The sequence below is a fragment of the Nematostella vectensis genome, chromosome 4 (assembly GCF_932526225.1).
Source record: "Nematostella vectensis chromosome 4, jaNemVect1.1, whole genome shotgun sequence".
Classification (NCBI taxonomy): domain Eukaryota; kingdom Metazoa; phylum Cnidaria; class Anthozoa; order Actiniaria; family Edwardsiidae; genus Nematostella; species Nematostella vectensis.
Genome location: NC_064037.1, coordinates 13,255,727 through 13,460,159, shown reverse-complemented (window position 1 = coordinate 13,460,159; position 204,433 = coordinate 13,255,727). Strand labels below are relative to the sequence as shown.

At 40.8% G+C, this 204,433-nt stretch overlaps 22 protein-coding genes, 1 long non-coding RNA gene and 1 pseudogene across 34 annotated transcripts; 12 read left to right on the top strand and 12 right to left on the bottom strand.

Moving 5' to 3' along the window:
* The first annotated feature begins 1,130 nt into the window (after window positions 1-1,130).
* LOC5511036 lies at window positions 1,131-11,373 on the top strand. 2 transcript variants are annotated; one of them, XM_048726780.1, is made up of 13 exons: window positions 1,131-1,285; window positions 2,287-2,447; window positions 2,627-2,873; window positions 4,141-4,328; window positions 5,366-5,392; window positions 5,490-5,650; window positions 6,072-6,291; window positions 6,598-6,710; window positions 7,201-7,259; window positions 8,173-8,399; window positions 8,904-9,088; window positions 9,205-9,763; window positions 9,821-11,373. In XM_048726780.1, exons 2-13 carry the CDS (start codon window positions 2,306-2,308, stop codon window positions 10,906-10,908), a joined length of 3,216 nt encoding a protein of 1,071 aa, XP_048582737.1. In that variant the 5' UTR covers window positions 1,131-1,285; window positions 2,287-2,305; the 3' UTR covers window positions 10,909-11,373. The 2 variants fall into 2 exon arrangements, with proteins under 2 accessions (XP_048582737.1, XP_001631455.3); XM_001631405.3 differs by having other exon boundaries at window positions 9,205-11,373.
* Window positions 11,374-11,601: 228 nt separating this feature from the next.
* Window positions 11,602-15,651, bottom strand: LOC116617528. Its single transcript, XM_048727083.1, has 4 exons — window positions 15,516-15,651; window positions 13,929-14,084; window positions 12,019-12,181; window positions 11,602-11,761 (listed from the first exon to the last, which is right to left on the bottom strand). Coding segments are annotated over exons 1-4 (375 nt in total). The 5' UTR covers window positions 15,571-15,651; the 3' UTR covers window positions 11,602-11,760.
* Window positions 15,652-16,855: 1,204 nt separating this feature from the next.
* Window positions 16,856-28,223, bottom strand: LOC116617555 (synaptic vesicle 2-related protein). 3 transcript variants are annotated; one of them, XM_048726931.1, is made up of 15 exons: window positions 27,922-28,223; window positions 27,202-27,296; window positions 26,806-26,904; window positions 24,999-25,070; window positions 24,694-24,818; window positions 24,268-24,331; window positions 23,582-23,707; window positions 22,822-22,956; window positions 22,243-22,316; window positions 22,094-22,170; window positions 20,809-20,919; window positions 19,231-19,342; window positions 18,996-19,080; window positions 18,715-18,804; window positions 16,856-18,336 (listed from the first exon to the last, which is right to left on the bottom strand). In XM_048726931.1, the coding sequence occupies exons 1-15, from the start codon at window positions 28,052-28,054 to the stop codon at window positions 18,223-18,225; spliced, it is 1,512 nt and encodes a 503-aa protein (XP_048582888.1). In that variant the 5' UTR covers window positions 28,055-28,223; the 3' UTR covers window positions 16,856-18,222. The 3 variants fall into 3 exon arrangements, with proteins under 3 accessions (XP_048582888.1, XP_032236213.1, XP_048582889.1); XM_032380322.2 differs by lacking the exon at window positions 22,822-22,956; XM_048726932.1 differs by lacking the exon at window positions 26,806-26,904.
* Window positions 28,224-29,175: 952 nt separating this feature from the next.
* LOC5511034 lies at window positions 29,176-30,750 on the top strand. The gene is made up of 3 exons (XM_001631407.3): window positions 29,176-29,528; window positions 29,915-30,056; window positions 30,277-30,750. Exons 1-3 carry the CDS (start codon window positions 29,193-29,195, stop codon window positions 30,693-30,695), a joined length of 897 nt encoding a protein of 298 aa, XP_001631457.1. The 5' UTR covers window positions 29,176-29,192; the 3' UTR covers window positions 30,696-30,750.
* Window positions 30,751-32,289: 1,539 nt separating this feature from the next.
* LOC5511035 (ester hydrolase C11orf54 homolog) lies at window positions 32,290-38,454 on the bottom strand. Of its 3 annotated transcripts, none has more exons than XM_032380270.2 (10): window positions 38,306-38,454; window positions 37,545-37,643; window positions 36,420-36,518; window positions 35,972-36,045; window positions 35,047-35,148; window positions 34,523-34,600; window positions 33,932-34,018; window positions 33,387-33,536; window positions 32,996-33,109; window positions 32,290-32,549 (listed from the first exon to the last, which is right to left on the bottom strand). In XM_032380270.2, the coding sequence occupies exons 2-10, from the start codon at window positions 37,639-37,641 to the stop codon at window positions 32,394-32,396; spliced, it is 957 nt and encodes a 318-aa protein (XP_032236161.1). In that variant the 5' UTR covers window positions 37,642-37,643; window positions 38,306-38,454; the 3' UTR covers window positions 32,290-32,393. The 3 variants fall into 3 exon arrangements, with proteins under 3 accessions (XP_032236161.1, XP_048581898.1, XP_048581899.1); XM_048725941.1 differs by lacking the exon at window positions 38,306-38,454 and adding an exon at window positions 37,861-37,885; XM_048725942.1 differs by lacking the exons at window positions 37,545-37,643; window positions 38,306-38,454 and adding an exon at window positions 37,414-37,468.
* Window positions 37,876-41,682, top strand: LOC116617533 (serine/threonine-protein phosphatase PGAM5, mitochondrial). 2 transcript variants are annotated; one of them, XM_032380272.2, is made up of 4 exons: window positions 37,876-38,294; window positions 39,093-39,303; window positions 40,111-40,241; window positions 41,219-41,682. In XM_032380272.2, the coding sequence occupies exons 1-4, from the start codon at window positions 37,960-37,962 to the stop codon at window positions 41,364-41,366; spliced, it is 825 nt and encodes a 274-aa protein (XP_032236163.1). In that variant the 5' UTR covers window positions 37,876-37,959; the 3' UTR covers window positions 41,367-41,682. The 2 variants fall into 2 exon arrangements, with proteins under 2 accessions (XP_032236163.1, XP_032236162.1); XM_032380271.2 differs by having other exon boundaries at window positions 40,108-40,241.
* Window positions 41,683-41,880: 198 nt separating this feature from the next.
* On the bottom strand, window positions 41,881-52,747 carry LOC5511047 (CYFIP-related Rac1 interactor B). Its single transcript, XM_032380268.2, has 12 exons — window positions 52,508-52,747; window positions 50,573-50,680; window positions 47,368-47,489; window positions 47,138-47,243; window positions 46,981-47,057; window positions 46,433-46,492; window positions 46,063-46,254; window positions 45,249-45,328; window positions 44,929-44,989; window positions 43,532-43,600; window positions 43,106-43,176; window positions 41,881-42,508 (listed from the first exon to the last, which is right to left on the bottom strand). The coding sequence occupies exons 2-12, from the start codon at window positions 50,646-50,648 to the stop codon at window positions 42,445-42,447; spliced, it is 978 nt and encodes a 325-aa protein (XP_032236159.1). The 5' UTR covers window positions 50,649-50,680; window positions 52,508-52,747; the 3' UTR covers window positions 41,881-42,444.
* Window positions 52,748-53,300: 553 nt separating this feature from the next.
* On the top strand, window positions 53,301-73,964 carry LOC116617532. 2 transcript variants are annotated; one of them, XM_032380266.2, is made up of 37 exons: window positions 53,301-53,435; window positions 53,782-53,871; window positions 54,075-54,215; window positions 54,536-54,622; window positions 54,698-54,719; window positions 55,271-55,359; window positions 55,630-55,712; window positions 55,945-55,982; window positions 56,049-56,191; window positions 56,291-56,343; window positions 56,582-56,627; window positions 56,693-56,797; window positions 57,168-57,234; window positions 57,855-57,968; window positions 58,329-58,498; window positions 58,847-59,014; window positions 59,254-59,649; window positions 60,346-60,537; window positions 60,900-61,139; window positions 61,210-61,452; window positions 61,528-61,693; window positions 61,912-62,942; window positions 63,150-63,245; window positions 63,475-63,600; window positions 63,924-64,149; window positions 64,591-64,640; window positions 64,773-64,821; window positions 65,974-66,051; window positions 70,215-70,298; window positions 70,431-70,497; window positions 71,172-71,229; window positions 71,431-71,525; window positions 71,845-71,944; window positions 72,579-72,637; window positions 72,753-72,831; window positions 73,327-73,392; window positions 73,462-73,964. In XM_032380266.2, exons 1-37 carry the CDS (start codon window positions 53,316-53,318, stop codon window positions 73,522-73,524), a joined length of 5,100 nt encoding a protein of 1,699 aa, XP_032236157.1. In that variant the 5' UTR covers window positions 53,301-53,315; the 3' UTR covers window positions 73,525-73,964. The 2 variants fall into 2 exon arrangements, with proteins under 2 accessions (XP_032236157.1, XP_032236155.1); XM_032380264.2 differs by having other exon boundaries at window positions 70,212-70,298.
* A 2,062-nt stretch (window positions 73,965-76,026) lies between these two features.
* Window positions 76,027-82,269, bottom strand: LOC5511048. Its single transcript, XM_032380321.2, has 5 exons — window positions 82,150-82,269; window positions 79,985-80,121; window positions 78,373-78,768; window positions 77,713-77,865; window positions 76,027-77,250 (listed from the first exon to the last, which is right to left on the bottom strand). The coding sequence occupies exons 2-5, from the start codon at window positions 80,019-80,021 to the stop codon at window positions 77,201-77,203; spliced, it is 636 nt and encodes a 211-aa protein (XP_032236212.1). The 5' UTR covers window positions 80,022-80,121; window positions 82,150-82,269; the 3' UTR covers window positions 76,027-77,200.
* A 3,753-nt stretch (window positions 82,270-86,022) lies between these two features.
* On the bottom strand, window positions 86,023-90,259 carry LOC5511068 (balbiani ring protein 3). Its single transcript, XM_001631441.3, has 6 exons — window positions 90,108-90,259; window positions 89,743-89,939; window positions 87,869-88,296; window positions 87,340-87,487; window positions 86,905-87,042; window positions 86,023-86,653 (listed from the first exon to the last, which is right to left on the bottom strand). Exons 2-6 carry the CDS (start codon window positions 89,795-89,797, stop codon window positions 86,559-86,561), a joined length of 864 nt encoding a protein of 287 aa, XP_001631491.1. The 5' UTR covers window positions 89,798-89,939; window positions 90,108-90,259; the 3' UTR covers window positions 86,023-86,558.
* Window positions 90,260-90,437: 178 nt separating this feature from the next.
* LOC125561926 lies at window positions 90,438-92,194 on the top strand. Its single transcript, XR_007307629.1, has 2 exons — window positions 90,438-90,578; window positions 90,889-92,194. It is a non-coding gene; the product is annotated as an uncharacterized LOC125561926 (long non-coding RNA).
* Window positions 92,195-93,398: 1,204 nt separating this feature from the next.
* Window positions 93,399-96,424, bottom strand: LOC5511069 (pectin acetylesterase 5). The gene has a single exon (XM_001631442.3). The coding sequence runs from the start codon at window positions 95,964-95,966 to the stop codon at window positions 93,930-93,932; it is 2,037 nt and encodes a 678-aa protein (XP_001631492.2). The 5' UTR covers window positions 95,967-96,424; the 3' UTR covers window positions 93,399-93,929.
* A 2,315-nt stretch (window positions 96,425-98,739) lies between these two features.
* LOC5511049 (eukaryotic translation initiation factor 3 subunit H) lies at window positions 98,740-104,703 on the bottom strand. The gene is made up of 7 exons (XM_001631443.3): window positions 104,549-104,703; window positions 103,859-104,018; window positions 102,248-102,415; window positions 100,947-101,046; window positions 100,221-100,370; window positions 99,562-99,697; window positions 98,740-98,973 (listed from the first exon to the last, which is right to left on the bottom strand). The coding sequence occupies exons 1-7, from the start codon at window positions 104,615-104,617 to the stop codon at window positions 98,758-98,760; spliced, it is 999 nt and encodes a 332-aa protein (XP_001631493.1). The 5' UTR covers window positions 104,618-104,703; the 3' UTR covers window positions 98,740-98,757.
* Window positions 104,704-104,792: 89 nt separating this feature from the next.
* Window positions 104,793-110,404, top strand: LOC125556776 (tyrosine-protein kinase SRK2-like). Its single transcript, XM_048726936.1, has 2 exons — window positions 104,793-105,435; window positions 108,906-110,404. Exons 1-2 carry the CDS (start codon window positions 105,059-105,061, stop codon window positions 110,056-110,058), a joined length of 1,530 nt encoding a protein of 509 aa, XP_048582893.1. The 5' UTR covers window positions 104,793-105,058; the 3' UTR covers window positions 110,059-110,404.
* Window positions 110,405-111,106: 702 nt separating this feature from the next.
* Window positions 111,107-115,840, bottom strand: LOC116617557 (tyrosine-protein kinase SRK2). Its single transcript, XM_032380328.2, has 4 exons — window positions 115,305-115,840; window positions 113,917-114,196; window positions 112,736-113,419; window positions 111,107-112,331 (listed from the first exon to the last, which is right to left on the bottom strand). Exons 1-4 carry the CDS (start codon window positions 115,706-115,708, stop codon window positions 112,143-112,145), a joined length of 1,557 nt encoding a protein of 518 aa, XP_032236219.2. The 5' UTR covers window positions 115,709-115,840; the 3' UTR covers window positions 111,107-112,142.
* A 242-nt stretch (window positions 115,841-116,082) lies between these two features.
* On the top strand, window positions 116,083-123,273 carry LOC116617547 (tyrosine-protein kinase SRK2). Its single transcript, XM_032380299.2, has 4 exons — window positions 116,083-116,726; window positions 118,955-119,480; window positions 120,028-120,686; window positions 120,850-123,273. Exons 1-3 carry the CDS (start codon window positions 116,305-116,307, stop codon window positions 120,655-120,657), a joined length of 1,578 nt encoding a protein of 525 aa, XP_032236190.2. The 5' UTR covers window positions 116,083-116,304; the 3' UTR covers window positions 120,658-120,686; window positions 120,850-123,273.
* Window positions 123,274-123,721: 448 nt separating this feature from the next.
* LOC116617558 lies at window positions 123,722-123,852 on the top strand (annotated as a pseudogene).
* A 135-nt stretch (window positions 123,853-123,987) lies between these two features.
* LOC5511070 (collagen alpha-1(XVII) chain) lies at window positions 123,988-138,172 on the top strand. Of its 3 annotated transcripts, none has more exons than XM_048726934.1 (11): window positions 123,988-124,125; window positions 125,124-125,416; window positions 126,412-126,468; window positions 127,149-127,301; window positions 127,589-127,648; window positions 128,402-128,446; window positions 129,085-129,123; window positions 133,523-133,591; window positions 134,005-134,105; window positions 134,226-134,325; window positions 136,768-138,172. In XM_048726934.1, exons 2-11 carry the CDS (start codon window positions 125,177-125,179, stop codon window positions 137,449-137,451), a joined length of 1,548 nt encoding a protein of 515 aa, XP_048582891.1. In that variant the 5' UTR covers window positions 123,988-124,125; window positions 125,124-125,176; the 3' UTR covers window positions 137,452-138,172. The 3 variants fall into 3 exon arrangements, with proteins under 3 accessions (XP_048582891.1, XP_048582890.1, XP_048582892.1); XM_048726933.1 differs by having other exon boundaries at window positions 134,002-134,105; XM_048726935.1 differs by lacking the exon at window positions 136,768-138,172 and adding an exon at window positions 135,491-136,383 and having other exon boundaries at window positions 134,002-134,105.
* A 400-nt stretch (window positions 138,173-138,572) lies between these two features.
* LOC5511050 (XK-related protein 4) lies at window positions 138,573-141,769 on the bottom strand. Its single transcript, XM_032380282.2, has 2 exons — window positions 141,179-141,769; window positions 138,573-140,349 (listed from the first exon to the last, which is right to left on the bottom strand). Exons 1-2 carry the CDS (start codon window positions 141,664-141,666, stop codon window positions 139,230-139,232), a joined length of 1,608 nt encoding a protein of 535 aa, XP_032236173.2. The 5' UTR covers window positions 141,667-141,769; the 3' UTR covers window positions 138,573-139,229.
* Window positions 141,770-141,965: 196 nt separating this feature from the next.
* LOC5511071 (TPR repeat-containing protein DDB_G0287407) lies at window positions 141,966-153,865 on the top strand. Its single transcript, XM_032380281.2, has 13 exons — window positions 141,966-142,681; window positions 143,332-143,516; window positions 146,068-146,296; window positions 146,789-146,884; window positions 147,050-147,161; window positions 147,878-148,089; window positions 148,435-148,546; window positions 149,415-149,563; window positions 149,665-149,883; window positions 150,079-150,291; window positions 150,645-150,842; window positions 151,356-151,577; window positions 152,805-153,865. The coding sequence occupies exons 1-13, from the start codon at window positions 142,121-142,123 to the stop codon at window positions 153,129-153,131; spliced, it is 2,835 nt and encodes a 944-aa protein (XP_032236172.2). The 5' UTR covers window positions 141,966-142,120; the 3' UTR covers window positions 153,132-153,865.
* Window positions 153,843-158,504, bottom strand: LOC5511051 (phosphoserine phosphatase). The gene is made up of 7 exons (XM_001631445.3): window positions 158,287-158,504; window positions 157,391-157,475; window positions 156,841-156,890; window positions 156,490-156,635; window positions 156,250-156,346; window positions 154,930-154,981; window positions 153,843-154,530 (listed from the first exon to the last, which is right to left on the bottom strand). Exons 1-7 carry the CDS (start codon window positions 158,499-158,501, stop codon window positions 154,429-154,431), a joined length of 747 nt encoding a protein of 248 aa, XP_001631495.3. The 5' UTR covers window positions 158,502-158,504; the 3' UTR covers window positions 153,843-154,428.
* Window positions 158,505-158,650: 146 nt separating this feature from the next.
* On the top strand, window positions 158,651-173,167 carry LOC5511072 (Meckel syndrome type 1 protein). Of its 2 annotated transcripts, XM_048726900.1 has the most exons (21): window positions 158,653-158,935; window positions 159,035-159,174; window positions 160,145-160,203; window positions 161,590-161,672; window positions 162,353-162,425; window positions 162,923-163,029; window positions 163,424-163,561; window positions 165,124-165,166; window positions 166,142-166,229; window positions 167,073-167,118; window positions 167,296-167,332; window positions 167,409-167,468; window positions 167,734-167,776; window positions 168,080-168,142; window positions 168,218-168,288; window positions 169,474-169,648; window positions 170,308-170,441; window positions 170,774-170,856; window positions 171,236-171,295; window positions 172,469-172,506; window positions 172,970-173,167. In XM_048726900.1, exons 1-21 carry the CDS (start codon window positions 158,862-158,864, stop codon window positions 173,032-173,034), a joined length of 1,680 nt encoding a protein of 559 aa, XP_048582857.1. In that variant the 5' UTR covers window positions 158,653-158,861; the 3' UTR covers window positions 173,035-173,167. The 2 variants fall into 2 exon arrangements, with proteins under 2 accessions (XP_048582858.1, XP_048582857.1); XM_048726901.1 differs by lacking the exon at window positions 168,080-168,142 and having other exon boundaries at window positions 158,651-158,935.
* A 1,495-nt stretch (window positions 173,168-174,662) lies between these two features.
* Window positions 174,663-180,721, bottom strand: LOC5511073 (protein spinster homolog 1). Its single transcript, XM_001631446.3, has 9 exons — window positions 180,396-180,721; window positions 179,040-179,245; window positions 178,778-178,929; window positions 178,101-178,331; window positions 177,825-177,953; window positions 176,895-177,090; window positions 176,710-176,775; window positions 175,851-175,949; window positions 174,663-175,136 (listed from the first exon to the last, which is right to left on the bottom strand). The coding sequence occupies exons 1-9, from the start codon at window positions 180,589-180,591 to the stop codon at window positions 174,798-174,800; spliced, it is 1,614 nt and encodes a 537-aa protein (XP_001631496.1). The 5' UTR covers window positions 180,592-180,721; the 3' UTR covers window positions 174,663-174,797.
* A 437-nt stretch (window positions 180,722-181,158) lies between these two features.
* On the top strand, window positions 181,159-203,095 carry LOC5511074 (trichohyalin). Of its 2 annotated transcripts, none has more exons than XM_048726535.1 (29): window positions 181,159-181,478; window positions 183,755-184,560; window positions 184,868-184,961; window positions 186,192-186,238; window positions 186,936-187,382; window positions 187,708-187,732; window positions 188,193-188,343; window positions 188,823-188,867; window positions 189,064-189,153; window positions 189,772-189,884; window positions 190,244-190,343; window positions 190,737-190,958; window positions 191,278-191,484; window positions 191,770-191,943; window positions 192,395-192,454; window positions 192,821-192,904; window positions 193,428-193,529; window positions 193,808-193,987; window positions 194,645-194,764; window positions 194,841-194,950; window positions 195,333-195,399; window positions 196,901-196,996; window positions 197,078-197,137; window positions 197,368-197,448; window positions 197,624-197,680; window positions 197,795-198,028; window positions 201,036-201,089; window positions 201,180-201,275; window positions 201,623-203,095. In XM_048726535.1, exons 2-29 carry the CDS (start codon window positions 183,786-183,788, stop codon window positions 201,686-201,688), a joined length of 3,957 nt encoding a protein of 1,318 aa, XP_048582492.1. In that variant the 5' UTR covers window positions 181,159-181,478; window positions 183,755-183,785; the 3' UTR covers window positions 201,689-203,095. The 2 variants fall into 2 exon arrangements, with proteins under 2 accessions (XP_048582492.1, XP_048582491.1); XM_048726534.1 differs by having other exon boundaries at window positions 192,821-192,937.
* The last annotated feature ends 1,338 nt before the right edge of the window (window positions 203,096-204,433 follow it).

Genomic DNA, 204,433 nt, shown 5'->3' with positions numbered 1-204,433 from the left:
TTTTCCACTGTCACTGTCTATGGCCTCGGCCTGGTCATGTCGCCTGCATAGCAAAATAGATAGGACGCTAATACAGTCAATACAGTATGTGTCCTCCCTGACCTTATAGGATCCGTTTTCCCTCTTATACCATAATGAGTCAGCAGTCCAAACTAGCAGCTCTCTGACCCTGCGTGTGAGGATCTTTTGGATGACTCCCTGTCATCAAATTCGTAGTTTTCACCCGCAGTATCACTCGAACGTATCCCGAACAAACACGAAATAATCCCGAACAAACTCGAAATAATCCCGAAGAAACTCGAACGAATCCCGAACAGACTCGAACGAATCCCGAAGAAACTCGAACGAATCCCGAACAGACTCGAACGAATCCCGAACAGACTCAAACGAATCCCGAACAAACTCGAAATTTAATCCGGCGTTCGATTGATTAGCGACTTTTTGATTAGCGATTAGTGATTAGCGAATTTTGATAAAAAAAACGTTTGGTTGATTACGGCGGGCGTTATAAAAGATATGAATATTGGTATATGAGCTATATGTCTCTTTTATCATTACAATGCAATGTAATGATAAAAATTACGGTCGTAAAAGGAGAACCGCGAACAAACAGACAAAGGATCGTTTATATCGGCTAGCCCTGTTTTTTTTTAACCCAGACAGAGGGGGAGGACAAGGCACCTTTTACACCCCCTCCCCCCCTCTCTCTGCTTGGTTTGATAAACAATGAGATCCCGGGATGACAGGTAGTCCCCTCCAGACCGCTCTTTATTCTTTTGATCTGGTATTTTGAAGGTCTAATAGTGCATTTAATGATAATCTCCAATTCGATAGATCGCATTGGAAATTATGCGGGTACTTGCAAAAACAGCTCTAAAACTTGAGTCATCGAGTTCGTGGGGCAGGTAGCCCATGGATGACTGCATCGTACAACCATTCTACCGGGTGAAACGCAAGTCAGGAAATAGCATACCCCCTTTAACACTGCGTTTTGAAGCTCTTTATAACAAAACAAACTGTAATTTTTTTCTTTGTGCCACCCGTAAGTGTATTCTTGTAAGTATTTTGTCTGAAGATAGTTTTTCTCTACCCTAGATGAACGTGAATAATTCATCAGTGTCATCCATGGACCAATCACTTTGCTGCGATGGCATGGTGGTGGTCCTATTTGTGACATCTGACTAACAGCCTATTAATTATTCAACGCCTGGTTCTGTTTTGGCGATCATTAAGTAAACAGATTTGTTGATTTGCTGGGGAGAGAAGGCTTGTGTGCTTTCGAAAGGTGAGTGTTTGTCCTCTATTGGATTTTTTTATACAAAAAATAATGGCTGGTTTGTTTTATAGAAAAACAAATATGTGTTTTTTTCCTCGGTTCGTTACGCTTGTAGTTAGGAACACTTAAGAATTAGAACGGTCAACTGAACAACTGACATTTTATGACTTATTGGGTTGTGTCGAACATTTTGATGTGTTCTGATTTTATTTTATTTTATTCATGTTTTTCCTTTCTTTGCTAACAAACAACACGCTTGTTTTGGAGAACAGAATGAGAAATATATTGCAAATCCTCCCCGTGTTTTTTCCATTCATATTATATAATAGTATAGAATATTCTTATGGTATCATTATTGTATATTTTTCGGGTAGTAAGATGGCATCTTTTACATGGTATATAGAAATGTAAGCCTTAATATTCCTAGTTATAGTAAAAAAGAATATCGCTAGATTCAGAAAAATGGAAAAGAACGCTGTAATTGTAAGCGAGAAAGTCCATCTTTTTCAGGTACCAGTATCCATCAAATCGCTCGCTCTGATTGGCTCTCGTAAGGCCACGCTCGCTCTGATTGGCGCTCGTAAGGCCAATCTGATTGGCTCTCGTAAGGCCAGCTGGAATCTTGCTTGCGATCTGACCCGGATACCAGATACCGTTCCCTTTCTCGTGTAGTATATATACTTAACATGTATTTTATTACAAAATAATTATACAGTTATTTATATAAGTAATTATACAACTATTTGCCTCAGAATCAGCTGATATGAAGCTTCGTGTTTTCATGATTTAAATCTTTTGTTCACGGATTGGTCAGCATTTCCGTGGCCAAGGTCACGGAAACACGTGTTATAAACTTCAATTCAAAGAAACATGCTTGTGTACGATCTTATATGTTATTTTTGCGAAGTGGCGGCCTTAAAAATATTGACCGTGGCCTTAGATCCCAAATCTGCAATAACAAATATTTGTTTCTCCCGGAATTCAAATGAATTGGCATCTATAACTTTAAGGAGCACACGGTGAAGAACCATGGCAACCAGACTGACGATACTTCTGGGGCTTGTTGCTATGGCAACAGCCCAGTTACCTACGAAGAGTCCGTTACCGGGTGCCTCTACGACAATAGCCCCCGCCCCAGCCCCGGCACCCACACAGCCACCATCAGGGGGAGGTAAGCACAAGGTGCCAGGGGGAGGGGGGTAAACTCATGATACTATGGGAGGTTGTAAGCACGGCATACTAGGGGGAGGTAAGCAAAGGATATCATGGTAGGGGGATTGGGATGGGTTTGCCATTCAAGATGATAGAGAAGATTCGATAAGACCCTTGTTTTTATTTATGGACTGCTAGGAGATGTGGAGGTGTTTCTGAAGGGAATGGTCGACACGATGAACAAATACCGTATGCTGCACGCGTCACCTCCTCTTCGCATCAACTATGACATGACCAACAAGGCGGAGCTGTGGGCCGTCAAACTTGCCAATAAGGACCAATCCTCCTTAAACGTCGATACCAAATATGGACAAGCTCTCTTCGTCTCCGATACTCCGGCAGACGTAGTGAACGCTAGCGTGCGGTCTTGGTATAACCAGATAAGGTAGGTACACGGAGGGAGGAGTGGGAGGGTACTTACAGGGGGTAGTGTTGGGAACGCTAGCGTGCGGTCTTGGTATAACCAGATAAGGTAGGTACACGGAGGGAGGAGTGGGAGGGTACTTACAGGGGGTAGTGTTGGGAACGCTAGCGTGCGGTCTTGGTATAACCAGATAAGGTAGGTACACGGAGAGGGGGGGGGGGGGGGGGGTGGGAGGGTATTTACAGGGGGTAGTGTTTGGAAAGCTAGCGTGCGGTCTTGGTATAACCAGATAAGGTAGGTACACAGAGGGTGGAGTGGGAGGGTACTTACAGGGGGTAGTGTTGGGAACGCTAGCGTGCGGTCTTGGTATAACCAGATAAGGTAGGTACACGGAGGGAGGAGTGGGAGGGTACTTACAGGGGGTAGTGTTGGGAACGCTAGCGTGCGGTCTTGGTATAACCAGATAAGGTAGGTACACGGAGGGAGGAGTGGGAGGGTACTTACAGGGGGTAGTGTTGGGAACGCTAGCGTGCGGTCTTGGTATAACCAGATAAGGTAGGTACACGGAGGGAGGAGTGGGATGGTACTTACAGGGGGTAATGTTGGGAACGCTAGCGTGCGGTCTTGGTATAACCAGATAAGGTAGGTACACGGAGGGAGGAGTGGGAGGGTACTTACAGGGGGTAGTGTTGGGAACGCTAGCGTGCGGTCTTAGTATAACCAGATAAGGTAGGTACACGGAGGGTGGAGTGGGAGGGTACTTACAGGGGGTAGTGTTGGGAACGCTAGCGTGCGGTCTTGGTATAACCAGATAAGGTAGGTACACGGAGGGAGGAGTGGGAGGGTACTTACAGGGGGTAGTGTTGGGAACGCTAGCGTGCGGTCTTGGTATAACCAGATAAGGTAGGTACACGGAGGGAGGAGTGGGAGGGGTACTTACAGGGGGTAGTGTTGGGAACGCTAGCGTGCGGTCTTGGTATAACCAGATAAGGTAGGTACATGGAGGGTGGAGTGGGGGGGTACTTACAGGGGGTCGGGTGGGTACGCTAGCGTGCGGTCTTGGTATAACCAGATAAGGTAGGTACATGGAGGGTGGAGTGGGAGGGGTACTTACAGGGGGTCGGGTGGGTACGCTAGCGTGCGGAGTGGACATAAGAAAAGCATACGAGCAAGACGATAAACTAGAGAGCTGTTATAAAAGAAGCATTAGTGCGCCGGTAGGTTGTACTAAAATACATAGGTATTGCCATTATCGACTGTTTTTGTTTGGTTGACATCCCGTATACAGGTTCTATAACTACAATAATCCCGTGCGTAAAGCGAAGACAAGTTTCTTTATGCAGCTTATCTGGATGAATAGTCAAGAGGTGGGTGTCGGGAAAGCGAGTAGTGCCAGTGGAAAGACCTACATTGTTGCTTACTTTGACCCTCCAAGCAATACCGGGGATATCGCCTCTAACGTACTTCCAGTGACAGGTGAGTTGGGTATCCTGTGGTGTAAGCGGTGCACGTGCCTCTTGTTGTACATCCTTTGTTGTATGTGGCCCACTTTCTTGATGCCTTGGTATCCTGTGTTGTATGTGGCCCACTTTATTGATGCCTGGGTATCCTGTGTTGTATGTGGCCCACTTTATTGATGCCTGGGTATCCTGTGTTGTATGTGGCCCACTTTATTGATGCCTGGGTATCCTGTGTTGTATGTGGCCCACTTTCTTGGTGCCTGGGTATCCTGTGTTGTATGTGGCCCACTTTCTTGGTGCCTGGGTATCCTGTGTTGTATGTGGCCCACTTTCTTGATGCCTGGGTATCCTGTGTTGTATGTGGCCCACTTCTTGATGCCTGGGTATCCTGTGTTGTATGTGGCCCACTTTCTTGATGCCTGGGTATCCTGTGTTGTATGTGGCCCACTTCTTGATGCCTGGGTATCCTGTGTTGTATGTGGCCCACTTTCTTGATGCCTGGGTATCCTGTGTTGTATGTGGCCCACTTCTTGATGCCTGGGTATCCTGTGTTGTATGTGGCAAACTTCTTGATGCCTGGGTATCCTGTGTTGTATGTGGCAAACTTCTTGATGCCTGGGTATCCTGTGTTTGCGTTGCACTTGCCTCCTGTAAGTTGGGTATCCTGTGTTGTTTGTGGAGCACTTTCTTCTTTGTTGGGTATCCTGTTTGGTATGTGGTGCGCTTGCCTCCCATTGGTTGGGTATCCTGTGTGCTATATGGTGCAATTGTATCTGGTGGGTTGGGTATCCTGTGTTGTATGTAGTATACTTTCCTGTTTGTTGGTCATCCTCTGTTGCATGTAGTTTAGTTTGTTTTCACAAGCCTCCTGTGTTTTGGGCATCCTGTGTTGTTTGTGGTGCACTTGCCTCCTTCGAGTTAGGTAAACTGTGTTGTGTGTAGCAGTTCAATTTTCTCATGGTTTGACATCGTTTGTTGTATGTGATACACTTACTGTATGTTGGGTTTCCTGTGTAATATTTCTGGTGAAAAACCCATTTTTCTTGTTTAAAGGTAGTGGCATTGGAAAGCGCGGACCTTGTAAGTATAATCAAATCCTTATGTTTCATACAATAGTAGCTAGTGGCTAATTATATCGCTGTTAACATCATGTTCTAACTAGTCCCGATTCCTTTAGCTAAATGTAGCGATGGCTACAAATTTAACAATTATAAATGCTACAAGTTCTTCCCGGGTCCGCGAGCATGGGAGAGCGCGGTACAGCGGTGCACTGAGCAGTTTGCTTCCTTGGTGACCATCGAGAATTCTATAGAAGAAGCTATGGTCAAGTCAATGCTGGTGGGTAGGGTTGACTAGGGGTCCCAGCTTGCCCCAACGTCAAATCAATTCTCGTCTTTTATCTTATCTTATCTTTTATTACTTATCATCTAAAGTCTCTTTTTTTCAATTCCAGTCAGTCCGCTATTGAATAACGTCTTATTTTATCTAATCACATTAATTTAGATAAGTGCTTTAGCATTTTCTTGCTCCAAGAATGAATAGAAAAATCTGGTTATCGGAATAGTTTAAGCCAGATGGTGACCACATTCGCATTATTCGCTCTCTTGACTAATGTTTGACTACTAAAAAGTGAAAATTGATTAAGTAAGTGTGATTTAAAATCAAAATAGCTTGATCCTAGAGTTTAGTGATTCGTGCCTGTTATCAACTAATTACACCACCTATTACTTATAGCAGATTTGCCTAATTAAAATCTCAGACTGAAAACAAGCGCAACTACACGTGGGTCGGTATGAGCGATATTAACCAACCAGGCACCTTCATGTGGGTCGACGGAATGTCACCAAATTTCAACAACTGGGACATGCAGCAGATGAACGTTGAAGGACCGAAATGCGTTGTGGTTGGCGAGAGCTTTAACTGGCGATATGTACCGTGTAGCAAAGGGGTGGGGTTCATCTGCAAGAGGCGACTTAGGGGTAAGCTGTACCATGTATAGTGGGGTGGGACCTGCAACAAAAGAACTCTGAAGGACCGAAATGCGTTGTGATTGGCGAGAGCTTTATCTGGCCGTATTTATCGTGTAGCAAAGGGCTGGATTTCATTTAGGCGACTTAGGGATAAGCTATACAATTTATAAGGGGGGTAGGTGCTTATCAGGGAAAACGCCGACCTATAGTTTATTAATGGATAAATGTCCCCTTTTATAAGAAGCTAGGATTAAGGGAAAAGCCGAACAACATAAGGGGCTTCATAATGTCCTCACGGTAAATTGCTGAATGCAGATTTGACCACTTACGAGGTGATAATTCGGTACTTGACCAAGAGGTGGACAGATCATCTTGCTGACAATACTGCACTTCGCTACCAAGCTCTAGTCAAGCACATTCGAGATGCGGTAAGTAGAGCTTGGATAAGATGAATAAGGAGGAGTAATGTGTAAAGTGCCATTAAAAAATTGAAGCATTGATAGGGGAGTCTAAGGTGACGCAGTTGGCACAGCGTCGCTCTGTAGTGCCTGTGCCTCTCACCACAGGTTTCCCGGTCGCTCTGTAGCGCCTGTGCCTCTCACCACAGGTTTCCCGGTCGCTCTGTAGCGCCTGTGCCTCTCACCACAGGTTTCCCGGTCGCTCTGTAGTGCTCATGCCTCTCACCACTGGGTTCTGGGTTCGATTCCCTGTTCCGACGTGAGTTGAGTTAGTTGGTCTCGCATTCGCCCCGAGGGATCTCCGGTTTTCCTCCCTCCACAAAACCAACAATTTCGATCTGTGATCCGTGGTCAGACATGAGTTGTATGGCGGCTGCCTGAGTCCCCTTCGAATGGCTTTATGTCGACCACGTGTGGATGAGCATCTAGCTGAATTATAGAATTGGCTTATTTTCTACAGATCAATAAGGCTTACGAGGACTCTGACTGGTTTGAGAACTTGAAATTCGAGTCCTTTAGGTAAGTCTGAAATATCAACAGAGAAATACAATTGATTCCCTAAAATGGGGGTGGGGGTTGGTGTGGATAATGGCCGGATAGACGGCTTATAACTGATCCAGTTGTGGTTCTTGGTAGGTAGCATAGATCTAACAATAATACTCCACGCTAAAATGGATTTGTCGCGTCAGCAAAGTCAAGCAGGCAGGCGAAGGCGTATCGACAGTACATCCCGTCCCTCAAACATTTATTTTCTCCAAATAAAGTGACTTTTCAATTTTTTTTTATTCAATAAGGGGGGGGGGGGGGGGGGGGAGTGGATATCCACCCAATCCGCCGCCCCCCCTGTATCCACCCCTAATGTATAGTTTAATGAGTTTCCTTTGTCCACCTGCAACCAAATGATTCTTTCTTTATGACTGTATACCAGACCCTGCAAAGAAAGAGTATTATTCTATGGCTACGATTGTACGCGCGCTCTGATTGGCTGTTGAGCGCGCTGAAATCCTACGATATTGCCCGTGGGTAGTTTTGGATATTTTTTCGCAGCAGGCTTTGTTTACATAGCCGAGTGAGTTTGCGAAAACAAAATCGATCCAAAAACCAAAATCGACCAGAACCAAACAAACAGGTCTTAGAATTTGATAATGGGCGACAACGAGAACATTGAGTCAAAGTTTTATTATCCTGACAAGATTGTTAGAGAAAATTTTGACAAGAAGAAAACAATATGGCCAGCCGGCGAGTGCCACCGACAGAGGCGAATCTGGCATTTTGTCAAGGGGGGAGGGGGGGTTGACCCAAAAACTTTCCTTATTATTACCTTTGTAACGATATTGGAGTGAACAGAATGAAAACAATAAAAAAAAAGGCAGCCCAAGGGTAAACCCCCTAGTCTAGTCTAATACAAGGGTGGTCCCTGTCGTATTTTCAGCAAGGATGACCTAGATAGAATCATCGCCAAGTTCCTGGTAACCTTCACACCTGATGATGACTCGCCCGCCGACCCACTCGCCAACCTTCGTAACGCGATTCAGGGAAATGTGCCAGCATCTGCAAACGCAACATCAAACAGTACGGCGGATTCAGTCAAACGAAGCGCTATCAAAGGCATGCTCTATGGCGAGCAGATCGAGATACTCAACATCACTCTTGTTATTGGTAAGAGATTGTGATGTTTATTTTGAAGATAGGCGAAATACAAGGTTTTGATCAAGTTGAGAAGAAAAGAGGGGAGACGAAATATTAAAGGTTAGGAGATTGGAAGAGGTAAAGATAAAAAAAAGGCAGTGGTAAAGATGAAAAGTAAAGATCAAAGGTAAAGGCAAAGGTAAAGATGATAGGTAAAGTCAAAGGTAAAGATGAAAAGTAAAGAAAAGAGGAAAAGATTAAGAGTTAAGAAAGAGGTAAAGATGAAAGGTAAGGACAAAGGTACGAATATGAAAGGTAGTGTAAAGATGAAGAGTAAGATAAAGATTAGGATAAACTTAACTTAGAAAGGTAAACTTTACCTTTCTAAAGGCACGACAAATAAAAGGGTTAAGGTCAGGGTACAAACAAAGGCAACTTTAGATGGGAGAAAATAACAAAGATTACAAACTTAAATGTGGTTTATATACAATGCTTTGGGAGAAATTGACATGATTCTTTCTCTCGTGTCACCAGAGCAACCTACTGCAGTTCAATGTCCCGGATACTGTGCACAGCAGCAATGCCAGCCTGTCAGCTGTAGTCCATCATGCTGTGATCCCAACAGCCGTAACTATCAGCAGCCCCAGGTGGGATCATACCCAATCAACACTCCACAGACATCCCCATTCAGCAACATGATGGTCGCATCCCTACCACAGGTGCGGGCTAAGGACTTTTTCATTATTGACGTTAGCTATTGTAGTATCCCATTCCTTACATTATTGCTAGAAGATTTCACGTTTTTGAGTATTTCACATTTCATGCTCAATCTTAGCAAATGCAAGGCAACAACCCTTGTCAACCAGGGATGAATATTCCAGGCTGTACACCAAGTCAACAACAAGCCAACCCTTGCAGACCAGGAATGAATATCCCAGGCTGTACACCAAGTCAACAACAAGCCAACCCTTGCAGACCAGGAATGAATATCCCAGGCTGTACACCAAATCAACAACAAGCCAACCCTTGCCAACCAGGAATGAATATTCCAGGATGTACACCAAGTCAACCCCAAGCCAATCCCTGCCAGCCAGGAATGAATATTCCAGGCTGTACACCAAGTCAACCCCAAGCCAACCCCTGCCAGCCAGGAATGAATATTCCAGGCTGTACACCAAGTCAACCCCAAGCCAACCCTTGCAGACCAGGAATGAATATTCCAGGCTGTACACCAAGTCAACCGCAATCTAATCCTTGCCAACCAGGAATGAATATCCCAGGCTGTACACCAAGTCAACCCCAAGCCAACCCCTGCCAACCAGGAATGAATATTCCAGGCTGTACACCAAGTCAACCGCAATCTAATCCTTGCCAACCAGGAATGAATATTCCAGGCTGTACACCAAGTCAACCGCAATCTAATCCTTGCCAACCAGGAATGAATATTCCAGGCTGTACACCAAGTCAACCCCAAGCCAACCCCTGCCAACCAGGAATGAATATTCCAGGCTGTACACCAAGTCAACCGCAATCTAATCCTTGCCAACCAGGAATGAATATTCCAGGCTGTACACCAAGTCAACCCCAAGCCAACCCCTGCCAGCCAGGAATGAATATTCCAGGCTGTACACCAAGTCAACCCCAAGCCAACCCCTGCCAGCCAGGAATGAATATTCCAGGATGCTCACCAACTCTCTCACAGCTACTTCTTCCACAACAATTCCAACAGGGTATTCAACAGCCAAGCTCCTTAGGATGTATGCCAGGCTTGGAAATACCAGGCTGTCAACCAGGCGTCTCACAGGGATACCAGCAAGAACAAGGTTACCCTCAGGGATACTCAGGGTACCCTTCTATGGCCGCCGGTGGCGTTCAACGCGACTCGAGCAAAAAATCCCGAAAATCAAAAAAGAAAAAAGACGGGTCAGAAAAGACAGTAGAGAAACCTGGAAAAGCTCAGCCATCGCTACCAAATCCGCAATCTACTATTTCCTATCAACCGTACCAATCCCAATACCCCTACCCCTACCCCTACCCCTACCCCTATCCATCTCCCTATCCCTATCCGGCACACTACTACCCTCCATCCCTACCCTCCTATACTAGATCGTCTTCATACCCGCCTCCGTCCATCGACTCATCTGAGTACCAGAACCAGAAACATAGAAAGCGCCCTCGTCACCGCCAACGCGATCGTCATCCCCCGCAGCCTCAGTACCTCCAGGAATACCAACAGCAAGCCCAAGGCATGTATCCACAGGGATACCAACAACAGTACCCGGGCCCCTCACAATACTCTATGGGATACATGGCACCACAGGGATACCACCAATCGATGGCAAGCACGTTCCAGTACACTCCACCAATGGCCTACCCACAAACAGCCAATCCCATGCAAAGGCAGTCCTGTCCAGGCGCATGCGCCAGCAGCTGCGCACCGAAATGCTCGCCGGGATGCTGCAGAATACTGTCAGCTACTGGACAGAATCGCAGGCGTCAGCGACAAGTTGAGACAAACAAGTCTAAGAAGGATTTTTAGAATTTTAAGTGGAAAATATGGAAAAGGACGAAGAAATAGGGGAGAAATTGGTACAAAATACGATCGAGTTGCGAGAGAAGTCCAGTGCAGGCATGGACGACAAGCGATGAATCTGCGTTTAGGATTCACTGTACGTTTTGCTAGGAAATATATGAACGAAAGTGAGGTGTAATACAGGCACTCATTGCGCGGGATGGACACACCCGCTTTATTATTACAGCGCTTGCAATATTGTTAGTAGAAAAGAGCATGTAAATAACACATCTCCGTAGTTTTAAGCGTCCTTTGTGGAGAATCTGAAACTCCGATCGATGGGTCGTTCAGCTTTATGTTTTCGTTTATTGGAGACCAAAAAATATTATTTATTGGAAATGAAACATTATTTTTGTTGTATATATTGTAATACGGTAATATTGCATAGATTTAATATCAATTCTAAATGAATTAAAGGGATTCAATTTGTCATTGACAACACATGGTAGTCGAGGGTGGGTATTACGCTCCATCAATCAAGCTATAAGATGCGTAACATTAACTAACGTATTAGCTTTATTAGGCCTGTTTCTGCATTTTTGAATACACTGTGGGGTATTTTTTTTTGGGGGGGGGGGAGATTGGGGGAGGGGAAAAATTTTCATATATTTCTTTCTATTTGACTATGGTGTCTTCACTATGCAAGAAAGCACAACATCATTAACAACATCGTCATCACTTTTATTCATATCTACACGTACAACATGACTTTCAACAAAGAACACATCGTCTAAAATCGAGGGCGTCACGGACACTACTGCTGGTGTCACGGCAGTAAGCCATCTTAGGGAAATATCTTGCTATGTCACTCCCGTTGAATCTGAAAGAGATAGGGGAGACATGGGGTTTACTTTTTATTGCTGTATAATCATAATTTTTGGCGGTTTTACGATTCTACGCTAGTTTTTAAACTGTGATTATTTAAAAATATTTTATCTTCTAACCTTATTATTTTCGATTTTTGCTTTTATCCGTTTCCTTTCAGACACCCCGTTAAAAAAAGCTATCGCTTTCCTTCCCTTTATTTCTTTAATCATAAAATAGATAGTTATCTTTTATTGTCAAGTTTGTACTTACTAGCTTGGGGGTACATAATAGACGAAGTTAGCCCAATCCTTTCCGACAGGCCGGCTCGCGTTTTGCACGCAATTATCCGACGGTCCGTATTCATCGTACGTCACCCCGCCACTAGGACCGGACCAACACTCTCCATAGAACTGCATCCCAAACACTTGGTAATCTAAACACAAAGGGGAAAGAAACAGCCCGGTATAAAAAGAACTGCATTACAAACACTTGGTAATCTAAACACAAGGGGGAAAGAAACAGCCCGGTATAAAAAGAACTGCATTCCATACACTTGGTAATCTAAACACAAGGGGGGGGGGGGGGGGGGGGGGAAGAAACAGCCCGGTATAAAAAGAACTGCATCCCAAACACTTGGTAATCTGAACACAAGGGGGAAAGAAACAGCCCGGTATAAAAAGAACTGCATCCCAAACACTTGGTAATCTAAACACAAGGGGGGGAAGAAACAGCCCGGTATAAAAAGAACTGCATCCCAAACACTTGGTAATCTGAACACAAGGGGGAAAGAAACAGCCCGGTATAAAAAGAACTCATTCCCAGAAATAAGGGACATTAGCCAGCGATTTCTCTGGGCTCATATTTTGCTAGGCCCGCGAGGAATAACAGCGGTATCACAAATAAAAACGAGATTCCGGCCAGCACAGGGGCTTCCCTTTTGTTGTTACACTAGAAGTTTTTAATCAGGTTGACTAAAATTCCAAATAAAAGTAGTATTAGCGGTATTTAAACGTGCAAGGGGCATCTCTGATTTGATACGTCCGATGATAATGGAAGTGCGGCAGTCTTGCTGAGGTTGGAAAACATTATATGCGCAAATTTAAAAAAAAAATGTATTTTAGAAAGGCTTTATGGTTCCCCTGTGTCTATCCCAGAAAGCCGTGGGGCCGTTTAAAAACAAAATGGAGAACGGACGAACGGAGAGAAATTGTTCTTGCGGAGCGCACCGTTTTCCTTGCTTCAGTCTGTATCTTAAAGACAACAACAATGGTTCCTGAACTAGGCATAACTACATCAAATGTTATTTCTTCGGGAACAAGATTGGAAGGCGCTACTGCCTATTTTATTGTCCAATTTGATGGAAGGATACATAGTCGATTTACCAATTTCGAGTCCTGCACCTGTGATGCAGCGAACAGTTCTACCTTTTAAACGACTACTTTTATGCCCGATTTCAATGAAATTACAGAGAATGTATGGAGGATTGTATGCTCTCAAGCGAACAAAAGTGCATTGTCCAAGGAACAATTATAGGGCTTTCTCTGGCATCGTTTGAACGGAAAGTGTATCATTCGAATGGCAAGGTTTTTTTTTTCGAGTCCTGCATCGTGAGCCTAAAATCTCTGAAACGAGAAAATTTGATAATTTGTGATGTCTCCCCACATTTCTTTATAATAAATGGCAGCCATTTTGACATTGTATGTGCACTATTACGCATGCGTGGCGGCCATGTTGTCTCTCATTTCTGGGAATGAAACACAAGGGGGAAAGAAACAGCCCGGTATAAAAAGAACTGCATTCCAAACACTTGGTAATCTAAACACAAAGAATAACCAATATTAAGAAAAACATGCCCGTAGCAGGGGAAGTATGGAAAGCACTTAGTATGATTTGAGTATGAACCTTAAATCATCCAGTCTGTCCGTCTTGTTTTTAATTCCTGCTTGCAGCAGGCGCGTACCCAGGGGGGGAGGGTGCGCAGGGTGCGTACACCCCCCTTGGTGGCCAAAAAGTGGGTTATTTCTTATTAAGGAATCTTCAAATACTATGATTTCTCCATATGATATTTATGATTGCGCACCCTCCCCCCCCCCCCCCCCCCCCCCCCCCCCCCCCCCCCCACACACACACACATACACACCCTCGGCCAATCCTGGAAACGCGCCCGTTGCAGTACGTACCGTTTTGGTTTGCTTTCTCTGCGCACATGCTGACGATCTCAGAGAAATCTTGAGTTTTCCATTTTATCAAGGGCCGGTAGTTTGCGAGAAGTTCTGGTAACGCTCGCGATTGGTTTCTGTCTTGGAAGCAACCGATAGGCTCGAAATGTCTTCCATCTAAGGTTAAAGAGGCATTTAATGTTAACACCCTATTCAGACCGGTCTTTTTGGGGGCTTCCTCTGATCAAAAAATCATTATCTTACGAAGAGGAACAAAACTCTAAATTGTGTTGCCATAGCAACAGAATATGACGTCATTATGACGTCATTAAAGGACATTTAGTTATAAATAGCCTATCTTTCGAAACCTTTAAATAGAACATCTATGAAATCCAAATAAGCTATCATAATCAGTTCTTATTAAAAAAACGACCGATATTCTTCAAAAAATTGTCTTTGTGGCGTCACGATGACGTCACTCCAGTGAGCCGAAACAGGTAATATTTCTGTTTTTTTAGATATGTATTTTTGTATGTCGATGATCTTATTATCTTGCAGTAGGCATATATTATTAGTGACACTGTTTCTATGGCAACAATATATGATATCTGTGACGTCATTGATTGGCATGGTACCTTTAATATGGCATAAGTTTGCGAATGGACTCTTAATTAAAGTAATAATTTATATATTTTTTCCAAAAATATTTTTACTACTTTCTATTTAAAAATATAAAAAGGATTTTGCCAAATTAAGATGTAAGTTTAAAAAAAACCCAGAGATTTTAAACTAGTTATGTGACATCAGCATCCGCCATCTTGGATCCGACATCTTGGATTTAATAAAAGTTATTTATTTTAATTAATAATAAAACTGGATAGCAAATATAAAATTTAAAGCTTTTTGGCAATATTTAATCTTCTTTTCAAGTTGTATTAATGATTTCAGTTGGATATGAAGGTAAAAAATTAACAACAAAAAAACACAACCACCACCAAGTTTTTTTCAAAACTTGTTATAAAACGTTTATATGACATGGATTTACGTTGAGCACGTCTTATAAATAGTTGATCTTATTAATAGATGATTTTCATCAAACCTTTCTCTCAAAACTTGGTTCCTATGGTTACCAGGGTACACATTTTACCAGGGTAATTCAATGACTACTGCCCGCATTGTTATTTTACGTTATGTTCACCTCTATTTCTATTAAGCTGTTAAAAAAAAACGTTTTTGGGGGGGGGGGGTTATCTGTGATAGGGGATGAGGAGGGGGCTTAAAGAGCTCTTCTCGGCCCTTCTCCATATCTTTGGAATCATTTATCTCATGACTATACAACTTATGTAGGCCGTGTTCTCGAGCCCATTTTTCGTGCAACTGCAACGACGACTAACCTAAAAGATAGGGCTGCAAATAGATGATACACTGGATAGTTTTCTCACACTGTTGCGAAAATTGAAAAAAACGATGTTGCAAGCATTAAAAATTGCGTTGCAAACTGCAGAAAAAAGAAAGCCTCGTTTTACATTGCCTTTGCAGACAATGAAAAAAATGAAAGACGGTTAAGAATGAGTAGGGGCATAAACAATAGGTGATTGCATTACTCACCTACAAGCGAGTTTGTTAAAAGAGTGATCAGTACACACATAAGAAGTGTCTTCATTCTGTAGATGTTTCGCCAAAGAGCAAGCGAGGATCTCTACACATGTGAAGGTTTTATGTTCGAAGACCTTAAGACACTGAAACAGTCCCAATATACTCAAAGCTTGAAAAACGTCAAGGGAAATGGGCAGATGTTAGGAAAGACTCAAGAGCGAAAATAAACAAAGGTCGATAATGTAGCAAGGAAGATAGAAATAGGTGACAACACACGTCGAAAAAGACGAGACAAGGAGATGTATAACTGAGACTGACTCTGTTACTCGTTAAAGGAGTTTGGGAATGCTTGTGCAAGAAACTAGAACACAAAACACATGCAATGGCCTATTTAAATAAAAGTTCACAATTGGATCATATGAAATAAAAAAAAAATGTTACTTGTTCCATGAGAGTTGAGATGGCACTTGGAAGTGCGAATGACGTTACGTTAAACGAATTTCATATCCACGAGAAACAAACAGATGGTAAAGGAGCACCAATCAAACAGGGAAAACGCAATGGTTGATAATGGGGCCACTAAATGAACCTAAAGGCGCCTTTAGTGGATCGAGACAAAAAACAAGGGAAATGCAACGCTGGAATCAAAGAATGAAACGAATTGAAAGAATACGCATATCACATCACCAATATTAGGTCAATAAAAAACCATTAAAGATTTATAAAAGTATTCCCTTTTTTATTGTCCTTGATATGATTGTATCAAATATAATAACTTTATAACTTTGGATAAAAACAAATGTTACAGTAGCAGTAGACTACCTAATACGTTAGAAAGTGCTCAATTTAAAATGCCATTCCGGATATGAAAACAGAAGTCAAGCACAAAATAAGTAACTTCCTTGTTAGCTGAAGTCAAGTGTTTGCATTTTGCCATTAATACATCCTCATCTTGGCAAACACCACCTAAGGTGACCATAAGGGGAACAGGAAGGAGAACAAATGTCGGTTCATTTCATTTGCGGTAGAAGAATTGATTAAAAATGATGATAGAGGATGTGAAAGAGTAAGCAAAGCTGGTACAGGTTCAGGTTCTTAGCTAGAGATGAACGCAGGAAAGGGAGGTGGGGGGGAGGGTGTCTAGCAGGGCCCAAATAAACTTCCCCATATTTTTAATTTGTACTATATACGTGTCAAGCATTTTTTCGGAAATGGATTCTTTTGCGTATCGGGGGCTTCGCGGGATCTTTTTCGGTTGCGAAAAAGCGTTTCTCCACGCCACGAGGGACGGATCATTACATAGTTTAGGGTGAAGGGATGCCAGTTCGCAGGCGCAAACGAAACACCACAGGTAGCCCAAGCTCTTTATTTGTCCCTGTTGATATTTACGGTGACCATAGGGCGAAAAACAAATATTTTCGTGGTAATATGCTTGACCACAATAAATTTGGCAACGTCATTCCAGCGAGCGAAAAAATATATCGAGTACCTGTGGCTGCGTAGATTTTGAAAGGGTAAAAAAAAGTCCTTAACTAGTTTTCTCTGCCCGGAGATATGTAATTTTTTTGCTCTGTTTTTGATGTTAATGGCACGTTTTTTGCCCTATTCTACGTGTTCGACCTCGGCAAAAAAACCTTTAGAGATTAGTGCAGACTAAGTTTCGACGCTCCCTGCGACGGATGGGACCTCCGGTTTTTGCGCTCGTGGGGACGAGGCAATTTTGACGGTTGCCAAATGCCAGTTGCGCTGCATCTAGCGTGTGGTAATATATACGAGTGCATATATTTAGAAAAAAAGTTATATAGATACTAAAAAGAAAAAAATAAGTAAGGCACATCTTGATCCGTTACAGCCGAGTTCTATGTATAGCAAAGCCCGCCAGGGGGCTCTCCATAAAAGTAGACGATAGGGTTGATCGCCCTATCTTTGAGGGCATTAAATTCAACCAAGAGAGCATAAGATATCTTATGCTCTCTTGATTCAACCAACTGCTATAAAATTCTTATGATATTGCTATCCCTTAGGGGGTCTCACAGTGATTTTAGAGCTTAGGGTTAGAAATTGCTTCGACCACACCCAATGTGCTATCTTTTAGGGTTGAAAAATTGTTGTTGAAAAGTGCTAACCCTTATGAGGTCTTCGGTTTTTCTGTTCCGCCAGTCAGACAATTCTGATTCATAATTACTGCCCTGTTTCGCGTAGTGCAGTGGCCTGGCTTTCTGTCGCGAACGATTGTCTAGTTTTCGTCCGGTGAATAGCATCACGATACATCTAATTCGGCTGTAACAATTTGCAACGATTTATGTTTTTTTTTTCAACAATGCTTTTTTTTTTCGCCCAACAAGGGAAATGACGTCACCCCCGTCACCACCCCGGATCCGCCACTGATAGGAACGTTACTAATTCGAGCCCGTGGGAGAGAGGAGGACCACGTGACCACCGTGACAATCGTGTGCAACATAACAAAAACTGATTAAAAAAGCAAAATCGGGAAATTGTGTATCTTTTTAAGCAAACCATGTAATTTTACTGAGTGCACGATCAATTGCGCATTTTTTTTCCAACAAAAAAAACAGCGCGATTGTGCGCAGAACTGGGCGCGCAATGCATTCCATCTAAGTAAAAAAAGCTCCTGTATGAACCAATATCGTGTTGCTGGCACAATCACAAACTGCCATGGCAACAACTTTAAATAGCATCTATTTCTCGCTGTACCACGTCAGACTAGTCTATCTTTCGTTTCTATGGGCAACATAACGCAGGCGACCACGCCTAACACAGCGAAACCAGCGTAGAATGATAGGGATATGTTAACAGACAAAGGCATCAGAACCTGGAAAAAATGAAACAAGCCATTCTTAACGGAATAAGATTAAGGTGTTTCTATTTTGGATAGGGTTAATTTTTACTGTTATTAAATATCCTATTTACAAAACTCGGGAAGGCTGGGGTTTCACCTCAGAGAATCTAAAACGGGCGTGCGCGTTTCTTCTTTCCGCCAAAAGCAAGTAAACAACTATACACACAAGACAGCAACAATTCGTAAAGTTTATTTAATACTTCGTAGCATTCCCTCCAAAACATCCCCATATGTACCTCTCTCAGGTGGCCCGTAAACCACAGGCCTCCCAATTTTGTCTTTCTAACCGCGAAAGGCCTATTTTTAATTTTAGCCTCTGCCTGTTCGCACAATTACTCAAAGTTGACTCACCATGGCAACGTATGGCGTCAGCATGCAACCAATCCTAGCGATTCCATTACACGCGCCGAGCCCAATCCCTCGTATTGCCGTAGGGTATACCTAGATAAAAAAATCAGTTAAAAGCCCCCTGGTTACAGTAAACACCAAGTAATACCCGAGTTGCATACAGTATGGCAGAAGATTTTGGACTAATAAAGACGTATCAATTTCATTAAATTATAGGGAAAGACGTTATGTAAGTTGTAGGCTATCAGGATGTCTCAGATTTTAACATTATTTTACGCACTCACCTCTGGCGTGTAAACATAGCCCGCGAGATCAGCAACACTGATGAACAGTCGTGATCCGTACAGGAAGAAAGTGGTACTAGAACGGCTAAACACACACACTGCAAGTTATTACACTCTCGCCAATTTAAAATAGCAAACTGGAGAAATTAGACGCTAGACATTAACCCCCCCCCCCCCCCCTCAGCCTCTCGCGCACGTTCGTGTATAGACAATTTGTTTCCAGTCAATCCCTTACCTTTCGGTACAAATAAATAGAAGCGCTAGGAAGACGAAGTTAAAGAAGAAAGCAATGGCCTGCACCTTCTTCCGGCCCAGTCTATCGATCGTCAAAAAGCACAGCAATAGACCTGGAAGAAGTTCACATCCTCAAGATACTATAAACGCAATGAAATAGCATGATTTGATGAACGGTCTAACATGACTCGCTAACATGGAAAACTCGCCACCACAAATAGCCAATGTGTCATCAATAGCCGTATATCATAAATGAGCAGATTATGTAATTGGCTCTGATTCATTTTTAGCAAGCGCTAGACAAAGAACAGATAGAACAGATCAAATGACCAGGGCTGTAGCAGGGGGTGGGGCACTTGGGTCACGTGACCCTCAAATATTTTCAAAAGTTATCATATGAAGAAACCGTTGTCGATTTAGGGGTCTGGTACCGAGGAATTTTAGTTTCTTTTCAGAGGCTTGCTCCATTCACTAAAAATGGTCACGGTCACTGTTTTTCTCTTCTAAATACAATTCATAAAGTTTGCGAAGCACCTGCGGTACGGCAGCCTTAAAAATGACAAGAATCGTGCAGGTTTTCCAAATAAGGAATATATTAATTTCCTTATATGGAAGTGACCGCGTCTGGGAAAACGACAATTTTTGGCTAAATTTTCTTGACATGAAGGAAATGACCAGTAGGGGCGTGGCAGTGCCCCCAAATATTTCCTTAATGTTTCTGTATTGTGCCCCCGAACATTTCGAGGTCTGCTACGGCACTGCAATGATGTTCATACTTTGTCAAATCTAAAAATGCATCGACATCACGCAGGAGGTAACTTTTAAATTGACATGATGCATGACATGAGATTACGAGACATGAGTTAACCAGTAAGTCCTCTGATATGACTAAAGATTACGTTACAGGAGAGTACGTGTCGTGACAGTACGTGTCATGGACTACCTAGTAACTCCCCTGATATAATACGAGATTACGTGTCATGAGATTACGTGACATGAGATTACGTGACATGAGAGTACATGACATGAGAGTACGTGACATGGACTACCTAGTAAATCCCCTGACATAATACGAGATTATGTGACATGAGAGAACGTGACATGAGATTACGTGACATGAGAGTACATTACATGAGAGTACGTGACATGAACTACCTAGTAAATCCCCTGACATAATACGAGATTACGTGACATGAGAGAACGTGACATGAGATTACGTGACATGAGATTACGTGACATGAGAGTACGTGACATGGACTACCTAGTAAATCCCCTGACATAATACGAGATTACGTGACATGAGAGAACGTGACATGAGATTACGTGACATGAGAGTACATTACATGAGAGTACGTGACATGAACTACCTAGTAAATCCCCTGACATAATACGAGATTACGTGACATGAGAGAACGTGACATGAGATTACGTGACATGAGATTACGTGACATGAGAGTACGTGACATGAACTACCTAGTAAATCCCCTGACATAATACGAGGTTACGTGACATGAGAGAACGTGACATGAGATTACGTGACATGAGAGTACGTGACATGAGAGTACGTGACATAAACTACCTAGTAAATCCCCTGACATAACCACAAAGTAATGCAGGTAGTCGTGTGTGCCAAGCTGCTTGCATCCGCCTTGACCATCTATGCGTCTTTCTTCTTCACTAAATAAAATACCTGCCAAACAAATAAACAAGGAAAATAGGTTGAACACTCAAGAGACACACCATCTTTGCTTACATGACACATCCTTAACACTCAAATGACACACCTTGCACACTTACCAGACACACCTTGCACACTTACCAGACACACCTTGCGCACTTATTAGACACACTTTGGACACTCACATTACACACCCTAAACATGTAAAAGACACACCCTGAACACGACACACTTTGCACACTTACCAGACACACCTTGCGCACTTATTAGACACACTTTGAACACTCACATAACACACCCTGAACATGTAAAAGACACACCCTGAACACGACACACCTTGCGCACTTACCAGACACACCTTGCGCACTTACCAGACACACCTTGCGCACTTACCAGACACACCTTGCGCACTTATAAGATGCACATTGGACAATCACAAAACACACCCTGAACATGTAGAAGACACACCCTGAACACTCACCCGAAACACCCTGAACACTCACCTGAAACACCCTGAACACTCACCCGAAACACTCTGAACACTCACCCGAAACACCCTGAAAACTCACCCGAAACACCCTGAACACTCACCCGAAACACCCTGAACACTCACCCGAAACACCCTGAACACCCACCCGAAAACAGCCTGAACACTCACCTGAAACACCCTGAACACTCACCCGAAACACCCTGGAAACTCACCTGAAACACCCGGAACACTCACCCGAAACACCCGGAACACTCACCCGAAACACCCGGAACACTCACCCGAAACACCCGGAACACTCACCCGAAACACCCGGAACACTCACCCGAAACACCCGGAACACTCACCCGAAACACCCTGAACACTCGCCCGAAACACCCTGAACACTCGCCCGAAACACCTTTAACACTCGCCAGAAACACCCGGAACACTCACCCGAAACACCCTGAACACTCGCCCGAAACACCCTGAACACTCGCCCGAAACACCCTGGAAACTCGCCAGAAACACCCGGAACACTCACCCGAAACACCCTGAACACTCGCCCGAAACACCCTGGAAACTCACCCGAAACACCCTGGAAACTCACCTGAAACACCCGGAACACTCACCCGAAACACCCGGAACACTCACCCGAAACACCCGGAACACTCATCCGAAACACCCTGAACATTCACCTGAAACACCCTGAACACTCACCTCGACAGCGGTCTTCACGTGAGAACATTTCGGTCGTGATGAGTGCGATGCCATAAATTATGAAATGACTACTAAACCTAGGAACAAACACAAACATTAAATTCGTCTGCAAGCAGGCAGATTGGCAGACAGGCAGACGAAAAACTCACCATATAAACCATAACAATATTGTAGATACCCTGTAATTGGCACTAAAAAGATCAAGAAAATTTCCTCGATGAACCTGCGACAATAAAAAGAAGCCAACAGTCAGGCACGAGAGGGCAGGATAGGAAGGTAGCTAACGTGAATTATTTTGAAAAAAAAAAAAAAAAACTATCGACATTTCGAAGCTCTCCAATACGATCATAGCTCGTGGGATCTCTGTCATAAAATATAATATAACGACATTCTATTGAATCGACTAAAACATTTTGTAGTCGCTTTACAGCAAGATTGGCCAAACGGTGATCCGAAAAATATGCGATACCGTTTACGAAATCTATATCTTTTAAAAAGTACTCGTAATCTACGGTATTTTACAGTAAATAATTATGTATGTAGCTGGCCTCAAAATATTGGAGGGGCACGATACAGAAACATAAAGAAATTCTTGGGGGGGGGGGGGCACGCCCCTACTGGTCATTTCCTTATAAATTTTGAAAATATTGGGGAGGACATGCCCCCAGTGCCCCATCCCCTGCTACGGCCCTGGTATTATGTTACCTTGGGAATAATGATTATGTTACCTTGGGAGTATCAGAAGCTACGAGTTTGCCTTCGGGAAGTGTCCCTTTATTGTCCTTAGCAATCGTTTTTAGGATACTTAGGGCTCGCTCGTGATCTCCTGCACTTATGCAAAACCGCGGAGACTCGGGGATATACTGGAGAGACAATAAGGGGGTGCTCATTACATATCCCGGGGGGGGCAAGGGCGGATTTTGACTAAAAAATCTTAAGAAGCCCCCCCCCCCACCCCCATGGATGGATAAAGCTTTTCGGAGCCCTCTTACCCAGCAAGAAAGAGAGGCAATAGAAACTAACTATTGGAATTATTCGGCCTATATCGGGGTTGTCTCGAATTTAGACAATGTCTGTCATTTTTATTTCCGAGTATAGTTGCAAACAGCAAAAGCTTGACGATCTCCTATTCCCACCGGACTCATTAGTGTGAATAAGTTAAACTTATCATTAGTGATTGCTCTTTGCGTCTCCTCTCGTTGGGCGCTCCTACCGTTTTCCTCCCATGTTGCCTCGGCGTGCCCTTGGGACTTGGTCCACATTCTCTTTTCCCCACCCTCCCATCCCTAACCTAGTCTTTCCTGCTATCACTGGGCTCGCCAGGTCTCCTTCCCAAAACTAAATGAGCACAAAAAGGACGGTGACTGTTGCTTCTTCTTAAATATTTGTTTACTGTAGTTGTTACGATTGAGGAGGTATGGCTAGTCCTGGGGGGAGGGGGGAGAAAGGGGTAGGGGGTCTGGTGAGAACTTTTATACTTTTGTTTACCTTCATAAAACCTAGAAAAACGATAAGCGGAAGTGACGACAGAAAGAGTAGCCATCTCCAGCCAAGAGACGGCATCACAAGAACAGCTATTGCGATCTCTAGACACGTCCCGAAAGACCACGCGAGCTGGGGAGGGTAAAAAAGCAATAGCCCAGGTTCAATAGATCATGAGGGGACTACTGAGGCGAGTGCATGGAGGCGAGGCTTTCGAGAAAACGTAAAGTTGAGTTTGTCCGACAGACCACGCGAGCTTGGGCGGGTAAGAAAACAATAGCCCAGGTTCAATAGATCATGAGGGGACTACTGGGTCGAGTGCATGGAGGCGAGGCTTTCGAGAAAACGTAAAGTTGAGTTCGCCCGACAGACCACGCGAGCAGGGGAGGGCAAGAAAACAATAGCCCAGGTTCAATAGATCATTAGGGGACTGAGGCGAGTGCATGGAGACGAGGCTTTCGTGAAAACGTAAAGCTGATTTCGTGCTCCATGTGAAAACACAATTTTAAGCATTAACACAAGAGTCTCGATTCCATGATCTCGCCAAGAATTGCAAGAAGGTCACAAACATGCAAAAGACCGAACATTGTGTGTTCTCACATGAATTCATGAAGATTTAAGTAGGTAGAAGAAACAAAAAATTGTCTTGATTCGGAAATTACACCCCCAACCAAAAAAAAAGCATTACTCACCGACAAGACGCTGATGAGCCCCCCTCTGTTTTTAAAAGGTAGAAACTCCATCCACAGATTAATACTGTAACACGATTTAGAAAAACATCAACACGTTTAATATATCAAACCTTTTTCTTAAATTCTCCCTTTAATTTGGGGTTTTCACTTAGTTCCACTTGGAGGCTATCTCTTTTTTAAAATTTCGGTATGTTCCTTGATCGTTTCCAGAGCGTTATCCATAGGATCTAGGTCCATTTACTTTTGATTATTAGCGCGCCCTATCACGCAGGACGTAGCAGGGGGTGCGGCACTAGGGGCTAATGCCCTCACCTCTCCCAAATATCGAATATTTCGAGGCCTGTTACATCTCTGCCACGCCTCTCTGACACTCCTTGATAAAGAGCAAACTTGGACGAAGGTTGGTCTGAATTTTACTGGACTTACCATTGTGCGACCCCACCCATCCCAACACCGACTACGCCCCTGAGGAAGACCATCCAGTAGTAATTAGGAGAAAATGTGCTTGTGAAGCCTCCTACAAACACGACCAGCGTGCACCAGATGACCTCCTGGCAGGGAAACAAAGGTGATCAAAACAAGATAAGGCGTGAACCAGATAAGATGACATCCTGGTAGGACATAAAAAAAAAGATCAGCAGTTTGAAATGCCAAGATCATTAGCAGATGGTAATCCCTCTTTAAGTACCATTGCCATTGTCTCTGCTCTATTTAAGTACCATTGCCATTACCTTTCGACGGCCATATCTATCTGACACATAGCCCCAAAAGAACGTACTGACTGTCATCCCAGCAAAAACAACCTGCAAGTGTGTCTTACTTCAGTATTTGAAAAAATATCAGTTAAGGGGAGAACAACACAGAGATAAAAAAAAGGCATCTAGATGTGTTTATTAATTCCACCAATTTTCCCCGTGAGTCAGGTGCGTAGCCTATTTGTGATGGGCGCGTGACCACGTATTAAGTCTCTTCTTTTTTAAGAATCGCCAAATTTGCGACTTCTGCATATCGTAATATTTAAAGGCCCTGTTGCACGTGTGCCTTTTCTCTTGCAACTTGTTCTTTAAAAAAAATGTCTAAAAAATATAAGTCTCTTGCGCGTTTTTACCGGTGTTGTTTTGAATCATTTTTTTTTCTTTTCTTATAGAAGCACGAAAAGCGGTAAAAAAAACCTTGGCATGTAACATGGCACGGCGACTAAGCAATTATTTTTTGCGAGACAAGTTGCATTAAAAAACGTGGTCGTGAAAGCGCCTAAAAAGAGTTACCGTACGTGTGACAGCGACTTAAAAGATTTACCGTACGTGTAACAGCGCCTAAAAGAGTTACCAGCGCCTTAAAAGAGTTACAGTACGTGTGACAGCGCCTTAAAAGACTTACTGTACGTGTGACAGCGCCTTTAAAAGAGTGACCGTGCGTGTGACAGCGCCTTAAAAGAGTGACTGTACGTGTGACAGCGCCTTAAAAGAGTGACTGTACGTGTGACAGCGCCTTTAAAAGAGTGACCGTGTGTGTGACAGCGCCTTAAAAGAGTTACCGTACGTGTGACAGCGCCTTAAAAGAGTTACCGTACGTATGACAGCGCCTTAAAAGAGTTACCAGCGCCTTAAAAGAGTTACCGTACGTGTGACAGCGCCTTGAAAGACTTACTGTACGTGTGACAGCGCCTTTAAAAGAGTGACCGTGCGTGTGACAGCGCCTTAAAAGAGTGACTGTACGTGTGACAGCGCCTTAAAAGAGTGACTGTACGTGTGACAGCGCCTTTAAAAGAGTGACCGTGTGTGTGACAGCGCCTTAAAAGAGTTACCGTACGTGTGACAGCGCCTTAAAAGAGTTACCGTACGTGTGACAGCGCCTTGAAAGACTTACTGTACGTGTGACAGCGCCTTTAAAAAAGTGACCGTGCGTGTGACAGCGCCTTAAAAGAGTGACTGTACGTGTGACAGCGCCTTAAAAGAGTGACTGTACGTGTGACAGCGCCTTTAAAAGAGTGACCGTGTGTGTGACAGCGCCTTAAAAGAGTTACCGTACGTATGACAGCGCCTTAAAAGAGTTACCGTACGTGTGACAGCGCCTTAAAAGAGTCGTACGTGTGACAGCGCCTTTAAAAGAGTGACCGTGTGTGTGACAGCGCCTTAAAAGAGTGACCGTGCGTGTGACAGCGCATTAAAAGAGTTACCAGCGCCTTAAAAGAGTTACAGTTCGTGTGACAGCGCCTTAAAAGAGTTACCGTACGTGTGACAGCGCCTTAAAAGAGTTACCATACGTGTGACAGCGCCTTAAAAGACTTACTGACGTGTGACAGCGCCTTTAAAAGAGTGACCGTGCGTGTGACAGCGCCTTAAAAGAGTTACCGTACGTGTGACAGCGCCTTAAAAGAGTTACCGTACGTGTGACAGCGCCTTTAAAAGAGTGACCGTGCGTGTGACAGCGCCTTAAAAGACTTACCGTACGTGTGACAGCGCCTTAAAAGAGTCGTACGTGTGACAGCGCATTAAAAGAGTGACCGTGCGTGTGACAGCGCATTAAAAGAGTTACCGTTGTAATCAAGGCTTCAGCCCACGTGGAAAGATTCCATTCGCAGCGAATAGCGGGACACATGATAGCGAGTATGGTGATTTCCATGGAGTCTGCCATCTGAGAGATGTCATGAAAATATCACGATACAAAATACACACGACATACATAATAACCACGGCATACATGATACATGCATATGGATATAAAACACACGATGTAATACTCAAAGCGGATTACCTTTTTATAAAAAAATAATCCACCCTTCCCCCCTGCCGGCTCTCTCCCGCCGTCAAAGTCATGAACCCTTCTAACAGCCTTAGCAAGATCGCCTAAGACAGGGCTGCTTCTAAAGTAAATCGATATGAAAGCAGCGGCAATTCTATGAGCTTAAAGCCCAGAAATCGATTTACATACCCAAGCAAAACCGATCATAAGCAAGAGCTTGATCTGAAATAAGCCGTAGCCCAGTCTGTCGATCGCATCCTCCACCGTGTAAGTCAGCTCTTTGTCTAAAACCAGACCAAGGAAAAGTGATGTGTGATTTGTACGACATATAAAGATGGGTCTTGTCTTAAAACCGAGCAATGAGTTCGGTCAGAATGCAGAATATTGGAAGGGATGCGTTTGTGTGTGTGTTGGGGGGGAGGGGGGAGGTTACTGGTAGTGGTTAAAGAACCTTTCTTTTCATCATTTTACTTATCAAAATCATCACCATCATAATCATCACATCATTGTCATCATTACTTATCAGCATCATTCAAAGCTTATCAATCAATCAAAACTACTATTTTTTTCAGATAGGTAAAGATAAGAAAGTTAACAGGATGAAATGTTGTCAGGTAAAATGTGGGCAGGGAAAAAGTTGTCAGTTAAGAGTTATCCGAGTAAAAAATGATTGGAAATTTCAACCAAAGAAAAACCGTATTCGAACCAACTTTAAGGAGAGTTTCAACTGTTAGTAAGATGATTCAATTTTTTCATTCAAATCTTCTCTAGATGCGCCTTTCGAAAAACATCCTACGGACACGGGTAAAAAAACAAAGGCGCTCGAAGGAGGGAGGATAAGCTGTATCTTTCCCGCTTTGGGAGTAATTGACTGATATTCCTTCTCCACTTTGTTAACTAAAATACTACCTTCCTTCTCTTGGTCTTCAACCAGAATATCATTATCATCATCATCATCTTCTTCTTCTTCTTCTTCTTCTTCTTCTTCTTCTTCTTCTTTCTCTTCGTTCAACACAATTTCTTTCTTTTCGGAGATATCCATATAGATAAATGTCTAAACAGTATCTATTCCAATATTTGTTTTAAGTGTTCCCGACACATTTACTTTAAGACTCCTCATTTCAATTCTACAAGTTGTTTTGTAGAGACATATTTGTAGCGTAGAATAACCATGAAAACATTATACAATTCGACGGACGGACAGGTACCGGAAATAAAATACACACACGGCGCACAGGTACCCTGACACCGGAAGTGGCACATGGCAAACGCATTCAGAGTACCTTTTATAACCGTTTGACCCCGATAAAAACTGGATTTGCCGAGGGTTGTTGCGCAGCTAAGATATTATACGGAAAAGGTAGATTTGACGATCAAAAGTTTTTGGCGTCGAGGGGGATGGGGATGCGTGGTGGTTGTCCCTTGGGCACGCCCTTGGCGATGCGCCCATTGAACAGAAAGATTAAAGCGTTATTACATTAAGCGTTAAGTCCATTATTACATTAAGCGTTAAGTCCGTTATTACATTAAGCGTTAAATCTGTTCTTATAAAAGGGAAAGCTCCCCCCACTCCGGGCCAAATTTGTAATTATAATCATAACACTGCCACACTACAAGTCACAAATGTACTGTAAAATTGCTTATCTCTCTAACATGCTGGCTCATTGACGGCTGATTGATAACTGATTATTCTTGAGCCTGGGGGTGGGAGGAGCTTTCCCTTTTATAGCGGAAACTTGTGTTTAGGCGTTGAAAATTTCTTACATTAAAAAGCGTTTACTGTTTTATTACATTAAGCGTTGATTTGTTCTTACATTAATCGTTAGTAATATATTTAGCGGAAGATTTTGTTAAATTAAGCGTTAATATTATATTTAGCGGCAAATTTATTACACTAAACGGTGATACAAGATTTTCATACTGATTTTTATCATTCAGATTCCGTACATTTTGTAATCAATCAAGTACTTGTACGTCTCCGCGATGGCTGTCTAACTGGTGTCTGGTTGTGTACAAATCCTGTTCCACTTCTAACAGATGACTTTTCCAATATTTGCTCAGCGTTACACACGGGCGACCTGTGTAAGCACAGCTCCAAGTCACGTGAAGAGCACGTGAATGTGTCAATCAATCACGCAGCACTCGTATAACTCTAGCGGCAAAGGACAAAGCATTTAGAGATGTGGAGCGTCTTTGCGTTTGCAACAGCCATGAAGCTATTTTCCCTTCTCTTGATCGCCAGTCTAACGGCCCTGGCACTTGGCCACGGCTATATAAAAAATCCCGCAGCGAGAAATGTGTGTAGGAAATATGGATTTGATAAATGCCCCCGTGAGTATACCCCGGACGAAAAGAACTGTGGGGGAATTGGTACTCAGTGGGACAAGAACGGTGGAAAGTGTGGTGTGTGTGGCGATCGGTATGATAACCCTAAACCAACCCTTGTCTATCCGGGTAAATTCGCCACAGGCACCATCACGGGGATTTACAAAGAAGGACAACTGTTTGAGCTCGAGGTAAGATAAACCTTTCTGAAAAGACCACAGAAGCGCTTTATGTCAAGGTAACTATCATGGAGACTTAATCAGTAAGGACAACAGTTTCATTTGGAGGTATGGGATAAAACCTATACCTATTTGGTTAGACTACCAAACATAAGAGGAATAAGTATTGCTAACATAAGACCAACTTTGCAAAAATTGTCTAAAAAATTAAACTCAGCCTTTTCCATAGTAACATTTTCCATCCTTATAAAAGCTGCGTGCGTCTTGTTCAAGAGATGACGAATTTCGTGGTGTACAAAGTGACAAACCATGGAAAACCATGATGATTTTGTTGTTACAATTACAATAGTTAATAGTAAGCTTTGTTTCCGTGGCTATTGACACGTGTCATCCCGCAGCTGCACATCACCGTGAGCCACAAGGGGTGGTCGGAGTTCCGCGTGGGAGATATCGGGGCCCCGCCCATCACACAAGCCAAACTGAACCATCTCCTGAAATTAGAGGACGGCACCACTCGATGGATGCACCCTGGGAAAATAGGTATGCAGTTTAAATCCAATAACTCGCTCAAGGGAAGAAAACTGACCCTCGTGCGCGCGCTTGAAATGCTGAGTCGTTGCTCGAATAATCGCGCACCAATCTTTTTAAATACTCGTCAAAAAAATATTTTTTCTTGAATAATCTTCTAATAAATACCGTTAATTTGAATTACCACCAATTAGCAGAAAGTACCTGCGCTTACTGATTCCGTTGTCTTTAGGACTTTACAAGATAATGCTGCAGCTTCCCGCTGGACTCAAGTGTCGACACTGCGTGCTCCAATGGTGGTGGAGAACCGGTAACAGCTGGGGCTGCGATAGCGATGGCTGTGGTATGGGACACGGACCACAAGAGCATTTCGTCAACTGCGCAGACATCACTATCAAACCGAGAAGCGGACCCCTCCCACCAACAGCAGCCCCTCCACCACCACCTACCACGGGTGCTCCTCCACCAACTCCTGTGACCAACAAACCTCCCCCACCCCGTCCTGCTACCACCCAAGCCCCACCCCCTACCGCGGCACCTGGGTCCTGCAAGGCGGTCAATGCTTGGGCGGGGCAAGCTAACATGGACGACTGGTGTAATAGCAACTGCGCAGCGGGGTACTGCCCCGATTACATGTGTTCATGTCTCTAGACCCGCATGACGCTGTGTAACACACTTGGCTATTAAAAGTTACAATGTTGATGTACTTATGAGTCTGATTTTTAATAAGGTGAAATGAAAGTTCGAAGAAACAAAAGGAACATCTAAGACTATTCACAGTTTTAAATCGAAACAAGTCCTTATTAAGATATAGACAATTATTAAGCAATCTATATTAATATGTTCTCTTGTAAATTTGCGTCCAGTCTTATGTAATATTTATCCCCAAAACGTACCTGCGAAGAACTACTAGGGCCGTCATTCTTTAACCTTATTTTCCAGTGGTTTGGGATAGCATGGACAAGACTGGGCATTTAAAAAAAGTGACATCTGAGACACCTTTCGTTCTAGCTATCTCCCACTCAAACTGCCTTTTTCATTACATAAATCACCTATGGTATAAATATGTCACCTATAAAAGTTATTGTAGAAAATCGACTCACCACCTACTTTAACATACTTATCATTCCACAAATACTGGTCTATTACTTCAGCGCCTTCAAATGAAGACGAAAAAAAACATCTGCCCAAGTATGAAGAACCTCCTTATAAACTCGAGTCATTTCGATGGGTATTTCAAATGTTTTCTCCACAAATTCATTTCTGCCTTTTTCGCGTCAGTGACTGAAATTTGTATAGAAAACAAACTTACGTGTGACGTTAACTCAGTAGCTAGCCTAATACATGTAATACAGCAGTAATCAGAAACACTTCTGTAATTTTATGGAGGTTTTACACCAGCCTAAAGGAAGCAAATGCAATCCCATCACACCCGAATGTCAGTGTGCGGATCATTTATAAGATTTTGAGATTTATGTAAGAACTTTTAGAGCGATAGACCAAATGGTTCCAAATATAAAAAACGGTTATCATCTCTTAGACCATTTCATGACGTAACTATGACGTCATTAGTTGATATTAGCTAAGAATTACCAAACGCAATCTTTTTTGGTACATTCTATGTACCCCTAAGTTATTTCGATGACCTTACGGTTATGTAAATGATTTATACCATCCCTATTAAAATACATTTAATAGTCAAGAAAAACACCAAGATAAAGACATAATTTATTCGACCACACCCAAAATAGGGCTTGACGATTCTTTGCATGCTGGTGATCATTGTCTGTAAGTTTGATCATCATAGCCTAAGCGGTTAAAAAAAAAAGGAGCCCCCTCCCCCCCCCCCCCCCTCCCTCAAAATGGTCCAGTCTGAATAGGGTTAATCTACCCATTCGTTTGGGTAGGTTTTACATGGACAGAAGTTGAAATGAAGAAAGACACCATACTCGGAATTAACAAAAATGAGTGGACTGCATATTAAGAGGATTGTAAAAAGGCTTAAAGCCTTAAATGAACTAAGACCTCCTAGGAAGAGAGACATATCCAGCATACCCAACTAATTTCAGACTATAGTTTTGTGTATACCATTTTAAGGTGACTTGTTAACAAAATTAATTTTGGCATTTATTTGTTTTATAATTTACGTGTTGGAATCGCAAACCTCGTCCGATATTGTTTTTTTTTTTCAGGAGGATAATATTTCATTATTTTGAGACAAAAAAATACAATACTTGGCCATATATAGTAAGAACATTTGGCTTTATTTTATTACTTACACATCTAGGTACAGCAATTTTCAAATATTATTTTTTTTATGACCACCCACACATAGTGTTATTCCGCTAGCTATAGTTTTGGTGGTCTGTCCATCCGGTATAGCCTCTCAGCAGGCGTGAAATAACCGACATATTCCACCTCATTCGGGGTGGTGTCGTAGTGATAGTGACCTCCTTCACCATGGTTATTGTAACCATGGAAATGTTCAACGCGCAGGTCCAGGCCCTGAAAAATTAACACACATTTCCTGATTATTAGCCACCCATACAGGTAAGCAAGTTAAATTCTAGAGTGCTTACACTTTGTCAATGAAATAAAATCCAAATAATAATTATGTTAAAGCTTAAAAAAGTGCCGCCCACGTGCCTGTCCCACGTGACTGTACCACATGACCGTCCCACGTGACTGTACCATATGACAGTCCCACGTGACTGTACCACAGGATTCCTAGCGATATCGTGACCTGATGCTCACTCAAATACATATACACATTTATTTTGGCAGGCTGGCCAAACACATCCAGTTTACATTTGTGATAAACCATATAACAGTGCTCAAAAATAAAAATGTAAAAAGCCGGGAAAATAAAGGCACACAAAAGTTCATGCGAAAATTTCTACTTTTGCAGTACCATATAGTTTATATACTTTCAATATTCTATTGCTACGTACCGGGTCATAGCTCTCCAATACCCCAAGACACACCAGTGGGGCACTCATGTCATAGAACTTCAGCCAATTATTCACCTCTTCCGGACTGTTGAGAGGAGTCTTGGAGAATTCTGGCTATTGACAAACAGAAAAAAAACAATGAAAGAGACATTTCCTGCCTTTGGCCTTAAACTTCTCATACGAAACGTGCGATCTTACGTCGGATTTTCTCTACCATTTCAGATAGATGGGCATGCACTGGATTGGACAGTCTTTAAAAGGTTGTTTTATTTTTTTTTACAGTGCGCGAGACCATGGCCACTTTTACAATTAGGTAAGCTGGACTTACAGACACACGACTTCGTTAATTCTCAAACTAAACATTCGGAAATTTTATCGTATGGGTGCTCACCATAATATGAAAATTGGCTTTCCCCTTGGCAATCATAAAGGTCCCACCGATCCCTACAGCCCTGTTACCATAGTAACTACCAAGCGCAAGCCGCATGCATGTGACAAAGTTCTCGTCACCAGTCCTCTTTGAGGCCTCCACCTTCAAGACCTGCGGAGATGCAAATTGCACACATGTTGCACACATATATGTTATCAGATATAATATATAGAGCAAAGGAAGTAAGGGATGATGACCTTGCAAAGAAGTTTTGCACAGTCAATGTGCCACAGCTGAATTTTGATATTTCCTGGTATGATTAAACGATTGTGATTAGAAGTTGTTTATTATTTGGCATTTTTATTTTCAAACTAAATCCTCAAATGATTCTGGAAATTTTATAAGTGATAACAATAAATACATGGCTATAGCAAGATTAATTTTTATTGGTATGGCCTTTTTTATTTTCTAGGAAGGGACACTAGTCTACCTATCCCCACCTGCAATATGGACCTGTAAAAAATTGAAACTTTGAATACAAATATTAATATTGTGATCTGGTGTACCTTCCCTGGTTTGCCTTCGGTAATTAGACAATTTGCCAACAAGCTAAAATCACACACATCATAGTCTTGAAAAACACAAGAACCATCCTTGAAGAAAAAGAAAGAAAATCATTTTAGTAAATACTACTACAACAAAGGGAACCCAGCTCAGTTTATAGTAGAGGATGGGGCGAAGATTGTACTGGGGGTAACGTGTAGGGTGTGGTGGGGTGTATTAGAGGTTGTGAAGGGTGCAATGGAGGGTGCAAATTGAGAGTATTATGGGAGGTCTTGTGAGGGGTATGTTTGAGGGCTCATTGGAGGGTATGTTAGAGGGTGTATTGGAAGGTGCAGTAGAGGGGGTGCTGAAGGGTGTGTTGCAGGGTGGGGTTGAGGGTGCAATGGAGGGGGGTGAGGTGTGCAGTTGTGGGTGTGGTGAATGGGAGGCCCTTTGAATGGGTTCAGAGCAGGTTTTTGATGTGGGAAAAGGAATGTTGCACTCCCATAATTTCTTCTAAAAATTCAGTCATGAGGTCCCCCATGGACCCCTCCCCCCCTAGAAGGGAGTGTGGATTGGGTCTGGCGCTTTGGAGAGCTTTAATATTCACTCACCTCAGGGTTAACTTTAGTAATCTTGGATTGTATGACAGGGTTAGAAGTCTCTGTGCCAGTACAGACGTTTGCAATCATCTAAATCATAAGGTGTAGGTCAAGCTTACTTCTGTATGATTTTAGCAAGCAGCTTGTTACATGTAATCCTCCATTCCCACTTGACATCACAGGTACCCCAAGCTCACACTGTAAGATCACGCCATGACTCCCCCATAAGCGTAACTTGCAAAATACTCACCCAAATAGCAACAACCAAGTAATGAATATTATTGAGATTTTTAAGATTTCATTTCATAGTAGAATGACCATCTCATACGTTTACTTTAAACTAAGAGTCACAACGTTGTGGGATCATACACTGTGAGCTCGGGATAAATGTGTTGACACTGGATAAAAATTCAATGCAACTCTTTTCCAACATGGTTTATAGAGGTTGACTGTTATTGCCAACCAAGCTGTGAACCACAACACAGCACACTTCCCTTCAGAGCAAAGAAGTGTGATAACTTAAATGTTGAACTCACCTCACAGTTCACGCCAACAGATGTATGACTCCCAGCTCCTGCTCCGATTACATAACCTCCAGGCAGGTCTGCCTTGGCGGCAACATCATTCATGTCATATATCTGTACCAGCAATTGAAAAATACAATATTGCATCTTTCAGGCAATTCTTCCACACATTATGATAGTCACACAGCATTAGAGACATTTCAGTCTATCAAAGCATTGAAAGATCATTAAGGGTGTTGGGACATTTCTCTGAGGGCCGTTGCTAAGGAAACTTTGAAACGCTATAAATCCGCTAAATATTTGTGAAATAAAATGAATTTAGGTATGGCGTCATTGCTTATCAATGTTTAAATTTTGATGATGTCATCGGTCGTTGACGTCAGCGCATGACTTCACAACAAAAAAAAATTCTTAATATTTGCTGTTGAAATATCTGCAATGATAAATGTAGTTTTATAAATTTTTTTGTCAGGGTACCTACAAAGTTACGTATGCGTTTTGGATTCTGCCAAATAATTAAATTTTCTCACATTTTGAATTTTTATTTTTTCACTCTTTTTTGAATACTTTATTTATTTTTTTAAATATCTGAAAACCGATACGCGTAGCAACGAGGTAAATATTCTTTGCCTAAAAAAAAGGACTCCGTCCACTCTTCTCAAAGATTATAGAGTTGGAAACGCAAACCGGAAGTAGAATTATCTACGCATGCGCAATTGAGTATTGCAATAAAGCCTGGTTAAAAATGCAAATGCTGTGAAAGAATTTTGTTATCAAAATATCAACTTTTCCCTTGCTTTTTAACAGTGAAACATGCTTTGAAACAACTCTTAGTCAAACTCAACTTTAGCCAAACTCTCAATATGCCTATAGTCTGGAGATTGTTGAAAACACTAATTGTAGCAGAACTACGTCATCGGGACTGGAATAAACTTACCTTGTTTAATTGAGGCAATGGGAGCAAATATGCTGGGCCTCCAACATCAACAATCCTGGGTTTCCCACCAAATCCTAGCAAAATTAATCCTGCATACATTAGATTAAGACAGAAAATCATGCAGTGTTTATCAAAAACAATTTACAGAAGGACAGAGACAAATATACAAAAAAAAAAGATTCAAGAACAGTTTTAACTTAAAAGTACTCTTTTCTCAGACACAAATTCTTTTGAAATTATAAATTTAAGAGTTTTTTTTTTAAATTAGGTAGATTGAATTAACATAACAGGGGTGGCTTTTTTGTCACCCACAATTGTTATTTTGTATAAATAAACAGCATGTATTATGTCATACTTAAATGAGACTGCCCCAAGTAACTTTCAATACTTCAATGTTTAGTGATTTACGTAAATAAAGGGGTACTGTTACGTTACAGTAAATTCTTGCCTGTAGCTGGGAAATTCCAGGGTGGCTGCCGAAAATCTGGGCACTCAACAACAGTGACTGTTGCATGTGAGAAATTCTTGGTCAAGCCATCTTGGAGAACTGTAAGGAAAATACTGTATGAATCACCCTCGTTATTTTGTGAACTCTTATATTTTTTTTTTGTTTTTAATTCCCACTTACAGTGAAGCCTAGGTTTCACTAGTGATGCAAGAGTGTAGACGCATGCATAAGCAAAAAACAATAGTGTTGTTTAGCTGTGCAAAGCAGTCGACACAGAAATATGTATTGCTTATTGCTGTGTCAACTGTTTTTCACAGCTAGATACAGTAACATCCTCTTGTGCTTACACTAGTGTCTATTTGAAATGACAAGAAACACACCAAAGATATAAAATTTGCTAGGTTATACGTGTCAGGTGACAATAACTGACCAATCAAATTCTGACGTCGAACTTTTTTTTGTCTTGCTGACCAAGCTTTTGGGAGAAGTTTAGTGGCTAGGTAGTTTACTAACACCTCATTATAACTAGAAAAAAAACCTTGTGCTTGCATCTGCGATTGCGTCACTAGTGAAAACTAGGCTTTCAATTTATTCTTTAATGTTGACACTATGCAAACATGTTCTTTCAGCAATTTGCTGTGTTTTTTTTGCATGACAGAATGTCAAATATGTGTGAAATAACGTAGCACATCTGCGCTTAGTGATGTTGTCTTTAGCATTTCACAACGGAATGTTTTTTTTGTTCAGATTAGAAAGGAAATAAATGGTGATCCTAGTATGACATCCCTACCCCTATAACTAAGAGAAATATACTGGTTTCGCCGGTTTCGCTGGTTCCGGCGGTTCCCCTTTTTAGTAATGCCGTTATTTTCAGGAACTCTGAGATGATTTTCAAGCAATTTCGCGAGTTTATCGGAAACCCTCTTACGAAGCCATATAAACACTGTATTCCATCTCTTTCATCATACATTAAAAATTTATACTTATAATGTACTTGGGCTGCCTGTGATCCGAGGGTAGTTTCGTACTTCCATCTAAGCGAGTAACCTTTTTCAAAATACCGGGAACTCGCACGATTGACCTTATCAAAAGTGGGAAACTGCATTCAGTTACTTCGGCACTGACCTTTGGCAAGCTCATCTAAAGGGGGAACGTACAGATCTACGTCTTCAACAGGGAATTTTGAGAGTTCTTTCTCATTACTGGTGCTTCTTGATGACATGGCTACAAAGATCAAAACAACTAGGCGTTTCTAACCAAGAGGGAAACTCGAACTAGCACAAGACAGATAATAAATGCCTCGCAAACTGCTCCAAGAGATGATGTCTTGGACGAAAATTAAAAGAAATGCATATGTTTTTTTTACTATGTAATGTGTATTCAATTAGATAATGCTGAAAAATAATAAATAATATTGTTGTTAGTTCTAGCAGCCGCTGACCAGTTTCCATCGAGGGCTCAGGATGTCTTGTCACATGTTACCGGCTTATTCGAAGCTGTCGACTCGGTTGATGTGATTAGCACAGGAAAAGTTCTCGAAATGTCTTCCTTCCGTAAAATATCTCGTATAGCTGTTGCAGTCGCAACAGTATCTGGGGCATATGTCGCGTATAATCTACAGAGCCCAGCATTCGCGGCTCCTTCTCATGACGATTTGAGAGGTCGGCTTCTCACGCTTTTCAAACCCAGCAACTCGAGTTGGGACAACAATTGGGATTTTTGCGAAACCGGTAAACGCAAACTGAGCTCTGATGGAATGCTGGAAGAGCCGGATATTAAGCCGACGGGCAAGAGACATTTGATTTTCATCAGACACGGCCAATACATGGACAGAGAAGATGAGGATGATAAAAAAGTTCTGACCGAACTTGGAAGGTATAACTTACCTTTGCAGAGAATTTCGTGTCAGGGTCTCTATAAACGCCGTAAGAATAAGCTTAGTTTGTTTTCTTATTACGCCTCAAGCAACAACTCCGTTGCTGGCCAGAAACAGCCATTGCTTCCCGGTTTACATACAATATTCAGGGCCGTAGCAAGGGGTTGCGCACTTAGTTCACGGCCTCCCCAATATTTATATTTTAAGGGAATGACCTCTAGGGGTGTGGCTGTGCTGTCCCCATAGTTTGTATAAATAATGTATTGTGCTCCCCTCCCCCCAATATTTTGAGGTCTGCTACAGCTCAGATGTTCAAAGGTGCTGAGAAGTGGTGTACAGTATGAGGAGGATGGGGGTAATAGATCTAGGGAACAGTGACATGACAGTAGAACATGGCGTGACGCTTCAAATAAGTCCATTTCACATTGAATAAGGCGGAAAATTTCTCTGAGTACTTAGTAACTTAATATCAAGTGTGACTTTTTTTAAATTGATGCGACTTTTTGTAAAGTGGCATTGAAATTTGAGCTTTTCGTCCCTGAACTGATACACAGGGCAATGATGATCAAGGAAAAATTATCTTAAAAAGCCAAAATCTGGTTATGTGCACTTCGGCCTCACGTTATTTGTGTTTTGAAAATCAGTCCGTAATACAAAGAACCTATAGCCATTGTAAATAGTGTCTTCTCTCTCTATCTGGAATTGCGCTTTTTTCAGGTTTTTCCGTCATGTCGGGAACAGTAGGGTACATAAATCACATAGCAATGACATGATCACTAGTGATTATGATTTCACAGATTACAGGCAGAAATCACTGGTCAGCGGCTCAAGGATTTAAATCACAACTACACCAAGATCATAGTCTCTGACATGATAAGAGCCGAACAGACGGCCGATAAGATCTGCAAGTACCTGCCAAATGTCCCAAGAGAAACATGCTCCATGTTGAGAGAGGGAGCGCCATTTCCCCCAGACCCACCCTCGTCCAACTGGAGGCCTGAACAGTGTGTGAGTGGTACTATGTGCTGTGTGTTTGAACAGTGTGTGAGTGGTACTATGTGCTGTGTGTTTGTAGCTGACATATCTTCTTATGTGCTGTGTGTTTGTAGCTGACATATCTTCTTATGTGCTGTGTGTTTTTAGCTGACATATCTTCTTATGTGCTGTGTGTTTGCAGTCAGTATGTCTTCCCATTTGTTTGCAGTCTTTATGTTTCCAGCATGTGCTTAGTGTGTTTGCAGTATGTGTTCCTATGTGTCATGTCTGTTTGCAGTCTGTATGTATTCCTATGTGTCATGTCTATTTGCAGTCTGTATGTGTTCCTATGTGTCCTGCAAGTTTGCAGTTTGTATGTTCTCCTATTTGTGTTATGTGTTTGCAGTCTGTATGTATTCCTATGTGTCATGTCTGTTTGCAGTCTGTATGTGTTCCTATGTGTCCTGCAAGTTTGCAGTTTGTATGTTCTCCTATTTGTGTTATGTGTTTGCAGTCTGTATGTATTCCTATGTGCCTTGTGTGTTTGCAGTCTGTATGTGTTCCTATATGTCCTGCAAGTTTGCAGTTTGTATGTTCTCCTATTTGTGTTGTGTTTGCAGTCTGTATGTATTCCTATGTGTTTGTGGTTGGTATGTCTTAGATGTGTGGTCCTCGCTTGCAAATACCTCCTTTACAGTAATTCTGATTAGAATTGTGGCAGGTTCTCTATTAAATACTTTCAAAAAGCGTACAAGCTGCAAATCCTTTAGGCCCCTTCAGAGCTTTGTTGTTCTCTTCTATGTAATGTCTGATTCTGACTGTGGTCTCTTTGCTCAGAAGTTTTTCAGAGACAGCAGCCGTATAGAAGCAGCCTTCAGGAAGCATGTGCACCGTGCAGATACCACCCAAGTTGGTGACACTGTGGAAATATATGTTTGCCATGCAAATGTTATTAGGTACATTGTGTGCAGGTAAGATGAATTATCCCTCTCAAGTCTTTGAAAAGTCTCACTATTTGTCATGAATAGTTTAGTAGTTTGTACAGTACAAGCTTAATCATGGTTGATAGGATGTATTTTCTGTTATATTATGCAAACAAAAAAAGAACTTGCCGAGACTACAAATTTTGGATCCAAATTTTTGAGCTGTGAGGTGGACAGGACGAAAAAACCTGAAAAAATGTGCAATCCTAGATAGATACAGAAGAGACAATGGCCATGGGTTCCTTGTATTCTGGAATGGTTTTCAAAACAAATAACGTGGGGCTGAAATGCACATACCCAGATTTTGGCTTTTTATGGTATTTTTTTTTTTTTTCCTTGATCATCTTTGCACTATGTATGGGCTCAGGGACAAAAAGCTCAAACTTTTATGACACTTTGCAAAAAGTCGCATCTATCAAAAAAGTTCGCATTTGATATTTTGTTTGCTATTTATTATACCCACTAAGTACTTAGAGAACTTTTCTGCCTTGTCAGATGAAATGGGCTTATTTGAAGCGTCATGTCTTTTTTTTTTCCGTCATGTCGTGTGGGTGGACTTGAAATAATCGGGGGCTACGAAACTAAAAAAAATGGGGACACAGCCACGCCTCTATTGGTCCTCTATTGGACAATATTTTGGTGGGGATGTGCCCCTATTGCCCCACCCCCTTCAGCAGGGGCTCTGCATTTATTTGTACATTACATAAAAAATCCCCGATTTGGAAGTGCAGTGGTGCCTCTATCAAACAGCCACTCTAACCTTTTTTAACCAAGTAAGCCTTAACAGGTTCTTAAACAAGTGGTGCTTAGTGCAAAGTTTTATTTAATAAATACAAAAGTTGTATTGGCATTTATGGGTGCAGAATTCATGTACTAGCTAGGCAACATGTATGCCTTCTATTCATATACTTTTTCTGGTGCGACCCTAACAGCTTTTAAAATATGTAAAATGCTTGGATTTTCAGGGCTTTACAATTTCCTCCAGAAGGATGGCTTCGCATGTCAATTGGTCATTGTGGGATGACATGGGTTACTGTACGTCCAAATGGAAGAGTTTCGTTGCGGAGTTTAGGCGACACTGGACACCTCCAACCTGAGAAAATGACAATGTAAAACTGCCCATTTTCATAATTGTAGCAATTTATGTATCTTCTCGTGTTATTGTGCAAAAAGTAACTTATTTAAAGGCGATGCGAATATTTATGTATTTGGTAAGACGGTTGTCTTTGAAGATCACCCTATATTGCCTTCAATGAATTTTTTTAGCTCGGCCATTTTTCTTTTGTTAGTGTACAGTATGTCTATTAAGTTATCAATGGGACTTTAAATGCCTGCTTCAGTAATACTGTACAATAGACAGATATTGATATTCTAGGACTGGGTGAACTGTGTGCTTCAATAAAGGCCAATAGGCTGCTGAAAAGATGCATAGCTGTGGTAACATTGTAGTTATTTCTATTTTATTGAAGTAATGAATATTAATTGTTCATTGTTCTCATTTTTGGGTGTTTTTTTATCATTATAACTTGTGTATGTATCTGTAGGAATGGAGTGAGTTCCACGCGACCCCCCTTCTCCCATACCATTACATTTTTTTAACATCTTAAATAACAACGTTACAAATGTGTACACTGATTTTTGGTTTTATTTATTTGTCTTTGCTAAAATAAACAACATTCTACAGAAATTACATTAGCCCAATTGCTAATGAAGAAGATCAAGACAATTTTCCAAAAAAAAAATTTATATAAAAAATATCAGACATACGCTAAAAAAGCAAATAGTGTCTCAGCAAAATGTAATCTAATTCAGTACAAAGCACGAGAAACACCATACAAACTACATAATAAACAGTTCTGGATATAGGAAATCCTCAGTTGTACTGTACCTGGTCCACTTCACAATTGTATTGAACTATTGCTCATTATAATAACACTAGGGAATTCTAATAGATATTTATCTTTTTTTTGCAAAATAGAATGGGTGTAAATAGGATATTTCAAATCCTATTAATTCTTGGTGATATCCATATGATTATTACAACACTCTTTGAGGTATTTGTCATTGGTCAAATGCTTAGAAAACAATCTGGATGATTTGTTAGATTTAGAAAACAATACCTTTCAAATGATAGACACTTAGGATGATTGATTGATGATAAATAGAAAGATGATTTTTACAAAGATTATGCTTATTGTAGGAGGGCGCGAATGTTCTTAGGAGTAGTCTCATCATTTAAATGTTTCGTTGTGTACCTGCAGATAAAAAAAAGTTCATTGTCATATAACATTTTTCTTGGGGAGGGGGGGGGAAGTTAGGGAGTGAGTGAGTTTTCTGATAAACATCTAAACAAAAACTAAGGTTTTTTTTATGCCTTTGCAGTATCTCCACGGGACGTTTATTTTGGCTACAAATAAAGTCTGACTTATGGAGTAATGACATACCAGAGTGATCTAGCTTATGCTTTATAGTTTTGTCTATAAAAAGCCTGTCTATTATGAAACGAAAGTAGACTTTTAGCCAATTTTGGAGGTGCACCCCCCACACCCCCCTGGGTACGCACCTGCAATGGCACCTCCCAGACTGGCTAAAAGTCTACTTAGCCAAACCCAATGCTTGCACAACAAACTTTTTGTTGCTTAAATTCCAGACAAATCCTAGAAACCCAGGAATTTTTTCAATTCACATTTCAGCATATTTTTGGAAAAGGGCTAATGTATAACAATGAAAGTGAGTTTGGACTGAATAACAAAGGGTGAAGGAAAAAAAGTCTGTCATTTACTTAGCACCTACCCCTCCCCTATATTGTTTTATGAAGATTTAGTTAACAAGGAGTTAACAGCACAACATACCTCAAAGCATTTAAAAGACCATCCACAGTTCCTTGAGGCTGATCCCTGAGGACTTTTATGGAAGATTTTATCTGTAAACAAAACAATTCAGTTGCATGAATCTCCTCTTGAATGCAGAGCACAAGGCAGCAGAACATCACCAATGAAATGTGTGGGTGGGGTTAAAGAATTTGATCAACTCAAGCATATACATATTACATGTAATAACATATTACATGTAATACAACAATTTGCTTTAGCCTCCTCTGCAGGTATTTCTATCCAGGAGAAGCAGGTATAGAAAAATGTTCTTTAAAATGTGGGCTAATCAAAAGATACAAAACATTTCTAACTCCGTACAAAGAAATGCCCCAATTTAGATGCCTGTATAACTTGCTGTATCTCTTTAGATCAGACCTGAAATCCACCAACATGTCATGTACTCACATCAATATTAGACGTCTTTGCAAAAGCTCCAACAGGATGGACATGGTCATACAAGATAATCACACCCACCTACATAAGAAAAATATATATGCAACAACTACTGTAAGCATTTGTAGTAACAGCAAAATACTCAAAGCACTAAGGGAGCGGTCATTGGTTACTGGGGGGGGGGGGGGGGGGGGGCAAATATGTAGGGGGGGCTACTTTTTTGGGGGCACTGATGTAGCGGGGGTAAAATTTTTTTGGGCCGTAAGGGGGGTGTCACAATTTTTTGGCCGTCGAATTTATGTCTTGTTTTAATACTGAGCAAGAAAGTCATTGTTGAAAGTTTATTCAGTTCACAATGTTCCCTACTATTGTATATCTAGTAATATTGTTCAGGTACCAATCCTGTCTTTATATAAATAAATTTTAAGCTCAGGGTTTTGCAAAATTGCCCCCCCCCCCCCCCCCCCCAGTAATTAATGGCCGCTCCCTAAGTCCCCAAAAACAGCCAGCCCACTCACAATCCTGTTGTACCTGCCAACTCTCAAACTTAGACGAGAGTATCAAGATTTTAAATTTATTAGACTTCTCTTCTCCTGGCTGGAGCACCAAATCTCCCACTAGCGCTAAGAAAAAGCCTTTATGAAAATAAGCTACTTTGCCTATTTGCTTTTATGTAGTGCCATTTTTTGTCAGCAAAGTTTGAATGGCTAAGCGCTGTTTCATAAACAGATTTTGGAATAGGGGGATAACGACCCCTGTAATACCCCTTCTCAAGCCTTGAGATTTTCTGGGGTTTGCAGGTATGACTTCCTCTCCTCCTTCAGAACCATCCTTGTATTGACTTGAAGGGTGTTTAGCAGAATGAGGCTGCTTTTTGTGGTAGAAGGGTGCTTAGTGGAGAATGTGTGGTAAGTGGAAGAAGTTCTTATTGGAATAAAGAGGGTTGCTTAGTGAAGAAAATGTGCCTAGTTAGAGAAGGGTGCTTAGTGGAAGGAGGGTGTTTAGCGGTAGAAGGGTGTTAAGTGGTAGAGAATGCTTCAGTTTAAGGAGGGTGCTTCAGTGGCAGAAGGGTACTAAGTGGGAGGAGGGTGCTTAGTAGGGGGGTGCTAGTAGAAGGATGGTGCTTCAGTGGCAGAAGGGTACTAAGTGGAAGGAGGGGGCTTAGTGGAGGAGGGCGCTAGTAGGAGAGTTCTTAGTGGAAGGAGGGTGCTAGTAGAAGGAAGGTGCTTAGAAGAAGGAGGGTGTTAAGTGGAAGGAAGGTGCTTAGGGGAAGGAATGTGCTTAGGGGAAGGAAGGTGCTTAGTGGTATAAGGATACAAAGTGGAAGGAGGGTGCTTAGTGGTAGAAGGGTTCTTAGTGGAAGGAGGGTGTTAAGTTTGAGAAGGTTTTTTTCTTTTCAGTATTCTCACCATTACTCTGAGACAAAAGAGGATGGTCTCTTCTTCATTTTGAAATCTTGAAGAAATATTTCTGAGGGTAAAAAAGGAATATTAATAATGGCTTGAAAAAAGGGAAACCACAATAAAACATTTGTTAACAATGACAATTGATATTAATTGTTTATACTTACAAATTTAAAAGAAAAGTTTATTTACAAATCAGTGCAAGTCAAAAGCTAATTGATAAAATTTGGGTATGTATGTATAGCTGGAATAAGCAGGTATTAGTGAGCTATAAACTGCAAAATGTCACAGAAGAACTGTGTAGAAGACACAAGTGTAATACTTACTCATTCTCTATCATTGTCCTGCAAAGATTTGCTAATGTACTTAGACAATCTGTAGTATTTTCTATAGGAAGACTTTTGTTCTGAAAATAGAGATACAAATGGTCAAATGATGAAAATTTCAATATCATCCTTTCAATCAGGAAAATAATGCTATTTCAAATAGGGTTGCACATTGCACTTGAGAATCCATGACTTGTAACCTGCATGGGAAATATCGAAAATTGGTCTCTGAAAGTCAGGTGATGTCTACTTAGTAAAATATTATTAGTTCACTGTAGGTATGCTTACTTGCTTATTTAGTGGATTTGATACCCAAAAAGAAATGCATATGACGCATGGCTTCTCAGGGTACAACCTTTCTGTATTTGGAATGGATGAATAACAACCACTACCATGTTGATGTAAGAAATCACAAACAACCAATCCCAGAACCCAAATAATTGTATAACAACCATACCTGTCAACTCTCACACATGAGGTGGGAGTCTCAAGTTTTTTAACCTGTTCTCTCGCCCTCCCACATGGAGTACCAAATCTCTTTTTAGTGAATTTTATTGCTTCAGAATTGTGTGTGAGAGCTTTCTGAACGCAAAGGTCTGCTGAGTGCTGATTGGCTTAATGAGAGCAGGAAAGACATTTAGCTGCTTTAGCTAGCGACCCCCTTGTGAGGGTATTCCCACCCCTCCCCCAAAAAAATTTAACTCACCCTTGCCCCCCCCCCCAAAAAAAAAAAAAATTCTCAAGCTTTGAGATTTTCTGGGGTTGACAGGTATGAACAACCACTAGTTCCATGCTGATATAATAGTATACATACCTCAGAAACAAACTTTGTGGTTGCATCACTTAATATTTTCAGTAGTGGTGTGGGGTATGCGTAAAAAAGAGACATTCGATTGGCCATTTCATTGGACACCACCACTTCATCGTCATCTGAGTTTGCCATTTTCCGTCTACTTAGTGTCCTTCTATAGTAACTGAAGTCATTTTGGATATTCGGATTGGTCATCTGCAAAACCCAAAACATAGTGTTATTAAAATAGAGATGCCAAAATAAAGCTTATAATCAAACACAGAAAAGAACTGATTCATTGCATTAGACGTAACAACAAGCTATAGAGCTTTATGCAGTCAGGTTCAATGGCCCTAAAGTACAGGATTTGCAGAAAAAAGATAGGGAATTGTACCTTTAAATCGTCAAACTTTAATGTAAAGTGAAGTATCTCCGCAAACTGCTTGGCTAAGGCCTGCAAAGCAACCAACATAATATTGAATGAGATTATCCAATTTTACCCACATATGATATAAAATGTGGATGGCAAAAAACTTGTTATACTAGCAAAGCTGCATTACAGGGGGATTAACATTAGCACATACTGTAGCCGATGGGGGGAGGGGTGTCTAAAGTTCTTCTTCAGTATTATAAACCGTTGTTGTATTTTCATTTTTAAACAATATCAAAGGAATGGTTGATCGGCATTCTTTAAGGTCTCGGTAAAGGTAAACGACGTGTCTGCGGGAAAAAAATATTGTCGCGCTGCAATTTTCACTACATGTGCAAAGTTTATATCAAATAAATGTTTGCCTGCTATTGTCAAGGGTTTAGGTTTAAGGTATTTTGGGGGTGGTCAATTACTAATCTTGGTACTTACAGTATGGAGGTAATTCAGGCTTGGGTTGTTTATAAAGGTGTAATTTTAGAATGTTATAGGCTCTGTCACATGCGGGTGCATACCTGATGTTTCTCCAGGTGTTCGATGGGTGTATCTGGACCTGCACATAGTGCGTGGAGCAACTGAGGGAGTACTGATTCTAAAAGAAACCCAAAACAGTCTAGAACTTGGCATCAACATTGATAAAACTTATGACAACACAATAAAACAAGGTCTTACCTAGTTCAGTTGCATACTCGTAAAATGTTTTGAGTTTCCCAACCAGAGGCACAACTTCTCTCCATGCAATTTCTTGTAAGTCTTCATTCATAGGATTTGATATTGCCTACAGAGAAAAGATATTTGGTTATCTACTGTAATAAAAGAAAGAGCAAGAAAAATGAAAAAACCCTGCCACCCATAACATAATTTGTCTTGTCTCATGAATTACAGTTACGGTACACACATACTTCTCTGATGGCTTGACTGGCTCCAGGATATGAACGAAGCTCTTCCAGCATCCTATCAGCACTATCTAGCACTCCTTTAACAACCTCGTACACCTCTCTTTCTGTTTCAGTGGGCTGAGCATCTAATAAAAAATAATATAAATATAAATATACACTGGGAAACTGAACCACTCTTGTCAAATAAACGTTCTTGGTAAGCAACAAAACAGTATACTTTCAAGATATCTGCTTTGCTCTCATCTTTGTAAGACATCAACTTTTTAACAGAGACATTGCACAAGCAGCCTCAATATCAACAAATTGGTTGGTAGACTTTGGAGAGCATTGCATTTTACTGAATAGTGGAGCCTAAAAAGGCATTGCACTTTACTAGACAGTAAAAGCTCGAAAAAGTAATAGCACATCAACCTAGACAGACAATACGTTATCTTATATACACAGTATAAGATTACCATAACATTATCTTATACACACTGTATATAAGATTACGATAAGAACTAAAAAAAAATAGATACCCAAAGGGTACATGAGTCTAGGTGCCAACTAGCCTGCGTAGCTGGCGATTTCATTGAGTTTCAGAGCAGTCAGTTTCTATCCACCAATACGCAAAGCCACTCGTAGTTTGTTTTCTTAGCTCACAGGCTTACCAACCTCTCAGTCTCTAGTCAATCTCAGTAACTAGCTCGAATATTTTCATGTTTGATCACCTCCTGTAATTGTCTTATATCCTAGAATAAAGGTCACAATAAACTCTCATTGCTTTGTGATGTGTATCTATTCAGAATAACATCTGAGCAGTTGAGGGATTCTGCGTTACTTGATGCCTCTAAAAATAAGTAAAGTATTTGTGTCGTATTATTGTTCAAGACTGAACAAAATGTCAAATTTCACCTAATCTTTTTGGACTCAAAACTAAAATACCCACCACAATTGCACTACCATTATACAATGTGTGTTGTGAATGTAAACAATCTAGAAAACTGCAAAATCGTAATTCAATCAATTAGTGGGGACAATGAATGTGTTTGGTCCTTCTCAGCACAAATACAAACTATAAACACAAGAACCTAGAGATGCAAAACAGCAATTAAAGGACTAAAAAAAAGCTCTCTAAGCAATGTACATTTTTGTTGACAAACTAACAACTTAAATTGAACACTGCAGAAGACACAAACTGCTACAAACTCATTCACACACTATTCAAAACAAGCACTTGTTCCTACAAACGCAGTAGCACTCTCTTCGCTTCACAAACTCAGTCGCTACGCATCTTCATGCAGTTGTGCAATTCTTCAAAACTGCACAAACTCAGCCTAGCATTTCTTTAAAAAATACAACTTTCTTCAAACTCATTCTAAGGCTCTCTATCTAGAACAAGTGCCAATTGCTTCAAACCAAGAGAATGTTCAATCGCAGTCGCGCTCTCTTTAAAATGATCAGACTAGCGATATTTAAAACAAGCACAAAAAATTTATGAAGTTTTCTTTATCTTAGATAGAGTAGTTGACAATTTTCAAACAAAGGGCGCGTAATAGGTAACAGATATTTAGACAACGTGCATGCTCAACCCACATGGAAGACTTTCTTGCAGAAACATACTTATAAATATTTTTTTCAGATTAACTTTTATTGACTATAAAGGTCACAGGTCGACAGAGAGCATTCTGTACTTCCTAAAGCTTTAACCGGAAGTTTAAAGATAATTAATCAAGGATTTACGTTGCGAAAAGCACAGGAAGACCACAAAAAGTTCACGCAGGCAGACAGGCAAAATGCGTATGCTGACTCTATGTCAGACATCGACTTTTAAACAGAGTGCACTGGTTGACAGGGGTGCACTAGGTACCAGGGATGCAACACAGGTTCATTAGTTACATGAGGAGTGTTACTTGACAAGGGTACAGTAACAGAGTGGAACAGGGGCACTGAGAGACATGGGTACAATGGGCAATACAGGTTCACTAGGTGATAGGGGGAGTGTAGGGTAACAGGCTTACTGGGTGGTACATGTGTACTTGGTGACACAGATGCACTGGGTGTGTATGTTGGGTGTCACTGATACACTGGCTGTCACAGATGCACTGGGTGATAGGGGTGTGTTGGGTGTCACTTATATACTGGCTGTCACAGATGCACTGGGTGACTGGGGTGTGTTGGGTGTCACTGATACACTGGCTGTCACAGATGCACTGGGTGATAGGGGTGTGTTGGGTGTCACTGATACACTGGCTGTCACAGATGCACTGGGTGACTGGGGTGTGTTGGGTGTCACTGATACACTGGCTGTCACAGATGCACTGGGTGACTGGGGTGTGTTGGGTGTCACTGATATACTGGCTGTCACAGATGCACTGGGTGACTGGGGTGTGTTGGGTGTCACTGATACACTGGCTGTCACAGATGCACTGGGTGATAGGGGTATGTTGGGTGTCACTGATACACTGGCTGTCACAGATGCACTGGGTGACTGGGGTGTGTTGGGTGTCACTGATACACTGGCTGTCACAGATGCACTGGGTGATAGGGGTATGTTGGGTGTCACTGATACACTGGCTGTCACAGATGCACTGGGTGACTGGGGTGTGTATGTTGGGTGTTACTGATACACTGGCTGTCACAGATGCACTGGGTGACTGGGGTGTGTTGGGTGTCACTGATACACTGGCTGTCACAGATGCACTGAGTGATAGGGGTGTGTTGGGTGTCACTGATACACTGGCTGTCACAGATGCACTGGGTGACAGGGGTGTGTTGGGTGTCACTGATACACTGGCTGTCACAGATGCACTGGGTGACAGGGGTGTGTTAGTTGTCACAGGTACTCTGTGTTTCAGTGGTATCCAAGATGATGGGGGGTGCTGGTTTACAGTGGCATGCTGGTGTGACCGGCAGTGCACTGGATGACAGGGGTGTTTTGTATGTACACATGGTGGTTAGGGTTTTTTTAGCTAAATGGGTTTGTTGGGCTGCAGGGGTGTGGCAGGATGGTTTACCAGTTGTCTGGCTAGGTATAACTCAGGGTTCAAAATAGCGGCTGGCTGCCGGCGATAGCAACCTGTTTTCTGGTCTTTGCCGTTTGCTCTTTTTTCTGTATCCCCTTCTCATATTTTGAGTACACAGGCTTTTTTTACACCAAAATTCACAAAGCCAGCAAAATCTAGCAGATTAAAAAAAATAATTTTTAACCCAGTAACTTCGTCCTTACTTTCAAAATCCAGGAAGATGTCCACTTTCCCAGTACCAGGATCATCTCTACTTAGCAGTCGAAGCAGATTACCCATGGGTGCAAGCTCTTTTGTGCCAAGGCAGTTAACTGGGTAGAGAAGAAAAAGGCATCAAAATGGTTTGGGATAAATTGACTTAACAGAGGCTTGTACCTGTCATTTGGAATTTCTGACATATTGAACACAGCTTTTTTATAAAGATTTGGCATATTGTGCAATCTGGATATTTAAAGAGGCTGTAATTCTAGCATTTTATTTGGATTATCCTTGTTTCCAGAACTTCAAATACCCCTAAAAGGATGTCTAGCTGGTAAAAGGTACACAACATAGCAATGGCAAAATGCTTTTTTATGGTAAGTTTACTATTTATCCAGTCATTATTCTTCAGCGAGAATTGCTTTGTTTTGAGCAATCATGGGTATCAAATAGCTGGCCATTCACTGAGCTGGGCTATTAGCTTTAATGTCTTTGTAAAGAGTCCTCTTAAAAGAACAAAAAATCAGATGATGTCAGGGGCGGATCTAGGATTGGATAGATGATTGCCTGATAGATGGCTCATAACTGATCCAGTGGTTCTTGGTAGGTCACTACTAAGATCTTACAATACTTCATGCTGAATTGGATTTGTCACGTCAGCAAAGTCAAGCAGGCGAAGGAAAATGGACAGTACCTCCCATCCCTCAGACATTTATTTTCTTCAAACAAAGAGACTTTTCATTTTTTTTTTTTGCTAAAAAACGGGGATGGATATCCACCCAATCCACCCCTATATCAGCCCCTGGATACCCTGGAGGTGTAAATGACAGATTTACTATAAGAAATCTATAAGTAAATTGAACTCCAATGAAGAATACAAACATGTAAAGCACAACAAAACGGAGAAGCTTATCATCTGCTGTCAGCAGGTGTAAGCCTTTTTTTGAAACAGAATACAAATAACATATTAAGTATGTGTATGGTTTTGGTGTCTGGTTCCAAACAATGTTTCTATTCCTTTAAAAATAAAATAATCCACTTAAATAAAGATATAACAGGCTTTTCATTAAAAAAACGTTTTAATTGTTGTATAGAAAAGAACCCTTGCTATAACATATGGAGAGCAGTAGCCTATTTTTATTTTACAGTTGGGGATGGAATATAAACAGCAAGTGAAAGTGATACTGAAAAATGATACAAACAGAAAGCCCTCTTGAAATTTAAGATAGTTATCAATATAGCATTATCTCAAAATGCAAAAACAATATAACGACTATCTCTGACGCCGGAAAATACGCTTTAGTTTTTTTTAGTGTCCTAATTCAGCATTCCTTTCCAACAAACCTTAGAATACCGTCATATAACTTCCTGGTTCATATCTACTTAGTGCCATTATAATAACGGTTTCAGACTTTGGGTAAAAGCTTTCGAATGTGAATTGCCTAACAAAGGAGCCCATAGAAAATCGAAAGAAAACGGACAAAACGATTTATCATAACACAAGGAAGGATGAGATTTCTCAACACCTTCGACGTAATTATAACTGTTGAAGAGAGTTGTCAGACTGTGATGAGAGCTTAGAAATGCTTAAATAAACATAGAAGCATAGTATCCTAAAGAGTTTTAGGGAATAAATCAAATCAAAACTACAGATATAGACCGTATAAACTCTATTTATCGCTACTTAGTTGTATTAAATCAGTTCATACCGGTACACATCTACGATACTCAAAGAAACAACCGGAATGAACACATTTCACGAGATCAGAATTCTACAATAGTAACCTTTCTGAAGGTGATAGACTGAATACTGCATACAAGAATCGCACAGGAAGGCTGTGAGCTTTTCCTGGGGTTAGTGCACTCATATAAACTCTTAGGAGTTTAGATCTGATGAAATCTTGACCACAAACAGGGATGGTGTACAAGGATAACCTCACCTCGGTATAACCGGAAAGACCAATTTTCGCCGCAACCCTTGTAACAACCTGGACTTCCAAACGGCGCAAAAATCCAACCAAGAGCGCTGAACAAGCTACAGGGCAATTCTAGCCAAAATAATCAAGAGATAAAAGAACAGAAGAGGTAAATTAAAGGCACATTCGTAGGGAGGATTCGATGTTTCCCTCCCTTAGTCGTGTGGACGCGCTAGCTGCTCGGTCGCGGGGCCTGAGTCACTCGAGCCATTTCCACGCCCAGTATTACCCATAACTCTTTGCATTGCAACATACATTTATTTCCGGGATGATTCACACAAAGGGAGGTGAAAGTGAGGTTTTTTTTAATTATAAATTGACAGCAAATCATTTTTAAATATATTTAACCATTCATCTGAAAAAAGAACGTGAACAATTTATAAGTTGCCGAAGCATGTGAGGTTATATATCTTTTAAGCTTGATGGAAATTTTAATCTGAAATTATTTTGAAATGCCATCTTTATGCATGCGAAAAACTTTGTGTTATTGTGTTATAAACGTGTAGAGGAGTAGGGGAGGGGTATCCAAAAGAGCTCCGATATTTTATATCCCCTGCACAGGTAGCCCAAACTCTCTAGTCTATTGACAATACGGTAAACAATAACCATGTACGAAAGCAGGGCTCGTAAGTAGGGCAAATCAACTTCCTCACATTCTGGTAATAGGTGTTAGTCAATCTAACTGAATTGAAAAAAAAAACCCTTCATTTCTTGACCAAAACATCCTTTTTTTTTTATACCCGTTCTCCATATTTGGAACGGCGCACCATTTATGGAATTGAGGTCGGACTTGCGCGCGAAAAATGAAAGTGACAAGCTCGCGGGCAAGCAAAGCCTGGCACTTGACAAGAGACGCGTCGAGAGACCTCGACCACGGATAAATGTAAAAATGGTAAAAGCTCTCTTTATTATGTTAGGATACTTAAAATAATTTGCATATCATAGTAATATTTAGTATTATTTATCATTATGAGACCTCATAGTTCAAAATTCGCTTAAAACAACAATGTTCAATTAATTTTCTGGTCTGGCGTCCAAAGAGCAAGGAAACCTGGAAAGCAATATTAAACTAAAAGCATTTTATTATTATTCTCCTAGCTCAGGATATTACGTAGTTGTTTAGTACACCAATAATTCCTAACTTAATTATATTTCTTATTCCTAAACAAAATTCTTTACTTGCATCCTTATTACAAATAGGAATGCACTGTTTTGTTTTGCCCTATTCATCCATTCAGGCACGAAAGGACGAAGTCAAAAGCCTATTTTTCAGGCTTTTCGAGAATCCACATGAGAACTACCAGGATTTCGAGGAAACTCTTCGACAGGTATATCTTGTGTTTTTTTTTACTGCACTTGTCACCGTTGCCATTGTAAGTTCCGTGCAAACAACGCCGACATTGTTGGTGTACTTTTTCACCATTTTCTTTTGTTGTCAACCAAGCGTAGCAATGCTGGTTAATATGGATTGTTGACGTTGTTTGCACTGGGCTGATTTGTAAATTAATCTGTAATTCTTACTTTCTTCCAGGCCATCAATTCAAAGAAAATCTCGACGTTATCCACTATTCTGGAACCCCTAAATGATATCTTGAGTGGACAAAGTACAGTACCAGAAAATGAGGCGAAAACAGCCCTGGAACAATTCATTGAATTAGGCTTTGTGGAAAAGATAAGTACTATGTTTTTAAGTTAATTTTTTTAGTACATAGCCATATTTACATTTTTGACAGGAACTAATTTCACACCTTGGAGAATTCTGCTAGGCTCTGATATTTACTTTTTTTTTGCCTTGAAATAACCTTAAACTTACTTATGTAAAATGTGAATTGTTTTTCCGGGGTGAATTCTACCCAAATAATTTAGAAATCAACTGTGATTTGAAATGATTTTCTCAAATGTTGTTCAGTGAAAATGAAAAAAAGTTGTTTAATTTATAATTGAGACCCCCCCCTATCTTTAGTATACTAACTCTTCTCTTTCTTGAAATAATTATGGCAGGCGTTCATTGCAGTTGTCGACATACCTCCCTCTGCGGATTCCAGAAAGACCCTTTTGGCACTGTTAGAGACAATTAGTGTATGTATATATCTAACATTGTAACATTTTGTCTTTTTATTATTTCTTTACTTAAACTAGATTTGTGTTCCCCAGATCATCTCAGAAAGCTCTTTAGGTAAGTCTGGAAAAGTTCACAAAAATGTCAGGGACTAGCTTTCTCCGCAAACAGCTTCAAATTTAAAAGAAAAAAGGGAAAGGATGGTTTTCCTTTTTAGATTAGCTGAGGATGACTCCCTTTAATTACCACAGGAAGCCCAATTCAGGTTTTCTGCTTTTCCATTGAGAAGTAGGGTATAGTCAGGGACAGTATTTATGTTTTAGAAAAATAAACAATCAGATCTGCTAAGAATCGTGCTGTTCTGATTTGCCACTAGTTAGGCCAGAGCTGGGGCATGCCTCAAAATATTTCAGGGGGGAGGACACAATACACAAGCATTGAGAAAATATTTGGGGCACAGTCACGCCCCTTCTGATCATTTTCTTGAAATTTTTAAGATTTTGGGGTGGGGGGTGGCCCCCAGTGCACCACACCCTGTTACGGCCCTGTATGCTTAATGCACAACTATCAGTTAAAATCTAGTAATTGACCATTTAGGTGATTCCTACAAGAAAAATCAGTGCCTTATTAATCATTTGATTGCTATCAATATGAACTCTTCTTCATAGCTTATAAATACAAGCTGAGACCTTTCCTGCCATACTTACTGAGAGATGTTGTTGTTAACGACAGTCATCAAGTGAGGTTGAGGCTTAATGTAAGTATGTTAGGAGAAAATAACACATTCTCGCCTTATTCAGTTTGGTTATTAACGTTCTATTTGCTGTGAACATTTGTTTTCAAAACACGTGCGTTTTAATTATAATTAGAGTTTTGCCCTGGGGTTATCGGTAAGGGGTTATTTCCATGTCGACCAAATAAGGATGCTCGTCATTGGAAAATAATGGTACAAACGTTCAAAACGGTAGCCAATCAGCTAGATTGTAAAGTCTATACATTTGGTGTTGTTTCTTTGACTCCTATGCAGGCGTTGAAATTTTTGAACAGTTGGTTTGGAGAAAGTACAAGTGTACAGCAAGACAAGGACGAGCTGAAACAGGACAGGAAAATGTGAGTCATCTTGTGTTGATGTCATTTCGCATACGGTTACATGTGACCAGGTAGAAAGGTCATCTGACATATGTTCACTGTTAAACTTTTACTGTTTGTTTCTTCACATTCTTGAGGGTCAACTCTGTAGTCCAACCACACATTATCTGCTAGGAAGGGAAAAAAACTATGAATTTTGTGGCTTGTGTCTCACTTTGAACCTGATAAATGTTATCTTATTTGTTTGGGAAAGACACGAAGAAACGGGGCAGCTTCTCTCCGCATCTGGAGGTAAGTACATATTCCATCCCGAAGTAGCATTTTATTGTATTGTCAAAAGTCTTTTATCGTTCTCAGATTTTGAGCTCCAAGCGTCATTATTGGAATTGGTGTTTCGACTTTTGGAAGAGAGTGAAAGGAAGAAATGTATCTCAAATTGGTTTGAAGATGAGAACTTGCAAGATGCGTTTGGCGCCATCAATCAGGAAGAGTTCGAAGCAGTAAGATTTGTCTATTTATTTTAAGCTAAACTCTCCGCTCCTTTGCCTTGCCATATTAGCATTATGAGGTCTAACTAGGTGTTGTATTTCTATTCCCAGGGCTGCCGGAGATTTTTGAATCTGTTAAACACTAGCTCCGGGGAAAGACAAAGGTTGGTGCCAGCCTTTATTTTGGCATGACGTCATAGAATGTTCCTCTCCTACTTTTAAAAGAATGTATCAACCATTCCTTTGTACTTGTTTACATTTGGCAATATTTTCTACAAAGCTTCAGGATAATCACCAACAAATGAAGTCCGATTCTTGATTGGCGATATTAATTAAAATATATCATTTACTTGCTTGAATTAGCCGACGAAAATACTTTAATGCTACACGATTCTTTTTCAGAGTGTTCTCCTTCCCCTGTCTTAATGTGCAAATCGGGGATAAACAGGTAAGAGATTCATCAAATAGAGATTCGCGTTATTTTTTAGCTGCTTGATTAGACTCCTCTCATAGGTGCTACTTGCAAAGGACGAGAGCCTCTCCAGCCCATGGGTCGACTTTAACCTTGGCAGCAAGACGATCACGTTTTTCGTTGAAGATGAAGAAGAGAGCCCTCAGGTTGGTAAAACATATAGAAAGTACCAGTACTGTTATAGGTGGTAAATAATAAAGAGGAGCTTAATTGCTCCAAGCGCCACAGAGGGCCAAGGCGCTTATTCGGGGGAGGCGCTTATCACAAAATCCGTTTTACTTTAGAAAAAAATGTTTTTTAACAACGTAGAAGGAGTAACAATCCACCCATATATTTTTTTCATATGTTTTCATTAGAAGGGGAGGCTTGTAATCATTTTTCCACTAAGGCAAGGCGCACATTTGATAAATTACTGTAGCTTGCCTAATCATTAAAGAAGTCCGTATATTATTAGTGAACGATGTACTTTAGTTTTAACCATAACACCCGAGCGCCAAAAACTTATATATTCCATAGGGAGGCGAATCGCTATGGGAGACTGCGACCATCAAGCCGGAAGATGTATGGGACCATCGACTTGAAAGTACGTTCAGATGATGGTGGATAATACAGGGCCGTACTAGGGGGAGGAGCACTTCGGGATATGCTCCCCCAAATGTTTTCAACATTATAAGGAAATGACCAGTAGGGGTGTGGCCGTGCCCACCAATATTTTCTTAATGTTTCTGTATTGTGCCCCTCCAATATTTCGAGGCCTGCTACGGCACTGTAATGGAGTGTTTAGTCAACATTTTGAAAGAATTAGCAAACCTTAAGCGCCCCACTCAGTCGCACCTTTGTTACTGTTTCCATTCAACACTGGAAGACAGATTATATTAATAAATCTTGAAATTACTATCTTCAAGTTAATGTGTATACTTCATCTCCCAAATTCAATCGAAACAAACGACGGGATTAGATTATTTCACTTGTTTATTTGCTAGGATGACAAAATACTCTTGCGAAAAAAAGCAGTGGTCCAAAAGGATAAGGAGAATTCGTTTCGTTTCATGGAGAGCTGAGTTGATACGGGCCCATAAATCAATGATGACTTTCACATATAGAGAATGTAAGGCAAGAATGCGGCTAATGAATCTCTCTACTTTACTCACCTTGAAGACTAACCTTGCATGTTCTTTTATACGTTGTTTTGCTATTTCCCAGAGACCTCCCATCGACTTCTGCTCAGAATGAAGTTCAAGAACCCTGAATATCGACTGGCACCTAGCATTCAGCCCTGTGGAAAAGATACCCTCAACATTGCCTTTCCCCTTTCCTGTATCCGAAATTAAAGTTATACTTAACTCACTGGTTGCAAATGGCACAAAAAAACGCGGTTTGCAGAGAAATCATGGACGCGGTGACCGTAGTAAAAACCGACACTTTGACCAAATAATAATAGCCACTATACTATAATAATGGTAGTCATTACAATACTGATTTTTCTTTGTCACTTTTCTACTCGGTAAAATGCAACTAAAACAAATTGTACCGCAGCACATATATAAGATAGTGATGATGTATTGTTTCGGCTTCTAATACAGTCGTCCTTCAGGGCAAAGAAAAGACAACATCACCGTAGAACCCCCAAAAAACTGTTATACACCTATATCTTGTAACGCCTTAACGCAGTGCTAGGTGATCTGATGCTTTTTAAAAAGATTCTGGAGCGCATGAATGTGGCCCCATCCATCGTAGACAAGGGGGAGTACACCCCGTCTCCTAAGGCGTCAGTCTGTATTAATACAATACACGTGGGCAACCGACTCAGAGGCAATATGACGATTGTGCCAACGCCCACAGCAAAGGTGCGAGCGTCCTAGTCGCTTTTCTCTTCTCACTCTATAGACTTGCTTTGATAACACTTTCCAAGTGCTAGTTAGAAAACAAACAGTCACAACGTTTGATTTCGCTCGTACCACTCGACAGACTTGCACCTAATACACCTTCAAAGAGCTAGTTAGAAAAGAAATATTCACATCGTTTGATTTCGTTCGTGCGAGTCGATAGACTTGCCCTGATAACCCTTTCCCAGAGCTTTAGAAAAGAAACAGTCACAACGTTTGAATTCGTTGATGTTACATCTCTTTGGGTCTACATAAAAACACGATATAACTTTATTTTATATCTTATGTTATTCTTTGTTATCGCTGTAGCCTCCGTCAGTTCTTTTGGAAGGCGACCATGATGAGGAACAACTTTTAGTGCCCAGCACGGAAGGCGAACAACCTTCCAGCCAGCTTAGCGAAAAAGCTTCAGAGGGTGATGCCTTGCCAAGTGATCCTAAATCTATAGACAGAATCCCGCCGGAGAGTTCAACCAAGGTAAAAAACGTTCCATTTTATTTTACGTTCTCGCCCTCACAATTAATAAGAAGTGTAAACTGGCACACTGTTATCTGTGTCCTTCCTTGTTCTTCTGTCTCTGGATTGCGCCTAGTAAGTAGATCTTTACCCCCCCCCCCCCCCCCCCCCAAAAAAAAAAAAATAAATAAAAATAAAATAACGAACGGTCTAAAAATAAGCACTAGTCTTATGAAGATTTATTATTTTTTTCCTTCCAGGAATCGGAGATACCATTAGAGACCAGTCAGCCATCGGGTCGCTCCCCAGCAGTGAAAGTGGGGAACGTGATCTCTGACATGCGAACGATCGCATCTGATGACAACACCCCATCGGGTAGCGACCTGAGAAGCGAAACTGAGAAATTCCCTGAAAAAGGCCAGCCTGAGAAATCTTCTAAACATGATCAGCCTGAGAAATCCCCGAAACACGGTAGCGCAGATAATGACTCCGGTGATACCTCGGGTAAATCGCGACGTAGCAAGTACAAGACGAAAGAAAGGAAGGATAATAAAGGCGGCAGCTCTAATGGGAGCGATTCGACCTCTGGCGCTAGTTCGGGAAAAGGACGCAAGAAGCGCGCGCTCAAGTCGCCACTACCTGTAGTTGTTGTTCAGGTGGGCCTAGTACTTGCATGACCATCTGTAAAACAGGTAAAAGCCGGATCAGTTGTTACCATGATTAGATTATCATGACCGCAATTTGGATGTCTGATTGCATTTTTAATGCCTAGCCTCAAGATAATACCCCGCTTTCAAAGAAATGACCCTCTGAAGGCGTGAACTATTGATTGCTATCTACCTTATTTCAAAAAATTCGCGAACGTGAAGAACTTCAATCTCGCGAAATTTAATGGATATGGAAAAATTGATGACAGAGATTGGAGGTTCTATTGAGATATCCTAGTAAGGACATGTAACGATATCGATATTTGATCAGGAAGGACACTTTTCCTATATTGTAAGACTGACTTTTAAAAGAGACAACGTTTGAGTTTTGTTACAATATTTGGTCCCGTTTCAGTTGTTGGTTAACGCTATTTTTAACGAAAAAAAAATCTTGAGATTAAATCCCCAGCAAATATAGTTTTTCTCCTCGATCGCGAAATGTGCTGAGAAATTTTCGCGAAAATAAAGAAGAATAAGGTTATTGTCACCACTGTCGACAAGCCCACTGTTTCATGAACATCGTACGTTTATTTATCATATGAAGCAGATGCTGGATTTACAATAAGCGTACACTCTAGAACCCCTCCTCCCCCTTGACTTTAAAAACATTTCATTTCAAGTAATTGAACTGTGTATGGTTCTTAGACTCGTGGGAAGGCTTCCTCTGAAGCCAATGCTAATGATCAGCCACCGGAGAAGAAAGCGAAGAAATACCCAAGTGCATTCAACGTGGACAAAAGGATGGAAAAAAGGCGACAACAGCCGGAGCAGTCCAGCCAATCCTTGACTGAGATCAAGAAGAAGGTTTTCGGTACAAAAGGGACAGCGTTCGGAAAGGTGAGAAGAAATAACAGCAACTGATTTAAATCCGATGGCATTCGCTTGTCATGAATTGCGTTTAAGTTTTAATTAAAAGCTGTGATGTTTACTGAGTAGAGACTATCGCACTGGCATATGCAGATTATGATTTGTTTTGCCAGCTCTTAACTATGGACTCCCAGGGCCGCGCAGCAAATTTTTGAAGAGGAGGCTTCTAACTGAGTTAAATCACGATGAAGGGAGGGCGGGGGGGGGGGGGGGGTGGAGGGGCTGACCTACAAAGAATTTCTATGTAAAAGTTGATCATGTTAGGGGGCTAAAGCCCTCCGGCCCCCATCTGCACGGCCCCTGACTCTTATTTCAAACCTGGCTTCTCGTAGCGACCATCCCCGACCACGTTGGCACCGAAGCGCGCTATGGATCCACGCACAGGTACTTACAAGCAGAAAGAGGTCACTTTCGTAGCTGCGCCTTCAGCGAAGCAGAGACGTCTGTCTCAGCCGGTCTTCTCCAGCACGTCTAGCTCGCCGGATCACAACGATCTTACTTCGCCCGGCCATGATGACAATGAGAGAGAGGTGATCCAGGATTCACTCCCGATTGATAGTCCGGAGAACGAGGTGCGTTTGGCTGCTGTCCTTTATACGGAGGTAAAGGTCTATTCTGCTAATCCTTGTGTTTCTCCCGCAGATCCCAGCTCGTAGAAGATCTTCTGGCGACGCTGAGTTGTCCAGAAAAAAACACTCACATCGCATGACTAGCTCCGACTCGGAAATCCTGAAGCATAAAGCTACGGCTGCACCTAAGCCCAAGCGATTGTTCAAAAAGACGCGAAAGGATGGTCCAACTACTCGAAGTGCGTTTGTTAAGGAGAAAGTCGGTGTGTTTTCAGAATCATCATCTTCTGGCACCGACTGGCCGGGTCTGGAAAAGGTACAAACTAGCAGAGTATGATTCGGTTGATCTTTCTGGTTGATTTTTTTCTACCTTTTTTTATTCTTTATTTAGACGCCTGGACCAGTGTCTGCACTTAATCTGATTCCAGACAAGCTACTGCCAAGCAGTCACGGGAAAACTAAACGGCGCACAAGGGGCTCTTTGGGTGGAAGGAAGAAGGGTAAAAGGACTTCAATCAGCCCTGCACTTAAAGCCATCAGCGAAGAAAACACTCCTGGTAAGTGTAATGGTGAGAAAAGCTTGTAGTTTGTCTATAGCATCTGTCCGTCAATATTCTGGCGTGCCTCCTTTTTTTTTTTTTTTTACTTTTTTCTTGTTGAAACTTTTGGGGCTCATGTTCCTGCTTCTCTTGTCTTTTCTTGGTCTTGATGTTACTCATCCTTCTTGGGTCTTTTATGACTCTTTATGTCTATTCTATACTTTCTTTATTATTAGGCTCTAAAAACGGCAAGGAAGAATCCGAAATTGACGAGCCCTATGTAGCAAGTGATTCAGATGACAGTAGCGGCCTTTCCAAGCCAGGATCAAATGAAGCGCCTATCCAAGATGAAGATATTCAAAAACGGTCTTCCACGAAAGCGCAGAAGAATCGAACCCCCGATGTCACAAATTACAACAAAGGCTTCCATTGTGAGCAGACTGATAAAATCAACGACAATTTGGAAGGCATCGAAAGTTACCCCCTAAGCATAATGGAAGGGGAAGAGGTTCAGAAAGTGAGGAAAGTAAACGAAAGGGAACAAGATCAGCATGCTGGGGAGACATGTAAGCCAGTGGTATGGCAAGGAGAGTACGACCATGAGGATCAGCTTTCCTCGGGAAGAGAAGAAAAAGAAGACCCACAACCCGAAAATAAAAGTGAACATGTCGAGCAAGAAAATAGTGATAGACACAAACGGAGAAGACAACCATTACGTTGTCGGAAAAGGAATGTTTCTAAAGCTGATTCTGACAGTAATATCATAGAAGATTCATATGCCAGAGACTCCATCAAGTCCATTAATACAAAGAAAAGACAGCCCTCGCCACTTGAAAAATATGACGGTGAAGAGGAACTTTGTTCTAGTAACGACATAAGTGCAAGTAGTCGTAGATCAAAGCTGAGGGCGCTTCAAGACCACAATAAATGCTTGTCGGTGCCTCCTCTGAACCCCAAAACAGCACAAGCCTTCACAAAAGACTTCGCAGAAAGGTGTAGAGAGAAAACTCCCGACGAAGATGTTACCTATGAAGAAATAAACTCGCCTGTTTCGCCACATCAGAAGCAGAGAAGACCAAAAGCTTTAGCTAAAGCCGGCCGTGTGCGCAAAGGGAAATCACCTCTAGAATTTTATACAGAAGAGGATCTATCTCCTATACAATACCATAACGAGGGGAAAAATACATCACAAAGTAGGAGTTCCACACCAGTCGAGTCGGAAATTGAGGAAACCACCGAGATGTTGGAGCTACGAAAGCTTTGTGAGGTAAATAAGACGTCTGCTCTCGCTTCTATTGTCTTAATGATAATCTATTCATCTAGTTCTTCTCTGGAGTAATCAAAGGGAATACCAGCAGCAGTTAGTAAACGAAGCATTTTTCAATGATTATGGAGTGATGAGATAGAAAAATATATGTGCAAAAAGAGGTTTGATATTTCAGCCATCAATTAGAGGTACTTACATTATTTTCAGGATATCACAACTCTGCCTTCGATGACGCCCAAAACGCCAATTGGAACTACAGACCCCTCCCGTACTTGTAACCAAGAGAGCGGACACCTTTCGCGGGTATAGTTGTGTGACTGAAATAAAGAATAAAGAAGGCTTCTCTAAAAAAAACTTCAAAATCTTTGTATAATTCTTTCATTGAAAGTTCTACAACTGTGAAATTTGATGCTGCGCTCACACGAAATGTTTACCATGAACTTGTTCCGAACTTTTAAAACGATAATTTGTGGACGCAGCATTTTTGTAACCTAATAATTATTATTGTTACGATCTTGTTTGATCCACCTAGGCCCAGAGACAGCAACGCAGGCGCGTTACTTCCCCAAGCAGAAGCCAGTATGATCAAGACGAAGATCACGATGAGCTAAGAGATGGGACAAATGCGTCACACGGCTTTTGGTCAACCATGAAAATGGTATTAAGGCGTATAAAAAATGGTTGTCATGACCCTTACCTTAGAAATATAATAGCAGTAACATTGAGGATAATAATGTCATAATAATATAGGATGTCGAATACCTTTCTCGTGGTTGGGCACTACAACATGCTTTATCAAAAATGTTTCTGTTATCTATTGATATGCATTTGCTAGCATTTCAACCACTGTCTAACTGACTCTAATTGCCGATTTTAATGCAAAATTGTGCTAAAAGAACTTTTCGGTAACCCTGTAATGAAGCTGTCACAGCCGCTAATTTGCAACAAATAACAGTATCATGTCCTTATATTTGCGTTTAGAGTGAGAGACTTAGGCGTGCAAGTGATGACACATGTGATGAGATGAGAAGATCGCGGCTGGAAGACTCCGGTATTGGAATGACTCCTGGGTCGGCACAAAAAAGCACAGGCCTTCAAGAAAAGCGCTCAGGGAAGAGTAAGAGTAAAATACGCCGTACAGGGGAGCTTCAAGTAACAGCCTTCCGCAAGACACCTATCACACCCGGGACATCGGCCATCATGAAGAGTGAGTATACATATCCTTTTACAATGGTTATTTTGTTAAAACTAGCAATTTACAGTACTTTCTAAGGGGGATCCATGGATACTTCAGAAGGTGATCCCCCAGACTTGAGTGACAATGTTGTTGTTGCTTTTTTTATCTTCGAAACTCGACAATTTTCAAAATACTACTTTCGTTGCATTAGTAAATCTTTAGCTGATTGAAATTCGCCGTGGTTCAAGTGGATTTTTTTAGTTTCCCCTGAATTATATCACGTACTTTAGATAAGACTTTGTCTGGGATGTCCAAAAAGCACTTTGTCTGTTCAGTCAACCAGTAGTATATTATTTCGTATACTGTCTAGCTCAAACATAGTTGCCAATCCGACTCTGAACACACTTAACGGATAATTTTTAACAATGTCCTATTGTTTTTCCTAATCATTTTGGCGTGGCATGTTCCCAGGAATCGACGAAGAATACGAGGAGGCGAGTGAAGACGACCAAGAAGAGCAAGTAATGATAGCGATGGACTAGCTTATACTAATAGACATATACTAATAGACATTATCTTAAAGTACATTTAAAGATAGGTCAGTCTATTTTTATTTGATTTAATTCGAGGTATTTACTATCTGTGTTCCACAGAATACCAAAGGTGGACACAAAAAGAGATTCTTTGATTGGACATCGTCAGGTTTGTAATAGTGTTCTTGTGATTGTCAACGTGTCGTGATGTTTAGCATTTGTATATTTGTATGTCTTGTATCTCCTTGAGAGCTTGTCTATCACCTCTAAGTGTTTCATGTATGCATTATCTTGAAGTGCATCACATGAACATCGCCCTGTATTGCGTGTTTATTAACCCTGTGTATAGCGCTGTATCACGTGTTTTCTATCTCTAAGAGTATAACGTGTCCACCATCTCTAAATGTATCACGTGTCCGTCACCTCTAAATGTTTCACGTGTCTCTTACCACTAAGTGTATTACGTGTCCACCATCTCTAAATGTATCACGTGTCTCTTACCACTAAGTGCATCACATGTCCACCATCTCTAAATGTATTACGTGTCCACCATCTCTAAATGTTTCACGTGTCTCTTACCACTAAGTGTATCACGTGTCCACCATCTCTAAATGTATCACGTCTCTTACCTCTAAATGTATCAGTGTACACAACCTCTAAATGTATCACGTGTCTCTTACCACTAAGTGTATCACGTGTCCACAACCTCTGACTGTATCACGTGTCCCTTACCACTAAGTGTATCACGTGTCCATAACCTCTAAATGTATCACCTGTCTCTTACCACTAAATGTACACAACCTCTAAATGTATCACGTGTCTCTTACCACTAAGTGCATCACATGTCCACCATCTTTAAATGTATCGAGTGTCTCTTACGACTTAGTGCATCACATGTCAACCATCTCTTAATGTATCACATGTCTCTTACCACTAAGTGCATCACATGTCCACCATCTCTAAATGTATCACGTGTCTCTTACCACTAAGTGCATCACATGTCCGCCATCTCTAAATGTATCACGTGTCTCTTACCACTAAGTGCATCACATATCCGCCATCTCTAAATGTATCAAGTGTCTCTTACGACTTAGTGCATCACATGTCCACAACCTCTAAATGTATCACGTGTCTCTTACCACTAAGTGCATCACATGTCCACCATCTCTAAATGTATCACGTGTCCACCATCTCTAAATGTTTCACGTGTCCATCACCTCTAAATTTATCACGTGTCTCTTACCACTAAGTGCATCACATGTCCACCATCTCTAGATGTATAACTTGACCATCACGTCTAAATGCATCCCGTATCGTCTAGGTCCTTCTCGTAAAGAGACCACATTGCATAGAGGTGACGAGGAGGAAGATGATGTGGATGAAACAATTGTAGTAGAAGGTATGCCTCTAAACTGAGGCTTTAATCAACATAAATCTACAGCTTGTAAAACTAAACCGAAAACTAAACAAGATGGCTGCCCCCTGAGATTCTATGGGGTAAAACCGCTGTACAACAATAAACATAACACAGGCAGCCCAACACGTAATGTTCAAGGTTCTTAACATACATAAATACTACATTCACCCCTCTGTTAGAGGTTAAGTCTGAGCACGGGGGCATTCAATGTTCAAGGTTCTTAACGTAACATAAATACTACATTCACCCCTCGGTTAGAGGTTAAGTCTGTCCACTGGACGTCGGGTCCTCTCCGAACGTCGCAAGGGAGGCTGCCCATCAAGGCCTGTACTGACCTGTGGCACTTCTTCGCCCACACCTATCTCCACTTCTATCTCCGAGGAAGGTGGGGAACTACCAGTAGCAGGGTGATGCTCACCTGGAACGGTAGGCTTAACTTGAGGGAGTGGGTACATTGTTGGTACTTCACCTTTGGGGGCAAGATGCTTGGTAGAGACTGTTGTTTCTCGGCCGTCTGGATAGCGCACATGGGCGTAGTGAGGATTCGCCTGAAGCAATTCCACCTCATCAACTAACGGATCTGTCTTGCTTGCACGGACGTGACGCTTGAGTAGGACCGGTCCAGGCTCACTCATCCATGTTGGGATGGAAGATCCGGAAGAGGATCGCCTGGGAAAACCGAAGAATCGCTCATGGGGTGTCTCATTGGTAGCCGTGCACAACAGAGAACGAATGGAGTGTAGAACATCAGGGAGGACTTCTTGCCAGCGCTTTACTGGCAGATTCTTAGACTTCAGGGATGCTGAAATTGCCTTCCATACCACTCCATTATACCTCTCCACTTGCCCATTGCCTTCGGGATTGTAAGCAGTTGTCCTGCTTGTGGCTACCCCTTTTTCATTCAGGAAGTCTCGCAGTTCCTGGCTGATCAAGGAGGAGCCCCTGTCCGAATGTACATAGGCTGGCATACCGAACATCGTAAACAAGGAGGTAAGACACTTGATCACTGTTGGTGTAGACACATCAGGACAAGGGAAGACAAAAGGGAATCTTGAATATTCATCAACCACATTGAGGAAGAACTTGTTGCCATTGTTACTTGGCAAGGGGCCCTTGAAATCAATGTTTATCCTCTCGAAAGGTTTAGTAGCCTTAATGAGAGGAACTTTGGGAGGTTGATGAAACTGTGGTTTGCATTCACAACAAACTGGACACTTACTTGTCATGCTCTTGATCTCCTCAAGGGAATAAGGGAGGTTCTTGGTGCGTACGAAGTGGTTGAGTCGGGTGACCCCTGGATGACAGAGTGACTCGTGGAGCTGGTAGAGGGGATCTTCACTCAACGTGGCGCAAGTAGCTCTGGACAGAGTGTCGGGTGGAATGTTCTCTTTACCAGGACGGTAAATGATATCGAAACTATAGCAGGAGAGTTCGATCTTCCACCGCATGATCTTATCATTCTTGATCTTCCCTTTGTGGCACTGGTCAAACATGTAAGATACTGATTTCTGGTCTGTTTTAAGAGTGAAGTGCCTCCCTGTTAGGAAGTGCCTCCAGTGTCGGACAGCTTCTACAATCGCTTGTGCCTCTTTCTCAACTGAGGCGTGCTTGAGCTCGCTGCCCTGTAAGGCTCTTGAGAAGAATGCAACTGGCCTCCCATTTTGGCTGAGAGTGGCAGCTAATGCCACCTCTGAAGCATCCGTCTCAACTTCAAATGGAATGCTTTCATCGATTGCACTAACAAAAGCTTCCTCCACCGTCTTCTTGATACTCTCAAAGGCCGCGACAGCGGGCTCGGGTAATGGAAAAACCTTGCAGGAGGTTATTGGCTTGATTCGATCCGAGTATGCGGGTATCCATTGTGAGTAGTAGGAAAACAATCCGAGGCATCTGTTCAGAGACTTTGAGTCACTTGGAACGGGTAGCTCTCGCAAAGGGCGTAGACGTTCTGGGTCTGGACTGATATTCCCTTCCTCAACCACATATCCGAGGATAGGAAGACGCCTGGTGGAGAAGATGCTCTTGTCGTTGTTATAGCAGATGTTCTTGTGCTTAGCAGCTTCAAGGAAACTCTGAAGGTTGGAATCATGCTCTTCTTGGTCTTTCTCACAGATTGTGATGTTGTCGAGATAAGGGAAGACCGCTTTGAGATTGTTCTCTTCCACAAACTTAGTCATCTCTCTCTGGAAGCAGGCCACCCCGTTGGTGACGCCGAATGGGAGTCGGCTAAACTGATACAGGTTACCTCTAGCTTCGAATGCTGTGTACGGTTTATCCTCATCTTTGAGAGGGATCTGATGATAAGCACTGCGTAGATCTATAGTGCTGAAGACTTTGTACTGGGCGATCTGGTTAACCAAGTCGGTTATTCGTGGTAATGGGAATGCGTCGAGGAGGGTAAACCTGTTGATGGTCTGTGAGTAATCAATTACTAGCCTCTTCTTGTGATTCTCATCCTTGGTTACTACAACTTGTGCTCGCCATGGAGAGCGACTGGGCTCAATGATTCCTTCATTAAGCAGCCTCTTAACTTCTTCATCAATGAACGTGGAATCTTCTTGGCTGTAGCGGCGTGACTTTGTGGCAATAGGATGACAGTCTGCTGTCAGGTTTTCAAATGGCTCAGGCGGGTCTACATTCAGAGTGCTGAAGCTACAGACGGAGAGGGGCGGTTCGGAGCCCTTGTACTGGAAGATGACACTTTCGTGCTTTGACTGAAAGTCTACTCCTAATATGAGGTCTGCACATAGCCCAGGGAGTACAGAAAACTTGAGGCCTTCATATCTCCGTCCTTGGTAGGTAAGATCAACTGTGCAAGTACCACTAACCTTGATGGCGCCTGTCGAGGAGGTTGCCATGGATACGGTACTAGATGAGGGCTGGACTGTCAGACTTGCTAGCTCTACTAGACTGGGATGGATATAGCTTTCACTACTCCCACTGTCAAACAGGGCCTTGACTTGCAATCCTTGGATATTGACGACACCACATGATTTAGAGAGGGATTTTGGTGGGTTAGCTGTCAATGTGGCGAGTATCGGGGACCAAGTTGCTGCCGAAACTCTTTCTTTTGGAACCGCCTTTCCTTTACAAACTTTAGCAAAATGGCCTTTCTTTTGACACTTGTTGCAAATAGCCTCCAGGGCAGGACACTTCGGTCGAGGGTGTTTCTTGTTTCCACAGAAAAAGCAAGTAGCTTTATCAGGTTTCATTGTAGCTACAGTAGACTCGTCAGGCTGTTCTGCTGACAATGAGGTGCTGTTACAAGGTAGTGCTGCATTTATAGGTATCTGTGGTGCTCCATATGATTCTGAACTCCTCATAGCTGACTCCAGAGCTCGAGCCTGGTCAAACATGGTCTTTAGATCAAGTGTTTTGTTCTCCAACAATCGTTGCCTGATTGTGTTGGATTGCAGACCTGTAATAAACGCATCCCGTATGCTCTCTTCGCTGTACTGCGCTGCGGTTACACTCTTAAAATCACAGTCCTTACTCAGTGTTTTCAGAGCTTGCAAGTACTCATCTAAGCTTTCCGATGGTTGCTGGCGTCTCGTTGCAAGTAGATGGCGAGCGAAGATCTCATTCCGTGGTCTAACATAAAGGGCTTGTAGCGCCTCAATTGCTGCATCGTATTCCGTACAATCTTCGATGTGTTGGAAGAGTGTTGGAGAAACAAAGTTAGTTAAAACGGTCAACTTGTCCAGGCCCGTCTGAGGTAGAACTTGTACGAAATTCTCGAAGGTCCTTTTCCAATGGAGCCATTCCTTCTGGGCCGTGCTGCTATTTGGATCGGTTTCTAGGCGTTCAGGACGCAGTACTTTATCCATGGGACTTCAGAAAATATGTTGATTAAATTGTAGTAGAAGGTATGCCTCTAAACTGAGGCTTTAATCAACATAAATCTACAGCTTGTAAAACTAAACCGAAAACTAAACAAGATGGCTGCCCCCTGAGATTCTATGGGGTAAAACCGCTGTACAACAATAAACATAACACAGGCAGCCCAACACGTAATGTTCAAGGTTCTTAACATACATAAATACTACATTCACCCCTCTGTTAGAGGTTAAGTCTGAGCACGGGGGCATTCAATGTTCAAGGTTCTTAACGTAACATAAATACTACAACAATTGATTATCAAGCAGAACAGAAGCGAGTCAAGGCACCAAGTACGACATCGCATAATCCGCATATCAAGCCGAGAACGTTGTTCCCAGAACGTTCCAAAGGTAATACTTGAGAGGGACACATTCAAAACATCGTACTTAAATAATTCGTACAGAATAAAAGCTCAGGAAATTGTGATATTTTCTCTATTCACCTCACAACTATATGTTTTCTTATACTTATATATTCAACAGCTGTCAGTCGAGAACAGTATGAAGATGAGCCAGGCTATGAATCTGGACCAGAAGAGGAAACTGTTAGGTAAACTAGTTAGGCATTTAGCCTACACTTGTGCAACAGATTATTGGTTTTGCATGGTGATAGTGGTTCGGGTGGTTGCCTTGAATATTGTGGTGTCTCGGGATGGTGGTAAAAATGATGGTGGTGATAGTTGGTGATGGTGGTGGTGATGATGGGTGGTTGTGGTGATGATGGAAGGTCATGATGATAAATAGTGATGATGGGTGGTGATAATGGTGGTGATTGTGGTGATGATGATGGTAGATAGTGATGATGGGTGGTGAAGATGATGGGTGGTGATGATGGTAGATAGTGATGATGGGTGGTGATGATGGGTGGTGATGATGGTAGGTGATAATGGGTGGTGGTGATGATGGGTAGTGATGATGATGGATAGTGATGATGGGTGGTGATGATGGTGGTGGGTGATGGTGGCGGTGATAATGATGGGTGGTGATGATGATTGATGGTGGTGATGTTGGGTGATGGTAGTCGTGGTGGTGATGGTGAAAGTGATGGATAATGATGATGGATGGTGATAATGATGGTGGTGACGATGATGGTGGTGATGATGATGGGTGGTGATGACGACGCCAGGGGCTACGATGATGACGACGATAATGATGATAGCGATGATGTTGATGGTAAAATTTATGGCGATGGTGATGATGAGGCTGTTTCATGTTCATTCCTAGACTCGAGATGAACAGTATGTTCTCTGGACTTTCGGGAACCATTGTTAAAGCAATGCAAGTAAGTGGGCTTGTTCACACGCAAATAAATAACAGTTAGATCTTCGAAGTAGCTAGATCGGTAGCAACTCTAGTCGCTCGTGTTCGTTTAAGAAAAAAACATATGAAGGGCTGTGCGCAAGGCTTAGTCGCGTTAATCCAGTGCAATCCTTTTCTTATATATTGTCATCTCATTAATGTATTTTATTTCTTCTTATTAAAGCGTAAGCGGCAAAACATGAAGCGTTTTTCGGAGCAGACCCTCAAAAGAGCGATGGACACCATCAACAGATATTGGGAGAGAGACCAGTGTCGTAGGTATGATACTTAGAAGAGAGACAATTGAATTGAGATTGACAATTGAGAGGCAGTTGAAGAAAACTCTTTTTAGGGGAGGGGGGGAAACCCTCAGAGTTTTTTTCTTTTTATTTGCTTCCGGGGCAGACGCTATTTTTTTCCCCAAATGTAGAGTACAAATACCGTTTGCTTGCTAGCTCCTAGATCACAAGGCATCAAAATAGTGATAACACCAAACGATTAGATACTATCTTGATAACATTGCAGCAGAAGTCATTATTCGCTTTTCTTAGAATCGGTCATCACACATCACCTAGGGCTTCATGTTTGTTTTTGTTAGGGACAAGCTTGTGAAAGACTTCAGGCATGATTTTGAGAATGAAATCACAGGGCTCGAACGCGAGTTAGAGAAGAACCACAAGGCTGAAGAGCAGTTCTTGGTACGTTCTTGATTTTATTTTTAAGGTGTTAGTCGTTCTTGCGCCTTGAGTACTACGGTGTGCCATTCCTAGACACACTTGGTGTTAGTGGTGATCATTTAGTAGTGCAATAAATAGTCACCATTCATTTTTTTCACACAAACTGTTATGTGGCTCAGAATTAAAAAAAGAAACCTGAGTCCGGAAAGCTGTCCAGATGCCTTGATTATGCATCAAAAATTTAAGTAATTACAACGACGTTTTTTTTTCTTTCGCTACCAGAAAATTTTCAGTCGTATTTTCCCTACTCGTTTAGAATAAAAATAAGTAGGCATTTTCTTTTAGAGTACGACACGCGCTACCGTGGCCACCAATGCAAAAGTTAGCCACAATTAGAATGCGAGAATCAGTGATGCTCGACACAAACGTCAAAACTACGATGATTCCGTCATGCTGCCTCGCAGGTCGGCTAGCGAAGGTTTTGCCAATCAGTTTAGCACTTTTCTCGCATCTTCGTGGCTTACTTCACAAAACTGTCAAGGTAGCCATGGTCAAGAGCGTTTCTCACTGTCAGGAAAACGAAAACTAAATCCGATTCATGAAAGGGAGCACCAAAACATTGTAATGGATACTGATATCTAAACTTCGTGAACAGGTGAGACTTGAGAAACACGCCAAGTTACTAAGTTCTCAGAGAATTATCCAAGAAAACAAGTAAGTATTAGAAGCTTGCTACTATTCTCCTTTCAATCACGTGTCGTGCTCGAAAACCCAGTGCACCAAGCATGTCAAGGTCGGAGCATACTCAGCATGTTCTTTTTCTTATCAGAATTAAAGACCTTCAGAAGATGTGCACTGTATTTGAGAAGGAGATGGTTAGAGAATCACAGAGCCACAAGGCTCAACAGGTGAAATAGTAGTGCATTCCAGTTGATCTCGTTTGCAAGTTAATAATGTAATGATTCTTTGCAGGTTAATCTCGTTTGGGGAGACCATTAAATACCCTGAGGGATATGGGACACCTGAAAATTTTAGAGCCCCCCTTCAGTGTATTTTTTCTTCCCTCCCCCTCAGGGTATTTGATGAACATTCCCTTATAAAAACACATTTTATTTATTGCTAGCCATCTCGTCTATTTTTAATTTTATCTTTTAGTCCATCTTTTTTAATTCCGTTTTTTTTTGGGGGGGAAATGCATCTTGTTCATTCCATTCCATTTTTTTTAATTTTGCAATTGCAACTCATTCCTTAAAAGTAATTTTTGCTAACAGCCATCGCCTCTCATTCACTGAAAGATCTCGTTTATCACAATGTCATTTCTAGCAGAAAAATTCTGTAATAATCTCTTAATGATTAATTCAACCAATAATTTATTCATTATCTAACCGTTGATATCTCTATAGGTTTCGTTTAGAGATGAGCTTAAAGCCAACATCTTTGAGTTACAGAAAAGTTTTTTACTTGAGATGGTAAGATGATGCGTTATCTCTAACATCCCATATCCGTTTTAATACGATTATTTTTTTTTACCCTTGCAGCAAAATCAAGACCGCACTAATATGAGACGCTCCCTCGAAACCACTTTCAATTCACTGCTATAAGACAACATAATGCCTTGTATATTGGCCGTTCTTTTTATGTGTGGTTCCAAAATGTAAATACATGCAAAAGAAGATGAAGATGATATGCATCTATTTGCATTTGGAATGGTACATTTAAAGAACGGTGTCTACACCAGGCCATTACACTGTCTTCTTCACTAATTGAGGTACAATGCTTGGTCATTTACTAGAGTTTTATGCTGGTGTGCACATAGCACGGAACAATTAGTCTAACATGAATGTCCATGGTCTCTTTACCATGTAACTATTTATCTACTTCATCTATTTATACAACTGTTAGTTTATCAACGAAACGATTGATATGCTTCCATGTACAATTCCACTGATTGTGTTAATTTCACACTGGGTTGTATTTTAAAATAATCGTATTGTTTACACTCTACTTTTAAAATAAAGTTTGAGAAAATAACCGATTGAAATTTTTATGCCTCATTTTTATCATAACCTCCAATCTATGCATTAACAAAATTAAGTTGCAGTGCAACAAATTATCATTAAATTTCCAAAAAGTATATAAAAGTGTGATCTGAATAACATGCTTACAGGGCAACAAGTAAAACCGTGGACACCTATAAAATACACATGTTGCAAAAAAAGGTTGTCACTGGGTAAAGGCAAATGGCGATTGGCAGATAGCAGTTCTATGATCAAAGCAGACCTGGTCAGGGCCGAAGCAGGGAAGGGGCACTGGGTGCACGTGCTCCACCCCCCCCCCCCCCCCCAAAAAAAAATATATATTAAAAAAAGATTATAAGGAAATGACCAGTAAGGGCGTGGTCATGCCCCAAAATATTTTCTTAATGTTTCTGTATTGTCCCCCCCCTAATATTTCGAGGTCTGCTATGCCACTGCCTGCTGCAACTCTGCTACATCATGCTACAGCTCTTTTGAGGAGAGCAAGAGGGTCAGTACAACTCTGCTACATCATGCTACAGCTCTTTTGAGGAGAGCAAGAGGGTCAGTACAACTCTGCTACATCATGCTACAGCTCTTTTGAGGAGAGCAAGAGGGTCAGTACAACTCTGCTACATCATGCTACAGCTTTTTTGAGGAGAGCAAGAGGGTCAGTACAACTCTGCTACATCATGCTACAGCTCTTTTGAGGAGAGCAAGAGGGTCAGTACAACACTGCTACATCATGCTACAGCTCTTTTGAGGAGAGCAAGAGGGTCAGTACAACTCTGCTACATCATGCTACAGCTCTTTTGAGGAGAGCAAGAGGGTCAGTACAACTCTGCTACATCATGCTACAGCTTTTTTGAGGAGAGCAAGAGGGTCAGTACAACTCTGCTACATCATGCTACAGCTCTTTTGAGGAGAGCAAGAGGGTCAGTACAACTCTGCTACATCATGCTACAGCTCTTTTGAGGAGAGCAAGAGGGTCAGTACAACACTGCTACATCATGCTACAGCTTTTTTGAGGAGAGCAAGAGGGTCAGTACAACTCTGCTACATCATGCTACAGCTTTTTTGAGGAGAGCAAGAGGGTCAGTACAACTCTGCTACATCATGCTACAGCTTTTTTGAGGAGAGCAAGAGGGTCAGTACAACTCTGCTACATCATGCTACAGCTCTTTTGAGGAGAGCAAGAGGGTCAGCACAACACTGCTACATCATGCTACAGCTCTTTTGAGGAGAGCAAGAGGGTCAGCACAACTCTGCTACATCATGCTACAGCTCTTTTGAGGAGAGCAAGAGGGTCAGTACAACACTGCTACATCATGCTACAGTTCTTTTGAGGAGAGCAAGGGGGTCAGTACAACTCTGCTACATCATGCTACAGCACTTTTGAGGAGAGCAAGAGGGTCAGTACAACACTGCTACATCATGCTACAGCTCTTTTGAGGAGAGCAAGAGGGTCAGTACAACACTGCTACATCATGCTACAGCTCTTTTGAGGAGAGCAAGAGGGTCAGTACAACTCTGCTACATCATGCTACAGCTCTTTTGAGGAGAGCAAGAGGGTCAGTACAACTCTGCTACATCATGCTACAGCTCTTTTGAGGAGAGCAAGAGGGTCAGTACAACTCTGCTACATCATGCTACAGCTCTTTTGAGGAGAGCAAGAGGGTCAGTACAACTCTGCTACATCATGCTACAGCCCTTTTGAGGAGAGCAAGAGGGTCAGTACGCAGCTCTTACAAGCTGCAATTTGATTGGGCAAATGAACAATATCTGCACCTCGACACAAAGAACGAGAAGAATAGAGACAAAAGAAGTCCTTTGTAGAGCAAAGATAATAGGAGACAAGTCAGCTGCGTACTTACTCGAGCAAGACAAAAATCGCATTAATTATATCCATTTTTAGTTTTGTCCTTTTTTGTGTAAGTGTTGTTGAATATTTTTTATATCGCCCTTTTTAACTTGCCTGGTTGCTTGTGTTGTATTTTGTTTTTTATTTGTATAGACCTATTTTTGTTTTAAAGGTAAGATTATCTGGTGATGTGCTGGTGAGTGACAAGAACACAAAACAGGCAACACTTCAATTATATGATTTCAATTTATTCTCGCTTTCAAATAAACTGGCCAAGAAACACTACACTACAGTAGCAATAAATAAATCACCTATTACAATAATTTACACTCAACAATAGCAGGGGCCAGAATATAAATCAAAGCTACTATATTTTAAATAAGATTGAAAGCATCAAATTATGACAAAATCTAAAAATGTGTATGTTGTGTACCTGTTATATGCATGTTGTGTAGTTCTGTAGTCTTGAGAAGAATTTCCTTGCCCCAGCAAAATTTAAAAAAATAAACTGTTTACATAAGTCATAGTAGATTTTGATGAGCCTCTTAAAAACCATATCTTAAAATGGGATGACTATATTTACTGTAAGCGTCTATCTTTGAAGAAGACAGCTCTTACATTTTAAAATTACACTTCCAGAAATTGGAAATACTCGTCCTTATATAATAACGAATGGGTTTATAAGTATCTATTATATGTTGCACTACAACATATGTACTTGAAGATGTGGGATCATTCCCTTTCTAAAAAATTTTTTTTGAAAACAAAGTTTCTTTTGATCCAAATTTTTCAAAATCTTATCTTCTATGAACTGAATAAATAAAAGCACTTTGGATACTGTATTCAACATCTAAGCTGCTGATGTCTTTTCACTTTTTTCTATTGTGCTTTCTCAATTTAACTATGCATAATGCATAACCAGGTTTTTGACAATATTTTCTATTGGGGTTTCACAATGGAAATTGTGCAACATATCAATTGTGTTAAAGACTTTCTAAAGCTAAAAAGACATCATAATAATGCCCTTTTATCCAGGTAATCTTCTATTTTGTTTGGCTGCACATTCACTCAAGAATTTTTTGAATGTCACAAATTCTGTAGCCTTCCTGACAGGCGTTTTTAGGGGGTGGGGGGGGGGGGGGGGGGGTGGGGGGTTGAGCGCCACCTGCCTAAAAATGCCTGCAAGGAAGGTTACAAATGCTGCAACTATTTGAAATACTGCATAAAGGGAACCTGCTATTAAGTAACATGGGAATGTTCTTTTTTTTACTTGTTACCTAGATATTTTGTGCTTAAGAGTCGCTGCTGTGAATTGGGCATGAAAGCCCTTGGATAGAACATCATCTTTCTTCTTGGTGAACACCACATTGCATCCATTTAAGCTGTGGGTTAATATCACTCTTACACTGTAGTTGTTATACATTTACCATTCTGTGTTGTTGTGACAAGTTCTACAAAAGAAAAAAGAAAAAAAATCGGATAACCATACCACAAACATCAAACCTCCACTAGAGTAGATATCATGTATCCCCCAAAAATGTAGCATTTATGTAGAGCACATACAGTATAAAACATATTCTAAGCACTTCACATTTAAAATCCTATTATGTACTAAAAATGGCCCATCCTGAAACTGAGAAACACATGCTTATAATAAGCTCACATATGTTCAACAAGTCTAATCAGGGCTAGAAAAAAGAAAGATACTATCAAGATCTCTACTGGAAATGGAACCTGTATCAGCAGAGATGAAAGACCCCATACCCTAACTGGGCAAGTGACAAACACTTAGTTTGTATTAAAAACATATTTATATTGTCCTTCTAATCAATCTATGATTTTAAAAGAGTACCTTTATTCACTTCTGGACAGCTACACAATATCAAAAACCCCACAGCAAAATAATTATTTACCTTTTCTCTCTGAATGGCTACCACAAGAGTGTTTGACGGTGTACATGAACCCTCTCTTCTTGGCACACAGCAAGGCATCAAACATCAGAACAAACACAGCAAAGAAACCAATAAGGGCCATACCAATCAGGTAAGGCATGGGAATGCTTGATTCTGAAGAAAGAACAGAATGTCGCATTGTAGATTACTTTTTATTTACTTGTTTAATTCTTCACTGTTTTGGACAAATGTTGTTACTCAATCTGAGGGATAAATAAGGCCAATTGCATTTTACTCTACTGCACAATATAATGCCACACAAAGCCATCAGATAATCCAAGCAAGTAATTGAGAAACTTCCAATTAAATCTCATAATGAGGAATCAGATTTCATTGGTAATAGCAAAGGTTGAACAACATTCTTTAATATCCTTCCAGCTTGGGTACCTAGTGGGTGTGAGTGCTAGCTTCTTGATGTCATATTTGTGCTCAGTATCAACATCTCCACCACAAATATGAGTAATTTATGAATATTTACAAAAGTTTGTGTGTGATGCATTGCATATTATTGCTGCGCAAAAGTATAAATCAATAGGATGTCACTTTTTCAATTTCAAAATAGGCAGATTGAAAAATAATTTTTTTTAAGTGTTTCCAACCCACTCAAAATTATGAAAATACCTTCTTCCCTCTTTCCTTGCTGTGCAGGCTGTGCTGGTGTAATAGGTGAACAATTGTTTGGGTCAAGGCAGATGCATCGACAATTCTTATCTCGGATGGCATTCTCTGAAGTGCATCCTTCTGCACAGTCACACATACATGACGTATGATTCTTGACATAGACAGTTTGCGAGACCCCTTGTCCAATGTCTGTCGCTTGGAGGGGAACATCTTCTAGGGTCTTGGGAAAGCATGTCTTGATGTTTGGTGGGCTATCCCCACAGGTGCCTGAGCACCTATGCAGTACTACTTGGTAAGGCTTGTAGTTATGCCCTGGGTCATCAATGGAAATTACTGTTGGTCTTGGGCGGCACACAGCTTCTTCTAGCTCAACACCATTTGTATGAGTCGTTAGCCCTAAAAGTGAGGGGGAAATTGGACTGTTAAGCTGACACCCTTTCACAAATATGCCAGATGCTATTTATAATAGAGGCTCCTTAAGAAATTGATGGAAACATGACAGTTTTAAAGTATCTTTGGGAAAGTACATTGTAATCTCTTCAATTTCACCCTTCAATACAAAAACTACTTGTTGCATAAGGATATTATTTTTCACATCTTTCTTTGTTCTGCTTTCCAAATCTGCACTGAAGGTACATTTTACATACATACAAATAACTAAAAAACTGAACCATCCAAAATACTGTAAGTTATTTTGTTACTTGACAAATGGCGTCCGTTTTATAGAGGTTTTATGGTAACATGTTAAAAAGGGCAATGTCAGGGTGTCCGTGTTGTGGAGGTTTTATGGTAACATGTTAAAAAGGGCAACGTCTAACTTGCTTGCAGGTGTCCATTTTATGGAAGTTTTATGGTAACATCTTAAAATGGACAACGTCAGGGTGGCAGTTTTGTGGAGGTTTATTACTAACATAATAAAAATAGGCTACAAACGAAACTGAGGTTGTCTTCCGCTAATAGCGGATTTTCGAGTAGTCGTGGCCCACGCAAAAAACTATTGTCTCGCATAGCACCACAGCACCTTTAAAGTAGTAAATTTTGTGATGTGAACTTTCAATTTTGTGAATGCATTAGCGGATATGTGCTAGCTATGGGGCTAGGATTAACTATTCGCTGGCCATGTTAATATTTTGCGTTCCTGTCGTGTTACTGCCGTCACGTGTGATACACCAAAGCAAACAAAACTTAAGAGTACTTTAGAAAAATCATTTAGAAATTATTTTATTGTGATGCAACTCTACCGAAGTATTACACATAATCTAATGAGCTTTTCTAAAATTGATATTAACCTAACTAGACTATTATTCAGACTAAAGCAAATTGTGATAAGTTTAGTGAGTTGTAAGTTATATCAAATTCCCAATGGACCGGAGTCTAACACAAACATATGACCCAAAGTTAACATAGAATCAAAGGAAACGTCCCAATCCCTCTGATGTTATGTTAGATTTTCATAAACATAAACCCTTAACGCAATTGTCCATTTTCTAAACAAACGCGGAATTGCTTAAATAATGTCGGTTCCTGTTTCGATAATTACACATTGATCTCATAAACTGAGTGCAGCTGAGGCAACCGTTCACAGATGAATGGGAAATTAGGCTCCACTTACCTGATACAAACAGTGCAATCGCGCACAATCTGAACATCTTGGCGGGCGATACTTATAGAGAACTAACTTCCTGTAGTGGTGCGATTCCAATGGCTTTTAAGCACTTCCACTTTTTCCTGCTTGTTGGCTTAGCAACTCTGTGAACAGGATTACAGGAGAATCAGCGAGTTAGGCGCTATGCCCTGTAGTTCTATTTTGTGCAGATCTGTCAGTCAAGCGATGCGACATGCTGACTTCAAAGCCTTACACACCCGCTTAAGACTAGCCAATCAGAAAGCAGCTTTGAACAGCGGTATGACAGAAGTTGTTATCTATGGACTTCCGCTTTTGAAAGGTTTTAAACGGTCGTACCGGATGTAAGCCCCCGGTGATATGAATGCGTTAGTTAGCAGACATTCTTTTACAACTTCATAGTTAGTAGACTATGACAACATTGGCTTGGTTTATGCAAGAAAATAGGGAAAAAATTAATGTGTTAGTCTTAAGCATTATGTCATTTCCTACTTGAGATACTGTATGAATATACGAGATTTAAGTACTATCCGGGGTGTCCCCTGTAGTCGTGACGCTGTCACGCACGCAAGCGCTGTTAAATCAGTATAAATGACATCATCAAAAATGTTACGAAATGACCAATTAAAAAAAAATAATCTTGCCCAATTTTCGAAGTTATTTGTAAATATCCATTAGTCTATATTTTACTGATGAAACCATATCACGGGGATTATGTGTTTATACAAAAGCCGTTGTAAGTTTGCAATCTTGGCTTTGTATAAAAATATTTACAGAGCAAATCTTTAAATGGAGGATTGTTTTTATTTGACGATGTGTCCCCCGTGCCGAATGTCCCGTAACGGGGTGTTGGTTTTCTTCGCCGCGCAAGCTCTAGGGTAGATAGGGGTAGACTTTGCTCCAAGCTCACAATAGCTATAGTCAGTCCCTAAAAATCGTATAAGTTAGAGTGACTGCAATATTTTCACTACGGGAGTGACTTTTACTAGTATGAATCCTAATATCCCATGATTAGAGAGTTATTAGCTGCGCTACTTATCAAGTCTGCCAGACGCCGGGCGTCTCCCGACAGACTATCGATTACACCTGGAACTCCCGGAAAGAAGGAGACTTGCAGAAACTACACTAACAGACTAAGATAACACTGCGACAAGCATTGCATGTGCTTACAGAAAATCTGCTAGGTGTTTTACAGAGAATGTATTCTTGGAACCATTCAGATTTCTCAAAACTTGCTAAATGTGTTCCAGCGATATCGCCGTTAAAAAAAAAAACGTTCAAGAGATTGCAGAACGAGCGTTAAACCTAGCGGGTAGAGAAAGCATTAGCGAGATGTTATAGCAATTTTTTTTATCAAATTCAAACAAATGTTTCGCCGATTAGATTATGCTTTCCTCTTTTAACTTAATCGTGTTAGATATCACTGGAGGGTGAAAGTTGGAAAGCTATATATAGCGGCAGAATTTACCTGAGATCAAAGTATGCAGGGCGTCTGTGCCAATATCGCTGCGTATAGTGGAGCCAGTGCGCGCGGCGAGATTCTTATATCATTAAATCATTAGCATTGCGAGGGAGGAAATAACGACCTCTAGAAATTACAGGCTACCGGTTACCAAGATACTGTAAAAACAATATGTCCTCCGCAGAGAAAAAACACATATGCTGTCAAATTAAATGAATAGAAAATATGTTCAATTTCAACCGCACTTGCCTTATACGGGGATCTAGACTTATGTCCCCATACCCTTTAGCTTTGGTTAATGTTAATTTTTGTTTGCGGGTTTTTGCCGCTAATGATTGTAATCCAAATTCCTCAGTGTTTGCTAGCAACATTTCAACAAACCCCACCGAAGCTCCCCCGTGTTGTCAAGATATTTTCAATTATAGCAATTGATAATTGAATTGTTTCCGAGATTAACGCGATGTCTTTTGTATATCGGGTGCCTAATCTAAAGCGACGACAACTATTGAAAAATAGCTTATTTTTGGGGATGGATACTAATGTTGGCAAAGATAAGACTGGACTGGTTGAAATAGTTGACACTACACCTATTTAAGTGTGCTCAAATTAAAATGTCTTAAAATTAGTTCTAATTATCTGAAAAATAGCTAAACAAGAAAAGTGTTTTCCAACCGCCTCTAGTTCAACTCACCTGTTTGTGACCAGATGATTCCTCGATAATAAAAGGTAGTAACGAAGTCTATACAACTTTTATGCCCTTTTCAATAAGCGACTTTTTATGCCCCAGTTGTTTGTTCAGTAGGCCAGCAAAGTACTAAAATATATACGATGTGATGATAACATGGAATGCGAAGCACGATCGGAGTTTGATCAACCTATAAAATGATTTCCTGTCGCTGGAGTGCTCTGCTCCGCCGCGGAAGACAAGAGAAGTTATTTCGAAAAGGAAATTAAAAAGTAAAAATCGCTATTAGTCTAGTGGATGTTTTCCGCTTTGTGCGGAACATGGGTACTCTTCTAATGTACTACTCCGTGGTTTAATTCAACAAAAAAACAACAAAGGTTGTACAAACAGGTACAGCACCCAAGCTTCCATGCAGTGCTATGTCCGGCTATTGTGATTTGTTAATCGCTAGGAAATGAAATTGTATAAGCTGGGAAATATGCGGCGAGGTAATGCGCCGGTGCGTAAAGCCACGTGTTTGTCTGCCTCTCCATGTGTAGCGGGAAAAAAATGGTTCGTCATTCTGCATTCACTAATAATGGCACAACATACTCTTGAAATTCCCTAAATACTCCTTTTACTAAAGTCTAGCCATCGGTTATCTTGGTTCTTTGTCACACATAGTAATAATTCCCACACACTCAAACCCACTCACCGCACGCTACCATTATTTTTTACTTTCCCGCCCCCGCTTCCAGGTCGTCATCGTACAAACAACGTCATTTTATGCTCTCCGAACAACTCCCGAGCCCTTTCCGATGGAAATTCGGGGTGTTCCATCAGAGCCGAAACTCCACCGGGCGTTCCACGAACGTTCTCGTACGTGAGCGAAGTCATTCGGTCGGAATGGGGCTCAGTGTCGGAGCATCTTGAGTATGTAGACCTGTTGACCGGTGGGGGATTACGGAATACAGCGTTGATTCCGTGGTTTGGAGGAAAGGAAAGGAGGAGACCGCTAGCCTATGGATACCAATAATCGCCAGGTGACAATGAGCCCCTGATAAGCGGTGGGAAATTAGCGTCTTCTCCACCCGCAATGCCTCACACACCTGCTTCCTAGTGTTTTTCCATATGTCTGTCTTTTTTCTATTAGAATATTGCGTTTTTTACTTCAACTAGCGAGATTTATCATGCTTTTTTTAGTGTAGAGACCATCTTATGTTCTTTGAGTACACGACAAACACTCTTCAAAACCATATTACCTATACTAAGCATTACCCAAACAAAGATCAATATAGAGTTGCATAATAAACCACAGTGTAACATGCTTATCTTTTTAAGGACATAAACGGCAATTTCAGTTTCCGGAGCGGCAACCTGAGAAATTCGTTGACTCGAATAATTTTGTTTCCGTGTTCACGGATTAACACTGGAATTAGAAGGTAATTAAATTGATAAAAACTATAAAAAAGGAATTGTGTAAACTTGTCAAAATTTGGAATGATCTAGCAAGCAAACATTCCATTCGTTACATTGAGCAGGGTAAAACCACCATGTTCACAGGGAGTGGCTCGGGTAGATTCTTGTGTGTGTAGAGACAGATTGTCTTGCAGTGGATTTTATTAAGCTTTGTCATCAAATGATTGTCGTATGCGCTAGTTTTATCTTTAATTATTTTAATCGCCAATAGAGTGAAACTAATCCTCTTGACAACATGTCAACTTAAAAAACGCTTACGTAAAACGCTTACACAAAGTTCAAGCGTTACAGACATTTATTCCTGGAGAAGAAACCTTAAATCTTTGTTCCCCAGCTATTTACAATATTTTTCCCCGTATTTTATTTTTCAAATTTGCTCTGTCTCATTGCGCCACATCATAACATATTCAAGAAAAGGTTGACATTCAACATGGTGTCAAAGGGTAATTTCGTGAAACGAGATTTGGCCATCGTGAAATCGTCCATAGGCCGTGAATCTGGATTTAAATACGCGATTTAGCAGTCTTGAGTCTCGTGCATCGATAGATTTCGTTAAACGTGATTTCTATAGATCATCACTTATTAATCTTTTTGATACCGTTCGTTTCAGCCCGTGAAACGTTAAAAGCCGGCATTTTTGGTCCATGAAATGTGATTCATGCCCCCTAACAATGAATAATGATGATCACTATTATATTATCATTCTGTGGTACCGCGATTCCTGTGGCTCTTTTTGTGTTTAGGACTCCAAAGCCAACATGACACATGTTTTGTGTGTGTTTCAAGGCACGATAGTTTACGAGGTACAAGTGTACAAGGGATCACCTCCTTTTTTTGGGATCAAGAATTAAAATTACGTCAGTTGGATCGGGATCATTTTTTAGACATTGAGATCACGGTTGACTACATAACAAGGGATCACGCCCGATTTACATGGGATCCCTTATTCTGCTTAATTTTTGCGCGTACTTAAATTCGAAATTTTCGCGATTTAAAAAAAAAATGCGAGTTTAAATAATCACGAAAAATAAAGACCGCGAACTTTGAGCTCGCGAAATTTAATATATATATAGAAGGTTATCCAAGGTCCTATAACAAACTTTAAACAACGTATGTACAAGCCTTGATACAAGGAGCGTATCATCTATCATTTTTTTAGATTTAAAGATTCCCCTTTCATCTTCCCAAAGTTCCTTGAAGCGGCGTAGCCAGGATTTTTAACAGGAGGGGTCCAGAAGGTCCTCTCAAGGCATTTTCTCCTGTATTTTAGATAATGTCTCATACATTTACTGTATTTTTGGCTGCTAAAAGGGGGGGTAGGGCTCACTAGGCCACCCCCCTGGCTACGCCCCTGCTTTGTGCATCGTCATATCGACCTGTCACGGTTCCTTGTAGTCTGCAGCTACGAGCGTCTTTATCTTTCCATCATCGCCCTGTTCCTGTTCTATCGTCCATTCCACATATCAACAAATTCGCGAAATTAAAATCCCTTGGCAAACGCAATTTCTCTCCGCGATCGCGAAATTAAAGAATCGCGAAATCTGCCTATAACATTTTCGAAAAATTTAAGACGCGCGAAAATAAAGAAGAATAAGAAACATGATTTCATCCTATTTTGGGATCAGCTATCATTTTTTAGCCTTAGGAACGAAATCAGGTAATTTACCTTGTTACTAACTTGTCAAGTCCTTTGCTAGAGCTACAGTATAACCATCCCCTACCTGTGTTGAGGCTTTTTAGGGCAAAATGTTTTAACAAACGAAATGTTTTAACAAACGATGCACCCGGGTATACACCTATTTAAGTAAAAAAAAAAATGTCAGTGTTATTAAAACAGGCGATGGCAAATGGTACTTTCTAAACTAATTGCTGACTCTAGGTATAACTATCCATAAGGATAATTTATAAGTAAATATATAACGCACGAGTTAAAGTGATTTTCAAAATCCCGTACAACAAAATGTAATTATTAAAGTGTAATAGTCAAGCCGTAACCAAAACATTACAGTGTATTTGGTACTAAATAGTATTTCACGGTTTTCTTTAAACCGCTCTATTAACTTTTTCCTGCATTAAGTAGAAATTCAGTTGCACTGCAACTTGGCAATTGGCTTTCACTGTTTTATTAACATTTGCAGACAACATATTTTGAAATAGGTGTATGTATAACTCGGGGCTGCTAAAACAGCTGGGTATCCTAGACGGGGAAAGGGAAGCGTGGGTCTGTAAGGTAGCGTTCTGATCTCTAAAGGGGGAGGGAGTTGGTCTTGGCTCTTCCTTGCTATCTTTCTTATTAAAGCAGGTGCGCCTCCCCCTTCTCCCTACCCCCCTTCTCCCTACCCCCCCCCCCCCTTCTCCCTACCGTTTTCTAACGTTTTTATTGTCGAGTGTTTGGGGATCCAATAATAGGAAGCACTAAAATCATTTTTTTGCATGTTTTATTGACGTCTATATCCCTCCCATGTCATCTGGTCATATTTGTCTCTGTATGATATAATATATACAATACAGGTATTTACAGGAGAAACATCCATTATAAGTGCAAAAACTGGCGCCTAATGATGTACTATTTACAATCAAATTTCAATGTCTTTCTACATTTCTTATGTTCACTTCTTGTTCAATATCCCGTATTAGAAGGTCGTCGCATATTGGATAATCCCAAACATTCCCTCTCGAGCCAGTCTCCGCTTTGAAGAGTCACGTGATTCCCTTCCTCTCGCATTTGATGATTTGCGTGCGGCCTTACATGCAAATGAGGCGGCCTCATTGATTTAGTTCAATCGTCTTTTGTTTGACCAGAGCTAGGCCTGTGTGGCGAATGTCTTGTTTTCTCCTTTATAGCCTGAGTACGCGTATGCTCCATTTCCAGCCGGGTTTGGGCGTTGCGTTCTTCGTACTGCGGGCTCGTAGATGCGGCCAGTAATCGAGCCTAGGGTACGTAGAGTCATTGCCCTTTACACGTGATCCACGGGGTCCCTGTGGTCCGATTTATCTGTTGAACACGCCGTATCCACTGTCATGGTGCTGTGACACATGTCTTTTGATTTTGCTGTAAAGAAATCCATCAAAACACTTATTATAGACCGACTATTTGGTATCTAACAGGTCACTGACTATTTCCTCTACCCCTCCTTTACACCGAAAAAAAGAAAAAAAAAAACGAGCTTATTGCAAATACCAGCTGACATTGTGAAACGAAAATCTCAAACCTGAATGTTCTTACGAAATATAATTACTCTAGACTGCACACCCAAAATAATACGCATCTGAATGTCTTGTAATTCTGGGGAAGTTCCTCACCTTTACAAGAGATTCGCCGTACAAGGAAGTAAGTGAATCCTGCCTTCTTGCGATACATGATGGCGTCAAACACGAGCACCAGAACACCAAACTCCGCCACCATTAGAATGAGCATAAGTCGGCCTGACTTGGCGTCATCTGAGAACAAAATACTCGCTGTTACTCTCACAAGCGAATCACCGAGGTGGCAATTACCACTAGTACAGCACTGGGATTGGTTAAGTCTCAGTTATATCCTAGTGTATAAAGTGTTCATTTTCATAAGGAGATCTTATAAAAATTTCAGACCCCTAAGAGGGCCCATTCTTTTCGGATTCCCCCTTTTGAGAAGTTAAACATTTTGGGAGCCCATTTCTTCGCCCAATATATACCTTCCCTCTTAGGGTATTCAATAAACGCTCCCTTATTATCTACTATAAGTCCTAGTGCATTTACCTGATGGTTGTTTCCCCCTGAATGCGTTGACGCTAATGTCGCTCTGATCCACGCATTCGCAATCGCTGTTTGTCACTTTGCCATGCTGATTGCAGGCCCCCACCACGTGCGCGCTACACACACATCCGCACGACCGCTGGCTCCAGTACTGCGGGAGCAAACAAATACGACAATATGAGAACGCGAAAATCTACATATTTGCTGTCCTACTTTCTGTAGATGGTACTATTTAAAATAGGGGACTTGCGCTAAGAGACCACGTGACCTTTTGGGTAGCGAATTCAATCCCAGAATGAGCGCACTCTTCACACCAGAGAACAAAAAAAATTCAATATTAATGAAAACACCATTCTGAAAAAAAATCTGGATTTATGCGTAAGCCCTAGATGAGTTGCTTCTGTTGCTGTTATTTTTGCTGCTAAAAGCCTAAGCGCGCGCTAGTTTGTCACCCACAGTCACGTGATCTCTTGTAGCTAGTCCCCTATTGACTCATAGAAGAGTCCACTCGATGGAGGCTTGGATCGCTCACCTTCCCAACAGGGCAGACCTCGGGGGCCTTGTCACACATACAGGAGCAGCTAGACGCACTCCAGCGATGTCCCTCCGGGCACTTTTTAGGCTGTGTGTCAGCGTACCTACACTTGCACAGGCAGTTATTCGGTTCCCACACTTGAACCTCCGGGTCACAATCGCTCGGCTTGGCCACACACTGGCAGCCGCACTTGGTGTGATTGACAGCCATGATAGTGTCACGTGGTACGCCCGAGATGGCTATTACGCCAACCTTAACGCGCTCGGTTTCCAAGGCGACGCATTCCCTCACGTTGGGTTGGGTGATGTCACAGGATCCCCCGCAGCGGTGCAGTTTGATGAAGTAGGGGTAGTAGCCGTAGTTAGGAGGGTCGATAGGCACCACGGTCAGATGGGGCTTACACAGCTCAGCGTCATTGTAATCAACTGCAAGACGAAAAATAAAATAAAGACCTACTCATGAGATTCGAGGATGGATTTTCCCTTTTCCTTGGCATTTATAACGATATTAAATTTGATAAAGATAAGATAAATCCGCCCATGTCTTGGTGGCACATCCCGTCCCGACTTGGGAATCTAAATACCATATTATCACTACTCCCTACATTTCCCCCAGTCTCGGCTAGATGATAGTCTTTTACCCCCCAGTCTCGGCTGGTTGGGAATAAGATCGCTATTGGACTAACCCCAGTCTCGGCTAGATTAGAACATCGCTTTGGACTACCCCAAGTCTCGGCTAGATAAGAACAGCGCTTTGGACTATCCCCAGTCTCGGCTAAATGATAGTCTTTCATTAACCCCCAGTCTCGTCTGACTCGGCTAGATAACATCTCTTTGCACTACCCCCAGTAACGGCTAGATGAAAGTCTTGGCTAATGGATATCGCCATTGCATTGCCCCCAGTAGCGGCCAGATAACATCGCTTTGCACTACCCACAGTAACGGCTAGATGGACATCGCTCCTGAATTTCCCATATTCTAGACCATAGGGATTTGGTCTTGAGTATGGCACAACGGGGCACAACACATATATCCTAATGACATCACGCGCGGGCCATATTTCCAGCGCTAACTATTCAATGGAATGCTACATTGGCGTATAACCGGTTCCTTCCGTTGTAATGTTGTTCGGAAATGTCGTGTTTTCCGTCTTTTACGACGCTCACTCTTTTGACATCATGGCAAACGCAGTTATGCGATCTACGGGTTTGCGCAATCAATCTTTGGCCTGTCGCGAAATGCGGGCGTAAGGTAGAAAATCCGATGAAGATCACCATTATCTCGTATTCTCGCTGCTGACAAAGTAATTAATTACTTGATTATATTTTGATTTGAGGAAATTTTTACAAATTAATCACTTCACACCGACGCCGGAAAAAAAGGATAAAAAACATTTGTTTTTCATAAAAGTGGCATGGTTTTTCAAAGGCACTGTAGCATGCATGGTATGTGTGCAGTATTCCGGAATGATTAATAGCTTTCTGAAAGTCAACAGTGTGTAGAGAGACTAAGAGGAGACGTGATTGCGAGCCCTGCGCTTTCGTGGAAAGTACTAAAGAATGCTTTTCCTGTATTTCTTAGAAGCTCAATATATCGTAGCGAGCGAACTTAAACAATAGATTGTGTTATATTAATTGACCGCTGACAGAGACCAAAAGCATTGAAATAATTTATGTATATGCGAAGAAAACAAAAAGAATTAGACGCAATTTGAAGTGGGTATTTGTTTAGCCTGATTTATCATACGCTAAGAGACTAGTATTTGTTGAGTCTTTAGAGAAGCGGGGTGTCCCAAATGGAGATGCGGTTTTCGGTCCGCGCGTTTACACGATTCGCTCAGCGCACTCACGAATAATTCCATTCTCTACTTACGTGAGTTGCAGAAGAGTGGAGCTATAAGAAGCAATACTATCTTGAACATCTTCATGACTGTTGTTCAATATAATTCGGGTCAGATGATTTATCTTTCTTGTTCTGATGACCGCTAAACACGTTTTTCCAAGGCCTTGTAGATTAGCAAGTGTATCACTCTCTTTATTCAATAATCGCACTCGATTTCTTTTATACACCTAAAGTGAAATAAAGGAAGTCATTAGAGCAATTTATAGCGCATTTAATCCTGAGCACTTCCCAAGCTTACGAGCTGAAGCGAAAAATATTACACAAGAAAATCCAAAATAAATCAACAGTCATATTAGCTGAAGGGGATGCTGCAGGATATTGAGATTAAGCCTTACCTTAATTAAATTCCCCAAAGGCTTCTCGCTTTCGCGTTTTGTCGTTTTGTAGTTCAAGTAAAGCTGAGTTCGTTGTGTTGTCTCACACCACGAGGCAAGTCTAATATAAAGATGTACCGAACCTAGATGTTTGTTGTCTACGGTCGCCCCCAACCGGAAATCGACCCGGGTCGCGCCCGCGTGACGTATCAAGTGGAATGAGCCTTCTTCCTCCCATGCATTCCGAGGATTCACATAGCGCGCTTGCAACGCTTATCACTCTAACCCCTAATGTAACTTTTCCTAATTCATTTATAATGGATTGTAGCTGTTGTTGCGAGTGCTTGGGAATAATCGCCAGGGTTGTTGCACCTTCCTGTTTTGATCTCGAGTAAAATTAGCTTGGAATTCGTTATCAGTGTGTCAGACCGGAAAAACGTCATCTCAAGTGGCTGAATTTGGAACAAGTCATTCAACATGACGCTTAGCGGGGTAATTATTCCAGAATCTTGGATCATGACGAGGCTGCGACTGAGAGCCTGTGGGGTCAGGATCTGACTAGGTCTGGCGGCCAGGGGAATCGTCACATGAGCGCGAAAGAATTCCGGGTATTCGAGAGTTTGTTCCTGCGATCTACTCGGCTATATCATAGTGTGCATTTTAAGATTAAGGAAATACCGATACCTTCCGCGGTCAAGCTTACTATCACGTTTTTTGCTATTTTAGGGGAGCGATTTTATCCTAATTAGGGGACGAAATGTCTAGATAATGATATTTATACATCAAATTCGATTTATTGCAGACACTTTGGACATTCCTGGCGTACCAATATCAAGTTGATGTGTGGTCACCCTGTGGTGGGGTCTTGCTCCGTAATGACTGACTTGACCCAGTAGACTTTGCATGCAGGTCCAGAGCTTCTCTCTACCATCTGGGATAACAGCTATAACGAGTAAAGGAAGGCCCCCCTAGGTTTCTGCTTGGATGTATAAGTAACTATCAAATAGGTGTTATTGAAAGGGGATCATATTTGAACTGATACTAATTTTTTGCTCCAGAATAGCAAGGGCGCAACGCGGGCTAGAACACATGAGAATCGATAAAACTCATTCAATCACCTTTTCTCATTTTCCCCTTTCTGACACTAAACAGTGTGTATATAAAAAAAATGAAGCGAGAGAAATAGTTGGCCAAAGTCTACGCAAAACGCACAAGAGAAACTTTATGAACTTATCTTAACGCTGCCATCCGCATTTAAACTAAATTTTTGCGTGGTGGATGCCGTCTGGTAGTTTGACCCCAGAAAAGATCAAAACGCCATGCTAGCCTCCTCCGCGGGCGTCTTTAAGCGTTAGAAAACCGGAATAAATCGGAATAGGCCTTCCTGTGGCTATCAAATTTCTTTGTTAAAGGGGGAGGAGAAAATATACACATCTTTTATTGAAACAGTAGACCCTGAGTGATGTTCAGCGCGACATAGAATAATAACAAATTCTCATTACCTCGGTCACACTGAGCCCCTTATTCGAACAAGAAAGGCTTCTTACGGTCTATGACATTAACACCCTTGAAACTGCATTATTCATGTGTAGATTCGACAATAATCAATTACCGGGGACTTTTGATAACTTATTTTTGATAACTTTTTTAAAAGAAATAATACAATCCACAGCTATAACATGAGAAATTCGTGCGACTATCGCACAACTCTCAGAAAAACAAGACGGGGCCAATTTTCAATTTCGTACAGGGGTCCAAAAATCTGGAGCAACCTCACTTCTCAAGCAAAACAATGCAGATCAATAAATATGTTCAAAAAGATTGCAAAGGACAATATTCTCTCTCAAAAAGCAGCTATTGATTTATAGATATGATTCTACTTCATTTCATCAAATCAGCCACATGTAAATTGAATAATAAGGATTCCTTAGTTAAAACAAATCAAGAAAATTTAATATATATTTTAGTAGAGACGTTACTAAGTCTGCGACAGGGGTTCTACACCTCATAAGCATTGTGCTTTTAGTAGACTCCTCATCATCACTATTTTTTGCATTATTATCATTATACTATACTATTATTTGATGAAATAAACTTGATTGACATAAGCCGGGCGCGTAGGGGTAGACTGCGAGAAGGGATAGACGGAGCGTGTACTACCCCCCCTCTCACCCCCCCCCCCCCCCCCCCCCCTTTACTGCTCTACGTCCAAAAAGCGGATCTTAGAATTTTTTCATATAAGTAGTCGCTATGCGACTGGTCACGCTTTATATGAGTTGTCACACTATACGACTTGTCACGTTATAGGCGACTAGTCACACTGTGCGACTGGTCACGCTATACAGCTTGTTACGCTATACGACTAGTCACGCTATATACAGCTTGATACGCCATTATGACTGGTTACGCTATACGACTGGTCACGCTATATACAGAAGAGTTTTAGACTAGCAAAGGTCGCATGCGTGATCCGCACAATTGGCATCACGCTAGCCCGGTCGCAGCTCTAGATCCCACATGGATCTAAGCTGTGGTTTAAAGCACTTCGTTCGAGTCGAAGTCGCCCTGCAGTTTTTTTTGCCGATGAAGTTTAACTGAGGCAAACCGGCTATGCCATGCTGACGAGTCCTAATAAGGACGAAACAGCTGTCCATGGTTGCCGAACTGCACGGGTAATAGACTGTGCTAGCGTCCCGTCTTGGCCCGACTGGTGCCAATGTGTGTATGCTAGTGTGCTTCTAAAGTTCACAGCTATATACAGCTTAATACGCCATTATGACTGGTTACGCTATAGGACTGGTCACGCCATACGGATTGGTCACGCTTCACAACTTGTCACGCTCTACGACTGGTTGCGCTATACGACTAGTCACGCTATATACAGCATAATACGCCATTATGACTGTTCCATTATGACAGTTCTAAGACCAATCACTGCTTATGGGTATAATTATTTGTAAAAATAAAAATGGTAAGTAATATAATCGCAGAAATTATCCTAATTTTCCTACATTTAGTAGAAATTAGATGAATTCCAGGGTTTTTTTTATATCAGAACTGCCACTGAACTGAACTTTTATATCAGAACTGCAAATGACAATTGTCATTTGCCATTTGCCCTGACAACATATTTTGAAATAAGTGTATGTAGCTAGGCGCTTCAGTGTTTTTTACCCATGCTTACATGCGGGCTTGCGCGTAGTCGCGAAGCCGGTTCAGGACAACCTTTTGTTAAATGACTGTAAATGAAATCGGAGACCCAGGCGCTACACAAAGGGCTTTCGCAGGCAAAGAAAGAAGGCTCTTCAAGCATCAAATGAATAGTAATTTATTCAATTGAAATTTACCAATATAACCCAACCCGGTGAGAATTTATTAATTCTTTCAAATGCAATAATCGCTAAAATTATGTCCTACGATTTTCTCCTTAAAAAGATGTAAGTCTTTTTCCCGTGCTAATATTCATCTTGCATATTAAAGACCAAGTCTTTTTCTTGTAGGAAGAGTAGTCTTTCTCTTGCATATTAAAGACCAAGTCTTTTTCTTGTAGGAAGAGTAGTCTTTCTCTTCCGCGGCAATTTGCAACAGTGCAAGTATCCTTCCTGTGGTATAAGCAAGCCATTTTCCCGTGGAAATGATTAAAGCCCCGTGGTAAAGTGCAAGTCATTTCCCTTGGTAATAGACAAGTCTTTTCCCCTGATCATAGGCAATTGCTTTCCCCTGGTAATATGCAAGTCTTTTTCCTTGGGTAATATGCAAGTCTTTTTCCCGTGAATAAACAAATCTTTTTTCTCTGGTAATGAAAAAGTCTTTTCCACGTGGTATTGTTCAAGTCTCTGCCACTCACACGTCTGCCCATACAAATGGTACCGAGTCCCTTTTCCCGTGGTAATGTGACCAGCACGTAGGGTTGAAAGGGTAAGTATCCGTTTCCTTTGCTTCCGGATCAATCAGGTCCTTTATCCCTTTGACGTCCTGGTGCCACTCGTGGAACGCCTCGTGCATCGCTTGCTTGTTCACTTTAATCTCGTTCCATTTCTTATCGAAGATGACCTGGCCGTGATCAATGCAACCGTCACCAAATACCTTGTGATTCTTGTTACGTAGTATCGGCTCCAATGCGTTCAACGTCTTCTTGCGGAATTCTCGAATCACCTTCATCTCGTGTTTGTCGCAGCTCTCCGGACTGTACACACAACGGACGCCGACCACGTTCGCTAGCTGCCATGCGTCGTATAGCGGGTTTACCATGTAAACCGGCGTTTCTATGGACCGGACGAACTCAGCCGGAAACATGCACTCCCAGCGGTCTTTCGCCGCCTTCTTGCGCGCGCATTTTGGGTTGATGCTATCCGCTGAATCATGCAACTCGTATACCCTCTTCATCGATTTGCCGAACTTTTTAACACCCTTAAGATCGGGCTCATTAAGGAACACCCCTGAATCAGACAAGGCGACCATGCTAGTTGATGCCGGTAGGCGTTGTTTGACATAGTCAGCATTCATTAAGACGGCCAAGGCCCCGGCAGACGTCCCTGTGAACACGACATCCGTGGCGTTCTGCAGGCCTTTAACTAGTAGGTCGTCTATAAGCGCACTCAATATGCGCTTTCCCCGCATGTAAAGACGTTGCCCTTTGACCACAACGGGATCAGACCGGTTGCCAGTAAATGATGCTCCATCGCAGTAAGGCACATAAACTACGTTCCAGCTGTGGAAATGCTTATTTTCGTGCATCTTGTCCGAGAGGATGCCGCCAGCATCCATCAGGTGCTTGTAGTTGCGCGAGGAGCCAAGATTAGTCTTGCTGCGATGGTAGCAGTTCTCCGCACTGTCGCACCATGCCCCACCCTGGAGGTACAAGATCCATTTATGTGTACCCGCGCCGTGCCCACGCCGGTAGAAGTACGCCGGTAGGGACCCGTCTAAGCACTTTGCGCCCTTTTGCCAAGCCATTGAAATAGGGATATATGCGTATTTAAGTACAGGGGCGGCGCGATACATAAAAGGGAAATATTTTAATGTATTATTAGAGACCTTGGTTTTGTGCTTAAGCTTGATTTTTTCTCCCTTAATGGCCGTTTCGTGCGTTTCTTCATGCTTGAGCTTTGAGAGTATCTCGTGAGCAATAGTCTTGTCCAGCCCACCACCACTAGTGAGACGATGACCACTTCCGCTAGATTCATTGATCTCGTAATCACTCTCCTTATTCCCTTTGTCTCCGGCAAAAGTGAGCGGTTTTATGATATCCTGGATACTCGTTATATACGGCCCCACCATGTCATCCTTCTCCGCTTGGCTCAGGTCAAATGTGTACAAGCGATGCTGCGAGTTTTTATCAGTGATTTTCCCCACACGCCGACGCTTGATGCTCAGAAACGCGCTCTTCCCTCGCGCTGTATCAAGTCCCTTTAACGCTCCGCGCACTGCCTTGGTGAAACCTTTCTCCTGTTGTTTGGGACTTTCCGCTGCTATCTTCCCCTTTGTGTCCCCTGAAACACCACTCTGCTCAGCTTCCCCCTTGGCGTCATCTAGGTTGTGGTCCATATTCGAGGTGAAATCCTCCCCACCTATATCCCCCCAATAACCGCTTGCATCGCCCAGTGTGGACGCCTCCTTTGAGTCACCCGATGCTGCAAGTCGAGTCGAGCTAGGGTCGCTGCTTTCTTTGTCTTTCTCATCGTGAAGTTTGGCAAGCATTGTTTGCCGCCCATGGTATAGTCTCAACATAAGAGCGTCAAGTTGTGAGTCTTTTTGCTTGTGGTTTAGATTCGGCGTGATGCTTTTCCTTGTTTGTTGGATGGGTTCACAATCTCCGATGTGGTAGTTATTAAGTTTGACGAAGAACACGCAGACAGTTATCCAATACAATTGATGCATAACGAAAGAAGTCCTTTTTAGAATAAAGCCCAATAGAATAGTTTAGAAAACAACAAATCCGTTTAATCCGGATGAAAAGCGCCTAAGAGCCTCTATATTCTACAATTGGACTTTCGCATTAAACTGTCAAAAAATATTGACCTAATTTGATCTCACTCCACGTTCTTGTTGGCAGACTGAGCGCGCTCTTAAATCTTTTTGTCACATGAAGGGAATCAATGTTATGCAAAACCTTGCTGAACCACGGGTGGGCCAAAGCAATCAAAAAATCTTCTAGACAGTTCTAGATTGCTTCGTTATCCGTAAGATAAAATGTTGTTATTTACACGATCAGCAGGTAGAATTTCACGCGTCAGCAGGTCTTCAGTCAGGGATTACAAAAACACGCGCTCTCGTCTGTGCGCTGAAATCCTGAGGACTTGTTTTATATATAAAACTGAGTCATGCCAACGAAGACAGACAAGAGAGAATGGTGGTGGTATTCTAGATGGCCTCGGGAACTATTAGTTTGTCGGTACTTGAAAAGAGCCGATCTAAAATAATGAAAAAATGGAAGTACACCTCGGGGCCTGAAAATTGTGGTCGTTAACGGAGCTGGTCTCTTACGAGAGCTTTCTCTCAAAAGCGACCACTGGGCGCCAAAAACTTGAACAATAGGTGTTGGTCGCTTACGGGAGCTTAATTAAAATGGAATCTAAAAGTTATCGAGATAATAACAACGCTGTAATATTTTGGTTATCTACAAAGAAGGTGTACATCAACGGCACGCAACCACATTTCTACGATTCATTTTTCTTTTTTGCTAATATTTATACGATCCCTAATAACTGTAACTGTGAACAAAACAAATTTAAAATAACTGACTCATAAATACACGGAACCATGTTGGCAAAATGTTCGCAAAACTAGGTATTTAACTTATAATGAGAGTGAGTTGTTTTATTAGCAATTAATTCTACGCAAAGTAGCTCGTTATGCTCGATTATATCGACGACTTAAAGCCGCATTGTCACCAGTTTACTTCCGGTCGATTAAGTGACAATCTTCGATGATTTTTAACGGAAAACGCGAAAAATATTTCAAAATATTGAAGGCAGTTTGTTTATTGGAAGTTTCTTTGAGGATGTGATTGATAATTTAGAGCGGATGGCCTGTTAAATATCTCAGATCTTAATAGATTCTTTTGTCTTTTAGCGGTTGAGGTTTCCGTCGGACCTCCGGAAGTAAACTGGTGACAATGCGGCTTTAAGCGTCATGAGAATATCGACGGTCGCATGGCGTCTTGTTAGCCGATTTCCAAAGCGTGCAACAAACAGGGGGATGGCTATTATAACATGAAAAAGGATAAATCGTGGAGCTGGCAATGGACTAGAGATTCCTTGCATTTATACATTTTCTGGAGACAAAGAAATGTCAATCCCATGCATGGTTGACATCAAAGTTAGAAAATTGTAATTATGAAATTCTTTAATGGTTGCCTACTGGAAAGGCAGGTTTTGTGAAACATCACAACATTTTAGCTTTATGCGTGAATTCAGCATGCATTGGATATGATGTTTATCTGAGGTGTTGACTGATGTTGTAAAGCAAAAAATCATTGTGGTCGCTTACGAGAGCCTAAAAATAAAAGAAAATCTCAGTTGGTGGTTTGAAATTTGTGGTCGTTATCGGAGCTGGTCGCTCAGAGAGCTTCGACTGTATAAATACCCTTAGAACGATTTTTCTAGTTACCCACTTGGGTAACTAAATTTTTAGTGGAAAAAAGTAAGAGGAGGCAACGTATTGGCAAAACGCGAATTTGCAAAAGATGCGACAGAGAATACTCAGAACCAAGATGTGGTATATAACATTTTAGCTATTCATTGAGAGGAAACATTAAAGCACACTATATTTTTTGGGGGGCGCAAGAGGAAAAATACTCTCAATTGGTTTTATTTACAACTCACCTGTTTTTCACGACTGGCAAATTGGCGGTTTTCAAAACGTTCGTCCGTATAATCTCTGAGAGTTGTCCATCTTTTCTTTGATTTCATTCCCGTAACTAGGAGGATATACAGTGAGTTCCCCCTGCCCCTAGATCCACCACAGGGTTCGACCAGACAAACAATGGATGCTTTGTGTGACTCGGCATGGACCGGGAGCATTTAACGGCGGCGTGTTGGCCTGATGTGGAGTCAGACCAGCCACACAAATAAAAATAAAAAAGGTGTAGCAGGGGTAGGGCACATGGGCACATGCCTCCCAGCCCAAATATTTCAAATGTTTAGCCCCCCACCCTCCTCTCCCCCCAATAGAGACCTTAAGCAAGGGCGACGACGACGGCTAAGACAACGAGATCGAAAAAGATGTGTTGCGCTTGACGATCAATTCCAATTTAATTGCAATGGAATAAGCAAAACATAGTCAGAGATAGATAAAAATAAACTAAGGATATTATTTCTACAGTAGCGAACGTGGTTAGAGTTTACAATGCAAACGTCCGCGTCCCGAATTGACCGTGAAAGTTTGATTTTTCACGTCGTGTTTTTATGGAAAACGGTTGAAATGTTCAGACAGAACGCGTCCTCACTTCCCTGCTAACAGAGGCCTCTTTTCTCTGTACTTCGCTGGGCTGGCGACCCAGCGAAGTACAGAGAAAGGAGGCCTCTGCTAGCAGGGAACGTTTTCACGTGCTGCTATTACATTATGAATCAAATCCCATTTTTTTTGCCGTCGTCGTCCAAATTGCCGTCGTCGAGGCCGTCAGTAGTATACCAAACAAAAACACAAAAAATTGACGGAAGTAGATATTTTATTCTTTTTTGTCTTGTAGAGCCTGCGCGAGGAAGAACTTGCCAAAGCTCTGTGTCGAGAATTGATGAACGTGCTGGCAGTACGTGTTGACTTGTTCAGAGAGCAGCAGATTATCCAGCCGCGAGGGGACTGGTAGCGGCTTGAACATCTTGCTCAAGTCCTCGTCCGGTAAAGGATCTTCTCCCCGCTGTATACGGCTTTGGTTCTCTTGTTGCTGTCGATAACAAGGAGCAAGTTCGTGTAGTTTATTTCACGAAAATCAGTTCGGCAAGGAAAAGGGAATCTTATTCTTTTTTTTCACATTTTTGCATGGAATTTTAATACACCTTTTTCTAAAAGATGTTGTCATTGCAAACAGGAAATAACAAATGTCAGTTATACAATCGACCAAAAGTCCATATATGGATACTAATAATTTAAAATAATAAGATACTAAAATTATAGCGATACAATAGCCATTCATTAAATAACTTTAATGGTAGAATCATAATTCACATTTATATGATCTACATTTGGAAGACACATACCAAAATATGATTCCAGCAATTACAATTTGCCGATTGCACTGACGTTTTTTGAAACAGGTGCATGTAGTGTACGAAGTCATATATGGTAGCCAGGGGCGGATCTAGCTGAAGATTTTGCTGAAGGAGGGTTTGACACGTTGACAAAGATGGAGGGGTTATTGGGCTTTCTAGCAGCTCAAAAGGGGGGAGGGAGGGGGGGGGGGGGGGGGGATTACAGCCCCTAGCCCACAGTCCTCCCTAGATCTACTACTGGTAGCAGTGATGCCTAGACTCACCCGTCTCTGTAAGTAGTTTTCTTTCTGTTGTTGCTGTCGTATCACACTGCGCTGGTAATTATGGTATTTATTGGAGTCTTGGCATAACTCGTCCACTGACTCCATCAATACCCGCACATTCTTCTCAAGGTACGACCTACCCCAAATACACAAAACTACTATGTTATGCAGGGCTTTCATTAACTTTCAGAGTAGGCGGTGGAGATTGATTAGTAGGGGGTGGAAGTTATTTTATCTTTTTAGTTAAAGGTTATTTTTTTTTAAAAAGTAGTCAGCGCTCGGTGGAAAATAGCCAGCGCTTCCGCTGGCTGCCGGGGCCTAATGATACCCCTGTTATAAAAGATTTATTATGCTGTATTTATTGTGCTGACATGCACTGCAATCCATGGTATGAATTTGATTGATTGATTGATTGACCAGCTGACTGTACAACTGCTTCACTGACTGATTGATTGATTGACTGATTGATTGATTGACAAGTTGCTCCACTGTTTGACTGACTGAATTAGTGCTACTATGCCTAGAAAAGCATGAAGGGTTAACTCTTGATGATGAAACCACTCTGTTTTCACAGAGGCGTAAAGCATACCATTTCACTCCTGTGATTTATTTTCCTGACTGACTGGGTATAAACCAGTGCCGAACAGACATTTACCTACCCAGTTGAGAGTGTAAGGAACTGGTCTGCTGAGGGGGTGGGTGTGTTTTCATCAAGTTCACACAGGAGCACGTTCATCAGGCTGGAGTTCTTGATGACCAGAGGGATCTCTTGGAACATCGAATGGAAGCTTATGCCTGCTTTAGACAGCCTAGCAGAAACAATCATAGACATTAAAACAGGTTTGCCTTGATGACTCGCCTAGACTCCGCCTTACCCTAAAGACTCTTTCAGCTCTTTATACTCATATAAGCAGGGCAAAATGCTAATATATATCTGATTTACAAACAAGCTATCTCTTCAAGCTGCACTACATTAACCTGAACCGAAGGGACGTAAAAGAACCACTGGGGACGCAATAAACCCTCTGGCAGTGACCACCCCCAGTGACAGTGCTTACTAACTGAGGTTACACTTGAGTTGGAGCCGTGCTCTGTTGTGTCAACCTTACCGCTATTTCATATGTGTAATAGTGGTAGAAGCCTTATAAATCATCATTATAAATACTTAACTGTCTTTGAATTGCCAAATATCTTTACACTTCCATTATGAATTGCCAAAAAAAAATGTTATCACTCCCTTTTGGGTGAGTTGGCAAACTTGTTAAAATTGAGCCATGATAACAAAATTCTGTTTAGCGTACTGTAGCAACACTTTATTGTAGAACTTAGCAGACTATCGAAAAATTTGTCTGCGTGAAATTTATACACTCAACAACGTGACTTACTTATCAGCGCTAAATTCACCATCTTTATATAATTTCATCATCTCATCAGAGAGCCTAAAAGCTTTGAGGGTGAGCATGCCTTGAGATGTACGTAGAGGATCTGCAAGGTCGCAATCAAGGAGAAGTTTATCATTTGCTTTACTCTGAAATTAGATACAGTTAGGGAAAGTTCATTTATTATCCCGAGGGGGGGTGGGGGGTGGGTGAGGATTTTGATAAAAGTGAGGGATATAATTAGTTGACCCCCCCTTCAGAAGTAACAAAATTTTTCATGCCCCCCTTACGCTTCCCCCATATTTTTGTGCCCCCCCCCCTTCCGAAAACCAAAGAAAGAAGGAGCAAAGAAAGGAACGGCAATGACAATTTCTAAGGAACGCGAGCAAGAGATTGAGAGAGCTGCAAGCTGGACAAAAAATGGAGGGGAAGGAATTGGATGAAAACATTAATTCAGAAAAAGTGAAGGCATTCAATTTCTCAAAGATGCGACTAACTCAAGGTTGCAACCTGATAATGGTTGATGCTATAGATGAAGTAAAGGAAGCAAAAAAGGCTTTTCGATCTTCTTCTTGCAAGAAAAGTGCAGCACGAGAAAAGGGAGCAAGGAAGACAGGAGAATCAGATATGAGCGAGGATTTTGATGATGGAGAATGAGCGCTTAAAGCATTAAAACGTTTTGTTGGCTCCCCGTACCCAGGATTTTTCTCTGCCTAAAGCATCATGGAGTATATTAGATTGATGTATATACTGCATTTAATAACATGATGCCTATCCAAGTGACAATTTAGAAAATTTACTAGAAAATATGTATCCTATTTATTGTTGAGTTAAAAGAGATTGATTGAGAAATGTATTTATATTTCAATGATAAATTAAACACATTTTGATGATTGGAAAAAATATTTAATGAAATTGTTGAAATGAAAACAAGCAAACCTATATGTTTTGAGCATTTATCTAGAACAAATGGAAGCAATTTTTTTAATTTCTGGTGGCAACTTTTCCCAAATTTACTAGCACAATCTACACATGCCTAGACACAACACCAAAAGGAATCACAGGCCCCCCCATTTTAAAATCCAAACACTTTCGATGCCCCCCCTTTAGACCTCGGATTTTTTTTTAGCCCCCCCCCCCCCCCTCCATCCCACAGTATCCTCACACCTCCTCCTTGGGATAATAAATGAACTTTCCCTTAGATAAAGATAATCATACAGATTACAAAACATGTCACAGCTTTGAAAATCTAAACTAGAAATTTGTGAATGAATTGATCAAGTCTCAAATGCAGAATGCGATAATACCGTATATGAGCACAACTGACTCTTCGATGGACTTCTGATAGCTGTACTGGGAGTCCAGCAGCGTCCTGTTAATGTATGAGCCCAAGTAGGTAGACTGGTACCATCCCACGTGAAGGTGGTCAATGTTGACAGCCCTCAGTCTGCGCATCACTTCCATCTGGTAATTAACTGAAATGAAGACCAAATTACTGTTAATATAACATAATCAACGTCAGGCTTGAAGGGTGGTTTTTCAAGGGGGGAGGTCTCCTGTCGGTTGAGGTTTCTGTCTGCCTTCCCGAAGTAAACTGGTGACAATGCTGCTTTAAATAGAAAAACAATTCTGATCTGTCATCAGTATTTTTGAGTAAATTGTATATGCATGTTCTATCAAAATCTATGATTCCAATTATTTGAAATCATTAAAAAAAATTATAAAAAATCTAACTAAAACCGACTGCATTGCAGTTGAAAAATCTATTACCGTATTTACCGTATAATGCGCACCCTCGTATAATACACAGCCCAATTTTCAAGGCCTTTAAAAAAATAGAAGACCTGTGTATAATATGCACCGTAATAGAAATAGCAAGAAAATTAGAAACAACCAAAAAAGAAACAGAAGTATCAAGATGAGATAAATGTTTCGATTCACAATTCATTTTATTTATACATAAGTACGTTAAATGCTTTTCTACATCTGAACTTGAAGGTGATAATCACTTTGAACCTCTTAGGCATAAGCAGTGCATCTTAGCGCAACTGTAAAGCTGAACATTGCTGAACATTTATATTTTCACATGGAGCTTGAAATGCGAGCTTGTGTTCGTTCACAGCAATTACCACCACTTTGGACGAGGTGCAGAGAGACTGGGTCGAGTAAATTTCAACAGTAAAACAAAAAAATCGCGAAGGAAGCATAAATAATTGCTGTTTTTTCTGGCCAGTTTTTGGGCTTATTTTTTTTAAACACATGATGAGGAAATTAAAGATATTCTTCATTTTGAATACCTTTTACTACATTATTTTAAAGCGATTTGGTGACTGTTTCTCACCCACAATGGGATCGCTGCATTTTCTTATTGATTTCTGCTTTTTATCATACAGAACAATGGGTTCCATGTATAATGCGCATGCTGTTTTTCAAGGTCATTTTGGGAGTAAAAAAGTGTGCATTATATGCCGGTAAATATGGTAGAGTAAAAATTTTCCAAAAAAACGCTGTTACACCTACCAATTTGTTACACCTATCAACCCATCCCTCCTCCTCCTCATCATTAAATTTTTTTCACCAACAACAACATGTCTCATGCCTTGTTAGATGGAATGGAAAAACAGCTGATAATCACTCTTCCTCTCCCATTATCATAATTGTTACCCCTTTCCCACCAAGATCATTATCATATTTCTTATCCCAACACATTTCGCCTGCCTTGTTAGATGGAATGGAAAAAACAGCTGATAATCTCTCTTCCTCTTCCATTATCATAATCATTACCCCCCTTCCAGCCGAGATCATTATCATTATATTTCTCACCCCAACACATTCCTCCTGCCTTGTTAGTTTGAAAGGAAAATCAGCTGATAACCCCCCTTCCCCTTCCCCTTCACACAAACCCCAACCCTACCCACCATCATCATCATCCTCATCGTCCCCTGCCTTGTTGGATGGGAAAGGAAAGCAATTTGTGATCTCCAAGCGGTTATCTTGGATCAGGCCGAGCAAGACACCTTGCACCAGGTCCCCACTAGACCCCTCCTCTTCACAGTGCTTTATTATCTTTAACACAGTCTGGGGAGAGAAAATCAAAATATATAATACGAACATTGTCTTGTTTCTTTCACAATACAATGCCTTTAAAGTATTAAGTACAGGTTAGGGTAAGTCCCATTCGTCAGTCAATAAATAACTCTACATTTACATATTAAAACCATAGTGTAAAAAATTATTATCTAGAACATGCTAAGGCAGATCAATATATAAACTACGAGCCTGCCAACTGTTTCAGGAATCAGATGGTTAGAAGTGTATTATCAAGTCACATATTTAAGCTTGTTGGGATGACAAATGGTTTCTATCCGTTAAAGAAGAAATATAAATGACTAAGCCCTGAAGAATGAACCTAAACAACAAAGGCACAGACGTAAAAATAAATAAAAAATCCTTGAATTTCTGCGGCCATCTTGAACACACACGTGTCATAGAAGAGGACAAATATCAGCGAAAAATCACGCCACTTGCGATATACCAAGGATCAATTGAAGCCATCACATTAACCAAGTATATAGTTTAAATTTTCTTTGCCAACTTTCGGTTCTTACCAATCCATCTACTTGTACGATGTCGATTTGTCCCGATGGGCTGTTCTTGCTAGACCGTCCTTCCGCCATTTTGATTTGGGCCTTGTGACTCGGCTGGTGTTCGGTACTCTCTCGCGAGAGGTCGAAACCCCTTCGGCAATGATGTCATCGAAGACATTCGCCGCATTCTTCTCAATCCTTCTAGCCGTCGATATTGTTTCGGAGATAAAGGGAAATATTTTGGGTGTGTTACGTCACGGCGACGCCTCGGTGAACAATAATTTCCAAGCTGATAAGTCGAGTGTGTCGGGAGCAAATAAACTTTGCGAGGAAATCTTTAGCTACATTTGAAATTCCCTTGTTTAGGATAAGAGTAGCTCAATATTCCTGGTCGAGGGTGTTTAGAACAGACTTATCGTGACCTTTCTGAGGCAAGGAACCGCTGTTGAGACGTTGGAACTCTTTTTTGCGTGCCTCGAGTATAAATAGTGTGCTTGCTTGCTTATAGCATGGAAACTGATCTTTGATAAAATGGGCTGCGTTCAAAGTAGTGGACGTTGTAAATGGAAATGGCGTAAACCGCCTATCCAACTAGACAATGTTATTCAACAGACAGAACCCGAGGGAGACATTGAGAAAGGACGAAAACGAAGCGAAGTACTACCGCTACCTCCGATTCCTCTCTCAACCGAGTTAACGCTGCCGGCAGAACGTAAACTATTTGTCGCTCTGTACGACTACGAAGCCCGTACTGACGAAGACTTAAGCTTCAAGAAGGGAGAAAAGCTTGAAGTAGTAAATGACCTAGATGGGGGAGATTGGTGGCAAGCTAGATCGCTAGTGTCAAACCAAGTGGGTTATATCCCAAGCAACTATGTTGCCCCGCAATCGTCATTACAAAGCGAAGAGTAAGTTTTGTTGTGTACACATAAATATCCAAAGTTTGCCGAACGATTTGATTATCTAATACTTGTCAACACTTACTAATCATCCCCTCAAAAATATGCATTTTCTTGAACATGAAGCAAAATGTCGACTTGGATTTAATTACTAAATAGGGCTACTAAATACGTTTCTTTGTCTTAAAAGAAAGAACTTAAAAGCTGAATGAAATACTCCATAAAAAAAGCTTCACATTTTACGGCTAAAAAGACGTAGAGATAAGGTCTATGCTTATTATTTATTTCCGTGTGTCTGATTTTTTATCGGGCAAGGACAATAGCTAATTTTTCTGACCCAACACAGCAGTATTCGTGATGGATGCAGCGTTTAGGCCCAAGCAAGCTTATCAACTATTCATGATTCAGCCATATTTAACAACATAGAATTGTTTGCTCAAAAAAGAATATGGATTTTAACTGTGAACTAGTCTCCTTCATTCAAATCACACCTGTGCTCGTAGTGGTTAACCATAGTGGTCTATTATAAATGCTGTCTTCTGATTCGTTGAACTAGAGGCTATAAGTTATACCTTTCAATTCAAATCCATTTGAATTTTCCGCTACTGGTAGGCTATAAGTTATCCATTACTTTCCCCTACTGGTAGGCTAAAAGTTATCCATTACTTTTCGCTTGTAGGCTATAAGTTATCCATTACTTTTTGCTACTGGTAGGCTATAAGTTATCCATTACTTTCCCCTACTGGTAGGCTATAAGTTATCCATTACTTTCCCCTACTGGTAGGCTATAAGTTATCCATTACTTTTTGCTACTGGTAGGCTATAAGTTATCCATTACTTTTTGCTACTGGTAGGCTATACAGTAAGTTATCCATTACTTTCTGCTACTGGTAGGCTATAAGTTATCCATTACTTTCCCCTACTGGTAGGCTATAAGTTATCCATTACTTTTTGCTACTGGTAGGCTATAAGTTATCCATTACTTTCTGCTACTGGTAGGCTATACAGTAAGTTATCCATTACTTTTTGCTACTGGTAAGTTATCCATTACTTTCTGCTACTGGTAGGCTTTAAGTAAGTTATCCATTACTTTCTGCTACTGGTAGGCTATAAGTTATCCATTACTTTTTGCTACTGGTAGGCTATAAGTTATCCATCACTTTTCGCTTGTAGGCTATAAGTTTCCATTACTCTTTCCTGTACTGGTAGGCTATAAGTTATCCATTACTTTCCCCTACTGGTAGGCTAAAAGTTATCCATTACTTTCTGCTACTGGTAGGCTATACAGTAAGTTATCCATTACTTTTTGCTACTGGTAGGCTAAAAGTTATCCATTACTTCTGCTACTGGTAGGCTATACAGTAAGTTATCCATTACTTTATGCTACTGGTAGGCTATAAGTTATCCATTACTTTTTGCTACTGGTAGGCTATAAGTTATCCATCACTTTTCGCTTGTAGGCTATAAGTTATCCATTACTCTTTCCTCTACTGGTAGGCTATAAGTTATCCATTACTTTCCCCTACTGGTAGGCTATACAGTAAGTTATCCATTACTTTTCGCTACTGTTAGGCTATAAGTTATTCATTACTTTTTCGCTTCTGGTAGGCTATAAGTTATTTATTACTTTTCACTACTGGTAGGCGGTAGGCTATAAGATATCCATTACTTTTCGCTGCTGGTAGGCCGTAACTTTAAGGAAGGGTCACTTTTTAATGGGGGGGTTGCTATTTTTTGAGCATCGATTTGGGGGGGGGGCTTTTTTTTAACAGGTATTCTGATCAGTTTCCAGGCCTCCTAAAAGTCTGGAATTTCAAAATTTTTCTGGGGAGAACCCGAGACCCCCTACAAAATAGATAAAATAATGCGATGCACGTTCTGCTTGCACTTTCATGACTTTCGTTTGGCTGGTGCTTACAATCGTTATCCCCTAAACTATGGCCTTTACTATTTTCATTTTTTGCAGTTTTGTTTTTATTAACTTCCATCAGTGAATTTACAAATTTCGATTCATGTCAAAGTCCCCCCCCCCCTACTAACTTTTCAGATTGGTGGTATAAAAACATATTTAAATAAGATTAAAGTTGGCAAGGAGCTAATGATGCTTTTTCTATATAGGATTTAACAATAATTAATGGTAAAATTTTCACAGAGAAGCATGCCCCCAGACCCCGTGTACACTATTATATACACTACTGAAAAATGGGCTTAAAATCAACAATTCTCCAGCTCCACCACTCCTTAATTAGCATCTCTATGGCAGTCTCAGCCTCCCCTACACACACACTAATTTTAGTTCTTTTTTTTGTTCTGGGTCAGGGGCCCTTAATTTTTGGTTGCCTTTTTGGGGGAGGGTCACCATTTTTGTGCTTTAGATTGGGAGAGGGTCCCTATTTTTGAACCAGAACCCTCCCCCCCCCAATTAATAATGTCCTTTCCCTAACCAGTGACAAAAAGAAACAGATTTGTATATGGCAAATGACCAGACCAGGCAACATTTTTAATTGACTTACTAGTGTGGTTTAACTAAAAAAATTACTCCTCTCACCCTTGTGGTCTATGCGTCAATAGCTCATACCGCCTTTGGTCTTATGTGCTACAGAGCCCACATGGGCTGTAGGAATAATTGTTAAATAGACTGACTTATTGATGAATGTGTGTTTTCTGACCTGTCTTCACACCTCGTCTGATCCAGACCATATAAACTTTTGGTTTAACTAACTCTGCTTTTCAGTAATCTGCAAACTCAGCCTTATAAATTCCAAGCAACAAAATATGTTTAAATTCTGTCAGCAGTTAAAGGCTTTCAACCGAGCCATCTTACTGTAATGCATTGACCAATCAGAGGGGAATCATGTTCTGTTGAAAATCAAAACTTGATGGAAGTTGGATCAGTTAGTATTTTGGAAATGTTTGCACAAGTTTCCCTTCAGAAACAAGAATCAAACTCAAAGTTTTGACGGAAACAATCATTGATCAGGGCTAGAAGTCGTGCAAAGAGTACAAGGAAGTTGAACAGTTAATCAATTGAACTTTTTAAATGACATTTTGTTTCAAAGTAATTGGAAAAAGATGTACCCACCCCACATGACCATATCAGGATTTTTATTACCCCTACCATGGTCACATCAGGAATCAGGATTTTCAAGAATAATCTTGATAATATCAAGAGGATCGCCTGGATTCCCTAAAGTAGTATGCTCCTTACAACATGTTTCACCCCAATAGCATAATTCTTTCATTTTCTTATAGCTGCTGTAAGATATGATTTTCAGTTTCTCATCTTCTCTTGGGATCTCTATTAAGCAGCTAATGTTGGCCCCTTGCTTGGGCCCTGAAGTGGCTGCTTGTTAGAGTTACCTTTGTTGGTCAACTATAACCTGTTTTTATCATCAGCCTTCTTATCACTGGCCACCAATGATTTTGCACAATCCCCTTTAAATTTGAAGATTAATGCCCTATTGATTATGTCATTCCAGGTGGTTCTTTGGTGCAATCCGACGAGTTGATGCAGAAAAGCTGCTCATCATGCATGGAGAGAGTGGCTCATTTCTCATACGGGAAAGTGAGAGTAAACCTGGAGACTATTCCTTGTCTCTTAGGGATGGGGATAATGTGAAACACTACCGCATTCGATGCCTTGACAATGGAGGATTTTATATTGCTCATCGTGCACAGTTTGCGACCTTGATAGATCTAGTGGAACATTACAACAAGGACTGTGATGGACTTGTCAGCAGACTAAAAAAGCCATGCCCAGCTATAGAGTTGCCGACGATAAGTGATCTGGCTTTTAACATGAAAGACCAATGGGAGATCCCAAGGGAGTCGGTTCGTATTCTCTCCAAGCTTGGACAAGGGCAATTTGGAGAAGTGTGGGAAGGGTTGTGGAATAACACCACTCCTGTTGCTGTCAAAATGTTAAGACCAGGAACAATGTCTGCCTCTGCATTTTTAGCAGAGGCACAAATTATGAAAAAGCTACGGCATCCTAAACTGGTACAACTTTACGCTGTCTGCACAAAGGAAGAGCCAATATACATTGTGACAGAACTGATGGGCCATGGAAGTTTACTGGATTATTTGAAACAGCCTCTCAATTTGTTACGGCTTCCCCAGGTTATTGACATGGGTGCCCAGATTGCTGCTGGAATGGCTTACTTAGAGATCAATAATTACATCCATCGTGATCTGGCTGCACGGAACATTTTAGTTGGGGAGAAGAACATAGTAAAAATTGCAGATTTTGGACTGTCCCGGCTCATTGATGAGGGGGAGTATACTGCCAGGGCAGGTGCCAAGTTCCCAATAAAGTGGACTGCCCCAGAAGCTGCTTTGTACAACAAGTTTACAATTAAATCAGATGTGTGGTCATTTGGAATACTGCTCACAGAGCTTGTGACCTATGGACGCATACCTTATCCTGGTATGGGCAATGCGGAGGTGCTAGCCCAGGTAGAGAGAGGGTATAGGATGCCTTGCCCTATGAAATGCCCACCTCTTTTGTATCAAATAATGCTAGATTGTTGGAAACAGATTCCAGAAGAGAGACCAACTTTTGAGACATTGCAATGGAGACTGGAAGACTTTTTTGTGATGGATACAACAGACTATGCTGAGTACAAAGACTAGTGTAGGCCCATAGGATCATGCCGTAAACTCTTTATTTATTATTTATATTACCTTACATACTTTCCGTACCACCATTCCATGTATTGTGCCACGTATGCAGTGCTTTTATTGCTGTTTGAATAATGTAAATAGGAATTTAAGGTATTTTAGAACAACAAAATGTTTTTAATAGATATGTTAGTAAGCTAGTCTCCAGAAACTTTTAAGGATCATTTATAAATATTAGTATATAAATAGATATTTAGTTTTATTTTTTGTTTATACTTTTTTGTATGTTATCTTTTCTTTAAGCAATTTAAATTGCTTCATGTAAGATAGAGGACAATAAAAATTGTTTCTGTTGAAAGTTTCCATTGTATTGTTCTGCTATGTTCCAGTTATAAGTGGGTTTTATTGTAAATATTGCCATAATCAAAAAATGGCTTGGGTAACGATTTGCCAGCAAAATAAAAAAAAATAATTTCATCAATAAAATTGCATATGAGATGTTATACAATAGTTATTGAAAATAGAATGATAAAGTTAAAATACTGTGCAGATATCAAACTATATTTGTACATGTAGGAAGGTAGAAACAAATAGTATTCAATGCTTGCTTTAGTGTGAGTCACCCACTACTAACAAAAAGTTCAAAACCAGGCCATACTCCGACTTTGCCACAGGACTGACTCAGGTGGCCATGGTAACACGTCTCAAATTTGTAATTATTAGTACTTATTAATACTGTTGGGTTTTGGAGTTTGACAAGTGGTCACGGATAAGAAATTATGTTGTTGGGACCTTCCCAAGCCATTGGCAGAGGAGTAAGGGGTGGGGTTGACTCATTTTAAAGGGTGTACCTTCAGGACCTTGCCAAGTCACTGTTTTCATCAAAGAAAGAGAGTTGTGAAACTGAGATACTTACCACATGTCTAACTTATGTTATACAGTACAATGTTCCTTTGGGACCAGGAAATAGCAGGGAAGTAACAGGGGGTTGGGTACTGAGGTAGGGTGCCGTTTAATAGAGGTACCACTGTAACTGGTTCTCAGGCTACTCATACAGTTATTGTGAGTAACAAACATTTTACTATTTCTAATGCAAATCTTATTTACAATCTAAAACGTGATACAAAAATATTCATGGCCCTATAATACAGGGGGTCATTAATAGCATCTATCATAAAGACTGCCATTCTATATTGTACTGTTGCCCTACAAATTTGGCAACAGAACAGGTCCAAATACCTAGATCACTGCTTTTCCCTTGCTTTCTAGAAATCTCTTATACTTTTTCAGACACATTACATTTCTATTAAAACACAATTCTAATTTTATAATTTGCAAAAAGTGATTAGAAGATTGGTCTATCACTACATGAGCTCAACTAATAATCAAACTGAAGAACCTCCAGCTATGTGTAATTACAAGTTGGTATGCTGCACAGCTACATCTCAATCGTTGAACCATGTAGCACAATAAGTCATGAAGCCCCAGGCTTACATCTTGCATAAAAAAATCCAAATGAGATAATACAGATAATATTGATAGATAAGATGCTTTATGGACTATGAATAAAGGCTGCATAACACATGCTTTGATAGTTCAACAGTTATTGAGATGGCTGTATCATGGTTCATGGAATTAACAGCTTTTGCAAGCAAGTTTAAGAATATATCATGATACATACGGCTGACCTTTTACTTTCTTCATAATGCTACCATATGAAAAATTGAAATACTTTACAGGTGATAATCATTTAATAATATAATTGTATTTTGTCAAGCAAAATGGGACTTGTCAAAGGGGGTTTGTCACAGCATGTAGTAGAATAAAAAAGTCTTAGTATACTGAAAAGCTCATGCTTTAGAAAACTTCTACCCCACACTCTTGGGTATGGTGTTTAGTCCATATATTTTTTGCCCTGAGAGAATATATCCCATACGTATCGCAACATTTGGATCACCAATTTGAACACTTAAATTCTCATGTGGAATCACCCCTATGCCTAGCATGCTGTTACTACAACTACAGTATAATACAAATTTGGATTTAAGGGGAGTATCAAGCTGAAAAAATACAAAAATCTTTTTATACCTTTGAGTTTATTTATCTAACTCTTTGTATTGTGTAGGGTCGGCCTGGAAGTATTCCTCTAGTTGCCATGACAGCGTCTCAAAGGTAGGTCGCTGCATGGGGTCTTTTTTCCAACAATCCTTCATGATTTCGTAGAACCTTTCAGGACAGTTGTTTGGTTTGGGCATTCGGTAGCCCCTCTCCACTTGCTCAACGACCTGATAAAATGTAAAATAAAACTTTTTAGAATATCAATCATTATGCCATTATATGCAAAGCATCCACTTTAATCTGTCTTTTTCAAGAGGAGAGGACATCATCAACCAAATTACTTGAAAAAAAAAAACAAGTGGATTTTAATTGTTGATGGTCACTTGTGGATTTTGTTTTGCAAGTAAATTATTGTATTTTCACCTTTTAACAACAACAAAGTAATGGTGATTGACAAAGCCCCTAGTCTTTGTGAAAAAGGTTTACACTTTATTAACCAAATTAAATAGGAAATAAACAAAATAGATTGGAATGGATGATTTTGGGGAGAGAAATTTGCTGCAATGTGACTGACAGGTTTTTGTATGATTGATCATTACAGAAATAATAAAATCCTTTTATATGAACCCACCTCTCTGTTGCTCATGCCGGGATATGGAATGCGTCCAAATGTGACCAGCTCCATCAGTAGGATACCAAACGACCAGACGTCTGACTTGATAGAGAACTGACCCTGTAAACACGCCTCAGGTGCCGTCCATTTGATGGGGAACTTGGCACCCTCGTGTGCACAGTATATATCATCCTCGATCAACCTTGACAGACCGAAATCAGCAACTTTGACAGTGTTGTTCTCTCCCACCAAAATATTCCTTGCGGCAAGATCTCTGTGAAGGTAACCATACTTTTCCAGGAATGCCATCCCCTCTGCGATCTGCCCGCCCATATCAATTTGAATGGCAACTGACAAGGCCCGTCCCTCATCACTGCGTAGGTGTTCCAATAAGCTTCCTTTTGGCATCAGTTCAGTTATAATGTAAATAGGCTCGTCACGGGAGCATACTGCATATAACTGGACAAGCTTGGGGTGGATGAGTTTCTTCATGAGCTCTGCCTCGGCCAGGAATGCATCTGGTCTCATTGTCCCTGGCTTTAGGGTCTTGACAGCAACAGGAGTGGTATCGTTCCACACTCCTTGCCATACTTCACCAAAGTTACCAGCACCCAGTCTCTTTTGGAGCTGTAGTGAGTCCCTGGCCACCTCCCATTGGTCAGCAGTGTTGTAAGATAGACCAACAGTTTGTGGCTTTTCAGTCTGGAGAAAAAAAAACATCAGCTTCCACTAGGCTCTGATTTTGGGCACAAAAGGCGATAGTGTATATTTATCATGGTAAATCAATCTTTCTCTAACTGTTTTAAAGCTTCTTCTTTTCATCTCTCTTTTAGACCGTTCTAAAAGCAATAAACAGCTTTTATGGATATATTGTGGTATATAAAGATGAGTAATTAAAACCTCAAATCATAAAACATTGAAAACATCAAATTGCCCATGCTTATCTGCTTAAAATTCAAAACTTGAAACTCAACCTCTATTAAAAGGTAATTAATATAATGTTTCTAAAAAGTTATTGATATGGGCTTGGTGCATTGTTATGTTTTTTTTATGGTTGCATACCAAGTAACAACCACATGGTTGCAATTATCATAGTCTAATTATTAATGGAACTATATTAAAGCTACATACTAATCTCTAGATTTGTAAAATTTTTCATTCGGCTATAGCCTTGATATGTATAGTTAGTTTCCTATTACCTTCTGACATGGCTTTTTCAGCAGATCACACAATCCATCAGCACTTTCTTTGTAATGGGCCACTAGATCTTTCAGCGACGTAAACACATTATTATGGGAAATAAAAAAACCTCCAGTATCACTTTTCCTAATACGATAGTGCTTAATCATGTCACCATCACGCATAGACAGGGCAAACAGTCCTTTGTTGCTGTCACGGATAAGAAAGGCGCCATGTTCATTCGGAGGTGATTGTAAGAGTTTCTCGGCTTCTGGACGCTTGATGGGCCCATAGAACCACCTGTTAAATAAAAATATGGATTAATTTCGGTGACAATTGTTTCAGTCCACTTTTGGTCAATAGGTTTTGATGATTGTCCTATCTGCTACATATGTTTATAAGGTTTATTGTACATTATTCCAGATTTCATAATGTGCAGATTTATATCACAGACAAATAGAGAAGTCTCACAAAATATTGGAAAATATATTTTTCAACACTTTTAACATGCAATCATGTTAACATTAATTATGTATACATAATATTAAGTTGTGCAAACACCAAGATACAAAGTTACACTGTTGAGATAAAGTGAAAGCTTCACAAGTTCTTACCATAAATTATGTGCGTGTTTAACCTCTAAATATAATTCTCATCTTCCTGTTTCACGAGTTTCTGATATGAAATGAATGCCTGATAAGGTCACGTGAACAATGACCATGATTTCCCGAGGGCACAATTACAAAATATAATTGTCAATAGAAACTGAAACTTTAAATATCTGAAGAAAATGTAACATTTACGAAATGAATCTAATTTGATTCTGTAATTCAAGAAGTTACAAAGTCTGACTGCTGTAGAGTGGAACAATTTGCACACTTTTGTATTAACTTAATCCGTTTTTCGGGACTGGAATCGGCCTATTTTCTCTCAGATAACTTCTTTACGAGCCCTTATAGCAACGATGGAACAGTTAGAAAGTTGGTTACACTGGCTAGGGTGGTCTCAGCAAATAACTATAACGCTTAATGGGTCGTAATATTAAAAGAAAAGTAGAAGCTAGCGACCAACATCCATTGGAATTCTTGATTTCCGGGTCTGAAAAGTCAAATCTCAAACAGCATATGAAAAAGATTGTAACTTTCCGTTTGAATCTGTATGCTTTATTGTTTGAGCAACCATTTGAGTAAAGTAATTATTCTCCGAGATAAGGTGTATACTATGAGCGAAAGGGTTTTGATTATTTTGATGCTCAGTAGCCCAGCGTACAGTAAAGTAATGTAGAGAGTCGATTACATATTTGCGATGAGAGCTGAAACCGAACTTTGATTCACACCAATAAAAAATTCTCTCTCACATAAATCAAAGAATCTCACAAACATTCTGCGTTGAGATTAATAACACTTACTCCTCGGCTTCCAGAGTTTCCATGGGAGCGACATAATTCATAGGAATATAGCCCTCTGCTCCTGTGTCCCGAGATTTTGCTCGCCACCAATCGTTAGCAAGATCATCAGGGTTAACTTCGAGAACTTCGCCCTTCTTGAAACTAAGATCTTCTTGCGTCCGGGCATCATAGTCGTAAAGCGCTAAATACAGGGGTCTGGATGGTGTAGGAGGAGGCTCTGGTGTTGTCGGTGGAGCTGGTAAGCTTCCAAGCGGAGGATTCGCTGTGTAGCGTTTCGGTGTTTCAGTACATTCTTGCACGGTGGTGTTGACATCTTTTAGGTCGACTGTCGGACCTGGATCTTCAGGTGTTTTAGGCGGTTTGCCGTCTTGTTCGTATCTTTTCTTTGATAAGCACTTCCCCATGAGTTGTTAGTAGTTGAGGGCAGTCAGTGAGCTTTATCTCGGGTTACTCTTTAGAGATTCATAGAAGAAGCTGTGCAGTTTGAAGTCTGATCAGTACACCTTCCGGGACTGCGCACGCCGGATGGAAGGTTGGCTAAGACCTATGCAAAAAATAATTAGAAAAGCAATTTTGATTGGCTAAGATTATAACTTCCTTCTTTTGGGCCAATTAAATTTCTAGTTCAATCCGTAAACCCAACCTGAATCAACTATTTGATACACCTTTAAAAAATAATAATGCCAGTGCTATTTAACATTCCCTTTGTGTTTCTCTAAATTCTATAGCTTTATTCCTGGATTTCATGAAAGAAGGTAAGGTAAGAAAGTACATTTTTTTAAAAAAATTATGTCGGTCGATCCAGGCTTCATGCGCGCAATGCTTGGTACCAGTCCTCCTCTGTTATGCGATCGCTTTCTTTCCTCCTCCCTTCCTCGCTTCGAACGATCTTTGGCTTCATGTCGATCGATTAGCCTTTTTAGAGCTTTCAAAACATTGTAAAGCTTGAAGTGGTCACAAAGCAATAAAGCAGTCGCGTGGCTCGAACTACGAGGCAGCCATGGGTTGCTGCTGTTCGAAATCGCAGAAGAAATACGAGGCGAAGGATGGAGCTACGAATCCGAAAGCGACTGGCGCTCCCTCGGCCGCTACAACTGGCTTCAGTTCTCAAACTCCTCAAGGAGCTAACCAAGTCGGCTACCCCTCCAATGGCATGCATTTCCAAGCAACTTCAGGAATTATGACGCCTCCTAGTAGGTTCCCCGGAATGATGGCAAACAAAGGAGCTACTAACATCTTTATGGCTCTATATGACTATGATGCCCGTACCAACGAAGATCTCAGCTTCAAGAAAGGCGAGAGGCTACAGTTACTGGATAATACAGACGGAGATTGGTGGCTAGCTAAATCCTTGTCTACGGATCAAGAAGGATATATACCTAGCAATTATGTGGCTCCTGAGATGAGTGTGAAGTCGCAAGAGTAAGTGGCATGGTTAGACCAATTTACACTAATAATAACTTACTACTCTTGTTTTACTATAGACAGTTCTTCTCTGTTGAGGCATGTTTTGAAAACTTTATTTTGATCCTTCAATCTTAGCGCGGATTTCAATGACCAAGTTTACCCTTCAAACTCGCCATGTCTGTTAATTTTGACACGATTTCAAATGCCGTTCCGTTCTTCCCTAAACTTTGTTTCAACATTTGGCAATCCATCGATTCCTTTGTTTTGTCGAAAATCTGTATGTAAAAAAATACTAAGTTAAAATGTGATAAATTAAATCGCACGTTGTCCTGTATATAACTTATATATTTTTGTGATACGGATTTTGTTGTTTGAAATCATAAAAAAAATCTACCATATTCGTCTAGAATCCTCTGTGTGACTTCCGGGAGCAGTTTTTGAATCATTTTTTTTTTAATCAGCAGTGAACTATGTTACGCAAGGCTTACTTTTATACAAGGCTTGCTTTGATAAAATTGTATTTTAAAGAATCTCTTCTTCCTAAAACCATCGCAGCTTGATTGGTTATAGAATGTTGACTTTATGTGTTGCCGGCTGTCCGCTCTTCCTAGGGGAGCTAAAGAAGGAATCTTTAATACATTACTTTAGGCATGTTGCAGTGACAAAAAGGCGGAAATATTCGACTTTTTAAAATCATGGTCTACTGTCTTAGATAATCCAGGTGGTATTACCAATTGTTTTAAATGTTCTTTATCAGAATTTGTTGAATTTTTCTTTTATGATATTCCAATTCACTTTAATTTCTTTCCAAGAGAGTATTACCTACAATTATTGTTTTCTAGCAAGCTCATTGTTTTACATTTTGTTTGAAATACCACAAATTGGAATAGGATAAACGTATCAATGTTAGTTCTCAGCCTATATTTGTTGAACAATTTGCGAAACTGAAGCAAGGTCATCTGAGGATCACTGACTTTCAGGTGTTTTTTGTAAGTTTCCTTCCATTTGTTTTTTTTCAAGAGGCAATTAGCTTTTAATGCTTTTAATCTTGCATTGTTTTGGATCTCCAACCAAAATATTTTGGCTCAAGAGAAAACATGTTGCATGAATGTCAAAATAAAAACAGTAAGTTAAAACATAATTCAGAAAGTTGGATTTCAAATGCAAATTGAACTTTGAAAAAAACACATTCATTGTTGAAGTGCTTTACCTAAATATCTTGTCAAAATTTGCATATTGTTTATTATTATTAGGTTTAATTCTCTTTTCAAAAAGATAGATTTATAGTGCTTAGACCTTCAATAACTTTTCTATTATGCACCAAAAACTGGTATTCGACTCTGCCAAATTTTCCTCTTTAATAAGACCACTTCAGGGCAGACTGAAGAAGGTGAATTGTTACAAGCTTATTTACATTAGAATAGTAGCGCCAGACGAAAAAACATTACAACTGACAAAAACATGCCTATTCTAGAATAGCACGCACTATGGATAAAAAAGAATTTACACATCTCTATGTGGGTTCCTACTACAAAAGAAGCCTTCACTATTAAGACCCCGCAGGTAGATAGATCTAAGCCGATCGGCTTAATTTTTGTGTATCGTGCCACTTTTCAGATGTAAATAAGCTTGTAACAATTCACCTTCCTCAGCCTGCCCCAAAAAAGTCTTATTAAAGACAAAAATTTGGCAGAGTAGAATACCAGTTTTTGGTGTATTGTATTCATTATCAGTGTTCAAAATAGCGGCCAGCTGCCAGCAATAGCTGGCTGTTTTCTGGTCTTTGCCGGCTCTTTTAAGAGAGGCAAAATCGGCAAAATCTAGCAGATTTAAAAATAGTTATTTTGAACCCTGATTATTCTAGTTCACGAACACAACTATTTGGCTTTTTGTATTTGTTTGTACAGTATTTAGGGTGCAATGCCCTCCTTAACTAAAGGAAAAATATCAAGTCCCATGGGCAACAAAAATTTGCATGAGATAAATGAAGATTTTTCCTCATACCGAAGTTCATCCTTCTCTCATATTTTTAGACAATCAAATAGAAATCCTTATCAAATTCCCATAAGAATACAATATAATCACTGTCCATCAATCTAAAGGGTTACATACTGTAATTGATTCTCCAGTATGCAAGATTATTATGTATTATTTTTCAATACAGTTAAATATGGTGATAGATTTGTATATATTTTTATTACTTATTTTTAGATATTTTCATGGTTTTTTTTACTTTTTTACAGCTGGTTCTTTGGAAAAATTAAACGAGCAGAAGCTGAAAAGAAATTGCTAGCTCCTGGAAACCCAAAAGGCACATTTTTGATCCGTGACTCAGAGACACAACCCGGGAACTTTTCGTTGTCTGTACGAGATGGAGACAATGTCAAGCACTATAGAATACGCAAATTGGACACTGGAGGCTTCTACATCACGACTAGAGCACCTTTTGGTAGCTTGACAGAACTGGTTGATCACTACATGCAAGATGCAGATGGCTTGTGCTGTATGCTTACGCAGGCCTGCTCAGGCGAGAAGCCCCAAACTGCAGGATTATCATATGGCACCAAAGATGCATGGGAGATCCCTCGGGAGTCGCTCCAGCTACAGAAGAAGCTCGGACAAGGCCAATTTGGAGAAGTCTGGTCAGGGTTATGGAATAGTACCACACCCGTGGCCATTAAGACTTTAAGGAGAGGCACCATGTCCCCACAGGCATTCTTGGCTGAGGCTCAGATCATGAAGAAACTGCGGCATGCAAACTTGATTCAGGTAGGTGCATTACAGTTTAACCCTTTCTGCTCTATGCTGTTCTGTTTTCCCTAGAAACAATAGGCAGAGCAGTTTTAACAGAGATAGGACTATAAAAGGAAACTATTATGAAATAAAAAAAACAGCCTGGGAGCTTTCTATACTCAGCATATTGGTGACTATTTTAGAAATTTGGCAATTTTTGTGCCAGAGGGGGGAGTATTTTAAACTGGACACCTTTTGCGAAATGATGTAGACTCTACAAATATTGATTTCAATTTGTGTATCGGACACCATTGGTGGAGTGTTTTCTCAAGTGTTGTCAGTATGACAGATTGCAAAGTGTGTTTTAGGAGCTGTGGCCTTCTAAGTCTGACTTTCATCAGATAATTTTGTTTTGCGCATGTCTAACATTCAAATGAGATTGCAAATGTGGTTACGTACAATTAAACAGTTTAATTAAACAATTAAACTCTTTTGGATGCTGTGGTATTATTTTAGTGTCAGCGTGATATTTTTTCCAGAATCTCTTGAAGTGTATTGAATTAATTGTGTTATTTTGTTGTAGCTTTATGCTGTGTGCACAAATGAAGAACCAATCTACATAGTGACTGAGTTGATGAAGCACGGTAGTTTACTGGACTACTTAGTGAAGGGAGAAGGTCAGTTCCTAAAAGAACCCACCTTGATAGACATGGCTGCACAGATCGCCGCGGGGATGGCCTTTCTCGAGAAAATGAACTATATACATAGAGATCTTGCTGCACGCAATATCTTAGTTGGGGAAAACTATGCGTGCAAGGTTGCTGATTTTGGGCTGGCGAGGCTCATTGAAGACGACGAGTACAACCCTCATCAGGGGGCAAAGTTTCCAATTAAGTGGACGGCACCAGAGGCCGCTCTGTTCAACCGGTTCACAATCAAGTCAGATGTCTGGTCATTTGGTATTCTTTTGTCTGAGTTGATAACCTATGGGCGTATTCCGTACCCTGGGATGACCAACGCTGAAGTGTTATCCCAAGTTGAGAGAGGCTACCGAATGCCCAAGCCTCCGAATGCTTCGGATTCGTTTTATGCTATCATGTTGGAGTGCTGGAAAAAGAACGAGGCTGATCGGCCAACTTTTGAGTATCTGCAGTCAGTACTTGAAGATTATCTTGTTGCCACAGAACCCAGTTACAGAGATGTTACCTCATAGAAGGTGAAGAAATGGGTGAAGAGAAAGAGGTAAGTTGAAAGATGTGAAGGATGGAATTATCATGCATTATTGTTATTGATATTTTTGTTGTCTGTTGTTGTTGTTGTCTCTATTATAAGCAGAGCAGAAACAGCTGTAGCTGTAATATTGTTTTATAAACATCATCGTTTATATGAGTATCATTTGTTTTAGTGAATGTGTTTGGGCAAGAATGCAAGGATATAGAGATGGCCTAGATGACCGCATAACACATATCCAGAGATAAGAGGAAAGTATTAGTTGCATAATTAAAATTTATCTTCACACATTTATAAGTCTGAATCAGAAGGACAGTGATGCTTCGAAAATTAGTGGAGAGGCAAGAAGGGAGGAACTACATATGGAAAGGCTTAATAAGTTAAGGCACACCATGAATATTTTGTGGGGACGGAGGCTCCTGCCTGTGGGTTGGGTGGAATGTTTTAAAGTTAATGCCAAAGACCGTTTTAACAATGTTGCCGCACATCCAAAATGCCACAGACTGGCGGGCCACATCTGATCTAAAATGTCGTACAAAGTGGAGTTTACAGACAAAGCTATAGAAAATGCTGTCAGAGTGCTATAGTCAAATTGGCACTAGAGTCAAATACCCCTTCCTTCGCATTTTGGGTCAGCTGTGGCCCGCCAGTTTGTGGCATTTTGAATGCGCTCGAAACATCGTGAAAACAGTCTTGGATATTTGTATAGCTGTTGCTTATCACCATTTATCACATGCTCTATTTACTTATTCACACTTGCCATTGGATGGATGCCATCTAATAATATTGATTGCATCACAGGAGCTTGATAAACATGCAGTGTACATAACTTGCCATGTACAACTCAACCTACCCACGATATATTGCTTTGGTGGCCATTTTCGACAGCAGTGAAAGTCAAAACTTTTGCTTAGTCTGTGGTGGCAATACTATGTCTATGTACTATGACTAAACATTTCTGATAAAATCACAAAAATGTGAATTATTTAGTACAACAGCAAAGCAATGCATATTGGGAAGGCTGATTGGGCCCCTTTAATATGATCCTGATGGTATATGAATTGAATGATGCTCTGCTATACATGTGCAATTGCCAAGACACCACTCGCCCGTCTAAGAATGCCAGTCAGTCTGCTTTATTAAAGATAGCTTTATTCAATATATGATTAAAGGTGTTTTAGTGGAGGCTCAGTCACTCTAATCGAATCTATACAACAGACTAATTTTCTTCATGTTTTCAAAAATGAGAACGTTTGAGGACTTTAGCCTAAAGTGAAGGAGGCAAAGTGTTGTTTTAGTCTAACAGGATTGTAAGTTTTATGTTGTCCTTAGCTCTAGGCTATTATACTTGGGGTTTGCTGTTTCATGAAGAGTTTAGTGATGGCTTGTCGGTGGAAAAGGAGTCCCCATCTATTTTATGTATATAAACCAAGAGACCCAATTTTTAACCTTTTTTTATTGATTAACTTAAATGACCTCATCAAATGAAATTGTGAACATTAGATTGCAAGTGCATGTTTGTTTGAAATCTATTAGTTTTTTTTAGTACACAAGGCGAAATTCAGCAATATTTAGTATTGCATACAGTGAGAAACTTTACACCGACATGTGAATTTTTGGCTACATGTACATTCTTTGATCTTGACGTTTAGGTAGAATTTGAACCTTATGAGCAAAATTTTTGCTGCCTTCTTTGGTTCACGCTCTTTCTTTTTTCGGTCGCGAATGTCAGAGACCTTGGGTTGCGCTCGATAAGACTGCTGGGTCTCTTTTCATACCCTCCTCGGTGAGCCGGTGCGTAGAGCGTGGGGTTAGTACTTTGTGTAGCCATCAGTATGGTGAGGGTTAGGATCAGTGTCTAGGACACACTACATTGATGGCTACATAAAGTACCAATCGATTTGTTTTTGTCTTTTGGGATTTTCTGTTCCGCCATTCAAATTATTCCAAGCCAATCAGATCTTTGCCATCTCTCGCCTAGTTCAGTTGCCTGGCTTTCTGTCGTGACACTGTCTGGTTTTCGTCCAGAGGATAGCCAGGGAAGTGCACAAAGCGAGACTCTGATTGGCTCAGAATAATTTTACTGACGGAACAGAAAACCATAACAAATCGTGTTTTGAAAACGCGGGTCGCGATACAACGGATTCGACAGTAAAGGCACATAGGCAATGTTATTGGTACCATATCACTACGATTTTGGTGTGCTTATTTCCCTTCCGCTTTCTTGTAAAAAAACTCGAACATGATGTTGATAATCGCTAGTGACGCTCACAAACCGCGCGTTATGAGGCAACATTCTCATATCTTCCATATGATTTTAGATGCAGCGGTCTCTCGCATTTTACCACTTAGATTACCATGCATCGAAGTTGCAAACAGTTCTCAGTGTAATTTTGCCCAGCGTACAGCTTGTAATTCTCTACGTTGCTTTTTGCCGTAATTTTTTTATTTAAACATTTTAAATCGACCTAAACAAAGTTTAGCTTTTCTTCGCTTAGTCGCCGACTTTATGAGTACAAAGCTGAGAGGTGTTTGCAACTTTGATTCACCGCCGCTATTTTTGTAGAAAACAGTCTTATAATAAAATGTTTTTAGTGGATATACATTTTTATTGTCTTCCATTACTCTGGATTAATAATAGAAATACAAAAGAAAAAGAACTGTGTAAATCCCCTTGCTGCCTGTCCATGAGTTTGGAATGAATATGTTTTGAAAAAACGCGATCCTGAAGGGGTCAAGCGCAATTAGCCTTGGTTTCAGACGGTGAATTTCGGGATTTTGCTAGTTACTGAGGATTTAGTTTTCAGGAAAGGGGACGGGATTTGCAGTAAAAGGGATTTGTGGATTAGGGAACTAAAAGGCAAGGATAAACGAGACCCATACCCCACTCCCCCTCCCCCCTAGGACCCTGCCATAGGTAACAATAATTATTTGTTATCCCCATACTTGGTGTCCTCCATGCCTGATCCTGGGACCTTTTTCTAATGTCCCACATGCAATGGAGTCTTGTTTGGGGATATAGATTGCACCATGCGAACCATTGAAGGTCACTCTGGTTTTCCTTCATATCGAGTAAATCTTTCGCCTTTTACTAATGATTTCCGTGGAGGAGAGCACTCTTTTGTTACTTTGTCTTTTATTACTGTTATTTTTCGAAGCCTGAACGCGCGCTTTGGTTTGCCCTCCAAATAGTCACGTGATCTGTTAGGGTAAGTCTGTTTTGCGTGACAAGCCCACCAGTTCCCACCTGACCCAAGAGGTGGTGCGCTTGTCACAACAACTGTCACGCTGGACACCAGTCTCCCCGACCAACTAATCAAATATTAATGACTTGTCAAAAATGCATAGATTGGTGATATAATTTCCTAACATAGTACTCGTCTAAGATTGCGACTTTTCCTTGTGGCGTTTGTTTAAGGCTGGAGCCCTTGTTAATCTGTGAATTCACGAGGTAAGTGGACACTTTTTTATTGTTCTTTTAATTGATAATCAAATACTTAACGCTTCCATATAATTATCGATAGCTAGATCAAATTACATTAAATCACACGAAACTTTGATGGCATTTCCCCCACTGTTTACCCGAAAGAGTAAATGATATATCCATTGGAACCAGTGAAACGTTGACGCTACAATTTTGATCGCTGGTCTGGTCATCGTACATAGACGGTCATCTTGCGCCAAACTCACGGCTTGTTGTGCCCGTCTGTTTTCGCCAAGTCGTAGACTGCGTGTTTCTGGTGCCGTCTTCTTACTTGTTTTGACCCGGACAGGTGACCAGTGTGAATATAATTGGTAAAATCACGAGAATTGCGGCAATGTATAACGCGTTTTCGATTTCAATGTTTCCAGCAAACTGAACATCCTAAAGGCAATTAGGTCAATTATCTCTGACTGTTGTTATTGTTGTGATGTCAAATGTTATTAGGTTAAAAGGCAACAATCTTCAAGTTTTTCCAGGTTTTGTTGACATGGATTAGTAAAGATACGAAAACCATGAATAAGTCCGCTACCACAAGTAAATGGGCCGTTGGCTCACTTAAACTGAATGACGCCTTTGCCTTTACCAAAATTGTTCGAATAAGCGCCCCGTCGCTTATATAATTGTTCATGTCCCTGGAAAAAACAAGATTTCAATATAAAATGTTATGACGAGTACTACTGTCAGTAATCACACTTCCTTTATAACCTTCAATCCCCCTCGTCATCGAAGTCTATGTGTAACACGTAAAGGCGAGGCGCCGATAATTCGGGGATGGCGCTTATTAAATTTTTCCTCTTACAGGAGGCGCTTATTCGAGCACGGGATGATTATTTACTCCTGCCAATGTCATCTATCGATAGGAGAAGAGTCCTTTAATTTAATTGCAATGCCATTTGTCCCGTACCGGTAATAGCTAATACATAAAGAATATGATGGGCCTGTGATAAACATTTTGTGATTTTTAGTTGCACGCTAACGAGAATGGTAGGGCAGGCCTAAGAAAACACAGGCATTCCAAATGAACCCAGCTCGTCACATGATCGTGGCAGCCCTGCTGCTGCTGTCTACTGCGCAAGCGCAGAAGTATAGGCTTCACAAACAGCCTGATGGTACATACTTGCTAGTGCCAGCCTCCCCGGCCGCTACAGGCGCAGGCATCGTGGATCTCAAGTCATTGCCACCAATACCGGTTGGTAGCAACACAGGCAAGGAAGCCCCTGGAGTGAACTCGCAGACTCCCCCCATGCTGATACAGAATGTAAGCCAATCAAGCCGCATAGTGATGATGGTGACGGTGACGGTGATGATGGTGATGGTGATGATGGTGACGGTGACGGTGATGGTGATGGTGATGGTGATGGTGATGGTGATGGTGATGGTGATGGTGATGGTGACGGTGACGGTGATGATGGTGATGATGGTGACGGTGACGGTGATGGTGATGGTGATGGTGATGGTGATGGTGATGGTGATGGTGATGGTGACGGTGACGGTGATGATGGTGATGATGGTGATGGTGATGATGGTGGTGATGATGGTGACGGTGACGTTGACGGTGACGGTGACGGTGACGGTGACGGTGACGGTGATGGTGATGATGGTGACGGTGATGGTGATGATGGTGATGGTGATGGTGATGGTGATGATGGTGACGGTGACGGTGATGGTGACGGTGATGGTGATGGTGATGGTGATGGTGATGGTGACGGTGACGGTGATGGTGATGGTGATGGTGATGGTGATGGTGATGGTGATGGTGATGGTGACGATGACGGTGACGGTGACGGTGACGGTGACGGTGACGGTGACGGTGACGGTGATGGTGATGATGATGGTGATGGTGATGGTGATGGTGATGGTGATGGTGATGGTGATGGTGATGGTGATGGTGATGGTGACGGTGTCGTGATGGTGATGGTGATGGTGATGGTGATGATGATGGTGGTGATAATGGTGAGGGTGAGGGTGATGGTGACGGTGACGATCACCCCCCCCCCCCCATCCTTTGAACGCTTCTGCAGGAGTGTCCTCCTGGCGCATTAATTATAATGATAGCATCTGACACAGTAAGTCTTTATGCCCCGAAAAATCCTGATTCTGTTTGAAAATAGGTTTGCAATATGACCGAGGCAATTCCAACCATGGCCTAAGCCAGACAAATGTGTCTGGTGGAAGACAAGTCTCATTCATTCCTTGAGTGAGTAAGTGCGACGAATCACATCATATGTCTGATCTTATTTCTTTACGTAACAGGCTGCCTCACCCACTCCGACCCCAGGATCCACAGCGGGAGTACCGCCAAGCCCTCCGGTACGTTACTATATCAATATTAATAAGGGGCGGGCAGCTATGAACTTTTGTACAAAAAAAGTGAATTCATATGGCTTTGTTTGGACGAAGTCTGATGGACATTGCATTATCGCGTTTATGACCGATTTCTGGTGTTTTCTGACCTTGTGTAGTAATACCGTACCTGGATGCCTTGATAGAGTCCCTTACTGAAAGGAACCATTCGTTGTTTGTTAGTTCGTAGTCTGAAAAGTCAATTTATGAAATATCATTTTTCATCAATTTATGACAAAAATAATTTTCAAAAAAGGGTATTACAGGCCACTGGTCATTCCTTTAATAATTTTGGCATGTGGCACCCACCTGCCAGAGCCCATGAAACTAGTTGTGCTCGAAGTATGAGAAATGAAACCTAAAACTATAATTGCTGATATGCTAAGTTGCACTGTGTGGATTTTCACGCGCGCACCTCAGCTTTCGAATTTGAATACTTCCGAATAAGAGCGCAAGCTTGTCATGTGCCCCTATAACTCAAAATCGTAACCAATACACCAATAACTGGAATTCGACTCTGCGACGAAAATTTGGCAGAGTCGAATTCCAGTTTTTGGTATATTGTCTTTATTCTTCTGGTTCACGAACACGACTTTTTGGGCTTTTTGTATTTATCAAAATCGTAACCGTTATTGATGATGCCCAAGGTACAACCAGCTCCACCGAAACCCGCGCCGCAGCCATCATCCGAACTCAAACCCCCGGGACCAGCAGCCGCGTCCAGCCCCGCACAGCAGGCTGCCCCAACTAAACCACCCTTGCAGCCCAAACAGGAAGGACCGCTGATGGGTCCTAAACAAGTAAGATTCCCCTCCCCCCAACTCCTTCGCCACATATCTCCCCCCCCCACCCAACTCCTTCGCCTCCACCGCCATCACCATAAAACACACATCCTTGTGAATACAGCCTTAGGACAGATTCTACCTAGATAGACCATAAGACCTACCACTCCTCTCCCCCTCCCCTTTTGCACACATACATATCCAATAGCCTTATCAGTTCTATAAAACACTGGCATCCCCCATTTTTTCGAGCCAATTATGTGGTCTGGCCTAAAAAAGCGTTACTTAAATGTTGTTCGTCGTAGAATGTAATGACTCTTGCACTGAAGGGCAAAGACGGAAACTCGGGGAGACCAGGACCGAAGGTAGGTAAATGTCAAGGTGAAATAACTCGCTTGCACAAAGAATGACTCGCGCTTACACAGCAACACTCGCGTGTACATGACTTGCGTGTCTCGACGATTCGCGTGTACATGTAGGGATGACTTGCGTGTCTGCATAACTCGCGTGTACATGTCTGCATTACTCGCGTGTACATGTCCAGGTCACTCGCGTGTACATGTCCGGATGACTCGCGTGTACATGTCCAGGTGACTCGAGTGTACATGTTTAGATGACTCAGGTGTATGACTCGCGTGTACACGTCTGGGTAACTCGCTTGTACACATCTGGTTGACTCGCTTGTACACATCTTGGTGACTTACGTGTACATGTCGGGATGACTCGGATGTATGACTCTCGCGTGTACACGTCTGGGTAACTCGCGTGTACACATCTGGACGACTCGCGTGTACATGTCTACATGACTCGCGTGAACATGTCCAGGTGACTCGCGTGTACATGTCGGATGACTCGCGTGCACATGTCGGGATGACTCGCATGTATGACTGGCGTGTTCACGTCTGGGTGACTCGCGTGTACATGTCTGGAAGACTAGCGTGTAAATGTCGCTATAAGTTGGGCAAAGAAGTGTGCGTGTATTCTGCAGTGCATTTCTAGCGAGTTGCATTCAAATGGATGGACAATAAGAAAATGTTTATCGCGGTATCCTCGCGCGGTCTATATCGCGGGATCTTCACCTTGAACCATGATGAAAAATGCCACTTTGTCTTTTTTAGGGACCACCAGGACCAAAGGGGCCCCAAGGGCCACCAGGCAACAAGGTCAGCGGTCACACAAAATAAGACATGCACCAGGCAACTTTTTAAGCTAATTCATCTAATTCATATACTTAAGCACTTAGCTCTATGTTTCCGTGTTATAGAGGTACCCTATTCCCGTGTTTCCGTACTAAAGAGGTGCCCTATTCCCGTGTTTCCGTATTATAGAGGTGCCCTATCACAGTATTTCAGCATTAATGAGGTGCCCTATAACCGTGTTTCCGTATTAATGAGGTGCCCTATTTCCGTGTTTCCGCATTAATGAGGTGCCCTATCACCGTATTTCCGTATTAATGAGGTGCCCTATTCCCGTGTTTTCGTATTATAGAGGTGCCCTATTCCCGTGTTTCCGTATTATAGAGGTGCCCTATCCCAGTGTTTCTGCAATAATGAAGTGCCCTATCCCCGTATTTCCGTATTAATGAGGTGCCCTATCCCCGTGTTTTCGTATTATAGAGATGCCCTATCCCCGTATTTCCGTATTATAGAGGTGCCCTATCCCCGTGTTTCCGTGTAACTGTCGTGACCTAATCCCCACATTTCTTTATTATAAATTAAACCTTGGGTAATCCGGATAATAAGCTACCTGTGCTCCATTACTGGGTAAACTAATAACAATAAGCTTTGTGTTGACTGACCAGGGTCCTCGGGGAGAGCCAGGGACCTGCCAACCTTCACCTGTAAGTGTGTTGCTATAGACACTCTATTATGTCTCTATTAGGTCTTTATGTTAGCACCGGTTATGTAGAAAGTGTGTTGCTATAGACACTCTATTATCCTATAGGTCTTTATGTTAGCCGGTTATGTAGAAAGTGTGTTGCTATAGGCACTCTATTATCCTATAGGTCTTTATGTTAGCCGGTTATGTAGAAAGTGTGTTACTATAGACACTCTATTATCCTATAGGTCTTTATGTTAGCACCGGTTATGTAGAAAGTGTGTTGCTATAGACACTCTATTATCCTATAGGTCTTTATGTTAGCACCGGTTATGTAGAAAGTGTGTTGCTATAGACACTCTATTATCCTATAGGTCTTTATGTTAGCACCGGTTATGTAGAAAGTGTGTTGCTATAGACACTCTATTATCCTATAGGTCTTTATGTTAGCACCGGTTATGTAGAAAGTGTGTTGCTATAGACACTCTATTATCCTATAGGTCTTTATGTTAGCACCGGTTATGTAGAAAGTGTGTTGATATAGACATTCTACAATTTTAGCACCGGTTATGTAGAAAGTGTGTTGCTATAGACACTCTATTATCCTATAGGTCTTTATGTTAGCACCGGTTATGTAGAAAGTGTGTTGATATAGACATTCTACAATTTTAGCACCGGTTATGTAGAAAGTGTGTTGCTATAGACACTCTATTATCCTATAGGTCTTTATGTTAGCACCGGTTATGTAGAAAGTGTGTTGCTATAGACACTCTATTATCCTATAGGTCTTTATGTTAGCACCGGTTATGTAGAAAGTGTGTTGCTATAGACACTCTATTATCCTATAGGTCTTTATGTTAGCCGGTTATGTAGAAAGTGTGTTGCTATAGACACTCTATTATCCTATAGGTCTTTATGTTAGCACCGGTTATGTAGAAAGTGTGTTGCTATAGACACTCTATTATCCTATAGGTCTTTATGTTAGCACCGGTTATGTAGAAAGTGTGTTGCTATAGACACTCTATTATCCTATAGGTCTTTATGTTAGCACCGGTTATGTAGAAAGTGTGTTGCTATAGACACTCTATTATCCTATAGGTCTTTATGTTAGCCGGTTATGTAGAAAGTGTGTTGCTATAGACACTCTATTATCCTATAGGTCTTTATGTTAGCACCGGTTATGTAGAAAGTGTGTTGCTATAGACACTCTATTATCCTATAGGTCTTTATGTTAGCACCGGTTATGTAGAAAGTGTGTTGCTATAGACACTCTATTATCCTATAGGTCTTTATGTTAGCACCGGTTATGTAGAAAGTGTGTTGCTATAGACACTCTATTATGTCTCTATTAGGTCTTTATGTTAGCACCGGTTATGTAGAAAGTGTGTTGCTATAGACACTCTATTATCCTATAGGTCTTTATGTTAGCACCGGTTATGTAGAAAGTGTGTTGCCATAGACACTCTATTATCCTATAGGTCTTTATGTTAGCCGGTTATGTAGAAAGTGTGTTGCTATAGACACTCTATTATCCTATAGGTCTTTATGTTAGCACCGGTTATGTAGAAAGTGTGTTGCTATAGACACTCTATTATCCTATAGGTCTTTATGTTAGCACCGGTTATGTAGAAAGTGTGTTGCTATAGACACTCTATTATCCTATAGGTCTTTATGTTAGCACCGGTTATGTAGAAAGTGTGTTGCTATAGACACTCTATTATCCTATAGGTCTTTATGTTAGCACCGGTTATGTAGAAAGTGTGTTGATATAGACATTCTACAATTTTAGCACCGGTTATGTAGAAAGTGTGTTGCTATAGACACTCTATTATCCTATAGGTCTTTATGTTAGCACCGGTTATGTAGAAAGTGTGTTGATATAGACATTCTACAATTTTAGCACCGGTTATGTAGAAAGTGTGTTGCTATAGACACTCTATTATCCTATAGGTCTTTATGTTAGCACCGGTTATGTAGAAAGTGTGTTGCTATAGACACTCTATTATCCTATAGGTCTTTATGTTAGCACCGGTTATGTAGAAAGTGTGTTGCTATAGACACTCTATTATCCTATAGGTCTTTATGTTAGCCGGTTATGTAGAAAGTGTGTTGCTATAGACACTCTATTATCCTATAGGTCTTTATGTTAGCACCGGTTATGTAGAAAGTGTGTTACTATAGACACTCTATTATCCTATAGGTCTTTATGTTAGCACCGGTTATGTAGAAAGTGTGTTGCTATAGACACTCTATTATCCTATAGGTCTTTATGTTAGCACCGGTTATGTAGAAAGTGTGTTGCTATAGACACTCTATTATCCTATAGGTCTTTATGTTAGCACCGGTTATGTAGAAAGTGTGTTGCTATAGACACTCTATTATCCTATAGGTCTTTATGTTAGCACCGGTTATGTAGAAAGTGTGTTGCTATAGACACTCTATTATGTCTCTATTAGGTCTTTATGTTAGCACCGGTTATGTAGAAAGTGTGTTGCTATAGACACTCTATTATCCTATAGGTCTTTATGTTAGCACCGGTTATGTAGAAAGTGTGTTGCCATAGACACTCTATTATCCTATAGGTCTTTATGTTAGCCGGTTATGTAGAAAGTGTGTTGCTATAGACACTCTATTATCCTATAGGTCTTTATGTTAGCACCGGTTATGTAGAAAGTGTGTTGCTATAGACACTCTATTATCCTATAGGTCTTTATGTTAGCACCGGTTATGTAGAAAGTGTGTTGCTATAGACACTCTATTATCCTATAGGTCTTTATGTTAGCACCGGTTATGTAGAAAGTGTGTTGCTATAGACACTCTATTATCCTATAGGTCTTTATGTTAGCACCGGTTATGTAGAAAGTGTGTTGATATAGACATTCTACAATTTTAGCACCGGTTATGTAGAAAGTGTGTTGCTATAGACACTCTATTATCCTATAGGTCTTTATGTTAGCACCGGTTATGTAGAAAGTGTGTTGATATAGACATTCTACAATTTTAGCACCGGTTATGTAGAAAGTGTGTTGCTATAGACACTCTATTATCCTATAGGTCTTTATGTTAGCACCGGTTATGTAGAAAGTGTGTTGCTATAGACACTCTATTATCCTATAGGTCTTTATGTTAGCACCGGTTATGTAGAAAGTGTGTTGCTATAGACACTCTATTATCCTATAGGTCTTTATGTTAGCCGGTTATGTAGAAAGTGTGTTGCTATAGACACTCTATTATCCTATAGGTCTTTATGTTAGCACCGGTTATGTAGAAAGTGTGTTGCTATAGACACTCTATTATCCTATAGGTCTTTATGTTAGCACCGGTTATGTAGAAAGTGTGTTGCTATAGACACTCTATTATCCTATAGGTCTTTATGTTAGCACCGGTTATGTAGAAAGTGTGTTGCTATAGACACTCTATTATGTCTCTATTAGGTCTTTATGTTAGCACCGGTTATGTAGAAAGTGTGTTGCTATAGACACTCTATTATCCTATAGGTCTTTATGTTAGCACCGGTTATGTAGAAAGTGTGTTGCTATAGACACTCTATTATCCTATAGGTCTTTATGTTAGCCGGTTATGTAGAAAGTGTGTTGCTATAGACACTCTATTATCCTATAGGTCTTTATGTTAGCACCGGTTATGTAGAAAGTGTGTTGATATAGACATTCTACAATTTTAGCACCGGTTATGTAGAAAGTGTGTTGCTATAGACACTCTATTATCCTATAGGTCTTTATGTTAGCACCGGTTATGTAGAAAGTGTGTTGCTATAGACACTCTATTATCCTATAGGTCTTTATGTTAGCACCGGTTATGTAGAAAGTGTGTTGCTATAGACACTCTATTATCCTATAGGTCTTTATGTTAGCACCGGTTATGTAGAAAGTGTGTTGCTATAGACACTCTATTATCCTATAGGTCTTTATGTTAGCACCGGTTATGTAGAAAGTGTGTTGATATAGACATTCTACAATTTTAGCACCGGTTATGTAGAAAGTGTGTTGCTATAGACACTCTATTATCCTATAGGTCTTTATGTTAGCACCGGTTATGTAGAAAGTGTGTTGCTATAGACACTCTATTATCCTATAGGTCTTTATGTTAGCACCGGTTATGTAGAAAGTGTGTTGCTATAGACATTCTACAATTTTAGCATGGGTTATGTAGAAAGTGTGTTGCTATATTCTGACACGTTACCATGGGTTATGTAGAAAGTGTGTTGCTATAGACATAATACCATCTTATGTAAGCACATATTATGTAGAAAGTGTGTTGCTATAGACATTCTACAACCCATGTTTGCACAGGTTATGCAGAAAGTGTGTTGCTATGAAGAGCTCGTTGAACATTACACTATCGCATGTTAACGTCATGAATAGACTGGGTCCCCTGCATTTAACACTCCATCTACTTTCTAGTACCAATGCTCGCCCGGTATCATAGCCACGCTGACTGCAAAAATCAACGCCCTCGAGAAGCAATGCAAGGTAATGTAATAACATAGCGTCGGGTGTGTCAGTGTAGGTTGTAGCAGGTATCGAATTATGGGGGGGGGACGATACAAAAATATCAAGAAAAAAATGGGGGGCACAGCCACGCCCCTACTGGTCAATTCTTTACAATTAAAAAAAAAATATTAGGGGGGCACGTGACCCCAGTGCCCCACCCCCTGCTACGGCTCTGTAATAGCATAGTGTCGGGCGAGTCTGTGTAGGTTGTTATTTTCCTTGGGGAGAAAAAAAAGCCCCTGCGACAAACGTTACTGTGAATTGGTTCTGAAAGTAGCTGATTGTTCACAAAAAACTTAATTAAAGTGTTTGGAAAAGGAGCCAATTGGAAAGGAGTTAATCTTAGCAGTATTACTCAACAATCTAACGGAGGATGCTTGCTTTAACAGCAGCAGAAGGGCGAGGGGGGTGCTGGACAAGGCGGAGGATCCGGTCAGTCTGGTGGGGGTGGCGGTGGCGGCGGGGGTGCACCCCCGTGTCCCATTGGAAAATGGTAAGTACTTTGCATTTCATGGCTGACCCACCGACCATCCCTGTCTAATTGTCTAACTCTATTCCACTGGTTTTAGCAAGGAGAACCCTGCTCTAACCCACTCTATTCCATTGGTTTTAGCAAGGAGAACCCTGCAGTTAGCTGTCAGGTCGTGTACATACAAACTCCTAAAGCCGAAAGCGGCGCCTACTGGATCAAAGGCGCAAAGGAGCCTTTCCAGGTAATCTGCTGATAAGTACCTGGAAAAGGAGGCCTCTGGGTCTAAGTCACAGGGTACCCCGCGTTCCCATGTCACAGGGCACGCTTGTAGAAGTCCATGGACATAGGGTACCCCGCGTTCCCAGGACACAGGGCACGCTTGTAGAAGTCCCTGGACATAGGGTACCCCGCGTTCCCAGGGCACAGGGCACGCTTGTAGAAGTCCCTGGACACAGGGTACCCTGCGTTCCCAGGGCACAGGGCACGCTTGTAGAAGTCCCTGGACACAGGGTACCCCGCGTTCCAAGGGCACAGGGCATAGGGTATAGAGTGGACATAGGGTACCCCGCGTTCCCAGGACACAGGGCATAGGGTATACGTTGGACATAGGGTACCCCGCGTTCCCAGGGCACAGGGCACGCTTGTAGACGTCCCTGGACATAGGGTACCCCGCATTCCCAGGACACAGGGCATAGGGTAATAGGGTATAGGGTGGACATAGGGTACCCCGCGTTTCCAGGACACAGGGAACGCTTGTAGAAGTCCCTGGACATAGGGTACCCCGCGTTCCCAGAGCACAGGGCACGCTTGTAGAAGTCCCTGGACACGCGCACGAATGCAACGAAACGCATGCGTACAAATGCTTGAACTGTGTAGACCTAGATAGAGGTAAACTTAATTCAATGCTAAATATCGCGGATGTTTTGATATACTTACTAGGAACGCCCAAAAACTTCATTTGCGAGTCTCAGATAATTTATATAAGTTTGTCCTGGTAACTAGTGCTTCGCTTTGATCCCTTTTCGCCAGGAATACGTTTGCGAATGGCAAACTTCCCTGGTTATTAGGGAGCAATAGCCTATATTCGTATTCACATTGTCTTTGTGGGCGAGCCTTTAAGTAAGGCCCATAAAGGATGCTTTTTTGTTAAATAGATTGCCATTTGAGCTTAAATTAATCTCGTACGCGCCTAACTTGAATGTTAGTAAGGTGACTGTTGAATGTTAATAAGGTGACTGTTGACCTGATTTTCTGTACGACGTTTGTATTTACTGTTCAGTCTTATAAAAATAATAAAAAAGAATAAATAAAATGCAATAATAAATTTAAGTGCCGAAGCTCTCCTCGTTGCTCTTGGCATCACCGGGTAGCCTGTGGTAAATATGGTCCCTTTGGCTCGTTCACAGACTCACTGTCAGTTTGAGCCGATGGCCAATAGGGGCTGGACACTAGTGGCGCGCATCAACGGCCTTAGCAACGACTTCTCTCCCGTCAGCAGCGCATGGGCAGACACCACAACCATAAGACAGCAGACCGCTACTGATACGCGGGCTCGAAGCACCATGAAAAACAGGGGCTGGTCCGAATTGGACGAAAACGTGCTTCGTGTGTGCTATGACGGCGTGGACTCGCACTGCGCGACTTTCACGCACAACAAAGGCATACCCTTGTCGGAGCTATTTAATAATCAGTTCGGGATCCCTGTGGACGAGCACTACGAATTCGACACTTTAGCCAAGTTATTCGGCAAATCATGTGACACCAGCAGGATGGCGCGCAAGTGGTGCGGGCTCAACATGGCCAGCGTCTGCCACCCACAAGATATCAATCCAAACTTGAATCCTACCAATCACATTGTGAGAATCGGTTGCCTTGGCGACATGCTCTGGACGTGCGGCCCTAATGACTACGCTGTGGGGATTGGAGTAAGCAGTTGCTATGACGACTATGGATGCTCAAGAGTTGGGCCCCAGACTCGGAACTTACATTTCGCATGCACCAATAAGATATATGGGGCGTTTAACCAGACCGCCTTTTTATATGTCATGTGACCTAAATATAGAGTTGAACTAAGCCCTTATATGAAACTAAGGTGACCGCAACTCTGCGAAACTGACATTGAATTTTACGGTGGAAAAATGTATGTCATACTCAGTTTTCATTAGGTATAGACTCAAATGCATCAGTTCAAGATGTATAAGAACGGTACGTTTGTTGCATGTTAAACATCATAATCATTGAAAAAGAGTTCTATTTTTACAACCTTTTACTACATTTTAAAATACAAATCCTAAAAGAATACTACGTCTTGGAGTAACGAAACCTTCACCTGGTTCGATGAGACAAGACCATGAGACAAGGCCTTCGAGCAATTGCTGACCCTGGCAAAGATCGATACCTCTTACTGTCTACTGATATGTTTTGTCTGCCCAGTTGTGCTGACTCGGAGAGAACTCGTTGACGGCCTTCCTGGTTAGTATTACTCGGGACGTACTCGGAGCCTGTTGGATTTAAGTTCGGGATTTTTTTTTCGATTACTCTGTTTTTACTCGGAGCGTACTCGGAGCCTGTTCGGGTTGAACTCGGAATATATTTTACGGATGACGCTCCTTTTAAGTTAAATAGGACAAGTTGCTTGTAACAAGTCATAGGTCTGACGTTTGGTTCTATGGCTCTTCCACAGACGCACTGCGAGCTAATACGCAAAACCATCAAGGATATCCATAACCCGGACGTGCCACCTCGTGCACTGGGGGGCTGGACACTAGTAGCAAGGATCAACGGCGCCGGAACCGATTTCTCTCCAATTAGCGACAACTGGGCAAACAATGAAACATTCAACGCCAACACCTCGACTGACATCACCATGGAAACCCCAATGAAAAACGAGGGATGGAACGTGATAAAAGGGCGCGCTCTGCTGCTTTGTTTCACGGGGCCCGTGTCGGGTTGTGCGCCCTTCACTCACAACAAAGCTATGCCGCTACAGGAGTTGTTCAAGACGCAGTTCGGGGTGACGCCCCAAGAACAGTACACGTTCGCCACGCTACTGAAAGCGTTTGATAAGAGCTGTGATCTGTCCGTCTTGAGGCAGGGGTGGTGTGGATTGAACCTGGCTAATACGTGTTCACCATCTACAGACGATCCTAACCGTAAGCCCGTGTCGACCACACATATCGTGCGCATAGGGTGCATAGGGGATCGCCAAGCCACGTGCTTCCCTGATGACTATGCGCTGGGGGTGGGTGTGAGTAGCTGTAAGGACGGCTATGGGTGCACGGTGGTAGGAGCATCTAGGAACATGCACTATAGGTGCGACTACGTACACGGTACCTTTATGCACACTGCATTCTTGTACGTACTGTAAATGGTACCTTGGGACAAAATGCGTTAAATCATCCACCATTTTTAGAACAAGGTATATCCAGAACAGAGACATCAGCTTCAAGCATGTTTGCGCTCAATTTACAGGTTGCTTTGCACAGTGTTTACGATGATGATAACACTGGGCACAAACCCTTTTAACATGTTTGTGGTTTTATCTTATTTTCTAAGCCTCCTTTGTCACGTCTGCTATCGTTCGTCACGAGGGGGTAGGAAGATTAATCCATTCTCCCAGCCTCAGCTCTCTACAACATGACTTGTGGTCATATAGTGGAAAGAGCTCATCAAACCTGGGCGCACCCATACCAGGGCGTGTCTAGAGAAAAACGCTTGATGGGTAGTAAGCAACGGATCAATATAGTTCAAATCCGCATCATTAGCTCTGGAAATAAGTCACTAGATCAATCTAAAAAGTTTTTTTCTATCCAAACACACACACACACACACAATTGACCATCTTCTTATTCACCAACACGGGTGTCAACCGGTTTCGAACTCATTTCGTAACATGGGAAGGGTGTGGACCCCTCGACACCCCTCTGTAAATGTCCCTGCATACGTATTGTAGGGGCAGCCTGCTAAATAAGGATTTTTAGGCACATGACGATATTTATAGACTGTCTAGTGCCTGTGTGAGTTATTGATCACAAAAGCATGGGTAACTTTAGTGATATTGATATTTAATAAAGTGGTAACATAATGGATGGTTGTTTCAGTCATTCTCAGAGCATCGGGGTCCTTGAAGCTATGTTTTAATAGGAAACGCGTAAAATATTTCAAAATTGTACAAAGCAGTGTGCATATTGAAAGTTTCTTCAAGTTGATTTGTAATTTAGACCGGATGGCCTGTTAAATAGCCCTAAATTGATCATAGAAATAAAATTTTGGGAAATTTGCAATAAAGATTTGTATATTTTGTGTAAAACCACAGCCCAAGGCTTCTGAGTGGTTTATAAAGGAATGTATAAACCAATGGCAGTAGCCTTGGGCTGCCTGTGGTAAAGCATTTAAAAACAACTTAAGGTGAATCGAAAGAAATTCCTTGTCCTAGGGCTTTTTTGCTGTAACTTTTGCAATGCACACATTTCAGATATTATACTTGAATACACAATCGCACATATTTTATTAAGATTTCGTTAAATAAGAAAATTCATTTCAATAAATAATTCAATAAATTACACTAACCAATAAAACTGTTACCATTAGAGAAATAATGACCATTATCAAAAGAGATACATTATTTATCTCCTTGTAAGATACTTGAGAATGTTTGGTATTAAAAATATCCTATTTTTGCATTCACACTTGTACAAAAACTTATTAAGAATAATAAAGATTGAATACATAACTCACTAAAAAATCAAGAGCGTCATTGTTGGTTTATCATCTGCTAAGAATAATCTTGCTTAGTTTTTACTTCAAATATTTGGGAAATTTTTGAACAAGTAGAATTTGTTTCTCTTATATTGTATACTTATTGTAATGTCAGGGGCATGTCTAGAAAAAAAAATGCGGGGTGGGGTCCAGGGCAGTAAATCTTACATAGAGGAACTTTTATGCTCAAATGGCATCCTTTAGCTCTGATAATTAATCTTAAGATTTATCTAAATACTTTGTCTATCTGAATATACACTGAAGATTAATCAACAAATTTGTGAACCGTCAAATGTTTTAAGTGATTACCATCTTGGACACCCCCTCTGGACACACGCCTGATAGTATTCATTACATCATTGTACCAGCATGAATAAGGCCATCAAATTAAACCCAATCAGAAGGCGTCGGTGAAAGGGCATGCATAGGTATGGGGTCTGGGATCACTTCGTGACGTCCCTCCCGACGTAAGTATGCAGCCTGACCAGGATTGACAAGCTGTGGGGGCAGGGAGAGAATCGATTGTGACCTTGGCATCATATCCATGTCCATAAGCATAGGTTCAGGAGCAGGTTGAGTTCTGAGGCAGTCACACTTTGGTTTATGGCATACACAAGCAGTACTCAATCGGTTAGTTTCTCTGTGTCGGATAGCTCTGAGTTCGCAACAACAACACCAAATATTTGAGAAGGAATAATTACCTACTGCATTAAAGCCAGTCTTTCTTTTGAAGCACATTCCTTGTTCTTGGATGTTGGGGTGGTAGAAATGGTAATACATAAACATTGAGAGTAGTCCAAGAAAGAAGCCACCTATAACTATGGTTATTGCTGCTATGGCAACATCACCAAACAGCGATCTGTGGGGATACCATAGCAACACAAAAACAGAGTTCTCTATGAACATAAGGGAGTAAAATATCCCTACACGGATTCTAGTCATCCCTTCTGTTATGTTAAAGAAAGAAAAGATATAGATAAATGCAATTGTACCATCAAATAACATTTCCCTCAAGGGATGGTCTCGACCATCATTGTCCATGCAGAACTTGGTTGACTGAGTCACAAGAAAAATAAACATCAGGAGCCAATGAAGAGCAATGGCTACTCCTAGCCATAAGTTGAAATAGGAGGCAAACAGTACCATGGCAACCACACGCGAAGCCACCATGAACAGTCTCCACATTACTTGTAAGAAGAAACCAGTCCAGGACACATTGTCACAGAATACATCACGGAGAGACTTCTGGTAAGCGACGATTGCCCAGGCTAGCGAAACCAGAGAACATGCTGCTGCAATAGCAGTTATCAGGTCTGAGTTCATGTCAAAGCGCCTTCTGTATGATAAGATATAAAGCTGGAGAACCAACTGTGGAGCAGATTCAAGGTATGCCTCCAAAAGTCGCAACATGCAAATGTCTCGCCACTGGGAAAGAAAGCTGTGGTACTCAGAAGAAGACGCTGTTGATCTGCGTGTGCGCCAGCCAGTACGAAATACATTCCAATACCTACAAGTAAACACAGGTTAGGATTAACATTAAACAAATCAGGAAATACTTGCTGTTCTGTGCTATAGTATTGTTTCATTTGATTACTGTAAAGGAGTCCATGCCAATTTAGGTCAACACAAGCACTATCTATCTTCTCTACCAATGAGACCTCAGAAAACTAGTCCTTGTCAGTCAATGGAAACTGTGTGTCAGATCATATGAATGGCTTATTGGAACAGGCTCTTCACTTGGCAACATCCAGGTTTACAAAATTTATACCACAGGGCTATGCAGTTTAGGTTGCATACAGCCTGATTTGTGTAATTATTCAGAGATTATATTAGTCAGGTAAAATATATTATAGTACCATTAACATAGTAATAATTATGACAGCATGTCTTCTGTAAACACCACAATCCACAGCATGAATTTTGTACAAGCGCAATTCCCACGCGACACAAATGTAATTATAATATAAACAGATAAGCATAAGTACTGATTGGTTGTTACAGTTAAATGTTTATATTATTACCTATAAACCGCTAAAGCATTTGATTTCATAGAATCATCTCCAAAATTAATAGTCTACTCTGGAAAATATTTGTCAATATGATAACACTCCGAAGCTTTTCTGTTGGATTCGAGATTCGAACACTTTGGATATAAGATTAGCGTTCTCTAATGTTTCGGTGTTTTGTTTGATAATACGAGTTTTATAAGCTTGTTATATTAACTAAATGAAGGGCTTCTTTCCTCTCTGTGATGACATAGTGTATAAATTTACCATCATTAAGACGGCCTAATCCACATTAAAAGGTCAAGGGCGAAGCCTTAGAGTTAAACTCACCTTAAAATCGGCCCGATATGTAAGAAATGCAAAACGTACATCCCCCATTTTGTATCACGATCATCGCGAAACCATTTGGCTGAAAATATCTGCAATGCGATGGACGAAAACACAACGAACCCTAGAGTGACTCCAAACCACTCATATTCTCCCTTTTGGTAATACAAGGCCGCTACAACGAGATCTGACCCTATGTCCGCTAGGAAAGTCAGAATGGAACCTAAGGCGAAAGCGTCCCACAACCAATGAACTTTGCGGTTTTTAGCCATCTCTTGCGACGGAATCAACCGTCTAGTGGCAGCAAGGTCTGTTTCATCACAAGCCCTACCATTGTGTTGCACTGGCGATCCGTTATTTTGGGGATTGTCAGCTGATTTTACGATCAGCGTGGCCATGTTGGCCGCCGCTGCTTCACTGTTATGTTTCTTGAATGAGTAAACCGAAGCAATCCGATCGGTTATCGATTTGTGGTGACTTTTTTTGCACATCAGAATCAGTCACCAGTCACCCACATTTTGTGCATGCAATCACCTGATGTTTTTTCTTCTAATCAATAACATTATATTAGAAAGCTAATGCTTCTCAAAAAAATGTGACGTTAAATTATTTTGGCTTACAAACGAAAGCAAAGTATCCGTTTTCTAGCTTACATACCAAGTTAAGAATTTGTTACATCGTTACATAGTTGAAGCAAAGCGTCAAAAAAGACCTAAAGAAATAAATGAAAAATGAGTAATAAAATCCGGACTCGCCACAGGAAACCCAAATTAAAAAAAAAAAAAAAAACTGAAGAAAGAGCTCGAACACTCGAAGAGCCGGACAGGAACTAATATGTTGCTTAGCGAGGCTTGAAGAGGTCTGGCTCTATCGATTTTGCTGTAGCTGAGATGACTCATCCATATAGCACTACTTCTCTTCTTTCGCATTCTTTGAGTGTACAAAATGGGAAATGTTTGCAATAATGAGCGACAGTCGTACGACCTCGAAAGTAGGAAGGCCTCACAATCACAAACCGAACGACCCCAAGCAGAAGACAAAACAAATGAAAACAATGCTTTAAAACAAGCTGAACTTAATGCAGATAAGACCAAATCACTTAAAAGAGTTCCCACAGTGACAATAACACATTGCGAAGACGATGTGATTGATCCGGAGACGGGAGGTAATACGTCGAGAACTGAAACTGAAAGTGAAAATAGCTCTAGAACTAAAGTCATGAGTTCAGATGAATTCAAGCCAGGTCACATCAGTCAGCCAGCCGAGAACAAGGCCGGGCATAGCGGTCATGCAAGCACAAGCGAAAAAATGGCGGCGATGTCAGAGGAAGACGCTACTCAAGTAGTCAGAAGATGTTGGGAGAAAATCGAGGAAGGCTGTCAAGATGAGATGGCCGCCAGGCCGGGTATCCACGCTGCAGGTTCTGGTGGGTGGAAGGTCGTGCGATTGTTTGTCTCGTCCACGTTCACTGATTATCACGCAGAAAGAGAGCTTCTTGTCAAAAAGGTAATTATAAATATCCAATCTAATATTATTAGCTGGTAAAGAAATATATTGACACAGGTAGGGTGTGTGTGTGTGTGAGGGGAAGGGGGGGGGGATTCGGGTGTGTTTGTGGGGTATCCAGTTCCTGCCCGGGAATAGGGCTGCCGCCAAGGGCCTGTTAGCTTGCAATTAAGGGAGGATCAATCAGAATACCCAAATAGTTGTGTTAGTTAACCTGTTATTCAGGAGGGTGTGCTTATTTCATTTGGCGGAAAATACAAGCTTCTGAAAAGCCGCAGTAAAAAAAAAAACAACTTACCCTATCCACAGGCATGTACCTGTATAGTGTTATAGGAAGTAACCTGGGGTAAACTAGGCCTTAAGAATGTAATCAAGCCTTGATTTCATAGTGTTTTTTTTTTTACTTCCAAGGGTGTATCCAGCTTCCAGCTCTGATAAGGGAAGGGGGAGAGCAAACCAGTAAAAAGAAAGAAAGAAAGAAAGAAAGAAAGGGGGGATGCTCTCATGGGTTTCCTTATATTATTTTCTTTATGTAAATTTTTTAATAGTAGGGTTCCACTGCTCTCGGCTCATCACTAGATCCATAAGCGTTCAAAGGGGACTTTGGGGACTTTTTACTTTGTTTCAGTATTAGCTTTCAACTGTTTTAGGTGTTTCCAGAGCTACGGGAATGGTGTGAACATCGCCGTGTTCAGCTTATAGAATGTGACCTGCGCTGGGGTGTGCCTAAGTACTCCAGCACTGAAATGACAATAAAGACTTGTCTAGGAGAGATTGACAAATGCAAGGAGGAGACCGACGGAGTTCCCTTCTTCCTTAATATGCTTGGAGAGAGGTATGTCTTCAATTTAAACAATGGAAGAGCTACATTAGAAGGTTGAGAAAATGTTTCTTATTTTCATTTAGATTTTTACTGAAGGTTGATAATGTAGAACAGGGGTATGGCTCTATTCCCATAAGTATACCATCTTGTAAATTGTTTCTGTTTCATTGTATTATAAATACTTATATCATTGTTAAAACTATAACAAGAGCAGCTTCCTAGTAAGAATGTTATGATCATGATTGGAGCAAAGCTGTAGTAGGTCTTGAATTATTGCTCCAAGCACGATACAGAATATTTAGAAAATACTGTGGGGCACAGCCATGCCTTACTGGTCATTTCCTTATGATTTTAAATATTGTGTCATTAGTTCCCCACCCCTTGCTATGTACCTGTAAAGTAAACATATTTCATACTTGTAAAATACTGGATAATCAAAATTGGTAACATATACATGTGTTTACTTAGAGGGATGCGCGCACACCCCCCTTGGCGGCCAAAAAGGGGGTCATTTCTTATTAAGGAATCTTCAAATACTTTGCTTTTTCCATATGATACCTATAACTGCGCACCTCCTCCTTCTCAGTCAATCCTGGGTATGTGCCTGATTCAACTCATGACAGGTTCTCCAATAGGGTTCTGGAATCCGGATCCTAGTGTATGGATTACAGATCCTAGTGTATGGATTACGGATCCTAGTGTATGGAATCCGGATCCTAGTGTATGGAATCTGGATCCTAGTGTATGGAATCTGGATCCTAGTGTATGGATTACGGATCCTAGTGTATGGAATCCGGATCCTAGTGTATGGATTACGGATCCTAGTGTATGGATTACGGATCCTAGTGTATGGATTACGGATCCTAGTGTATGGAATCCGGATCCTAGTGTATGGATTACGGATCCTAGTGTATGGAATCCGGGTCCTAGTGTATGGAATCCGGATCCTAGTGTATGGATTCAGGATCCTAGTGTATGGATTACGTATCCTAGTGTATGGATTACGGATCCTAGTGTGTGGATGGATCCTAGTGTATGGATTACGGATCCTAGCAGGCCTGTTCCCAGGGACGTGCAGGAGGTGCGAATGCACCCCCCCCCCCACAACAGCTGAAGGTCCACTTTCGGTTCCCAATAGACGTGCTATTTGTAGACAAAACTAAAAAGCATAAGCTAGATCACTCTGGTACATAGCCCAATTCGACAATAGACGTCCCATGAAGATACTGCAAAGACATAAAAAATCCCTTTGTTTTTTCGGGGTTGGTCAGATTTTTATCAAAGAACTCATTCTACCCCCCCCCCCCCCCCCCCGGAAAAATAAGGTCCACTTTTTCGGATTTCGCACCCCCCCCCCCAAGAAAAATCCTGGGTACGGGCCTGCCTAGTGTATGGATTTCGGTGCTTAGTGTATGGATTATGGATCCTAGTGTGTGGATTCCCGATTTCATGTGTTTTTTTTCTGTGGATTCCCAATTCCATTTTTGTTTTCCAAGATTCTTGTAATCCGGATTCCAGCTTAAGTCTTGGTTTCTGGATCCTAGTGTGTGGATTCTGGATTCAAGTAGCATGGATTCCAGATTCCAAGTCTCATTTCTTTATGGATTCCGGATTCTGAATTACCTGTAATGGGGCAACCTGATACATATAAGATTATTTGAAAATAAGGAATTTTATGCTTTCCACGACTACAGTTATTATTAATGTAATTAGTTGGCTATTATGGTTATGAGAAGGATCTTCCTTATTTGTAATGTATGTACATTTAACAAACAATGGACTTGAACCTTCTCCTGATGGGGAGTTGTTTGTGCTGTCGAAAATCACAACAAAGTTGGCGTATCGACAGCTTTCTTGCTCACATCAAATGTACTGGTCACCACTCTTGTCTCTGGTTGAGAGAGGATGTGTTTGAACTTCTCCTTAACCACCACAGAACTGTTAGAATAAGAGCATTTTAGGTCGTCCTGTAAGCGGTTTTCTCTGCCCTAACCTTTGAGGCATAAACATTTAATAATACTTGTATTGTAATACAGGGTTCATAATAATTTTTTGCCGACTTTGTGGATTTTGGTGAAAAAAAAAGCCTGCATACTCAAAATATGAGAGGGGAATACAGAAAAAAAGAGCAGTGAAAGACTAGAAAACAGCAGGCTATCTCCAGCAGCCGGACACTATTTTAAACCCTGGTTTATATATTTTGAAATAATTGTTGTTGATAAATTATAAATTGTTAAAAATACCAACTTGAGTGTTTGTCATGACTTGCCTCGCAAATAGAGCTCAGCCTCTATAGCAATACCTAGATTTATCATTCATTTAGTATGATTGCAAAAACATAAATTTGTTTTTTTTAAATGTTTTTGCAGCTTTGATCAAATCTCACCATTCAATAAGCCTTTTATGGCTGATGCATAAGCGCTTAATCGGTTGCTTTTTGTTTGGATTTTTGCCCTAAAAACCTTGAGAGCTCACTAGTTTGCCACCCATAAAGTCACATGATTTTTTAGTGCATGTTATCGTCACCATAAACCACCTCTATTTTTTAACTTGTTGAATTCAGATATGGATGGATGCCAGGTGAATCGGATGTTCCTAATGAGATCCAGAAAGGTTACGATTGGGTCTTCCCCGCATCCATCACCCACATGGAAATACTGCATGCAGCGTACAGAAACAAAAACCCTAATGCTGCTTTCATGATCCGCGATCCTGCATTTTTGGATGAAATTCCTACTGATATGAAGGGAGCATTTATAGATAATAGTGTTCTCAGCAAGGCACAATTACAGGTAATAAAAGACATTGAAAGCTGGCGTTTGCCTATGATGTTGTTGGCAACACTTTGAGGATAACACATTTTGCTGCTTAATGCCATTTCACTTATTTCTTACATTTGCTGGACTGGGTTGTGGTGCAAAATCAAAACTAACCATGTGTGATGACCAGCAAGTAGCCAATCTTGCCTTCGGTGGTCACTGACATTTTCCCCAACTTCTTTGTCTAACTTCTCTGTTTTCCAAACGCTGCTTCGGGTTAAAAAATAATTTTGTGCTTCGGAAGTATCATGAGTCTATCGGTTCCCTGGTTCTTCAGATTTTCTTCTTCTTTCTATGGTTTGATTTCCAGACATGTTTTCCAAACTTTCCTTTTAAGGAAGACTATGAATTATTAGGAAAGGTGTGGGCATGTCTCATGTTACTAAATTGCTTTAATTTATACTGTACCTTTTTGGGGCTTGAAACCTCAAACAGTTCATATTTTGCTTATACTGCATTCAACAGATGCTGAAGGAGAAGCTTAGGTTGCGTTTCCCTGGACAGGTGTTTGACTACAACTGCGAGTATACTGGCATTGATAAGTCCACAGGCAAACCAAAGGTAACTGGACCATGGACGTTTTACCTATTATTATTATTATTACCGTTTTACCGATTATCTATATCTCTTCTCGTTGATGTGAATCCAGTATGATATACAGTTGCATTTCCATTACCGCCATTGCCCTGTTTAACTATAATTCCCTCCTACCTGTGGTTTTATCAGGTTTGTCTGAGAGCGCTTGATGATTTCGGCAACAGAGTCCTGGAGTTTTTCAAAGCTGCCATTGAAATGACATTCCCTGTTGTGGAGAAGGAACTAACCCTGGAACAAACTGGTGAGTATACTGCTACATGTAAGTCGTACTCTATTAGTGAATACAACCCTTATAGAAGTTCCCAGACATTTTGCAGAATGTGAGTGCGTGGCCACCTTGACAGTTTTGTGAGGTAGGCCAATAAGGATGTGAGAAACGTACATTTTGATATGACGGGCTCTATCAAGGCCACTTTGAAAATTTTGTGAAGTAAACCAATAAGGATGACGCGCGCTACCGTGGCCACCTTGATAGTTTTGTGAAGAAGGCCAATAAGGATGTGAGAAACGTACATTTTGATATGACGGGCTCTATCAAGGCCACTTTGAAAATTTTGTGAAGTAAACCAATAAGGATGACGCGCGCTACCGTGGCCACCTTGATAGTTTCATGAAGTAGGCATGTAAGAAACTGTGATTCTTGTATGCTAATTATCCAACGTTTTTCTTTGTTGTCATGCAAACAAAAACTTTTTTGGGGTTTGGTCAGCATTTTCCAAAACGCGGTCACAGTTTTCCCAATACGGTCCGACCTATAACTCGCTAAATAACTTGAGTGTATGCTTTGTTGTTTGGCTAGCGGAACAAATGGTTATCAAGCCCGCGATTGAAAACAGAGACAGGAAAATATGACTCAAAGAATCAATCAGAATTCAGTATTCGTTACCATGCATGCTGACAAAAAAGATTTTATATGTCAATAATCATGTACTTTAAATTAATTCTTATTGTTTTCAGAGGCTGCTGCCCATGATAGTTTTGTTAGATCACGTGGTGCTTTGCTCCTGGGTCGCCATAATGAGGTCAAACAGGTCATGGAATACATCACAAGAGAACACGAACCTCTTGGAAATGAGGAGTCTGATAGCAGGCCAATAATGCTTGTCCAGGGGGTCCCTGGGTCGGGCAAATCGTCACTTGTGGCCTACTGCACATTGGAGGCAAAGAAGGTAGCCATTATTGAGGACATTCAGGGGAAATGCTGGCAACCTTGCACGGTCTATATGGTCCAAGACTTAAAAGGGATGACAGACCATTGACTGAGAGAAGGGAGACTGGAAGAAGAAGAAAACATGTCTCTCTTCCCCTTATAATCTTTGTTACTGTTTTAATACTTGCAAAACCATTTTGTAGAAACCACCAGTGCTAAAACAAACATATTTTATATAAATACGCACAGTAAACTAGTGGTAAAATGTGAAACAAGATAAAACGATAAAAGGAACTAGACTTAGTACAAATATACAAATTCTGTGCAAATGAATTTTATAAATATGGTGTATCAATTTTTTCAGCTCGATTCTCTTCTGTTCTACCATTTTGTTGGCTCAGGGCCCGGATCTACAAGCCCATTGAGGGTGGTTAACAGGCTCTTTGCATGGCTCCGAGACATTACACATTATACAGGTAACATATATCCATTGGTACTATTCAACAAATACATCAAATATATCCATGAGCATGGGCGGCAACTATAAAGATTTATAGTTGTATTAAAACCCGCGTGATTTTTGTCAAAGAAATATAACAGAATATGATGGCTTGTTATATAAAGGCACAAGCTAACTGGCTATGGCGTATAGACAACAGAAAACACAATGACTTTGTTCTATAAGGGCACTAGAAAGAATTGACAAAAATGACTTCGTTCTATAAGGGCACTAGAAAGAATTGACAACAATGACTTTGTTCTATAAGGGCACTAGAAAGAATTAACAACAATGACTTTGTTCTATAAGGGCACTAGAAAGAATTGACAACAATGACTTTGTTCTATAAGGGAACTAGAAAGAATTGACGACAATGACTTCGTTCTATAAGGGCACTAGAAAGAATTGACAACAATGACTTCGTTCTATAAAGGCACTAGAAGGAATTCACAACAATGACTTCGTTCTATAAGGACACTAGAAAGAATTGACAACAATGACTTTGTTCTATAAGGGCACTAGAAAGAATTGACAACAATGACTTCGTTCTATAAGGGCACTAGAAAGAATTGACAACGACAATGACTTTGTTCTATAAGGGCACTAGAAAGAATTGACAACAATGACTTCGTTCTATAAGGGCACTAGAAAGAATTGACAACAATGACTTCGTTCTATAAGGGCACTAGAAAGAATCGACAACAATGACTTCGTATTATAAGGGCACTAGAAAGAATTGACAACAATGACTTCGTTCTATAAGGGCACTAGGAAGAATTGACAACAATGACTTCGTTCTATAAGGGCACTAGAAAGAATTGACAACAATGACTTTGTTCTATAAGGGCACAAGGATACCAACAAGGAACATGATGATGAAAATGATGATGAAGATTTGTCAATGGACCTTTTAAAGAAACACTTAAAAAATGTCTTGAATGAAGCTGGGAAATTGAACAAGAAGGTTGTCATTATTATCGATGCCCTGAACCAGGTAACCGACCCCACCTCTTTTACATCACCTTGAATTTTTTACATTGACCATCTGCAATACATTATGTGTAAACAGAATGTTGTTATGTTTTTCGTGTTTAGCTTGCAGATGCTGATCATGGGTCGAGTCATCTCGACTGGCTCCAGACCGGGTGTCCTTCTAATGTTCGTGTAATAGTGAGTGCAGTGGAGAGCAGTCGTTCAGTCCGCATGTTGATAAATGAAGACCGCAAGCCCTGCCCTTGTGAAGTTTACATTGAAGAGCTTGATGAAACCTCGAGAAAAGAGATGGTTCAACATTTACTCGGCATCTACAATAAGGTGAGATTAGATAAATGTGACTCGTTAAACGCAGAAGACGAATCATGAGTATTAAAAAGAAATTAGAAATTTTATCTATCGAACGAGACCTTGCCAATCAATTACATTGCAATATTCTTATGTGCACAAGGTAAACTTTCTGCTTATCTCTTATTAGAGTGTACAATATAACGGATTTTTCCATATTGATCACAGAAACTGGATCAAGAGCAGCTTGACATGCTGGTGTCGATGGAAGGGGCCGCCAACCCGTTGTGGCTATCCCTGGCATGCGAAGAGCTGCGAGTGTTTGGGGTGTTTGAGCGAGTCACAGATCATATCAAAAGCCTGCCCGAGTATCTCAAGGGACTTCTAGAGTTTATTCTCAAGAGGTTCATCGATGAGGATGAGTTCAGGAATGTGGAAAAGGTATCTTTCCCTGCTTTCTTCGACGGGAAGGTATTTGTTGACCAAGTCTAGTATCAACGACCGTGGAATAAAATGTCAAAAGATGCCTTAACCCATTGATTACTGGCTATTTTTGGCTGGCAGCTTCTCACGGGCGGTACAGGCTGGTTGAGGCGTCATTGGGTTAAGCATACGTCGATGATGGTGAAGTTTGCCGACTTTGGAAAATATGACTTGGAAGAGGTTTCCCCGTAATTGCCAGTGATATTGTTATATATATAGATGGAAAAAAAAAACTGGTACATAGACTTCGCTACTTTTTTCCATGAGACTTATCTGCATGCGTTTCGATGCTGATATTGTTTCTTATCCAGGTTCTCAGCGTGTTGGGTTGTGCTGGAAGTGGGCTAGATGAGCAAGAGCTACGATGGATCTTGAGTGAAGACCCGGATCAACAACTACCCATGATGCAATGGGCAGTTGTACGCCGCACTCTCAAGCCGTTTTTACGCAGAACAAACGAGTACAACCAAGAAGAGAGGGTGGACTTTTTCCACGCGTCTATTAGCCAGGTAAACACAGCTAACATACCACCCCGATCGACAATATATCACCCCTATACCAGGTAAATATACCAACGTACCACTCCTATCGACATATCAGGTAAACACACCTAACATACCACCGACATCAATCATAGGTAAATATACCTAACGTTATCACCCCCATATCAGGTAAATACTCAAATTTCAAAAACGTTGTCAGTGCAAAAGCAAATGTGCGATTAGCAAATGGCCACCTGATGGTAAAATGCGTCTCACTATTTTAAGCGACTGCATGAGAAGATGGCTCTACCATACAATTATCAATTAGAGGCTAGCGACGGCTGTATAGCACTAGCATCGCTGGAGTTAATTTATAAACACATTTCGGTCTTGGAACTGCCATTCGCAATTTGCACTGACAACATTTTCCTAATTAGGTGTATACCTAAAGTTCCGCCCCCTATCGACCATATCAGGTAAATACGGCTGACGTACCACCTTTTGCAATTTATTCTTGTTTTCAATTCCCTTTCTTTTTAGATTGCCAAAGACTCATTGTTAGGTGATGTCAAGCAAAAACAGGAATGGCACAAGCGGATCGCGGATTACTTTCAGTACAAAAGTAAAAGCGATTCTCGCGCAAGTGAAATTATTCCTGATCAGTTAAAACAGGCAGGGGACAAGAAAAGACTGTTGGGTTTTCTGCGAAATGACGTCAGGGCTCAACGGAGGAACAGCGTATGGAAAAACCAGTATTACAAGGTAAATGTGTGATAAGTGTGGCGTAATGGAAGAACCAGTGTTATGACTGTAGATAAAGAGTGTGCTTGGTGACTGATTGGTAAGTAGTATAAAGGGGCCGGATTACCTAGTATTTTAGGGGAATATTTTTTTAGGAGAAATAATCTCCGATGACATTCATTACGCTTTTGTCGAGCAGCTCTCCGAGCTCAGGAGTTTAGGAAACTGCTCCCACATTATCGACGTTAAATAAATTATTCTATTTTTAATCTACTGTATCGTTTGTATTCCCTAAAATTCTTTTCTGTGGATACGTTATGCAAGCAAATTCCTCGAGTGATTTTCCTTTGTATAGAGAGAATTTGTTGCTTTGTTGTCCCAAATAAGATATCAGCAAACTTGAAATTGTCGCACGTTTTGTAAAATCACTATGGCGGGATAACTTAATGCTTACCCGCGAAAAACGGGGTGCTAAAATAGACTTATGAAACTAATTGATTAAATTTGGGTGCGAGTAAATGCATTCTAGGGACACAAGGAAATGATGCACCTCGCAAAATGAGTATTTCACTTCATTATTCTCTCTATTGTCTCCTCAGAAAAACACCCATAAAAATGCTTTCTCCTATACGACTGATGTGACTAGATTTGTAGGGAGACTGTGTTGAATACCTAATTACACTTAATTTTCGCGTCACTTTAATTTCGCGATGATAAAAGATTCGCGTAAATAAAGTGACGCGAAAATTAAGTGTCGCGAAAATTAAGTGAGTACACAAGAAGCCTTTGGGGGAATATTGGCCGTTTAATAAGCTTTATGGAAACACCTTGTCTAGTACGGTAAGGGGTTGAGTTGGACTTATTTTAATGAAAATAAGTCCACGCATTTTTTAAATTGTTTCAGTTTTGATGATTACAGCACATTTTAATTCCACTTGTTTTGCTTGATTTTATTATCCCAAAATCGCGAAATCGCGAATATAAAGTGATCTGGTTTTAACGATAATAAGAAAATCGCGAAAATAAAGTGTCGCGATATATCGCCATCTCAAAATCGCAAAATTTTGACGTCGCGAAAAGTAAGTGTTATAAGGTACATTAAAAGGGAAGTTTTGGTGGCTACAGTAGAAGGGGGCTGGGTTGGCTCTATGGAAGGGGGTTCGTGTGGTCGATGCCGTCAAAGGAGGGATTTCATTCATGTAGGTCGTGAATGTTGGCCGTCTCATTTTGGTTTTTCCTTTGTTCCAGTTTCTTCTATGCGGTCAGATAATCCCACAGTCCCCAGCGTTCAGTGAGGAGGTGACCCTCTGTCATATGTGTAGTATGCAGCACAGAGGTCTTGGCCAGATAGCGGGACTCAATAAGGACTGCTGTGTTATCTGTGGCGCACATGTACCCTTCAAGCAGGACAAACACATCGCCATGCTCTGCCAAAAGCACAAGCCATTTGTGGCTCCAGGTCACAAGAAGTGCTTCATCTGTGAACGGCCTGCATTTGGTAACACCCACAAGGGTTACACATGCATGGTTTGCACTTCTTACGGGATCAAGAAGTGCATCAAATGTGTAGTCTGAGAAATAAATTAGAATTAGAATTTCTTGTCAAGTGAACTTTGGATAAGGGCTTTATGGGATGTTACATTTTTTCAAACAAATCATAAAAAAATAACAGAATAATAGTGCTTTCAAGACCTTGATTGAAAGGTAGCAACTATGGTCTCGTTAACATATATCTTGATTCTTGAGTATCCAGGAATCAACTGTTGTAAAATGCTATTTGCATTGTACCATCAAGCCGTTCTAGAAACTAGGTGAAAAGAAAACAAAAGAAAGCCGACAAACAAAAACCCATTAAAGGGGGAGACGTTGGGGGGGGGGGGGGGTCTAATTACCGCAATACTGCACAAAATTTTCGAAAATATCACATGCCGCACAGAAGGACGAGGTTTTGAAGAGCATGCGCGACATCCAGTTAACACCGCAACATTTTTAACCGCAATACCGCCGTTTAAAAAGCAAAATCTCGCATCTCGCAGTGTTTTGAAATACCATATCACCGCATGTTTTTGCTCTTTTACCGCAATCTTGTACAAAGAAAGGGTCAATACCGCAAAACCTAACGTCCCCCCCCTATTAAAATATTGTGGTGTGCAGAAATCCCTGCAATACATCAAGTAGGCCATCAAGTCAGAAAACAAGTGGTGCATCATGGGTAACAAGTTGAAGTAATGGCAATGGAATGGGAATGAAAGTAATGTATGTAGGTATTTAGAAATACAAAAATAATAAAGGTTCTACACATTTTAAAACCTGGATAGTTATAAATTACAATTATTTCATTATTCAAGGCAATGTGTTCTCTGCTTCAACGTTGTTTGAAGGAAGTGTATAAAATATAGATTATTTTCGATGCTTTGCAAGTGGTGACAGGGTAATAATATCTTTTCAATAAAAATCATAAAACATTTACACATCTAGACTTTATAGCACCCAAACCAAAACAAATTTGATATCTTTCTTTTCGAAAGTAGTATGTCAGTGGATTTATACTAAAACGATTAGATTACTTGTTCTCGTTTAGACTACGTGCCTTGTTGACTTTCTATTGACTCATGTCAATAGAAAGGGATGTGTCCAATGTAGGTCTTCAGCATGTCTCATAAATACATTGGATGCATCTCACTAATGTCTTGGATGTTTCAAATGAGCTTTGGGTGTCCAATGAGTTGGAAGATGTGGGACGTATCCAATGTATGTCTTCAGCGTGTCTAATGTCTTAGGTGTTTCCAATATAATATTATGTCAAATTGTTTCATAAATGCCTTAGGCATAACTTGACAATATCTTGGGTGTATCCAAGAGTTGGTATGTTTCATAATGCATCCAGTAACACCTTGAAATCTGTCACAAACCAGGGAGCATTTGCTTTGACTTGTTCTCGTACCACATTACCACCAAATCCAATAAATGCATCCTACAAGCACAATAGGCTGTATGAATAATGTGCAAGAAGCTTTAAATGCCTAGGAATATTGTGATGGGAAAACAGGGGCTGTGAACTTCATAATAAGAATCAATTTCCTTGTACACAATAATAAAAGTCACAAATGCAATGTCATACAAAAATCATAACATTGAGATTTAACCAATACATGTAGTAAAAAAGTTAGCCTGTATAAATTACATTTGTGATAAAAAATCATTAGATTTGTGATCGATATTACAGTCTTTTATTACATTTGTACTTTTTACAACCACCTAAATCATTGGCATATGCCTGGGTGAAGGGCAATTCTCTGAAACATTGGATACTTTATTTTAATTATTGACATGCTCAAAATCTAAGGGGATGCGGGAGACATGCATAACTTACCGCAGGAGGACACGCCTCCATGTCAGTCACTCCATCTCCTATAACAACCAGTCTGTCAAGAAATGAGGAGTTAACATAAAATGCTTTATCTCCTACAACAACCAGTCTGTCAAGAAATGAGGTATGAACAATAAAATGCTTAATCTCCATAATAACCAGTCTGTCAGAAATGAGGTGTATACAGTAGCAAATAGACATCAGTTAGATGATATTGTTTCGGTATTACAATTAGCATATTTAAAAAAATAATCTTAATGAACTGGAAAGTGCATTTAAAGATCATATACACAAGAAATGTGGCGCTGTATTATAATACTATATTATTATTAATGTATCAAAAAAATATAATTATTGTTACCATTATTAATCATGAACATGCTTAATTTGAAGGTTAGGAAATAGGTTTGTCTGATAATGAATTAATTAATAACTTTATTAACTCATAGCGCTGCACAAGCGCTTGCACAAATCAGGGAGACTCCTGAAATTTAAAATGTACAGTTAGATTTAAAGAATTATTATACTATATACTATGTGAGATATTATTCTTATTAGGAAAAGTTCATTTATTATCCCGAGGGGGGGGGGGGGCGTGAGAATTTTGATAAAAGTAAGGGACAAAATTAGCTAACCCCACTTCAGGAGTAACAAAATTTTCAATGCCCCCCCCCCTCCCGAAAATAGAAGAAAGAAGAAGCAAGGGAAGGAATGGCAATGACAATGTCAAAGGAACACAATCAAGAGATTAGCTGCAAGCTGGACAGAAAGCGGAGGGGAATAAATTGGCTGAAAACAATTCAGGAAAAGTGAAGGCACTCAATTTCTCAAAGATGCAACTAGCTCCAGGTTGCAACCTGATAATGGTTGATGCTAAAGATGACGTAAAAGAAGTAAAAAGATCTTCTCCCTTGTAAGAAAAGTGCAGCACAAGAAAAGAATGAGCGCTTATAGCAAAAAAACGTTTTGTTTATATATTAGATATGGAACATAAGCACTTTATAATATAATATAGAGGAAACCATAAAAAGATGTGTTTATGGTGTATACAGGTTTGCATTGCATAGATAAAATGTGGCTTAATACGTGTCCTGGACTCCTGGATTGTGCATACCCAATAACTGCCCGTCAGATTATATGGTAGATACAACACCCAGATTCAAAATCCAAACACTTTCACCCCCCCCTCCCCCCCATTTGAGACTTCAAAAATTTCTTGAAGCCCCCCCACAGTATCCTCACGCCCCCCCCCCCCCCCCCCCCTTGGGATAATAAATGACCTTTCCCTTACTATTTTTTAAAATAAAATGATAGTAATAATACCTTTTGTACTGATATTTGTCTTTCAGTAACTGCACAACTCTCGCCTTCCCTCCTGATGATGATGTAAATGCCTCTTTATCAAAGCCACAGTAATCACCTGAAGTTGCACAAACCCAGTCATACAGTATTAGCTCATTGGCTATAGTTGTATATAAAAAAACAAACAAAAAAAAAAAACAGAACAAAACAAAATCAGTATAAACAGAATGATTAAATGAGTAAATGATTAAAAAAACATACCATTTGAGTTAAACAGGATTTTATTTGCAAAGACATTGGTTTTGGGTATTCCAAGGTCTTTTGCTATTGGTTCTAGAATACTCTGGAAGCCTCCAGAGACAAGATATACTTGTGTGCCATGGGAGAGGAGACAATCAATTACATTCCTGAAAGGCATTAACCAGTAGCTATAGAATACAATAGAATACAAGAGGCATCAATAAAATCCATGTTTGCTGGCACCCAGTAGCTATAGTAAATTAAGAGGATTAAAAAAAACAACATGAAAAGCAGTATCAAGATCACTTCTAAAAAACACAAGCGAGTACCTAAATATATATATATAGAGAGAAAGTATGTGATAATTCTTACCTGACAAATGGAGTCAATTCCAACTTATTACTCTTAATGAACTCTTCCAGCTAAAACAAAATAGATAATTTTAGAATTTTACATCACTTGCAGGAGTGGATCTAGCAGTCCCTGACCCGCCTTATTTTTTTTAGATATTTTGCCTAAAAATACAAGAAATATAAGAAAATTTGTGGAAAAACAATAAATCTGGCCCTTTCCCAATACCCTTGCTTCGCCTCCCCAAGGAACTCCTGGAACTGCCCATGACTTTCTGATTGTGGAGTTTTTAATGTTGATATTTTTGGATAGGTTGTTTATAATAAATTGCTAGACCATATATAGGCCCATAGCCAGGGGGGGGGGGTTCGAGGGGTTTGGAAGAACCACCCCACTGGACTGGAAGGTCTGCCCTAATGAAGGAAAATTGCGTACCACTGCAAGCTAGGGCAAGCTATCTAAGAGAAAATGGTCTGCTAAATGGGTAAACGACCCCCCCCCCCCCCACTCAAAATTTTGGCTATGGGTCTGATATAGATAAGTTTCCACTTTGGGCCATGTCATGGTATACCTGTTTGGATGAGGGTTGGATTATCTTTAACCTATTCTCCAAGGCTTCTCTGAATGACACTCCTCCTCCCATTGCCCTCCTTGTCCTACCAAATGACACACAATATCTGCTGTACTTTGTGGTTTAAAACAATGGAGCTATATGAGCCACAATAAAGATGCTGCAAATAATGCACTAGTCAATTGAAACCCCTATGGTCCCGGGGAATGGTGGGGGATTAGACTTTGACGCACAACAAAACTGAGAAACCCCCCAACCCCTTGAAACAAAACTGCATTCAAATGCCCCTACCCCTCGGGATGCAAACTATAGGCAACTATCTGACAACGAGTCATCTGAAATAAACCTTTATCTTTCAAAGCCAGTTCCCTTCTGCAAGTACATTTGTACCAATAACTATGAAGATAACAGTTACTAAAAAAACAAAAAAAAAATAGGATGGGGACAAGTCATAGATTCAAAAACTGTAAATTCCCCCACCCCCTCGGGACAGATTCTAGTACAAAAGTGCTCTAAACTCCCACACTTCCCCGGGACCATGGGGTGGGGGTTTCAAATGTCTGATTACTTGTTAGTGCCAAGCTCGAATAAGCGAATAAGCGTGTTTTTGCTCAAATGCTTAGCTCTAAATTTCGAGGTCAAGGGACACGATTTCGAATTGGGAACATCGATATGGTAGTACTTGTAAGGATTACAAATATGTATTTTAGCCGAGTACATCTTTTGGCTGCACGGGTGTCCAGCCAACTCCGTACAGACTAAAAAATTACATGGAAACGCGGGATCAACAGAACACCCATCCAGACTCTGACAAAACATGCGTGATTCATGTTTTCCTTCAGAGCTGGATTTGTCAGGTTTCTACTGTCTAAGTATAGGTAATTCAGCAAACGAACCATTCGGCAACTTCTTCGCCCCGGCCACAGAAGGACGCGAGTTCATCTATGGCCTCCCCTGTTACCACCGTGCTGTCTACGTCAAAACACACAGCGTCCGCACTCTTCCAAATAACTCTCGTCTCCGATTCTGTCATCTGTCGCATCCTCTCAAAAACCGCCCTTGAATTTCTCCTCACTTGGGAGGCCGCGAAACTCGTAAACAAGGCGATCATTCAGCATGTGCAAAATGTTTTTTTATGGGAGGGGGGGGGGGGGGGTGGAGAGTACTAGTACCGATTGAATGCCGAAGCTTTGCCGAATATTGCCCGTGTACAGATACACCGTAGCCATTTCTATCACAACACAAATTCACCCCGAAAATTACTGTACTAAACATCAAAACAACAAAACTTTAACAGAAACACCAAAAAGTTATATATGCTATGTGTTATGACCTATAGATACACCAATGCGTACAACTCTTTTGGCTCAACATATCGGAAAATGATCGTACTTCCACCGAATGTATTTTGCGCGTTTGCCGCTGTCCTAAAGAACTACAGTCATTTAAATTTTTGGAGGGAGAAAACAAAATGGCAGACTTTCTGGAAAACGTCGAAGTTGGACACTATAGATCGCTTGATATGCCAAAGAACTTTGCGATCAGGTACAACATCAAATTAATGTTATGAATTCTCATCAATTTGGCTCGATTATAGTTTAACTTAGGAAGTACTTGGATGATAATATTCTCTTGATTTGCTAGGGTGAAGATCAAGAAAATAACATCCGCGAGTTTTCTTCCTGGGTTTCGTATTGGCTCTCAACACGATGTACAGGAAGGTGCTGAGATGGCGGGAGAAGCAGTCGAAATGCCAGAGATCGGTAGAAACCGGCCAGAAACCGGTAGGGCTACCCATGATGCTAAGTATAAGTTAAATATTGTGCTTACTTGCGGAGGGTACAAAATGCAGGTCAGATGCAGGTCGAGTACAAAATGCAGGTCGGGTGATTTTACAGTTTTTTTTTTGCTTTCTCTATTTCATTCTCACGTGACGCGTTAAAATATTGAATACTTGGATTCTCGTTTATTACTAAGCAATTACGTGACCTTGGGAATAATACGAATATCTTGCCAGCGATTTGCTGCACATCAAGCAAACTTGGGTCAAGTAATGTATAACTGTTTAAAAATCTCAGTAAAAATTGTATAAGAACGTAAACCCATGAGTTTTCCTCCGCTACATGTATAACATACCGGTGCACCCCCCACCCCCACCCACCTTCCTCCCCTTCGAAAATGTCTAGATTTTTTTCACTTGTCCATCTGACATTATACATTAATTGACCAAAGTTTGGTAGATATGCAGTGAAGTCACGGGATTGCTTATGCTTAGTTATAAAAGAGAATCTGAGCGTCATGTGAGCCGTAGAAATTGAATGAAATAGAGGAAGCAAAAAAAAAAAAAAAAAAAACTGTAAAATCACCCGACCTGAATTTTGTACTCAACATGCATCTGACCTGCAACCTGCATTTTGTACCCTCCGGCTTACTTGTCTGTGGCAACACTGAGTCCCCCAGCCAGAAGATCATGTGATGGGGGTGTGAGAAAAAGGAAAAAAAAAACTAGAATAGAAAATAGAAAATAAAATACAACAAGCTGTAGATAGAATAACTAGGTGGTCTGCATAGGGGTGGTGGAATCTAGGAAATTAATAAAAATAATGTTAAAATGGTACAGTATGTTTTTACATCTCTGTTTTTTGCATAAAGTATTACGATTCCCGTAGCACAACCCACTCAAATCCTAATTTCCTTAATCACTACCGTAACCAAGTCAGTTGTAATTTCTATTTGGCATTTTTTTTTTGTTAGAAGCCAATGACGAAGCCGAGGAGATGGTATTTTACTGGCAACAGAAAGCATTTTCTCAGGTATGTTGAATTGATGTTTCGTTATTGAATGTGTATAATAGAATGCCCAATTCTACTCACTCTATTTTCGTGCTAGCCTGTTTGCCATTCTTAAAAAATACTGCAACTAATTGGAAGTCCAGTAAATCATGTACCAAATTATGTACCAACATTATTTTCATGATTTTACATAGTTTTAGGGTATAAACGTAAAAATTAAATTATTTTCATGATTTTACATAGTTTTAGGGTATAAACGTAAAAATTAAATTGATCTTTAGAAAATTTTATTTCTCTGGGCACAGGTAGCCCAGGCTCACGGCAAGTGCCTTGTCAAGCGGTGCAATTGCAACAGATAAAAAAAGCTGTTAGGGATTTTCTTTAAAAAATTATTCCAATCCCCCCAAAAATGAGATTAAAAACATATACATGTTATCTTATTGTAAGATATACGGTACCGAGGACTTCCGTTGCGTTTATAGATAGAATTGATTGCAAACAAGGAAAGAAAAATAAACAAACAAATGAATAAATTGCTGAAGATAGACAAATTTTATTTCGGCATTTTCTATAAATTGGGATTGTAATTAGATTTGGAGGGACGTCGGAAAAGACTCAGAGATACAAGGCAAGGTCAAACTGATGCGAAGCACCCTACCCCAGCTGGCAGAATTTGGCATGGCATGTATTGTCTTTTTATCCATGAACAGCCCATCGAGCGTCACTATCACAAATATTTTCAAATTCAAAAGAAAGATTCTCGCCACTCAAATGGCAAAACGGGGACTGATAGACAATTAAAAGGTATGGTTGAAAAGATAAATATGTGTGCTATGATTCTGTGAGGTTTATTTTGCCGTGCGAGTCTTGATTTTGAAAGGATTGGTGGATTTGTTGAGCACTTTGGAATTTGCTGTTGTCGGAGTTTGCAACCTTGTCTATTTTATTTACAGAAGGAGACGTGAAAAATTCGCAGCGGCTAAAACAGCTTAAAAGGGCAAATAATGGCTGGTTTGAGTAGCAGCAACATCAAGCTACTGTTTTATTTTCAAATCAGCATATTTATTTCAACAAGATTTGCTAATTCATACAAACTCTGTAATAAACCTACACTCACTGTGAGCCTGGGCTACCTGTGCACTTGAAATTGACATGCCAAAACTGATTCAGAAAAGCATTGGCTTTTTGAATTTTGAGAATTCAAAATCAATTTTAAAAGCTACCAATAAAGATATTTCAATGGAAACACCACGCATCTGGATACGGATACGGAGTACGGATAATTTCTGGAATTACCCATTGTAATTATGCATTATGTAGCATGAGTTAGATATCTTTTTATCAGACTCTATGAATAATAAAGTGTAAGCTTTACTTTATACATTACTGAAAATATGCAATGTGCAGCGAGAGATGGAGATCTATTCGTCAGACTCTCTGTATGGCTCAGGCCTTGAGCAACATTATAAGGATGAAGTCCAGAGACTAAGGTATGGCTGATAATTGTAGCAGAAGGAAGGAGGAATGGATATGTAAATTAAATAATGTTTTAGAGCATCCCATATACTCGACGCTCTTACACACTTTAAAATCCTAATATGCATTAAGAATAGTCCATCCTGGAACTGAGGAACACAAGCTTCTAGTAAGCTCACATAAGTTCAACAAGTCAAATTAAAAACAGAGAAACAGAAAGGTACTATCCATGTCTCGACCTGGAATCGTACTAGTTTCAGCAGAGGTGAGAGGCCCCATACCGTCACATGCTAGCACACTGGCCCACCCGTGATTCCACATATGTATTGTATACATTATATTCAGAAGTTTTATATTATTTTTTTGTAATGTTTTCTAAAATCAGCGAATCTCTGATATTTAGGGGCAGGCCAAGTGGCCCCCTATTTTCAGATAATTGGCTTAAAAACAAAGTAACATAAGGAAATACACGGAAGAACATTGAATCTGCCCCCCCCCTTTCTTGAAACCCTTGCTTCGGCCTCCCTTTTTAGAGCTCCTGGATCCGCCCCTGATCATCAAACATCAAAAAAGTGCAACTACTTACTTTGTTTTGAAATAAAAAGCAGGGTCTTATCGTATTCAAAAAAGGTGTTTATTTGAAACTAGGCACTAAAACAAGCATTTTCTGTTAATGCTCTATTCTTTTTATAAGGGAAAGAGGAGGACGTCCCAACAGAAGGCTATTTTGTTATGTGGATGAAGATGCCTTTGTCAACTTAGATGAGGTACTTTTTGATTGGTTGAATGAATAGGTAACTTTCACAAACAGATCATGTGACCAGGGCCATAGCAGGGGGTGGGGCACTGGGGGCACGTGCTCCCCCTATATTTTCAATATATGGAAATGACCATTAAGGGCGTGGCTTTGCCCCTTATTGTTTTCTTAATGTTTCTGTATTGTGCCCCCTCAATCTTTCTAGGCCTGCTACGGCTATGGTGACTCATGATTTTAGTGTCAAAATTCAATTCATTTTTGCTTATTTTCTTGCTGGTTGGTGCGCCAAGGATAGATGTATTAATAAAATCTGAAAAAATTCCAAAAATGCGCTGAAAATGAGTCTTCTATAGGGAACTTATTATAAAGCTGTTTAGCCAAAACAACCTCGGCGCGCCACCTTAAAGATTTCATTTTTTCGTCATTTCTTTGCATGATGAGCACAGTCATTTCTTTGTTTATTTTGGCTTGAATTTACCTCTCAAAGAGTCTTGTGATCTGAAACAGGAGTCAAGAACACTCACTTCTTCACCCACGGAGGTGCCTTCATTCCTGGTCGAAAAAATGCTAAACGTGAGACAGCGCAATGTTGGAGGGAGCAAGCTGGACAGAAGGTACACTTCACGGCTTGTACATTACAAGACTCAATACAGACTTATCCTCATTGCACAACGGTATAGAAAAAAAATACCATTTTAAGGGAATTTGTAAAAAAAAGGTTTTTAATCCCACAGGAATGCAATTAGACCAAGGGCAAGATATAAATGCTTGTGACTTGATTGATCTAACAACTGTATTTGCAGGGAGTGCAGTCATAGATATCATAAATGGAAAATGTATAAGATTTGATGATCCTTCAATAAGAAATGAGCCAATTTTTGTCAGTCATAGGGGGAAGGGGGGGCATGCATTTCCTGACACCCCCTGACGTTTGGTATCAAAATTAGGCCCATAGCTAAATATCCAGATTCACATTTTATGATCTGTACCTTACCTTTGTTCTTGCAGACATCGCCCTGGCGGGTTCAGCCACCACATAAACCCTGTCACTACATATACTTCAGAGATAGCCAAGGATACTGCACATGTGATAAGCACAACCTTTCGCAGAATGCACATTATGGCAGACCTGGCTCAGGATATATCGTGAGTTTGAGGAAAGAGGAGGAAGGAGGTGACAATGAATACAGTAAATGCTGACCTTGCTCCATTATATATTATATATATTTGTTGGGGGATTAGAAGAAAGCGGGTGACAATGAATACAGTAAGTGCTGACCTTGCTCCAGGATATATCATTTGTTGGGGAATGAGAAGAAAGGGGGTGACAATCAATACAGTAAATGCTGACCTGGCTCCAGGATATATCATTTGTTGGGAGATGAGAAGAAAGAGGGTGACATTGAATACAGCAAATGTTTGTTAGTGCCCCAGGTGCTTTATTTAATTTTCTTAGTTGTAAGGATGGCACTAATTCCAGTTGGGGAGCTTTTGGCAGGGGGCACTTTTCAAAATTATAAATTATTATGCATATCTTTATTTCAAGTTTCATATTTGAAAAAAATCAAGCTAAATCAATCATTGATCAGTTAGAAATTAAACATGAACAACTCTAACAGTAGTCCAGTATGCTATTTCATTGTTAAAAAAAAGAGTAACATGTTGGTGCAAAAAGCCTTGCATTAATTCATACTTGCATTTTGGGGTGTGGGGCCCCCATTGGGGGGCGCTTAATATTTTACGCTTTAAGGGTGTACTGACATCTGTTGCTAAGGAAAAGTGAATATAGCATAAAAGCCTTATTGAAAGTCATAAGGGTCTGATATTTGCCAAGTTGACCACCACAAGTGTGCTGACTATTATGATGGCGTTACCCGGTGACGTCATAGATACAGATAAAAGCAAATATTTCAAGTAAAATTGCTCGAAAACAAATATTGAATACGTTTTATGAATCTTGAGGGATGGGTGCATTAAGCACATTTGCATTTTAAAAAGGATTGAGTAATTGTTATTTTTTATGATTTTTCAAAGGTCCTGAAATCCAGATTATTTAATATAATTTTGGTTTCTGTTAGATTAACGCTAAATCCATGCTTGGCTATATGAAGGAGAATTTAAAGAAAAAAATATTCATTTTGAAATAACTTGGCGACAAAAAAGCTTTTTTTTTAGAAAATGCAGAACCAGAAGTGAAACAAAGCCCGCGCGTGCTCATTCGGCCTGCTCAGACACACTGATATCTCACATGATGAAGTTTAAAATCAAATTCCAATAGTGTTTCGTGGCATTTACACTTTAAAGGAACGATATCCGTCATGTCATGATGAAAATGGAAAAAGTATTTTAATATTCTGATACAGCACGTGCTAGCATTCGGTGTTTGCAGGGCACGCAGGTACATAGTGAACATTGAAAACTTTGGCTTCAAAAAGGTTGGCTTGACTTGATCTTTGCTAAATCTTCGTTTTTACAAAATATGGGAAATATCATCTTCCGAAAAGGCTGAGATCAACTTAAAGTCAATTTTTGGGAACTTGAAACGCATATTTTTATTTCTTTTACTTCAGGAAAGCTTGGAATGACGAATTCCTTGTTTATGCGCGCGCTCAACGCCACCAGCGTAGCAACGTCGTTACTGAGCAACACTAATGCTGGACTTGTTCCTGTTATTATGTCGCTCACACTTGGTTTTATTACAATTTCAGAAAAAGTACTCCCCAGGATGAATACACTCTCTGTACAATAAAGGTATGGAAACTAAATCTAATATCCATACACATTTAAAGCATTTATCCTCTAGAAAATATCATATGCTGAGGATTTCTGAGGATGTCAAGGTATAAAGGACTCGGCAAAATTAACTATAGTTTCAGGCCCGTACCCAGGATTTTGAGCGGGCTGGTTTGTTTTTCCATTTCAGCAGAACAAATTTCCGGTATATTACATTGGGTAATCAATCTTGTATTTAAAATGTTAAAGTGCTTTTTAACATATATCGATAATAATAAAGATAATTATTATAAAAAAATATTTTAGACCTTCAAGCCGGGCAGGGGGGGGGGGGGGGGTTCGTCCGAACCCCTCTTGCTACGGGCCTGAGTTTCATAGAACAGTAATAAAACACACCTCTCCATGAGCTTTGAAATTGCAAGTGTCCGTGACAGATTAGCTGTCTCCTCTGATAAACACCAGGTTCCTTCATGAAAGTCTTACTTTAGATGTGTCAACAGACCCATTTTTCTTTGTCTAGGCGCACAGATTCAACAAACCATTTTCACTGATCATTTGATTTTATTGAAATGCAATGTTGGGCTTGTTTGCCACCCCACAAGTTGTGGGCTGCGTGAAATGCTCTTTAGTACGCATTGAACAAGCATCTGACTTTTATATTTAATAAGCATTCTGCATTTTTATTGATTTCGAATCATCACACATGGACTTTACTGAACCTAGAATTGGCACAAAAGACAAATACCTCTAGTATTTCAAATGACGTTCAAACCATGTTTCATGTGTTCCATGTCAAATTAAAAAATCTAATACGTTTGTCATGCACATAATACACCATTCAAACATTTTTTTATTAAATTAATGCAAGTTGGATGGCTTGTTGAAACCACTTACCTGGGCCCTGAATATGAAGTGTATGTATTTAAGCCCAATTCCAATTTCCAGGCTATCAGCAAACTCTAGTCAGGTAAGTTGAATGTGTTTCTTTTTCAGATCGACATAAATGGACAGATTTTAGTGAAGCCCGATTTTAATGGTGGTCATTTGGGTTATCGTATAGAAACACAAACAGAGTCTAGAGGTGAGCTACCCTGGACTGAAAATTAGATGTTAGCTACCCTGGGATATAGCATTGTGGTGAGCGACCTTGAGGTTGGGTCTTGAGGTGAGCTACCCTGGGGTGAAGTCTTGAGGCGAGCTATTCTAGGGTGGAGTCTTAAAGTGAGCTACCCTTGGGTGAAGTCTTGAGGTGAGCTATTCTAGGGTGGAGTCTTAAAGTGAGCTACCCTTGGGTGAAGTCTTTAGGTAGGCTACCCTGGGGTGAAGTCTTGAGGTGAGGTATTCTAGGGTGGAGTCTTAAAGTGAGCTACCCTTGGGTGAAGTCTTTAGATAGGCTACCCTGGGGTGAAGTCTTGAGGTGAGCTATTCTAGGGTGAAGTCTTTAGGTGAGCTACCCTTGGGTGAAGTCTTTAGGTAGGCTACCCTGGGGTGAAGTCTTGAGATGAGCTACCCTGGGGTGGAGTCTTGATTAAAGCTACTGTACCCTGGGGTGAAGTCTTTAGATAGGCTACCCTGGGGTGAAGTCTTGAGGTTAGCTACTCTTGGGTGGTCTTGACATGAGCTACCCTGGGGTAAAGTCTTGAGATGAGCTACCCTGGGGTAAAGTCTTGAGATGAGCTACCCTGGGGTAAATTCTTGACATGAGCTACCCTGGGGTGGAGCCCTGAGATGAGCTACCCTGGGGTGAAGTGTTGATGTAAGCTACCATTGGGGAAAGTCTTGAGGTGGGCTACCCTGGGGTGAAGTGTTGATGTAAGCTACCATTGGGGAAAGTCTTGGGGTGGGCTAGCCTAATATTGCTGCATCGTTTATCAATAAGGCTGCTTTCTTAGGAGCTGAGGTAAATGTTTGGGTTCTTTCACAGATGTTTATGAATACATGATAGAGCACTGCTCCCAAGCCATGACTAGGTGTGTGCTAGATTAAGATAAATGTTTATATGAGATAATTGTTTTTATTAGCTAAAGCATCCATTAATTTATTGTTATCTTAATGTTGATATTTTTTTATGTAGCTGTTGTTGATGATAGTATGAACATTCTAACAGATTGTAAGAAATTTGATTTTGTAATATATATATTTTTTAGTGACCAAAAAGAGCAAGAGATCAAAAGTTTTAATGAGGTTTGTAGCATGTCTATATTTGTTAATGACTATGTTTCTTTTCTTGATGTTAAATTTGTTTTCCTCTGTCATGTAGCTTTACAACAGACATGCGTTGTACTTACAATCACAAATCGGTCAAGAATTTGAATCAGTGGTAAGAGAAAGGCTTTACAACTTTATATTCATTCTATATCCTTCCCTTCAACCTACCAGGTGATAGATATGCTGTCCAAATTGTAGTTATACATGTATTATTTTGCTTCAGTAAAATTACACTCAATTTACCTCTCTTAGCCCAACTTATTGTTTAGATTAACAAATGCAGAAACTTAGCATTATACTATTCTTTGTTCACAACCAAAAGTAAACTTACTACCACCTACTCTCTCATGTTATCACCTCTTTCAACTTCACTACAGATTGAACCAGGAGTGTTGAGACTTGACTTGTTTGGGGAAATAGGTAAGTTAAAAGAAAAAGAAAAAAAAAACTTTCCATTCAAGGTGACAGAATTTGCTTTCAACTAAAGAATTTCAGTAAAGTCCTTTGAATAAATGGTTACAATTTTGTCTCCAAGCATTCAAGCATTGGCTGAAGGCTCTTTAGTAAATGACTTTTTTCTTTTTGTTTTGTGTAATGTTGGCTAAGGGGTTTTTCTCGCAGTTTATTCTAAAGGTTTTGTGGGAATTATTACCTTTTTGTATTTCCCTTTAGTATCAGCTTTTTGTTTAATGTGATTGTCTATCTTTTTGTGATTCCTCGTAGTATCAGCTAAAGGGTTTGAGTATGATGGTCTTTACGTCCATTTTTTCCTTGAGTCGCCCTCAGGTTTGTACAGATTTCCTTCATAATTATCTATCTTTATCTATGGAACTTTAGACAAGACGTGTTTGCTCTTTACAGAGTGGACCTTTGAAGGATCACCGATAATGTCTGGTGTCACACACACTTGCAATGTCAAAGCTTATGGAGAGGTAAGCAGGTATTGCTTTTCTATGAAACTATACACTCAGGCAAAAGAATTTTGCCAAATTCCTTATACGTTGAAATCCTCAGGAATCTTGAGGAAATGATGGGGCCCATCTGTAAACTCTTTCCTGTAGTAGAATCTCAAAGTCAACGCATAGTCAGTCAACCAAGTTATGATTATTTCTGCAGACAGACCGATGCTTGCCGGCATGACGGAAAAACATGACTTGACTTATCCAATCATTTCACATCAAATAAGGCGGAAAATTTTCCAAATTACTTAGTGAGTAATATCAAACAAAATATCAAATGCGACTTTTTTTAAATTGATGCGACTTTTTGTAAAGTATCATTGAAATTTGAGGTTTTCGTCCCACTACATAGCGCAAGGATTATCAAGAAAAAAATTGTCTTAAAAAGCCAAAATAAGGGTATGTGCATTTCAGCCACTCATTTTTTGTGTTTTGAAAAGGGGAAAATCATTCCGGAATGCAAGGAACTGATGGCCATTGTAAGAAATTGTATCTTTTTTCTCCATCTCTTCGAAGTGCACATGTTCAGGGTTTTTTCCGTCATGTCATGCTTGCCACGACTGACATTGCTGAGCCTCTGGTCAAATGCCCTGTTCATTAAAACCCTTCTGTTTGTGAACAGGATCGAAGCCGAAATCGAAATCGTCTCTCGACTTTCTTTCAGTAAAAGGCGAACATATGGTGCCTTGTCTTTTTTGCACCTCCATCACTACCCCCTTTTGAACCAACCCCAGTTTTATAGTCAGCATAGGCTTGGATCACTTTCGTTGCTTGTTTGGGTGTGTAGAGTTCTTTAATCCCTCGGAGTCTGTAAACATGTGATCTTGTACATAACAACTGTGTGTGGAAACCACGGGTCCGACAAGAGAGGACAAGAATGTGTTTTAGAAACGGCGCGAGTTATGGAAGAAAATATCCAGCTGTTGGTAATTCCTTTCTTAGAGGAACTGGTGATTTCATCTCTTGCTTGGATGCCGAGCTGTTAGCATTCTTGTCAGCCCATTTCCTTTACGGCTGGGAAAATGTTGCAAGTCTCCAGAAGGCCTAGATGGTTCAAATTTTCCTCTCAATTTTATTTTATTTTTTTGTAACTCGGGCCATGATATTTTTAGGTGATGAATTGCTAGAAGGGCCTAAAGAGGTGTTATTTTTTTCTAGGATGACGTAGCTCATTTCTGTTTTCCATTTGAATACTCTCTCGTGTACGATGCTCGTCATAGCCCTGACGCATTCGTCAAGTGGCCGTTATTGTTTGTGGAAGTCATGTCTTTGGATAGCTGGGAGCGACACCGAACTGAAGGCTATGGCTACACCGTCATACCCAACAAAGCGGGTGAGTTACCATTTTCAATCATCCAACAGTCATGCATGTCGTGATCGAATCCTACGTATAGAAGAAGACATATCTGTCATGTTTTCTGTGGGGGCTAATGAGTCAAGTAACCGTAGCTCGCGGCTCATATTTATTTTTATTTTATATATTTATAGTTTTATTGTTCTTTTGTTCCTAAAGTAGTGGTTCTGGCAACGGCTGTGATTACCGTTTACGTTTTACACATACAAACGATTGCACTAATGTCATTTTGCCTATATTATTGAGATTGTCTATGCTATTCACTAAGTGTTAGTGTGTTTTGTATACCCTCTGGTTTACTGGGTGTTGTGTAGTTTGCATCCCTTATTGTTGGCTGGGTTATTGTGTAGTTTGCATGCCCTATTGTTGATTGAGTGTTTGAGTGGTTCGCAAGCCCTGCTGTAGACTAGGTGGTGTGGTTTGCAGGCTTGGGTGTTGTTTGGTTTGCATCCCTTATTGTTGGCTGGGTTATTGTGTAGTTTGCATGCCCTATTGTTGATTGAGTGTTTGAGTGGTTCGCAAGCCCTGCTGTAGACTAGGTGGTGTGGTTTGCAGGCTTGGGTGTTGTGTGGTTTGCAGGCTTGGGTGTTGTGTGGTTTGCATGCTGTGATGTTCACCAGGTGTTTGTGTGGTTGCAGGCTCCCATGAAATCGTTATCAACACGTGGCGGCCTATTGGTAATGGTCCAGTTCCAGAGTTAAGACGTTTTTTTATTGGCGGCTCCCCTGAGCTTGAGGATCCTACGTACCCTCAGCAGCCAGTGGCCACCGAGGTAAAAATCCAGTCGGCAACGCTCTGTGTTTTCCACTTTCACGATCACAACTCTACTGTCCATACTGTTATATAGAGTCATTGTTTTCACTCGTCCGTGTTTCCGTCTCTCACTTTTATCACTCTAATGAGCATACCGTGTCTAAGAGTAATCGCTCTTACCTGTTTTGCCCTTTTTGCGATACCTGTTGCATATTTGCTCAGCAGGTACTATTATTTTAAGAAAACCTTATCGTTATATGTCATATGTAGGACACACTAGTAAGGTTGCATGTTATAGCAGTATTGGTAAAACACATTTTATTCTTGTTGGACATTTTATTTCCAACGCAGGAAAAGGTCTTGAGCAAGTTTTATTTCCGTACCGCAACATCAGGAAGTGTGACTATTCGCCTGAACGTGGTACAGCAATGCCAGTAAGTACTTGAGCATGCTTACCAATTGTCCAACTGTCCAATGTAAACAATGCCATTCACGACAATCGATCGTTTGCCCCTATCAGCCACACCTTAGTTATAATTTTAATTAAACATTGGAAAACAAATTATTCAAAGGAAATTGCGAAATAATCATCTAAAAATGTTTATCTCATTTACCAAAATTCATTTAAGATATTTTAATAGAGTTTCCAAACAACAATTGGAAATTGATAGTTTTTCACACTTGGTATTCTTCCATTCTGATTTGTGGCTAACATTTGACTTTCATTGATTATAATGCTTTTGTAACGTAAGCCTTTTTACCTTCAAGCTGTGCCAAACCCATTCAGGTTAATTCACATATTTCTGTTTACAGAGCATTCATGGAGTCAAAAAAGTCAAAGAAACACGCACGGACTCTCCTAGACAGGCTAGGGTAGGTGATATCGTCAGGGTATTACTAACAGGCTAGGGTAGGTGATGTCGTCAGGGTATTACTAACAGGCTAGGGTAGGTGATATCGTCAGGGTATTACTAACAGGCTAGGGTAGGTGATATCGTCAGGGTATTACTAACAGGTTAGGGTAGGTGATATCGTCAGGGTATTACTAACAGGCTAGGGTAGGTAATGTCGTCAGGGTATTACTAACAGGCTAGGGTAGGTGATATCGTCAGGGTATTACTAACAGGCTAGGGTAGGTGATATCGTCAGGGTATTACTAACAGGCTAGGGTAGGTGATGTCGTCAGGGTATTACTAACAGGCTATGGTAGGTGATATCGTCAGGGTATTACTAACAGGCTATGGTAGGTGATATCGTCAGGGTATTACTAACAGGCTAGGGTAGGGGATGTCGTCAGGGTATTACTAACAGGCTATGGTAGGTGATATCGTCAGGGTATTACTAACAGGCTAGGGTAGGGGATGTCGTCAGGGTATTACCAACAGGCTAGAGTAGGTGATATCGTCAGGGTATTACTAACAGGCTAGGGTAGGTGATATCGTCAGGGTATTACCAAGAGGCTAGGGTAGGTGATGTCGTCAGGGTATTACTAACAGGCTAGGGTAGGTGATATCGTCAGGGTATTACTAACAGGCTAGGGTAGGTGATGTCGTCAGGGTATTACTAACAGGCTAGGGTAGGTGATATCGTCAGGGTATTACTAACAGGCTAGGGTAGGTGATGTCGTCAGGGTATTACCAACAGGCTAGGGTAGGTGATGTCGTCAGGGTATTACTAACAGGCTAGGGTAGGTGATATCGTCAGGGTATTACTAACAGGCTAGGGTAGGTGATATCGTCAGGGTATTACTAACAGGCTAGGGTAGGTGATATCGTCAGGGTATTACTAACAGGCTAGGTTAGGTGATATAGTCAGGGTATTACTAACAGGCTAGGGTAGGTGATATCGTCAGGGTATTACTAACAGGCTAGGGTAGGTGATATCGTCAGGGTATTACCAACAGGCTAGGGTAGGTGATATCGTCAGGGTATTACCAACAGGCTAGGGTAGGTGATATCGTCAGGGTATTACCAACAGGCTAGGGTAGGTGATGTCGTCAGAGTATTATAATTTGGCTATTGGCTGACCCGTACTTTTACTCTTTAGAGGTACAAGAGCTCTGGACTCTCTTGGCCAAGTTATGGGTAAGGAAAGCTATCATTCAACGTATCCGCGCTCTCATAATTCAGCATTCCTCTGAGCCTCTGGGTGTGCGCGGGCGAAATATTTCTATAAATTCATACTTGAAGTAGAAACAGTTTTTCATATAGAGCTCAAGTATGAATTTTGAAATTAGCGTTTTCGTCAATTAACCCAAGGCGGTCCATATTGTAGTCTCCCTCGCAGGCGTTTTTAGGCAGGCGCCGCTGGAGTGAGCGACCTTCCTAAAAACGGCTGCGAGGAAGGCTAGTAACATTGAGTATCGAGCATTTATAATGTTGTTATTGAAAGCGGATGTTTTTATTGAGTCGTTGTGCTTTTTTGGATGCTTTTGTGGTTGGTAGTTTTTTGTTGTTACCGTTGTTGTTATTGTTTTGACTTTACCTATAAGAATAATGACATTGTCGTGGTTATATTCTATTTTATCCAAATGTTCTTCCTCTTTAGATGCGTTTCAGAGAGCTCGCAAGCGAATGATCTCAGCCAGAGAAACTCTTCCTACGATCAAATGACCTAGCATTCCCGAAGTGCAAGATAATATTCCATGACTATATTTATTGTAAATAACAAACAAACTGTTAAGCGATATTTTAACAGACACCGATGTATGTATTTAAAATAAATATTTTATTTTAAATCGTAAAATTATTCAGACGCTCTGATTGGTGGGATTGGTCTCTTTCATGACGGAAAGTCATGCGATGGCTCAGCGTCTCGTACTCCATTGATCTTCTCTGGAATTCTCCCAAACATTCAGACGCTCTGATTGGTGGGATTGGTCACTTTCATGACGGAAAGTCATGCGATGGCACAGCGTCTCGTGCTCCACTGATCTTCTCTGGAATTCTCCCAAACAACAGCTGGGATGATTCCTCTGAAATATAAGAGTCGTCGTAAATCCAATCGAATTTTGATGACAAATATTCTTTTTCGTCAGACAATTTGTAGGCACGTTGGGTCCAGACCCCACCCTGCTCACGTGACGAGATGAGTTCGACTCCGCTTGACCTCTTTGTTGGTAACTCGAAGCATTTAATTTCATGTGTGCATTTGGATAGCTAAAATAAGGATGCCGATTTTAACTTTATTGATCCGTGGTCAATTTATTACTACTCTAGACCCCACCCTGTGTTTTTCTCTAGGCACGCCCCTGAATTGGTAGTCCGTGGGCCAGAATATGAAACCTTCCCCCCCCCCCTCTTTCGAATTTTAATTATTTTCCAAATTTGAGAGTGTGGGTACCCTGTGGTACCCCAAAACCCTTCCCAGGCTCTTTTTCTAAGCAGATTTTTCACTAAATTAAATAAAATGGACCTTTAGATGCAAGAATGATTAGTTTACTTTGTCTGAATATTGGTTCAGTCAAAAAATCCAAAAATTCCGTCGTGGGTACCCCGTGGTTTTAACTGGAATTAAAAATCACGCCGTACGGCCCCACCCAGACCTTTTTGCAGCGTAAACATATATTTTTGAAATTACTATGGAAAGGGCTTTCAGTTGATATATATATCTCCCAAAATCTCAGAGGGGGGAAGGGTTTCACTTTCTGGCCCACGGACTATGGATGGGTGCCATGTTTAGGACTGGAGGGTGCTGTGTATATGATTGAGAACGGGTATGACTAGGTGTGGATGGGTGATGTGTAAGACTGGAGGGTGTGTGAGAAGGTGCTGCTTATAAGACTGGAGGGAGTGTGTAAGACTGGATGGTGTGGGTGTGTGTAGGACTGGGGTGTGTGTGTAGGACTGGGGTGTGTGTGTAAGACTGGATGGTGTGGGTGTGTGTAGGACTGGGGTGTGTAAGACTGGATGGTGTGGGTGTAAGACTGGATGGTGTGGGTGTGTGTAGGACTGGGGGGTGTGTGTAAGACTGGATGGTGTGGGTGTGTGTAGGACTGGGGTGTGTGTGTAAGACTGGATGGTGTGGGTGTGTGTAGGACTGGGGGGTGTGTGTAAGACTGGATGGTGTGGGTGTGTGTAGGACTGGGTGGTTAGGGGTGCTGTCTGTAGGACTAGATGGTTGTGTTTGTTCTGTGTATACCAGAGGGTGTTGGTGGGTGCTGTGTATACCAGAGGGTGTTGGTGGGTGCTGTGTGTAGGGGTGGGTTGTTGAGGGCTGGGTTTGAGGTGCAGGCCCTTTGTAAGATATTCTTTTTTTTATTTCAAAATGCACTTACAAATTTATTTTATTTTATACAGAATATTATTGTTTAATTCGTCCGCATACAATTTCTCATGCCTCTACGTCAATAGCTATCTCGAGTTCCGTAAAAATCCTACACCACTTGTGGTGGCTGCACTAGCTGATCTAACTGTGGCCTAGAGGAAATGCAATTATGCACATCTACGGGCACAGATAGTCCCTCAGTACTGTTTTCCCTATCAGTCATATCCCTGTCCTGAAGATCCCCAGCAACTGAGCTGAGAAGCGACTCATCGTCATCATCGTGATTATGGCGGTCGGCTGCCTCACGGTCCGCTACGATGTAGAATGCACAGAGGATAAAGCACAGGCCCCCTAACACAGCAATGAAGGTGTTGATGAGCAAGGCGTACTCCATGCTTGTCTGATGGCCCTCGTCTGTGTCCCTGGCACCGCGGATGAGGTCTGACACCTGCAGCAACCAAATCATTACAAACTCTTATTTTGACAAGCAATGAAACACTGTGTGTAGGATTAAAGGGGGTGAGCGGGGGCTGCACATAGGACTAAAGGGTGTGAGTGGGTGAAGTGTGTAGGACTTCAGGGCATGGGTGGATGCTACGTGCAGGACTAGAAGGTGTGGGTAGGTGCTGTGTGCAGGACTAGAAGGTATGGGAAGGTGCTGTGTGTTGGACTAAAAGGTGTGGTTTGGTGCTGCTTGTAGGACTAAAGGGTGTGAGTGGGTGAGGTGTGTAGGACTTCAGGGTGTGGGTGGATGCTGTGTGTAGGACTAGAGGGTGTGGTTTGGTGCTGCTTGTAGGACTAAAGGGTGTGAGTGGGTGAGGTGTGTAGGACTTCAGGGTGTGGGTGGATGCTGTTCACAGGACTAGAAGGTGTGGGTAGGTGCTGTGTGCAGGACTAAAGGGTGTGAGTGGGTGAGGTGTGTAGGACTTCAGGGTGTGGGTGGATGCTGTTCACAGGACTAGAAGGTGTGGGTAGGTGCTGTGTGTAGGACTAGAGGGTGGGGGTGGGTTCTGCACGTAGGACTAGAGGGTGTGGGTGGGTGAAGTGTGTAGGACTTCAGGGCATGGGTGGATGCTGTGCGCAGGACTAAAAGGTGTGGGTAGGTGCTGTGTGGTGGATTTAATTGTTTGGTTGGGTGCTGTGTGTAGGTGGTCTGACATACCTCCCCTATAAGCCAAGGACTTCCTGCATCCCCAAACAAATGAGATATTAGGATTTGCACGGCACCAGCACTAGATCTTCGAGGTGGGATAATCACGTACTAAAATGTAAACACAAGTAAACAAAGTAAGGCAATAACATATGACACATGATGGCATAGCTTGGTTTGAAGGTCTACTAAGGTAATACACAGGTAAACAAAGTGAGGGGTTGACACATGATGACATTGATTATCAGGCTCATGGCTTGGTTTGAAGGTCCACCGAAACATGAAAAAATATAACTTCTGACTTACAAGACATAAATAATCACGTCTAAGTTGTTTAAGTTAAACATGTAATAATTGATTGTGATTGCTAAACGTTCTGTGACATGACTTGTTAAACAAGCTACCCTGCCCCAAATCCTGGCTACAGGCCTAATTACCATAATTGCTAGAATAAGCACTGAAGCACTGAATTTAATTTTCCCAGACGATTTGTTTTATACCTGGATAAAAAAAGTACTCTTTTACAACATGCAAGGAGGAAGGCGTTTCCAGAGCCATAACAAAATAAGCTTCATCATCTGAGTTTATTGTACAGGTGTTTAGGTGAGATGCTTTTTCAGGGGAGGTGTTTATTGATATTTTATCCTACAAGACAAGGCACTTATTTCATGAGGCACTAATTTAAGGGAGATGCTTATTCAAGTAATTACAGTATAGAATAGACCCATGGTCAGGATTTTGAGGAGGGGGGGGAGGGTCAATTTTCCTTCATTAGAGCGGACCTTCCAGTCAAGAGGGGTGGTTCTTCCGAACCCTCCCTGGCTACGGGCCTGCGGTATACATCTTTTCAAACTGTTTTATCCATACGTACCAGCACCATGTCCCCCACAGGAGCCCAGTTCATGCAGAGGAGAACTTCACCAATGAATACTGTCACCTGTCAACAACATACAACATAATTAATGATGACCTGATATTTTTAAATATTAAAATATTACTTGATTTGATAAACTTGATCACAATTGAATACCACAAAAAGATGTTCTGTCTACTTACATATGCAGAAACAAGGCTCTTATGGGCGAATACAATTGCAAGATAAAGGAAAGGTGTACAGCCAATAAGGCCTATGGCACAAATAAGGGCATCCGCCCTTTTGTTGTAGACCCTCCAGCGTCGAGCTAGCTCCGCCCCCAGCCACACCCCGACGATGCCTGCAGCACACGTGATCAGGCCAAAGTTGAAGGTGATGCTGTGGAAGAGAACAGCATGCAGTTTAAGCTTATATTCGGAGGGCTACAAACAGTTGTAGGCCTATAATGTTGTAGGCTTATACCGTATTCTGAACCTAAAGCTCAGATGATTCTGGAATGGGAATGGTCGGTAGAGAATGTTCAGAATGGCATTCGAGTCATTCTACTACAGGTAGTAGAATGGGTGGAATGGCCTTCATTCCATTCCGGAATGGGAACGCGGGATAAATGAACATGCGCTTTTTCTATTCTAATCATTATCTTATTCCAGAATCACAAGTAAATAAACTTGCAAGGCAAGGTGCTGGGAATTTATGCAGCACTCTGCGCTCATGAATGAGTAGTCAGTAAGATCTCTGGGTAGAAGATTGAAACATTGTCAAAAAGCAGCTAAGTCTTGTAATATTTTAGTTTTGTTCATGTCTTTTGCTGTTTACTGGTGTTTTGTAATTTGTTGTTATCAATGGCTTATCTTCGCTATTATTATTATTATATAAAAGTCATAACGAGGAGAGATCTTTTTATAAATCTCACTAATGAAGTAAGCTCTATTCAATCCCACTTTCCTCTGGGAGTGAAATTCCATCCCCTCGCTTTTAGAATCTAGTGTAGTTTTCATGCTATGAAAACCTATCATCTTAACCATATCCATTCACCCGATTGGCAAAATGGTTATTGAATAACTAATTTATTTTTAAAGTGTTGCCAGTAAATGCAGGTTTAGGGAACTCACTCATCTTTTCTTAAATGCAGGTCTTGCATCTTTGCAGCATAGTAGAGGAACTTAGGTGCCCAGAAAGCAAGAGAACCGGTAACGAAAGCCACACAAGTGAATCCCAGGTCTAACCAGATAAAACTTTTCCTGAAAGACCAAACCATGACAATATATGGATCAGAAGCAATATTATCAGAAAAACTTGAGGGGAGTAAATGCTTTTCCTTGTGCCTTTCTCCTGTGATTTATCACATTTTCAGAGTTTGTTCTTCATGGTTTCTTTGGTTTACTTACACTTTGAAGAGGTACTTTAAATCATCCCAGTAACTGGTACTCTGATGCACAGTTGAGGCGGACAGAAGGTTGGGGTTGAAGCCTCGTTCAATAGCTCCCCTAGGTGGCTCATGTACTACAAAGAGACAGAGAAGCACACATGCCACACCCAGCACAGGGGTGACCCTCATTCCCCATTGCCAACTTCCTAAAGCATGAGCTACTTTAGAACCTACAACATAGCCAAGGCCACTGGAGAAAAAAAATACACACTGAGATATAGTACATACTTGGAAGGAATCAAAGCAATAATATAAACCTGTGTTCTACAAAAAAAAAGCCTAGGATTTATATGCTAAAAAAATTATTAACAAAAAACATGTCACTAGAACTAAAAGCAGTGTTGCTAATGATGATGGTGTTGGTTGTAGTGATGACATGATATCAACAGTTGATGGTGATTATTGATGAATGTTGTAACCATATATGTTTTTTTATCGTTGTTGTCTGTGTGGTGGAAAATAGCTGGTGGTTCTGCCATCCACCGGAGCCTAATGCAACCCCTGGCAATGATGGTGCAAGTGAGATGATGATGATGATGATGGTGATATGATGATGCTGATGATGAAAATGGTGATTGTATATTGATGATGATGTTGCTCATGATGATAATGATAATATTACAACATGGAAAATACCTGCCAACAGGGATGGCAAAGTAAAATATGCTCAACATCTTAGTTCTCATATCTCCAGTGAAGAGGTCCCCAATGATGGTAGGCGCCATTGTGGAGTAACTAGCTTCTCCAATACCGACCACACCCCTCAAAAGTAGGAAGTACCAGTAGTCCTATGATTCATTACGAAGTAAGCAACATAAAAATATTGCACAAATATAATACATATTATATGAAATAATACAGATACTAAACTAAGTGCTCAGTGCTAATCTTTACTTACATCCTGATCCAGCAAGGTGCTGGCAAACACAGTCCCAGACCAGACAAGTATACCTAGGGCCATAAGATATTTACGTCGCAGTCGATCACCAAGGTAACCAAATATGGGTGCAAAAACCATATAACTACAGACAAACACGGTCTGTAAAAGTCCGGCAACAGAGTTTTCCTCCTCATCAAAGTATTTCTGAATGGATGAAAGAACACCTACAAGGCAAAAAATAACACACCAATGTTTTGTGACAGTAACCTGACAAACTATATAGAAACCAACTACCACTGCATTCAAAATACCAAAGGTATTAAAGAACACTGGTCTTCGAAATCAACACATTGCCATGGAAACCTGTTGACTGACACCTAGATTTGGCAAGAAAACTGCATTCATATATCACCATGGAAACCAGATGATTGACACCAACCAGGAACAATATCAAACACACAATGCATAATTCACCAAGTGTACTGTATTTACTCATGTATAATATGCACTTTTTTCATGCAAAAACGACCTCCAAAATCGGGGTGTGTATTATACATGAGAATTCCTGTTTGAGAGGTTAAAATTTGCATAATACTAAAGAATATAGAAAGCTCTTGAGTATTTCAACCCGAAAAAATAAGTTAGTCAAGTTATTTGAACTCTGCGAGGCGTCAATTTAAATCATGTATAATATGCACTTTTTTCATGCAAAAACGACCTCCAAAATCGGGGTGTGTATTATACATGAGAATTCCTGTTTGAGAGGTTAAAATTTGCATAATACTAAAGAATATAGAAAGCTCTTGAGTATTTCAACCCGAAAAAATAAGTTAGTCAAGTTATTTGAACTCTGCGAGGCGTCAATTTAAATCATTGTCAAAGTCTGAAGAGCATGTCGTGAAAGTTTCGGGTAAGAAACAAGACTACTTGTTTTCAATGCCTACTAAGCGAACGTAACAATTATTTTTCAATATACTTCTCATCTAGGATTTTTGTCAAATATTTTTTTATTTCTTACTTTTATTTCGGAAAATGACCTAAAAATCAGGCATTACTTAAGTTTATATTATACCTCAAAAAATACTGTATGCGTTACAATGTAACGGTATATGTAATTGTTTGTCTATGTTACTTTATACTCTATGTACAAATGAATGAGCTGTAAAAAGAAATATTACGCAATTTTTTGTCTGTTTTCTTTAATGCACCTCGTTTGAAAAGTGAAATTTAAGCAGCTTATTTCCTACATGAGTCTTTGAAACTGAAATTTTAAGCATTAACTTACTCAAAAATCAATTTGTTCTCGGGAGAGGAGGTGTTAAGTTATTCTTTTTTTGTTTTCTTAATGCTGCAACAAAGGCGCACACAACTTACCTACAATCGTGAAGCGGTCCATGTAATTCAATAAATTTATGAAAAACAGAACGGCAACGGTGAAATTTGGTCCGCCACAAACAAAGCGAGAGGCCATGATTTCCGATGAATTTCCAGAAGTTGGGCTTCGCGTTTGGTCTGTGCTTGCTACCTCGTTAGCTAATAGCGATTCATTAAGGTTTTCCTTAACAGACATAACACGCTTGCGAATATTTAAGCTTGCTGTTGGCTGTTCTAAAATATAAACGATTCATTTTCTGTCCATATTTTTAGAGAGAAAAGAAAGTCGTGCCATCACGAGTGGTGAAGGCCTGGTTACTCTCCTAAAAAACACAGGCAACCCATGTCATCATCAAGATATGTAATATTTAATTGAATACAATACACCAAAAACTGGAAATCGACTCTGCCAAATTTTCGTCTTTAATAAGACTTAGTTCTTCAGGGCAATTGAGTATCAATATGTATTAATCCAGTTACATTTTTAAGCAGAATAAGTTATTTTTTTTATAAGGAAATAACCTCTCGAAGACCTCTTGAATTGATTTATTTCTTAAACATCTAATTCTATTTTCATGAAGTTTGCAAAAAATAAGCGGCTATAGATCTCGATTTTATGTAGAAATGACTAAATAAATGCCGTTATCAATTCCTTGTAACCGAAAAGATTTCATGATGTCGCTCGAAAAAGGATGCAAAAAAATACTGATATCGAAAGTCTAAAAATAGACTGTTGCCCAGTCCTCTCTCTTGCTCGCCTGTTATCACAGTAGTAATTGTTCGTGACAAGTAGTAACGATCGACCTGATATTTGGCGGGCAGCAGAAGAATTTGAATATTCCTCTGAAAAACAGGGATATCAAGGGCCTCAAAAAGTCAGAGCTCATGCTGTTTTATTTAGAAAAAGGACTTAAATCATATATTGCGACGGCAAGACTTGTAGGAAGGGGATAAAAGTATAGGGGACTTGTCAGTGTTCGCGCGTCTACTCGTGTGTCCTGAATTTGGACGAAGTGCGTTTGCCAACGCAAAGAACTCCTTCGAGATATCTTGATCTACGAACTCTAGAAATTCAACTTTGAGGTGAGTAGTAGGAATGAATAGATACTTGATTCTATCACAGATCAAGTGTTCTTGGAAGCTATGACAGCCAAGCAACGTTCGATCTTTGCCCAAGCCCAAGCGGTGTTTTGTTCGCGAACGCTTGCTAATTCTTTAGATACTCAACAAAGAACGCCAACATCAATTAATTCTGACCATCGAGAATTTGGACATTCTATGGTATTCAGTCATTAGGAAAATACAATCAGATTGGTTTTGTTTTTATAGATAAATCCTTGTCTTTTACTTGTTGCTACGCAAAGCTTCCATTTCCTAGTGTCAGGAAGTTTTGACTACGGCCGCGTATCAATTTACAGTTGATAATTAGCTCAACCTTTATCGCTTAAATCGCTTATTGTATCAATAAAATAAAAGTAATTTTGCATACTTTTAATCACAGACTTGCATCTAATAAAATTAATTTGATTTAAAGATGGCAGAAACATTTCCTAACATCTCTTTGGTGTCAGTGTACATGCGAAATAGTATTCAAGCGTAAACCAAACATGACGGATAATAGCGAGATCTGTTCTAGCTATTTGACATTGTTTATTGAGCTGTTCTATGCGCTCAACAATGCCTTTTGGCTAGATATTTATAATTCATGTTGTGCTCTTCTCAATCCGGTATCCCGTGAAGTGATGTTCAAATGAGAAACCACAGAAGTTCAAAATATTCTGAATTTTGGTTGACATTTGTATAAGGCCGCCTTGTGGACGTCTTTGCGGGTTTATACTGCAAAATATTAGATTATTATCTTTATAGTGTAATTTCAATAACCTCCTGGACTATTGACTACAAAAATAACATAAGCCAACTGGAGCACAGATGACAGATACAGGCTATTTTATTATTTGTAAAATTATACATGATGCAGCCCGGTTTACTCATTTAATTTGCATTCCCCTTTTCATAATCTTGCCTAGCCATCTTGTAATCCATTGTATATGTCTAATATCACCTGTTAAAACCTGGCGCTCTACATAAATTGGGGACATCTCCTCGGATGAGGTTTGTATCACACAGCAAAAAAGAGCCGTGGGGGTGCTGGCCTGTATTACCATCTTCAGTGAAAATGCTTACAAACTCCTCAAACAGTCTGTATCTACATACTGACACATAAAGTCAGTTACATGTGAAGTGCATAATCATGTCTTCTTATGTAAAAATGTGTTATACAAATAATCAACATCTCATTTTTTTTGTGGCTGTCAATGCACCTGCATGTTATTTCTGACAGGTCACTTGATCAAAATACTGTTCTTACTGTAACATGTATGTAAAGTGTTTTTAAAGCTCCTCGCTCGGGAGACTGGGTAGCCGCTCCAAATGTTTACCCACATAAAAATGTGAACTAAAAAGTTTACAGTAAGAGAATGGACTATTAATGAATATCAAGGGTAGGGGGATCACCTAAAGTATAATTGTCCTTACAAAAATGACAGTCGAATAACAATGTTTGGTGGACAAGAAAGTTAACTTCAATGCCAAAGCAGTCATCAAGCTTAGCTGCCAACTCACCCTCATTAGGCAGGTGTCACAAGATTTTGGACCTCATCACAAGCCGAACATTTGTGAGAATGTTTGTACATTCTCTGTATTCACCCGCATATTTTCTCTCTTGTTTGTTTTTCACATATTTACTGTATTTCAGATTTCTGTCCAAGTTGGGATGTCGATGCTCACCCACCAGTGCCATAATGAAAAGATCAAGGCTTGACAAGCCCTTTAAAAAAAACTAGGACGTTTTTTTTACGGACATGTCTTATTTATGTATACATGCACACTGGCCGCTAGGCAGAATGCAAGTGTATCCAGTCCATCAAGCAATTCGAAACTGAAATCCTGTCTAAGCGAATTTTAACGGGGCGAAATTCTTACTCATTATATGATTTGTAATGAATGTGACTTATTTAAGTCTATGACTTTGTTTATCTAAGTATTCTATTTGAAATGCTTACATAACAGCTTTCCTGACTATAAATCAGGATCTATGGTAAATGACACAACAAGATAGGCGCAAGAACCACCTGTGAGACCTGTAGTTTGCATTGCATTGGGTTACTACAGATATCATGTTTAATGAGCATGAATTTTTGATGAGCTCAATTTTGTTCAATCATAAACTTTTGTTTTATGTTCAACTGCCATAAATATTAAATTGTCTATGCTTGGTAATCTTATGTAATGAGGTAAATGTCATGTGGAGTGTGCTGTGAAATTAGTACTTTATGCTAATAGCTTCTTTTTTCTTCCAGAAATCATTGCTGATGGAATAAACAATCTACAATGGATGATAACAGTTATCATTCAGAATCTGTGTGTAGTGATGACACTGAATACCTCTTAGGGCAAAATGTCTCGATTAGAGAGATTGAAGACGTTGAAGTGCCAATTCAAGAGGTCTCCATAAACAAAGCCTCACTGAAGTACACTCGTCACACACAGGGTTTATCAGTAGGAAAACAAAGAGAAATTAGAACAACAGTAAGACAAGCATCAAGTAAAAAAGAGAAGAATTACAGAGTTAGCGAGAAACAACATGGAGATTTTAAATACAATGAGGACTTTGTAAGTTCTAACATAGTAAGACCTTTATCTCCTATTGTGGCTAACTTGGAATTTATTGAAGATGTTGAAAAGAAAAGGCACAAGAGTAGAACTTTGCTGAATAAACAAAAAGAGCTCTCAAAGCCAACTCACCATCAACACAAAAGGCAACCGAGCCCAGGAAACTGCAGTGGTGCAAGAATAATACCGTCAGAACAACAAGCAGAGATGGTGCAACGTGGGCGAATGATTAAAAAGCTGCCTATGGATGGTTCACAAGGCAATAAACCAAATTTTCATTCCAACTGGAGTCCACATGGACCAACCAATCACTATAGTGATCATGGTTACGAGGGCGATGTAGACATGCATACTCCAGAGCCGGCAGATGTTGGTAGCATTGCCTCAGAGGCAACTGAAGATTTACTGCAAGGCAAGGACGACCTGGATGGATCTGTCATGGAAAAGCTCAAAGAGTTGAACCTCGCTGTTAATTATGATGAGCAATCAAATGGTAAAAATATATTTTCATTGCATTTTCTATACTTCTATATGTAAGCCCACTGCATTACATCAATACAGAATTGTATTTTCTGTATATAAAAAGTGATAAAGCACAACAGTAGAACGCTACCAACTGAAAATCAGCTTTTAATTTGAACCTGTTTTTTATTATTTAGCCAACTCAGAATTTTGCAATAGGCTTTTAAGCATGTGAATATTTTCTGGGAAATTTAAAGGTCTGATAAAGAAACTGCGCTTAGTATTGGGTTGGCTAAGATTGTGCCCGGTGTTCTATTAATTTTTTTCCCTTCTTACAGAATTTTTCGATGATAAAGTCAAGGAGGGAGCGGAATTATTGTCCAAGCTTTTTGGTGGAGCTGTTGACAACTATTACAGTTCACCAAGTTTGAGGTATTTAATAACTACACAGCCTGCATACAGTCTAATCATGTAAACCTGGATGCCCTGGTAAATTGAGTTGACTGTACTAGTAGGTGCTTTCCAAAAGATTCACAACCCAAGGGTCACAGAAATTTTTAAAGAAACATGGAATAATTTTCAGTATTACAGTGCATTACACATCACACAGTTCTCTGAGGGCTGTCACTGTGTCTATTCTAAGTTATCAGTATTATTTATACATTATATAGCCTTCTAGCCAGCATTCCAATGGGTTTGTTCGGAAATCACTATTTTTGGAATTCAGGGATTCCCAAAACTCTAAAAACAGTAATTACTGAATAAACCCACTGGAAAGCCGACTAGCAGGGCATACAATCTACTGTTTTTTTTGTTTTGTTTTATAAAGGTTTGGGAATTGTAACTCCTCATTGTAGAATCAAAATTACTCAAAAGGTTAAATGATACATGTATTTCTATTGGCTAGAATTGCTTGAGTTTACAAAAAGGTTAGATCCGTTGAAAGCAGTAGCTAATGATACTGGATGCTAATCATTGTTTGTTTAAGCTCACCTAGCACTTGCATGGTTTACAATATCAATACTTGTTCATATAATACAGTGCAGTGTGAGTAATATTCCAATTTTGCGTGTTGCAAGTAATGAATAATGCTAATAGTAATGTGCATGCTAATCATATAATGCTTGCTAATGTCAAAAAAAGGAAGAAAATTGTTATGAAGTCCCTTTGGGCTGTTGTTTCAAGGTGAGCTAACTAACCTTCTAATTCTCACCTTATTTGTTACTATATAACATAAACCACTGCACTAAGCACTAGAACCTGTATGCTTAATCTTAAAGTTCAAGTCATACCATTTTGAGTTCAATTTGTGTGATTGAGTGATTTTTCCAAAAGCTCAAATTGCAAGAGCTGTCCATTTCTTTTAATTTTCTATTCTTCTATTATTTTTAAGCCAATCGGCGTCCAGTATTACTGTACTGAATTACTTTTTTCCTGCACTGAATTACCCGAAAACTGCACTGCTCTCAGCCAATCAAAATCGAGTAACTCTGCCATGTAAATACCTATCTCAATATACCTATTGATTTAAAATTGTATACTTCTCAATATAAGGGTGTATATCTTTAGGTGTTCTGTATGCTTTTTTGTTTATTTGACATATACTTTGTATTTGGATGTTTCCATGAAATTATTAGTTACTGTCTACTGACCTTTTTTTAGCAACAGTGGGAATTCTAAGAACTCTTCTTCACCAAGATCTAACAGTGGTAAGATGTTTTAGTTTTTTCAGATTTCGACTTTCCACTATAAATTATTTACTTTTTAAATTATCTTTTGTGACATCAAAGATATTCTTGAAACCCGTGTTATTCAAAATCCTTGAAGCAGATTTATTGGCTAGCACTGAATTGGTTTCAAATCTCGCCACCAATCCTCCAGAGGCTGACCAATCAAAAAGCTAGTTAAATTGTGCGACGGAGCCAGAGAGTGGTTGAGCTATTGGAAATTCTTGACGCGATTTGGCAAAATACCGAAGTTATAATGCCTGAGTATCTTTATCTAGTTATGTTTATTTTTTATTTATGATTTTTTTTTTTTGGCTAGTGGGTATTTTTCACGGCCGGTATAGGCCGGTTGAGGGGTGTATGAGGCAATGAACTAAATATCATCAGGTTCCTGAGGTATCAAGTGCATCTAGATGTTTCATATTTTTGTGATTGCCAGATACAACTGCTTATAGGTGTTTTCGATAGTGATGAATAATTGAAATTTTTTTTTTTGGCCATGTCATAGTAATTCAGTTTTGTCATCCATCCATTTTAAGTTTTTCATCAACTCTTTAATATTTTGTATTTGCAATATAATTCTTAACCATACTGATTTCTTTATGCTAAAAAAAAACAACAATTGTCTTAAAAACCTGTTTCTCGAGATTTTTTGTAAAACATTTTTCTTGTTTTCTAGCTTCAAAAGGCGAAGAGAGAATAAATATCAGTAACACAAGCAGCAAAATGGGCAGCTACACTACGACCAATACCATAAGCACAGCTCAACAACCATTCATTGAGACGAGCAAAAAGAAAGGAAAAGTCTCTTTCGCCACTGATGAAAGTAGCTCTTTCGATTCATCTGTTCACGCCGCCACTAAAAGCCAACGGCTTTCAACGACCCAGGACTATGGTAGAGCCCAGAGGGAAGAAAACAGATACCATTCTGCAAATCACAGCGAATTTGTGCGAGAGACCAGCGCTCTGCGCGCTGCCATGGATTATAGCAATGAATCCGAACAACAGAGTGGGTCATTCGGGCAGGAGAGTTCACCTTCGACAAGCCTGGATTCACAGAGGGTCAGTTACCCCAGTACAAGCCCCAAATACAAGCAAGGCACTGAGAAAGAAGTGATACATAAAGGTAAAACAAAAACGTTACGACGAATTCTTGCTTAAACATCTTGTCGCGCGACATTTTCATAATCATATATTTATGTTGATTTCTTATAAAAAAAAAAGCTATGTGTAAACAGTAATTACAATTATATTGACCTTGTTTGCTTGGGCCTTACGGGGACTTCTGCTCCCGATATTTTTTCCAGGTTGTTTTTTGGCCACACAGCAAAACTTCGAGGTCGCCTTTTATCGTATATATGTGTATTTATGTATATTCCGTTGATAAACCAATAAGAGCGCGCATATTATCTTGGCTGTGTGATAATTCTCGGTATTTTCCTTCCCAATAGATGAAGGTTACGCTCTGGATCCAAGGTATGCTTGATATTATTTTTTCTAAAAATTAATATATTTATTGCTCCATATTAAAAATCTTTTGAATTATGGCGTTTTTATCGAACCAGATTCTTGTATTTATTACAAGCGAAAAAAGTCAATAGGCGAGTTGCACTAAGATATCACGTGACATTTTGAGTTGGTTCGTAAGCGCTGAATAAGTTGTTGTTGCTATTCTGCCTAAAAAGTCTCGTGATTTCTATTGCAAGTTGAAGCAAGTCAATGTAATGAAACAACACAAGGTTGAAAAAGTATGTTGTAACGCTCAAACTACTAACACAACTACTGTTTTTTACAGAGGCGTACAGCATACTTTTTCAGCCTTGTGTTGATTCATAGCTTGTCCGCAGACCATCTAGTTTTTCTACAGCTTGTCTGTAGTCCTTCTAGTTATACCATTAACCGTTTGTAATGATTTGCAATATTTGCGTCTCGGTAGATTTAGGGTGGAGAGATACTCAAAAAGCAGTGCTCCACATATCGAGATTCCAGCGATATCACCCAATAACAACCGATCTCGACATGAATTTGCGACATCGACACCACAAAGGAATCGGCAGCAGACGAACTCCCCAACCAGACCTTACCAGGTGACAAAAATCCCCCTTTAAGCTCGTGCGTTGTACTTTCGCGATCTATAGGTCTGTCTTTTCTAACAGAATATATAATAATATATAATTAACAGAACTGTTTAGTACAATGGTAAGGACCATTGTACTAACCAGTTCTGTCTATCCTACAACGCGTGCTTTGTCCATAAGCGATTCACAAAGAAACACATCGATAGCTGACGACAAGCTAGAACACGACAGCCCTGGCATTTCTTTCTTTAACTGCTAGACTAAGTTTTTTTCTTTCCAAAGATTGCAAAAGAAGATCTTGAACGTAAAGCGCTTTTTAGTACAATGGTAAGGACCATTGTACTAACCAGTTCTGTCTATCCTACAACGCGTGCTTTGTCCATAAGCGATTCACAAAGAAACACATCGATAGCTGACGACAAGCTAGAACACGGAAGCCCTGGCATTTCTTTCTTTAACTGCTAGACTAAGTTTTTTTCTTTCCAAAGATTGCAAAAGAAGATCTTGAACGTAAAGCGCTGTTTGAGAAAAAGGTAAGATAATATTTTTTTTATTTAATTTTTGTCTCGTTTTAAGGTATCCCTGCAGCACGAATCTCTTATCTTATCATCTTATATTATCAATAAGTTACTTTGAAAATACTTAAACTTCCGTGGATAAAGTTCTGACAAACAAAGAAATCACTCGCGTGTCCTTCATTCGTGAAAAATAATGTTTTGCGTGTTGCAGTTACAGGAAACTGAAGGCAAGCTAGGGCAAAGCATTCAAGACCTTCGGGACATAGAGTTTGATATCGAAGAGGCTACTTCTAGGAGAAAGGTTAGCGTTTCCTGATTATCGCTAAGAACAGCCGCCTTGTGGATACTCACAGCTTACCAAGGATCGCACCGAAAAGAGCTGGCGAAAATAATGATAAGAAAACTATGAAATCAAATAAAAAGCGAAAACGTGATATTCTAATAGCCCAGGCTGGACATATGCTCCTATGTCTACAAACAATAACATCAAGTCGAGTAAAGATGTTAGAATTAGAAGAGAGCCTTGTATTAATGCGTTTGTGTTGTGGGCGTTGGCGCGTATATCGAACCTGGGCTGCTTATTCCTTTACTGGAGCCCCCAGACCCCCCTCCCCTCCCATATGAAAACTCCCAAAAGTAGCTGGGTGTGAAAGATAGCACGACCTTGTCAAGGCTGGTTCTCTCTAGGACGTAAGCGCCATAGAGCTGAGTTGCTTTTCTTGTGTCTACACTTTGCTTTCACCACTAGCCCCTTGTATGCGACCTGATCTTGCACACGCGCTTCTGCAAGGGCCAGCCACTGTTTTTCAAGCCATGGGAAATACACAGATGTTCAAATTATCCGGGTCCCCATGCTGCGATATATACTTGCCGTTGACAATTGCACTTATCTGAATCTCTTTGTGCTTTTTGGTTGTAGTTGGCGATCCAAGAGGCTGATTTACTTACAGAACAATTAAAGCACGCTAAAGCTGACATCAAGTCTTCCGAGAACCTCGCGGAAGAGTACCGGCAGAGAGCAACAAAAACTAGGTGTGCTAGCTTATATCGAGATCTCTCTTATTGCTTCTTATTAGCTTGTCTGTCGCGTGTTTTTATCTAGAGATGTCTTTGTGATCTTGCTTGTCTCCTTAGCCTGTCTTTTGCATGTTTTTATCTCGAGATCTCTGTTATCTTGCGCTTCTCATTAGCTTGTCTGTCGCGTGTTTTTATCCCGAGATCTCTCTGTAATCTTGCTTTTCTCCTTAGTCTGTCTGTCGCATGTTTTTATCTCGAGATCTCTCTGTTATCTTGATTGTCTCATTAACCTTTATGTTGTGCGTTCTGTATTGAGTTCAGGGCGCAGTGGTTTATCGAGGTGCGATGCAAACTGACATTGTACGTCATTTCAGGTCCGAGTTGATGGAGTTGGAAGTGGAGCGAGATGCAGTCCAACAAGAGATTAAGGACCTTAGCACCATGCTACAGAGACAGAAGCAGGACACTGCCGAGGTATCCTAACTCGCTCTTCGTGATTCTTAGCCTCCGTCCGTCTGCCCACCTGTCCGTCGTTCTGTCCATATGGCATAGTTAAGGGAATTTAAAAATATTTGAAAACCATTACTTCACCTACACTTTAGGGGGCCTATTAAGCCAAACAAAGCTGTAACAGCCCCAAAATATTTGGGGAGGGGCACGATACAGAAACATAAAAAATATCGGGGAGCACAGCCACGCCCCTACTGACCATTTCCTTGTAATTTTATAAAATAATTGGTGGCGGGGGGGGGGGGGGTCACGTGACTCACTTGCAGTGACTCACCCCTGCTACGGCCCTGCCATAGCTCAGTGTTCCAGGCCACTTTCGATCACCCCCTTCCTTATTTCCTCCATCCTGTTTTAAAGGCGGTTCAAGTTGAACGCAAAAACGAACGTAAAGTGATGGAGCTAACGCTAGAGCGGGATAAGCTACTTAGGGAAATGGAGAGCTCTAAGACGCGCCTGGAACAGCTCGAGGTGAGGCTGAAAAGCGAGAAGGACACCTACTGCGACAAGATTAACCACCTACAGGATCAGCTGATCGAGGAGCAGAGATCTGCCAAGGAGAACGTAGACAGGCTTAAACAGGTATGGGAAACACGTTTGACTTGGTCAGACAGGTATGGGAAACACGTTTGACGTGGTAAGACAGGTATTGGAATCACGTTTTTCTTGATGGGAAACACGTTTGAATTGATAAGACAGGTATGGAAAACACGTTTGACTTGATGAAATATTTAATGGATATAATGGTTGTTTGGGAAACAATAGAAAACACGTTTAAACACTGTGGTGGAAGAGTGATCATTTCTTTATTACAAGCATGCGAGTTTCCCTGTAACATGGTTGTTGTAAAGCAGAAAAAAAGTCTTGCTTCTCGTAAAAAATCCCCTTTTCGATACCACAGCAACTCGAGACCGAGCGCCAAAACGCACGTGACTCGCACTACGAGCGAATCCACTCGATGCACAAACTCCAGGACGAGGCGAAGGAGATGCAGCAGAAAGAGATCGAGGCGGTACGAGTGCGCATGCTCAGAGAGAGGGAGCTCGAGATAGAGAAAGTTCAGGAAAAAGCAAGACGTGAAGCCGATAACTTGGAAAGAAAAGTTCAGGTATGTGCGCAAATAAATTTTAATATTTTAATTTTTAATAATGATAGTTTGTTGATATATTTTTTGTTTTTCCTTTTTCTAAGAAGTCACTTGAATTTTGGTAATACATAGTTATGCGGTAAAAAGGGCTACCGGAGTTCCCTTTTCAGCGGCAGAGGAGGGGGCGGCGTCTTATAACTTCCTAAAAGTGTATTATTTCCAAAGTCGCCCCTCCCCTCCCTCAATTAAAAGATGTGCTGCGGTCGCTTCTAAGTTCACTTCCACTTACTGTGTATTATTCCTTAGGATGCAGACTACCGCTCGGATCAGCTGGAAAAAGCCTTACGCGAACGCGAGTCCGAGATTGAACAATTGAGGGAGAAAATCGTGGGGGAGAAACAGAACGTGTACGAGAGCGAGCTTGGATGGAAAGAAGCGTTAGAGAAACAGGAGGCCTATTCTCGGGCACTCAAAGCCGAGGTAGGAACGTTAGGACAAATATAATGCCTAGTGTCTTGTTTCACTTCAAATTCTTGCTCTTCTCCTCTTCTCTCCTCTTCTGCCTCTTTCCCTCTACTCTCTTTTCTTGCCGTATTTTCCTACTCTCTCTCTACGGTCTTAGTTAAGAAATCACTGTCTGCGACCCTTACCGTAAGGCCCCGTGAAAAGGGCGCCAACATCGGTCAGCGTTGCATTACACGGTTGACCTATCAAGACAAAAGAAATGCTGGTTAACTGTTTGCAACACCTCCAACAGAGCCAAGGGCTTTTTAAGCTTCAAGCAAACAAAAATCCGGAACAACAAATCGATTCTAGGATAGTTAATGGTATTTGCAGTTATTGCTTCTTGCTGCTATAGAGCCAATATTCTGCTACATGAGGACAGAAAGGCCATGTCTTACGTACGCGCTTTTATCTTGGTTTCTCACAGGTTGATAATCTCAAAACTAGAGAGATTGAAATCCTCGAGAAACAAAGACATTTAGAAGAGGTATGAGAATTATTTTATGTTTTTATAACATAGTAACAGTCAGTGGAGATATATTTGAATATTCCCATCGAACCACCAATTTTTAATCCACACCCTAGAACACCACCTTGGGGAAAAGTTATGCAAGCTTGTAATTTTACGCTATGACGGGAAAAAGATACTTCTGGCGAACTTTTTGTTGTCAGTGATGACAGCAAACATTGTTTTGTTGTCAGTGATGATGTTATATCTCTATTATACCCCTTTTTATACCCTTTTTTGTAGCAAAATTAGCCAATCAGACGCGCCTAAAATTGGACAGTTTGGGGACATGCTTGTTTTATCTGTGTTTATTGATTGTTTATCAAACTCTTTTGTTGTACCTAGAATCTTGATGACAAAACCGAGGAGTTAAGACGGCTGGACGAGAAGAGCTTTAGTCAAGCTGAAGAATCAAGTAAAATACTAGAGGTATGCCCCACCAAGCAAGCGTTTAAACCCGAGGTAAAGAATCCTGATTAATGCTTATATATATACCAAATGTGTTTTGAATATATGTCTCAAAGCTTCAAGTTTCGACTCTGGTTTTAAGTCACTAGTTAGGTTTCTGCATTCAACGTGGAACATTTAAAAAATAAAAGTGACCAACGACATCAAAACAACACTAATAATAAAAGGTGACAGTCGACTTGCACTAAGAGATCACGTGACCGCTTGTGTGGCAACCTCGATGGGATGAGGCCGTGACGCCAGAGGGCGTCAACCAAAACAAGTCCTTTCTGATATAGAAACGTTCTGGCTGATTTGTGCGCTCTGAATAAGACAAGGCTGGAGCAAAGAGCTGGAGTTCGCGCGATTTTGCATCCCAAAAAGTCACATAAGTTCTCAGTGTAAGCCGCGTTTGGCCTCTTCTTTCATTCTACTCTTATTTATCCCAAGCTGACTGCCATTATACTGTAAGTCTGGTTGCATTTAGTTTGTTGCTTTACTGCAGAACAAAGAAGATGAAATCCAGATGCTTCGATCATTGGTCCGCCAGCAGGAAGACGCGACTCGACTTCTTGGGGAAAAACTCAGAAACGAGGCACAAGAGCATGTAAGTTTTAAGAATTTTATTCAAATTTACCAAATTACATTTAACATCTTTAGGTTGAACGTGCAAAGGTCGAGTTCTCTAAATAAAAAAAAGGGAATCGGTTGGAGTAAGTACGCAGCTGTTTTGTCTCCTATTATCTTTGTTCTACAAAGGAGTTCTTTTGTGTCTATTCTTCTCGTTCTTTGTGTGGATATTGTTCATTTGCCCAACCAAATTGCAGCTTGTAAGAGCTGCGTACTGACCCATCGGTTGGTATTGATAATAATTTTTTTTTTCAGATTCGTAGTGCGTTGACTAAGGAGCGCGATTCGATGGACAAGGAGCGCGAGAGGTTCAACCAGAAACTCGACGAGACGCGGCAACACTACGAGGACGTGTTACGGCAACTTCGCGACGACTTGGAGGAGGAGAGACAAGGACATCGGCATCTACAGAATGCACTTCACAAGATGAAAATGGTAAGTACAGGCAACCTTAACCCATTCACTTTGAGTACTTTTGCGCAAAATTGTGAGAGAAAAAAACCTATTTCAAGTCCCCACTACCCAGTCAAGTTTAGCTACCGTTGACCCAAGACGGTAAGTTTCTAACAATGTACTGCAGTGTCTCTGAAGTCAATCGACGACGCTGATCGACGACGCTGATCGACGACGCTGTGACAGCCAGTTGCCGAATGCTTGAACGTCTCCGGGTCTGGTGATGTGCATTTCTGACGTATTGGAATTGGGGCTATATTTTATGGGCTTCCTGTGGCATAGTAATGAATGATTTTTTTTTAAAAATTAGTCCGTCTTTAATATTAGTATAATCTGGAATGCTATTTAAGGTGCGCTGCGATATTGTCGCGCAGTTAACATTAGCGAGATTATTAGAAAAGTATGAATAAAAATAGACACTAGCTAGGGTTGCGAGACTGGATCCAAGCCACAACGGATGCATCAGAGAGCCAGGTTTCCACCCCTAAAGCTATTAAGAGCCGATCCCACATTTTAAACAGTCTTTTCCAAGCCGATTGTGAATGTGTGATCGATGGAAGGATACGTCGGTAAACTAGAACCGGTAAAATCAACTCTTGAAAGGAAGTAGGTATTTACATGTTGTTTTATTTATTTTAGGAAATGGAGAAATTCCGCCAGCTTCACTTGCAAACTCAAGAGGAGAAAGTGAACGCTGTAGCACAACTGAGATCCGAATCCAAGGAACAAATTAACCGGCTTAAAGACAAAATCGAGGAGGTGAGAACTATCGCTGCACCAATGAACACAATGAAATCACACAAAAACACCTCTAAAACTTGTTCCTTTACTTTAGCTCACTGTCGTCACCGACAAGGTCGAGAGAGACACTGTCTTGGAGATCAACGAGGAGTGTCGACGTGTGGCCAATCTAATAGGAAAATCCCCTAATACCACGCCCATCAGGTATGTGTTAATACCCCCAACACCACGCCCATCAGATATATGTTAATATCCCCCAACACGACGCCCATCAGGTATGTGTTAATATCCCCTAACACCACGCCCATCAGGTATTGTTAATATCCCCAAGCACCACGCCTATCAGGTATATGTTTATACCCTCCAACACGCACCCATCAGGTATGTGTTAATATCCCCCATGCACCACGCCCATCAGGTATATGTTTATATCCCCCAACATGACGCCCATCAGATATGTGTTAATACCCCCTAACACCACGCCCATCAGGTATGTGTTAATATCCCCAAGCACCACGCCCATGAGGATACCCCCAAGCACCCGTTATTTTCGCATTGTTGAATTGTTCTCTTTTATGAATATTAGACCCAATAGTAGTTTTAATGGTGAAAGTCCCGGATCGAAAATAGGCAGCCCAACCAGAGATGCCCTTGTAAGTATACTATACTGTGTAATGCCATGTTTTGCTGTACTATGCCATGTTTTGCTGTATTATGCCATGTTTTGCTGTACTATGTCATGTTATGCTGTGTAATGCCATGTTATGCTGTGTAATGCCATGTTATGCTGTACTATGCCATGTTATGCTGTACTATGCCATGTTATGCTGTACTATGCCATGTTATGCTGTACTATGCCATGTAATGCTGTACTATGCCATGTTTTGCTGTATTATGCCATGTTTTGCTGTACTATGCCATGTTATGCTGTATTATGCCATGTTTTGCTGTACTATGCCATGTTTTGCTGTACTATGCCATGTTATGCTGTACTATGCCATGTTATGCTGTATTATGCCATGTTTTGCTGTACTATGCCATGTTTTGCTGTACTATGTCATGTTTTGCTGTACTATGCCATGTTTTGCTGTACTATGCCATGTTATGCTGTGTAATGCCATGTTTTGCTGTACTATGCCATGTTTTACTGTACTATGCCATGTTATGCTGTGTAATGCCATGTTTTGCTGTACTATGCCATGTTATGCTGTACTATGCCATGTTTTGCTGTACTATGCCATGTTATGCTGTGTAATGCCATGTTTTGCTGTACTATGCCATGTTTTGCTGTACTATGCCATGTTTTGCTGTACTATGCCATGTTTTGCTGTACTATGCCATGTTATGCTGTACTATGCCATGTTTTGCTGTACTATGCCATGTTATGCTGTATTATGCCATGTTTTGCTGTACTATGCCATGTTTTGCTGTACTATGCCATGTTATGCTGTACTATGCCATGTAATGCTGTACTATGCCATGTTTTGCTGTACTATGCCATGTTATGCTGTATTATGCCATGTTTTGCTGTACTATGCCATGTTTTGCTGTACTATGCCATGTAATGCTGTACTATGCCATGTTATGCTGTATTATGCCATGTTTTGCTGTACTATGCCATGTTTTGCTGTACTATGCCATGTTATGCTGTACTATGCCATGTTATGCTGTACTATGCCATGTAATGCTGTACTATGCCATGTTTTGCTGTACTATGCCATGTTTTGCTGTACTATGCCATGTTTTGCTGTACTATGCCATGTTTTGCTGTACTATGCCATGTTTTGCATTACTATGCCATGTAATGCTGTACTATGCCGTGTTTTGCTGTACTATGCCATGTTTTGCTGTACTATGCCATGTTACTGTATGCTGTACTATGCCATGTTTTGTTGTGCCTTCATATTGTTTTCCCATATAATACTGTACTGTGCATTGCAACATTCTCCATGCTATGCCGTACTACGGCTATGCTTATCCAAAGGATATAATTGTTTGATATGAGACTGATGCAAAATAAGCTTAGATTTCTAACTTGGTAACTATAGAATCTAGAGTTATGCAAGTGTTAAATCCCTTACTAATTAAGTCTGAGGTTTAAAACAGCATATACATTCCGTTTATACTGTGCTTGAAGACCTTTTTTCTCTTAAGGCAAATCTTCGTTCCTGTAATGCGGAGCTTAGACAGAGCTTACTTGAAGCAAGGAAAGATCTCGAGATCCACCGGAACACGCCCGTGAAAACAGAGGTACGAGGCTTGTATTTTCTCGATTACTCGCGTATATAGTCTGGAATTTGAATACCTTTTATTGTTGTTTCTGAACTACAGCCAAGCTCAGAGCTAACTCAACAACAAATGGCATTCTTCAAGAAAACTATAAAAAACAAGGTAACGCAATGTAAATCCTATCCTATACATGTTTCGTAGTTTTGAAATGACGAGTTTTTTGGATGTGTGTAGACTTCTGGTAACGGACACGTGCAAACTAGTGTTAATAGACATGTGACTGAACGCGTGACTGGACACGTGCAAACTAGTTTTGATGGACACGTCACTGAACACGTGCAAATGAGCACGTGACTGGTCACATGCAAACATGTATTGATTTTAATCGCTAGGATGATGAGATTGCGCGACTCAGGAGACAACTACAGGAAGAAGTCAACAAAGCGAGTATACAGAGCAGAACAGAGAAAATGGTAAGCCATACATTATACACAGAGGATCCAGCATACAAAGCGAGTATACATAGTAAAACAAAGAAAATGGTAAGCCATACATTATACACAGAGGATCTAGCACATTTCTGTTATAGCTCAGAATAATGATCGGTGAAGAAAGAACTTGTTCCATTAATTTTTGTTTAAATCCTAGTCGCTTCAAAAGACGATTGACCGACTTGAGAGAGAATTGAGGGACACAAAACGAGTTGTAAGTCAACCACCCGCCAATCCCATTACACATTCACTTGTTCCCCCTGGCTTCATATAACCATCCGTCTAAAGAGCTTTCCAAATACTAAACAGCCTTTGTATTCTGCTATAGAATTCGATTACATACAGTCCCCGTCTCAATGGTATTTCCTCCCCTCAAGAAAACACTAGTGGACTAGGCACTAGCTTGAGCTCGAACAACGCCAGCCCAAGGACTGGGGACGACAATAGTACAACAAAACTCTTACGTCATCTGCAAGGCCGTGTTAAACAGCTGCGCGCGCAGAACGAGAGCATGCGCAGTGACTCACTCAACGACAGTCAGACCAGCATCTACAGCGACTCGGTAAGTAGAGAACAATCAGACCAGCATCTGCAGCAACTCGGTAAAGAGAGAACAGTCAGATTAGCATCTATAGCGGCTTTGTAAAGAGAGGACAATCAGACTAGCATCTATAGCGACTTGATAATTGAAGAACAGTCAGACCAGCATCTACAGCGAACCGGTAAGTAGAAAACAATCAGACCACCATCTGCAGCAACTCGGTAAAGAGAGAACAGTCAGACCAGCATCTATAGCGACTCGAAAAGAAGAGAATAGTACGACCAGCATTTCCAGCAGCTCGGTAAGGAGAGAACAGTCAGACCAGCATCTACAGCAACTCGGTAATTAGAGAACAGTCAGACCAGCATCTACAGCAACTCAGTAATTAGAGAACAGTCTGACCAGCATCTATAGCGACTCGGTCCGTAAGGAGAGAACAGTCAGACCGTCATCTACAGCAACTCAGTACATTAGAGAACAGTCAGACCAGCATCTATAGCGACTCGATAAGGAGAGAATAGTCAGATAAGCATTTCCAGCAGCTCGGTAAGGAGAGAACAGTCAGACCGGCATCTATAGCGACTCGATAAGGAGAGAATAGTCAGACCAGCATTTCCAGCAGCTCGGTAAGGAGAGAACAGTGAGACCAGCATCTACAGCAACTCGGTAATTAGAGAACAGTCAGACCGTCATCTACAGCAACTCAGTACATTAGAGAATAGTCAGACCAGCATCTATAGCGACTCGGTAAGGAGAGAATAGTCAGATCAGCATTTCCAGCAGCTCGGTAAGGAGAGAACAGTCAGACCAGCATCTATAGCGACTCGGTAAAGAGAGAACAGTCATACCGGCATCTATAGCGACTCGATAAGGAGAGAATAGTCAGACCAGCATTTCCAGCAGCTCGGTAAAGAGAGAACAGTCAGACCGTCATCTATAGCGACTCGGTAAAGAGAGAACAGTCAGACCGGCATCTATAGCGACTCGGTAAAGAGAGAACAGTCAGACCGTCATCTATAGCGACTCGGTAAAGAGAGAACAGTCAGACCGACATCTATAGCGACTCGGTAAAGAGAGAACAGTCAGACCGGCATCTATAGCGACTCGGTAAAGAGAGAACAGTCAGACCGGCATCTATAGCGACTCGGTAAAGAGAGAACAGTCAGACCGTCATCTATAGCGACTCGGTAAAGAGAGAACAGTCAGACCAGCATCTATAGCGACTCGGTAAAGAGAGAACAGTCAGACCGTCATCTATAGCGACTCGGTAAAGAGAGAACAGTCAGACCGTCATCTATAGCGACTCGGTAAAGAGAGAACAGTCAGACTGGCATCTACATCGACTCAGTAATTAGAGAACAGTCAGACCAGCATCTACAGCAACTCGGTAAAGAGAGAACAGTCAGACCAGCATCTATAGCGACTCGGTAAAAAAAAGAGAACAGTCAGACCGTCATCTATAGCGACTCGGTAAAAAAAAGAGAACAGTCAGACCGTCATTTATAGCGACTCGGTAAAAAAAAAGAGAACAGTCAGACCGTCATCTATAGCGACTCGGTAAAGAGAGAACAGTCAGACTGGCATCTATAGCGACTCGGTAAAGAGAGAACAGTCAGACCGTCATCTATAGCGACTCGGTAAAGAGAGAACAGTCAGACCGTCATCTATAGCGACTCGGTAAAGAGAGAACAGTCAGACTGGCATCTATAGCGACTCGGTAAAGAGAGAACAGTCAGACCAGCATCTATAGCGACTCGGTAAAAAAAAAAGAGAACAGTCAGACCGTCATCTATAGCGACTCGGTAAAAAAAAGAGAACAGTCAGACCGTCATCTATAGCGACTCGGTAAAAAAAAAGAGAACAGTCAGACCGTCATCTATAGCGACTCGGTAAAGAGAGAACAGTCAGACTGGCATCTATAGCGACTCGGTAAAGAGAGAACAGTCAGACTGGCATCTATAGCGACTCGGTAAAGAGAGAACAGTCAGACCGTCATCTATAGCGACTCGGTAAAGAGAGAACAGTCAGACCAGCATCTACAGCAACTCGGTAAAGAGAGAACAGTCAGACCGGCATCTACATCGACTCAGTAATTAGAGAACAGTCAGACCAGCATCTACAGCAACTCGGTAAAGAGAGAACAGTCAGACCGTCATCTATAGCGACTCGGTAAAGAGAGAACAGTCAGACCGGCATCTACATCGACTCAGTAATTAGAGAACAGTCAGACCAGCATCTACAGCAACTCGGTAAAGAGAGAACAGTCAGACCAGCATCTATAGCGACTCGGTAAAGAGAGAACAGTCAGACTGGCATCTATAGCGACTCGGTAAAGAGAGAACAGTCAGACTGGCATCTATAGCGACTCGGTAAAGAGAGAACAGTCAGACCGTCATCTATAGCGACTCGGTAAAGAGAGAACAGTCAGACCAGCATCTATAGCGACTCGGTAAAGAGAGACAGTCAGACCGGCATCTACATCGACTCAGTAATTAGAGAACAGTCAGACCAGCATCTACAGCAACTCGGTAAAGAGAGAACAGTCAGACCGTCATCTAGAGCAACTCGGTAAAGAGAGAACAGTCAGACCAGCATCTACAGCAACTCGGTAAAGAGAGAACAGTCAGACTGGCATCTACAGCAACTTGGTAAAGAGAGAACAGTCAGACCGGTATCTACAGCAACTCGGTAAATAGGGCACAGCCTGTTGCAAGTGCAGGGGAAAGCCTGTATCCTGTAACCTGAACCATGCGGTATCCAATTAACGATGGCCAATTGATCTCTTGTTATCGGTGACCAAGTAATCTCCGATGATCGGTCACCAAGCGTCATAAATATGAGTGCCCGGTTATCGATGACTGGTTTCATCTCAAATTATCTGTGAAAAATTGATGTCTTGTAATCGGTGGTCAAGAGATCTCTATGATCTCCAGTGATCGCTGACCAAGTGATTCCCAGTGATCTCCGCTGATCAGTGAGCGAGCGATATCTGGTTGAATAACGTGTACAAACTGCTTTTTATTGTCAGGTTGATAATCTCGATGAGACAGCAAAAACAAAGAAGCTGCAAGAAGCTCTACAGGTATGGGCTACTAGTGCTGTCTCTATCCTTCAACAAAACTCATGTACTTGTAAAAATGTCCCGGGGCTGATTAAGATTACTGTTCTTTAGGTTTCAGAGCAAAGAGCGCAGCAAAACTCCGCCATGTTGAGCCAAAAGATGATGGAGATGACGAAGCTACAAAAGATGCTGACTCATGCCACAAAGGTAAGGACTTCATTCAGTGATTGTTATGCGACAATGATTTGCAAACAACCTTAGTGTGCCAGTAAACGTGTTTTAATGAAGCCAAGGAAATCAGCAAAATGGTGGAAACGAAGAGGATTTGAGCCCGCGATATGCTAGTGGTACACGATGTCCTCAACACTCGATTTATACAAAAACAGTCGTCGCCATTATTGGTAACGACTATCATATCGTGTCATTGGCAGCGAATATGATATTGGGATTGCTTTATCGATCGCGCCATTATTTCCATGGACTATCACATCATAGACATCACATACTCATTGGAAATGTAAAAACTATGATAATTCATGTTTTTTTTTTTCCAGGAAAACATGAAGTTGGAGCGGGCTTATGCGTCACTGCAGCGAAAAATAATCGATGCCTCCTCGTGAAGTCCTACCTATAGACCGATCAGTATTTTTTGAAATGGGGAGGGGGGGGAGTTCGCTTTTTGGAGTAAAAATAAAGAAACATGCATGCCCTTCGGGTAAAATGAATTCTTGCATTGTTGGATCCAAAGAGAAAAGCCCTATTACATGACAGCTCAAATGAACTCACCCCTCCCTAAAATATTTGAATAACTTGAATGGTCGATTCCTTACAATATATGAAATACAGTAATTCAAATATAGAATATTTAGTAGTTACACACTGCTTGTACTGTTAATGTGGATATTATCTCTCTCGTCTTCGCGCAGTTTCTTGCCTTCTGGCGCGCTTTGTATTATTCCTGAGCAGTTTATTATATACGCGTGTTTTTATGTTTTACAATGCAACTGTCCACGTTTACAGTATCAAAGATGGACCAAAGTGTTTTTTGCTCCATTTTTGCGATAGCGACCATATTTAGGCGATGCATCTAGATAATTCTAGGATACTTGTGTACGCATGTATATAGTTTTTAACCAGAATTCTTCTTACAGTCTAGCTCGATTAATGAATTTTTTGTAGAATCTGCTAAAATAGAGATGCCGTTTAGCTACCACTTAGAAATAGAAATAGATAGAAATGTAAATTCAATCAGTGTTCTTTTTAGTTTAACACTGTTTCTACCAAAAGGTGTTTTGTGTTAATTATATATTTTTGAATATTTGATTCCCTGTTTTACTGCGATTTATGTGGATTTCATTGGGCCTTTTTACTATTTAATCATAATACTTTGTTTGGTGAATTTATTTGAGTTGTGTTGAGTGTTGTTTTGAGTTGTGTGTTACCATCATATGGTTAGGATCTTCTAGGGTTAATATTACCTACAATCCATTAATCGATTGGAAGCAAGAAAAATCGAGAGACCAGATTGTTTTAATGCTATAATACAGATTTCAATACTATACATATTTATCATATTTTCTCGCTTGCTACTCGAAAATTGTTTGAGGTCACCTTAAAATGCATAATTCTGGTGAAGGACAAAGGTCATCACGGACTTACAGGCATTAACAACGCACAGCGTTTTATAGTAATTGTGGTTATCGGATATGAAACAGAATCTTGAATAGTTAAAGTATAAAATTGCCTAGAAATTTTAAACCTTGATGGATAATGTGCCCTTAAATGAGATTGGTGATAATTCTAGTTGTTTTAATACTAGTCGTATTGGATATAATTCAATGTAAAATAATTCTGCCTAATAATAATCTATGTCTGGGTTTAGCTATAACTTGGAATTTTTTAAACCGATTATATTAACCCTTGTAGTCCTGATAACGTTGTATAGTTTTTTAAGTTATTGATTAGACTCTGTCCAGGAGACTGTATTTGTGTTAACAGTAAAAATAAAACGCGAGATTTATCTTGAAGTCATGTGCCGTCTGGTAGAAAGGTTATGCCCATTGCTGGTAGAGAATGTACGGCTGATGTGTAAAGAGCCCCCACATATACCTGTTTGGGTTACCTGATAACACAGTGGCGGATCCAGGGGTGGTGACCCCACCCCCCCCCCCCCCCCCCCCCCCCCCTTGTTGGACGAAAAGAAAAAGCATTTTGGAAAATAAACATAAATCGTCTCTAATTGTTACAGCCGAATTCGATGTTATCGCGACGCTATTCACTGGGCGAAAACCAGACAATGGTCGCTACAGAAAGCCAGGCCACTGCACTAGGCAAAACATGGCATAAATTATGATTCAGAATGTTCTGACCGGCGGAACAGAAAAGCCCTAAACCCCCTAAGGGATGATAGCATTTTTCAAAAACATTTTTTTACCCTTATAGATAGCACATTGGGAGTAGTCGAAGCAATTTCTAACCCTAAGCTCTAAAATCCCTGTGATACCCGTGGGACCCCACTAGGGATAGCAAAAGCGTAAGAATTTTATAACAGTTGAAGGGGACGGACATCGCTACACATCGATTTAAATATGTATCTAGCATTCTTTAAAATGTATTCTGCGAGTGTCAGACTTTACCAACTTCCTCTAAAAACATATGCACTCGTATATATTACCACACAGACGGAGCGCAACCGGCAAGTTTATGCTCTCACATAGTAAGTAGAGTGGACAGGAAAAGTGAAACTGCGAGAAACGTATCAACATGTCCATCTGGCAAAGCTTTAGCAGCATCAATACAAGAATCCCTGGCTAAAAATGAGATTGACTTGACCAACTGCCGCGGGCATTGGCATATGAGCTCACCAATGAGCTCGGAGGAGGAAGGAGGTTAAGTGGGAATAGCTTTAAATTATGTCAGCACCGGATGTCGAATATTAAGGATGCTGCCTTCATTCACTCAATCTAGTCATTTGCCACGCCTGCAATATAGTACGCAATATGCTGGATTCTTGCCAAGGGCTTTTCAGGGATTTTTTGACAACTCACCGGCAGGATTCCTTCAAAATCGTGTTGTGATTGATGCTTTTGCACCCGAAAATAGGAGGAGGAGCTGTTATGCTTATGGTTCTCTGTAATTCAAAAGCAGGGGAAATAAAAGTATTCTCGAGATTTTGTAGAAGAATTGGTAACATTGGTTACTTAAAATCTGAAAAAAAATCGCGACAAAGTGCCAAAAAGGTCACCCCCCCCCTTTTCTAAATCCTAGATCGGCCACTGTAACATATACTAGGCTGTTTGGGTTATCTGAAAATATATACTGGGCTGTTTGGGTTACCTGATAGCATATACTGGGCTGTTTGGGTA

Excerpts from the sequence above, each read along its gene's own strand:
- LOC5511036 (XM_001631405.3), top strand. The coding sequence starts at position 2,306 with ATGGCAACCAGACTGACGATACTTCTGGGGCTTGTTGCTATGGCAACA. Across the intron at positions 5,651-6,071 it reads CTATGGTCAAGTCAATGCTG|ACTGAAAACAAGCGCAACTA; the intron begins GTGGGTAGGGTT and ends TTAAAATCTCAG. Across the intron at positions 7,260-8,172 it reads TTGAAATTCGAGTCCTTTAG|CAAGGATGACCTAGATAGAA; the intron begins GTAAGTCTGAAA and ends TCGTATTTTCAG.
- LOC116617528 (XM_048727083.1), bottom strand. The coding sequence starts at position 15,570 with ATGAAGACACTTCTTATGTGTGTACTGATCACTCTTTTAACAAACTCG. Across the intron at positions 14,085-15,515 it reads TTTAACAAACTCGCTTGTAG|ATGGAAGACATTTCGAGCCT; the intron begins GTGAGTAATGCA and ends CTTTAACCTTAG. Across the intron at positions 12,182-13,928 it reads AGAGAAAGCAAACCAAAACG|ATTACCAAGTGTTTGGGATG; the intron begins GTACGTACTGCA and ends CTTTGTGTTTAG.
- LOC116617555 (XM_048726931.1), bottom strand. The coding sequence starts at position 28,054 with ATGGATATCTCCGAAAAGAAAGAAATTGTGTTGAACGAAGAGAAAGAA. Across the intron at positions 22,317-22,821 it reads TAGCTTCTGATACTCCCAAG|GTTCATCGAGGAAATTTTCT; the intron begins GTAACATAATCA and ends TTATTGTCGCAG. Across the intron at positions 19,081-19,230 it reads CTATTTATTTGTACCGAAAG|CCGTTCTAGTACCACTTTCT; the intron begins GTAAGGGATTGA and ends GTGTGTGTTTAG.
- LOC5511034 (XM_001631407.3), top strand. The coding sequence starts at position 29,193 with ATGTGGAGCGTCTTTGCGTTTGCAACAGCCATGAAGCTATTTTCCCTT. Across the intron at positions 29,529-29,914 it reads GACAACTGTTTGAGCTCGAG|CTGCACATCACCGTGAGCCA; the intron begins GTAAGATAAACC and ends GTCATCCCGCAG. Across the intron at positions 30,057-30,276 it reads GATGCACCCTGGGAAAATAG|GACTTTACAAGATAATGCTG; the intron begins GTATGCAGTTTA and ends CGTTGTCTTTAG.
- LOC5511035 (XM_048725941.1), bottom strand. Across the intron at positions 34,019-34,522 it reads TTACTAAAGTTAACCCTGAG|GATGGTTCTTGTGTTTTTCA; the intron begins GTGAGTGAATAT and ends TTTTTCTTCAAG. Across the intron at positions 33,110-33,386 it reads AAGCCAATTTTCATATTATG|CCAGAATTCTCCAAGACTCC; the intron begins GTGAGCACCCAT and ends GTTTGTCAATAG.
- LOC116617533 (XM_032380271.2), top strand. The coding sequence starts at position 37,960 with ATGTCTTCCTTCCGTAAAATATCTCGTATAGCTGTTGCAGTCGCAACA. Across the intron at positions 38,295-39,092 it reads GTTCTGACCGAACTTGGAAG|ATTACAGGCAGAAATCACTG; the intron begins GTATAACTTACC and ends ATGATTTCACAG. Across the intron at positions 39,304-40,107 it reads ACTGGAGGCCTGAACAGTGT|AAGTTTTTCAGAGACAGCAG; the intron begins GTGAGTGGTACT and ends CTCTTTGCTCAG.
- LOC5511047 (XM_032380268.2), bottom strand. The coding sequence starts at position 50,648 with ATGGGTAATCTGCTTCGACTGCTAAGTAGAGATGATCCTGGTACTGGG. Across the intron at positions 43,601-44,928 it reads TCTTTTGTCTCAGAGTAATG|GTGGGTGTGATTATCTTGTA; the intron begins GTGAGAATACTG and ends TTTCTTATGTAG. Across the intron at positions 42,509-43,105 it reads GGTCTTTTAAATGCTTTGAG|GTACACAACGAAACATTTAA; the intron begins GTATGTTGTGCT and ends TTTTATCTGCAG.
- LOC116617532 (XM_032380264.2), top strand. The coding sequence starts at position 53,316 with ATGGAATTGAGGTCGGACTTGCGCGCGAAAAATGAAAGTGACAAGCTC. Across the intron at positions 55,713-55,944 it reads CTGAAACAGGACAGGAAAAT|ACACGAAGAAACGGGGCAGC; the intron begins GTGAGTCATCTT and ends TGTTTGGGAAAG. Across the intron at positions 63,246-63,474 it reads AGAGCGGACACCTTTCGCGG|GCCCAGAGACAGCAACGCAG; the intron begins GTATAGTTGTGT and ends TGATCCACCTAG.
- LOC5511048 (XM_032380321.2), bottom strand. The coding sequence starts at position 80,021 with ATGTTCAGATTGTGCGCGATTGCACTGTTTGTATCAG. Across the intron at positions 78,769-79,984 it reads GATTGCACTGTTTGTATCAG|GGCTAACGACTCATACAAAT; the intron begins GTAAGTGGAGCC and ends CCTCACTTTTAG. Across the intron at positions 77,251-77,712 it reads TAGCCATTCAGAGAGAAAAG|AACTTGTCACAACAACACAG; the intron begins GTAAATAATTAT and ends TTTCTTTTGTAG.
- LOC5511068 (XM_001631441.3), bottom strand. The coding sequence starts at position 89,797 with ATGAAGATGTTCAAGATAGTATTGCTTCTTATAGCTCCACTCTTCTGC. Across the intron at positions 88,297-89,742 it reads TCCACTCTTCTGCAACTCAC|TTGATTACAATGACGCTGAG; the intron begins GTAAGTAGAGAA and ends TTCGTCTTGCAG. Across the intron at positions 87,043-87,339 it reads CAGGGGGAAACAACCATCAG|ATGACGCCAAGTCAGGCCGA; the intron begins GTAAATGCACTA and ends TTTTGTTCTCAG.
- LOC5511069 (XM_001631442.3), bottom strand. The coding sequence starts at position 95,966 with ATGCATCAATTGTATTGGATAACTGTCTGCGTGTTCTTCGTCAAACTT.
- LOC5511049 (XM_001631443.3), bottom strand. The coding sequence starts at position 104,617 with ATGGCGGAAGGACGGTCTAGCAAGAACAGCCCATCGGGACAAATCGAC. Across the intron at positions 102,416-103,858 it reads CGATGAGGATGATGATGATG|TTAATTACCAGATGGAAGTG; the intron begins GTGGGTAGGGTT and ends TCTTCATTTCAG. Across the intron at positions 101,047-102,247 it reads GTCAGTTGTGCTCATATACG|ATCCTCTACGTACATCTCAA; the intron begins GTATTATCGCAT and ends GCGACCTTGCAG.
- LOC125556776 (XM_048726936.1), top strand. The coding sequence starts at position 105,059 with ATGGGCTGCGTTCAAAGTAGTGGACGTTGTAAATGGAAATGGCGTAAA. Across the intron at positions 105,436-108,905 it reads TCGTCATTACAAAGCGAAGA|GTGGTTCTTTGGTGCAATCC; the intron begins GTAAGTTTTGTT and ends ATGTCATTCCAG.
- LOC116617557 (XM_032380328.2), bottom strand. The coding sequence starts at position 115,708 with ATGGGGAAGTGCTTATCAAAGAAAAGATACGAACAAGACGGCAAACCG. Across the intron at positions 114,197-115,304 it reads GAAACTCTGGAAGCCGAGGA|GTGGTTCTATGGGCCCATCA; the intron begins GTAAGTGTTATT and ends TTTATTTAACAG. Across the intron at positions 112,332-112,735 it reads CCGGCATGAGCAACAGAGAG|GTCGTTGAGCAAGTGGAGAG; the intron begins GTGGGTTCATAT and ends ACATTTTATCAG.
- LOC116617547 (XM_032380299.2), top strand. The coding sequence starts at position 116,305 with ATGGGTTGCTGCTGTTCGAAATCGCAGAAGAAATACGAGGCGAAGGAT. Across the intron at positions 116,727-118,954 it reads ATGAGTGTGAAGTCGCAAGA|CTGGTTCTTTGGAAAAATTA; the intron begins GTAAGTGGCATG and ends ACTTTTTTACAG. Across the intron at positions 119,481-120,027 it reads GGCATGCAAACTTGATTCAG|CTTTATGCTGTGTGCACAAA; the intron begins GTAGGTGCATTA and ends ATTTTGTTGTAG.
- LOC5511070 (XM_048726933.1), top strand. The coding sequence starts at position 125,177 with ATGAACCCAGCTCGTCACATGATCGTGGCAGCCCTGCTGCTGCTGTCT. Across the intron at positions 129,124-133,522 it reads GGACCTGCCAACCTTCACCT|TACCAATGCTCGCCCGGTAT; the intron begins GTAAGTGTGTTG and ends TCTACTTTCTAG. Across the intron at positions 133,592-134,001 it reads CCCTCGAGAAGCAATGCAAG|CAGCAGAAGGGCGAGGGGGG; the intron begins GTAATGTAATAA and ends TTGCTTTAACAG.
- LOC5511050 (XM_032380282.2), bottom strand. The coding sequence starts at position 141,666 with ATGTGCAAAAAAAGTCACCACAAATCGATAACCGATCGGATTGCTTCG. Across the intron at positions 140,350-141,178 it reads CATATCGGGCCGATTTTAAG|GTATTGGAATGTATTTCGTA; the intron begins GTGAGTTTAACT and ends GTTTACTTGTAG.
- LOC5511071 (XM_032380281.2), top strand. The coding sequence starts at position 142,121 with ATGGGAAATGTTTGCAATAATGAGCGACAGTCGTACGACCTCGAAAGT. Across the intron at positions 143,517-146,067 it reads CTTAATATGCTTGGAGAGAG|ATATGGATGGATGCCAGGTG; the intron begins GTATGTCTTCAA and ends TGTTGAATTCAG. Across the intron at positions 149,884-150,078 it reads TACTCGGCATCTACAATAAG|AAACTGGATCAAGAGCAGCT; the intron begins GTGAGATTAGAT and ends TATTGATCACAG.
- LOC5511051 (XM_001631445.3), bottom strand. The coding sequence starts at position 158,501 with ATGATCGCCTTGTTTACGAGTTTCGCGGCCTCCCAAGTGAGGAGAAAT. Across the intron at positions 156,891-157,390 it reads TCCAACCCTCATCCAAACAG|CTGGAAGAGTTCATTAAGAG; the intron begins GTATACCATGAC and ends ATTTTGTTTTAG. Across the intron at positions 156,347-156,489 it reads AATCCTGTTTAACTCAAATG|GTGATTACTGTGGCTTTGAT; the intron begins GTATGTTTTTTT and ends GTGCAACTTCAG.
- LOC5511072 (XM_048726900.1), top strand. The coding sequence starts at position 158,862 with ATGGCAGACTTTCTGGAAAACGTCGAAGTTGGACACTATAGATCGCTT. Across the intron at positions 170,442-170,773 it reads AGCAGCCAGTGGCCACCGAG|GAAAAGGTCTTGAGCAAGTT; the intron begins GTAAAAATCCAG and ends TTTCCAACGCAG. Across the intron at positions 172,507-172,969 it reads CTCTCTTGGCCAAGTTATGG|ATGCGTTTCAGAGAGCTCGC; the intron begins GTAAGGAAAGCT and ends CTTCCTCTTTAG.
- LOC5511073 (XM_001631446.3), bottom strand. The coding sequence starts at position 180,591 with ATGTCTGTTAAGGAAAACCTTAATGAATCGCTATTAGCTAACGAGGTA. Across the intron at positions 177,091-177,824 it reads CTGCATTTAAGAAAAGATGA|CATCACCTTCAACTTTGGCC; the intron begins GTGAGTTCCCTA and ends TCTCTTCCACAG. Across the intron at positions 176,776-176,894 it reads AGAGCCTTGTTTCTGCATAT|GTGACAGTATTCATTGGTGA; the intron begins GTAAGTAGACAG and ends TGTTGTTGACAG.
- LOC5511074 (XM_048726534.1), top strand. The coding sequence starts at position 183,786 with ATGGATGATAACAGTTATCATTCAGAATCTGTGTGTAGTGATGACACT. Across the intron at positions 184,962-186,191 it reads TACAGTTCACCAAGTTTGAG|CAACAGTGGGAATTCTAAGA; the intron begins GTATTTAATAAC and ends ACCTTTTTTTAG. Across the intron at positions 190,959-191,277 it reads ACGTAGACAGGCTTAAACAG|CAACTCGAGACCGAGCGCCA; the intron begins GTATGGGAAACA and ends TCGATACCACAG.